This window comes from Acomys russatus, chromosome 24, assembly GCF_903995435.1.
Source record: "Acomys russatus chromosome 24, mAcoRus1.1, whole genome shotgun sequence".
Taxonomy (NCBI): Eukaryota; Metazoa; Chordata; class Mammalia; order Rodentia; family Muridae; genus Acomys; species Acomys russatus.
In genome coordinates, this window is record NC_067160.1 from 53,870,323 (window position 1) to 54,147,816 (window position 277,494).

Sequence of the window (277,494 nt, forward strand, 5' to 3'; positions counted from 1 at the left end):
GCAGCAGTGCTCTTAGCACCCACTGTTAAGTAATGCCAGACTTTACTTGAGCCCTTCTCCCCGCCCCGCAGATGTGCATGTAAGTCAGGCGTTGTTAGGTGTCTTCCCTGTTGTTCTTCCTCTCTTTCTTTGAGACAGGGTCTCTCCGTAAACCCGGAGCTCACTAACACCAGTGAGGCTCAGCCGTTCTGCCTCTGCCTCCCGAGTGCTGGGATCATAGCTGCACATGGCTGCACTCAGCTTTTCTATGTGGGTGCAGAGGCTCTGACCTCATGTCTTCATGCTTGTGGGGCCATTTACCTGTTGAGCCATCTCGAGGTCCCTCCTCCATCGTTTCTCCCTGTTTTCTGTTTGAAACATGCACACACAGGGCACAGAGCTACTTCTGACTGCTTACCCCTCCTGCCCCACCGCCGTCTGCTGAAGCGCGCTGCTCAGGCTGTGTCTGCAGATGGAGTCTCACTGTGTGTCTCATCCAGATTAGCCTGTAGTTAGGAATCTGAGGGGGTGGGTGGGGAGGTCAGGGTGAGGTGGGGTGGGGTGGGGTGGGAGGGTGGGATGGGATGGGGGAGACCTACTGAGTGAGGGGCCCTCCTCACCTCCAGCAGCAGGGCTCACGGCACCTCTGTGATGACCTGGGCCTCTGGGTGAGCAGGCATTGGCTGGCTGTCTTCATAGTGATGTCCTCAGTTCTTCTTTGCCGTTCATCACAGTCACTAAGGCCGGGCCACACTCAGAGGGTGAAGAATTGCCACCAAACCTTGGGGGTCTAACCTAGTTCTTTCATGACTGAAGCAGTTTGAGGTACCTGAAAGCAGGCGTGCTGGGGCCCAAGGACCCCTGGGAACAGATTAAGGAACCGAATGAGTCTTGCAGGAACCACTGGGGAAGGCTGAGAGGAAAGGAGACTTGCCTGTGGCTGTGGGAGATGTGGCCATGTGGTCACCTAAGGCAGAAAAGTAGATCTACCCAGAGAGCCCCATGTTGTCCTGAGACTCTGCAGAGGCTGAGGAATCTCCAGCTATCCAAGGAGCAGTGGGCGGAGTCTAAGGAGTCTCCAGCTGGCCATGGAGCAGTAGGCGGAGTCTAAGGAGTCTCCAGCTGGCCCTGGAGCAGTGGGCGGAGTCTAAGGAGTCTCCAGCTGGCCATGGAGCAGTAGGCGGAGTCTAAGGAGTCTCCAGCTGGCCCTGGAGCAGTGGGCGGAGTCTAAGGAGTCTACAGCTGGCCCTGGAGCAGTGGGCGGAGTCTAAGGAGTCTACAGCTGTCCATGGAGCAGAGGGCGGAGTCCAAAGAGTCTATCTGTCCAGGAGCAGTGGGCAGAGTCTGAGGAGTCTCTCTATCTGTCCATGGTGCACCAGTGGGAGGAGTCTGAGGAGTCTGTAGCTGTCTACAGGGCAGCAGTGGGAGGAGATGTGCTAGAAAGACAGATCTGTGCTTAAAGCCAAGTTAAAAGGGCTGTTAGTACAAAGAAGACATAATTTGCTCTGTTGGAAAACAAACCACTTCTTTCATTCTCAGGCTCACCAGACGTGTGTGTGTGTGTGTGTGTGTGTGTGTGTGTGTGTGTGTGTGTGTGTATGTATGTGTGTCTGACAGATTAAAAACAGGCCCTTCCACTAACTCCACGTTTTATTTGTCTAGGACACAAAGCCTATCTAATAAGTATTCCTGGCCTTGAGACTGTCCCCTTTTCTAATATTGGGGCTAGTCATGTGACAGACAGAGTGCTTGTGTCTTTCCAGCACTGAATTCTGAGACTGCCAGGTAGGGGAAAGAGGTGTTGGCACCCCCTGCTTCTCTGTGGGTCTCAGGCATTCTAAGTGCACTTCATACCAAAAATGGACTTTAACAATCTATTCCTTACACTGTTGATGACGTCAGGACATGACAGGACTGTTGGCAATAGCTGACTGGGTGCTAGGAGAGGCTGTGGGGCTAAGCTAAGTGGTCTAGGCCAATGCCCTACCTAGTTCTGTCTGAGGTGGCCCTGAGGTGGGGACACTGTTAGAGAGCAGAGGTTGGTGTCACCCACCCACAGGGGGCTGAGGACAATGTCACAACCACACAGGGGGCTGAGGACAGTGTCACCCACCCACCCACAGGGGGCTGAGGACAGTGTCACCCACATACCCAAAGGAGGTTGAGGACAGTGTCACCCACACCCACAGGGGCTGAGGACAGTGTCACCCACCCACCCACAGGGGGCTGAGGACAGTGTCACCCACATACCCACAGGAGGTTGAGGACAGTGTCACCCACACCCACAGGGGGTTGAGGACAGTGTCACCCACACCCACAGGGGGCTGAGGACAGTGTCACCTACACCAACAGGGGGCTGAGGACAGTGTCACCCACACACACACAGGGGGCTGAGGACAGTGTCACCCACATCCACAGGGGGTTGAGGACAGTGTCACCCACACCCACAGGAGGTTGAGGACACTGTCACCCATACCCACAAGAGGTTGAGGACACTGTCACCCACACCCACAGGGGGCTGAGGACAGTGTCACCTACACCAACAGGGGGCTGAGGACAGTGTCACCCACACACACACAGGGGGCTGAGGACAGTGTCACCCACATCCACAGGGGGTTGAGGACAGTGTCACCCACACCCACAGGAGGTTGAGGACACTGTCACCCATACCCACAAGGGGTTGAGAACACTGTCACCCACACCCACAGGGGGCTGAGGACAGTGTCACCTACACCAACAGGGGGCTGAGGACAGTGTCACCCACACACACACAGGGGGTTGAGGACAGTGTCACCCACACCCACAGGGGGCTGAGGAAAGTGTCACCCACACACACAGGGGGCTGAGAACAGTGTCATCCACACATAGGGGGCTGAGAACAGTGTCGCCCACACATAGGGGGCTGAGGGTGGTGTCACGCACAACCCACTCAGAGTTCTCAGGCTATGGCCAACAGCTGGCACCGTCTCCTCCGTCAGCTCTTTTCTCTTGCACAGCCTTGCCTGGACAGTGGTTCCAGACGTTCCTAGAGCTGAGAGTGCAGCCACCTCCTGTCAGTGCCAGTGCTTTAGGTTGGGCATTTTCTTGAACTTTGCTCATTTGCAAACTGATGGAAAGAAACAGGAAAAGGAGCAGATCAACCGTGGCCTTTCGGAGTCCTTAGCTGGACCAACTACCCTTCGGAAATGAAAGGCTGGTACAGAGTCAAATATCAAAAGGCCATGGTGAAACAGAGCTGCCTCCGATCAAGGCAAGAGAAGGCGACACTTGGCCACCTGCAAGGCAGGTAGCACCTAAGGGCGGTGGCAGTCATGAGGATGATGGAGGCTTCTGGAACATGCGTGCTAATGAGAGTCAGTGGCTGAGGCTAGACCGCAGCATCTGAAGAGGGTAAGCTCTGCCCTCTGTGTGACTGCCACCAGCCTCAGGAAAGGACGATGTGGCTTCCCCACCTGCACAGACTGGATGTGCATGCCTTTTCTTCCACGATGGCCCGACACCTCAAAAATCATGAGAGGATCTGGCCTTGAACTTCCTCCCTCCATATTCCACGGTTATAGGCATGTGCCACTATTCCTCCTTCATCTTTTTAAGATGTTTTGTTAATTTGTCAGTGTAATACTACAGTAATGCAGGAAAGGGCATCAGAGGAGTGCTGCTGGGGTTTGTCTGCCGCGTGGTCCCTAGGCCTTCAGAACTAGTTTGTGGGGAGGAATGAAGAAGAGTTTGGAGCTGTGGCTTGAGCAGCCACTGAAGGCTGTAAGCTGAGCTCAAAGAGGAGAAAGATGCCAGTGGGGGCTTGAAAGACCCAAATGCTGACGGACGGCATGTGAACAGTGAAGGCCAAGTTCATGAGGTCTCAGAGGGAAAGAAGTCGGCTAGGAATTCGTTTAGACCATTCAGTTACATTCCAGCAAAACACTTGTGTGCGTTTTGTGCATGCCCGGAGACTCTGTGGCAGGCAGTTTAAAGATGACAGGACATTAATTTAGTGGAAGATATCCAAGGCAGTCCAACATGTAGGCAGTAATATGCTTTTGTTTTGTTTAAAAAAAATTTTTTTTTTGAGACAGGGTTTCTCTGTGTAGCCTTGGCTGTCCTGGACTCACTTTGTAGACCAGGCTGGCCTTGAACTCACAGTGATCCGCCTGCCTCTGCCTCCTGAGTGCTGGGATTAAAGGCGTGCGCCACCATGCCCGGCTCATAATATGGTTCTTGTTTGCTGCATTTAGCCAGGTTTCTAGGGAGAATGAGAATAAAAAACAGAGTGGAAAGGTTTGGAAAACTTGGAGCTTGCCTGGGAAGTAAAGGGGTTAAAGGGCATATGGCTACTGATGCTTTCAGTGATTAAAAGAAGCCAAGTGCTTCATAGTGGGGCAGTGGGAAAGACTCCTTCAGGACACCCCAGGGACTGGCTGGGCCGTGTCCATCACTGCCATAAGCGTGTAAAGGTTTTTAGTGAGATGGAAGACTTTGTTTTGAGCAGAGAGTTTTGGGGTCCCTTCCCCACACAGGGCCCCCTAGGAAGCTGCTTTCTCAGAAGTCACTTTACCATGTGCAGCTACACAAAGCACTCATGAGCAGCTGTAGCTGTGGTCCAAGGGGCCTGGGCTCCTCAGGAATGACATCTCAGACACGGACACACATATATACACACACGCCTACCCATGTGCAGCTAATCACATGCGCACAATACCCACGTGCATACACCTGTGCAGATAACACCTGTGAGATAAAGGAACAATGAGGGCAGATGAGTGCGTCCCTGGAGAAAACTACACCAGCAGAGCTGGCCGGTGGTGGCGCATGCCTTTAATCCCAGCACTTGGGAGGCAGAGGCAGGCGGATCGCTGTGAGTTCGAGTCCAGCCTGGTCTACTATGCGAGTCCAGGACAGTCAAGGCTACACAGAGAAACCCTGTCTCGAAAAAAACCAAATAAATAAATAAAAAACTGTACCAGCAGACATGTAGGTGTGTGCATGGGTGTGAGCACACACACCCATACACACAGTGTGCCATCCCAGGAGACTCTGAGTAGCCTGCTTGCATTGTACTGATTAGAATTTCAATGACCATGCAGAGGCTAAAGTATTGCAAGACTCCAGCTGTCTTGGGACACGCTGTGCCCTCTTGCTAGCTGTGTGTTGCCCTCCCCCGTACCCCACCTAAGAGTGAGTGACCACTGGATAAGTCCTTCGAAATATACAAACAGGTCTAGTTTCTAGGCAACCAGGGGGTGAGGGTGCTGCCAGGGAGCACCTGAGGCCTGGAGCAGAGGTCCCCCACCCCTGCTTTGTTGAAGTTTTCCTCCAACCTAATATCCCCACCACGGTATTTGGAAAGTGCCTTAATCTGTGGTTTTCTTTACTCTGTTATAATAATAAAAAGTGGCTTCAGACTGTTGCCACATTGGAACAATGGAATTTGAGGGAACCCAAATCTGTTCCTGCGACATCACTACTCAAATTTGGCTCAGAATAAAAACCACTCCTTGTCCCCTTAAGGTGGGAGCTGTGGTTTTGTTGCCATGCCAGCCTCCTGGCAATACTGCAGCTGTTATATATATGGGGTCTCTCTGTATATTTCTTTGCAGCTTCCCATGACTTATAAATTACTTCAAAAAATTAAATAATTTTTTAAAATGCCATGGGAGACTCACCACACAAATCACAGTCACTAAATGGCAGAGATCCCAAGGGAAAGTGAAGCAAACAGAGAGACTCAAGGAGACAGTGTCCCTGACGTCCACCCTATGGGATGGGAAAACACAGGGCTGTCCTCCAGCTACACATACTGTGGGACTATGAGGGGACCCTCAGTGTATGAGGCTGGGCCTGGGGTTTGGGGTGTCAGTGTTGAAAATAAGATAGTAAGAAACTCAAGAGAGTAATGTGTGTGTGTGTGTGTGTGTGTGTGTGTGTGTGTGTGTGTGTGTGTGTGTGTGTGCATGCGTGTGTGTGAAGCAGTTTTTAACACACATGTCTTCAGAAAGTGGTACCAGCACAGTGAAAAGACAAACAATAGCTACATAGTGATTTGGGACAAGATAGTTTTAAAGTTATCTGATTTTATGAGATTCCTGTCTGCTTCTCATAAAGGTGTCGGGCCCTGTCTACCCTCTCAGAGGCCCCTTCTCACTGGCTTAGGATGGAGCCTTAGCTGATGAATAAGTGACTCGGGGCTGAGGGCTGCCTGCTTATCTGGGGCTCTGACGAAGTCATACTGAAAATGTGAGTGTCTCACAGGCTCTCCAAGCGTTTCTCCCTTTCTGCAGCTGGGAAGGCCTCCTGGCTCAGTTTGCACCTTGCACGTCAAGGAACTGTGTCCCCAAGTAACTGCCTGGTGCTGCCTGTCCACTGCTGCAGGGCTTCTTAGGGAGAAGGGGACGTCATCATGAGACTCCGTATTCTGACCTTTGCTGAGAGGAGCAGTGGTTTCATAGGACACAGTGTGACTTCCCTGTGTGTGACGTCACTTCCCTTCAACAGGCGTGCAGAGGTGCATACCCTGGAGCTTTAGCATTCCCCAGCTAGCAGAACCGAAGGCCTGCCCATCCTTGCTTTGTTTATTAGAATTACCTAATTCCTTCCAAGGGAACATACGGGGGTTCCTTTTGTAATTAAGGGAGAGCTTCTGATTGGGATGGGCGTGCCAAAGCCCTGAGTCAGCCTGGGTGCTTGGTGCAGGCTGCGGGTGCTGCTGGATTCTCTTGATGTCTTCCTGGGCTGGCCCAACAGCATTTGCTCTCCTACACCCTCTCCTGTCCCTCTCAGCTGTGTCTCCATCCATCCCAGAAGAAGAAGGCCACTCATGGATGAAGTCTGTGGCTGTTGGGATTCTCTTGTCCCTGAACGGCAATGCCTTGTCTCCTGGCTGGAGTTCCTCCTTGGCCACTGGTCACCTCAAGATTGTTGCCAAGGGAGACCTTGGTGTGTCTATGAACTTGAAAGTTTAGCCCACTAAGTAATAAGAAGGCATAGAAACTGGGATGTAAATTTTAAAAATCTACTCCTTTCTTTAGCTGTGCATACGTAGCATATGAATACAAGTATGTTCGCACCTGCTCATGCACCTGATCCTGCAGCTGCTCGTGCACCTGCTCATGCACCTGCTCGTGCACCTGCTCATGCACCTGATCTTGCACCTGCTCATGCACCTGCTCGTGCACCTGCTCGTGCACCTGCTCATGCACCTGCTCATGCATCTTCTCATGCACCTGCTCGTGCACCTGCTCATGCATCTGCTCGTGCACCTGCTCGTGCACCTGCGGACTCAGAGGCTGACAGGGGGCGTCTTCCTCTCACTCTCTATTCTCCTCTTCTGCCTGCTCTCTCCATGTCTAGATTTGTATGTATAACATAAAAAAAAAAAAAAAAGGATTTATTTATTTATTTAGTATACAGTGCTCTGCCTGCATATATACCTACAGGCCAGAAGAGGGCATCAGATCACACTATAGATGGTTATGAGCTACCATGTGGTTGCTGGAAATTGAACTCAGGACCTCTGGAAGAGCAGCCAGTGCTCTTAACCTCTGTGCCATCTCTCCAGGCCATGTATAACATTTTATGTGCTTTGTGCTATGCTTATATGTGTGGGCACCCTAATACCACAGCATTTCTCTGGAAGTCCAGGGACAGTTTTGTGGAATGACTCTCTCCATTGGTCCTGTGGATTGAATTCATCAGTAGAGTTGGTGGTAGGAGTCTTCCCCCACCCCCACCCCTGAGCAGGGTCTCTCTGTGTAGCCTTGGTTGTCCTGGACTCGCTTTGTAGACTAGGCTGGCCTCGAACTCATAGCAATCTGCCTGCCTCTGCCTCCTGAGTGCTGGGATTAAGGCGTGTGCCACCATCCAGAGTATAGGCATGTCTCTGCCATGTTGGTTTGGGCTTTAGAGGCGTGTGTGTGGCTGTGTTGGCTTTCACGTGGGGTCAGGGGATTGAACTCAGGTCCTCAGGCTTGCACAGCAAGCACTTTATCCACTGAGCCATACCCACAGCAGGATCTGGTTTTACTAAGACCAAATCTCAAGCTGGAGTCCAGACTGGCCTTGAACTTCTGGTGCTATTCCTGCCTCCTTCCTCGGTGCTGGGATTAAAGGTGTGGGCCAGCATGCTTGGCTACAATTTAAGGTTCACTTGACGTTTTCTTAACTTTAGTTTAGGGGCTGGGGAGGGTAGGATTGCAGACCCTGGGACAGCCCACTGTGCTAGGTATTGAGGCTAATTAGCCATGAGTAGAGGACAGCCAGTGTACACTCATCAGACCATGGGTGAGTGAGTGGAAGATCCCCGCCGGCTGCTGTAGCAGTGCTGGCCAAGGTGGGACACGATTGGGTCTAGTCTTTCCTCCCCAGGTTGGGCCCAGGTGAGCTCCGATCATCTTCAGTGCAGTCAGTGGAGACATGAGGTCAGGGCACAGTGGAGAAAGGCCACTTTTCCTTTTCTGTCTTTACCAGACCTGGGTGACACCTCCTGTCAGGTTTGCAGGGGGTCCAGCTCTTGTGAGAATTCTTTCAGCTGAAGATGTCCTTCCTCCGCCCAACGAGGTGACCTTAAAAAGGCTCTCAATTTAGCATCAGGCCCACTCTCTGACACTCCAAATGTAACAGCGGCTTTGCACATTAACACTGAAAGATCACCATTTTGTGGTGTCCATGGTGTTAAGTGTAAAAACATCACTCGATACCAAAAGGCCAATTCCCAATTTAGTTCAGGAGAAAAAAAAATCTGGACAACCTTTCGCAGGCCCGCTTGCTCCATTCTGTCAGTTGCTAATGGATGCCGGAACAACTGGGTAGCATGGGGCGAAGGCCTACCTAGAGGCGGTAACTACCGGCAGGTGGGCTGGACCCTGAGGGGAGGCGGCTCAGACATTATCTGGCCCTTCGTGTCCCTCACATGTCAGTGTGGGACCCTCTGCTAGGTTCCTCCTCTGTAAAGTGGGGACTCCACACACCTGCCTGGGATAATGGAGCTTGAAAGCGTACATGAAAACACTCTGTACAGAAGAGATATGGGACTAGAAGGTAACAATACAGTCCTAGAAAATAAATGCCTTGCAGGTCTAGCCGGAGGTCACCCACGTGTGAAGGTTCTCATGTGGCCCAGGCTGGCCTCGAACTTCTGATCCCCCTGCCTTTACCTCCTGAGTGCTGGGATTATAGGAGTGTGCCACCACACCACCTGGGTCTATGAGGTGCTGGCGCTTCATGTATGTTGGCAAGCACCTGACCAACTGAGCGGTATCTACAGTCTCAAATCCCATGACACTGAATGTAGCGCTCAGGGCAGCATCGTACGCTGGGAACTAACTTCTACCCAACTCAAGGTTGTATGTCAACTTCAGGTTAGTGTCTCTTCTGTTTCGACAGCTGACACCCATCCTTTCACACTGATCTCGATGCACCAAGCATGCCGAGATTTCCCCCACTGTGAACTGCGCCAAACGCATCACCTCTCAGACTCGCCTTCTCAGGACTGAAGGGTGAGAGTCCAGAGATGGGAGCAGCCCACAGGCCCAATTTTGCGGACTCCGCTCCTTCTTCCTTAATTAAGGAATGCCAAAACCCAGAACATCAGGTTTGAGATGGTTCAGAGGGCAACGACCATCGGAGTTTGTTTCCTTAGAACCAGGCAGCAGGAGAGAACCGATTGCTACAAGCTGTCTTCTGGCCTCATTTGTGGAGCGGCACATGTGCCCCCTACAGACATATGTACATGCACACACACAATAAAAAAAGTGTGAGAAGAGGGGGAGAAAAGAGAATCAGAAGAGCAGGCATGGCCTGGGGTCCTGCTGTCCAGCCTGTCATGGCCTCACGGAAGCCACTTACCCATTGTCATACAACCAGCAGAAAGCTGCAGCCCAGGTCCTGGGCCATCTGTTCATGACCTTGTGTGGCCAGCTGACCCTGCTCCACGGTCACCCCCAGCCTGTGGTATTCTTTAAGGAATGCCTCTCTTTAGTGGCCATGGGCGACCCTGCGGAGATGGATTCCTGTCATTTGTCCTAAGGAACGTGTGCCTGAAGATCACAGAGGACACAAGAACACTACTTGGTTCTGAGTGGGAACCCACGTCCTGCCCAAGGTTGGATACAGGCTCTGTGTGCGAGGCCACTGTTGGAAGCAGGTTGGAGAGGTCCAGATCGGATGGGATGGGGGCCAGAGGCAAATGGTTCAAAACCCAAATAGCTTTCTCGCAACGTGCTTCGCTCTCATTGAAATCTTGTCAGTCCTTGGGGATGTTTCCACATTTGCACATCTCTGAAGGTGCTGTCTGCCAGCTGGCAGTCACGAGGCACCCGTCACTGCACATGCCCCAACTTGGTCTTAGCCAGCTCGCTGCCATCATAGCCTGGCACCTCGGCACGGCACCAGGGACACTTGTCATTAAGTGTCTTTGGAGACGTCTGCAGTCTTGAGGCAGACTTGCTAACCCAGGGTGGCGCGGTTCTTTTAAAGCAATAAACAAGGGTCTGAGGAGACCAAGAGGGTCGGGTAAGTCCATGAAGCTGTGCTATGGCCTGTGGTGGGTGGGGCAGTGTCTCTGGTAGGGATCTAGAATAGGTGGAACAGTCAGACTGAAGGCAGAAGAAATGGCATCTTTGATCTTTGGTGACCTATGACCCCTTTAGCACACCCTGATTGGCAAGCATGCCTCCCACACCTCCCAAATGTGCAGTGTTTCCCAGAGTAGAGGCCCCCCGAGGCCCATGTCACTGTCACTGGGGCGGCTGGAGAGCAGAGCACTGCTCATCCTGGGAACATGGAGGTAGCAGGGGTGGCCTAAAGGTCTACCAGCTCCCACTTAGCACTGCTGCTGGGTTAAGGGCCCCGTGTTGCATGGCACTGTGGTCATATCCCTCACTCAATGATGGCTCAGAGGCAAGAGTGCTGCCATCTCTTCCAGACAACACAGTTCAGTTCCCAGGAGCCACATGGCAGCTCACAACTGTAATTCCAGTCCCAAGGTACACATGGTGCACAGACATACACTTAACGCAAACCACTCACATATATATAAGCAAACAAAAACATTGAAAAAAAAGAAAGCCTCCCGCCTTGTTCTTTCCAATCTGATGGAAGCAGAAAGGGCTGAGTGGTCTAGGACCAGTCAGGAACCAGCCATCCTGCTGCAATGAAAGTCTGAGGTTTTCTGTTCGGTGTGGTGGTGCATGCCTGTAATGCCAGCACTTGGGCAAAGCTGCTTAAGTTTAAAGCCAGCCTGGGCTACCTAGCAAGATGACTCTGCTTCAAATCATGAAACCCAAAGACATCAAGCATAGCACGAGGGAGAGAGGGAGGAGGAGGAAAGGAGAGAGGGAAGGGGAGGAAGGGGGAGAGTGGGAGGGGGAGGAAGGGGCAGAGGGAGGGGGAGGTAGGGGAAAGGGAGGGGGAGGAAGGGAGAGAGGGAGGGGGAAGAGGGAGGGGGAGGGAAGACAGGGAGTGGATTTCTTTTAGGCAGTGCAGTGCAGGGCAGGGCAGGGCAAGGCAGGGCAGGGCAAGGCAGGGCAGGGCGAGCCCTTCACGAGGAGCACCTTTCACCAAGGTAGGGCTTGGGGTGGCTTTGTTAGGATGGCTGGAGAGGGTCCAACCAGCCTGCCCTGGTGAGCACCAACAGGGAAGGGCCTCTCTAGATACCTGTGGTGCTGACTCGGGAGGACCATCCACAGTGCTTCCCTCAGAAGGAGTCCTCCATCTGCCTCCATCTGACATAGCATTGCCAGCTCTGCTCCCTCCCCAGCTTGCACACCCCCCTGGAAGAAACAGACAGCGAAGGCAGGAAGCCTTGGAGAGAATGCTTTTTTTCCCCTCCCTTTTTGAGATTGGCTCAGGCTGGCCTCTCTCAGTGCAGCTGAAGACGACCTTAAACTCCTGATCCCTGTCTTCTCCCAGCCAGGAGTCCAGGCATACGCCACCATGTGGTACTGGAGCTTCAGGGCGTATGCTGCTAGCGTGCCTAGCCCAAGGACGACACAAATTGAAACAGGCAGACATCTTGGAAGAAGCAGGACACAGAGCCTTGTCCAGGGTACAAAAGGTTTATTGTTTACAAAACCCAACCACATAACCAACACAAGAATAAAGGGCTCATTCCAGCCACAGCTCATGGGAACAGACCTGGGGCCAGCACCCAGGAGGGGCAGGCCACCCTCCCATGACAACACTGACACACTGCTGACGGCTGACTGGCCCAGGGAGGCTGGCGACAGACACCTGTGTGGAGAGTGGATCAGGCTGGTGTTGCAGGCTGGCCCCAGGCAGGGCTGGGGTCACTGGCGGCAGGTGTCATGGAAAGCTTCCAGGGTTCGGAAGTCCCTCCATGTTGGGGGAAGGCCATCTTGCAGAAACTTCCCGCAGCGCTGGCACGGGGCCTGGAACAGCTTGATGTAGCTTCTCAACCAGGTCTGAAAAGAGATAAGACAGGAAGGAGAGAGAGGGACCAGGGAGCCTCCTCAACTGTCCTTCTGAGAAGCCTAGTGACCCAAGGACAGAGCTTAAGCAGGCTTGGACCCTGGAAGACCCCGGGGCTCTATAGAAAAGCTGTCTGACCCCCACGCCTGTCTCCCTGTGACTCAGTCCTGATGCCCCCTGTTCTTCCTGATGGAAATCCCTGCTTCCCAGAGCTGGAGTGTTCCCCAAGGCTAGCTGGCACCATCGCTGAGTTCCCTGTTACCTGGACGCTGCCTCAGCCCTCTTTCCTCTGCTCCGAGCAGCAAGTGCAGGCACAGTTGAGGAAGTGCTGTGAGATTCTGTACCAGGGCAATGTGCTCTGAGCTAATCTCATTCCAGAGGCTGTCCCTCTCTGTCATGGTGGGGCCTAACACAGCTGGAGCAGCCCCAGTGTCACCAGGTAACATAATAAGTGACAGTCACCCACCCTTGAGGTTGAGAGCCGAGGGCTCCCAGATGTCATGCATAAGGATGAGGCTCAGGTAACTCAATTCTCCATCTCAAGGAGACTCACGGGCACAAAGGCCCAGCAAGCAGAGCCCACAGCCACAGGCAGGCAGCCCGAGAGCCAGGCAAGTTACACGGCTCACTCCTGAAGGTGTCAGCCAGAGGACGCTTCTCTGAAGAGGCCATTGATACAAGCAGTTCACGCGGGGCCGGCCTGGCCCGTCCACAGCTGGTGTGAGGGTTTGGAAATAGAACAGGAGGGTGGTGGGTGATGGCCTGTTCATTTCAAGAGCAAAGGGAACCCTGGCATCAGGATGTGGCAGGTGGAGAGCTGTGTATCACTGAAGATTGTCACTTGCTCACCCCTCATGGGGAAGGACTCTCTGGACTTTGTGGCTGAGCACCCAGTGTCACCCCCACACCATGCAGTTGGTTCTCTTGTGAGGAGTGCCTGCCGACTCTAAGAAGCTGAGCTATGGAGCTCATGTGACAGTGAGCTACAAAAAACACCCCTCGCTGTCACTACTGCTCAGAGCAACAGGGAGGAAACGTGGCAGCTATGGCAGTATGGAGACAGAAGGAGTTCCCTGGGCAGGGAAGGGCAAAGGCTAGTGACTTCCAGGAACACTGCCCTCCGAGGTGAGCAGGGTCATGGAGGCTGTGGCTGGTTTTGTGGATGCCCTGATGTCTACATATCTGTGCTCTTGGTGGCTGAAGACTCAGCTCGCCGTGCTGCCCTGAGCCTGCTCTCTCCTGAGCTCCGGCTCTGAGAACTGCAGGAAGACATGGCTAGGGAACCGCAGAGTTATCCATCCCAGTCACTGCTCCCTGCTCACATCCAGCCACAGGGCTTGGTGAATAGGAGCAGGACAAAATCACCACTCATCAGTGCTGGAAGCTTCTGGAACACCACTTGTGTGGTCACTGCTTGTTCAACCCTGATGGAAGTCCCAGGGACGACCAGAGCCTGGCTCCTCAGATCGCTCCCTAGCTGGAAGGCTGGAGCCCTGAAGGCACTTACCATGAATGACCTGACCACAACGTCTGGCATCTGGGGGAGCTGGTAGTGGAGCAGGGCAGTGGTGGCGTGGTCTGTCACCTGAGAGGGAGGACAGTTACCATTAGCCAGAAGTGCTGGCTTCACAAGCAACAGCACTGCTTGGGTCGTCCCCTTTCACCCCGCCTCCCCACATCTAAAATAAAGCTCAAATAGGAAAATTAGTGGGGTTGGGGCAGAGGGGAGGCATTATAGGCAAGAGGACACAGGCCTGGAGACAAGTAGAGTGTGGAACATTCTGGCAACTAAAAATCTGGATGGGAAGAAGCATGGGAGAAGATGAGCTCAGGTCGGTGGGGAGGGCGGCAGGGTGTGACACTTGGTCTGACAGTGACGGACAGTAAAGGTGCAATGGTCTCATCCGTTTCCATGCGCCCCACCCAGGCTCTGCCCTGCTGGCTCTCCTGCAGGTCTGTCCCCATGCCCCGACCTCCTCCCTACCAGGCTTCCTGGCCTTCTCAGCTCTCCTGTGGATGCTCCCAGGTCTCCCAACTTCGCAGAAGGCCTGAGGTGCACAGGAGGCACCAGAGGCAGGCACTGTCTCCAGGCCTCATTCTAGTTACTCACCTTGGGCCTCAATATCTCATATTCAAACAAAGGGGTCAGAGAGCTCGCTGCACACCAGCAGTTGACTAACGCGAGGGTTATGATCAAATTAATGGCTTGACTGTCATTTTTAGAAACTCTTTTCAAAATTTAAATAAATTTTCTTATTTACTTTGTGGTGTGTGTGTGTGTGTGTGTGTGTGTGTGTGTGGGTGTGTGTGTGTGTGGTGTGTGTGTGTGTGTGTGTGGGTGTGTGTGTGTGTGTGTGTGTGGTGGTGTGTGTGTGTGTGGTGTGTGGTGTGTGTGTGGTGTGTATGTGTGTGGTGTGGTGTGTGTGTGGGTGTGTGTGGTTGTGTGTGTGTGTGTGTGTGTGGTTGTGTGGTGTGTGTGGTGTGTGTGTGTGTGTGTGTGTGTGGTGTGTGTGTGTGTGGTGTGTGTGTGGTGTGTGTGGTGTGTGTGTGTGTGTGTGTGTGTGTGTGTGTGGGTGGGGTGTGGGTGGTGTGTGTGTGTGTGTGTGTGTGTGGTGTGTGTGTGTGGTGGTGTGTGTGTGTGTGGGTGTGGGTGTGTGTGTGTGTGTGTGTGTGTTGTGTGTGTGGTGTGTGTGTGTGTGTGGTGTGTTGTGTGTGTGTTGTGTGTGTGGTGTGTTGTGTGTGTGTGTGTGTGTGTGTGTGGTGGTGTGTGTGTGTGGTGTGTGTGTGTGTGTGTGGTGTGGTGGGTGTGTGTGTGGTGTGGTGTGTGGTGTGTGTGTGTGTTGTGTGGTGTGTGTTGTGGGGTGTGGTGTGTGTGTGTGGGGGTGGTGTGTGTGTGGTGGTGTGTGTGGTGTGTGTGGGTGTTGTGTGTGTGTGTGTGTGGTGTGTTGTGTGTGTGTGTGTGGTTCTCCCGCCTGTGCCCAGAGTGGGGGTCAGAGGACAGCCTCTAGGAGCCAGTTCTCTTCTCCCTCCATGTACGGAGAAGAGAACTCCAGGTAGTTCTCTTCTCCCTCCTCCTGGAGACCACACTCAGACGGTCAGGCTTGGCAGCAGGCGCCTTTACCTGCTGAGCCATCTCGCTGGCAGTGGACATTCTTGTCATTACAGATATAGTTAAGAAACAAAAGAGAACATGCCAGATAAAATCATTAACTTTGAGAACAAGAATCAACACAGGCCCAACGCGCACAGACTTGTCCGTCCGCAGCCTCAGTGGGACACTGTGACACACTATTGGGCTGCAGGCCCCAAGCAGCAGTGAAGCAAACTATCTGGGGGGCAGTTGGGAGGCCAGGTTTAGATGGGGGGGGGCAGTGAAACCGGCCTCAAGTTTGCAGCACAGCATGAGGCTGTTCTGTAGCCACAAAAGCTGGCCCATGCCCTGGCTTCCAGAGTTTAGGCCCAGATGGAGGAGGTAAAGGAGGTTGTGGCTTTACGTGGCAGGGGAGAGGGACAGGTTGACCCTGTCCCTCCTCACTCCTGCTCCATGTGCTCCCTGCCCTTGCTCTCTCCCTGCAGCCTTCCTATCCCCAGGCCTAGAACCACAAGGCACACAGCAGGTGCCAACACAGATCTTAACTAAAGAGAGGAATGTGGAAATGCCCACTCCAGGGACAGGGCACTGCTCTCCCACAGAGACATCCATGGTGCCTGTATTGCACATACCCAAGGAATTCTTTCCCCGGGTGACTTTCAAGATAAATGCTACTCCCCCACCCCACCCCAGTGCCAGGCCTGCTTTTATTTTAAGCATTCTGACAGACAGCTTTTCTAAAATGAGCAGGGCTTTTTTTCTCCAAGCAGTAGTAATAACTGTGACATGACGTGGTGACTGCTGTGGAGACAAACGGGCTGCCTTTTTACTTAAAATGCCCACCGAAGTGCTGTTGTCCTCCAGTTTCTCGCGTGACTACTTTCTGGAGATGGGCGCTGTCCCTAGCACTGACTCTAGGGGGTCCTTGGGAGAGATCAGACCTGTCTGTTCAGCTGCTGGAGCTGGCCTGATCTGAGGCCTGCCTCAGACTAGTGACCCAAAGGTGACGTCCAAGACAGGATCGCTTGCTTGATACAGTTTTTGTGTTTCTTTCTTCTCAGTTAACACAAATGGCACCATATGAAATTCTGGAAGCCCCAGAAGCAGGGGCATCTTCACAGGTAACTATGTAAGAGGACATGTACCCCACCCCTAATCTCCACAAGTTTGTGAGCCTGACCCCACCCCCCAGCTCCCCATATAGGTGTCAGCCATCAATGGGAGCAGAGAAAGGTGTCTCTGGATGCTCCTATAGCGGGCCTGAGTGACCCATGGTTTCACATTTCCTACTTGGCTCCTGTAGCAGTTGGAATTTGGGACCTCCATTCAAATCTGACAGAACGGTCTCCACAAATGGCCCATGCCTCAAACCCAGCCCTTCCTCCCCATGCCTGGTCTGGCTTCCTGAGCTTCACTTGTGCTCCTGTTTCCGGGCATGAAGGACTTGGTCCAGGCCTGAAAGCTCATCTTGCAAGTGAGATGTGGGAGGGGCCTGTACAGGCTGGCCAAGAGGAAGGGCCGAGTTAATGGGAAATGATCTTCTCCAGATTTGGGGGAGCTAGGCACTCTCTGACTCACAGGCAGGGCACCCAATTAGTCTGTCCATTTCTGGCCTGCCAGCTGGCCAGATCTAGCCTTCTTTTCAGAGGGTCCAGTTTAAAGGACTCTCTTTAACTGTCAAGCGGTGGCAGGGTTGGCTCTGGCGCTTATGTGATTACTCAGGCTTTCATTAGCCCACCACCAATTTCAGCAACACTTTAAGAGCAGACACAAACCCAGCTGACTTCTGTTTCTCCCCACCTCTTGCCCAGCTCCGCTCTCAGTTTTCTGAATTCCATGGCTGAACCCCCAGCAAGGGGCAAAAGTGGCAGTGAGACACTGGCAAGCTCCACCCACGCTCCACCCTGGTCTCTACAGTATTCCACTTTCAATGACTGTGTGCTGTTGTTTTACACTCTCAACAACAAGCTGTGTTTTGTTCAGCATTGAAGATGTGGAAAAAATATGCCAGTGCAACAAAAGATGGCTATTAACTAATTTTGTGAGGAGCCAGGTTTGGGCCCATTGTACTGGAAGCTAATGGTGTTTCCCGGGAGATAAAAGCAGCCCCTCAGAGCAGGAGGCCAGGGAAGAGCACTAATGCTCCTGAGAGAGTGAGGCCCAGGAAGACCATGCCTGCAGGCTGAAACAAAGCTTGTAAAAAGATCAAAGTGGCTGGGACCTAGGGAAAAGAGGAAGGGAAGTGACACAACCTAACAGACAGGGACTAGGCAGGGACCACGGATGGATGGAGGGAGGGGTACTGGAGGGGTAGAGAGTGACTCATGCCAGACTCAAGATCCAGATGCCTCACTGCAGGGAACTAGAGCCCTGGTTGGCTCCGCTGGGTCCCCATCTGGAGAGCCAAGGCAGCAGGCTGGGTTGATGGAAGTCCCCTCTGCCTCAGCTCAAGGCTGTGAAAGTCTTTGAGCACCCAGATGGAGGAGAACCAAGCAGAGGGAGGGAAGAGGAACTCCTCACAAGACCCTGAAGCAGCTGCCAGTCAACACTCTGGAGAGGGGGTGCCAGTCAAAGCAGTCTCCCCAAGTTCTTCTGCCATACTGTGGTACCAAGGGCCCCGAGCGTCCCTTCCAGGCTGGCACTGTTTTAGCTACAGAGAAAGGAAGCGGTGCTGTGGTAGGGGCAGTGCGTGTGAGGATCCCTCGGCGCTGTGGGCTCCCTTCTCTGTATGTGGGTCCTGCCCTTCCTGGGAGGAGGATCTTGGCCATGGACCCCAAGGGTCAGGAAAGGGACAGCATCTGACCTCACTCAACCCTCACAACAGTGACAGTGGAGGGATCGGTTCAAGTACCATTTGCAAGTCAAGGAACCAAGTTACTGGGAACTCTAGGGACTTGGTCAGGTTAAGTGGCTACTGTGCAGCAGGGGAGGGCTTGTCCAGGCCACATCACCCTGAACTGAGAGTCAGACTCTGACCTACACCCAGCAGGCTCCCACTTCAGGACTTCTGAGGGGTGCCCAATCCCAGACCCTCTCCTCTCCTGGGGGGCACTGGGACAGGCACCCAAACCCTTCATTCCTTGCTAGAGCCTCAGCCTGTTTAGCTGCGAAGCTGGAGAATCCCCTCCCCCACTGCCCTGGACAGAGGGACAACTGAACTCACCCCTGCCCATGTCACACAGAGGAGCAGGGCTGCAGGCACATAGTGCCCCAGAGAAATACAAAGAATAGAAGGTTGGGGGTCTTGGGAGTGGTGCAGAGGCCAACTGTTCCACTGGGACACACCCCTCCCCCCCACACCAGCTGTCATGGTGACCAATCAAAGAAAAACAAACAAACAATTGCCACAGTGGTGACCCAGGAAAGATTTGGAAGAGAGGGGAGGGGGGAAGCTCTGCCGCCATGCACATCCAGTATGTTCCCCTGCAAGGGAAGGGTCTGGAAGGCAAGCAGATGATGAGGGCAATGAGAAGCCAGGCTTAGCAGCCGCCACCTGGCTTGCAGCAGGTGCTCTCGGCCGGCCGGAGGGTGGCTATGTGCGTTCCTCCTGACTTGTCTCTTCCACACAGCCCTAGCTTGGGGTGCTTGCTTTCCTCTTCTAGAACAAGAGCCCTTGAATGTCTGTGACCTTGGGATTGTCCTCTGGGGCTCAGGGATCTCTCAGGTGGGAGGCATCACTTGCCAGAACAGCCCCAGCTTTTAGAAGGCATGTTGAGGGGTGCTGCTCAAGAGCTCAGGATGTTAGGGGGCCAGGCCATCAGGGCCGGTGTCAGCTTCCAGCAACCCTTCATCCAATGCCCTTTCTACAGCCAGGGTTGCCGGACAGTTTCATTTATCCACAGAGCCAAATGTCCAAGGCCTGTCCCTGCCAAGCCAGGGAGCTGGGGCTGCTATTAAAGTATTGCCCCGCAAGGTTCATTAACAGGAAAGGCTAAGTAGCCAGGTAACCACAAACTGTTTGTGAGAAGTCGGTGGGACTAGACTGTTTTGCCTCCAGGCAGCATCAACTTCCACATGCATGCTGGAAAGGTGGACAGCAATGTGACTTGGGGGAGGGCCGATGGCCCGATCCTGCAGGTCCTCAAGTGTAGTCCCTGTCACCCACCAGGGCACTCACTCCCTGCCCTGAAGAGAACCTCTACCTACCTCAGACCCTTCCCAGGGGGTGACTGTAAAGCTCCTTTTAAAAAGAGGGTCTTATTATGTAGCCCCAGCTGGCCTTGAACTTACTGTGTACACTATGCTGTCTTCAGACTTACAGGGATCTGCTCCCCTCGGCCTCGAGTGCCGGGACTAACGGTGTGCACCACTATGCCAGCTATCGCTGATTTAAAAAACAAAAGACAGAGATGCGAGATGCCAAGAGAGGTGCTATGAGTCTGCCTCACTCCTGTGCCCACCTTGATGCGATGCCACCTTTACAAGGTGCATCTGCTAATTCCTTTCCCCAGCTCTAGGACTCACCAAGGCCTGGAAGTACCCCGAGCTGGCAGCGAGCTGAGTGAGTACCAGCAATGTGCTCATGCCATCCCTCGGGTCAACTGTAGGGAGGGCGAGGCTGCTTTAACATTGTACAGGGCCACAGCCCGGGAAGCTGGGCTCCCCCAAGGAGTCTAACAACAGCAATCCCAGCCTGGTGAGGAGGAGGCCCCCACAATGCTCAGGAGCAAATTATCTGTGGGCTCTGGAGCCAGACAGGGGAGCTTGGCGCATTAAGGGCTTAAAGAGATGGCAGCCCCTGCTGGCAACCCTGCACCAGCTTTAGGATGCCTACTGAAGGCAGCCTTAGAAGTCTTCATTCTCTGAAGAGGAGTCACCATTGTCTCAAAATTGGAATTCTCTTAAGTCCTGAAAGTGGTGTTGGGGGCCATGGGAGTACTGCAGACAGAAGCTTCTAAAACAGGGATGAAGGCAACGGTGGGGCGGAGGCAGGGGATTTACCACTTATGCAGCCCCAGCCTCTAATCGGAGACAGGATTTGTGTGCAGAGGCTCAGCAGGCCTGGGGGCCGAAGAGGAAGTGCGGAGGCCCACAGGGACTGGGGATTACTCAGGCGAGATCGATATTCTGCTTTCTGTGATGAGGGAGCCATCTGCATGAGCTCTGCAGAGCTTATCACTGTCACGGGGCCAGGTCATGCTGGTCTGGGACAAGATCAGCAGAGAGAGGTGGAGACAGACCCAGCTGCCCCGTCAGCCCTCAAATCCCTTGCACACCGTTGGGATCAAGCCCTGCGTTTGAGATGTATGGGCCTGCAGATGCACAGTGCTTAACAGTTTCTGGCAGGCACAGGGTGGGGATTCCAAAAACCAGCATCTGGGTGAGGAGGACTACAGTCACCCTAAAGGGTTTCAGACATGACAGCACTGATGCCTAGCAGAAGCTCTTAATTCCCGGGCCCAGGCACAGACTGGCTGCTGCTGGCTTCCATGGTCATTGTGTGCTTATGCACCCTGGCACAGAACGCAGGGTCCTGATCCCTGCTTTGCCTCTTTTCAGCCCACAGCTGACACTGCAGTGACCTGTGAGCCTACCCAACCCATCAGAATGTCTGCCCCTGTCCGGAATGCTCTCTATCCTGACAGGTACCTGGTGCTGAGAGACAAGTTCCCTTGTGTCTTTCCACAGCCCTCTAGGTATTTGGGCTTGGCACTGTCCAGGCCTGTGACCAGATGGCCCTGTCTCTAGGCTGCACTCTCTGGGAATGAGGCCACCTGAGCTAAATTTTTGTCCCTGGGCCAGGTTTGCCCATTGGAGAGCAGTGTGTCTCCACACTGGGCCCTGCTAACATAGTAGCACCAGACTATAAGAGAGAAGTGGGAAGGCCTCAGGAAGCGAGTGGGATGGGAGGAGAGGCCAGGAGCCTGGGACAGCAGGAGCAGCGCATGCCTCTTGGAGCCAGGGAACTCTCCAGGGTCCTGACCACTGTGCACTCTCACATAGCAGGGCTGAGGAGGGCCACATGGTGGGTCCTTGACATTTTTTTTTTTCCTTCAGGATTAAGGAATTGAAGCTCTTCATTAGATGACAACAATTTAACACTTTCCAGGTGGCAAAACACCAGACTGTCGTCGGCTGCCAGCAGTGTCTCGGCCTAGAGGCACCTGAGTTGTTCTGCTTTCCCTTGGTGCCATGTGACTTTCTCAGTTGATCCAGTCAGACCTACTTCTCCATCAGCAAGATGGCAGTATAGTGTGAAGTCAGGGCCAGTGCATCCACTGCAGGCCACACGAGGGTGGCATCACTGGAGGGAGGCATGCCCTCTTGGGACAGTAGGCACTGCCCCAGGTCCTGGCCTATCAAGTTGCTCAATAGATGAAGAGGGAGGAGCAATTTTTGTGTATTTCACATGAAAACTGCCCACTCTTTGCCTGGGAAAGAGATAACAGTGCAGAGAAACAGGGAGATGGAGAAGGCTTTGGTGGGAGTGGTTGGGCTTGTCATGGTAGCTGGATCTGCAGTTTAGTTTACAAAATTATCTCCGTTAAAATGAGGGCACGTGCACAGATAGTTGTAGATTCCAGGTTCTGTGGTCCTTAGCCCCCGTGACAGCTGTAGCAGCAGCACATGCCACACACTTGCCAGGAAACTTGAGGGCCAAGCACCTCACTACTCCTGATCTTCACAATACATATCCACGAGGGAGGTGTGATCTATTTCACCTTTTTGTAGAGGAAGGAGCTGGACTTAAGAGGGCAGATGCTGGGCCTAAGGTCCATAGCAGAGCAAGTGCACAGCCCATTCTCTAAACTACAAGGTCCACTGTGAAGAGGAGTCAGGGGTCCTGTGCAAGGGAAACTGGCCAATAGGGAGCAGAGGAGATGGAGGAAGAGGCCACTGGAAACTTTGGAGGCAGAGTAATAGGGACCACATGTACATGGGGATTACTTTACATGTCCTACCTATGACATCAGTTTATCACATCATGCTCTCTCCAGTACAGATGAGCAAGCTGGGGAGGCGTGGCCAGGATCTGACTGCCTGCAGATGGCTCAGTGGACCAGTCACTACAGGGAGCATGATGGGGAGCAGCCAGGCTTGGAGAAGGGGGACTAGGAGTGGGAGGAGCCAGTCTTCCCAGAAGCAGCTGTCAGATCTGATGGCCTGTCCTGTGTCAGGAAGAAGGCAACTATTGAGACCATGAATGGCTGCCCTGTGACCCCTCTAATGGCAGAGAGCCACAAGCCACTTCTGGGGGACTCAGTGTGCCACAGAGGCCAGTGGGCTGGCTAGGCCTTCCTGGGTCTGGCTGCATGTTAGTATGTGAGCTGTGACCACACTGCTCTCAGCGGGGAGCCTGAAGGAAAAGGGTTTGGGGGTCCACAAGAGGCAAACAAATGAGGAAGCCTGTGTGTGTGCACCAGTCCTTCTGGGTCTCTCTGGCAGCCAGTTCAGCTCAAACACCTCTTCTTCTTTCCCTTGGCTCCCAGGCCTGGGTGGATGCTCCTGCTTAGCTGCCCAATCAGTCTAGACCAGCTGGGGGCTGAGGGCACAGCACCCTCTACGATGACCCTGGACCACCTGCCTCTCTCTCCCCCAACTCAACAGCCTACTCCCAAGCAAACACATCCCTTCCCCCACGTGCCACCAGCAGTAACCAACCTACCTCCATGAAGCTGCTCATCTGTCCTGGTCCTTGTGAAAGCTGTCCCCTCAGGTCTGTCCAGTTGGGACACACTTATGAGGCAGCAATAGGGTGCACAGACACAGAAGGAAAATGCTACGCTTCACTCCTCATTGTGTTGGCCAAGAGTCCCTCTAAGTGTGGGAGGCTCCCGGGTACAAGGGCTGGGTAGGGAGTGGCCTGGGAGTCTCACCTCACCTCTCCTGGCTTTCAGGAGGGGCGCCCTGATCATGGGTCTTGGTTAACTTTTTTTTTCTCTGACAGAAATGTGGAGGAGGTTGGCAGGGGGAACCCAGAGACTACTTAGGGAGCCTTGTGGGTGATGTGAGGTGCTATAGCAGGAGCCAGTGCTCAGGGCACAGCCACCTCAGCCTAATGGAGGAAGGAGGGCTCTTGTCTTCAGACAGTTTCCTGTGTTGGGACGGTTGGTTACTTTCTGAGGATTTGGAGCTAGCATGGGCTACTCACTCCACGAGGGGCACTATGGGAAGGTGCGGAGTCATGCATGGCATTCGGTGAGCATAGCCTCCTTGCAGAGCTGAGGCCCCTGGGCTGACTCGGCCCACCCTCCTGTAAAGTGCCTGACAGACACTCACTGTCATCTCTGCATAGACGTTCCTAGGAAAAGCCCTGTCTTTCATATCAAAGAATAGCTGGCTGAGTGAACAAAAAGGCGAAGAAGGCAGTGGCACCCCACCGGGCACCCCACCTGTCCACTGTGGTGTAGGACTTAGTGGGCTATGCACCGTTCTGCTGCCCATAGAACAATGGCCATGGCTGAGAGTCCACTTCTGAGCCTGCATGGCTGTGTTTTGTTCCCTACCCCCAGGCTCCTCAGAGGCTATCTTTTTCTACCCCACAGCTCTCCCTGTCTGGGGCCTCACCTGTGCTCCCACCTTTCTTTAGTCCCTGCAAGGACTTACTGCAGTGAGTGGCTGCAGACTGGCCCTCACTTCTCCCAAGCTGCTGGAGGAAAACCCACAGTTTTGAAATGAGGGGGTTAAAGATCAAAACAGTAAGTGCCCCTGCAGAGTTTAAATGCCAGGAAAATACGAACTTGCTAGAAGCCTTTGCTGGCTCTGTGGTTCTGGCCTTTCAGAGGGTCCCCTCATTTCTAAGTCTCATTCTCTGAATCCACACTGCTGGAAACTCGCTGGCTATAAAAAGCCGCTTCGCCCTAGGATGAAGTGCAAGGTGCCTCTGGGGCAGTGCAGTAAATGACAGGCACCTGTTGGCAGTCGTAGCCTCACAGCAAGCTGTCCCCCAAGCAGCCACTGCCTTGCACTTGGGTACGGAGTCTAATGAGTGAGACAGGAAAAGGCTTGCTGACAGTCCACAGACAAAAGGCAGGATGCATTTTACTCCTCAGGACTGGTTTGCTGCAGAGCCACAGCAGCTGTGGCTCTCACTGAGGGACTTGAGCATGGGCCTCTGGACAATGTGACAGTGGCCTGCCCTCCACTGCTCTGGCTCCTGAAGAAAAAAGACGTGGAGAAGCTTGCTTTGGCAGTCAGTCCCTTTCTATCCAGAGCAAAAGTGCTCAGGGACTTCTGTCTGCCTAACAGCACCCAAAACACGAGGGGTCCCTGAACCAATTCAATGGTGCCAGGAAGGGCAGTCCTTGGTGCCATCAGAGCAGTGAGCTGCTCACAGTGGCCAGTGAGTCTCAGCTCAGAAGTGGGTCTCTTAATGCAGTCTACCCTGAGGTCAAGCTCTTTGGGAAGTGGGTGGTTGCCAGGGCACAGAACCTCCCTGTTAGAGTGAGCCACCCTCCTGACCCATGGGGACTACTGCTCGGGGCTGAGCTTTTCTCAATAATCTGACATGGAATCCCATGCTGGCTAGTCTATGGGGTAGGCATACTGTATTTTTCGGACTATAAGACGCACCTGACTATAAGATGCACCCAGTTTTTAGAGCGGTAAAATAAGAAAAACAGTAAAAACAGCAATCAGACCACCCTAACTCCACCCCCCCCCCCTTTTGGGGGGAAAAGTGTGTCGTATGGTCCAAAAAAATACGGTAAGTAGGCTGACAGGTGCAGACGAGGCAGCTCCATGCCCTCAGTCAGCATTCACCACTAGCAGGATCAACAGGCTCACCCACATTTAAGTGGGGGAAAGGAAACAGAAGTGAGAAAGAGTGGACCCTAAAAAGCAAAGCTTAGAAGGGTCCCAATCAGCTGCCAGCCAGCCCTGTTCTCTGGTGCTCTGAGTCTCAATTGAGGCATCACTCTGAAGGCTGGGCCAGACAGACTGACCTTGTAGGAAGTGGCCTCAGCTCTGCCATGAGAGTGTGTGTGGGGGGGTACTGACTGTGGGAAGGGAATAAAGTGGAACAGCGTAGCCTGCCCTTGGGACAGGATACCAGATGCACCTTCTTCCTGTCACCAGCCCCTTCTGCAAGCTTGGAGCACAGGCTCCCTGGAGTTACATCACACCACACCTTCCATGGGACCTGATTAGTTGAAGCTTTCCTGAGAGGATTAAGCTGGCTTCTGCAGTACATTATTTTCTCAGACATCCCTCCATCTGACAGCACGGACAGTCTCTGGCAGGCAGTCTTACTTGCCCCTGAGAGGAGCCAGAGACCTCGCCATTACCCGCCTTTACTTCTAATGAGAACACTGACACTCTCGCAGTGGCAGTCTTTAACGCAGGGTAGGGCAGCATTGGAGGTTAATCATTTCACTACAATAGGGCAAGAGAGAGAGGATGAAGAAACCCAAAGGTCTGAGCACACGGAGGACACACTGCTCTAGTTGGGTAAACCACCATCACGTGGATCAGGCTATTCTCATGACTTCAGACATGCCATGTTCAGAGGGAGCCTGGCACGTGCCCATACATCTCTCCAACGGCCCCAGAAGTCCATTTTGGACTGCTGCACAGTGTGTCTGTGGGCTCAGACAGAGACTGCATGCCAGGCTGTTTCCAGGGAGGGGTGGGTCAAAACATGGCAGTACAATCTAAACTTGTGCTTCAGAAAATCCCCATTTCACACTCTGCTGGAGTTCCTGATACGCTTCCCACATGCATTCAAAAACAACTCCTGAGGCATGGGACGGTTTTTAAGAAAGCAGGGCACAGGTGGTGCATGCCTGTAATCCCAGCACTTGGGGAGACAGAGGCAGGCGGATCATTGTGAGTTCGAGGCCAGCATGGTCTACAAAGCGAGTCTAGGATAGTCAAGGCTACACACAGAAACCCTGGAGAGAGAGAGAGAGAGAGAGAGAGAGAGAGAGAGAGAGAGAGAGAGAGAGAGAGAGAGAGAGAGAGAGAGAAAAGAAAGAAGCAAGGTAAGGAGGCTCCACTCGCAGAAAGGGTACAGTACTGAAGACCGGGTTCTCGGTTACAAGATGCCAGGCTCCAGGGCTTGAGAAATCCCGAGGGCCATTGTGGAGCCTGGAGAAGAAATTCATTACTGTGCCACATAGGGTGGAAAGACAAACACCAGTTTTAATGATGCTGACTCCTATGGCAAAACGAGACAGCGATGATGGACGTTTTCTTTCTTCTTGTCACAGTCACCACAGAGGGGAAATTGTCAAGAACATGGAAAATACTAGCCTTTCTAGCTAAGGTGGTGCCTGTGCCAGCCATGCCAACATCCCTAGTTTGGCAGCTTAGCAAGCACGCAGAACCTGCATGGTCCCAGCACTGAAGGCTGGTGTGGCGACTACACTTCCCTGCATTCAGTTCTGGACTGAGGAGCCAGACTGCATTAGTCATGTTTCTAGGGACAGTGGAGTGAGGGAGCGCTAGCAGCCCCGAGACAATGGTGTTCTCAGTTAACCGATGTCCTTATTTTTGGAATATTTTGACCTTTATGTGAGACTTGCAAAGGCGGCCCAGACAGGAACAACTTTGGCCTGGTATAGGCCTGTTTTGTGACCAAATACCCAGCAAAGTGGAGAAGGGACTCCTCTGGGACAGTTAGGGGGGATAGTTCCACACGGGGTACAAAGTATGGCAGCAGGGGCTCTCTGGCTGCAGGGGTGTACAGCTGGGACCCCACACCTCTGCACATCTCCCCAGAATAGAACCGTAAACCTAAAGGCTTACCCCTAAGCAGTCCACTTCCACCAGTTAGGCCTGACCTCCCAAGTTTTACAACTTCTGGACAGTTCAAACATAGAACCTTATGGGTACCATTTACATTCAAACCATAATAACTGGTGATCATATTTAAGTCATCCCATTAGGGTACACACTTTGCTTGCTCACCTAATTCCACCTTAAACGCCAGCTTCTCTTAGACCATTGCTGACATCTTCCAAAGCCCTGGTACCTATGATGGTTCATTTCCATCAACTTAGCTGGCTTTAGAGTTACCATGGAAACATACCCATGTGTGTGCCTGAGGGTTTCCCAAGGTTGACCTAAAAAAGGAGGGTCCACCCTGGATGTGGGCAGTGCCATTCCATCTCCTGGGTCACACACTGGATACAAAGGAGGAAGAGACCCGGCAACCGGCAACCAGCATCGATCCTCTGCTTCCTTGGTTGTCTCCCCGCGATACTTACGCCAGCATCCCTGGCTGTCCAGGCTGCTGGCTCTTCCACTGTAGCCTCCTTGGTTTAGGGCAGTACACTTCATTCAGGTCATGGCTCCTGAAAGCTCCTGAGACTCCCTTACAGTGTGCTGCTCAGCCTCAGGCTGTGCTTACGACAGCGAGTGGGACTGCTCAGGGTGATGAGAGGCTACCCACCATGCCCTCTGCTGACTTTATCCTGGGCAGGGGCTCCCCTCAGAGAGGTGAAACGTTGGTGAACTAGACAGAGAAGGCTGGTAAACATGTGAAGGCACCAAACTCCAAGGACTTGTTCACTTTAAAATGGCTCACTTTATATTATGCAAAATCCATTTTAATTAAGGAAAAAAAAAAAAAAAAAAAAAAAAAAAAAAAAAAGGCCTATGCCTCCTGGCACACCTTGGGGACAACTTACTCATAGAAAGAACTTGGGCCACTTCCAGCTCTGAGTGGCCCCTGAGGTATTTCTTACCAAACAGACAACTATATTCAAACTGTGTCCCCAGCCCTGAGACACTTGCCTGGCCAGGGCTCTTTGTTTCAGATTCCCCACACACTCCTCTGAGCACTTGCTCTGAAGGCCGTTCCTTCTCTGGGCCCCTGGCCCAGCCTCCAACAGCCTGTCTGTCTGTGTTATCTCCCTGCTACTCTTGGGCCTAACACAGTGCTTAGCAACTGCAGAGAATCACTGCTGCCGGCCAGAGCAGAGCACAGGGGACAGGACTGCTGCCTGTCGGGGAGCTGGCCCGAGTGCTCCGGGGTGCGGCCTGAGCCTGTACACACCACGGGGGTATGCCACGCCAGAGGCTTCACCCTCGCAGAGCTGCAGAGTTGAATTCTCACATAATTTCTCACTTACATTTCTAAAAATTTATTTTTTTTTACATGTATGAGGGGTTTGCTTGCATGTATGTGTGTGCAGTGCCCTCTGCCCTCAGAGACTAGAAAAAGGGCACGTGACCACCCTGGAACTGGAGTCTCAGACAGTTGTAAGCTGCTATATGGGTGCTGGGAATCAAACTCAAGTCCTTTGGGAGAGCAACAAGCATTCTTAATCGCTGAGCCGCCTCTTCAGCCCCACTTCTCATGTTTCTTAGCAGTCCTTTATGTTTCTGCAGGAAGCAGTCACGAGAGCAGGAGGTGGGGTGGAGCAGGTCAGGTTGTGTGCTCTGCTTCTCCATGCACTTGGGCAAGCACACGGGCTGCGAAACTGCATCTCAAGACCAGACAGAGCTTGGAACCACTGGAAAGTGTCTGTGTCAGTACAGTCTACACTACAGACAGCAAGTCACCCGTGTGAGTAAACAGTCTTCTGGCCTCTAATACCATCACCACCATTATCACCTCAGAAACAAAGTGTGTCCACCACTTCAATGTGTCCTCTGCTATCCCTTTGAGGCCATTTCCCTGCTCTGCCCATAGGCAACCACTAACCTGACTGACATCCCCAGGCTGACTGCTTCCCCATGTCACAGCGAGAAGCTTTGCATGTCACCTGTTTTTCCCACTCCTGTAGCTCAGAGAACAGCAGTAGAGGGTGACCTCGGACTTGTGACCCTTCTGCTTTCCCCTTCCAGGTGCTGGGATGACAGATGTGCCACCATATCCAAGTATGTGGTGCAGGGATGAACCCAGGGCTCTGTGCAGGTCTCTATCTAGACCGAGCCATAGCCCCGACTGTTCATGTCCGCTCACTTTCTAAAAAAGCCTCCGAGTTGGGAAAGTCTATACCCGAAGCACTCATGGTTTGCCCACGCGTCCTGAGTGAGAGACAGAGAGGACAGCTTACCTTCTGGAATACTTGATAGTTGGATTTGGACCATATGTCAAGCTGTTGGGGGAGAGAGAGGAGTCAGCATCAGTTTCAGTCAACCCAAAGAATCAAACAGTGACAGAGCGGGACTGGGTGGCAAACTGCTATGACCTTCCTAAGTGCCTTCTTTCCCCGCTTCCAGGTGACTTAAGGAATAAAGTCAAGCGATACGAGGCCATCAACGGCTAGGCTCCCAGGATGAGGCCCCTGCCCACTTTAGAACCCCTATGCTTTTGCCTGGATTGTCCTTCACACAGCCTGCACGTGGCTCCTCTTGGACTTCCTTCAGGCTCAGCATCACTATCGTTGGGAAGGCCTTCCCCGGTTACCTACCACAATACGATTCCCAACATCCACTTGCTTTACGTGTTGAAAAGTTAAAGCTTCTCTAACACTAAGAGTGCCTGGGGGCTGGAGAGATGGCTCAGAGGTTAAGAGCACTGGCTGCTCTTCCAGAGGTCCTGAGTTCAATTCCCAGCAACCACATGGTGGCTCACAACCATCTAGATTGTAACCTGATGCCCTTTTCTGGCCTGCCAGTGTGCATGTAGGCAGAGCACTGTATACATAATAAATAAATAAATAAATAAATAAATAAATAAATAAATAAATATTTAAAACAAACAAACAAACAAAAAACAAACAAACAAACAAAAAAGAGTGCCTGGAGCGTGTGATGTCTTTGTCTGCTCCAGCCTTGGCCCATCAGAACATGAGCTCAGTGGTCAGAGGTACTGGGCCTGGCCCATCGCGGGCAGCAGTCGGCCATTGCTGGGGAGGGAGAGCCAGCAGACTGTAGCTGAGGACACTACTCCATGCTAGGCGGTACACCAGATCCTCCAGGCAGTCTCCACAATGACCTTGGCTTTCCAGATAAGAGGCAGTTCAGAGCCATCCCCTGCCAAGTAAAACTGGAGATGCCATCACAGAAGGCAGACGGCATCACCTGGCTGCTCAAACCCGGCAGGCACTGGCACCCCCTGGGGAGGTTTCTTTTAAATTCCTTCTCTCATAATTACATCCCTCCCATAGTTTTCCCTCCCTCCACTCCTCCCAGTTCCCCACCTCCCTCTCCCCCGGATCCACTTCTCCTCTTTCCCGTCAGAAAAGGGTAGGTGGTCCAGAGATAGCAACTGAACGTCGTGTAACAAGTTGCAATAAGGGCTGGAGAGGTGGCTCAGTGGTTAAGAGCACTTGTTACTCTTCCAGAGGTCCTGAGTTCAATTCCCAGCACCCACATGGTGGCTCACAGCCATCTATAATGAGATCTGGTGCCCTCTTCTGGCATGAAGACACAACATTATATACATAAGTAAACAAATCTTAAAAAAAAAAAAAACAAACCAAAAAACAAACTAGTTGTAATAAGACTAGGCACAAACCCTCATACCAGGCTGAGTGAGGGAGCGCAGTAGGAGGAAAGGGGTCCCAAGAGCAGCCCACACCACTGTCAGGGAGTCTTGCTTTTTAATTTACAAATTCATTGCTCTCCTTCTGGAGTGGGTTAGCCAGCTCCTTGTATTGTTTTTTTTTTTTTTTTTTTCAGCAGCATTCCTAGTGGGCTCTGGAACTGGCTGGGTTAGGAGGCCCTGAGCTAAGGAGACTAGATTGCAGGAAGGAGGAAGTCTGAGGTTCCCAAATGAGATGTGGGCAGAGCTCAGGGGAGTCAGCCCAGTGCCCCCTACACTGGGGGCTCAGCACCTCATACTAACTGAAACTGTTTCTGGTTTCCACAGCTTGCACAGTAGCCTGTGCCCTCTCACTGTTTCAAGACTTGAGAACAAATTACCCCAAGACAGAGACCGCAGGAGCTGGGCTGCCACTCATGGGTAATGACAGGCGAGGAAGCCCTCTGTGAGTCCCAGAGGTGCTGGACAGGTGACTTTAATCTAATGAGGTCAGGAGCTGAGCAAATCGAAACACCCAGTGAATGGGTCTCCTGGCCCTGCCTCTGGGGTTGACTGGTGGTCAAGGTGGAAGTCTGATCTGGGGCAGCTCAGGCCTGTGTGCTGTCACACTGACCTGCAGCACTAGGGTGCAGGAGAAGTGGCTGCATGGGGACATGCCTCTGAGCCACAGGAAGTGAGGGCTGCACTTGACCCAGGCACTTCAGAGAGTTCCTGCTGTTCTGAGAAACATCAAAACATGGCTTCTTGAAAAGCCCTTGGAAATTAGAAGTTGGGTTACATCAGACATGCGCCCCTTTCTCTCAGCTCCTTCTCACTAGTTTCCTGTTATGTGTCCAGTGCCTGACACTTTCACGTACTGAAGGGCACAGTGAGTGTGAGGGCTGCCTGCGGTGGCTGGGCTCTGGCTGGGGAGGCCAGAGGGGCCATTCCAGCTCCAGAGCTGGTAGGTAACAAGCATCTTTGATCACACACTCATTTATGTCACTGGGAAAATGTACCCACCATCCATGCTATGCACTTCCTGGCTCCCCATGGCCTCCTAACAGCATGGCCCCAATGCCAAGCTGCCCCTAAAGAGGCAACATCAAATTTCAGCTTCTGTCTCCTTTAGACCAATGGATGAGAAGAAGAACGTTTTCTTTTTCCTTGTTTTTCGAGACAGGGTTTCTCTGTGTAGTCTTGGCTGTCCTGGGTTCGCTTTGTAGAACAGGCTGGCCTCGAACTCACAGATTTGCCTGCCTCTGCCTCCCGAGTGCTGGGATTACAGGTGTGTACCACTGCACCTGGCTGAATTTGAAACATCTTCAGACATTAGAGGTTAACAGTATGCAGGGGCACAGTGACAAGAGTAACTCTGACCAAAACAGTTGGCTCTGTGGGAAAAGGCGCCTGCTGCTAAGCCTGATGACCCGAGTTCAACACCCAGGACCCACATGGCAGAAGGAGAGAAGTGGCTCCTGCAATTGCCCTCTGACCTCTGAATGTGCATGCACACGTGTAAAATAAATACATGTAAGAGAACACTGGCTGTATGTTCCCCACATTGCCTGTTCTGATGGGTGGCAGCGTGGTGTGGGAGAAGTCAGGCTCAGGTGACTTCAGGGCAGCAGTTCAGCCCAGGGTTTAACACATGCAGCCCTTAACGACTGCAGGGAGCACAGGGAGAATGGGAATGACTTTGCATCTCTTAGTTCTACCCAGACCACGATGCCAGGGACTTTGAATCCATGTTTCAGGAAGAGCAGCATCCGTGCTGGAACTTGGAAGCAACTTCTTTCCCCTCTCGTTTCCAGCCGGCAGCTCCCACTGTTGACGCCCGGTGCCTGTTCACACCACACACACCACACCGCGACAAGGATACCAGCCACAAAGACACGGAAGCTGCACACGCTCCAAGTTGCAGCTTGGATAATTACTCAAACAATTATCTTAGGAGACTTTCAATATCTACAAAATCTAAAAAACAAAACAAAACCTTAGAGAGCAAAGATCAGAGGCTTAAGAACGAGCCTGGCTCCAAAGCCTAATTGTGGGTCCTCAAAACAGGCCTCGCCTATTCATTCACCACGCCTCCTTTAGGGAAAGTTTTTTTTTTTTTTTTTTTTTTTTCTGAGACAGGGTTCCTCTGTGTAGCCTTGGCCATCCTGGACTCACTTTGTAGACCAGGCTGGCCTCGAACTCACAGCGATCCGCCTGCCTCTGCCTCCCGAGTGCTGGGATTAAAGGCGTGCGCCACCACGCCCGGCTTAGGGAAAGTTTTAAAGAATCGCTAGAGGACCATTCTACCATTGGGGACAGCAAAGCCTTGGACACTACCTGGAGCACATGGCTGAGAAGGCAACACTGGGCTCCCCCTTTGCTGGGAACCTGAGGCAGGTGGCTCAGACTTGATCTTCTGCTAGATTTATGCCAGAGTAAAGCCATTTAAATGCAAGTTCTGGAGTCAATGCCCTGTCTCTCCTTAGGGCCAGGAAGAGCTCAGAAATTCATTTTCTGGAAGCCAAGACTGAGCCCAGTGAATATTTATTAGGTTAGGCAAGCATTGTTAACATTTTTGTTTTTGTTTTTGTATTTTTTTTGCTAGTGGCAATATTAAAAAAGGAAACCTGGAAGCAGTAAACTTTCAGCTTGGTGAATGAGACAGTACTCTGACCTGGGGTGTCAGGATCAGGGTGAAAGTCCCCTCAGAAGACTGGGCAATGCTGGGAGGATTTGAAACGGCTGAGTCAGCTCTTTGTGGAGCCAGGTGGATAAAGCTGCAGCGCAGAGGCAGCTCCGGGTCCAGGCTGCAATGTGTTCTGGTGGGAGCAGGGCCTATTTTCAGGGGAGTGAAATGCAGCCCTGCAGACAAGTGGGTGCTCGTGTCTGTTCTCAGGATAAACACCAAGATGTCAAAAATCCTCTAAAAGCATGATCTGATGCCAAAGAGAAGGTCGCTCTGTCCTTGCTGATGTCTTACTTCTGCTGCGGTCAGACCCCTCCCACCCCAAGCACTGACACCCAAGAATCGCTTCCAATCCCAGATGAGGAAACTGAGGCCCAGAGAGCACCACAGCCAAGCAGTGGGGATGTTAGGAGCCTGTCTATGTCCGAAGGCCCAGTGGCCTCTCAGCTTGACTTCAGAGGGGGCGTTCCTCAGGGGCCCCCTACAATGTCACTAGCCCAACTCTCTGGGGGTGCTCCTGCAGAGTTCAGCCTCACAAATCCATGCCAGGCGGCTGCTGTGCCAATCATCGCCGCTAACATTCATTTAGCAGGATACGAAAGCGCTGGCAGCTTATCAGAAAGTTATCAATTCTTTATTTCATTTCAAAAGGCGGCGCACACACAGAATTTGAAATGATCTACAATGGACACTTCCAAATGAAGCTCCTAAGCCTCAGAGGGCCTCAGCCTTTAAAGGGATCGTTGTCTTGCAAGACCCATGGGTGACAGATGTGTCAGTCTGGGTGAAGGATACAACAGGGCCACAGCAAAGGATTTCTCTGCAGCTGTGTGAGTTTTCAGAGACATGGAAAACTTCTGTGTGGTCATCTTCTTAAATCTGCCCACCCTCCCGGAGGGAGGGCGGAAACACGCTCACCAGGAGTGCACTGCTACAGCTCTATTATTCTTCAACTTTTCACTTTCAATCAGGACATACATTTGTTACTAAAAAATTGCTGAAAGCACAACTTGGGGGCACCCTCTGCATCGGAACCCAGCTGGATCTCCCCCCCCCTTTCCCAGCTCTCACCCTTCTCCCCAGAAGTAACAAGAGGCCATTTTTCTGAAGGTCGTCTGAACAGTTTCAAAGGCTATAGCAAATCAAAATGTTCCCTGCATCTAATATCAAACGGGGCTGATGCCAACACTTATTAGAGAAACCAGACTCAAGCTTCTCCAGCCCCCTCGACCCAAACACACACACACATCCAACTTTGAAGTGGGAAGAATGCAGGATCAGAAATTACCCTGGAGACAGCTCTGGCTGTCTTTGAAGGCTCCCTTTGATACCGCCATTTCTTCTCCTCTCTTCCGCTCGGAGGCTAAAAGCTGCCTTTTTTATTGATATGGGGTAATTAATGAAGCTATAGCATTAACATAACCTAAATCCCCTAATAAGATAAATTCAATGGAGACACTTCTATTTTTTCCATCTGTTGGCTCAGTCTGACTGATATAAAATCAGGACAATGGCCAGGTGTTCCCACACCCTGCCTGCTAACATGCTGAGTCACGGCCTCACTCCCTGATTACAGTGAAGAGCGGCGGGTAAGTCTGAATGCAGCTTTATTCTTAGAGGAACAAGGCTACTGGCACTCGATATAAAAAAATAAGCATCATGGGTAAAGAGACAGGGTATCAGGGCAGCGGTTGTTACAGCAAAGAGCAAGGTGACAGTGTGTAGGGATGCATGCTGACAGGATAAACTGGCTGGAAACTGGGGTGGGGTGGGGTGTGCCTGGCCACTGCTACAGCACTGAAGACACTGTGCTGCACTAGCACATGGGGGACCACCACACAGGGGCAAGAGGTTCAGGCCATGGGGGGATTTGAGCCCATCCAGTGCACCCCAGGCTGAGCTCCAGATGACCACAGCAAAATGAGCCCCGAGCCCAGGTGCCAGTTGAGCAAATGCTGGACTGCAGCTTCTCCACAGCAGAACTGCCAGGGACTCTGTCTTGCAGAGCAGGCCTTGAACTCCAATGGGGTTTTCCAAATCTTCACCGTGTTTTGTGGAGGAATGTGACATAAGTGTGCCCATACCAGGCTCCGCACTCAGAGCTGGACACTTGCAGTGCCTTCTCTTTTGTATAGTGCTTGAAAAGCCTGGGACTAATCAAGTGGGAGGAACTGTTAGTCTCAGGAGAGCAGGCCAGCTGACAGCTTCTCTACCAACTTAGGCTGGGCCTGGCAGTCTTGCTTTGAGGTCCCTATATGCTGCATAGGCCATGTACATAGGCGCAAAAGGGATCAAGAGTCTCCTGCCTGTAAGGAGCATAGTTTAAAAAAACGCCTTTTAGACATGTAAACTAGCTTAGTCAGGATTCCCACTACACCCAAGACTGCATCTGATAACCAGAACCCAGCAATATCACTCACTCAAGATAACCAGGCACAGTCCTGGAACCCCATGGCACCTACTGTGCTCTGCTCTGCACATCTGGGAGATGTAACCTTGATCTGCCCTGAGGATCCTGAGCCTGGAATCATTGGCTTCTGTTAGAGACCAGACCTGACCTTCAGCTAAGATACGGTGCACAGGTGAGCAGCCTTCAGGAGACAGGAACAGGATGGCAGTTAGGAATTTAGAGTGTGGACCTAGGCATAATACAACAGAACTCTTGTTATCCTAACTACACGTTCCTTTTTGCTTGAGACAGTGCCCCACCATGCTCTGAGGCCAGCCATCCTCAAGCCCAGATCCCTCAAAATGGCCCCTTTCTGCTGTACAGTGGAGGACCAGCATCCTTGAGGAGGGTGTGTGTGGGCTCACTGCGTCCCTTTAGCCTGATCGTTCATGATTCGAATGCCCGCTGCTTCTTGATTCTTCACTTTCCCACTTCCGCTAAGCATTTCACCTCTCAGGTAGGCTAGCCCATTAGCCTCCCTCTTTCCCACACACAACAGTGCTTCCAGGCTGTTCCCGGCACTAAAGTCTACTTAGCACACAGTACAGGATTGGTTCATGTAAGCAACCCTGACCCTAGGTTCCGGCTTCCCATTCAGTAACATGAGTCTGACAGCAGCTTCTAGGGCAAAGCACAGCTAGAACAGGCTGAGGGTCATACCCACTAGGCCAGCTATGTTAGTAGGTGAGGGTTGGCAGGAGGGAGGTAGGGAGAGGGGAGGGAAGAGGGAGGGTGGGGAAGGGGGAAAATGAGGAGAGGGGATGCACCTCAGAGGAAATATGCAGGGCATTTTAAAGGGTGAAAGTCTGTCAGGTGGAGTAGGAGTGCAAGCACCCAGGGAAAAGCACAACAGGCAACTGTGCGGGATGGCTTGGCTGTTCCCAGTAATACTGAGATGAAGCAGAGAACCCGAGGTATGTGTGCATGGGTGTGTATGATCTGCAGGAGAGAGAGGGCAGGCCAGGCTGCGGGGGAAGGAAGGGGCCTGGATGTGAGTCGGCAAGAGCAGGAAGCAGATCAGCAAAAGCAAGAATGAGGAAGCAGAGGGCTGTAGGGGAATTTTTATTCAGAACATGGCTGTTCTGGCAAGAGATCACATCCAAAGACCTTCTAGGTCTGTGTGATCCAGCTGGAATACAAACATGTCTTTAATCCAGGAGACAGAGGCAAACAGATATGAGTTCAAGGTCAGCCTGGTATAGAGCACGTATCAGGTAAAGAAAAGCTTAGGTCCAGGCATGGTGGTACATGGTTTAATACCAAATGAAGGTAAAGTTAGTTTGTAGAAGGAAGCACCCATGTTTAAAAGTGATGTCTAATTGAGTGGCAGAAAAAGTGACGAATCAGAGAATATTTGACAGAATAGGATACATCCAACTCTCATGAGAAGAGAGAGGAAAAGGGTAGCTACTTAAGGGGGCAATGCAGAGAGGAGGTAGTTTTACCTGGGATAGGTTGCAGAGAGAGGGAGAGAGAGAGAGAGAGAGAGAGAGAGAGAGAGAGAGAGAGAGAGAGAGAGAGAGAGAGAGAGAGAGAAAGAGAGAGCAGAACACCCAGGTGAAGACCAAATGAGCCAGAGAATAAGAAAAAATAAGAAGATTACAGCAGATTGTTGGAGTTAGTTTGAGGCCAAGCAGAGCAATTCAGAGGCCGAGAGAAAAGCCAGATTGAATAAGTCAGCTGGGAGAGGTGTTTGAGCCAGAACAGCTGAATTGAACCACCCAGCCCAGAGCTCAGTAATAAGAGGAAAGGGTGAGCTTATTAAACAGTAAGTTTCAGAGGCTAAATATTCTAGGCCTAGGTTAGATTGTATGGAGGCTAAACACTTCCAGGACTAGGCCTAGGTTAGCAGACAGAGGCAGTAAGCCCCTGGTCAACAACTGAAACAGGCAAATAGTTTCTTTTACAGAGAACAGACAGAGGGCTGGGGGTGGGAGGGTGGGTGGGGAAAGGTAGATGATCTAAGAGGGGTAACAGCCCAGCCCTCAGGGATGGCAGGAAGGAAGGCTTAGGCAGCTGGGTGGTGGGATGGCTAACCAAGACAAGGGGCAGGAGGAGCCCGAGCTAGGGAGGTGAAGAGTTGAGGCCCAGGCAGGAGGGGTGATTCCTGTGTGGGCAAAGGGAGGAGAGAACCCTGGGAAGAGATGGGAAAGACGAAAAGATGGTGGCAGCTGCTGCGGCAGGCCAGCAGAGTGTGCCCCTGGAGGGACATGGTAGAGAATTCCCTGCGTTGAGTGAAGCATAAAGCACTAACTGTGACTTTCTGAGTGTCCACGGGGGCAGAGTGTGGGTGTCCCTGTGTGTCACTGAGGACAATTTGGGTTTGGTCTGCAGAACACCACAGGCCAGCAGCACACGCAGCTGGCAAAAATCTCCACTCCTGGTCTGCATTTGGAGCGTGGCTCATTTGCATTCTTACTTGGTAACTTTGCATTGTGGTGCCAGGTACAGCCTTTGTGCTCAGTCTCGTAACCCATGTGCAAGTGAGCAAGGGCTGTTTCATACCAGGTGTGACTACACCATCTTCGACCTGACGCCTGCAAAGACCCAAGACAAATGAACTTGTACATGCCCATCAGGGCCAGCCTTCCCGGGAGGTCAGGAACTCCGCTTGACCCAAGCAGAACTTAGAATCACATGAAGGCCACGCCCACTGGACCGTCACCCTCACTCTCCACCCTTACTCCAAGCATAGTGTGATTTTTCCAGAAAGTAAAAGGAAATCTCTCAACAATTGAGTTGCTATCAATTGGGAAAGCTACACAAACCAGACAGAGAACTTGGTAGGACGCAGCAGTGGTCTGGGGAATGTGGGAATGCTGGGTACTTTGCTCAAATGTTAACCTTTAGCACAGCAACTAGGACACCTGTCACAGGCAAAGCCTGTTCACCACCTGCTTTCAACAACTGTCTATTCTCATTATAATGTGGCATTGAGTGGCAGTGGCTATTACCAAACACATTTAAATGTTAACATTTAAAATGAGGAGAGGGAAAGGTCCCAAGGGAGGGAGGAGGGTGTCTCAGGCTGGAGAGTGACAGAGGAGCCTGGGTGGGTCTGTGGGGCAGGTGCTCCTCACGCTTGGGAGCAGACACAAATGAAGGCTGTCAGCTCTCATTAGTGTCCTCCGTTGCTTTCCACAGAGCCAGATGGAGGGTGCGCACTCAAGAAACTACAGGACCATGGGAGTGAACTTTCCAGGAAAGCAACCAGCCGGTGAAGCGCCTCCCTCCTCATGCCATCCCACATTGTGTCTGGCTGTGGAGAGTAAGCGTTCTGTGAGGCAAATCACCTGCAGGCAGAAGCTGCCTTCTTCCTGCTGAGGTATTCAGTGTGTAGCTGAGATGTGACTTCCCAAGGGCCGGCTGTGAGCTGGCAAGGAAAGGGTGTCATTGGGCTGTGTCAAACTGACTTGGGTCTTCCTCACGGCTTTAAGAAAAGCAAAATGCAGAACCATAGGCTATTGATGTGCTGGTTGACTTGAAAAAAAAATCTATTTCCTCAGAAGATATGTCTAATGAGGCAACTGGGGTCTAAGGTGCTCAATTAGAAATTCAAGTGAGGGCATCGGGCTTGCAGTGAGCAGCAGAGGCTTGCAACAGCAAGTGGAGAGACTGGAATGGTTTTTGTCAAGCATCCATCTTCATGCTGACTAGTCTGTGGATTGCTTCAGGGCTGGTGTGCTGGTTTTGAGTGTCACTCGCCTGGACCTCGGTGCTGGGACAGGGTAGCGGAAGAGCCCCTCCCCCAGCCTCCGGGCCACTCACCTTCCCATCCTCCGTGTACACATTCTCATTATATCCTTTCACGATTGTGCGATCGATGAACAGGCTCCTCATGACGACGATCACTTTCAGCACCTTCCCCAAGGTCACCTGTCAAAACAAGAGCACACACAGGTGAAGGCTCATGCTCACTATGCAAATCACACAGAGCTGGGCAGTGTGGTGGAGGCAGAAACAACCATCATGTATCCGGCCTGACTCCAAGTGAGGCAGCAGAGGCCGTGGAGGGAAGGCTTGGTCAGTGCTTAACCTTAATGTACTTGACAGGGCCCACTCATGGCAGCCTCTTCTGTGACCCTGTTAGCCCACCTCATCCGTCCCCCAGCATAGCTTTGCCATCGGATAGCTCACTATCTACTGGATAGGGCACCTGCTCCACCCCTTTCCAGGGCTGGGGTCCTCTGGTTTTGGTTTGATGAGCTTGGTGAGCGCACTGGTGTTGATCTGTGTTCCGGCCACAAATATACACACGGAATACGGTGCAGAGCGCAGAAACAGGCACCGGCACCCTTTGGTGGAAGCTGCCTAGTGACAGCTGGTGGAAAAGTGGAGAAACAAAGGGAACCCAAAGTGGCTATGTGTTATCCGGAGTGAAACACGCTCCTGACATGCTTTACTCTCAGAACCAAGCATACCATGGGCTAAAAACAAAACAAAACAAAACAACAAAAGCAAAAAAAAAACAAAACAAGCACCCCCCCCCCAAAAAAAAAAAAAAACCCAAAACAACAACAACAACAAAAAAAACCCACAAAAACAAAACAAAACAAAAAAAGCCAACAAAACAAAAACATCTAAAAAGTTGGGTTTAATGGTGCACATCTTTAATTCCAGCTCGTGGGAGGCAGAGCCAGGTGGATCTCTGTGAGTTTGAGGCCAGCGGGCTATATAGCAAGACCATGTCTCAATATCGCCCCCCCTGCCTCCCCCCACACAAAGAGAAACCATCTAAAAAGGCTTCCACAATGCCAGGGGAGAAAGACACTGCTATGTAGGGCCATCAGGCTCTTCTTCATAGGTGGTGCCCGAGATGCATGCCTTTTCTGTTCCTGGTGAGACCTTGGAGGCAGCCCGGGCCAGAGGCCACTGGAGGCCCGTGGTCTTAGATGTTCTGATAGGGCTAGAAATCTCAGATTTGCTCATAGGGAGCCATGCTGGTCTAAGAAAGCCTCAGCCCACAGAGCAAGCCTGGTTCTTCCAGGCCAACCTGCTGCCAGTGTCTAGAGACTGCTTTCAAGCCTCCCTTTCTTGTCCCCTAGTTCTCTGAAGCTGTCTGCCTCTCTGATCACTACCGTCCAGCCTTACACTGGGGAGCATCCTGATACCTAACTCCTTTTACAGGTGCTGGGATGATGTTTGCCTCCGTTTTGTGTGCCTTGCCTGTGCAGAACATAAGCTTGGTGAGAAGGAGCTCGGCTGTATTGGTTCACATTTAATGGATGCTGACGAACACATCGTACAGTGTGCTTTTAAGTACTGTTACACCTGGTGACACTGAATCACTACTTAAGGATGCCAATGGACCACAGAGGCAGGATCAGCAGAGACCTCTAGGAAGGGAAGGAGGCCAGGGCGGAGCCCACCATTACAGGGGAGGCAGACCTGACAGACTAGGGCCCATCCCCCACCACACAGAAGGCTGGCTCAGGAGCTTCAGTGACCAAGAACTGTCTCCCACAAACACCTGGATCCAGCTGGTTTTAATTAACTAACAAGTTGTCTGAGGAATCTGAGCTTCTGGGGAAGGGCATCAGAAGGAAGATAATGGCTCGGCCTTTGCACCCAAAGAAGAGCACCATTCGTGGTTTCTGGATAATTCCTTTACATTTTGTTTTTTGAAGAGTGTGTCAAGCTTTACTGTTCTTTAGCTCTCTTTCCTCCTGCTGCTAGCAGCAGGGCTAGGTGAGGCTCTGAGGTTGACAGGTGCCTTTGGCCTCCTGGACCAGCCCGCAGCACTTGCCTGGCCTCTTCTGCAGCCAGGACACACAGCAACACCAGGAGGGACAGCCCCCAAACATCCACATAGCCAGCGAATGCGGCCCACCGGTGAGCTTGAGCTGCGCCCAGCTCTAGCTCTGTCCACACTCTCCTTAGCACGCTGAGAGACGCTGACCTTTCAGGTGGTCCATATTTCATTAGCTAACATATGGCTCTCATGTTGCTGACATGGGTAAATGTGTCTGCAAACCAAATCCTGACATCATTACAACACAGGCCTTCCTCCATAACGCTACACACAGCCTTAGAAGCAGTGCCAGGTGCTACCTGGCCTAGCTATTGGCTACCCTGGGCCTTTTTCAAATCCTCTCCTGCTGCCACACACCTAAGGTGTTTCCAAGTTTCCTTAATATAAACATGGCAAACTGCAGCAGGTAAGCAGGTACTTCTGGCACCATGCTGCCACTGCATGTGGGGTCAACATTATTATTTTAAATTGCATTTTATTTACTTATTGTGTGGATGCATGTGTGGCTCGGTGTGTAGAGGTCAGGACAACCTGTGGCAGTCCCCTTCCAGAAGGTGAGTTCCAGCGGCCTGAGGCCAGCCGTCAGGTTTGAAGGCAGGCGCCTTTACCTGCTGAGCCCACTCATCACCCTAAGGGTGATATCTGTTTTAGGATAGGGTCACAGAATCTAATCACTGGGGCAAATACCACAGCCGGCCACGTTGCTGCCCAGGAGCACTGTGCCCACCAGAAAGCTACACACACACCTGCTGCACTCCTTCGCTCCATTCTCCTCAGTGAAGGGAGCTGTTCAACTGAACAATAAGAAGAACCACCACCACCACACCACACCACCACCACACAACCACACAACCACACCACACCACACCACACAACCACACAACCACCACACCACACCACACAACCACCACGTAACCACACCACCACCACACAACCACACAACCACCACACAACCACCACACAACCACACCACACCACACAACCACACAACCACACACAACCACACCACACCACACAACCACACAACCACCACACAACCACACAACCACCACACAACCACCACACAACCACACACACACACACAACCACACAACCACCACCACAACCACACAACCACCACACCACACCACCACACAACACCACACAACCACACCACCACCACACAACCACCACACACCACACCACCACCACACACCACACCACACCACACACCACCACACAACCACAACCACCACCACACACCAACCAACCACAACCACCCTACACCACACAACCACACAACACACCACACCACACCACCAGCCACACAACCACACACACCACCACCACACAAAACCACACCACACACACACACAACCACACCACACACCACCACACACAACCACCCACACCACACACACAACCACCACACAACCACACAACCACCACACCACACCACACAACCACACAACCACCACACAACCACACAACCACCACACCACACCACACAACCACCACGTAACCACAACCACCACCACACAACCACCACACAACCACACCACACCACACCACACCACCACACAACCACCACACAACCACACAACCACCAAACCACACACCACACCACACAACCACACAACCACCACACAACCACACAACCACCACACCACACCACACAACCACACCACCACCACACAACCACCACACAACCACACAACCACCACACAACCACACAACCACCACACCATACCACACAACCACCACACCACACCACACCACCACCACACCACACCACAACTACACCACACCACACCACCACCACACAACCACACCACCACCACACCCACACCACACCACCACACAACCACCATACCACACCACCCCACCCCACCCCACCCCACCCCACCCCACCCCACCACACCTACACCACCACCACCACCCTGACCCCTTTTGCTGCTCTAATCCAGCAACAACAATTCAGTGCACTCTAGGGGTGGGAGAATTGAGATTTGTGCTAAGGTTTTACTGACACAGGCTGGTCTCAAACTCCAAGCAATCCTCCTGTGTTTGCTTCCTGAGTGCTTAGACAGCTGGTGTGAACTGCCATGCCTGACTCCCAAGCTTTGTGCTTTTCTTTTCTCTCTCTCTCTCTCTCTTTTTTTTTTTGCTTTTGCTTTTTAAAGATTAATTTCTATTTAAAAAATATGTATATGTGTGTGGGTCTGTGTGAGTGGGTCTGTGCACATTTGTGCTGGTACTCTCAAGGGCAGTATTGGGGTGCACTGTGTGAAGGTGTGTCTCTCTATATTCAATTATTAATTCTGTACCAGCAGAGAGCTATGGCCCATCACCACTGGCCTCATATTTTGTCAAGATCTGTTCCTCATCTGCCTAAGGAAATCAGAATTGTATCTGATTTGCTTTAATAAAGAGCTGATGGCCAAAGGTGGGCAGAAGGGGGACGGTGGATGTTCTGGGCAGAGAGAGGGATTCTGGGAGAAGACCACAAAGTGGACATTTGCCAGCAGGACACAGCAAGGAACAGACAGAAGTAAAGAACTAGTCATGTGGCAGGCCATGGGCTAGGACAGTCAGGCTAAGATGAGCTAGCTGAGTCTGCCTAACTATAGGCCTAAGCTTTTAAATATTAGTAAGTCTCGTGTCTTTATTTAAACCGCCCATGGGTCGGAGAAAGTCTTGCTACAGGTCAGCAGGGAGACCTGCTGTCCAATGTGGGTGCTGGGAACAACTTCAAGTCCTTTGCAAAAGGCACTCTGAACTGTGAGCCATCTTTCCAGCCCCCCCCCACCCCTCAATCCCAACTTGGTTACTACAACAACAACAACATTTAGTAGAGTGTGATAGTGATGGCTTAAATCTCAGTGCTCAGGCTCTGTCTAAAAAATAAAATCAAACCAAAAAGCCCTACAAACACAAGCCCTAGCCACCTACCTCTACCTGGCCACCTCTACCTCCTTTCCCTCCCTGTGCTACCAAGAACCAAGTAACAAAAATGGTATCAGTTCTCTGTAAATATTTTAGTGTCCATCTTTAAAAGACAAATAAAACAGTCAAACTGTGGCAAGCCTCATGTCTAGAAGACAGCAGCTGTCCAACACTAGCAAACATCTGGTGTATTAGCTATCAGATTTCCAACAGTCTCCTAAATGCTACTTTGAAAAGAATAAGAACTTGCTCATGCCATGATCCAAGTGTGGGCTGTGTGTGAGTGACGGCTGATGCCTGCCGTCAGCCTATGCTGGGGGCCTTCTCTCTCCTGCTTTGCTGGTTGAAGTGGAAGAAGGTATCGCCCACAGAGGCTCTGGTCTGTACTCTGAGATGTCCTCCATAGAGCACTGACAGGTCTTACCCAGCACTTTCCACAGATGGCCAGATAAGCCTGGGGTCTGGGTTTGGCACAAGCCCTCGGAGGCTACACTCTCGCATGAGGGACAGCTGCTACTGAGCACACTGTGTTAGTTTATATACTATTTTTCTGTTTCCACAAGGTTCTGTGAAGTCTGTCAGAGAGGGCTCTGGAGTTCATCTAAGCTGGAGAGGCACGGAGTTAGCGCCATTTGCACTTCAGCTTGCTCCTGGTGACGCTCTATCTGAACTGAGTCAGGTCTTGACTCTGCTGTTGGGAAGCCTCCTTGTACCTGAGTGAAGTACCTCTGTTGAGAGAGACAAGGCTGCCTCTGTTGCAGGATTGGGAGGAGCCCAGCAGACGATGCCCACGGGGACAGCACTGTGAAGGGCAGGTGGATGCAGGGCCCAGTAGCGGTTATGGCTCTTCAGCCTGCACCGTGTTTGGAGTTTGTTGAGGTACAGTGGTCTTAGGCCAGTTAGCAGCAACGATGGAACCAGAACTGCCGCCCAGGTCAGTGAGCCACCACTTGGGGCTGTGGGGACGCTGTGGACCGTGGGTACCCTCCAGGACAAATGAGTGCTAGGAGACAGCACCTGGCAGCCTGCAGGACCAGGAAGATCTGAACCTGCCCTAAGGCAGATCAGCAGGATCTCACTGACCACAGATTGAGGGCCTGTACTTCCACGGGATTCTGTCACACAGGCAGTACAGGAAGTATGACACAGGACAAGTCAGTCTCTCATGGCTGCTCAGAAATTGAATAAAATGTGGAGGGGCTGGCTGAAGAATTTTTTTTTTTTTTTTTTTTTTTTTTTTTTTTTTTTTAAGGATGCACTTTGCCATGCTCATCTTAGGGTGCAATGTTCCACAAAGCATCCTTTCGCGTCTGCCTTGGTGGAGTGGGCAACACTAGCCATCAGTATGGAGCGGGGGTGCACATTCTACAACATGCTTTCTAGTCCTAGCTTCACTCTGGGGAGCCAGATGCTTCTGTATGTGGAGTGTGCAAATTTCCAGCCGATCTGGATGCACCAGGATACAGACCTGGGCTTCTGATGGACTAATACAATACACCGCAGATGGGCCACGAACATCTTTCTGCATCCAGCCAAGGCTGCCATAGTCAGAAGCAAGATGCTCACTGACAGGGGCTATGGGTTGATTTCTTGGCAATGGCTATGGGGTGCCACAGATAAAAGCTAATGCCATCTGGTAATGAAGCATGCTTGCTGTTGCCAAGGTAACATTTTCTATACTGAACAACACGGCTCCTGAGAGCTCACTTACCACTTTGTGGCAGTTGGTATGGTGAGTGGAAGTGACACACTGTAAAAGCAGTCAAGGAAGGATGATGCTTCCTAAGTGAGGCCCAGAGGGCACTTGGAAAGGTGCTGGGCAGCCTCCCTGCAGACCTCCTCATCTCAAGGACAGTGTCGGAAGCGCTGGCACTGCCAGCCTTTGGTTGGGTCAACCATACTCTGGATGGTGCTCTCTCTCAGTGGTTACCTGTCAAGCCACATTCTCCTGAGAGGATTCCAGCTCACCATGGTCAGGAATGTCTCAGACAGGCGAGAAAGTGTGAGGGAAGGCAAGAAGGGAGGACATACTTGGTTCACCTCTGTCACTAACAGACCTGGTTATCCTACTGGCGAGAAGCTCTTGGCAGTGGAGAGCGCTATACACTCATTCTTGCAGTCTGCGCAATATCTATGTGTAGGATTTGGGGGAGGTATGCTGGCCACATGCTGAAGAGCCCAGGCCAGCTGGCCCCTGACCTAGCACAGTGCACATGTGTGCTGGAGGGAAAGGGGACAGTTCAGGATTTGCTATTCCAGCAGCTGGCTATATTTCCGAGCCCTGCTTTGGGGAGAGAGTGTCTTATTTCTAAAAAGCCAACTGTTTCTATAAAGCCACCCATGGATGCTATTTTCCCATGCAAATAAGGCTGAAGCCTTAAGGGGCCTGCTGCAACCTAAGAAATGCCTTGGGATGCAGAGGCGGAAAGGCAGGAAGGCACTCACTCACACATGCGTGTATACACACACATCTTCACTACAGTCCTAAGGAACGTTCTCTGCACTAACCCTGAAGGACTAGAATGAAGTGACAGGTCCTCACAGGTTTATTTATCCTGTGAGATATGCCCCCACTGGCTCCAGACACTGGTTCAGGGACTCAAGTGCCTGCAGAGGCTCTAGTCCCCACCTTTATCACCCTGTTTATTTATTATAAGATTTATTTGTATTTGTGTCTGTGTGTCTGTATGCCACCTATGTGTGGGTGCCTGTGAAGGTTGGGAGAAGGCATCTTATCCCTTGGAGCTGGAGTTACAGGAGGTTGTGAGCTGCCTGATATGGGTGCTGGACCAGACTTGGGTCAAGTTCTGTTAACTACGGAGTCGTCTTTCAGAACCCCAGCTCTCTCATGGTTAAAGGGACAGACTGAGTCCTAGGGAGATGGGAAGAATGGCACGCACCTGAACAGAACTGGAGGCCACCCAGGTGCTACCCGCACGGGGCACTGATGGAGGAGCACGCTGTATCGAGGGGCCATGTGCTACAATCAGAAAGGCTCAGGGTGGGGGTAGCTGAGCCCAGGGATGCTCCAAGGACACTCCTCCAAGGAAGGTTCTTAGGTGTGGACCAGAGAGAAGCACCCAGAGCCACCAAGGCTTTGTATTGTTTCATGGGGCCTTCTCTGTAAATAACACTCACCTCTTTCCCAAGGATAAGGCATGCTTGCACGGCTGCAGTGCGCTCCTCTAATAACCTGTGAGGCAGCCTGGCAGCTGTCTGATTTCCATTTTTAACAGAAGGAAGCTGGGGATTGGAGTCCAAGGTCGCTGTTTTTCTGTGCAAGGCCAGGAGTTACCTCTTGCTGTTTCTCCATAGCTCGCCTAGCCCATGAATCCAAATGCCAGCAACAGTGACCACAGAGCCAGGAGTCACCTGACCCTCCATCCACCCAGCAATCTTCTCTGGCATTGTACTAAGTAGCTGTAAAACCCTACTCCCTGGGACTCCGGCTCCCCTCACCAGCGGCTTTGTGCATACTCCCAACCCTGTGGTAAGACGCTTATAATGTACCTGCTTAGTCTAATTTTAGTGCATTTTTAAAGAGCCAGCCTTCTGGGTTCTCCACAGCTGCTGGCTATGTGCAGCCCCACTAGAGTCATGCTGGGCAGAATTGTCCTCTGAAAGGCAGCCTCAGAAGCTGTGAGGGGCCTGAGGATGCAGAGATGCACGGTGCTGGCAGCTGCCTCTTTCTAGGAAACGGTGGGGCTGGCTGAAGACACGAGCTTCTGAGCCAGGCTGACTCTGAGAGGGCCAAAGCATGGAAAGGTGGGGTCAAAACCACGGGCTGTGTGTGGTACCTTATGAAATAGGGGAAGGGGGAGGGGAATATCTGTGAGGGCAGGCCAGCAAACCTGTTTCCAAGGGAACATGGGGCTGTGACTAGGAAAGGGCCAGGGCCCACTGAAGACTAGGACAGAAAACCTGAGCCTTCCCACATTTCAGGGTAAGCACAAGAGAAGGCCTCAGAGTGTGCAGAGCCACTGGTGAGGGAAGCCGGAGTCCTAGTGAGTAGGGTCTACACTACTCTGTGCAGCGCCAGAGGGCTGATGGGAGGATGACTCTGTGGTCACTGCTGCTGGCATTTGGATTCAAGGGCTCTACCATGCCCATCATGGTAAAGCCCCATGTCATCCATAAAGGGCAAACTGAGAAAGAAAACCTCAAACTGGGAAGAGACTCCCACCTGGAAACGAGGTTTGGTTTCTCCTCTTGACAAGGGCCACAAAACCCAGGCAGGTGAGACGAGTCTGCCTGACACTGTACACAGCGGTGTCCCCTAGACTCTAGTGCAGAGCCTGGCTCTGCCCTTCTGGCAGTGTCTGGCCAAGTTACTCTCCTTAGAAAATAGCCCCCTTCGTTAGCTGGCTGCCAGGAAGAGGGAACAAGGGTGGCTGTGTGAGTGCTAGGTCACTCCTGCCAGCCCTTTGCTGCAGGGTAAAGCCACCAGTGAACCCTGGCCTCCTCTCCAAGGCGGGGCCTCTGTGAGGACACGTGGTTGGGGCCCCCCCGTAGCTCACTGCATGGTGGCAATTGCTATATTACTGTTGCCTTTATATAATAATTACCAAGCACCCGCCTAATAAGGTTTATTTCTCATTAGGTGGCTTAGTCCATTGATGGGTAAATTGGAGTCATTTGCTAAGGAGCCATCAATGTTAGCAATTTGGGTACTTTAAAATTTACTTAACTCTTGCCTCTCTAGAAAATCCAAAGCTGCCCTGATTGCAGGGGGATTTTATCACCAGAGACCTAGCTTCTTGGCAAATTTGACAGAAAGGTTCATGGGCAGAGTTACAAAACCATTTTCTGTTTTGTATTACAGACATAAAATTCCCCACAATCCTACTTGTCTCCCCCTCAACAACAAAAATACAACAAAAGAGAGGATGGCCATGCTTCCCAGCCCTGGGCTCACTCTCCTTCAGAAGACGATGGGCCATGCTTTCCAGCCGAGGGCTCACTCTCCTTCAGGCTTCCTTTGTGGTATTAGGGATGATCAAAGTCAGAGCCAGCCTACTTTAAGTTTTAGATACACAGATGCAGAAAGCCCTTCCAGAAGGAGTGCAGGATGGACACGGGCTGGCTGATGGAGAAGCAGCCCGATGATTCCGAAAACAAGGAGCACTTCGGACAGCCTTGACAGCAATCCTCCAGGGCACACGCTGTGCATCTGAACCCAGCACAGACTATGGCTGCCAAGAAGTCCCTTCTCAAGATCCGTGTGGCAGCGGAACCAGCTGGACTGGGTGTAGTCCTGGGATCAAGGGACCATACAGTGGCCTGGAAGAGAAGGATCTGCCCCCTGCACATCCTGGGTAGGCCTGCTAATTTGCCTCTGCAGCAGCTGGACGGGAAAACATGGAGTTGAAGGGCAAAGGGCAATACCATGAGAAGGACTGAAAGGCAGGAGAGAAGGGATGGGAAAGGGAGGCAGGAGAGAAGGGACAGGAAAGGGAGGCAGGAGAGCCAGGCAGGCAGGTGACACGGCCCACAAGCACCTTGGAATGCAAATGTCTTGCCCTCTGCGTTCCTTCCTCCAGCTACGTGTTGATATGTGTCATGTGCAGGCCAGGCTTTAGCACCTGGGATGTAAATGAAGCAGACAGTTGGCGGAGCTGGTGGTCTGGTGGCAGGAAACAGACAGGGAAAAGATAAAAAGCCACTGCAGTTCTGAGGGAAACCAACAGAACAGTGGCCACTTAAAGGGCTTGTTCAGGAAAGGGTGACCCGAGTGAGCCGGTGACACACTAGCGGCTTGCTTGGTAATGTGAACGACGGGTGTCTGCTCCTGGGCTTGGGCATTTTTGGCGGGGAGAGGAGATGGTGGGGCCAGCAGACAAGAAGGCTAGGGAAATGGGGTTGCCTCAGGTCTCCCTGAAGCTTCCTCAGAGCAAGGCAGCCCAGGCCACAGGCGGGGCAGAGCAAGAGAGGAGCTGGTACAAAGACTGCAGGCCGGGGAGGCCTGGGTCAGGCAGAGTCTCCGAGGCTCTCATGGGGAGGTTACTTTTGTTCTTTTTCTTTTTCTGAGACAGGGTTTCTCTGTGTAGCCCTGGCTGGCGCAGAACTTGTTTTGTAGACCAGGCTGGACTTGAGGTCCACCTGCCTCTCTGCCTCCCTGAGTGCTAGGATTAAGTGTGGGCCACCATGCCCTGCAGGAGTTTATTTCTGAGTGGCAAGGGACAGCTTGCAGGGCTAGGTAAAGGAGTGACACGTCTGCTGTGTCCTGTTAGACAACATCTGCTTCATGGAAGATCGTGAAAACAAAGGAGAAGCCGTGACCAGGGAAGATGGCAGCTTCAAACAGCATCAGGGTAGGGATGGGATGATGCTATGGACCGACATGATTTGGGGCTTGAGCAATGGCTCAGTGGGTGGAGCAGCTGCTATGCAAATGTGAGGATTGGAGTCTGCATCTCCCACACCTTCCCTTCGTAAACACCAACCTGAAATCCCAGCATAAGAGAGGGGGCACTTGGAGCAAGCTGTCTTGTGGGACTAGCTGATCTGGTGACCTCGGGAGTGAAATGAGAGACCCTGTCTTCAGACATAAGGCTAAAAGTGACACCAACATTTAGCCTTCACATGTGTGTGAACAAGCACATTTGCATGTAGACACACACAAAACAGCAACAGCAACAGATAGCTGACACTCTTCGCTGTTAGCCTGAGTATGAGGGTTAAAAAGAGGAGTGAGAGATCTTCCAAGTGTCCAGTTTGAGCCTTGGACAACTGAACAGTCTGGGCAGATGACAAAGAAGGAGAGGAAAAAAAAAAAAAAAAAAAAAAAAAAAAAAGAAAAAGAAAAAAAGAAACAACAAAAAACAGGGAAAGGATCACTTTCCCGCACAACCTTTGAGATGTCAAAGAGAAGCCATGCTGAGGGGCAGCTCTTAGCCTGGACCCATGACAAAGTGCTGGAGGCCCACACTGTTCAAAGGCCCCTAACAGGCCCTCTATCCTGGGTGGTCCTGGTGGAGCTGAAGGCTCACTCACCCTAAACCACAGGGACGCTCTTTCCCGACTTAAAGCAGGAGTAGCCTGCCATGATGGTGGGGCCAGGTGATGGCGGTCTCCATGTGGACCTGCCAGCGGCGTTAGGATGGTACTACAGTGTCCTCCGGGGTAAAGCTGGTTGTGTTAAATCTCCATTTTTTTGTGTGTGTCAAAACCATGTTAGGCAGTACTTGGCTTTTTAATATTTTGTCTGTAGGATGTATGCCAACTTGACCTTGATGTAGAAAATTTTAATTCAAATCAATACATGGACAAGGTCACTTTAAAATCCAATTAATATGAATGGAAAAATATGCCTCACAGTTGTGTGAGCCGAAAATGGAACAGTTGTAAGTTAACAACTACAAAAGGGACAAGAGACATGTCCACAGCCCCACCTGGGCCCTTTGGGTTGGATAATGCAGCTATCAGTGCCCTTAAATATATGTATTATATGCAGTGATTTTTTTTTTTTTTTTGGTTTTTCGAGACAGGGTTTCTCTGTGTAGCCTTGGTAGTCCTGGACTCACTTTGTAGACCAGGCTGGCCTCGAACTCACAGCGATCCGCCTGCCTCTGCCTCCCAAGTGCTGGGATTAAAGACGTGCACCACTACCACCCGGCATATGCAGTAATTTAAATAAAAACATTTACTTATGTTTAGGGTAGCCTGAAATTAAGCTGTTTTTGCTTGAAGGTAAACATAAAATGTACTGCAGACTGTGAGCTCCTGTAACCTGATTTAAAGTACATTAAGCCCAGGGCTTCAGCTCGCCCAGGGCTTCAGCTCGCCCAGGGCTTCAGCTCGCCCAGGATGCCCTGGAGAAATCCAAATTCTACTTTAGCGCTAACACTAGCACTTTGCATTTGTATAGGATGCAGTTCCAGAACTGTGTGCAGTATGCTGGACGCAGGGGGAAACTGAGGCACTGCACTTTAGTTTTTGTTTATTTCTATAAACACCAGGCCATCAGGGCTCTAAGGGTCTCTGTGAGCCACCTGGATTTTAAACCTGGTTCTTGGGTTTTGTTTGTTTGCCAGTGCTGGGCATCACACCAGGTCTTCACACACACACTAGCACTCTGCCACTGAGCACATCCCAAGTCCTGAAGCCTGGGGCGTGGAAGGAAAGTACTTCCTTATTTTTGGTGTTGAGGTTTAAAGCCAGGCCCTAAAGCACAGCCCACCGCTGAGTTCTACCCCTGGCCCAGGAGGAAATGCATACTGAGAGTTAGAGAAGTGATGGAGTGGGGACCATCACTGGGCTCTGTTGCTCCCATCTGTTCTCTCCTTTCCATTTGGAACCTCAGCTTTTCTACACTTACGTCAGGTGGGGGCAGAATGCTAGTGACTAAGCATCCACCTAAGGAAGACAGAGCTGCATTGAACTCCAAGAACAACTGAAGTTATGTAAGACTGTGAGATGTGATATTAAAGGTGCCAAGGAAACAGCATACGTTTATTTCTCACTTGACTGCACGTTTAGATTTACTGAAAGGCTGCTAAAGGGCCCAGGGCTGTGTAATGTGAGGAAAGCCCTACCCCTTGCACGGCTTTTCCAGCCCCCAGGAACCTCTGTGGCTTGCAAGGTGGATGTCCCACAGCGCTGGCCTGCTGGCGAAGGCAGGGCGCGTGTGGTGTGGGGGCGATGGGTGGCATGGCATGGCTGGCTGAGGTTGCAGACGACTGTGCGAGATGTCTGTCTCTGTCTACAGATTACATTGCTGCAACAAATTAAAAGCAGCCTGCCCTCTGCAGCAAAGGACAAGCTGCTGCCTTGCATAACGCCTGCTCTGCCCGCCCCTCCCTGGCCAGCATCACCCTGCATTCTCCTTTGTGTGAGGATCATACCCACCAGCAGACTTCCATTGCCCCCGCATCTGCTGCTGGTGTTAATGCTCTTCACACCCTCATTGCTCTTTAATGATGCCTGTTTGTAAATAGCAAGACGGATGCAATTAAAGCACGGGAGGCTAAATAAACACGCACTCTAATTAGGATCTTTACAAGAGATTTTTTTTTTCATGTATAGACTGGAATTTACCTTTCATTAATCTAACTTAATTGCGATAGCACACCAATAAAGAGTCAGCCCAAATTAAGTGCTCTACATGATTTCCCCATCTTAACGCTGAGCCAGGGATCCTTCCTTTGGGTAACAAGCCACAGTCTGTGGAAGAGGGTCTAACTGGGGAACGGGCACGGTGCACTGAAGGAGGGTGGCAGTGAGAAGATGCCTACCACTACCAGAACTCGCTGCTTCAGATGCCTGAGCTGAATGAAGTCTAGGCCACAGGCTCCAAGGCAGGCTTGCCCTCTGGGTACCGACCAGCTTTGCTCACTTCTGTGGTGGCCAGTCTCACTCCTCCTAACACTCGTCAGAGCTGGAGCCACTGACCACTAACTCCTAGGACTATCTGCTTTGCGGCAGGGCTGCAGACAGCCAGGCATGAGAAGAAGCCTGCTACTCTTCTGTTTAACCCTTGACTCCAGCAGGAGTGAAAGGCCATGCACACTAGGTGGCTAACTGGAATCCCATGTTGCATCGTTAGACAGAATCATCTGGCAAAGACCTCAGAGCACACAGCAATTTATTCATGCAGCAAATGCCAACTGTACCTTCCTAGATACAGGCATGGTGGCAGGGTCAGGAAAGTATTACAGGGAAAATGCCACCCACTCTAGACGAGTGTCATTCTTTCGATATTTTTCTACTCCTTCCCTACTCTTGGCTGGTCACTCACTATCTCCCCATCTCCCCAACCTTGTCACATAAAGGAGGCATGAAGAGGCTCAGTCCTGGCTTCTCCCCCAAACTGGCAGTTAAAGAAAACAAACAAACAAACAAACAAAAAAAAAAAAAAAAAAAAAAAAAAAAACCAGTCCAGAAGAAGGGGGGTAGGGTACAGTTCTGAGCCAAGTACCTTCTGATCCAGGAGGCATTAGATGCTTGCGTTACTAATGTTAAAGCAAGTATTTAGTTAGTAATATACAGAAGCAGTGTTAAAGCAGTGTCCAGGCAGAGCCCCTGCGCTAAGACTGGCCCAAGCGAAGTGCTTGCTCTGTAGTTAGAAGGGGCACACCAGGCCTTCTCCCTATGAAGAGGCAGTGTGTGCAGGCCACTTCAGAAAAGGCTCTGAAAACAGCTGCAGCTAAGCGAATGGCTTGGCTTAGCTGTCTCACTGGCAAGTGCCTCAGCGTACAATACTCACACACTGGCTTCCTGAGGGAGTAATGCGCTGAGAGACCCATTTTGGGAATCACCAAGCAGTAGCATCAGGGAAGAAGTAATTTGCCTGTTGAGTGAGTCACCAGTTGCCTGGGTCCCACCAGACCTCACTCACGCCCACCTAATGCCTTGCCGGTAGAACAGTGTACCCTGTATCTTACTTCAGGGTTGGGGACCCATAACCTTGGCTCCTGGGTAGCTAACTAATGGAGGCTCCAAGGACAGAAGACAGTGTCCTAAGAGACCGTGGATAAAAACCTATCAACTCTCAGATGTCTACTCACTCCCGGTTCAAGAACTTTCAGAGACTCGCTCTTAGATTCATTTTTATGCGTGCACTCTCAGCCCTGAGAATCCAGCCTTCTCACAGCACCAGCAGTAGCTCTTGCCTAATCGCTCTGGTAGATCGTATATAAAAACAAAACGGGCTAAAAAAAAAAAGCCCTCCATGTTAGCAAGCAGATGTCGAGCCCATTTGCAATTAATACGACCCACTTCCATACAATCAGACTGCTTAAAATTCCTGGAACTAGATGTAAAAGCTAAGATGCAAATGTTCTGATTTTAATGAGAATGAATGGAAACTACAAAACCGCCTTTCCCTTTGAGGGTAGGTACGATCTACATGTAAGTCCCAACTGAACACTAAATTTATCAACAAAACAATCATTTGATAAAGCCTGGGTGTAGGGAGAGAACAGAACTGGGAACATCTCAAATATTTTCAGAAAGCATTTTCCTCCAAAATTAAATTTTATCAAAACCATCATTCTTTTAAAAAGCTTTAAAAAGCGCAACTCGCTTCACCACATCCCCCAGCCCTGTACATGTTCTAGGAGCTTTTGTGTGTCTCTGAATCTAGGTAACGTTTTAGGGATAATGGCAGAGGGTGACAGAGGAGACCGGGGCTCTGAAGGTCCAAAGAGCTGGCTGCAAGTTTGGGCCATACTGGACACAGCCTTTGATCCATCCTGGAGCCTCTTCACTTGACGTTTTCTCATCTGTAAAATGACTCTGCATCTGTTGAGCGGCTGGCGTTACAGGGCCGGACGGTGTTCAGGCTAGTTGATGGTAGGAGCCGTCCGAGGATACTCCAGGGTGGGGCACACACGGCCTTCATGGGAAGGAAGGGGTGTTGAGCTTTCCCTCCATGATCCTTCAGCTTACCTCTTCTTGGAGGATCTGCTATGTGGTCTCTCTGAGACTCTGCACTCTAGGGCAGTGGGCTGCTTAGGGATCCAGATCCTTTACCCCAGTAGTTCTGGGTTGAAGTTGATGCTTTTAACTAGCACTATGGATGAGAGCTGTGGTCAGTGTGTGGGGGGGTACCTGCCTAGACTGTGTGAGGTCAGGGCTCTGTCCTTACACTGCATAAACTAAAGAAAACACTGAAAACAAACCAAGCAGCACCCAGGCAATCTGAAGATCCTCTCTGTAGAGCTGGGCTGTGGCCAGCCCTGAGTTCCATCTCTGGCGCTACTAAAATCCAAGTAGGACTCTCTGCACTATGGGCATGGTGCCCAGCATCAGCTGCTGCTGAACTGCACCTGTCTCCGCTGTCCACCTGGAGGCTCCCACCGGCAGCTCCTTCACAAGCAGGCAGTGTTCTGAACTTGCAAGTATGACAAGAACAAGACAGAACCGAGTGGATTCATCCTCTTCTGGGTGGGAGAGGTGATGAGCACGATCAGTGTACACCACCCATATGCCTGAAAATGTCAAAATGAAATACATTCCCGCCTACAATTAGTATCTGCTAATACAACTGAAAATAAAAATGCAGTCTCTTCTCGGGGTGGGCTTCCAGCTGGGGTGTTATGGAAGGACGTGCTTGATCAAGGGTGAAGCAGAAAGGCAGGGACCAAAACGCTGGCCCTCCTTGGTCTTTTGTGACCATCATGTGCCCCGTGGAAACCAACCATTCGGAATAATGACAATGAAGAACAAAACCAACATGGTAACACTTCCAAGGCACCATGAGAGGCTTGGACCTTGGTCGCAGGAGCATCAGAAAGATTGAGAGCCACACAGACAGCAGGGCACACATGTTGTCATTCAGCCTGCACTAGGCAGGAGCTCCGCTGTAAGTCAGACCAGGCCAGGCTTGTGTTTTGGGAGGTGCTGGTGTGGGATCCCTCTATAGGAGACCATACTCTTTCACTTCAGGTACACTTGGAGGGGCACCATGCAGTGCCAGGCACTGTGTGCTGGGTGGAGCCATTGCTACCCTTGCAGAGGTTGTATTCAAACGCGCAGATATGGACACTATGCTGAGGGACTGGCAACACAGGGAGGGGCAAACCAGGTGGGTTTGCAAGGACTATCCCTCCTCCCCGGACAGTAGGAGGGCAGGTGTCTGTGGGTGGAGAAGCAACAGTTCAAAAGCAGCACACCAGCGGCAGGGTAGAAGATTAACATGGCAGAGGCAAGAGTTCAGTAGGAATGAGACTGCAAAAGCCAGGTAAGAAATGGTGGCCCTGGCACCGGGGCCATGGTTAGAAGGTGAGCACTTCCATGCAGCGTCTGGCAAGGTGTATGGTTTACGAAGGAAGTGCCTCTGAACTGTTTAGGGTCAGCGTGACGGGGTAAATATGCGAGTATGGAGCGGCAAGCTCTTCAGTAGGTAACTAGCAGACTCCTGCCAGCCCATGCTTACTGCTTATGTTCCGGGTGCACCAGCCCGAGAGGCAGGACTGCCCTCAGCGCCATCTCAGGAAGCACTAAGGGGAACACAGCCAGCAAGGAGACACCAGGTGTGTACCCAGAAGGGCCAAGCAAGCACCTGAAGCCAGGTGGCCTGATTCTCCAGTCCCTACCACCCAGGGTCATTATGATCGTGCTGTGGGTTGATGACTGCTGTCCCGACTACAGACGGCACAACTACTTCTAAGTGAAGTCCCACATGATATAGCTAAGGAGGCCTCAGGCCATCCTGGTGCAAACTCGTGCTCAGCGTTTAATCCAGCTCTCAACAGCTGGACTACACAAGGCACTTGGATTGAGACCGAGTAAATGGTATCTCACTCTGTGGATCCAATGGGAAGATTAACGGGAAGAAAAGCCACATGTGTAGACTGGGATTAAGGAATAAAGCAAACTGCCAAGATGCACAGCTTCGGAATAGGCAGAAGATTTTATACGGCCCTGGAAAGTCTCAACCGTTTACGTGCTTGCTCTATGCAGTGTGAATTTGGGCTAATGAGATTCACCCGCTGTGTATAAATCTGAACCAAGACAACCTGATCATCTAAAGATAAGAGCTGCCTGGACTCTCGTGCTCACAGCTCTCCGGCAAAGCTCCACCTTTGGAAGAGTGAGGCATTCTTGCAGTGCATTATAGACTGCAGTGGGTGCTGAGCAACAGGGCTCCATTGGACCAAATACAAACTCCGAGGGGCCAGACTACCTACTGCTCAATACTGTTGTCTTCTAACAAGACCCCCAACAATACTTCAGGTTGTTTCTTTGTGGTGTGGAAGGATGTCCCATGAGAACCTTTCTTTGTAAAGGCCCTGGGTTCGGTAGCAAGGGCCATGGAAGTCTAACTACAGATATGGAACACAACAGGTGCCCACAGGCAGATCTCAGCCCTTTCCCTTTAGGACTGTCATGAAGGCCGTGCACAGTGGTACCTCAGGCTACAGGTACAGCTAAATGATGTTTTAAAGCAACAACTCTTTAAGATCAGCAGGTGCCTCTTTTGTACACAGCACGGTCTATCATGCAGGTCTGTAGGAAGGGCTAGAGGAGCGGAGAGGAAGGAGGGGCTACCCAAGCGGAAGGTAGCAGCTCCATTGTAAAGAAAGCATGGTGGCTCTGCCAGGGGTGACGACGGGGATAGGAGGCCACAGGCAGAGGGAACAGCAGGCACAGAGCACAGAGGCAGGCAGCTACGGAGTTCCCAAGAAGCCTATGGCAAAGGAGGAATGCTGGTTGCTGCAATAAATGTGGGAAGCCCTTGGCATTCAGCAGCCGGAGGAGTGAGGGATGCTGAAATGAAGCCACTGGCCTGCTTCACGCCAGGAAGAATTGTATCATTCAAGACGGTAATGAGCAACAGCAGAGAACTCTGTGCATGGCCAGGCGGGAGGGAAAAGGGAAAAGCTTGACCGCAGTCTGAGGCCAAGCTATCACAGCCACACCTGCATCTCTAAGGAGGCTTTCTCTTGCATCCCACTGGTTCTAGGAGGGCAGAGGATACTGGCCTTAGTCGAAGATGGAGAGCAGTGTCTAGAGAAAGAGACCAGGAGACTAAGGACAAGGCAGAGGCAAGAGACCTGGGGACAGAATCAAACACAGACAAGACAAGCAGACTGCCGAGGAGATGTCCGAGGCGGCAGAGACAGCTCCTGGGGAGCAGCGCACACGAGGCACCTGGCTGGTGACAGTTGCTGGAAAGGAGGGGCTGGGCTATCCTTCAGCGCCTGATCAATAAACATTTGTCACAGGACAAGGGGACACACTGGAACAGAATAAGGCCAAATTGGGGGCAGAGTGTTAAGATAAGTTATCTGGCTTGAAAACTGGCCCAACATTTACTACAGAATAAATCAAACTAGACAGCCTGAGACAAACACACACACACAGTTAAGGCCGGGAGGGCATTTTTCTGAATGGTCAATGTACAGCTTCACCTTGCTTCAAAAAGACCAGCGCCAGCTGTTTCTGTCACACATCAATTTCACATGCTAGCCACAAACATTTAGAAAGTAATGGCCACCACTATTTCCTTGGTATTGAAATTGCCTTCTCCAACGTTTAAATTCACTGCTCCAGATGCTAGGCTAGGGAGGCAGGCCTGTGGGGAGGTGGGAGCAGCTGTGGGGCGGAAAGGGCGTCATTGGGAATAACCCAGGCTGCTGCACAGGCCAGTCTCTGGGGCAAAGGAGACAGTGCAGGCTGCCCCCTAGGCCACCATCAGCTCAGAGGCAGTACTTTGAGGGAGTTTAGGATGCACTCAGTCCCCGCTAATCTGCCAGTGGATACAGGTCCGCAGCACTTCTGCGAAGGGCTCTCTATCACTAAAGAAGAAGCTAGAGATGCAATGGATACTTAGGGAACAGTTTTGGGGGAAACCAAGAAAAGGCAAAAAGTACTCAAAGAGATTAGAAAACGAAACAGAACAAGAACCACCTATATCTCCGTCTGAATTTGACCATCTGAATTTCTTTATGCTGCTCGCACCAGCAATGAGACAGAGCCAACGTCCTCCACTCACCAGCTCTCACTGCATCTTCCATATGACTACCATGTGTGAGCCAGCACCTCACACCACCTGACCCGAAAGCCAAAGGAAGTCACCTAAAGGAAGTGCGAATGCTCAAAGAAATGAACAGAGAGCGGGGGGTGGGGGTGGGGGGAGGAACTGTTTGAGGAGGCACCAGAATCTCTGGAGAGGTCCTGGCTCCAGAACGTTCCCAAGGAATGAACTACCCTTTCTAAAGAAAATCCTGCGTTCTCCTGAAAGCCTCACAGGACACAGATGAAGTCAAGTGAGGGCACTGAGGTCAGAACAGGGCTTTCAGAGCAGAAGGGGGGCAGGCAATGCCATGGAACACCTGCACAGAGCATCATTATCCATGCAGAAAGAACCCAAAGCCATTGGCCCCAAAACAGTTAAATATGGTATGGTATGGGGCAGCATGGGACCAATTTTAGCTGAGAGACTTCAGAACTACAGACCTCCTGAGGCCCCGGTCTCTTTGTAGGTCCCATTTTTCATTTGCTCAGTCCTCAGTTCCTCTCCCGCTAAAAGCAGTGGAGCAGGCAGGGAGCCTGTACCCACAGCAATGACACAGGTCTTAAGCTTCCTTTCCTCACAGCTACTGTGAGGTTGCATTGATGCCTCTCAGTACTTATAAATTTCACCAGGCAGCTTCACAGATGAGGACTGTACTCTGTCCTTGCATGCTTCTTCTTCTTCTTCTTCTTCTTCTTCTTTCTTTCTTTCTTTCTTTCTTTCTTTCTTTCTTTCTTTCTTTCTCGAGACAGGTTTCTCTGTGTAGCCTTAACTCTCCTGGACTCGCTTTGTAGACCAGGCTGGCCTCGAACCCAAATGTTCCTGGATAATATGTGAAATTGACGTGTGGTGGGAACAGCTAGCCTTGGCCTTTCTGAGGCAAGGTGAATGCATGACGTCATTGTTTTGGAACTTTGCAGTCCCAGGTGTGGCTGGTGAGAGCCTCTTCACCAGACCCCCTCATCGTTCTCTGGGTATTTCCCTACTTTCTGGAAATAGTGGGACAGCCCAGGTTCATCTAATACTGTCCTCAGCTGCTTACTCAAAGGATTCCTGCTAGTGAGACTGGTGTTTAGAGACCCAGGTGTGGCTGAGAAGGGTGCCCACTGTCCTGAGCAGACAGGGCCAAGGCATTCCTGCGTGCATGCATGGACACGCCAGCATTCCTGCGTGCATGCATGGACACACCAGCATCCTCCATACACGAAGCTTCAGACACCCCAATCTCTACCTCTGTGAAGCCAACCACCACCGACACCGTACTATTTATTTAGTTCACAGCTATTATAGCACTCGACCGAAAGGTTGGGTCAAAAGCCCCACATTCAAAGGCTCTAGGGTTACTTTCCCGCCCTTCAGGGAGTGAACACATAATTGGGCTGAAATATTCTTAGTTTTCTTGAATTCCAATTGCATTCTTTTTGGTTAAACACAAGCAAAAAAGATAAACACTGTAGTCTAGATGTGATTCCAGAAGACACGCATCTGTCTCACTCATGTGCAGCCCTCACGCTTGACACCTCTCTCAACCGCCTCCTAAGCAGACTGACTCCTGTGTTTCAGGTCTAACCCTCCACGTGTATTTCCCCTTAAAACAGACAGGTAATGGATGTCCCCCTCTCCTTACAAAGAGGGGCCGTATGAAAAAAAGCATTTGCTTTTCTTTTTAAATAATGGTACACTCTGGAAGTCACTTCACGCAGGTCAAGGGTCTTTCTCTCATCTTCCAAAGATGAAAACAGAAGTACTGGGGCTCTATTGTGTGGCTGTTTCATGATCTACTCAGCCGTCCTCTGAGTATGCAGGTTATCCTAAGAGTCTATAGCCACAAATACGCTGTAATGAACAGCTGCACTCCCCTGCTTCCGTATTGTTGGAAGGAGTCTTCAGGGTCACCTCTTAGTATGAGCCCTGCTGCTCAAAGGCAAACGCAAACATGGTTTCGCAGACACAGCAGACACGGTGAAGGTCCTTCCTCTAAGTGGCCCACATCACCATCAGCCTCGACAAGAGGCCCGTCCCTTGCCTCGGCAACGAAATGTAGGAGTGGCGTTTTCAGTTCTACTCTCTGGTAGACAGAGACAGCCCTCAGTGTCGCGTTAATCTGCATCTCTCTGAGGATGAGGCTGGACACCTTTTCATCTACTTAAATATACTGTGTGTGTGTTTAATGCTTTCCTCATTTTAGATGCCATTTTTAAACTTAGCAAAATGATTTAAGAGACACAGCTCTGCTCCCAGGATGCTTACTACGTACACATATCCCTCAGCTTGCCAGTGGCTTGCTTTGCTAGGATTCTGTTGCTGTTGCTGAGGAAGGTGCTCTCCTTTCTGTGGCTGTGGCCCTGCTGACTAGAGATCTCACTTGTACAGTTTGCTTGATTTCCACACTAGCTCTCGTTTTTTTTTTTTTTTTTTTTTTGTGTGTGTGTGTGTGTGTGTGTTTCAAGACAAGGTCTCTCTGTGTAGCCTTGGCCATCCTAGACTCATTTTATAGACCAGGCTGGCCTTGAACTCACAGCGATCCGCCTGCCTCTGCCTCCCAAGTGCTGGGATTAGCTCTGGTCGATTTTAATCTTCTAGTCTGGTCGTTTACCCACAAACCAGGGCCAGATATTTTGAGTCCTTGAGACTTCTCGCTGTGCTTTAAGAACCACAGGCTTGGGCTGGAGAGATGGCTCAGTGGTTAAGAGTGCCGTCTGCTCTTCCAAAGGTCCTGAGTTCAATTCCCAGCAACCACATGGTGGTTCACAACCATCTGTAATGTGATCTGATGCCTGCAGGTGTACATGCAGGCAGAGCACTGTATACATAATAATAAATAAATAAATATTAAAAAAAAAAAAAAAAAAGAACCACAGGCTTTACTCTCCAGGGATCTTCTCCTTTCAGTTGTTCCTATGCTCTTACGCATACATACTTCTTTCTCCCCGTGGGCTTTGGCGGCATCTCTGAAAGTCTGCTAGCATGTGTATTACTCACAGCTATTGACGTGACTGATATGTGTGTTCTCGATTTGATTCCATGGTTAAATATATCACGTGCTTAGTGTTTCTGGGTATTCTGCCCAAGTTCCCCCTCTTTCCTCACTTTCATTCCTGTGTGTGGATGCTTTGTGACAATGCACTGTAGACAGTGTGCCGATCAGACTGACCTCACATCTGCGGTCCCTTGCTTCGTCCTGAAAGCTAGGGTTGCATGGACGTGTCATGGCTACTTTCTTTTCTTTGCTGCTGGTGATGCTAGGCAAATGCCCCTCCACTAAGCTGCACCCTAGCCTGCTGCTTTCTTGTTAGGCCTGCAGCTCTCATGCTTGCCTCATCTTCTCAGACATCACTGTAGCCTCTGGCTTCCTAACATCTAACTGTAGCCTTGAGTCCCACCGACTGCACACACAAAAGTCAGTACACTTAGCTCACCTGCATTTTTAATGGACCTCTCATTGTGCTACTGAACTCAATGTTCATGGCTCCCCACTTTCTCATGGCTGGGGAAACTCAACTTCCAACGGATGCTGCAGGAAGGCTCACGGGTACAAAATCCTGGCATGCTCAAGTGCGCTCTCTCTCCGGCCTCAATACTTGAAAGGACACACACGTGTCCTTTGAAATTTGTCTTCTTGGAAAATGGCTGTCTTGCTTGTATTTTTTTTGAATTTTACATGTATGAATGTTTATTTGCACATGTGTATGTGCACCACATGCATACAGGTGCCTGAGGGAGGTCAGAAGAGCGCTGGAACTGGAGTTCTGGGCAGGTGCAAGCTGCCCAAGTTAGGTCCAGAGAACTGAACTCAAGTCCTTACAAGAGCAGCAAGCATTCTTAACTGCTGACATTCCTTGTGCACATATGTCTGTGTGAGTACATGCGCTGTGTATGCGTGCGTGCGTGTGTGTGTGTGTGTGTGTGTGTGTGTGTGTGTGTGTGTGTGTGCGCACGTGCGTGTACAGGTGCTGCAGAGCCGAGAGGTATCTGATCCCCTGTAAGAACAGTACATGTTCTTAATATTGCTGAGCTACCCCTCCAGCCCTGTTTGCTGTTTTGAGCTTTGCAGTGTCAGTCTGATGAATTTGAGCTTTTAAGCTGAGCTCTTGCTGGAAGCCCTGAGATGTTTTGTCTTTGAGATATCTAGATTAGACTCAGTAGCTCTTATTAACTGCTGAGTCCCAGGGGCCCTGGTCAGTGCTTAGACTCAGGGCGAGGCTTTACTCAGTTTCACACACTGGTCCATCCCACTGTGCTCTCCCCAGAACTCTGACATGCACATGTGTGATGGCTCATACAGTTTCTTAGCTCATGCTCCTTTCCAATAATTTTACATGAATATCGTTTTATTTGCACCTCAAGTTCAAACCTAAAATTTCTGTGATAATGATCTTATTTTCCTGAGTATAACCAGTGTTCAGTTCTTTTAAATTTATAACTAAAGTGTTAAAAAAAATTCCCCCATCTTATTGAATGCTAGTTGAGGATACGAAAGCCAGTCTGGAGTGTGGTATTCTAGTCGTTTGCTCTGTGGTATCTGTTTTCTTAGAGGCTGGGGAAGGTTTAACCCATCAGTATTTTAGTAAGAAAAATTTAAACATCAAAAAAGTTGAAAGAAGTGCAGAGCAGACATCCCTGTCCCTATGAGCAAGGCATTGTTGGGCTTTTATCATGCACACCCACCCATCTGTCAGGACCTGCTGCTCTAACGTGTGCCTTTGATACAGCTGAAAGCGGCATACCCAGCACACACCCTCCCTAGGCTCTTGGGAAGCCCAGCTAAGTAGAATTCAAAAGGTCTTTCAAAACCATTCGGACAAAATTTGTCCATAACTGAAATATGCACGAGTCTCTGAAATTGGACAAGTACAGAACTTACATCATTCTCCATTGTGAAGTGTTCTGCATCCATTCCGCCAATGTGCACCTCTTCCCTCCTGTCAGTAAACACTGGTGCAGCACACTGCTTCAGCGGGAGGGCCAGTTTTCACTCTGATAACACAAACAATGGCTCCCTGAAATTGTATGCCCCCACTTTTCCTACCAAGAAGCATCGGAGTGCAGGTCCTCTGGCTCCACTTGGGTATGGTTTTGTGACTTCACATGTTCATGGTGTCCATAATGTATGGCGGATATGTGAGGAGACTTGAATGCGCACAGTCACTTCTAATATTTCTTGTAGACAGCATTTTTGAAGAGTAAAGGAAGAGATTGTTTCAAAACAAAATGATTATGATTTTGCTAGCCCGTTCTAATAATCTTTCCATTTTTTGGTGGTTGATGGGGCATGTTAAAGCAAACTTCATATATCATAACATTTCTGATGTACATATTTCAGCATCCACTTGTAATGAGACTCTGCCCACAACTAGCAAAGCACCTGACAGAACTCTGTGTGGCTGAGTCAGAACTCAGGCAAGGGTTGATCTTTGTCCAGTGGGCTTCAGCCACGCCCCCTCCCGCATTCTACTTTCCTTACTCATGTCCTGGCTACAGGATTAACTGGTTGAAGAAACAGATAATCATTTGGTAGAATGTCCCAAATTCTTGTGTTTTTATTTCACATCAAGGGTTTTAGTCACTGATGAATTTCCAATCATGAGTTCCATTATAACAAACATTTTAGAGTGTCTTTTTTTTTGGGGGGGGGTGTTTCTCTGTTGTAGCCCTGGATGTCCTGGACTCGCTTTGTACATCAGGCTGGCCTCAAACTTGCAGATCTGCCTGCCTTTGCTTCTTAAAAAAAAAAAAAAAAAAGGTTTTCCCATATCCTTGGGCTGCAGCCTTGTGAGTAGTGCACATACCACAGCACTCAGCTGTTGTGATGTCTGTAATACTTGAACACATTTCTTCTCAAAGTAGTGGTTCTCGTCATTTTGGTCTCAGGACCTCTTTCCAGTGAAAATGGCTGAGGATCTGTAGAGCTGTTGCATCTACGGGATGGAGCCAAGAGAACTTAATGCACCAGGAATGAGAATGGAGGTGCGTCTCAAGCAGAGGACTCCTCAGGCTGGAGAGCTCAGCATACAGCGACCCCCAGCGTCAAGGAACTTGAAGAACTCCACTGTGGACATGTGACTCAGTGAACTGGGAGAGGAGAGGGAGGCCTTCCACCTGCCTCAAAGCAGTTTGTTCTCTTGGGGCCTGGGGAGGATGGTTTCTGCAACTTCTTGCCCTCAGATCACAATTTGGGAACTGCTGCCTTAGAAGAATGAAGAGTTTTTGAAACCAACATCTTTTGTTTTTGTTTTTGGTATCCTTTTAAAAAATTTATTTTATTAGTTTATTCAGATTACATCTAAATTGTTATCCCATCACTTGTATCCTCAGGTTCCTCCCTCCCTCCCACTTTCACCCTATTCCCCTCCCCTAGGTCTAAGACCGAGGGGAGCCGCCTCCTGGTGGGGAGGGGGGAACCAGCCTATCAAGTCTCATCTTGGTAGCCTGCTTATTCTTTCTCTGAGTGCCACCAGGCCTCCCCACCAAGGGAAATGGTCAAATATGGGACACCAGAGTTCATGTCAGAGGCAGTCCCCACTCTCTGCATCTTTGAAATGGTCTTTTTGTGTCAAAAGTGGAGAAGAAGGATTAGGATGTGGCATACTGTGCAGAGCGCTTGCTGTGCAACCAGTGCCTACAGCTCGGTGCAGCGATGTGCGCCTGTAGTCCCAGCACTGGATTCTGAAGGCTTCCTGGCTAGGAATGCTAACTGAAATGGTGAGCTCCAGATTCACTGAGAGAACCTGTGTCAAAAAAGAAGGTAGAAGCTGGGCGTGGTACTGTGCTCCTTTAATCCCAGCACTTGGGAGGCAGAGGCAGGTAGATCTCTGTGAGTTTGAGGCCAGTCTGTGCTCCATAGTGGTTTCTATGCCAGCCAGGGTTGCATAGTGAGACCGTATCTCAGTAATAGAGGAAGACACTCAATGTTACCTCGTCTCCACAATTGCACACACATGCATTTCCCACACATTCGGAATACACAGACTCATAAGAGTGGAGAAATAGGAAGCCCACGTTTTCTTATAAGGTTTGTAAAATGAGATCCTAGTGATAGAAGCACTGACAAAGAATTCCCGTATCACCTAAGCAGTAACAAAAGGGCTTGACTCCGGTTTTTATCATTCTAGTAAGCACTGCCGAGCACTGCCGGTGCAGCACAGACTCACAGTGTGAGGTGGCCTCAGGAATGCCTGATGGACAGGTAAAATAAACTAGTGCAACTGTCTGGCAACCACCTGGGCAACATGGGAAGGTGAACACCTGTGTGCCTGAGCCAGCCTTCCCAAGCACCGCCTTGCGAGCACCTGTGTGCCTGAGCCAGCCTTCCCAAGCACCGCCTTGCGAGCACCTCTGTGCCTGAGCCAGCCTTCCCAAGCATCGCCTTGTGGCTGCTCTAGCTTACTACACGAGAGCAGGTGCAACAGTCTCTGGTCTCCACCCACACAGAAGCCTACATAACAGTGTCTTAATGCCACTAGGCGTTGCCACACACCTCCTGGGAGGCAGTAATCAGGGCAAGAAACACTGACATAATACACATACAAGTAACATTAAACAGTCGGAGCAAAGTTGTCTTTATATATTTAGGAACTTGCCCGTGCATGCATGCGCGTGAGTGTGCACGCACGTGTGCGCACGCATGCATACACCACAACGCCACAACAATTAAAGAAGCCATGAATTTGAAAATGAGCAAAGGGTAGATGATATATTGGAGAGTTTGGAGGGAGGAAGGGAAAGCAGAAATAATGTAATCATATTATAATCTCAAAAAATATTAAAAACAAAACAAGTATATAACCAAACAAATAAATAGTGCCCTAAACCAAGCAAGTTCATGGTGAGAAGTAGGGCAAAGCCAAGAGAGAATGACACTAGGTGAGAGGAAAACAAGGTAACTGTTAGCCCATCAGGACCAAAAACAAGGTAACTGTTAGCCCATCAGGACCAAAAACAAGGGCCAAGGATGCTTTGAGCAGAACGGCTTATAATATAAAAATCCAGAAACAAATCAAATGGCCACTGTTAGATAACATATAATATCTTCCAAATACACTAAGTTAAAAATGGAGAAATAAAAAATTATAGTTAGCCATATAAAGCCCCTTTCTAGGGGTGATGAGCAAAGGGAGGGGGCAGTTTCCTGTGTGGAATGGGAGAGAGAGCACACAGCACTGCACACTGTGGGTAATGTACTTGCACTTAGCTGAGACAGGTTCTATGTTACTAAAGATTTAAAAACACTAAAAAATTATGTATGTGTGTGTGTGTCTGTGTATCTGAGTGTAGATGCCAGAGGAGACCAGAAGATGGCGTTGTAAACCCTAGAGCTGGAGCTAACAGCTTGTGAGCGCCCCAATGTGGGTGCTAAGGCATGGAACTCTCATCCTTTAAAGAACAGCAGGCACTAAGCATGGAGCAATCTCTCCAGCCCTTTGATATTATTCAATAGACATTAAAAATCATGCCTAGATCAGCGACAGCACATGCCATCAACTAAAGATTAGGATAAAACCAAATTACAAAACCTTCACAACCTCCTGAGCCCCACCCCAGCCTGGGAGCCAAGCCTGACCCCTGCACCCCCGCTATCCCCTGCTTCACTACCCTTCCTGAGGGTTTTGGGTCCCAGCACACTGGCCTCTACCCACAGCACCTCTCCTCTTTCCCACATTCCCAGCACGCTTCTGCCTCTTAACCTTGTCACTAACATAGTTCAGGCCCAGTGGCTGGTCTCTGCCTTTCTTGTCAGGTGCTTTAGAGAGAATCCACTGAAGGGCAGGATGGGCTTTTCCAGCAGAGCTCATGTGTCAGTTTGACACCAGGGCAGGGCCATGCCAAATGGCTGGGCTTCCAGGGAACGTTCCTGGTTGTCTGATTTGCTCCTGTGTTTCTGTATCACAGGCAATCCTAGAAAGGCTTCTCTTAGACCCACTTGTAGCAGCAGGACTGTGCATCTGGGCAGATTGTCATCTCCCCAGGAGTTGACACGCTCCTCAAAATGTCCCCCACAGCTCCAGCTACCCTTGGGGCAGGCACATGGGATATGGTGATGCAAGGTTCTGCCTAGAGCTACCAACTCAGAATGTCTGTGCTGCCTGCAAGGAATGTGCCTTTGTGGGAACTACCCCGGGAGCAGAGGGCCACGCAGGTACTAGAACTCCTGAATGCAGGGAAATCATCAAAGTGGCAGCAGGGGAGCAGTTTAGGTCTTAGTGTTAGCGGGTCTCCCCAGGCCTTGAATAACTAGGGCAGGGTGAGATGGAGCAATGTGCCCAAAGGCTTAAGGAAAGATGTATGGTCCAGGCAGCAGGAGGGCTAATGTGGAGTTCTCGAGAGATGCGTATTCTAACGAGGTTTTAAAAACCAAATTAACATCTAAATAAAGATCACAAACTACCGGGGCATGCTTCAAACATCACAGTGAGAGCTCCATGTTCTCATGTTCTTGTACCTAGTTGATCAGTCAAAAACTGGAGATGATAATGTTTTAAGTGATGAGCGAAGCCAGCAGCTTGTTCCAGTCTGACTCAGTTAAGCTCTTACAATATTTTGACTGTTGGAGGAAAATTAATAATGGGATGTTAGGCGGTAGATTAGCTGAAACTAAATATCAACACAGCTCGATTTATTTTTGGACCGCTGAGCTCATCGCTTCGGAGAACAGAAGCAGCCTTCATTATACCACCAGCTCTACCTCCCAGGGCGGGCGGCAGGGCAGCTCCCAGTGAGCAGAGCTGTGCGCTGCACACAGGAGGCGGAGAGCTTAGATGGCACAGTGGCTACAGTTTGCAGTATACCGGCCACAGGTGATGCCCTAAGCTTAGCTCACAAAGACACCAGAAGAGACTTCACGAGCCACCAGCTGGCTGGTTTCAGGCCCTCACAAGGAGCCGGGTTGGAAGTAGAGAGAAAAAGCTCCACTCTAGCCAGTGGACCAAGGCACATGAGTGAGATCAGGCAAGCTTTTCTGTCCTTTTGTATTCAGCGTATAGCACTTACTTGCCTCTAGCCTCGTCCTTGCTTGCATGCACATGCTACCATGGTGATGAAGAAGTTCCCAGTGTGTTCTCCCAGGTCAAATGTCCTGGGTGGATGGTGATGGCTCCTGTTTCTAAGGAGGCTTGAAGCCCTGGTGATTCTAGAGTTACAGAGCAGCTTTGGCTTCGGATGAGCCAAACAGACCCCCAACTGCTTGAGGCAGAAGCCTCACAAAGTGTCAACTTGCCCTGTTCCCCCATGCCTTCTACTCAGCGGAGAGGCTGCCAACCAAAGCTGTGGGATCCCAAGTCTCAGACTGCTTGGCAGTGATTGCTTAGAGAGCGAGAACACCAAGATGGGTTCACCTTTGGTCAATGGACTGCCTGGGTCAGCGACCTTGATGCTTCCTACGCAGACACAGATGCCAGCCAAGAACCTTCTCACACAGTGAAACTGGAAGCTCCTAACTGGAGCCTTAGGCTGGGGCTTAAGACTGCGTGTGTGTGTGCGCGTGCGTGGGTGTGTGTGTCAAATAATGCAAAGCTGGAAAGAATCCCAGTGTATCAGAAATGCCATGTAAGTAGCCATGGGATGGACTGTACTGGACAACATTGTACATGGCAGAAACAACACACACAGCATGGTGACAACTCTGTGACACAGAGCACACTGGTTTATAAGGGAAAAGAAGGACCACTCTCAGGAAAGTGACCTCAGGTGGCAAAGCAGGGTATGGGGAAGAGCACGTGCTGGCCCTGCCCTGCTTCTCAATTAAGTGGTGAGCTTTATAGTTACAGATACGTCACCCAGATTGTATGTACGTCATTGTATCTATCAAATTACATTTCTTTAAAGAGAAAAGTCACCAGCACAGTGCCTGGTAGTCTGTTTATGCCACCAGTGAGAGTTGCCCATCCTCAGAGAGAGGCCAGCAGCCTAGGAGCTTGGTGACAAGATGGGGATCCCAGTCAGATGGACACAGCTGGCCCACTGGGACGACAGGAGATGAATGCTGTGCAAGCCACGGGCCCTGTTCTCACTGCTGCTCATTTATCAAGTGCAGGGTTGCTTTCTCAGCCCCTTAGGGAATTGCTTTCTCTCTACTCCTCACATTTGTATAGGGCATCTAAGTCCCAATTTTCACCCCCAACAAGGGTGGGGAGCAACTTCAGGTCAGGCCACCAGGAAGCTCCTTCCAGGCTGACAAGGGTGGGAGGCCGGATAACAGATCCAGGGTACCAGAAGGACACTGTTCCAGTCCATGTTTGGGGCTTCATGGAGCCCTGGTGCTTGTTCCGCTGGGTGGCTCAGCTGCATCTCTGCTTTGTGAGCATCCTGCATCATAGAACAGCCTGCTCTGGGATGAAATGTTGCTTCACTTCCAAAGCTCAGGTGCAGTGCAGGCTCTGGCAAGGGAGGAAGACTGCTGGCCTGTCCTATTCCAAGTCCCCAGCTGCCCCTTCCTACCAGTCCTGAGTGCTGTCCAGCATCCTAGAGTCACCTCCACAAAGCCTTTCTCCTCGTGACCCATGCCTCCTGTGGAGGCGCACTGCACACCTTCAAGCTTCCTGCTGAAGTCAGGGAGTGGGTGACTAGCAAAGGTGGTGAGGAGGTGGCAGTGGTTGGTCCTGACCTCATAGCCCCCAAGGTGACAGTCACCTCCCTCCATCCAGAAGATGCTGTGCTGCACCATCCTCTCAGAGCACTGCAGCCTAAGTTAATGCCATTGCTTAAAAGGAGAAGCCGAACAAAGCAGACGTGGCCAGGGTATAGTCACCCACCTCTATGACAAACAAGAACCACTGATTGCAGCTCTGTATCACTGATGACAGGTCAGCCGGAGGCACGCAGACCCAAACAGTGCTTGTTGGTTAAGCATGGTATGTGTAATGTGGGGTCTTTCCCTTGCATGGAGCCCCAAACTCTTTCATCAGCCTATTGGAACAGAAGTTCCATAAGTTGCCCACTTTGTCAGATGATAGAAACTCAAGTGTCAGGCCGCCCTCTAATCCCGCTCTATGCCAAGATCTTATCCTCTTCATGAAATGGAAGCTCAATGACCTGGAAATAATGTGAACAAACCTATTTCTCTGAGGAGGCTTTGTTTTTATCTTTATCAACTCTTTGGTCCCTGTCAAGTCTGCCAACAGGGTCTGCGCACTGCTGTGAGGTCTGAGGGAGGCAGGAAATACCTATCATATAAAGAAAACTACTTTCTTTTCCTTGCAAAAGAACACTGTACTATAACATTTTCTTTCTATTTTAGCCCAAAGATTTTTATAGACAAGGAGAAAAACTGCTCAAATGGACTTCAGATATGTGTGTGTGTGTGTGTGTGTGTGTGTATGTGTGTGTGTGTGTGTGTGTGTGTATGAATGAATATATATGAAACATTGCAACCTTAGGAAGTTCACATCCTTTCTATTCATGGTCAAAATAAACATGCACAAACAATGAAGAGGCTGGGTGAAGAATAGTCCACCAGGGTGCCTGGTGATCCATAAGGTTATAGGCAGAGAATGCCACAGCAGCGAGAGTTCATGGGCCCAAGGCAGCAAGGCTACAAGCTGAGCCCACCAGAGGCCATCCCTTGTACAACACACTGCCATAAAACATGTGTCCCAGGCGGGGCTCCTCAGGTGCCGATCACCACACAGACGTCAGAAACCTTCTCACGGACACCACATGTACCCAGGCCACAGGACTGGCCAATTTATGAAAGCAAAAACACCAGTGGACCAAAAGGCCAGAACACTCAGCGCAGACAACAGAATAGGAAGTCACTGGTGACAAAGGTTCAGATGCTTTTGCCTAAAATGTGAGGGTGGTAAATGATGTCACGGCCCATGGAGTCCTCTTTAGCAGGGTACCATAGCTAAGAATCACCCAGCACAATCTCTTGGGGGAAATATAAAATGTACCCCAATGGTGGTAGGGAGGCTGTCACAGGACCTGACTTGAGGTCAAAGAGCTTAAGGTGCCTTCTCTCTTGGTAATTTTCACTCAGGGCTGTGATTTGCTCAAAAGCAAGGTTTCAGAATGCAGTTTATCCTAAAGCAGTGGTTCTCAACCTGTGGGTCGTGACCCCTCTGGGGGTGGACCTACCCTTTCACAGGAGCCGCCTAAGACCATCAGGAAACACAGAGTTTTACATTTTGATTCATAACAGTAGCAAAACTATAGCTGCAAAGCAGCAACTTATCAAGTAGCAATTTTTTGGTTGGGGGGGGGGACAACAATATGAGGAACCATCGGGTAGGTGAGTGTGTGCATGTGGGGGCCAGAGGTAGAAGTCAGGTGTCACTCTCCACCTCACTTTTTGGACAAGGTCTGTTGTTGGACCTGGAGCTCACCAATTGAGTCTGGCCACCATGCCAGCGTGCTGCAGGACCCCGCTGCCTCTGTCCTCCAAGCACGAGGTTTACAGTTCATGTCACCATATACTCTCGGCTTTGTACAGGGGCCCAGGATTCAGACTCAGGTGCTTTACTGATACAGTCATCTCCTCAGCCTCCACAGGCAGCTGAGCTTCAAGACAGGCTTTTCCTCCACAGGTCTCCACACACAGGCAGGCAGACTTACCAGAAGCATTGCTGAAGTCCCATTGGGTCTGGATAGGTGAATGGACATTTCTGGAAACATCCTGTCAATGCGGCTGATCACATCATCAACGTATCTGGGTGTGGAAGAAATACATAAGTGTGAACTGTTGGAGGCTGGAAATCCATAGGGATGAAGACTTCATTTCATACTTAATACCCAACTTTTAATCAGTGTGATACCTTTTGAAGAAGGTATGATTACAAAGCCCCTCCTGAAAACATCTTTTTTTCTCCCATGACCACATTGTTTCTGTTGTTTGGTTTTGAGACAGGGTTTCTCTGTGTAGCCTTGGCTGTCCTGGAACTCACTTTGTAGACCAGGCTGGCCTTGAACTCACAAAGATCCACCTACCTATGCCTTCCCAAGTGCTGGAATTACAGGCGTGCATCACCGTGCCCAGGTTATATTTATATTTTAAATAAAGGGCCCTGAATTCACTTTAACTTTCAACTGGACTCCACTTAAGCACAGGCCGGTGCTTCAACCATGTCTTCTTTAGTCAGACCTAACAGTTGTGCTTTCAGTTTCCTTAGCTTTCTGTTGGCTTTTATTTGCTCAGCTTTCTAGGTTCCTATTACCACTTTATTCCTAAAACCTTTCTTAGTATAGTCAAATATATGAGGTGAGCTAGCAGCCCCATTTCCATCCCTCCACTGGCATGGTGAACTGCATCTCCCAGGGCTTAGTACTCACTGAGACCACTGGCACTAAGCATTTGGTGTGGTGCCGGGTACTTATTAAGCACTCACAGATGACAAGAGTGCTGGCGGGCGGTCCCAAGAGCCCTCCTGCCCTGCAGTGGAGGCTCACTGGGAACATGCTGGCCCACAACATACACAGAGTTAGCTCTGCTCCCTACATAGGAACCCAGCTCACTATCTAGTCATGGCATCATAAAAGGTACATTCGATTCAGTAGCCAAGACCCAAAACTACCTCTTAAGGGCAGCAAATTAAATTACATGCCCATTACATCAGGGACATGTTAAGGCAAATTTCCTGGGGGGAAAGCGGAGACCAGCTCCTTGATCACGTGATATAAAATCTCAGTCAGACACCTGGGGCTCACGAGAGGCAGCACGCAGAGGAGCGCCATCTGTTAAAATGAACAGGAGCAGCTCTCAGGACCATCCTGTGGGCTCTCATGCTGAAGGAGGGCAGGAGGGGCTGCAGAAGGCCTGGTAACTATCAACGAGGGCAGTGGGCACGTGGGTGCGAGAAGAGGTTGGTGCTGCCTGGGGCACTCCTGGGGAAGGTGGCGGTGGGGCTCCTGATGGTCCTCAAGTAGCCCAGATTCCATGGCGTCACAACAGCAGCCACCTTCCCCTCTCAGGAGGACCACCAAGGGGACCTGAACTTGCTCCAGTCATTTCTTGAAGGTAAGGCCTCACTCTATTAAGCTGCGAGAGCTTTGGAAACCTGGGTGACTAAGGGGGGTCTTTTGCGATCCCATTGACTCAGCCTCATAGTACCTGCTGACTTCTAAGCATAAATGCTACTGCAGAGGTGAATGGAAGAGAAGAAGGCACTGCCTAGCGTCTACCAGCGGCAGATGCATGATAGAACCATGTCCACTTGGGTGCTGGCAATGCCCATCTTCAGATACTTTTAAAAATCTCTATGGGTGGTTTCAACCCATTTCTTCAGACTCAGCGGAAGCAAACAGCCTCTGTCCTGTGTGAAGGGAGGTCACTGCTAAGTCTATGCTAATGTGAGGGGGCAGCAGCGTCTTTCTGCACAGCCCTCAATCAATAGTCATCATAGCTCTGGAAGAGAGTGCAATGAATATGCACGAGTTCAGCCTAAAGACCATCACAACCTGCTCTACCTGGGACCCTTCACCTTGAAACCTGCAACACAATCTGAAAATCAGACCCCTTTGCAGACAGGAAGCCCAACAGCGGGGCTATGTGCCGATCCTGGGCCAACCTTACTCCTGCTTTCCTAGAGTTCCAAACCAACCACCCGGTCCACATTTCATTTACAGCATCCAGAGTGAGCAAACAGCAAGCGCCCCTGGTCATTTCTGGACTCTTATCAATAAATAGAGACTTTTATTTGGAAGGGAAGGTGGCGGCAGGAGATAGTTCCTAGGAAAGGTATCTAGGGCTGGCACAGGAGAGTTAAGAGGCCCAGGGTGGGTTTTCTGTGGTTTCCTCCCAGCCCACCCGCCTTCCTGTGATCTTAGATAAGGCTCAGCAAATGAAAATTCCATTGAGCAAAAATGAATTCTAAGGAGACTGTTTTTCTTTGCCAGCCTAACATAAAGAAGATGCATATTCCTTTGTTACAGGTGACATTATGCATTTGCCAAAAAGAGACCAAAGAAAGTCAGCTGCACCTTTAGCTAAGGAAAACAGTGTCTAGATTTTAGATGCAGAAATCAAAACACTTCATTGCTAAATAGACCCAGCCTTAGCGATCCAAATGAGCCACTAGGAACTTGACAGAAACCAGGGAGGCTTGCCATGCCAGATTAAAAGTCTGGAGACAAAAATGGCTTTCTTTCTGCCGAGAGTGGGGGCTGGTGGCTGGGGGTGGTCTTTCGCAATGCTTCTAGAATGTTGCCTGCTTTCCAAGGCAGCGGGTGCCGCTCACGTCTGCACGTAGCTCACAAGTGCACCGGCACCCCGCTTGTAGAACAGGGCTAAGGACAGGTAGGAACGGCTTGCTCTCCTCCCACACTGCCACCATATGTCACACTCTGCTTCGTGGCAGAATCAAATTACTTTAATTTTTACCTTTGGAGTGCAGGCAAACAAGCAGCACACCGCAGCGGTGACGAGTTTACACTTGAGCAGACGCGGCCCGCACAGAAAGACATTAATTTGGAGCCAAATTGAGCAGTGAGTCACAATTTGCACATATCTGTCAACCTGTTAACAGGGTAATAACTTGGAAGGATTGCTGTTCCTATTTACATTATAGGAGCCTTTCAAAACTGGAGAAGCTGCTGGGTTCTCCTTGACTCCAACACGCAGCTAGGCGGCCTAAGAACCAGCCTGGGAACACAGGCTTCCAGAAGCCACAGGCTCAGATCAAGGTGAGTCTTCATTTCAGTGTTTTCAGGCAGAAAGTTAACTTTTAAGCAACTAGTGTGTCCTGTTTCCCTGCCCCATCCCTAATGAAGACCAGGCACTCAGTGGTTTAGGACATTAGCCTGTGCAGAGTAAAGCAGCAACCCCTTCCAACCCCTCCCCAGGCCTCAGGTGGCTTCCTGGGGCGGGACTGCAGACTCACTGCTCAGTGTCTCCCTACCTCCACTCCTAGACCCAACAACACTCACACCTGGGCCTTGACTTCTTGTTTCTTTAAACGGCCTTCAAAAGAGAACTGAAGAACACTGGGGATCCAGAAGTCCCCTCACTCAGTGACCCATTGACAGTAGCTCCAAAAGGTGGACTGCAGGTAAGTCCACCTTGCAAGACAGTTTTTTGGTTTGTTGGTTGGTTGGTTTTTCGAGACAGGGTTTCTCTGTGTAGCCTTGGCCGTCCTGGACTCACTTTGTAGACCAGGCTGGCCTCGAACTCATAGTGACCCACCTGCCTCTGCCTCCCAAGCGCAAGACAGTTCTTGTCCTGTAGGCTGGCCAGTATCTCCATGCAACCACGCCACATCAGCTTGGCAGAACACTACTCAGATATTTCTCGCAAACGACAAAGGCTTTTTGTAAATATTGCTGGGTCTTTCAAATTCCTTCACTGGTGACTTTTACTCTTCCTTAGGTCACAGAACCTAGGAGAAGGTGCTGAAAACTAAAGCTGATGCCTATATAACACTCTGCAGTTGACGTTCTTATGGTCTATTTGTGTGCCCTGATCTAAGTAGCCCTGTCTAGACCCTTTCAGAATTAAGGGCTCTGGTTTTCTTTGTTACCTTCTGAATGGTATTTTATTTTTCATGGAGTAGGCATTCTGCCTGCCTGCGTGTATCTTTGTGTCAGTCACTCGCTCACACAGCCTTGAAGGAAGCACAGTTACAGCAGTGTGTGCACCTCATCTAACAGTTGTGTGGGTCTTAGAATCAGACTTCTACAATGGAGCTGTTAGGGGAGCTTATTTACTTCCTGACAAACTAACAATTGCACATATTTACCCTGCAAGTGTGTTCTGGAACACACACACATTATAAAATGGCTAATACCAAGCTAATGAACGCATGCTTTACCTTCTGTCAGCAGTTTTCAAAAATGTGATAACCTATCATTATAACATTTTTTCAACTTATTCCTGAGACACGTGTCCTTTAGACAACATTTCTCCAAGTTGCTCCCCCTTCGGTTACCCCTCAGTAACCACCATTTTGCTGTCTTCCTCTATGAATTCAACTCTTTCAGGTTTGACACATGAGTGACACCTTGTACTATTTAATCTGTCTGTGCCTGGCTTATTTCATTTAATACAATGACGTCCATGTTTCTCCAGACTGACAGGATTTCCTTCTTGTTAAAGTACCAACCGTGCCCACGCCATGTTTTCTTTATGTGTTAGTATGTTGATGGGCACTTCTGATGATCCCAGATGTTGACTACTGTAGCTAAGGCTGCAGGGAACATGGGGGTGCAGACACTGCTTCGTACTGTCTGTGAACAGACACCCAGAAGTGGAGCTGCTAAGTCACATGGTGCTTCTAACCTTCGCAGGAAATTCCATGCTAGCTCCCCACGCTCACTTACGTTCCCCCCAGCAGTGTGCAAGCATCCGTCTCCCCATGCCCTCTCAGCACTGATCTCTTGTAACAGCTCCTCTCTCCCTAACCAGGTCTTGTACCTACTTACAGGATCTTAGAGGTGATCTGACTATGGGTAGACAGCTTTGCAGGCAAAGCTGTGCCCACCATGCCTTCTACGGACCTTTGCTTCTGTTTTTGGAACCACTCTTGAGGCAGGGCTCAACAGGGACTCAAGGCTCAAGTCCTGAGAGGCCAAGGAGATCCTTCCATACAGCTGTTGCTCCCTTCAAACCTCAGCTACCACCTCCGGTATCCCCAGATGGGCCGGCCACAAAGCCCTGGCCATCTTCCTGAGGCTAACTTTCTCAGGAAAGCCTTCCCTGGCCTCGTCCTTGTCCCCGTCCATCAGCCAGTGCACCCCACCTCACACAGCACTGCAGAGTCAGTCACCTCTGCACACGTGTAAGTATACAATCAGTGAGTGCTATTTCTTTAAAGCCCCACTTCCTCAGGATTCTTTAGGGTCATGTGACTGCTCTCTTCCTTGCCTCAGTGCCTGGTGCTCCTTGAGTGGGCAGACAGTGCATTAGAGACTGTCACACGAACCCAGGCGAGGCCATTATGCAATGAGATGCACAAGTCTCCGCTGCAGATGAAGAGGCAAGGTGTGGCAGAGGGCACTACATTAGCCACAGAAAGTCATGCACAATGGAAGCCAGAGCTCATTGCAAAATATACCTCAAAGAAAGGCAGAGAGCCTTTCAAGTCTTGATGCTTAATGTCTGTTCATAGAACTCCTGCACCTGTTCTTGAGGGAGCTTAATGCCTCTTAGAAGCAAAAGCCTTCTAAAGAAGCACACTGTACCAACGCACTGGTTTTAAAATGCCACTTTTAATGAACTAATTAATTCTGCAAAACAGTACTACAAAGATGTGCACTATCAAATCGAGACACCACCACCAAAACGATAACAACAGGGAATGGGGAAGACGTTTCTAAAGATAACACTTCTGCAAAATATTCATTTTCTCCTCTATGTGGTAAGATACATTACAAATGGTTTATTATTAAAGACTCAAAATATTAAACTGGACAGATGGCTTGGCTCTCTAAGCCTGACCCCTCCTCAAAATGGGGAGAAAAAAACCCAACCCACAAACACAACAAACCTGGCCCCAAGCCAATGCGCTCATGTTAGCGCGATGCTTAGCTGCTGCAGCCGGATTTAAATAGCATTTACCCCACACCGTGTGTAAGATCCATGCTGTTCATTTTCTCCGCCCATACACACCCTCAGAGTTAGGGATGCGAGTATTAACAAATGACTTTTCCAGAGAGGATAAGGCAGGACTGACCATGAACAGGGCCATTTGCAAGGTCTGGGAGCGAGTGAAGACTTCCCCCAACACCTGTCCATACCTAGGAGCCTGTGTGGCCTCTGACAGTGGGTGAACAGATGGGGGCTTGTTTAATGACTCCACAGGGGTGAGGCTGGCTGAACAACCATTGGTGCTGAAGGAGGAGACTAGAGACGCAGGTCAAACCTGCTCACATCCACATTTGTAAAATGTTGGGCATGGAGGCTATTCAAGATACCTGGTTGTTCTCTCAACTGTGTGCTGGAAAGCAGGAATGGGTGTACTGAGGACAAAAACAGGAGTGCTTGCTCAGGAGTCGCTATCTCTCAGCACGCTCTTCCCATCCCAACATGACAGCTACTAGCTGACCCCTTCTGAAGATGCTCACAAGCTTAACTGTCTCTTTGTGAAACTCCACACCTACATAGGAGGGTCGGCAAGTCTGAGAAGAGTGGCTTCCTGGGAATGAGAGTGATCAGGGGAGGGTGACCTTGTTGTCCACTTTGTAGCTCATGAGTGTGTTTCCTTTACACATTCAGGTGAATACCAGGCAAGCCAAGTACTCACTCCTCATCTCCAAAAGCTGACCAGCACAGAGACCCAGTGCACACTGAGGCCTGGCTGCTGTCTGTCCAAAAGCTGACCAGCACAGAGACCCAGCGCACACTGAGGCCTGGCTGCTGTCTGCCCAAAAGCTGACAAGCACAGAGACCCAACGCACACTGAGGCCTGGCTGCTGTCTGACCAAAAGCTGACCAGCACAGAGACCCAGCACACACTGAGGCCTGGCTGCTGTCTGTCCAAAAGCTGACCAGCACAGAGACCCAGCGCACACTGAGGCCTGGCTGCTGTCTGTCCAAAAGCTGACCAGCACAGAGACCCAGCGCACACTGAGGCCTGGCTACTGTCTATCTGGTGGCCTCTCAGGTTCCTAAACATCTCATGAACTACACCGGACAAATGCCCAGGAAAGGAGACTTTTACACACTGTATTGGTTAGTTTTATGTCAACTTGACACAAGCTAGAGTCATCTGGGAAGTAAGCAGGGCAAGACTCCTGCTTTTCACGGGAGAAAAAGAGTAGGTCCAGGGGTTCACCCAAGGGGAGCTTGTGGTTAAGGGGTGAGGTGAACCCAGAGCCCATGAGCAGAGATTTCTTATACACTATAGTGTGTCCCTTAGGTCTGTGAGGACCCTGTGGTAAAGTTAGAGCAACCACTTGACAATTCTGCCCTTCCTGTTCCTTCAGTAAATGTCCATTCAGTGCTAAGTGAATGCAGTGACTTGATAGTGGCCATGGTGGGAAACCGGGTAAATAGTGAGTTTATTACTTCCTTTGTGAACCCTTCGAATGTGTAAGAGAAGAAAGGGAAAGCCCACATAACAAAATCATCCAGGCTCAACTCCCCCAAACACGAACTAACAGCAGCTACCAAGTCACTTGTCACTCATTGTCTTAGGTTGTGGTTAAAGGGTGGTGACTGGACGTGAGTCAGGAGAAGGCCACTCCTGGCAGACCACGGACACCTTCCCGGTTCTAGCAGTATCCTTCACACCCGTCACCGCTGAAGGCTGGTCACACGTGCACAGTAGCCTGCTCGGCTCTGGCTCTTTGTGAGCTGGTGGCCAGTTGTGGTGGGTCAGTTTGTTGCCTGCATACACAATGAGATTTTATTCCCATGTGGTATTTTACTGCCCTGAGAGGGTGGTGCTCGCAGTGACTGCCATCCCTGCACACACACTTGGTTCTGTTGGAGCAGAACCTTAAGCAAATGTGTACTGGTTGTCCCAATGGGTCAGCATGCTCCAGCAAACTGCAGGACACTCCAGGGGCAACTGCTTTTGTGTGACAGCTGTCTTGTTATATTTCTAATCATCAAACAACTCCTTGAGGAGGGTCCAAGACTTCCATCTCCAGCCTCTGGGACGTGTCTACACAAAACATGCTCAATAAACACTTGGTTTTATCTAAACTGGAGAGATTTAACCAGACTGGATCAAAGCGAAGGAGATCACAAGAGTGAATCGAGCCTTCTCGTGTTCGTTTCTTCTACAAGTCAAAGCTCTAGGCCCGAAAGTGTCACCCAACAGCAAGTGCTTCTCAGTGAGCCTGGCCCATCCTGACAGCCGTGGCATGGGCAAAGGCTAGGAGGAGGCGAAAGTGGGACGAAGGTGGACAGGCAGAGCCCAGCGAATCCCCAACTGCTGCTCCTAAGCTACCTAAGCCACAAGTCTTTGCTGAATGGGACCTTCTCTGAGGCCCCCATGTGAAAACTACTCACCCTTCGCAGCTCTTATCACAACCTGTCACACATCTGGGAAGCTGCCTACTTGATGCTGCCTGGGCCACTAGAAGAACAGAAGGCCACAGATGGCCAAGTCCACCCTGCCCGTTGCTGCAGTAGTCTCTCATCAGACTCTCACAAACAACAGCCTCAGGGGTCAGCGGACCCAGGTGCTCAGCCTTCCTCTGCCCTCATCTCAGTCCTCTCTAGCCTTGGTTCTGTTTCTCCCAGATAAGACCATCACCTACTTCACCCAGTCGTGAGGACTGGGAAGAATGTACCACCTAAGCCTTCCGCTTGGAATCCCAGCTAATGTCAGCAAGCTTTAGTAAGTCCCCTGCAGCCTGAGGACCCCTGAAAACAGCTGGAGAGCAGGGCAGTCTTCCTAACACCTCACTCCACTCCTGTGAGAAGGGAGAACTAAGCACAGTGCTTAGGACAGAGGGCAGGCGGCTTGCTTAGGCATTTTAGATGCTGAAATGTGAGTTAGCACAAGGTGGGTTAGAGTAAGCACACCAGGCTGCAGGCCAGATCAGGGCTGGCCATCTTCATTGGCCCCTCTGTACTGCACTGTGGTAAGGAATCGGGCCCACACCAACACCACAGCAACTAGACTTTTGGCTTCAAGGTCACAGACCTGCAGGTCTGAGTGCTAAATCCCGCCATCTAGTAGAGGCGTGGCAGCACCGCAAGGACACAGGGACTGGGGTGCTTTGTGCCACAGACTCCATGGCAGAGAGGTGGCAGGAGCTGTTTCCTGTTCATTTCCTTGACAATCCCCACCCACTCATCCTCTTCAGCTTACATGCAAAGCATTGGGTAGAGTTCTCTTCTGGGGGCTGGGCCCTGACAGTGTGGACTGCACCCACAGGCTCCGCTGCTTTCTACCTTCTGTCTGTGTTTGGCCAAAAGGAGGCACCCTGATGACGCCTGTCCCGGTCCCTCCTCTTCCACTCCCCCCCCCCCCCCCCCCCGCGCGCCTTTTAGCCTTTTGGGTCAACTTGATCCAAGCTAAAGTCATCTGGGAACAGAGAATCCCAACTAAAAAATGTTTCAATCAGACTGGCCTGTAGGCACAACTGTAGGGCATTTCTCTATTAATGGCTGCTCTGGGGGAGGCCAGCACACTGGCCAAGCCAAGGGGAGCAAGCCAGTAAGCAGAGTTCCTCCATGGCCTCTGCCTCAGTTCCTGCCCTGAGTACCTGGCCAGACTTTCCCCAGTGATGGAGTGGGACCTCAGAGCTGTAGGCTGAAATATACCATTTTCTCTTCAATTTGCTTTTGGTCATGGTAAACTCTACAAAGACAGGAGGCCTGGACAGGACATGTGGATGTGGGAAAGGTGGTCAGCAGGAGTCCTACCCACCTGTGAAATCACTAGCAACCAGGGGCCAAAGCTGCCAGAAGCCTTCTTCACATAGTGCTCTGTCTGTCCATTCTATCTGTCCCCTGGCTTCTAGCACCCAGGCCCTCCTCTCCCACAGAGGAAGGACAGCAAAGCCTCTGCCCACTGAATACCGACAGCTACCTCCTGCCACAAACAAGTTCATCACCAGTCACTCCAGTCAGACTCCTTCCAGAACGTTCTTCCTAAGTCAAACGCACAACAGCAAAACAACATGGAAATCCCACATGCTAGAGTATGAAATCCACTGACCCAGACACTGAAGGTAACTGAAGGGAATAGCAACGTGTGTGCTCTTGCCTAATACTAAAATGAAACTTTAGAGATTCTGTTCCTTAGTTAAACAACATTCCATTAGCAGGGTTTCTCTGGACTATTTAGCTGAGGATGTGGCTTTGCTTAGAAACCCCCATCATTCAAACAGAAGCAGCAGGTGAGAAACAGGCACCAGGTCTGGTTCTTTACCTTTATTCTCCCCCTAATGCCACCCCTTCAGTATTCAAGTGAGTCTGTGGGGGCCGCCCTTACCCAAGCCCTCAGAGCCCCAACATGCCACCCCTTCAGTATTCAAGTGAGTCTGTGGGGGCTGCCCTTACCCAAGCCCTCAGAGCCCCAACATGCCACCCCTTCAGTATTCAAGTGAGTCTGTGGGGGCCACCCTTACCCAAGCCCTCAGAGCCCCAACAGGCTCACATATCTGAATAGTCTTCAGGAGGCAGCACTACTTGAGAGAGATTAGGAGGTGTGGCCTTGTTGAAGATGTGTCACTGGGGGTGAGTTTTGGGGTTTCAGAAATGTAAGCCCGGGTCCAATGGCTCTATTTCTTCTTGCTGTCTGCAGACCTGGATGTAGGACTCTCGGCTCCTTCCCCAGCACCATGTCTGCCTGCGTACTGCACGCTCCCCACCATGATGAGATTGGCCTAAGCCTCTGAGACAGTAAGTAAGCCACAGTGAAATGCTTTCCTTTGTAAGAGTTGTTGTGGTCATGGTGTCTCTTCATAGCAATAGGCTAAGATAATCCACTACAGGAGGAAGGTGGCCTCACCAAACTCATGGCTCCCTAAGCTTGGAAATCTGTGGCAGTCTTTTAAATTCTCACATGCTTTCTTCTACTGCATATCAGAAGAGAGTTAAGGTCAATCACTTGGCCATCCATAAACCACGTCCCATGCCCCCTAAGTCCTACTTGTCCCCACATTTCCATGGCATCCACTCCAAACAGAAAGGGAAGGCCATCATTTATAAGCTAGTAGTTTTAACGACTGACTCAAAACGAAGGAAAGAGTGACATAACCTAGAACCCAACTTATTTTTCAAAGATTAGTTTTTTGGTTTTGTTTTGTTTTTGTTTTTTGAGACAGGGTTTCTCTGTGTAGCCTTGGCCATCCTGGACTCACTTTGTAGACCAGGCTGGCCTCGAACTCACAGCGATCCACCTGCCTCTGCCTCCTGAGTGCTGGGATTAAAGGCATGCGCCACCACGCCCGGCTCAAAGATTAGTTTTTATTATTTTAAAATATGTGTAGGTAGGTGTGAGTCTTTGTATGTGACTACAGGCAGCTTCAGAGGCCAGAGACACTGGATTCCCCTGGAGCTGAAAGCTGAACTCTGCTGTTCAGATGACTCCAGTCCCAAACCCACCTTCTAAAACTGTGGGGTTGCAACCTGCTGGCAACTCTATAAAGGGTTTCTAAATGAACAACAACCAAAAGTCAAGATCAAATGTGCTTGCCCACAGCACGTCACGGGACTTCACTGTGGTCTTGGTTCTGAACATTCAACATGGCACTTCACGCTGCATGTGCCCTTGTACCACACACAAGCACCAAACTGCCCGAAACACTGTGGGTCAAAGTCAAGACTTTGTATGTTATGAGCTGCATGGTTCATACAAAGCTTTCTGCTATGATAGAAATACAACAGTTTTCTAGTCTGCAGCCACACCACCCTGAATGCACCCAATCTCGTCTGATCTCAGAAGCTAAGCAGGTTTGGGCCTGATTAGTAAATTGCATGGGAGAAACATAGCAGTTTTCTTACAAAAATGAAGATAGTGTTTTCCTGCTATCACTCCTCAGCGTGTATCAAAACAGCACAAACCTTCGGACTGCTGTGTGCTAGAGCAAACATTGCTACTCAAGTTGCTGGCTTGATTTCTTAAAAAAGAAAAACAAGCATGAAATGAATTTAGGTGCAGGATCATGATGGAATTCCTAACACATTCTGAAATGGTCCTAAAGAGTCTTCTGCCATTTGTACTATGTATTTACAAGAAGAGGTGCTCTCAGCCTCTCAGCCTCGATGACTGTAAAACCCAAATCACTGCCCAGCTCTGCACAATGCTGAAGATGCTGTCCACCTGCCCTGGCCCAGCCTCAGTTAAGAGAGCATTCTTTATGTAAAAGAAACAAACATACCCACTGGACTGCCATGTCATTTTTCTTTCATCTCTAGTAAATAATAAAATTATATGTACACCAAAGAATTGTTTTAAAAATAAACATGACCTTTTATCAACAAATGTTTGATGTGCATGCCTATTTTATGTATCTTCTGCTGAGGGTCATGTAAAAATTTCTCAGGTGAAAAAGAGTCACAAAGCTGAAAAGTGGGGACAGCTTGAGAAGCTGTGATCTAGGAGACAAGAGAACCCTGAGTCCTAGGAAGAGACCACAGTCCTCGCAGTAACAGCATGGATGCAGACAACCTACAGGACACACAACCTCTCCAAGAACACAAGGTGGACCAGACAAAGCAAGTCTCAAATTCATGCAGAATCCATCCTCACACCAAAACTGATACTACACACGATTGACAAAAACAAAAAACAAACAAACAAAAAACAAACAAACAAAAAACCAGGAATTCCTTCCCAATTTATTTGAAAATTAAACAGTAGACTTCTAGAAGTCCTAGAAGCCAAAGAGAAAATTAAAAAGGAAATTACAAAATAATCTTGGACTAAATGATAATAAAATACATAAAAATGTATGGAATGCAGGTAAAGCCATGGTTAGGGGAAAATTTATAGCTTTCTGATATATAAGCACTGACTAACTAAAATTCTACTCAAAAGTCAGAAAATGGAAAGCAAGTTAATTCCAGAGAAGCAGAAGAAAATTACAATGTATATAAATCAGCATACTAGCAACCAGGTGAGAAAGAACACAGCCAGACCCACAGATGCCACTAGCGAGAGTCATTCAGGAAGGAGACAGAATCTACCAGGAACAGGAGCAAACTGGGGATACTGCTCAGAATCCAGGATCACCAAGCATAGAGTTAAGAGGATATTACGCAACACTTCCATGAAAGGCAGCCTTCGACAGATGGAAGTGACAGACATGAGAAGAAGAGCAATGCCCTCTGTCTGGGGCGGGAAGTCCACTAAAGGCCCGCAGAGCCTGTGGATGAGAGGGCAAGAAGGCAGGCGGGACTGAGGGCAAGAGTTGGAAGCTTCTGGAAGGAACCAGTTTGCAAGCCCGCCACAGACACAGGTGGTTTCTCATTTGTCCACAGAGTGTTCCTGCAACTTCCAATGGCAATGGCTTAAAGGCAACTTTGCTATTTAAAAAGAAACAAAACAACCCCCCCCCCAATCTTCTTATGGGGTGGAGGTGAGGGGTGAGGGCCAGGTTGTAGTCAGTACCGCCCTCCTGAGCCATACATGGTTTGTGAAGACATGTAGACTCCCACACGGGCATTACCCACAGCAGTTTCTGTAGGACAATCTCATAGGCCAAATTCAGTTGAATACAGGCAACAGTTCTGACACAGGTAGTCCTCACATTATCACTGAAACATGATACTCTCCTCAGAACAGCTCAGCAAAAGTGCAAGGTGGCACATGAGGCATGAAGTTGGGTGTGCAGTTGCTGGGCCTGTGCCTCAGCTCTATCGCTCAGGTAACCACTGGGCCCCAACCTTCACGGGAGGAGAACAGAAGCACAGCAGCATCTTTGTCCAGAGGGTGGTTCTGAAGACTGCGTGACCAAACTAGAATGCTGAGCATACACGTTACACCCCTTGACACACCCATGGAATAACCATCTGATCACCTGGACCCTAACTAAGCAGCAAGGTCCTTTAGTGGCCCTCCCCCCATATTCTCTTCCAGGTCACCTTAGCCTGAACACACAGGGCAGTGCATTCGCGGAGAAAAGCCAAGACGAGGGGCAACATCCTGGCTCTCCACCCACCTCAGGCAAGTCACTTGCTCCTCCTGGTGACAGTCTCCTATTGTTTGGACCAGATGATCTCTATGGCTCATTCTAGCTTTAGCCAATTCAACATGTATTCCCTAAGAGGTTACTATATACAATTACACAGCTTTCAAGAGCTGCCCTTCTCTCAATGGTAATTGCTGTAGAGAATTCAGTTAACTGGAACTCTCCACTCCCTGACCTTTGGGAGTAAATGGAATCTATCAGCCTTGACGGGCTTTCCTAAAACCTGTCAGTATTTCTAACAGTAGCACATCCCAAGGAAAGCTCTAGTAAAAAAAAAAAACACATTGCATTCTGTGATCTTGGCCCATCACTTGAAACTTCTGAAGGACCTGAGTCTACAGGGAGCCAGCAACTGCACCTGTGGGCTAAGGACGAGTGTCAAACAAGAACCCCAAAAAGCAGTTTTTCAATCAAGAAATTTACAAAAGGAGTCTGTTACCCGAGCTCACAGACCAGCCCTCATGCAGCTGTGTGGACTGCCCTAAGGTGGCCAAGTAGGATGCTTAGGGTGCACAGGTAATCAGAGTGCACACCCAGCCTGTGAGGCTCTGGGAGTAGGAGGGAGAAACAACCATCCACTCAAATGGCGCGAGCTTTAGAAATGGAAGCTGGGAGAATGAGCGCCAGGTCCTGCCCTCTGAGCCCTCAGATGCTCACAGCCATAACCAGAGGCCTGCTCTGTTCCACTGAGGTTATCCATCTCCTGACAGCACCACAGACATGCAAAGGGAGACACAGGGTCTGTGTGTGTGTGTGTGTGTGTGTGTGTGTCTGTGTGCCATGGTACTCTCAAGTCCTTGGGATTGTGATAGCACGGACAATTTCACGTGAGGGAGAGTCTCCCGTGATGAAGCAGCAGTGGTGGCAATGTGACTAACAATGAAGGACGACAAATGGGGTTGAGGAGAGCTCTGCCAGTCACACTTTGGAAACAAGGTGCGCAGAGCTTCCCTTCCCAACTGGGCAAGAGAGGCAGGCAGCGCAAACATGCAAAGAAGAGGCGCTGAGTGAGGACAGCTCAATGACTTGCTGCGATCTGCAAAACAGTGACAGCAGGACACTCTGAGGTTACGCTTACGAGAAAACTCCACAGCTCTAAGTGTGGAAGGGTTGCTAGGAGCGGCGGTGGGGTTCACAGTCAGCTAATCACACGGTTACTACTGCAAGGGCTGAGGGGACCAGGACGGGAATGTGCCCCGGAGAGGTTCCATCTACATGAATGCCAGAGCAAGGAGATTAAATTCTTGTTCAATCTTGCCGCTAGCCCTTGAGCTCACAGGAATTTGCCCACTACATGCCAGTCAGATGCCTGGCAGGGGATGGCAGGCTCAGGTTGGCACAATGGAGACCTTCAGAGAAGAGGGAGCTGGGCGGTGGCTCCGGACCACACAGAGTTTCTGTCTGGCTTGCAATGCTCCGGTAGATTCCAGCCCTAATTCAAAGGGCTCTTTTTCTGTGGTCTTCAAAGCAGCTGGCAGATTATGTTCTGTCTAACAATGCAAAGCGCTTGCTTATGATTAGTGTGGCGGACTTTTCATCAGTCCCATGAAGGCGCTAAGACCTGCTGACACGATAGCTCTAGGAAACAGCTCTTTCCACATTTCCACAGTAAATAACCACTGGCCACTGGCCTCTGTGTGTCAGGGCTAACGAAGGCAGCAGGGCACATGACAAAGCGGAGTTTTCACTGACCACTGCTGTTTCACTCTGCCGTCCGTTAACAGCAGTGACAACAGGCCAGTGTGAGTCCACTAGGAGCCCACACATGCTGGAAAGATGACAGCATGTGGCCTGTGACCTCTAGTAATTCTTCTCTTTGAAGAAGGTAGCAGGACTTGAGTGAATCACATTTGGAAACACGCTCCAAGAGTTTGACAGATTTCAGATTATAATAATAGGCCCCAGAAGACTCACACGAGCCTGGAGCTGGAAGGCAGATACAGCGCTTTCAACCTCAAATCTCTCCCTCTGTGGAGAAGCTGTGATGGCTGCTCTTCACTGTCAGACTGACTGGGTTTGAAATCACTTAGGCTATGTCTGGAAGGGTATTTCCAGAGAGGGTCAAATGTTGGAGGAAGAATTACTAGGAATGTGGGACACCATCCCGGGGCTAGGGCCCTGGACTGAATTAAAAAGAGCTGACCCCTAGCATCACTCATCTGTTTCCTGCCTGCAGAAGTGATGTGACCAGCTGCCTCACACTGCCACCACAATGGACTGCCCCTTCCTCCCTGAACTTGCTTCTGTCGCATCTGATCACTGAATAAACACCTGATACAAACTGTTGATGACAACATGGGGCTAGCACGCTGACCTTTTGAGGGAACTTCTTCTTGCAGAGCGTTAGAATGTAAGCACGGAGAAGCTCACAGAGCCGTGCTCTCTCCCAAGAGGCAGGGATTGCAGGCTCTCTCATGCACCTGGAGCGGTCCCATGGTGGCCCCCCACACCAGCAGGATGCTCTTACCTGCTCTGCTTTCTCAGCAGTAAACTTTGGCCACTGGTTAAATGTCACTGAAACCATGCTAAAAGGTTTTGGAAAATGTCACTCTTAATTTCTTGCACATACTTTGGGGAAACAAGGAGAGTGTTTAAAGTGTGTGCTTGGACACACTCAGGTACATCCAGGTAAGGGGCTAGCTTTAAAATCTTTCTGACAAGCCGTAATTGTGTTCAATGTCCTGTCCTTCTATGTGGGGGAAGAGCTGGGTGGAATCCACGTCAAGACAGCTTCATCTTGCCTGGATCTCAGGTAAGCAACACTTTTCATGTTGCAGTTATGGGTGACATTTCAGCACGCTAGTAAACACAATTGATTCATCTACTTAGTTTTGTAAGAAAAAAAATCCAAATAAAACTACCAAAAGCCAAACATATATTTCTGAAACTTGAGGTACCCTGACCAGTAAAATATTGAGGCATAAAGTCCGCGCAGCCATCTCTGAGCCATGCATGGCTCCTGTTTGGTCCCACCCAACTGTTTCAGAGTTCATTTTTACAGTGTTCAGGGACAATAGCAACCGTATCATTCACAGGAACCATAGCCAGGCCATTTCTACAGAGAGTAAATGGAATTTTCCAAATAGATTAAGTTTTAGTGTAGAGAACAAAGACCCCCTGAGGTTAGTATTTCTGAAACAAAATGGCTAGAAATTAAGTTCACATAATTTCAAGGGTTATTTTTCAAGTGTGACTGGCTCAAAATGGGAGGCCCACTATCTTAAACATGAAATTGTGTAAGGCCTCCAGAAGCAGCGAGCAGAAACAGAAGATGGGACCCATCAAGATTCCTGCATCACGGGTAAAAGTATTTACTCCGGGATAGTCGTCAGGGGCAGCACTCAATTCCAGCTGCCTCCCTCAGCTACCCACCCTTGCCAGAGACTGTGGCTCCTCATTAGCTAAGGCTCAGACACTCCTGCCAACCAACCACATATGGGTGTCTTTTTAAAACAAAGACTTCTGTTTATTCCTAACAAGAAAACAATTTAATTTTTGTGTTACCGTTATGAACATCAACTCAAGCTCCATGCTTTATATAGTCGTGTCATGTGTCACTCCCCTCCCCCCCCCCCCTCCTGCCCCCGTTATACAAGCATGGACGCCTGGCTATTGTGAGTATGTGCGCTACATGTTTCCAACCACGTTACCCTGACAACCTGGAGAAAACAGGAGGCTTTGTGAGAGGGGCTTTGGCAGTCTGAAAGTCTGCTATCAGGGATGATGGTTAGGCCTGTCAGCATTCCTTTGGAGTATCACTGCGCTCATCCTGGTCGTGGGTTTAAAAATGGGGAGTGAATAGCAAGTGCACCCGTGCAGGGTGTGGACTGCTCGTCCAGCACAAGTGCTTCTGCTCTGAGGTGAGGATGGCTGAGAAGGTGTCATAAGGATGCTGTTAGGGTTAAGAACGTCAGCTCTGAGAGCTCACGCAGCTGACTACTCCAGCCTCAGGTTCTCATGTATAAATGAAGGCTGCAGACAGCGATATCCAGTTCAGGAGACAGCCAGGACTCAATGGGTTGACCATCGTGAAGTGCTGACAGCAATGCAAGCCAGAGCTGCTACTCAATAAACGCCAGCCCCTGCTAGTGCTGGTGTGAGCCCCATCAGGCCTCACTCAGGGCCGTCGTGCCTGTGTTAACTCCTCCAATACCAAGATGGCCACTGAGATTTCACCCAGGAGGGCAAATCACTGTGGCCACATGTCAGACAGGGCCACAAATACAAAAGTGTGCATCCTCAATGGCATGGCTTGAGGGGGTGGGGTACCTTCAATGCTGTGATGTCTGCACCTCACCAAACTCTCATCTTAAACCTTGAAGCAAGGACGTACCTTTTTTTTTTTTTTTTTTTTTTAACAAGATGGTGGTCTGTTTAGAAAGTGAAAAGCATGATGTTGAAGCACAGGGGATCAGACCGGTCTGCTTTGATGGAGTCCTTTTAGACGCAAGGACATACTACCCGCATTTCAAGCTTTCCCTCGGCACTATGCTAATGTATGTTCAACGGTACATCTAAAACCCCGCACCCCTTCCAGCGATTCCATGCCGGCTCTCTCTCATTTTAAACTCTTGTTTACATGCCTACATCTTTCTCCACAAAGGCTTTTAGAATGCAGTGTACAGGCTTGTGCATATCTTGCCTGCGTCTGACTTCCATTGGTCTGCGTCCTAGAGTTTGGTGGTATTTATTTCCACTCTAGTCAGAAGGTTTAGAAGGTGAAGAAGTTCAGATCCCTCAATATTTTCTTTTGAAAATAAATTATTCATGAAGCTCTTTCCCTTGTTCCCAAATGGTTAGGTTTAAACAATTGCTTAAAGTGCTGTTTTTAACTGAAGAACACATTATTCAAAAGCCTCCAGCCCAGGAAACACTTACTTGCTAACTGGTCATTTTCATCTGATCAATGGCTTCGCCACACTGAAACACACCATAGTGGACTGTGTTTCCAGCATGGGGCCAGTGGCATTAAGTGCCCAGCTCTCATAAACAAAGCAAGCTGGTTAATGGTCACTTTACTGTCCACATATCACCCTGAAAATCTATTACAATCTGGCCTAGTGGACCTCATCTGAGGTGATCTGGGGTAAAGAGCACAGAGGAAACCTTCCTGTAACAGGTTAATGGATCAATTTATTTATTTCAAATTTGTTCTTTTCAAGTTGAAAAACCACTAAAGACTTTCTAAGCAATCAGCTCAATAACCACAGGGCAGACAGCCATGCTGGGCCTGCTGCTGCCACCCTGGCCCTCTCTATCACTGACGGGATGTAAGGCACTGCTGTTGGGTTGCTGGTGGCCCAGTGCCTTTGTCCAGGTGTCTATAGACTGATCACAGCCTCGGGTCATGCTTAAAGGCATTGCTTCACTTCTCTAGAACCAAACCTGAAGGTATGACACAGCTCAAACAACCAAAAACAAAGGGCTCCATTAAAATGATAGTCCTCAATCACTCTCACTGTTGGTGAGTATTATTTCAAAATCTTTATGAGGATATATCACTAAGGGGTTTGGAGGATGGCTCAGCAGTTAAGAGCACTTGGAGCTCTTGCAGAGGACTTGAGCTCATAACCTCTTGTGACTCCTGCTCCAAGGCCCCTACGCATCCTGTTGGACCCCACAGGCACCTGCACTCACATATTCACATATACACACATATCCAAAACTACAGCAGGTCTTTTAAGGACACACCACCACAGCCCCTGGGCTCTTTCTGCATTAGCGCCTTTCTACACTTTTCTATATGAGACAGCACTGATGCATAGTTCTCATGCACAGTGGGACAGCAGGTGACCAATGGGAGTTGGGAATCCCTAATGCCCTTGATGACCATGGTCGTCCTAGAGACAACATGCCCTTCGCAATATGCTTCTGACACCTATGACTGAGAATGCCTTTCTGCAATGGCCCCAATTCTCAGGACAGCTTTGGGGTGGGCCATGAGCTTCTGGCGACACAGGCAGCACGGCTAAAGAACTTGATGTGCTCCCTGGTGTAAAGCACCAGCTTAGAAGTCCTTTACTTGGGGCCCTTTCACACCCAACATCTGCAGAAATGGCAGAGAGCTTCAGATACCTTCTCAGCTGATTTGAGACAATAGGTCTAGCAGGTAAGAACATGGGCTGCAGCCACTTCCCAAGCTCGTGGCTCTTTGATGAGAGGATCTGAATGACCCCTGGGACTAGGGCTAAGTTGTACACTGCCTTTGTGCCCAGCCTGCTTATCTGTAAAAGATACAACAGCAGCCTCCACGTGGGCGTGGAGGATGAATGACGTAGCAGATGCAAGGAGCTGGGAGCAGATGCAGTGCCTGGGAGACAGGGAGACCGCTTGAGCAGTGGCTTGCTGCAGCCATGGCCACCTCCACTCTGTACTAGCTGCCTGGCATTGGTTAGCTTTTTTCCATCTCAGCTTTCACCTATAATATGAGAATAGGGACCACATAGCGTGGTCAAGTGCCACCATGAGTGAAGCGCTCTAACGCACGACACGTGCTGGATGAGGTTGCTGTTGCAGTCAGCTCAGCACTTCCTCGCAGGCCTTCACTCCGTGTAAGAAGCACTGTGTCTGAATAAACAATCCGCTATAAGCGTATTCAAAACACAAACCCCAGGCCATTCCAATCTGTGGGTGTTAATTCAAAATTTCCAGGAATGCCTGCTCTATTTTCAGAACTGTATTGCTCCAAGAAATCTCTCTCTCAAACGCATCCCCCATGACACCACCGCTGTGAATCAACAATGAGAAATATTCAGTGGCTACTTGCAAATGGGTAATTGTAAAATCAAACTGAAGTGTTCAGCTTTTGGTTGCTTCAGCTTGCAGAGCTTCATTTACAGCAGAGCAACAGCTCGGAAAACACTTGTCCTCTCTGTCCTGAGCTTGAGGCTTAGGACTTGTCTTCAGCTAACAGCAACTCAGGCTGGTAAGAATCTAGTGCTCAGAGGCAAGAACCCGAGCTCCCTGCCACTAAGCGGTAGGCCAAGCTCAAGAGGGCAGGGAAGAGGAGCAGCCTGGCTTTGTTTTTGGCTCCACATCAACCTCCCTTCCCACTTCCTCACAGGCCTCACTGATGTGAATGAACCTAGAGACCATACTATCTCAGGTACCGCTCAGTACTGTCTCTAATCATAGTACGTAACAGGTACACACACACACACACCCACACACCCACACACACACACACACACACACACACACACACACACACACACACGCAGCCACGCATGGGCAACGTGTGCTAGATTTTATCACTGAATGGTATCTTCCCTCTTTGCTGGCTTCTGCAAGACGTTATGTCTGGAGATATTCACTTCAGCATATATTTTATTAATAATTTAGTATCTTAAATAGAGATTTTCCTTGCATTTTATAATTTAAGTACTTTTGGGAGAAAGATTTTTCTTTTGTTTTCTGGGCACTATAATCATAGTAAAAAGATTCAGAGCTTGTGGGGCGAGTCTCACAGTTTCTGGAGTGGCAAGGTGCTCAGCCCAAGGGCTAACCCAGAAGGAGCACGGCGGTCCTAACACGTGACCTGAAGTTCTGGTCAAGGAGCAATGAGGACACACAGGGAGCTGAGAGGGGAGTGCACACAGGAGGAAGCTACCTTTAATCTGATCAATTTAATATATCTTGGTTCTGAAAATGTCCTAAGGTTCTCCTGGGAACCAAACTAAGCAGTAAAGCAGTGAGAGACGGCGAAGGCTCCAGACAAGTCCTCGCTAACACAGGACCCAGGACACACAGGGCCAACAGACCCAAAAGCCACCAGAAAATGCTTCCAAAACAGGAGGTGGCCTCTGGGCCCAGACTTTCTACAAATGCTCCCCTTGGTGAGGCAGCCCTCCTCTGCAGACATGCTGGGAGCAAGACAGAGGGTCAGCCATCCAGACCAAGGCAGGGCAGCAAACAGCTGCTAATGGTCAGTGCCTGGGAACTTCAGGAGTTTGGGGGCGCTGTCCCAGGGGCCGTGCTGGAGGTGGAACTCCCACACAAGGACAAGGCTGAATCCTGAGACAAAAAAATCAAACAGGATCATAGTTTGCTCCAGTAACCACCGGCCAATAAAAACAAGAACTTTAAACTGGGACTTAAAATTGGGATAAAAGAAATTAAGGAACAACTAACCAATTAAAAAAACCAACCAACTGCTGGGCCTGGTGGTGCATGCTTGTAATCTCAGCACTCGGGAGGCAGAGGTAGGCAGATGGCTGTGAGTTTCGGGCCAGCCTGGCCTACAAAGTGAGTCCAGGACAGCCAAGGCTACACAAAGAAACCCTGTGTTGAAAAATCAACAAAACAAAAACAACAACAAACCAATAACAACAACAATCAACCAAACCAAACCAAAACCAAGAGCACAGAGCAGAACTCCTCAGAAATGGACAGGAGCACGGGCAATGAGAGCTGAGACTCAGAGACAGTGAGAGAAATTAGGACAAGAGAGGGGAAACAGAAAGGAAAATAGAGTCAAGAGATCACAGAAGCAGAGCTGGAAAAACAAGGACAGAGGAGCCAATCAAAGACCGCATACACTGAAACACCATGTGGAGTCTGTCTGGACCACAGATACCAAGCAAGGGGCCTTTGCAGGAGAGTCAGATACAGCAGGGTCTGAGGAGGCAGCTGGGGAGTTGTCCTATCTTCTGTCAAGCAAGCTAATGGGAATATGATTACAAAAGCAAGCTTTCCTGTTTTGTAGAGACATGTACTCAGATGTGAAATGACAAGACACTGGGGATCTGCTTTAAAACGTGATGGCATCACTAACAAAAAAAGCAAATACCAGAATGAAACAAAGGGCTGGGAAAAAACATGGCCAAACAGTGCTAATCTGGGACCTGGGACACTGTCCCTGTGGGTTCCATTTACCAGTCGGCTTCTATGTCTGTCTAAACTCAGATGATAAAGAGAGTGAGCTAGGGGAGCATTTGCCACGTGGAAACGGGAGGACACAGCAGGCATGCAGAAAGCCACACAGCATTTGGCCCAAGGAAGGACAGGCAGAGCGCTCCAGGGGCAGGCTGGTGGCTGCGGCAGGCTGGGGGAGGGTGGGCCAGACTCTGGAGGTCCAAGCAGGCCAGTGCAAGGGCTTGGGTGGCTGGCGTGTGATGAGAAGCACCTGGTTGGATGGCTAGTCCCTAGGGACATGACTATGACTTGGTGCTTTGGCTGATGTGTATGAGGCAGAAGAGCATGCAGGGCTGCACGTGGACAGAGGGCGATTAGGATGGGCAGCTCACTGGAGACAGGGAGACACCTGGGCTTCCCAAAGGTGAGGCTGCACTGAGGGCTGGTGTGCAAAGGAGACACATTTACTTGGCCATGTCACGATTTAACCTGTCCTTTCCCCCCAGAATTAAGAGGGGGGAAACTTGGCAGCTCAATGCACTTTTGGCACTCCAAAAGGGCAGTTCAACAGCCTCACCAGGTATAGGCCATGGTCAGAGTCAGGTTTCTGCCAGAAGAAAGTTTATTCAACACCTCTGTCACTTAAAACAGACAGACATCGATACTAGTTTTCTGTCTGCCCCCAAACACTCTAATTCTAGCGAAGGCATCTCCTAGTCCAGTGGTTCCCAGCCTGTGGGTTGCGACCCTTTGGGGCTGCATGACCCTTTCGTTGGGATCACATATGAGATATCCTGCATATCAGATATTTATATTATGGTTCATAACAGTAGAAAAATTATAGTTATGAAGTAGCAACAAAATAGTTTTATGGTTGGGGTCACCACGCCAAGAGGAACGGTATTAAATGGTCGCAGTGTTAGGAAGGTTGAGAGCCACTGCGATAGTGGCTCACACACATGCAGGCTTCAGGTAGGGCATGTTTGAACCAATGAGTATTATAGATACTTTAGGAAAGATGGGCACTAAAATCACCTCCCTCCTAATATGGAAGGTGAGGTCACTATTGTATTCCGTCCGCTATGGGAGTAACTCAGCTTACTTTTGACAGTCAGCTTTCTATGAATAGAGCATGCAGGAGCATGCACATGTATGAGCATGCACATGTATGGTGCATGTACATATTCATGTGTGTGTGTGTGTGTATGTGTGTGTGTGTAGGTCAGAGGTCCAAGAGTGTCTTCATTGATTGCTCTCTATGTTATCTTTTTAAAAAGTATTATTTATTTTTATTTTATGTACATTGTTGTTTTGCCTGCATGTATGTCTGTGTGAGGGTGTCAGATCTTGGAGTTACAGGCAGTTGTGAGCTGCCATATGGGTGCTGGGAATTGAATCCCAGTCCTCTAGAAGAGCAGTCAGTGATCTTAACCACTGGGCCATCTCTTCAGCCCCATCTACTGTATCTTTTGAGGCAATGTGTCTCACTGAACCTGGAACTCTTCATTTCAATAAGGATGGCTGGACAGCTTCTGTAACCCCAGCTTCAGGGTCTTGGACCGGCTTCCATGCCTGTCCTTTATGGGTGCTGTGGCTCTACCTAAGCCCCTCTTTCTACTGATCCTGCCCACGGCTCATCACCGTATCAGAGAGCGGGAAGAACGCACCATTGGTATTGCTGTCCTTGCAAACCTGGTAAAGACAAGGTAGAAAGGAGACGGCGATACAGGGAAACGGTGTGATAAAATGCCCTGTGCTAAACATACAAGTTTCATAAAATTTGGGGAAATGTCAGCTCCCTGGCTTTCAGCCTCCTTGTTTTAAACTAAAAAGTGGCGGGGTGCAGCAGTGGCACACCTCTATGATGAGGGGCTGGGTAAGCAAAGGCAATCAGGACACGGCCTGGCGTTCAAGTGCTCACTCACCACAGGGAGGGACTCATTCAACTCTTAATTAAAAAGTAATGGGGGGGGGCGGGGAGTGAAGGATCCTCAAGTCAGGTGAACTGGAATGAACTGGCTTTGGTCTCACTCCATCCATCCCTCACACACCAGCTCTAACTGCCACGAGGCTGGACTGTGTCAGTCTCTCCACAGCCTCACCATCTGACAGTAAGGGATGCTCTGAAGGTCAGAGGCCAGGACGTGAGGATTTTAAGTCATCTTACTCCTGAGTTGTGGGATGGGCTAACTCCCGACTCCTGAGCACCAATCCCATAACCAGATGTGAAGAACCAATATTAGTCTGCAACCCCACCTTCCCCCACACAGGCCCTGCCAGAGAACCAAAGGCAAGCCTGCTGGCAAAGACAGGTGTCTTCAAAATCTCTTTGCTTCCTTGAGAAGCAAAACTGTTGACCAATTTGTTTCCTTATTTGCTTTTTAAAACCAGAATCTGTAAATATCAACTGTGTGTAATGATTATGGAAATAGCTACCAAAAGACACCCGACCCAGTAACAAGCAAACACGGCAGTGAACCTCCCTGGCTCCATCTTTAACCTACAGTGCTATTGTTTAATCAGAAAGGCCCCAGAACACATCATTATGCCTTAAGAAGACTGCAATTAGGAAGAGAAGCCTTCCTCCTTTCTGCTCTCCCAAGCCTGATCACAACAGCAGTGCAAGATTCAGCTCACAGGAGCCGTTTAAACAGGAGACGCACTAATTGGGCTGCTAGTCACAGCTGTACCTCTTTGATGTCAGTCTCAAGGATGAACTTGACCAGATTTCTTTTCTTTTCTTTTCTTTTTCTTTATAGTCCTGTTATTTAGCCAGGCCCCAAGGTTAACCCTTCCCTGTTGGTCATCCTAGGACTCAAGATTAACCCTTCAATTGTTGGTCATCCAGGCTTCAAGGTTAACCCTTTGGCTGCTGGAGTCTTGTTCAAGAGTTGGTTTTTCTGGAACATTTCTCATGGTATAAATTCCCTGATCACCTTGGGGCCATCCAGGACAGCCAGACAGGCTAAGTGGGAAGAGGCAGCTCTAGCTCCAAGTGCAGCAAGGTCACCCTGGCTTAGTGCCAATGACACCATCGTTTGGGAGCCACAGAATTTAGGTGCCAGCTGCCACGTGCCACAATGATGTGGCATCAGGCCATCTTTCTGGGCCCACTTTCCTTCTCTAGACAAGAAAGCCAGTCTGGATGCTTGGCCAAGCAGGGCCTAAACTCCTAGAAAACTAAGGTAAAAGTGGTCAGACTGATCACCCAGCCACGGTCCCCACCAGCTCTGGGGGCATGTGGGTCACCTGACGAGCTGCTGGTCCCAGAAGTCAGATGCTGGTGTGAGAGCTGTATACCAGCCCATCTTTTTGTGGGGTTTTAGAAGGCAGTGAACACATCAGCTCCCCATAGAGAGCAATGCTTCTACCCTGAGTGATAACTACTTTATAACAAATTAGGGGGAAAGCACACCAGTCATTAATGGAAAGGCCTAGAGAACCAACTCTGCGTTGAAAACTGAGACCCAAAAGGCAAGCAGCAAGGACCCCTTCTGCTGTCCTGTCTGGGTGATGCCATGGGGTACCCATGCAGCTGACAAGAGAAAGCTCCTCTTCACAGGAGCAGGGCCATTACATAACGACCCACCTCTCTATGTGCAGACCCAGCTACTGCCACCAGCGAAAGGTCAAACAGCCAGAGATCTTGTGGTCCCTCACAGGGCACAAGGCCACTGGAGGGGACCCTAAGAAAGCAGACAAGCATGTCACTGTGACTGGTGACATGTCTAGATCTAGCCAATGGCACCACGGGAACAGAGCTGGCAAAATCCAGGTGACAGGAAACAAGCTGGTTCTTAGACAACAACATTTCACAGAAAGAGAAGGGCGCAGGGCTGGAGGAGGCAGGGGAAAACTACACAGAGATCCAGAGGTCTATGAGCCAGTCACAGCTGTGGATTCTATTTGGATGCGATTCAAACTATTAAAAAACCACTGATGACACCTAGAAGACAGCTGGAGATGTGGAACTGACAGGGCAGCTGTTGTGGGCTTGCAGAGCTTGGTTTTCAGCAGAATGTCCGCGGTACGGTTGTACTTCATTGAGAGTCTTTGCACCTTACAGATCCGTGTACTTGTGGGCCTCGTGGTGAAACACTTAGGGCTTAGGAACCACGGTGTTTTAGATTTGCTTCAAAATCACAGAAGAGGCTGGGTGTGGCTGGGGGCGCAAGCCCATTATGCTATCTGTCTACTTTAGTGTACATTCAAAGTTTGCTGTTAAGGAGGTTTAACAAAGGTAAAGTGATTGCCTTCTCCTGGGTAATAAGGAGGTGACTTTACCTAGACACAAGACTCTTGTCTGTGCCATTCTGCACAGGTCTGAGCAGGAGGAGACACATAGCACTCTTCAGAAAAACACAGATGAGGAGCCACTGTCCAGAGGTGCACGTTCTGAATGTGAAGAGCCTTTAGGACACGAATTCTCTTGGCATCTCTGTATGGCTACATCTGTCCTTCTTCCTTACTACAGAAGAGGCCACACAAAGCCCTTACAACATGACAATGAGTCACCAGCCAAGCCTCACACATGGGGCTGTGGTGTACAGCTCCCCGGTGACTCTTCAGTGCATAAGTGTGTACCACAGAGATAGTTTGAATCACATCCTTGCTTGCATACTTTCCCTGAGCCATGCCTGGGGTTCAGGTGGTCTGTGGGCATTATCTGGCCCTGCTGACACACAGGGCTAGAAGCACAGGACATCCAGTCTAGGTCAAATACGGGATCTGACACCCTCCTCTGCCTCAATTTACAAAACACCACCAGGCCAACCAATGCATTACAGCACATAGATGCTGGGGTGCCTGAGAAATCTGTGATTTTATTTTAAACAGACCCAAGAATTTAAGTCGTACTAAGCATTTTCCTTTCTATATTAGAAAGACATGAAAACCACTATCATTTTATTTTTTTAACTAAGCTGCATCACTCACTTGCCCTTCTTTGAAAGAATCTGAATGTTTCTAGTGAAGACAAACAATATAGGGGATCCTGTTCACACTGCATCTGCTGACACCACTGTGCACAGCCTGTGTACTCAGAGCCCACAGTAGGTACTCAACAAAGAACTTGCTGGGTGAAGAGCTGAAGGGGGCTCTTCAGTGAAGACTTCTCTGCCTTGAAGTGGAGAGCCAATGCAATACTGCTATGGAGGTATTTGCTCGGTGACAAAGGCACTTGCTGGAACATTCCTTTCCTAGCATGAAAGATGGATGGATGAGACTATGGGTACGGATACAAGCAGGATTGAATCCACCTTCAGGAATCTACAGGCTCTCTCTGGTTCTTAAAAACCTTAGCTTATGTGATTTGCATAAACTGTCATTTTGTTTTTATTTTAAACATAATATAACTATACAGATTCCTAAGAAGTACAGCCTCAAATCTTTACTGTTTCTTTAAATGACTTTTGGTCTGTGAGTTTTCCAAAGTACACACACATCACTAACAAGAACACAGCTCACACTGTGCAAGCAGCTTTTAAGGAGGGAGGTGGGTGGATGGGGGGGGGGGGGAGAAAATGAGGGCTGGTCGGCTAGAACAGCAGCTCCAAGCACTGTGCTGCTCTGGAAATGACCCAGCCACCTAGTTCATTAGCTGTCAAATGCTGGGGCAGGCAAAACTGCTCCTCTCGCTCAGAGCACACCTGATTTTGACCCCAAATGGTGGACTCCTGCAATCAGCAGTAGGCCTCATGATTAAGAGACTCCAGTGCTGAGGGAAGCTGAAAGGAACCTGGCAGGCACCCGCTCAGAGCCGTTTCATGTGCCTGCCCTTCGTCTTTTGTGAAACAAATGGGACCTCAGGGCAAAAAGGTAAGGGGCACAGAGAATCATCTCACTCTTCAGGAGGTGGGAGGAACCCCAGGCGCAGACCACTATCCAATTAGTTCTTAAAAGTAAGCACACGGCAGTCAATCATCTGTGAGCTGTGCTTTCTCTCTCTCTCTCTCTCTCTCTCTCTCTCTCTCTCTCTCTCTCTCTCTCTCTCTCTCTCTCTCTCTCTCTCTCTCTCACACACACACACACACACACACACACACACACACACACAAAAGTCTTCAAATTTGTTTTAGCTGCTTAGTGGAAAGGGGCTGGAACACATTTGCCTGCTTGGTCCCATTTTTAAAAAGGCATGTTAACCTCTTCCCTGCTGCCCAGCTTGGAAGTCAGTACCTTCTGACAGCGCTGGCACAGGCAGCCCGGTGCTCTCTAAGTCCTTGTTAGTGGAAGAAATGGCTCAATGGAGCAGACTAGAAAAAGAAACCCTAGGGGAAGAGATTCAATCACCCACATTTTCTGACAGAATTTGCACATTTTGAAAGCAAAGATTAGACACTTAAAACAAAAAAAAGAGAGAGAGAAATCAGCATAGCTTTCTTTATCCCAACTCAATCTGGATGAGAGTATGGTGTCTCCAGGCAGCAGGGCTCCTAATTGCAAAAAAGAATGGCACTGAAATTGTTACCCAAAATATGAAAGCGACACAGAGCTGCTGGCTGGGACTCACACTTGTGGCTACATGAGACTTAACTCACACCTTGTATAAACACTTGCTCATTCACAGCACTGTTGTAAGTTTTAAGAGAAACTATTGTTTTCTTGGCTAAATTACAATAACTCTCATCCTATGACGCTTGTTCTGAGTGATGGCTAAAGATACTCTCCCTCAAAACAGGCACCAGCCCTTTGGATGGCTGGAATCTGGGCCCCAGTGCCAAAGTGAAATTAAAACACAAATTTCCGATAATGAAGAAGTCAAACACACATGAGGCACAGATGATCCGCGTCCCCTCTCTGGGTTTATTTTAAAAAGCAGCCATTTGTGAGCACCAATTCTCACTGGTGCGACTGTGTTCCCAGGAGAGAATGGCTTGTTAGAGAGAGAGGCAGGGAAGGGCTCAGGATTTACAGTGTGTGTGTGTGTGTGTGTGTGTGTGTGTGCGCACGCGCACGCGCACACGCCCTCACTGCTTCCTGCCTCCACAGCAGTAGGATGATTTACCACACTAACACAACAACGACAAACCAGGACGTAAGGAAGGCAACGTGAGGAAGAGCGGCAACTTGCGGCCAACTCTGCAAGCCTCAAGTCACCAGGCTGCTGCTGAAGACAGCAGAGAAAGGGAAAGAAGGGCACACTGCCAGGTAGGGGACTGGCACACTTTCTAAGGAAAACCAGGCCTCAGATTGCCAACCCAATTTAACAACTGACCCCATTTCTTTACCACTTGATTTTGAAGTGTTAGAAAAAGAGAGATTCTAATCAGGAGGAAATCACCTGGGGGAAAGGCCCACTCCCAAATTCAGAACACCCACACAAACAGCCAGCACCATGGCTTGCATACTTCGTGCGCTCTTCCATGTGCTGCTGTCTATTGACTGATGGATCCCAGTAGGAGGTATGCCCTGGTGTCACCTCCTTCCCCTGGCTCTGACATGGTCTTGTGATACCCTGAGGAATAAAGTCTGATGGCACTGACTTTCCTGAGCAGTGGGAAGGCTCCGTGGCCTTTGCTTCTGCTCTCCTCAAAGCCTCAGAGCCCCAGAACGCACCCAAGAAGAGGCCAGGCGCTTCTGCTCCTGGGAGCAGTGAGGCCACACTGAGCAGGAAGGGAGCTGTGGCCATAGGGAAAAAAGAGCTAAGGTAACCAAGTGAGAGGCAAGTCCAGAGGACTAGCTGACCGGCTGGGCCAGAGCAGACCAAGAAGCTCAGTAACTAAGACAGCTTGGTAAGTGAGTCATCCCTTGCAGTGACATCACAACCATGAGGAAGCATACAGTGCTACACTGTGTGCTATGCATTTACATGGCCAGGAAGAGAGGGGTGTGGACTTGAACCCAGAACGCATGACCAGAGCTGGTCCTTTAAGTCAAGGACCAGCACACAGTCTCTTAAAGGTCTAGAGAGCAAACACTTTGAGCTTTGCTGATCACATGACCTCTGTGGCAACAGCTGGCCTCTACGTAGTCTCTTTGGATTTACAACTGAATGGATATAGCTATGCGCAAAACGGTATTTAGGAAGCAGGGCCAGTGGCCTTGGCTTGCCAATCACTGTACCAAGCCAAGGTTTTTCTACTTTCAATGTGTTCATGTGTAGGTCACAGGACCTGGGGGTCAGTCACTGCCTCTTACCCTGAGGCGGAGCTCTTGCTTTCCACTTTGTAAACTAGGCTGGCTGGCCTGCATGCTCTGGGAACGTCTCTGTCTCCCATCTTGCCACAGGAGCACAGGTGTTACAGATGTAGAGATAACTGCCATGCCTGGTGTTATGTGGGGCTCTGGGGACTTGAACCAAGGTTCTCACACTTGGATGACAAGGGCTTCACTTGCTGAGTCACCTCCCCAGCTCTTTTCCCCACTCTAATGTGTGCCTGATGACTGTTACCATTCAGTCTCATGGGAGCAGTGCAGTGGTCAGGGGCCTGAGCTCTACTAAGTTCCCAGGAGACCTGGCTGCAGGGTTACAGCCAGCAGGAGGCCTGTCACTCTGAACTCTGCACTCCTATGACGCAGGTTCCACTCACCACTGTGACAGAAGCAGAAAAGGATGAAACAAGTTAGCCAGGCCAAGCCAGACCTTCCCAGGAAGCAAGGGCCTTGCTGGTTTCCCTTCATGCCAGTGACTCCCTGGCTGTACTTTGATGCAACGCACTCAGTCCCCTCATCACATCTCTAGACATTTCAACATGGATAACAGTGGCCAACTTCAGGCAGGCTTTCCCAGCATGCTCTGCCTGCCTACAGCGGATCCTCTTGGAACAGGCATGGTGACTCTTGAGGAGAGTCCCCTCTTCTTCCAGCAGTAGTTTCTATTTCAAAGACTGCCCCGGAGACTTGACAGAAGTGGCTCTGACTCGGGTGTGAGACAAATATGAAATACTTGATTACTGCATTAAACCTGCCCCTTCCTCCATCATTAACAATGAGTATTTTTAGCATCTAAAAGATGTGAACCCCAGACAGATATGTAAATATTTAGTACCATCCTTTCGAAACAGTTAAGCTTTCATTTTCAATCATGCAGAGGTATGCGAATGTCTTCATTAACAGTCTAATTATATCATATATTTTCATCCCGCACAATATTTTGCTTCTATATTTGAAATAATTTAATTCATCTCTGCTAACAAATGTTTTAAATGGACTTTTTAATAATTGAGATTAGCACATATTGTTCACCTCAGAAACAATGTATAAAACAAGAACTCGTTTGCGCCATGCCATGGCAGAGCTGCCTGAAAATCAGTCATGGCTCAAGGTCATTTACAGCCCAAATTCCTCTTGCTCAGCTGATCCGGACAGTCAGTGTCAGAGCAGGGCCAACAGTAGGCTTATAGTCTCAAGAGCACGGCTGAGCTTGGGATGCAAGGCCCCAGCCTACCATAGCAATGCCCCTGTCCTTGGCATGTCTGTCTGAACCCCTTCCCCGAGAGGCCACATGGCTAGCACCCCATCTGCGCCTCCGTCACCACCTCAAGGTATTCTCCCTGGCCTAGCGCTCTGGGCCCTCTCTGCCAGCTCCACTCTCCTCCCAGCATGCTTCATGCTACCCACTGATTATGTGCTTTCTTGGATTGCTGCTGCATTCAAGAGTTCCCACAACAGCTGGTACAGAGCAGGTACCTGCGAGGATTTCTTTCTTTCTTTCTTTGATTATTTTTTTTAATTTAATTTATTCAGATTACATCTAAATTGTTGTCCCCTCACTTGTATCTTCCTACTCCCCCCTCCCTCCCTCTTTTAGCCTATTTCCCTCCTCTAGACCTGTGACAGAAGGGGACCTCCTCCCCCACCATTCGATCATGGCCTATCAGGTCTCGTCCTGGTAGCCTGCTTCCCCTTCCTCTGAGTGCTACCAGGCCTCCCCACCAAGGGGAAGTACTCAAATAGGGGGCACCATTGTTCATGTCAGAGTCAGTCCTCGCTCTCCCCACCACCATGGAGAGGGAGCTGTCTGTTCATTGACTAGATCTGAATAGGGCTGCAGGTGTTTCTTAAGCCAGCAGTGGTGTGGCAGGCATGTTCCAGGCTCTGGGGCTACAGCAGTGAGAATCTTTCAAACAGAACTTGGTCAACTGACAGGACATAAGATAATGAACGGGTCAGAGCAAGGAGGAGAACGAGTCTGCAGAGGGCCTGGAGAAGCCCTTCTGACCCGTAGGCATGACATCTCTGTGGGGAGGGGGGTGGTGGGGAGGGGCAAGTCACTAATGATGGGAACAAGGAGACATCACATAAATCATGCACATGCTTGTTGGAGTCTCTGCCACCCTGGTCTGCCATGGGCTCCTAAAGGAAGTCTTGGTCTCTCGCTTGGCACTTCCTGTGCATCCAGTAGCTGGTAATCTGGCCCAATAGTGGATCTCACTCTCTTGCTGAAGTTTTCCTTGTTGACCACTGACACTGTGTCTGAACTCAGTGGGGTCTCTCTTGGGTCTTCCGCGTCAGGAGCACAGGATCTGCCCCTACACCCATCTCCTGCTTGTGGTACATGGCAAAGTCTTATTGGGGATGTCTGCTGCTTTTTCCTTTGCTGGGAACAAATCCTAGTGTTCTTAATTGTTATCAGACTATGGCCAGTCTTACATCTGCACTTAGTATTCCCTTTGTTTTTTGTTGTCTTGTGGGGAGTCACACTGTATTATCTTTTTAACATTTTGAGTTTTTTTCTAATTTACATAATATGCTAAAACCTGATTTCTCACTCTGTCTCTGTGTCTCTGTCTTTCTCTCTCTCTGTGTATGTGTGTACACATGTGTGTATCTATGTAGAGATGAAGGATTGACATTAGGCTTCTACCTTGATACCTTTGTATCTTACCTTTTGAGACAAAGTGTTTCAGTGAACTTGGAGCTCACTAATTCAGCCAGGCTGCTGACCAGCCCCTGGGAACTTCCTGTCTTCATCTCCCCGGACACAGTGAGTGAGTGTGAACCACTGCACCTGACATTTTATATGGGTGCTGATGCTTGCATACTGAGCCACTTGCAGACCCTAAAGCCTTGATTTCTTGTTAGACACAATCGCTTACTAGTGAGCAAGAGAGAGCTCACTAGCCCTGAGTCCCGGTTGGATAGGCAGTGAGGATGTTCACACCCTCTAATAATGTCACACTGGCCAGGATTTGGCCTTGGTTGTGCATTTTGACAGACAATGGTCTTTCTGTTCCCCACCAGAACCATCAGCTAGAGCGCTGTTATATTCCTCGGGCCTCCTGTGGAAATCCCCCTACTGCAGGCAGCCACTAAAGACTGCTCAACTGTGGAGCAGCTTGGATAAGCCCTCTGCTCACTGCACTTTGTGACTTGGTAGGTAGTCTTTTCAAGGAAAACTCATGACCCTTTCCTAGAGGCCATGTATCTTTTTGCAAAGGCACATGATAAAATTGAGCAGAGGCTATAGACGCTCGGGTTGAACTCTGTCCTAAACACTGTACTGCTGCTGGTCTCAAGAGTGTCGTGGCAGGACTCAGTACCAATTCTATAATCCCCTGGACCACCTGCCCCGCCCTACCCTCTTATGCCTGACTTATGTGGGTGCAACCCGGGTTTGGTCTTTTTCTTTAGAAACTGGCTGTGAGAAGGGAGAGTCTAAGGCTAGAGTACAGCCTCCAGGGTGTCTGTGTGTTCAAAAGCTCCTCAGGGCAACATTATTACATGGTGGTGGTGAGGACTGGATGCTGGAGCAAAAGCTAACATTTCAATGAGGGTTTACGGAAATAGGGTAATAAGCTAAAGGACATGGTGAGTGTGTGCAGAGAGTGGGGGTACACCACAGTCAGAAGGTTCCTCGTGTCCCCAAAGCAGGTGGGGCATCTGCTCAACTAGGAAGCCTAGACAGGCAGGACCCAGCTCCCTGTAAGGTGGTGTCAGGTACAGGAACTTCACCCTACGCCGGTCCCGTCTTAGGGAAATCACGGCCTCCTGCCACTGGGGAGCCAGCCTTCGTGGTATTTCAGAGGCATTCTTATTGCCTTGCAGATGACTCAATTTTCTTCTCCCTCTTGCTTTTCCATTTATACTGTCCCAACTGTCAGGAGGACAATATTTTGACACAATAACAAACAATTAAAATTCTATGAGCCGTCATGACGAATTGTGAGTGAAATCGGGCCTCTGCTAGACTGGGTGCAAGGAGACCTCATTAATCTGGATTCCACTGAGGCAGTGGAAAAGCAGTCAGGTAGGAATTGGGGTGCCAGGGGTTACACCTGGCTACCAGGTACCACATAAATGACAGCTCTCCAGCCAGGCTCAGGGTTCCCAGTTACACAAGAATACACTGGAGGGGCTTGAAGTGAAAAGCTGAGATGGACAGAGCTATCCAGGAAGACCTGAGTGGGGCTTGCAAGTTTAAACATGAGCTAGGAAGAACAGGGGGGTAGAGCAGGAGGACTGGCATGAGTTTGAGTCCAGCCTGGGCTACAAAGTGAGCTCTAGGCTATCCTGGGCCGAGAGTGAGACTCTGCCTCAAAAAACAACAACAACAAGAAAAATGAGCTAGGAAAAGTATTTCTATAAACACAATAATCAAAAGGTAAAATAAAATCACTTAATGGCTCATGCTATCCCGGCACTCGGGAGGCAGAGGCAGGTGGATCTCTGAGTTTGAGGCCAGCCTGGTCTACAGACTGAGTTCCAGGACAGCCAGGGCTACACAGAGAGGCCCTGTTTCGAAAAACTTGCAAAAAAAGAATGTTAAATACTGTCGGCCACAGTGGCATACACCCATAGTCCTGATGCACAAGGAGGCTAAGGCAAAAGTTCACGGCTATATAGTGAGTTTACGGTCAGTGTGGCCTACACAGGGAGAGCCATCTCCTAAAGGAGGGTAGGGGAAAAAAGTCAAATTACGAGCCTTTTTTTTTTTTAATAGGGAAGCAGTCTTTGTCAGCTAAGAATAATTAATACATCAATGTCACCTATACACTAAAGAAGCCATTTACTGCACACTCTCTGAATGAATGCACTCAGAGGTGTTTTATGAACATACTCATTACCTCATTTAAAGTTCACAATGATCGCTATTGTGCAGGCGAAGGCGCCAGGGACTAGAGCTGTGCAAGTGAGGCCGAACAAGACTGAAGATGCAGATTTACAGAGGGGATGAGCTCACATATGGAGACTGACTTTTTGTTCTTGGAATGCTTCGAGGCAAAGAAAGGGGTCTGGGTTACCACTGTGCCCACAACCTCCTTCTCGGGTGACAGCAGGCCCTCACCTGTGACCAGAGCCGTGACCGCAGGTCCTGTTGCCAGTCAAGTAGATATTATTGGTAAGATATACATAACACAGACTTTGCCACTTTAACCATCTTTTTAAAATGCTTTAAAACACCTACATAGAACCATTACCACTTTTTAAAATGTCCGGTTCCATGGCACGAAGTCCACTCACTTTTTTGTGAGACTTGCTATGGTTTCAGTTCTCTGCTATGGAAATGCCCAAACATTCCCACAAGGAGGGACAAGTCACAAAAGAGCCCTGCCAGGCAGCTTTAGCAATTACACACACATCTTGACAACCTGCTTCCTTTCTCCTTCCCACTGCATAAATGCTCTTTAACTGAACTGCAAAGAACAATGAAAATCCGATACATTGTTACCAAGCCCCCCATTCCCTAGGTCAGCAAGATGCACTTGGTCCTCATAGCAGCCAATAACAGCGACATGAGCAGAGCCTTGCACACACCTCTGTCGCTGCCTGACTTCAGCTTGCCACCAAGAAATCCTGATTCAGCCCCCAGTCCCCAGCCCCCATAGCTGCCTCCACACCCTGGTCTCCTTACAGAACAAGCCCCGCCTCTGATCTTCCTCAGCTGTGTCTCCCAGTTGTCCCCCCACCCCCACCCCGCAACTCTCTCCCCACACCCCTATTACAGGAAATCTGCTTCCTCCAAAGTCCAGCTCCACTCTTGTCTGAAAGGAGTTAGGGTCTTAACAAAGTTTTCTCTGCCCATGTGGAGCCCATAGACTAGACAGTGCATCTCCAGCTCCCCAGTCATGCTGGGAAGTGAGCCCTGATGGGACCCGCCTGCAGCTGCTGAGTGGAAACCTCTCCATGGAGGTTTTCTTTGATCTTGCCTGAGAGTTTTGGCCTGGACTCCTGAGAGCGGGAGGTCGCCTTGCTAAGTGTCCCTGAGCCTTGTCACTTCACAGCACACAGCAGGTTCACCTCACAAGTTTGTTGAACATCCTCTAAGTTTTCCCAAGGGGAGACAGAGGTCAAAGCTGCTGCCTTGTCCTTCCAGATCTATGCCCATATCCCGTAGTGCACTTGGCCATCGATCTCCCTATCGCCTACAAGAGGGTAGTATCTTCACCCTTGACCCCACGCATGGCGGCCAGCTAGCCTAGGAAATGCACATGCTATCTAGGTTTAGGGTTTCCACTAATGCAGCAGAGCTGGCCACCACCCCTCTCCCAGGACTTCCGCTCACAATACTCTCACGACAGGCAGTCTATTCAAATCACCAGGAATTGATATTCTCTTACCTGCATCTGAAAACAATCTCGTCCTTCAATTGGATTATAAGTTCTCCATAGTCAAGGGCACATAACTCTATACACTAATCAGACATGGGTGGGAAATCCATAAACACTTGTGGTCAATTCATTAATCAGTGTAATTGGCATTACAGCCTCGGGGTACACTGGGAAACCTACGTGTGAGCTACAGCGGAGCAAAAAAGTCCTTCCTTGCTTTTCAGTCATAACCCAGAACACAGCAAGAGCAGCCTGTTTTCCCTTCCAAGACAACTTTTGACAGTTTCTCCTAACTGCTCCTTGTACCCAAATATCTTGGAAGCAGCCATACAAAACAACAGATGCTTGCTATGTTAAAGTACAGCTGTGCTTCAAAAATGCAGGTGCCACCAGAGACCTAGGTCTGCACCTGTTGAGGGAGACTTACCCTCAGCCACCACCATTCAGAAGTGATATTTTACAGCAGGGCTGTTCCTTGCCTATCCTCAGACCCAGCAGGGACCCCTTAGAGTCTGGGCAGATGCATGCTGCTGTGGAGATTCAAAGTGGACTAATTTCTAACTGGCCGTTAGGAACAAGAAGCACACCTTTAAGCAGGCCTCCTACCACACTGCCTGAGTTAAACTTCAGGGTGCCAGGTGAGTCTTCGCTTGACTCTGTAAATGATCTGTCCTTGCAACAGCTGCCTCAAGGCACTACACATAGCATATGAATCAATACTTTTCAAAAATGAAGACACAACAACAGGTACTTTAAGTAAAATATATACAGTAGGATTTAATTTTCCTTTGAAGGCCCAGGAAGGTATGCATAGATTTCTCCATGCCCTGGTGATTCATTAATTATCAGCAACCAAGACATTTACCATAACTGTCTGTCAGGAGAGCTCTTGAAAGTTCATCTAGTGACCACTGGAAGGCGTTACTTTTAGTTGCATCCTTTGGGAGGAAAACTGTGTACTTTGCGTACACTGAATAAACACAGTGCAGGGAGAAGACACAGCTTGACCCAAGTGTGCTTACTGTCCACACAGGTAGCTGTCTTTCTACAGGCTGTGGATGTGAAAAGGATGTGGCAGGCAGATAAATGGGAACCCCAGGTGCAGACTCACAGTCTATCCAGAGGCTGTGCAGTTTGGGCTGCATTTTTATCCACAATGTGTATGCAAAAAAAGAAAAAAAGTTCTAACAAACATTTCAATCCACACTGTACCTCTTTTGGTGCCTGCTTTGAAAGGGGACTGCACTATTCATACAAAGGAAAGCCACTAGAGCCGGACTCCACTGTGGACCCTTCCTCACAGCGCCCTGCTGGAACCCCGAGACACTCAGTACCCACAAGACTCATTTGGGACACACTGCTGCCACCAGATATAATAGTTGCCATGACATATGAATAGCTAACACTTAGTGACTGCCACCTGGAACAGGATGTGAGCTGTGTTTCCATTATTGTCGCCCTGTTTGACAAAGGAAAAGATTAAGGTGAGTAATCGCAAAAAAGCTGGGAAGCGTGCACGCGGATAAACGGGAGCCCCAGGTGCAGACTCACAGCCAATCCAAAAGCTGCGCAGTTTGGGCCCATCTTTCTTCCATCACATAGCCTAAGTCCTAAAAACAAGGGCTGGCTTGCTGGCGCTCTCTCTCTCTCTCTCTCTCTCTCTCTCTCCCTCCCTCCCTCTCCCTTTCTCTCTTCCCAGGGTCTGACTTAAACCTACCAATAAACAGCACTTTCCTGAGTTGCTTTCTGTGGAAAGTTTCTTTCTGTTAGAAGCCCTGCCTGCCACGTTGAAAGATGGAGTTAAACAAGGCACAAACCCTTGTCCTGGGCATGGAGGGGACTGAACCCTGGTGCTCCCGCACTGGAGCAGGCAGCCAAGCATCTCATTCAAGCTCAGAGCCAGCTGCAAAGCCAACTGGAATTAACATGGATTCCTAGAGACCTGAAGCTTTGTTAAGGAAGACACATGGGTCCTTACACACCTGACAGTCTGCTCAACAACCATACGGAAATCCTTTGAGGGGAAGGCCCAGTGGAAACCTCTGCTCTGACCAGCTGCTGCTCCACTCGCAGTCCACACTGTATCAGAGACAACACTGCACCCCAGAGCGATGCTAGGGATCAGTGTCAGCTTGACGAATCTCAAGGATGCAAAGTGCTGCTCTTGACCTCATCTCTTTTGCTTACTACCTCTGCAGAAACCAGAAGGCTCCTGGAGGAGGCCTGGGGATCACTATAAGCCCACCGGGCAGAGGGCCTCACTGTACACTATGACAGATGAGGAGCACCTTTGTGAGTCACCCCTGAAGGTCGGCAAAACCATTTCAGAGTGAATGCATTTTCTTCCCTTATCCCAGTCAAAAATAGAATCAAGCCAAGTTCATATTCTACAGCACGTACATAGCTTAGAGTTTCTTCTTTGGGGAAATTCTCCTGCCCTCTGCCACAGTATAAAGGCACCATGGTTGTGCCAGCCCCCTCCCAAGGCTCACACCTATGACTGAGTAGAGCAATCGACATGACCAACTGGAAGAGAAAGAAAAGGCTGAAGTCCGCTCTATAGATGGGTAAGTGAGCACTAGCCAAAACAAATGTCAGCTGACTTACAGACCCACAGAGTTGCCTTCGAAAATCAACAACAAGGGGGAAATTGCCCTTCGGCGGAGCAGCAAGACAGAGTGTCAAAGGTTAGCTATGGACAACAATACATGCTCTCATGGGCTGAGGTGGTTGCACGCTTACATCAGTGAGTCGGGACAAGGACAGAAGTAGACACATGGGGAATGGAAATGGTGGATGAGCCCATGTGTCATCACTACCCCCCAAGGAAAAGGCACTTGGCAACCAGAAGACAAGTGCCAGCCTACTGTCTACCTAGTGCATCTACCCAAGGTGGCCATGGTGACAGAAATGGGCTAAACAGCATGAACAGACCCTTCTTGAAGTGATTTGATTCCTGGTGCCAATAAACAACATCTGCCAGCAAGAGACACTGACACTGAGTGGAGAGGATAGGTTGTTCCTCAAGGAGGCCAACAGCTGCTTGGTGAAGCTGATGATCTGACATCGTCTATCCTAGAGGGCGAGCAGTGTACTCTCACAGGAATGATGTCTGTGATGGCACGACATCACTATGTAAAGATGAGGTACCATGCCCCAAGACACAGGCTGGGCATCAAATCAGAGAGCTCTGGAGGATGCTGTGCCTCTGGGGGAGGAATGCACAGGTCTCAGAGTGAAGGGAACCAAAAGAAATGTCCTGTATACTCAGAAGAGACTTGGAGCATCCCTTTCCTGGGACTCCAACCTCTGTGATGAGGACTCTTGGCCCCTGCCAGGGGCGAAGGAGATGCAGTACGAGTTTCACTGTGTTATGGCACGGCTGCCCCGTGGGCACTCTGCAATCCCAGTCTGAGAATCAACGGGAGCACAGGGTGTCATCGTCCTGCTCAACGCTGGCTCTGAGAAGCAGGCAGCGGAATGACGAGGAATGCAGGTGGCATCTAGGCCACCCACGTGGTGTTCCTTGCAGACTCACTAATTGTGACTCTAGGCGTCCTGTTTTAGAGGGGCCTGGTGACGGGGGCTCGGGTGTGGCAGGAATGAAGCTCTGGGCCTCCCTGAGCCAGCACTGCAGCTAAGGGTGAGCAGAGCCCGGAATGATCAGCTGACACCGAGCAGCTGAGTGTCAGGGGTAGCAACAGCATTCACTATTGGTGGTGGGAGGTTGTGCAAGCCTGCCACTTCTGGGGATGGGGCCAGACCAGGATAGGTGAGATTCAGTCAGAGTCCTCTCCTAGGAAGCCCCTGTGGCCAGCTGTGGGGGCAGTCAGTCAGCTCCTTCAGAGCCTGCCCCAGCTACATGCGGGAGCCTCACTGCAGTGCAGCCTTCCTGGAGCCCCTGCGGCAGCCCAGAGTGAGGCAGGATACAGAGGAGCACTTTTTGCTGAGCATCAGGCAGTGACCGCTTCAAACATTTCCCAGGAGGCCAAGGCCCTTTGGATGCAGGCAAACTATTCTCCCACTGCCTAGACCTGTTCCTTCCCTTCCTCTCCCAGGCACTGACCCCTAACAAACACACCACACCCCAGCATCCATGCTTTGTACAGCTAATCAGTGTGGCTGTTGGGATTCTCACACAGAGGTCTGCATCTGGGGACTGTGGACAAAGTGTGAGACCCAGAGTCAACACATATAGCTAAGGAGAGTGACAGCACTCCTCAGAATGACTCAGGTGCCCTATGCAGCCATATTCATTCTTCCCTCTACGGCTGACTGGCTTTGGCCAGTGAGCTGCCATCTCATTCCTTGGACTCCGTAGCTATAAATCTAGACTCATTTGTAGTACAGAAGTGTCTGTCCACCCAGGCTGATAAAGTACTGCCTCTGCCAAATGGCAGTGTGCACTGGGCAAAGCTCCAGGGCCGCCAGGCATACCTAAACATAAAGCTCTGCAATGGAGGGACCACACCCTTCCACCTGCTAAGACTTGGAAGCCATGGGCTTGAGGCTGGCTTCCCAGACAGGTCTCCAGCACACGGGGACATGACCTCTAGGAACAGCTAAGCCAAGCTGAGGAGAGATTCAGAGGCCACGCAGAAGCCTGGGGAAAGACAGGGAAAATGTGCTCTAGAGTCTGAATGTGTCTGCCTTTCCTAATCCATCTTACCTGAGAGAATGGGGTATTCCGAATTCTCTGCAGCTGCGGGAGTTTCCTAACCCAGGATGAGGCAGAAGACTTGCCCCCTGACTCCTCCAGTCTGGGTTCCATGGTGCCCAAATATGCTTCCTCAACAATACAGAAGTTCCTTTGGGGTGACGACAGTTCTGCATAGTGTCTACATGTCTGCTGAGCAAACTGCATTGAATTAATTGGTCATAGGGGACCTCTAAATTCTAAGTGCTCCTTTGTTAAAAATAAAAATCTGCCCAAAGCCAGTTTGTGTGTGTGTGTGTGTGTGTGTGTGTGTGTGTGTGTGTGTGTGTGTGTGTGTGTGTGTGTAAGAGAGAGAGAGAGAGAGAACTCATTCCAGCCACATATGATGTAAAAAGTCAGGTCTATGTACAGCCTGTAGGGGATAAGGCCCATTTTAAACAACAAGAGATTTGGAGGAAGGAGAAAATGTAATTGACAGCTATAGCTTACTTAATGTATTATATAATTTCATTGGTTTTTTTTTCCCCAACACGCCCAAGTCTAAACCCCCTTTCCCACTCCAAATCAACTTCTATTTTGTTATGTGCCGACTGGAGAGAGGAACTTTCTAGAGCCACCATGCTTGGAAATCATGCTCACAGTATTGTTAAAAGTGAAATTGGTGTCACTGTATGCCTGTGTGGGTTGCAGGGCTACTTTCTTTAGAGTACTGTTGAGCCCATGGTTCCCTCTCCTGACAAGTCCTCAGCTCTACCCAGCACACCGGTAGCTGGAGAGCAGCCATGAGGAGAGTCCTGCAGATGAGAGGTACAGCCCTTCAGAGGTGTGCCAGAGCACCAGAGCACACTGGAAAAGAGGCCTGAGACATGCATGTCACAGAAGGAGTCTCTGCAGACTGGGTACAAAAGGAAACCTGGGGAAAAAACAGGGGAAGACCCTGTCCTATGACAAGGGTACCCTCCATAGTTCAAGATTAAGCTGTTTTCAGTTTGATCTGAGACCCAAGTCTTGTTACAGAAGGTTAAGGGTGAGGTCACTGGGCGAAAGATGAGCCAGGGAAGGGATGAGGCGAGCAGGAGAAGTTTCTGCTTAGCTGGCCTTCGTCTGGATCACAGGGATGCTTAGCTGGCCTTCGTCTGGATCACAGGGATGCTTAGCTGGCCTTCGTCTGGATCACAGGGATGCTTTCTCACCTCTACTGCTTGTTTAGCATCCAGCATCCAGCATGGTGGGCAGCAGGTTTTATTCCTTGAATCATAAATGTGAACAAACTGGAGCTTAGTGAATGTCAATTTAAGCCAGGCACAGTGGCCCTCGTAAGCCAGCACTCAGGAGGCAGAGGCAGGAGGCTCATCACAAACGCAAGGCTAGCTTGATCTATCTAGTGAGTTCTAGACTAGCCAGCACTACACAGCAAGATGGGTCTCAATAAATAGACAAAACTAGAGCAAACCAAAAGAATGGCAAGAATAATGTGAATTTAGACATCAGTGATTCAACAATTATTAAGTAGTCCCACAAAAATAAAAAGTTAAAAAAAAAAATCAAAGCAAATGTGCTAGAAGCCTGTCACCACCGACAGCCACTGCAGACTATCACATCCATACAGGAAGGGAGATGGCAAGACCTCAAAGCCAAGGCACAGAGAACACACAGACAAAGCCCCTTGTTGAGACCCTGCACAGTTCGGTTTCTGAAATTCCCAAGGCAGCTGAGGGGATGATGCGCAGACAGTAGGCATTCAGCAAATAAGTAACCACAGATTTGCAAGTAAGTATGCTTCCGAGAGCCCCATGTTAAGGCCTCACAGGAAATGCTGATCTACCTTTTCACCAACCCTAGCAGAAGGCCTGACCCTTGCCTGCACTTCATCAAGGAAGTTACCTGGGCTCAGTGTTCAGGTGGCATCACTAGTCACTAGGGAGATGCCTACAAGGAGACCGCTCTGCACACCTGCTCACACAGCTGCTGCTGTCACCAGAGCACAGGTGAGGGTGTGGAGCACCTGGACTCTCAAATCCTGCTGCTGGGGACATGAAGCCATACAACGTCTTTGGAAGATAGTTCATCAGTTTCTTAAAAAGTTAAACATACATCTCTGCGACTGAGATACTGTCACATCAAACTTACGTGTATGTATTTATATATGCCACATACAAGATTCTTAAAAGTACAGGAAAAAAAAAACCAGAAGCCCATGTCGATACAAAGATTGGTACATGAAGGGTCAGAATGGCTTTATTCATGGCAGCCAAGCAACCCAAATGTCATCAAGACAAAGAGACAAACTGTGGAATATTCAATGGAATACTATGGGAAAAAAAAAAAGAAAAGAAAAGAAAAAAGAAAGAAAGAAAAAAGACCCATACATGCAACAATAAGGCTGAATCTCCATGGTTATGTCGAATACTAAAGACACAGTTTTAGAAAGAAGGTGTATGTTATTTGACTTCATCTACATAAAGTTCTAGAAAATACAAACTAATCTACAAGAGGAATGATAAAGGGCATGGGACAGTATCTGAGATGGGAAATGATGTTCATTTTCTTGGTTATTGCAAAGTGATACTTATACATGCTTATATAGTAATTCACAATTTAAATACATGACTTATCATGAAATATAGCTATTAAATAACGACTGTAAAGAACACATGTCAGATCTAAACTACATTGTCACATGTATACAAACACACTTAAAAAAATCTAAATTGCCGGGTGTGGTGGCGCACGCCTTTAATCCCAGCACTCGGGAGGCAGAGGCAGGCAGATTGCTGTGAGTTCGAGGCCAGCCTGGTCTACAAAGCGAGTCCATGATGGCCAAGGCTACACAGAGAAACCCTGTCTCGAAAAACCAAAAAAAAAAAAAAAAAAAAAAAAAAAATCTAAATTGTGTGCTTGTGATTTCATAAGCGTCTTAATTCTCAAGTACCCACAGGGTAGCACAGCACGTCTAGCTACACAGCCTAACTACATGAATAGCATAGAAGATGGCACAGAAGAATGTAAGTGGAGCCGCCAGCCTCTCTGTAGTCACAGGTTAACGTGAATGTGGATGAAGAGGTGGTCAGTACTGACCCTGGACACTTCTTGGAAGTGGACTACATGGTGACGTGAGGCTCCGTGTTCTCCTCAGTTGAACCCCAGCAGGCCCCATCACTTCCTCAGTGCGCTCTGCAAGCTCTCCTCACAGTGCTCCTCTCACTGAACGCAGGCTCTGACAGCCCTGGAGAACTCCTCACATCCCAGTGGAGGCAGCACTCTGAATCTCAGGTACCAGCAGGAATCCTCCAGGGAGCTATTCCCACTGGACCCCGGGTCTCCCTCGTGAGGGTCGCACGGTTCCAGTGGGCAGCTGTGGTTATCTCTGGCAGGCTCAGCCTCTTTCTTTGGGAGCCAGCTCTGTACTGGCCCAGCTGTCTGAGTGCCCAGCAGTAGCAACTGGTCCCTGCCCACTCCTCTCACTTCTCCATTAACAACACATTTCCACTACCTTCACCACGCCTCCTGATTGAAGGAAAATATCCAATTCTTTCCACACTAGACCCATTTGGAGAGATTTATGTCGCAGCAAGCTAGCCGTCAATATGACAGGGGCAGCAAACAGTGCCTCTGGGGTTTACTGCTGGGAGTCCATCTACTGGCAGTGAGTGCTGGGCTAACTGGCACCTTAAGACCGGCGTCCATTGTGCCCTAAGTGACTCCAGCTGAGGCACAGCCACTGCCCTCTCAGGCCTGGATCGCAGAGCTGACACTGAGCCTGTGAGTTTCAGGACTCTTTGGCAGAAGTGAACAGAAAACCTGGCTCACTGCTTCTCTGTCGTCTATATGCTCTGCAGAGACTTCTGTGACTGCAGCCTATAGCTTACCTAATGGCCAGTGTGGTGGAGAGAGAGACACACCAGGAGATCACGGGAATTACTCTCATCCCAGGCAGGACAGAAGCATTTCAAAGAGCCTCGCTCATACCCAGCTCTAGTTGGGAACCCTACGGTGTGAAAAGCTAACACTCCTAGGCTCCAGCTCTTTGCTACACAACAGAATTAAACAAACACCCTTTGCTTTCAATTACTTTATCATGTCTGCTGTTTGAAAGACTGTGCTAAGCAAGATTCAACATATAATAAAGCTACGGCTTTGTTTACTGTGATTCAAAATCGATGCAATGCTTTAGAATAAATGGTTTTAGAAATAAAAAAAAAAAAAGAAAAGAAAGAAAGAAAGAAAGTAAAGGGACCCAGGCCTATCTGATGAGCCTGAGGAACCACCCGTTCTTTTTCTTCCTTTGCCCTGTAATGGCCAATGATGTAATGGCCACAGCAGACAGCTGTCTTCCTGGATAAAACCACCTTGTAAAGGAGAAATGCAATTAGAGGGCACAATGGAAGAGCATTTTGAACTGATCCTGCAGGCTGCCCCGCTCCACTCGCGTTTAATGGCTAGGTTCTTTATTACTGTTTTCTAGTCTATGCGACTGCTCTGTGATTCAGTATCTACGGAAGCTTCTCAGTTCTCTCTGTGTCATATACAGTCTGAGACAAAAACAGGACAAGGCACCTTCGAGCAGGGCCACAACCAGAGCTAGTCCCTGAGGGCTACAGGTGGCCATGCTGTCCAGAGCTGGGCACTAAGGCTACAGGTATCTGTGAGGTCAGGGATGTAGGATGTGACAGAGCTGTCACTGTAACTCCGATGGTCTCCCTTGCCATCCCTCACTTGGTTTGGGCACTCCCCTAAGAACATAACGTTTTATCACAAAGCCTTCAGATACAGTCTCCCCATCATCCGTGGCTCTGCTGTCTGCTGTTTCATGTAGCAGCAGTCAACCACAGGCTGAAACATCTTCAGATAAGCCATGTGGCATCCTAGAACCTGAATTCCAAGAACCCTTATTCGACTCAGGCCAGCACCCTGGACTTGCCAAAGAGAAACTAGAAAGGGCTCCCAGTAAGTGAAAATACAGTTTTGAGCTTGATTTAAAAAAATAAAAATATGACTAAGATCTGTGGCAACAAGAGCCTGTGCCTTGAACCTAGGAAGGAAGCACAGGGTGGGGAGGGTGTGGGTTAGACTGCATCATACACGGGCTCATATGGAAGAGGCACTGTATTCGTGAGACTCAGGGCTCGGAGTGTCCGTTCTCTGTGAACATGTTCTGGGGATAAGGACGTGAACGTACACATGAGCGCAGGCGTACAGTGAGCCTGTCAGCCCAGCAGCACCGCGCACAGCAAGAAGGTCTCAAGACCCTACATGCTGACCACAACACTTGGCAACAGGATGCAGGTGTATTTAAAGCAAGTGCGGCCCATCCATCAAGCTGCCCCCGTGGCTTGTGAGCACCTCCTGCTGCACATGCCTGGAGAGGGGGTCTTCATCTCTCCCTCGGTTTGCAAGACTTTTCTGCGCCATGATGTTCCTGGCCTGGCAGTCACACACCTCACCTGCTCTGAGTGAAAAGGACACAAGGAAAGTGGGAGGCCAGATGGGAATGGGGCTGGGGACATCAGGCGTCCTGCCACAGGCAATACCTCTGAGTGTGGGCGACCAGAACCCCCCTGAAACAGGAACAAAGTTCTGCCATTTGTCTCAAGTATTACAGTCCCAACAAGCTACAGATTTTGGTCCGTGGCTATTAGATGAACGGAGCACAGTTCTCTCAGGGGAAGAGAAGTGGCTTTTACAACATACATGCTAATGAATCGCAACGATATAGAGCATTTAAAACAAAATGTCCCTATATTTATTCTCCACGGACAGATTTTTACATTAATATTTATGAGGGATTCCTCGTTTATTTCTCCCAGAGACTTTTCTCCTGCCCAAAGAGGGGGATAGAAGATAAGTAACATGAACCAATTATCTTTTAAACAGCTACAAAGGACTAGCTTATTCATCTGCAACCTGCCACTTGATTCATCTTCCTAATACACCATTGTCACAGACCAGGCCATGCTCGCCAGCCCCAGGGACCTGCTCTTCCACAGTGTGCTAAAGCTGGCTTTGAGGCCCTGTCCTCTGTGAAAGGCTCCAGGCCCAACCTTCCCCCTACACCCCGCTCCGTCTGTCCACATGGCACGTGGTTCTGCCATTTACACATCCAGCCCTTACAGTTATGATTCACTACGTGTCCTGGTTACTGTGAACATGTCTAAAAGGTCTTGTAAAGCCGGGCGTGGTGGCGCACACCTTTAATCCCAGCACTCGGAAGGCAGAGGCAGACAGATCTCTGTGAGTTCGAGGCCAGCCTGGTGTACAAAGTGAGTCCAGGACAGCCAAGGCTACACAGAGAAACCGTGTCTCAAAAAACCAAACCAAACCAAACAAAACAAAACAAAAACAAAAAAGGCCTTATAAGTGGTTGTGGGAAGCTAGGAGATGGATGACTCAGTAAAGTAGTTGCCACACAAGTGCAAGGACCCAAGTTCAGTCCCCAGCTCCTATAGAAAAAGCTGGACGTGGAGCTTCAAACTTATAATCACACCACTGGGGAGAAAGACACAGGAGGATGCCAAGAGCCAGCTATCCTAGGAGAATAAAGATCACCTCAGGTCCCAGGAAATGGTCCTGACTCAGAACCAAGGTGGACAGCTCCTGATGTACAATACCAGAGGTGAACTCTGTGTACACACACACACACACACACACACACACACACACACACAGAGAGAGAGAGAGAGAGCGAGAGAGAGAGAGAGAGAGAGAGAGAGAGAGAGAGAGAGAGAGAGAGAGAGAGAGAGAGAGAGAAGAAGAAGAAGGAGGAGGAGGAGGAGGAGGGAGGGAGGGAGAGAGGGAGAGAGGGAGAGAGGGAGAGAGACAGATAGACAGACAGACAGACAGAGACAGAGAGAGAGACAGAGATATTTTCATCCTTATCAGCCAGGGAAGCGGCCACACATCAGTGCTTGAGGTATTGGGGAGGACCTGGGTGGCAGGGAGAGTGCGCTAGGTGTCATGAAGACCCCTGGGCTCGAAGCCTTCCTGAATGAGGAGGGAGGGAGCACTCTCTTCTCCACAGGAACCACGTTGCACTTGACTGACTCAGAGACTCTCTCCTCCTCTACCTGCCAAGCTCATGAGTCCTCATGAGGACATAAGCGTAACAATGATGATGGGCTTGTCTCTCCGCAGAGACGCTAAAGAGACAGAGGCAGAAGGAAGTCTCTTCCACACCCTTTGCCTCAGATGCTTCCCGAGCCTATTTCAGAAGCAGCAGGAGACAGGCAGGTGCAAACAGTGGCAAAGCAGGGAGGAAACCTGTACTTGGGCTGCTGTCAGCCAGTGAGCAAGGCTGGGTGGGGGAAGGCTCTGGGCTCGCCCTAGCCCCTCGGAGGCTGGTTGGCTAGACTGGCCTCAAGAAGTTCTGGAGGCCGGATGTGAGGTACGCAGGAGATTCCTTTCTGTTGCTGGGTTGAGGTGGCCCTTCAGCCACGGTTACAGACAGCAGATGGCTATGGCGGAGTTCTGAGCAATATCTTCACTTTTACATGCGAACTGGCTAAAAGGAATAGACTGAAAGTTACTGTGTTCGCAAGAGAAGGTGGTGGGGCCTGCGGGCCTGCAGTCCCTGTGAAGGCCACCGTGGTGCTGTCTCAGCACTACTCTTCCCATGCAGGACATCTGACACATGTAAGACAGGGGCTTTTCTTACATGGGTGCTGGGGATCAGAGCACAGTTCTTCACGCTCGTATGACAGCCCTTTGCCCTCTGGGCGTCTCCGCAGCCCACATGAAGGTTTCTGAGGGAGGCTGGTACTCCTAGCCAGCCTTGGAGGAGAAGGGCAGAAGTCCTGAGTCAGAAGCTCAGACGTGACGGGGGTTAATAACTGAGCCTCAGAAGCAACAGTTATTGGAAACTGATCTCCTCCTTATTAATATGGTCCCACAATGGAGAGAAAAGATCTCTCCATGTTCTAGAATGCAAACAATGTTTTAATCTTTAATTATATTCTCAATTTCAGCTCTTCTGGAGAACTGCAGCCACCTAGGCCCAGGATTATTTCTTTATTACACAGCCCTCTCTGTGGTATTTAATGAATATTGTTACTTAATGCTCACCAATGGGGGAGAGAAGGACTTAGGAAATTTTCTGAAGACTTTCCCCAAACTCCGCCAACTTTCATCTGCATGCTGCCCTCCAAACGCTTGCTCTGCCGCAGCCCTCACTCAGGCTGAACCCTGTGCGCTGTGAAAAGCCTCCGACAGAGGGTCTGAGCCAACTACTGGCTGTGGCTTTGCTCGGGTCAAACAGAACCCAGCTCCGAGGACACAAGAGGCAGAGTGCTATTCAAGCTCCTGTCGCCATAATGAATTTAATATTAGTGAAATCACCACATAACCACATTCTGCCCTCAACAAAATAGTCTCAGAAGTGAAAACAACAACAGCAGCAGCAGCAGCAGCCATAACAACAACAAACAAACAAACAAACAAACAAAACCCCCCAAACATCCAGAGACACCACCACAAGCATGTAAGCTCATGGGCACCGCAGACATGACTTTCCAGCAGAGCTGCAAAACGCTGGACTTCATAGTTGCTAAGGGGGACGAAGACGGAAAACAAACCAAACCTCCTTTTTTAAAAGGTCTTAAAATCCGCAGAAGAGAGAGAGTGGCAAGAGGCAGCAAGCCACAGGACAGCCTCCCACACAAGCACTGCCAGTGACCCCAGAAGCCCTCGCCCATTCCTCCTTCTCACGAGGACACACAAAGCCACTGCCTTGCTCCCGTGACGCCTGGTGTCTGCACACTGAAGAAATGACAATGTGAGCCTTTGGAGGACAAAGCAACCACATGGAACTGTGAGTGGGTGAACCCGGGGAGCCAGGCGCACGCATAGTGGTGGCAGGAGCCACGCCTCATTTGATTCAACTCCCAGAGCACTCAGTGGCCTAGAGGAGGCAGCGTGCGTGTGTGTGTGTGTGTGTGCGTGCATGTGTGTATGTGTGTGCGTGTGCGTGTATGTGTGTGTGTGTGTGTGTGTTTTAGTACAGGGCTGAGTACGGTGGCATTATCCCCGTGCCCCCAGCTGATGGTGCTTCTTTCCGAGAACTGCACCACGCGTTTGCCACAGTGATGCAATTACTCAAACACACGCAGTGTGAAGATAGCTCCCTTGAAGGACTCAGACAATACTGAAACACGCCATATTGAGGAAGGGTCGCCAGGAGGCTCAAAGGATATCAAGCAACAGCATTCAGCATCAAAGTGGGATGAGGCACTGCCACACATGGCGTGAGTCAATCTCTAAAGCTACACACGGAGAAAATGGGAAACAAGCACTATGTCCTGTGCTCCGTTTGTGTGATGCAACTGGAGGAAAAACAGCAGAGACCACACAGGGGTCGCACACAAATGTGGAGACAAGACGTGAGCTCTGAGAGCTCGGCTGTAAACTGAGGTGTGAGATGTGGGAGCTGGCAGGCATCGTGGTTCAGAGATAGGGTTCCTACAGCAGATGCTTTTGAACAAGTCTGCTTTGTTTACTAATAGGAACAGGTGGAGGGAAAGGAAACCTGGAGCTATAGACGGGAAAGGAAGGCAGTGGGGACCAAGTGCAGGGAGGCCCTAAAGGAATGGCGCTCGGATTCAGCAGGCGGGACCATGGCACGCAAGAAAATGGGGTGCAAAGATGCTGTTAGCCCTAACTGCATGGGGATAGTGGTAGTATTTTCAGAAAGAACCTTTCAGAGAGCCCAGTTTGCCCTCAAACTGAAATGAGGCCAAGGCATGCTGAGTTAAAGCAGAGAGGGCTCTTTCCTCTCTGGCCACTGAAAGCCAGGTTGTCATTAGCTGCACAGGCCACAGTGTTGTGGACCCTTCAGCCTAACCACATAGATCCAAACTAGCATGCCACGTTAACAGAGAAGCATACCAACCCTGCTGCTGGGAGAGAGCACAACAGAGCCATGTCTGACAGATACTAAATACAGGTCTCTCAGAACATGACTCATAGAGCAATCAAATCAGACAACCATTCCAGACACTAACCTCAATCCAATTGGGGGAGGATGGGGGGTCAGGTCAAAGGTCAGGCAATGTTTCCCCAGCAACAGAGAGACAGCCTCTTTCAAAAGGAACAACATCCCCTTCTGTCAAAGACATCACTGAAGAGGACAGCCTCAGGGAGGGAAGGTGCTCAGCGACACACTATGAACACATTTCATTTTTACCTCCTTACAAGCTTCTTGAGGGGAGGTTTGTGAGGGGAGGGGAGTCTTTAATCCCAGCACTCACTCATCCTATGGAACACGGGAGCAACCAAGTCTGCAGGCGACTGTTCAAGCCACTGCTTAACACACGTTGTACAACTGCCCCACATTCCTGTTTATGGTCCCTGCACAGGTCAACAAGGCTAGTACAGAGGTCTAAGAGGAAGCAACCCCAGGAAGCGCCTGGCTGCTTTCTTCACTGGTTAAAGCCCACCCCAGCCTTAGAAACCTGGACGCCTGGAAACACTGGTAGGAGGGAAAGCTGGTGAAACTTCATGGGGTCTGTAAGCAGGTCTTCCCCAGCATCTGACATGGGGACTGTCTCATCCAGTCCAGGGATGTGTCTACAAACACCTACCCTCTCCTTACAGAGCACAAACAAACAAACAAACAAAAAACCCCAAAGTCCGATTCCACCCTGGAGAACCACTGAGTTTAATAGCCTTCGGAGTATGGGTGTTACCAAAGCAGCCATTCCACAGGATAGTCTCTCCCCTGTTGGGATGATAATTTCCCTAACACAGCACAGAGGGACCCCTACTTTAGTAAACTCCTACACTCAGTCTACTCAGACACCTCCTCTTACAGTGAGGGCAAGTGCAGCTAGGGAAGAATTACATGCCAGTGGCCAGGAGGTGTAGAACCAGAACCAGAACCTCAGGTGAGGGGTCAGTGACCCGACTCCTTTCTTCTAGGAGGGGGTATCAAGTGCCAGCAAGCCTGGTCTTGAGAGTCCCTTGCAAGATGATGACAGTGATGGCCACCGTGCTCGGAGCCCAGCACTCTACACCAGCACCGTGACCAGAACATGGATCTTGTCTATGGCAGGACTTGGCATACACTCTTATGATGCCCTGTAACTCGTTTGTTCCCGTCTCTAGTGTCCTGAAAGCAAAAGCACACTTCAGTCCTTTCTGAAGCTCCTGCTCCATGCATTGACTGTGACACTTGTGGGCCTGAGTAAAAGGACCTGACCGGGACTTGCTCTTATCTGGCCTTCCCTGCAGTGTCTTTCCATTGGCAACTGGGCACTTTTAAGTCATGTCTATGTGTCCCTTGGCACTTTTCTTTCAGAAGGAACAACTCGTGCCCTCCTGATGAGCGTCATTCGGACCTCGCGACTCATTTCTAATGGGCAGAACGGCGGGCAACAGATACTTGGAGGGCAAGTTGGAAGGGACAACCTCCTATCGGCTGCTTTTGGAGGCCAGTGCCATACCTGAAGCCACTCAAGAAGCCTGTGATGTGGGAAAGAAGCACAACTTCCTGTCACCAGCCAGCCCGGCTTCCCTGCTGCTGGACTCTCTCAGGATGCTTTAACAAGATGCCAACCAGGGTCCACAGTAAGAGAGCTCAGCTGGGGTCACTGCCCGAGTGCGTCCTTCCTGGAACAGCTCCTGACCTCAGCTGAGCCCTGATGACGACGATGGCGTTAGCCAATTAGTAGCACGTACTGAGAGACTGAGTCAGACCTGCCCAGGCAAGCCACTCTCAGAAGCCTGACCCAGGGGGACAGCACAGGAAATGCCTCGTAGTGCTAGCACTGTGTCCAGGGGCGAGTTATCTGACAGTAGTAGGGAACCGTGAGGGTGTTGGGCTCAGGGAAGGGACAGGTAATTAATAGAGCAACCTGGTGAATCCTGTCTCATAGGGGGCTCAGGGATTTCCTTAATGCCAAGGTAAATGATGGCGAGTGTCTGTAATAGAATGGTGTAACTGGGGCTCTGCTGTAGGACAGCACGACCATTAACTGTGAACAGGCTATTAGCACGCATGGCTGAATGCTTCAGAGAGCACGTCATGCTGCCTCCTGCCATCAGCTACCTCCATAACACACGAGCGCAGAGAGGAGGAGAACATCTCAATTCAATCCTTTCTGCAAAGTTTTGTTCACAAAAATGATCTCGTGTGTGTGTGTGTGTGTGTGTGTGTATTGAAAAAAAAATCCACCAAACCTTAAAAGGGATTTCCTTGGGATGGTGTGACGTATTTATTACCTTTAGTTTTTCTTTACACTACATTAGACATCCACTACTTGTGCGATGGTATTCCTTTTTAACTTTTAAAAAAATGTTCATAATTCCAGTAGGAATTATGTGTCCTCTTCCTAGCCAACATCGAACACAGTGGCAGGCTATGTGGAGTCTGGGCATAGTTCCTGTCTATGAAGCAGTAGTTCCAGGAAGGGATCCCAGGAGGCTGAGAGCCCTAGAGCTCAAAGGCGTGAGCGCAGTAGTCGATCCGTGCAGGAAACGGCTCGGTGGACAGGAAATCATTCTGAGGCCGTATTCTTAGGGTGCTGCTACCACCTCTCACTTTAAAGCACGTCTTTTGAGTGATCTATTATAAATGTACGGTGACAGTTGTGAATACTCCTCTCTCTTTCCCTTTGGCATCGGAACAGTGTCTGTTGATTGCCTCGGTGCTTAAAATAGCTTCTAAGTGTCCTCATAATGGCATGTCACCTGTAAACAGGTTTCAAGCCAATGCAAATTAACAAATGGTGAACAGATGGACCAAGAACTGACTTTTGTCAGGAGAGAGTTAGCAACAAACACTTTTTGGCTTCGGTCTTATGGGACCATTAGAAAGTCTTTCACTTCTTGCCAAACGTCTTGCCTCAGTAGACAATCCATGCAGGGAAAATGACAGATTACAAGGCCCATCAGACTTTGGGGAGCTGCGTGCTGAGATATGCAGAGTCACCGAGTCAACACGAGGCAACACCAGAGTAGCACTCTGCACGAAGCTTTCTGCTTCTCAAGTCAGCTTCCTTTCAAAGAACACGGCACATGTATATGCATGCAGCACGCAAACACAGCCGGGAGAGAGCTCACCTTGTCTGGCAGGTGCAGACTGTGAGAGGGCCCACAGAACGTGGAGACAGCTGTGGACAGGTGCCTGCTCCTGGAGAGTGCGCAGTGACTCTCCTCAGCCCTCCTCTTTCCTCAAGTGTGTGCCTTAAGCCATCGCCAGTGAGTCCTTGCTTGACCATTTAAGCAGGCCCCTCCTCCCACACTCAATCCTATTTATTCCTAATTGTAACTGGAAACTATGCTTGTAATTCCAGCCTCATGACCTGGAACCCTGCCTGGCACAGTAAGTATCTGCTAACCAGACAAGATCAGTGAGCCTTGAGTGAAGGTGGACATGCATGTCTTCTATGCAAACGATCCTTCGAGCAGCCAACGTAAAGACGCAGCTGGTCGCTGAGGACAGGAGTGAAGAAGACAGAAGAAAAGAGAACGAGGAGGTGGGGCATGTCTGAAGCCCACACATGGTCCCCGGGGTGTGGCCCCTCCGAGGAGTGTGCACACTGGGAGACACCCTACCAGCAAGGCCTCTCAGCACACAGCTTGCCAGCCAAGCGGGTGAAGCAACTGAGGTAACAAATGTTATAAGGAGTAGAAAAAGAAGGCATCCATGCTTCCTGTTTTTATGCTGACCTAGGGAAACAGCTCAGTGGAAAAGCACATTCTACGCATACACAGGCTTGGGTCCAATGCCCAGGGCACACACTTGTGTCCATGTGTGCGCACACATACACACAGAACAAGCACAAACAACAGCATAGGATTTACTTATATAATGTTCAGGGACTGGCAAAACTGTGGTTTTTCTCTTAGAGCGTTTGTTTTGAGACAGGATCTTACTCTATAGTCCAAGGCGACCTTAAACAGAGAGGCCCCTGCTTTAGCCTCCCACATGCCGGGACTCGCAGGCACAGGCCACCACACCAGACTAAAATGGACTATTTGAAGAAATGGGAGCAACTCGGCATAGGGTTAAAGGCAGCTTGGATGCTAGCCGGGAGTCTGAGGACTCTCCTAGGGGTTTGGAACCGGTAGCTACCAGGATGTATACAGGAAAGGAAAGGCACCATGTGGCCTGTGTGCCTACTGTCCCTGCTGGTGAAAGACCAAGGGTGCATGGGACTAGTGGAGTCAGCGGCCAGCCCAGCTCTGACTGAATCCGGCTTAAGCGTGTCCTCTGGGCCTATGCTTACCAGAATGTACACAGGTCAGCTCTACTGGTGTCCTGCCAGCTTCAGGACTAGGCTAAGGAAACATTAAGATATGAAGGACCTAAAACTCCCAGCTGGAAAGTTATACGCCAGGTACATAAAAACTAGAAACCACATCATACCGGCTCCAGAAAAACTTAGGTAGGGTCCGCTGTCTAGGCCAGTCCGGCTAGAGTCCTTTTAAACAGGAAGACACTATTTGGAAGGAAAACAAAACCCTCCTACCAACTCCAAAAGAGAACAAAACAATGTTCACTCGGGTGGAAAGCCCGGCCATAAACCCTTCACTTACTGAGGCGGCAGAACCAGAGTGGTGGGCTGGGCCTTCGGTCTCCTCTTGGCAGACACACCCATCTGGTTTGCAGAGCGCTTCAAGGACTGCTGATTCAAAAGGCCAGACGCTAGACCTGCATGGTACTGCAGCTGCAGAGACAAGAGGGAGAGAACATTCCATGAGCTGGGGACAGCGGGAGTTAAACTATCAATCCCAGGCCAGACTGTCACCTCACACATTTTATTTCAAAAACTGCTGCTAACATCCTGCTGCAAAAAATGTATTCCTAAGGTGATAATTAAATGAAAAGAAAAAGAAGCAAAGTTGTTCCTCGCAACAGTAATGCACCAATGAAAAATGGACACAGTTGAAAGGGTTAAAGTGTTAAAGGGCTGCAGAGCATCACTGCACTGATTTAGAAACAAAGCAAGATGCACTGTGAGGCACTTACGGAGGTGCTGCTCGGTGCTGTGCATTTCTGAAAACTAGCAGAACTGGGGAGGTGTGGTGGTGGAAATACACCCAGGTCTTTCAAGGGGTGGTCTGAAAGCCTGTGTCGTGTTGCGAAGATGAAGATGTTCCCCAACGGACAAAGTTAGTTCCGGGAACTCCTGCTTGTAATAAAAACTACATAACTGATCCTGGACCGTGTAAGCCAGGACCTCAACTTGGCTGACCACACAGGCTCAAGCACACGAGCTGGAACCTTTCTCTGGAGTCACTTTTCCTATTGGTGACGGTACCAGTGTCAGGATGAGAGCCAGCTCCACCAGCTCAATCTAACAACAGCCCATACAAACAGAGCGAGGCTCTAGAGGGAACGGCAGAGGTGGTGACTTCATTCCTGCTCATGTGCCACTGACCAGTGCAGCAAAGAGGAAGCTGTGTGCACGGGGTGGGCTCGGGGCCAGTACCCTCTGTTTCATTCCTGGACGAGCTGATGAGCTTCTGAGGTTACTTACCACACACCATTTTACTCCCCATGGTCTTTTGACTTCTGTGGAGGGGAGAAACAGTACAGCCTCGTTCTAACCCAGACAGCTTGGTATAGAAACCCACCTCGCTGGGCAGTGGTGGCGCACGCCTTTAATCCCAACCCTCAGGAGGCAAAGGCAGGTGGATCTCTGTGAGTTCGAGGCCAGCCTGGTCTACAAAGTGAGTCCAGGACAGCCAAGGCTACACAGAGAAACCCTGTCTCAAACAAACAAACAAACAAAAAAGAAAACCCACCTCACTAACTTATAGTTTGTGTAAAGTGGAACGCATACATGTTGAGTGCACCATTTGATGGTTTAGACTACTGGTTCTCCAACTGGGGGTCGCAATCCCTTTGGGGCGTGAAATGACCCTTTCACAGAGGTTGTCTAGACCATCAGAAAACACAGATTATTTATATTATGATTCATAACAGTACAAAATTACTGTTATGAAGTTGCGGCTAAAATAATTTTATGGTTGGGGTCATCACAACATGTGGAGCTGCATTAAAGGGTCTCAGAGTTAGGAAGGTTGAGAAGCCCTGGTTTAGACAAAGGCATAGAAAATTCCCCAGCACTGCAGAAAGCTCCCTGGTGCCCCAACTTCTGCCAACCCAACATCTGGATTAAAAAGTTTCCCAGTCTCACACACTGCCAAATGTAGCAGAGCTCTGTGACATGTGACAATAGCCTTCCTCTGCTTTTGTAGTTTAGATCCTAAGAATTACCATCAATCTCTCTATAATAAAATTAGCCTTGACAGGTATCCCAATCCTGAACAGACATAAACAAAACACTCAGATGTGCAAGTGCTAAGCTGAAAATTTGGACTGAGACCGTTGCTAACAACTGACATGCTTCTTCCCCTCCTCTCCAATGAAGCAAGGTCTTTAGAATATATATTTAGAACTAACTAAACATACAAATAGTAACTCGTTCTGAATCAATTTCTTCCCGATTGCTTTTCCAAGGCATGGATTTCCTTTGCCGAGTCAGCTGCATTACAGCTTGTGGTAATGAAATGGTGACCACCATATATAAAGGGCTGGGCCCGGACGCAAAGAGCAATAAAGCTCTGAAAAACAAATGGCCCCACCTAAGGCCACCGGGCTGCACACAGAGAAAAAACAAAGACGATTAAAATGATCTGCTCCTTGCAAGTGGCTGTAAAAGAGAAGCTAGCTACCCCATGACCCAGTGAGGGAGAAATGGCTGTGTTTGGAGCATCCACACTGCTTCCTAACAGGCAGTTGACTTACCGGGAGGACGTGCTGGGAAGCCCATGGCCACCCCACACAGGACAAAGACAGATGGCCTTCATAATAAAACAGGAGCTCTTCACAGGCTGGAGAGGGGCATGACTTGGCTCTAACAACTCATCTTAGACCAGTGAATTTTGCTCAGATTTGGTTTTCTCCTACAGATTCCTTAAATGGGAAATCAATGGGAGCAAGGGACAGCACAAGTTTGAAAGACAATGTTTCAAAATGTCAGCTGCTCAGGTTTCGATCTTCCCCACCAGAATCTGCAGTGAGAGCAATAAGCACGGGTCTTTCTGGAATGAAGGGAAGACAGCTTGGCAGGGCCCCTTCTGGCCCAAGGAACCCTCTCTGCCTTTGGCTCTCCATCTTCTTTGTCCATGCAAGCTCAGCCGATCCAGCCCTGCTGACGCTTTTCAAGGCACAGTCCTGCTAACTATGCACAGTGGCAAGGGGATTCTGTCCACCTGGCCCTGTTTGGATCGTTTGCTCGAACAAACAAAAACCAACGCAGCAGAGCTGCACGCTGACTGCTATCTGTCTTTTAGGGTCCTGTGAAACCTCCCCATCATGGTGGCTCTCAGCATGCAGGGCAGCTCCACAAGCGCATACAGGTGGAAGGACTTTCCTTCACCCAAAACAAAGCCTGCCCTTGCAAGCTGACTCATAATGATTAAGTGACATTTGTTAATCATATATAAGATCCCGGTTTCCAGGAACATGGCTCCAACTGTCAAGATCTATAAGGGGCCATTAAATATTAACTGAACCACCTTTATAATGGGCAAAAAGGTCAAAGTTAATAAAACTGACAGGCAGCTCCTGTCCAACTGGATTTATACATTATTTAAACACCAAACACTTCATTCCAGGGAACACTGTTTAGAGCTGAAAAGACTCTTGGAAAATGTCTCCCCGGCCAATGGTTCGGGAGCAAAAGGGGGTTCAGACCAAGTCCACATGCAACACTAGAAACAGGTTATGCACAAAACTCTGCTATAAATTTTCAGTTATAGGTTCTGTACTGTTTTCTTTAAAAATAGATTTCAATAAACAAATTCCCTTCCAAATGTCTTCGGCATGGAAGCAGCTTCATCTCAGAAAAGCCACTTGTCCAAGTTCTGACGTGAGGTTTCCATATAGGATCATTTCTCCACTAACAGGGAGGAACATGACAGAGGCAAGAAATGAAACAGCCTGGCCCCGAACCTTTTACATCCTACAACTGTGGGTAGGAAGGCTTAGGCTACACGTAGGGTCTTCCTTCACCATGGAGCTGCCAGCCCCATAGACAGCAGCTAGCAGCTCGGTCTGTCCTCTGAGGTGGTGGATGCTCCAGCTAGGACTTCACTGTGAGTCGATTTCAGCCTTCTACCTCCCATGAGTTACCTAGGACTGTTCTATTTGCTCTCAACCTAAAGCCCCGTCTAATCAATCATATCCACTAATCACCTCTATACCTGGGGAAATTTCAACAACTCACCATGACATGAGGAAAGACCAATCAGAATTAGTCAAACTTTGATGGCAGCTATTGTAAATAATGCTGAGACTCACTGTCCATGGGAGATGCTCTGAGTATTGCCAGGAGGGGTCCATGAGACTGAAAGCCTGCACAGCATCCTTTTGAGAAAGCGCCCCGGGCTTTGCTCCCAGGAAAGCCTGTGGCTGGACATCCTGCACCCTTCTTTAGAGGAGCCAGGAGAGTATCTTACTCCAGCACGAAGGTGGCAAAGCAGTACCACTTCCCCTAATATTCATACAGTAGGTGATCTATGAGGAAACAAACACCGTTGCCCCCAAAACTATGACCCCGTAGTCCAACCCAGAGAGCTAACAAGTTTATTTGGCTTACAGAGCATAGATGAGGGGTTACTTACAAGAGTGTACGTGACCCCAAAGCAGCTGCACCTTTGAAGACCCTCACCCTGGCAGGGATAATGACAGACCTAGAGCTGTAGAGGTGGAGTCCGTCTTTCAGTTAACTTTCCATGCTGTATCTGCTCCCTAGATCATGAGGCCATGTGCAAATAGGGCGGAATTACACACAGCGGGCTGAGATGTGCAAGAGGGAGCAGCCGGAATCCCAGGTGACAGTCCAGTGACTCCCCCCCCCCACCCGACCCTCTTTCTATGGAGCAATGTCAACAGCACTTGGCGTAGTCACAGCAGCTCTGGTGAAATCAAAGACTGTTGCCCTCAGAGGACAGCACTCTTCCACTGGGCAGTCCAGGTCTTACAGAACCTGCTTGAAAGAACCTAGAGCCTGGGGTCAAAGTTCAGTTGGCTTGAGTATGCTCTGAATTGTAAATAGTAGCGCATATTGAACGAAAACTATCTTGAAGAAAGTGATGGCGGCGGGATTCAATGCCACGTTTCTGGCTGAAATTTGAGTATTTAGGAAACTCAGTGAGCCTTTAGGTTAGTCTCAACTTGCTTGGTGTCCTCCCTGCTGCCCTGATGGCTTCTACCTGCTCCAAAGTAAGGAAAATGTTTTTGCAATGGGCCAAGAATGAGAGGGGAGTTCCTTGGTCTGCTCAAGTCCAATGCACTCACTAGGCCAGGGTCCCTGGGGTCCAAGGCCAAAGCGTCCCTGTATATGCACACGCCATATGGCTGGGAGCCCACACTAAGAGAATATGACATTCAGAAACTTCTGAAAATGGAAAGTCAGGTCAGCCAAGCTTTGATTTTATTTCCTTCTTAAGGATTCACCCAATCCTTAAACAGGGAGGCCAGCTCTTGGCCTGAAGGGGGGATTTGTTCACTTCACAAATCCCTTACCTGCACATTCCTAAGAAGAGCACCAGACATATAGGCACTGCAGGTAACCAAGCCCTGTGGACCCAGAACAGGCTGGGACTAAGCCCTCACAGTGGAGTGGCCTAGACAAGAGGCTCTGAGGGCAGGAGGAAGAGATGGAAGAGCAGGGATCCCCACAGGCCCCTGCCCCACCTGTCACTCTAGACCTTTTCCAAGCCCATAACTTATCATCTTGGGATTTGGACTAGGAAAGGCAACTCTGTGCTGTTTTTTGTCTGAGAGAACAACTCTTACCCAGGAAACTTCTCTTGAGGGGCCATGTTTGCTGTTGGTTCCTGCATACTGCCAATGCCCGGGACTACTCACTACACACAGGGGCTACTGGTGCATCTGTCAGCAGACGAGCAGAAGGGCCACTGATTGAGACGATTATGACCTGGCCTGGCCTGGCCTGTATAGTTACTGATCTGGAGAACAGACACTGTTCTTACTGAAGACTTTGGGACCGGATGAGAAAGCAAAGAAGTCCATGCCCTACTCCATACACATCACTGACCCAACGACACACCAGCAGGTAGACAGACAGACAGACAGACAGCTCTTTCCAAGGTAGCAGAGAACACACCAAAATCCAGAGGCGCACTCTAAGCCCACACTTTATATATTGCTACACACACGTCTGAGCCAGCTGCCACCTTGCACAGCTGGGATACATGCCTGCAACATGGGTGGACAGAGATAATTTGAGATTTCCATACAGTCATATTCCCCCAAATCATTAAATTCCAACTGGAACTGAAAACCACGACTACTTCATCACAGCTTTGAGTTGCGGAGACCTCTGGCCCTCATTACTGCAGTAGCTTAGCTTCCTGCTAATGAGACGGTGCGGCATCGCTGTGAAGCTAGTCAGCTCCTTCTGAGCCCAGCTCTGGGCAGAGCAGGGAAGCCTGCCTGGCACCGTCTGTGCCAAGGAAAACAACTACAGAAAAACACCATAAATCTAATTGTTCTGCTTGGGTTTCAATCTAAGTATCAGACAATGGCATTAGCGTTGGTCGCCCTTTTATCTCATAGAACTCCTTTCAAACAGCCGATTATTTTTTTTTTTTAAGCATTGAATTGAGCTTTTATAGGTAAATAATCTTTTTACTTGGTCAAAACAGCATCAATAAACCATAAGAAGGAGGCCTCCAATTTACTTGCCTGTTTGTTCTCCACTGGGCAGCGGGGACGCAGGCCCTCCAATTACTCTGAAAGCAAGCCCTGAAACAGGGCTGTGCTTCCTGCTCAACTGTGGCACTGCATGGATGTGCTAACTGCCATGTGGGTTTCTTTCCGACATATTAATGCATGGACCTGCTCTGCTGGTTCTTCCTGGAGTTCACGCCTTTATTAATAGGCTGTTCTCCACACCTGCTCCTGCGTGCACCACAGCTGTATGCACGCAACCACACTTCAAAATGCCAGTCAGCGAGGGGAGAAATCACTCATGTAGCTGAAGACTCAGGAACAACACAACCCGAACACAGCTAAAACTGAAAGCAGACTCATCATGGGGGTATCATTTGTACAGAAAGGAGGGAAGGAGGGAGGGAAGGAGGGAAGGAAGGAAGGAAGGTAGGCAGGCAAAAAAGGGATGATGAGCAGACCTCTAAAAAAAAGATAGACAAGGGGAGGTAAGATGGCTGTCGTGCTGTCTCCTAAGTGTCAGCAAGTGTCATGCCAGGCTTTCATCACAGGTGCCACACAAGGTCACAGAGAGCAGCGTGGTTAATCGGCTGATGTTTGTGTCACACTAGTCTGCTGAAGGCCCCACTTCAGTATTTGGAAGTAACGATACTAGATGAGGAATGACATTAGATGAGGTCCCCAAAGTGAGTCCCTGTGAAAGGGTGATCCCTTGGATGAGAATATACCACGAAGGTGGCCGGTGGCACATGTGGGAGACCGTCCTCACTGGGCACCCAATCTGCCAGGGCCTTCATCTTGGACTTTGCAGCCTCACTGTAAGAAACATTTGTCGTCTAGGCCATTCGTTGTATTATAGTTTATGGTAGCAGCTTGAACTATAATGACATATCACTATTTAAGATGCAGCCAGGAAGTATAAATGGACCAAAACAACATTGACAGTGCAGTAGCAAGAATATTATACAAGTTTCTGAGGCAGTGACAGAGTGAGATGGTATTCTCCTAAGAGCGGCATGCTGGGCCTGTGTGCCCGTCATCCTCTTGGAGGGGCAGCGTGCTGGGCTTGTGTGTCCATGGTCTCCTTGGAGGCAGAAGCCCACCCTGCTGTCCTCAGCAGCTATGCTTACACTTCCCTGAAAGAGCTCCCTATACACCTGACACTTCTGCACACACTGAAGCACAATGTGCACTTCACCTTTCTTAGTTATTAACCTACGAGAGCTGCAGCAGGGGACAATAAAGCACCCAGAGTCACCTCTGTGCTGATAGAATCGGAGAGTGCTAGTTTCTGACCAACAGCCTGCAAAGCAAGGCTAGAATTATGCCCACTGTTCCTTCAACACTGAAACACTATGGCTATAAAGATTTCTCTGGCTGACAAGACAGTTTGGCCAGTAAAGGTGCCTCCCACCAAGCCTGATGACCTGGGTTTTATCCCTGAAGGCCACATGGTGAAAGGAGAGAAGTGACTCCTGAAACTTGTTCTCTGACCGCTGCACACACTCACAGGCTCATATGTAAGTAAGTATATAAAAATATAATAATAATAATAATAATAATAATAATAATAACAACAATAAAGATTCCTCTGTGAAAACACAATCTAAGCCTGGCTTCCTACTACAAAAATCCATGCCTGTCAATTTAGGTCCAGTAATATAGCTGTTTCACTGATCTCAAGTCTCCAGCTAACGCTAGTGGTAGAGGGGCAGGGGATCCTTGTGAAGGCCACGCCTGGGTTAGCCTTAACGGGCACCTCATCTTGAACTGACAGATGAAACTTTATTTATTGTCCTCATAACATTCATGGCTGGGGCACGGGGAAGAGAGAAAGGAGGCTTTGCACCCGGGCAATGAGTAAAGTGGGGAGCCCTGTGCGCCTCCGCACTGGCCAGCTAACAAGTTCTACACACTAGGAGACACGAGCTCAGAAGACTACCAAGCTAATGAAAACAAGAATGTGATTAAATCTTCTTTTACAGGTAGTCAGATAAGGGGTGGCTCCCTCACAGAGAAAAATGAGTGCTACACAGCTGCTGCTGTGGTTAGATTCCACCCAGGAAACTATTAAACTCTCCTTAATTCCAGGTCAGGAAATGCCTGCTTCGGAGCTAAGTCTGATCCAATGCCCCTTCCCCATTAGCCAGTAGTCTGCTGGGGAGGCAAATGGCTGCTAGCCAGGGACTTGACCTACCTTTTCCCAGGCCCTGTTTACCAGAGGAAGGAGATGTGAAGGGGAGGGAAGGGCAGTGCACAGAAGACACGCATGGGCTCGGGTGCAGCTCGGTGGTGCAGCACGTGCTTACCATGCACGATGCCCTAGATTCAACCATAGCATATGGGGGCAGGAGGAAGAAGATGGGCAAAGGAAGGAGCCATATAACCACTGACTTGCAGGGACCTAACTCTAATGTCAGAACAAGCAGAGAGAGCAGGAGTGGAAGAGAGCTAACGGCCCCTTAGTTTGGAGGCTGCAGGACCTCCAAAGCTGGAAGCACCAACGTACTGCTTTATTGATCCCTCTGACGAGCTGCATCGTCTCTTCAAGGTAAAGGAATCGTGAGGCTAGTGCCTGAGGTCCCAAGGAGGGAGTGGTCCAGGGCAGCAGATGCACTCCTCCACACTCTGGATGGGGCAGGAAAGGCAGAGCCTGGCAGTGTGGCCTCATGGACTGGAGACAGAGCCCTAGTCAGGTGGCTAGCTGCACACTAAGGCTCCTGAGTTTCTCCACTCCTCAGAGCCCACTGTGAACAGCAATGTTCATCTAGAAGGACCAAGAGTTGTCTTCATGTCGACTGAACCCCTCCCTAAGGTGGATGTCAGAGGGGTTTCTTACTTCAGTTCTGTGGAGAGTGGTGAGGAAGAGGCCAAGAACATCTAAGGACCAAGTCTCAAGGCCAGCAATCTGCAGGGACCCGGGCTGCTCTCCAAGTCTGCAGAGGGGTCCACTCTTACCCTCCAGCACAGGATTCGGCGTCTTTCTGCACAGAGAAAGAGACCAAAGCCGTCCAAGGCCTGTAGAGGGGTCTAAACTGAGAAATGTCTCATCTCGCTAGCTGATCACTTTTTAATCAAGTATTGACACCCTAACTACAACGGGTAACAAATTGGGGGAATGGAAGAAAGAAAAAGATGCACCTGTTAGCTGCACAGAGAAAGAAGTCCAGCTTAGAATTCTCCTCACACTGTGTTAGGAGACAGCCTGGTGGGCAGACGCCGCCTGGCTCATCTCTAGTAACCTTCTCCCTAACAAGAAGAATGCTATGTGGGGGCCTCAGAAACCCTGGAGGACCAGTTGGGAAGGGCCTTCTAATAGACTGTCGAGATTGTTCTTTTTAATCTGCACTCAACCTAAATGCCTGGCATGTTAGCTCAGCCTTGATGTGTTAAAGCCACCAGGCTAGGATCACAAAACTCTCAGTGGAGCAAGACCAAGGGTCTCCTCCTTCCACACACCCCTCCCAGAGGACCACTCTCTTTCTGCGTGTGTGGGACTGTCTTAGGGCTTTCACGGGCTTCAATTTTGGTTTGGTTTGGTGGTACCAGGGATAAAGCCAGGGCCATGCACATGCTGGGCAAGTGAGTAACACCACAATACGTAGTGGACCAAGGCCATGGTTGTCCACACAGAAAGAATAAGAGAAGGCAGACAGCTGTCAGCCTAGGTGCCAGAACCTTCCCCCACAAAATCCAGGGCTGTGATATTTTTCACCCTTGGAAGCAAAAATAGTCAATGAGTAGGGATGGTTTTTGTTCAAAACAAGCAACATATCAGACTGAGTGTCCTATTGACCAATCACCATGATCCAGGCGGAGGACGATTTGTAGTCTGAGAATGCAGGGGTGTAGTCATCCGTCTGGGTACATGCCAGCAGTCCTCCACACCTGTGCCTTGTGAGCGCAGGTCCATCAGTCCACTCCCCAGAGCCTCGTCTCTCGGTAGGGTAGTGCTGCTTCTCAACACTGCTCAGCTGCTCTAGAAGCAAGCTGAGCCTCACCCTCAGGTCCTCAGAGTCGGTGAGTGGTAAACTGACCAAGTGCTGAGCAAAAGGGCCAACAGCGAGTGTACCTCAACTCTGTAACCCGTGCTTGTTCCTGACAGGCTAGGGTTCATGTGCCACTACCAACAAGAACAAAGCAATGATTGGTAGGCTTGCTTTGGACACAAGACTTAGAGGACACAGATGAGTTCTGGCCCTTGGGAAGCCAAGTACACAGAACAGCGAGGCTGGGACTGAGGCCAGCCCCTGACGCAAGGGCCACTCTCTCTCCCGTCTCCTTCCTTGTTTTCCACTTTCCCTCCATTCCCATTGTTTTATTCCTCTCTCCCCTCTATCTTCCTTTTTCTCTCTCTCCCTACTACAGACTGAGTGCAGGACTTGATGCATGCCGGGCAGGCACATACCACTGGGCCACACGCCCAGCCCAAGAGGGGCAGCTTGATGAAAGGCCCGCTTCCTGTTTCCTCCGAAGAAGTGGTGCTGCCTATTCAAACCAGCCAATCCAATCTGCTGTGAGGAAGCAAGCAAGAGAACCACACAGGAGCAGCAGGCAGGCTGGGAGAGGGGACCCATGAGGGAAGACGGAAAAACACAGTCAACTACCGTTCGCTGTGCCCACCCAGAGGCTCTGTATGGAAAGGAGCTGTCCTTGGGCCAGAGCTGAGAAGGAAGAACAGGCCAGTGGAGCTGTGTTACTAGGGTCCTTTCACCCTCAACACCCAAATAGACAGGCTGCCTTTCACCTGGGCAGCTTGGGCAGAGCCGGGGCTTGCTCAAACCAGCCAAAAACCCCACCCTGCCTTTCAGAAACATCCATTCTGTTACCAGTGTGCATTACAGCATGGGTAACCCCACCCAGGCCCCACTGTCTGTGCACAGGGGCCCATGTGGACGTTCATCAACAACATGCTGAGAACGGGCTGGTGTGACAGGTGCAGAACACAGAGCTAGACGTGGCAGGGAACCACAAGAAATGTCTTTGCTTTTAGGTCAAAGTCGGCCTCTAGTGCAAACCCCTAAGCGCAGAGCTTTCCCTAGTCTGGAACAGTGGCTAGCCAGACTCTATCACCTTGAGAAGCCTGCTGACTGAACAAGCATCAGGAGGAGAGGCCAACTGTTGGCCACGGTGAGGTGCCCTGCTGAGGCAGCTCCACATGGTGGGCCTGAAGTGAGGCAGGATGTCGGGCTAGCAGGAGCATGCTGCCTGTTACTTCAAGGCAGCAAGAAGCCAAGTATGAGAGAGGAAGAGGCAGAGGACATGCTATATCTTTCCCAGGGATGTCCACAATGATCTACCTCCTCTAACTAGAAGACAGACAGACAGACAGACAGACACCACACACACACCACCCCCCACCCCAGTAATGCCATCACACTATGAATACTATGCAGGATTGATCTACTGATGAATGCAATGGCCTGGCAACCACATCCCAGTACACGAGGCTTTGGGGGCATGTCACATCCAGAGAATAACAGGGGCTCACTGTGAGCTAGGGACTCATCTAATCTGGTTAACCCAAGGGATCTGCATGGTGACCTTGCAAAGCAGGCACTGTTGTTATCTCTTTGTTGATGATGAGGAAACTGAGGCACAGGCAATGGTAGGGTGAGGTCTGGAATCTGGACAGCCTGGCTCCAGAGCATCTCTTCTGGGGCCACTACAGCCACCCCACCATCAGGACCACTGCGCCCTCAGTAAGTGTACAGCTGGGGGAGAAAGCCAGGACAGAGATGAGATGAGCTTCACGCTGTGCTGAGAACCACCCCGGGGTATGAGTGAGGTCTTCAAGAAGGGTGTGAGTAGAGCTGGGGGCTGGACCTACTGTCCCCCGCATTACTTGGTTAGGTCAGTTCAGGTTACAAGGAGCAGTCACCCTCAGGTTGCCCAGTTAGTACAAGTTTCTCATGAGGGAAGTAGAGACAGCAGGAGAGGCACCATCCACCAGGCCTGGAAGATGAAACCACGACTTACCATAAACAGCACACTGTGCCTACTGGCACTGGAGTTCAGACCCACGGGCTGCTCTGCCTTGGGCTTCTATTTGCTGTCCCAGAACTCTCCCTGCTGCTGCTGCGGGAGTGTTCTAGCTGGTGTATACACACCTTTCACCCACTCGCTGCCTTCTGCTGTCTCACACCCAGAACAGAGGACAAGAAGCTGCCAGCGCAGAGCCAGGATTCCTTCTCACAACATGAAAATGTATGAAAAGTCCTCAAAGTCAAAAGCTTTCTCATCAATGTAGGCGCAAAACTCGTGTGGCAGCAAAACCTGCCTTGAACTGATATGTCTATTTAAATCTTAATTTATCTCACTTACTGTGAAGAGGCAGGCATTTCTACAGCACAATATCTGATTACAAGGTATTATGCAGGATCCCGCTGGAGAAATTAATGTAATATAGGGCATATCAACATGCTACCTCTCTATAACATAAAATACTAAGACTCCCAAGCTTTGTATAAGGAGCTGTGAACCTGTGGGGCACGGGTGTGCTACAACAATACCCCTGGCAGCCCACTTCACTGGCATCAGGACCACCCACAGGGCATTGGCCCCCACATACAGATTCCAGGGCCCTGGCTCAAGTCTGCATTTCTACGAAAGGCCCAGGAAGTCACATCAACACCAATGAGCCCATGTGGTTCTCAGGCACACCAAAGCCTCAGAACCACCATGGAACAATCTTAGGAAATACATATGGATTCACTGATTGGTGCAGCATCTCCCTGGAAACCATCAACATACATGCAACTGGGCTGGGGACATGGCTCAGCTTTAAAGGTACTGCTGCCAAGAAATGTGATCCTTGGAATCTGCACAGTGGAAGGAGAGACCTGACTCTCATAAGCTGTCCTCTGACCTCCATACATGTCCTGGAGTGTGTGTACACATGCATACAGCAGAATGAATAAACGCACTAAGAATTTAGTCTGTGACAGAGTTTCCCTTGGGCAAATCTCAATGAGCTCTCTTGAGCTGCAGCTCTTCCGAGTCAGCACAAGGATCCAGGGATGCAGAGATGAAGTGACAGGCTTCTAGCACGAAGAGGCATCTACCCTTCCGGTCAGCATCTGCTGTGTTTCCATGTTGCCTCTGGAGACAGGTGGTGAGTTTTGGGAATTCTGACCCCCTACTCAGTGCTCAGCTACACGTGACTAAGCAAACACAGTCATGCACTGCAGGAGTGTTCAAATAGTTAAATTTTCAATCTTTATAAAAAAGAAAATCCATCAGACGTGATTGATAAGTGTACTTTTTAAAACTAAAGGTAAAAAAAAAAAGTGAAGATTGGCAACATTTTTCCCCATATAATTTGCTTTCTTTGCCTTTTTCCACAGCACTGCACATAAATCAAAGAAATGTTAAGGAGGCCCATATATCACCAACTGGCATTTCAAAACTATTTACAAAGTCTTTAACAGACACAGGACAGAGTCCAGAAACCAGGACCAGGGAGGCTGAAATCAGGGAGAAAATTAGCTCAAACACTGACAGAGTTAATTAAGTTTACAAATAATTCTCCAACGAGCAAATTATGATATTTAATAAGTCCTGCCTCAGTGCAGCAGGGTTACAAAACACGGAGGGGGTGGGGAGACAGACAAGCCAGCAGGACTTTCCCAAACAAGAATAATGTATATTTGAGCAAGCTGCCTTTCTATGATTAAGCACAGAAATCTGGGAACAAGGCAGGGGAAATGATGTTTTAATAAGGCCCGTGCTAGGCTTGTGAGCTGCATTTTACTTTCCCTTGCAACAGGGGTGGAGGCCCAGCAAGAGTGAGGTGCAAACCAGGCCTCACAGGCCAGTGCCTGTGAGCTGGCTGAGGTGGGAGAGAGGCAGGGGCAGAGAAAGGTGGCTGCCATGGCCACATCCCACGTAGACAGCACATCATTCCCCAAAGGCAGGTGACAGATCAAATCGGTGGTTTGTGTGCTGGTTTCCAAAGACACAGACAGGTGTGCAAAGGTATTTATCTTCCTTCTTATGGGAGGCAGCAGGAGTGACTTGCATCTGTATGTGTGCACTCGAACAGGGGTGGGGGATGGGGGTGGGTGGTGTCAGATGGACACCACAAGGACAAACAGGCAGAGGAGTCACACTGCCCCTAGCCCCACACAGCAGAGTGGCTCTAAATGTTAAGAAAGTCTGCTTTCTATGTAAAGCCTGGCTTCAATGGTGCTGCCATTACCCGCCATGTGCCTCTGTCCTCAACTACTGTAGTCCAGAAGAGTGAACTGGTGGTAGCCAAGGCAGCAGAACAGACTGCTGTGAGATAAGGCTAGCCCCTGGGGAAAGGCAGAGGAGAGGGCCTTCCTCCTCTGGGTCTCCAGCTTCATCAGCTCAGCTAGGGACCCAGAGACACTACTGTGCTTCATTCCAACAGGCAACGTGAAAGGCCCTGAGGCTCTGCATGAACACACGGGCACGCTGCCATGGAAGCATGCTCCTTAACACACAAAGTCAGGATGGTGAGCCTATGCACAGCACAGAGACACTGTCTCACATGGGAGCCGGGGCCTCTTGGCCGGATGTGGTGGATAAGCATGTTCAGCTGCACTCCTTCCCCAAGTCCCTGAAATGATGGCAAATGAATGAACACAAAGAGCCAATCCAAAGAGCAACAAGAACAGAAACTGAGACAACAGAAACGTTGGTAGTCAGCTTTCTGTCTCTGTGACAAAATGCCTGGAAGAAATCAACAAACGCTTATGTGGGAGCATGGTGTCATGGGTCCATCACTGGCTGGCTCCATTGCTGATGGTCTGAGGTAAAGACACAATGGCGTAGTGGTGGGAGTGAATGACCGAGTAGGCAGTTCACCTCAGGGCAGCCATGAAGTCAAGGGCTGGAAAGAGTGAAAGGGGCTTCCTGGTATTGAAGTTTACACTCAGCCCCGCTCCCATCTGCAAACAGAGACTCAGAACTAGTCAGAGTGCTGAGAATAAGTGACAGCTGGGTGCTGAGCTCTAAATGGGTCATCTCTATCACCCACTTTGATGGCCCAGGGAACACTGAAGAAGAGGGGATAGAAAGACATGACACACTCAGTGCTGCAAGTGTGAACACACAGCAGTTGTGGCTACCTGCGTGCGTCTCTCTCTCTCTCTCTCACACACACACACACACACACACACACACACACACACACACAGCGAGCACGCACATCACTGGGAAGAAGGGGTCAGCAGGAGTGGGAAGGAGGGAAGGTGTAAGAGAGGGCAATCTGGGTGAATACAATCACACTGGATTGTATACGTGTATGAAATCTTCAAATAAATAGAGGAGGGGTAGAAAGGGCCCGAGACAAACCAAACCCTCGGAGGACACGCCAGCCAAGACCCACTCCCTTCATCCGGGTCCCATTTCCTGTTTCTATCATCTTGCCATAGCCTATTCAATCATAAATGTAGCAGATTAATCTGTCAATGAGGTCCAAACCTTCATGAGCTATTCGCTTCCTAAAGACCTGCCTCTGTACATGGCTGCACTGGGGACCAAGCCATGTACAGGGAGCCCTCAGGGGACAGTCCAGCGGGCAGGAAGCAGATGCATGGCCAACACTTGGCAGAGAGAAGCTCATTGAAACCCTGCACAGCGTGGAGAGCTGGGGGAGGGTGGGAGAGGTGAAAGCTGAGGAGCTGAATGGCACACAGACTTCCTGAACACCGAGGTGAGGAAGGCGGCTTTAGGAGAGGCCTACTCCTAATCTGGAGAGGCTAATCCACAGTGGAGCCCATTTAACATCTGAGGTGGCCTAGGCAAATTACTCAGAGATGCACAGGCAAGAAGCAAAAGGAAGGAGCTTTTAAAAACGTTCAAAGAATTACCTCTGAAAAGTGACTTGGGGAGAGTCAGACAAGAGACCTGTGCTTCTGGGGAAAGTCTTGCAGTATTATTCTCCTTTTAAACTATGTGCACAGTCATATTCCTTTGATGAAAACAAAAATGAGACTGGGGAAGAGGACCCAGAGCCACAAAGCAGGCCCTGAGCATGCACACCCCCGTCCCCCACAAAATGAGCTCTATCACCTGGGGACTATTAGTTTACTATAGTAACACTTAATTTTATTTCAAGCTTTACTGCCTCAGCTAAAGGGTTTTACAATAGCAGATGCCTTCCCTCCCACACATCAATTAATTTGCAAATTCACTCAGGTTGTAGAGATAATGAGGCGCTGAGAGCCTTCTCTGGGTGAGGGAGAGCTGGGTGCTCCATCAGCTGTGGGCGGGGTGGGTGCAGCACTGAGCGCCTGGTGCTCTAAGGAACTGGGCCCAAGCGAACAGCTCTCCTTGGCGCCACTAGCCCCAGGCCCACCCCGGCTGCAAATAAACATGAAAAATGATGGCAAAGTCCTGGAGACACATGAGATGTCTTCTGTCCCATGGAAAAATGTCAGGTTTGTAGGCTTCTTTTTATAGGTTCATTGTTGGTGTTTATTGAGAAAGCAAACTGTTAGGAGGAAAAGAAGAAAAATGTGGTCTCAGACTTCAGCTTAGGTGAAATTTGGCAAGCTGCTGATCAAGCCCACACATCTGAGGTTTTTTTTCCTTCATTCTGAAAGAGCTGAACCAAAGTAACCAATGCTGTTTCGAAACACAATAGTCACGAGTTATGCCACGTGCCCTGCCAAAGACCTGCCTTTTTTCCTTTTCACTTGGATCTTTTTTCTTACCACCTAAATGAGAAGATGGACATAAGACAGGCTTTCCTGCCTCAATGTGCCCGTGCCATCTTATGACACTGCAGGCCTCCCTTTACTACCTGAGTGGTGCCTGGGCTTAGTAGGGAGTGGGCTCCCAAGCACCAGGTCCATCTCCTGCGACTCTAGCCCTTAGGAAGGAGGGCTTTCCTCGCCCTTATCTTCCTCCTGCCTCTGCTGTCCTCTGTCCCAGGACCCTGTGTCAAGCTGCCCTCTCTCCTCCTGAGCAGTGCCAGGCTCTCCACTTCCCTGCCTGCCCTTTCCTACCTGTAGAAAGTGCCTGCCTGTAAACACTTCAGAAGGCCCCCTGCTTGGAGAATCCGCCTTCCCAACAAATTAAATAGGCGCCTACAACAGCCTGCCAGTGAACGACAACATATTTTCTTCCTCAGAACTAGTTGAGGCCAAAAGTAAAATCTCACTCAAACGTTTTTCACACCCCACCAGCCCAAGGCAGCGTCACACGCAGTGCGGTTTGGTCTCCAAAGCCCTGCCTGGTGAGGATGCCTGCCACGGGCTCTGGGCCGTGCAGACAACAATTTTCTTTACACAATTATGAAAGCGATCCGACGTTCCCCTGACATTTTCTGACCCAGCATTGTCTGTAAAGGGCACAGGTTAACAATGTTTAAGGAAAGATCACATACAATATATAAATCACGAAGGTCCCCAAGACACCATGTGGTCTGGGGCTTTGCCTTCAATGCCACCCCAGCAAGGAGAGAGATGGCTCCTCTTTTCACTTGCTCTCCACACTGGACTCGCAAAGCCATTCAAATGCCAACAAAGACAGTTCGGGGTCTACAATCACTTGACATTTTTTTTTTTCCTAAGGAAATTTAAACCCAAAAAAGTTGAGTAAATTTAGAGTCTTGTGAAGTACCACCCGCCTCCTCTTCTCCTCCCCTAAAAAGGGCAAGAAAATTCATCATCAAAGGTCGCCCCTGTGGAATGTCATCAGAGCATGGTATTTCCACGCATGCATTTGTGTACACAATTCTCCAACTGTGCCAAGCTCTTAGAGGCAGAAACAGGAGCGGGAGACTGGGCAAGGGGACAGCTGCTTTCCCTCGCTGTTTTGTGGCAATTTTTCCTCCACTTTCGTCAGTATAACCTAGGTTCCTGGCGTCCACGGTAAGTAACCCTCTACTCGGCACACAGAGAAAAGGAAGATTTTCTTTCCTTGCTCTCCCATCCTAACTCAAGAAGCCAAGGACATTCACACCTGCTGATTAAAAATGCACTATTTTTATTCCAAAAGTTAAGCCACAGCACATTTCGTCCTTTAAAATTTTTATGGCATCCACACTTTCAATTTGAGAGTTTTCATTCATGGTAGGTGAGCCTCTTATGTTCTATATTAAATGCAAGGCATGTGTGATCAGTACTATTAATAATATAACAGTGCCAATCTCAGAAGCGGCACACAGCACCAGCATGCAGCCCCACGTGAACAGACATGAAATCATGAGTGCCACGGCAACCTTTATTAAAAATATGGGAATAGAGGATGCAGCTTACTGCCCTTCCCACCCCGAACTCAAAAGAGGGAGGAATTTTTTTTCTTTCTTCTCCCAAGGTACAATGTGTCATTAGTTCTCATAAATATAAACAGAGCTGAGGCAGAAACAAGTGATTTTACCGTTATTAGATTCAAGGGGAAAACACAGAAGAGCTTAGGTATTCGTAGACACATCAAAATTGCAAAGTCATCAAAGCACATCGGACACAAGGATTTAAGGTCACCAAGGTTACCTGTGATGGCAGAAAAACTGGTCTTCACCTCGTAGGAACTGTTTTCCTCATAAGCCTCGCCCTTGTCTTTGATGCTACCCCAGTGTTCTTGCCCAAGGACAAAGCGCAACTGGGAAAATGGTATCTAAGATGTGTGCAGGAAGGCACGAGGCCCATCTCACTGCTGGTCGGGAAGAAAGCTCAAAGTGGGCATCTGATGGGGAACTGAATCTCAGAATGACAGTTTGGGTTTTCAGACACGTTACATAAAGCCACTTAACTGTACCTCATGTGTCCCCAACAATGTCACATACTAAACTTAGAAACAGTCCCCAGTTAGCACAGGCAGATTTAAGTAGAGACCCTGACTGTGCAGTGGCTATGGGCCTCTTCTCTCCTGCCAGGCACAGGTCAATCAGATGAAGACTCAAGGGAGGAGGTTGTAACACACAGGCTTCTGTTAGAACATCAAACATCAAATTGTCATAGTAGGTGCAGTGAGAATTCTGGAATTTTGGTTTCTTTAAAAACACAGAAATATTATAAGAATATGTTTTTGTTTTGACTCCAGGTGTGGGGTATGGGGCTGCTTCTCACCGTCCACAGCAGCTGAGTATGGTTCTGCCAGCTGCAGACAGTTGATTGTGTGACCCTTGGAATTCTGGGAACTTTTCAGAGGGTCTATAAATGCCAGAGGCACAATAGATGGGGTTGGTGGTTGGTGGTCATTAAGGGAGGTTGGTGGTAGTTTGTTAGTGGTCATGCTCAAAGAAGAAATTAGATTCAAGGATCTCTCTATCTATCTCCTCTCTATCGTTCTTTCTCTATCTAGCAATAGGAGGTAAAACTGGGAGAATAAAGGGTAGAAAAAGAAGAACCCACAAAGCAGCAAAGACTGGCTACAGGTAGGAAGTAGGCTCAGTTTGTGCTGAGATGTCAACTATTAAAACAACCTGTGACGGTGGCCCAGCTCATCCATAGTGTAATCCAGTGCCCAGAGCATGTGTGCATGTGCACACACAGTTACACACTCACCTCAGGGGAGAAGTATATGAACAGAAATGGTTCATGGAGACCACTGGCTTAGCACAGCAGATACCCTCAGAGGTGCAATAGTGATGCTGATGGCCTGGGATAACCAACAGCTGTCTAATTGGATGTAAGACTTGCTCAATAGGATGGAATTCATGAGTGCTACTGCAAGCCTAGCAGACTACCTATGGCCAGTGAGACCAGGGAGCACAGGAGAACCTATTCCTGCCACTTCCCTAAATCAGTATGAATTCCAACTGCATTCTAAGTACTAACACCAACAATTCATCAAAGAAGCTTGTCTTGGCAACAGATGGAGAATGTTACAGAAAGCCACGCCTGGTCAAGAAGCAGAGAACAACTGGCATGGGTGCCCAGCACAACGCACACACCTAAAGCTCAGGAAGGACTGCAGAAGAGAGAGTAGAAAGATTTTAAGAACCAGAGGACTAGGACATGTGCTGTGACTCTGTCTTCTGTAGAAGACATAGAACTTCACTGTGAAATCTTAACAATATAGTTGCCTAAACAAGACCTGCACACCGACACTACCAATGAACACGCCAACAAGGGTCGGGGAATCTCATCAGGCCCAAGCCCTACATGAAGTGCTACAGGCAATCAATGGACTGCCAGCGGAGGGAGAATCCGTCTTCCCCAGGGATAAGCTCTCTAATTTGTTATCCAATCCTAAGTGGTCAGCCCTAAAAACATACATATGAACAATACCAAATGAACTCAGTTGTATTTATATATCCATGTAGGCATAATAATTAAAAGAAAATAATAGAGATCATGCATGAAAGTAAAAAGAGGACTTGGAGGTAGAGAAGAGAGAGCGGTAAGAGGGGATTAAAGATGACCAAACTGTATAATAGACATGTGTGAAATACCATAATGAAACTCACTGCTTTGTATAATTAATGCTAATTTTTAAAAGGAAAAAGGACTACTATCTACCTAATTTGTGAATCAGTCACCCACAACTGAACTCAAGTATAATAATGCCTTCACAATGCAATCCAGGGGAAGGTGTCCTGACAATCCCATTTTACCCATACAGAAGAGGCCAAGAGAAGTTGTCACTTGCCCAAAGTCACACCCCTGATACCAATCTCACAACACTTAGATCAGTAGTTCTCAATCTGTAGGTCACAATGCCCTTCAGGGTCAAATACCAGATACCCTGCATATCAGATAGTTACCTGACAATTCAAAACAGTAGCAAAAGTAGAGTTATAAATAGCAACAAATGCTTTTATGGTTGGGGGTCGCCACCTATGTGGAGCTGCATTAGAGGGTCACAGCATTGGGAAGGTTGAGAACCACTCATTACAGATGTGAATTGCTGCCAACTGGACTTTTCACTCATCCAGTGACGAATCAACATGTACTTAATTTCATGTGAAACTCTTAGAACGTCACTTGTAAATACGTGCTTTGTGTCTAGCATCTTAACATCTGGCCCTGCTCTGAGGTCAGTGCTGAGAATAAGATTTGATGACAAGCAGTACTCCCACGCTTGGTGAGTACATTCCAGACTGGGGAAAGGACAGCCAGGAAACAAAAGGAGTAAGGAGACCATGGAGCTGGTAGCAAGGTGGCACAGAGAAAATATGGCAGGGACAGCACTGGGAGGGGCCACAAGGCAACCACTGCATATGGAGAGGTTCCTGCAGGGGTGCCAATGATCACCAAAGAAAATCAATGGAACAAGGGCAGAGGGGGAGGTGAGGAGGCGAACCTCCCCCAAACCCTGCAGTACAAACCCTCACTGGGGCATCTGCTCATTATCCCAGCCCGATGCTCTTCCTTTAGACCCTGCTGAGGTGAATGGGCCTAATGGGTCACAAGCATGGAGCTCTGCCTTTTCCAGTTCAGTTTACAAACCCATCGGGCGACAGGAACGCCCCCTTGCACATTTCCCACTCCACACAGGTCCCTCACTGAGTTATATATAGAAGGACAATTATGTGTGCTTAGGGTCATCCACTAGATAGCCCAAGAACCTAAGGAACAGACTGTGAAGAGCATGAGGTAAAGAAAGACAAGCCTCTGTGGACAGGCAACATCTGAAAGGGCAGAGGGAAATGGCCACCGTACAGAAAATGCAGTGGCCCTCAGCTCAAAATCCTTCCCCTGAATGTACCTGGGTCTGGGCAACAGCTTTCACAGCAGTATCGTCAATGTGCACGCATGCAAACATGACAAGCAGGAGCTAGCCTCAACTCCCTCCACGGAAAACTGAGCATGGTGTGCCCAAGGGTGGACCCTGAGCAGCTGCTGGAACAGAAACCAGCTGGGCTAAGGGTGTGGCTTGGCTCACTTGCCTTGCATGCCCAAGGCCTTGGACTTGATTACTAGCACAGCAAAGTGAAAGAAACCCCGACGCTCCCCCGCTCCCCCGGCCTTCCGTTCCCCCCCCCCCCCTACCCTGAACAAGTATCAGTAGGGGAAGGATAGAATTCTGGCCTTTCCAGAAAGCATGCTTGGTAACACAGCCGGGGATAAGAGCAGCTTTGTCCTCTAGCAGCACAGGGAACCGGACGACAAAGGCCGCAACAGGAGGCAGAGGGGCGCAGGTGCAAGGCCACAGAGCTCCGCACACTCTGTTGCGGACATTTCCCCCCCGAAACTGGAAACAGAACCAAAATAAAGAATGTAAGAAAAGATGGCAGGCCCTCACGAGCTCCCAGCACGCAGCAGGGCTGGTGCTGGAACTCAGCTCAGCAGGGGAGTGGCAGAGTCCCTGGGCAATGACAAGGCCAAAGCTTCAGTGACTTGAGTCAGACCAATTATTATCACTGGATCAGCCACTGAGGCAGCAAAGCCAGCTCTACTATGGGCCCCACAACAGGCTCTCTTCCTGCCACCCTCCCAGATGCCCAGCCTACCCTCCTTGAGCTGACATTCTAAGTGACAACTACAGATTCCTCAAAAGAACAAGGCTAAGCTGCATTTATGTGGGGGATTGTTTAAAGAAGAAAAACAGACATTTTGGAAACATCAGAAAAGAGAGAGCTGAAAAACAAAAATATTCTTTGGCTAACGCTTAATAAATAGGAATGTCAAAATCTCCCTAAGCGTGTGGATACACTCAAAAGACAGATCTTTTGGATGGTGTGTGGCTGCTGGTTCAGATACCAGCATGCCTGACTGTCGAAGAAAGCGCACCGTGAGAAGGTTAGCCCCTCCTTCCACCCAGGCACTCTTAGGCAGGTAGGTACCTTTCTCGGTTCCAGTTCCTCGTGTGCACAATGGAAATCACACTGTGCAAACATCTTACAGGGCTGTCTGTGCAAACCCACCTTTCACTCTAGTTCCAGGGACTCAACGCTCAGTGCCACTGTGAACCTCATGGAGCTCCAGGCTCATTAAACAGATCGCTCCAAAACCAAAAATTGATGGCCTCTGTGAGAGATGCAGCCGGGGAAAGGCATGGTGCTCTAAGTACCCACCGTAAATTCACGGCAGACAGAGGGAGTGGCACGGGAAGGAAGAAGGGCAGCATGATGCCTGTGTGCCAGGGGAAGAGGAAGAGGGCAAAGGTGAGCCAGTGAGCTTAGGGAGACAAGAGATGGTGTGGCAGGAGATACTACAGGATGAAGCACACAGCCTAAATTTACTCTACCATGGAGCAGGTGGAACTGGAGCTGCACAGCAAATAAACACGGAAATATGTGGAACCTTTATCTATGAACTTCCAGCAGTAGGATTACTACACACTGGGGCTTTCTCAAACAGCTCTGCTCTGGAGTCCCTATTGGATGAAGGCATGAAAGGGAACGGCAGTACGAGGTCTCAAGACACCTGGGTGCTAGTTTGTTCAGCCCCAATTACCGCCAACAGTGCCTCCCCAAGTAAGAAGAAGCAAAGCCTCTGCGATGGCGGTTCTAACAGTTGAAAGACTAGGTACTGGCATACAAAACAAAAAGCCACTGAAATTCTTGGAGCGGTTGGCAATTCATATTTCAAAATCTAAAGCTTGGATGGTAAAGGGAGCAGATGGCTGTGCAATATGCAAACAAATCCACAGCAACAATGGGCTTGGGCTTTGGTGGCATCCAGGAGAGTGGAGCTGCCATGCTGGCACAGGGAAATGACAACGGCATGGCAGAGTCCCCAGGAAACATCACCAAATGAAGATGGGCAAAACATGTGGGGCTTTCGGCAGTGGGACGGAAGTGGGGCGCATCTTCCGAGTGTGCTCGGGCGGACACAGCTCAAGTTCCCTTCCCAGAAACAGCACTACCATGACACCTGCCTCCTCAACACCAGCTAGATCCTGCCTGCCCCAGGAAGCCCACATCCTGGGGTGGGGGAAGGTGCTGAGTGACGCATCAACACCACTAGATGCAAAGAATCGACAGAAGTCACAGTTGGGAGGATATGACATTTCATCTAGTACAAGCTGATATTTTACTTTAAAATTCTAAAAGACCCAGAGAGAAAGTGGCTTTTTCAAGGCTATAACTCATCCATCCATCCATCCATCCATCCCACGAACGTTAATGGGCCACTTGCTACACGTGCCAGGTATTTCTCTAAACACACAGAACATAACAGTCAAAGAGACAAGGAGCACCTCCAGGAATGGAGCGCAGACCCAAAGCTCCATTTTTAAGGGAGAAAAAAGACGTGACATAGAAAGATGAAGCATGTTATGGCTTTCACGGCAGCGGGGGTAGGGGAGGTGGCAGGGAGGCAGAGGGGGGCAGGGAGGCATGGGGGGGGACTACAATGCTACACTTGGTGGTACACACTGAGAAGATGAAGGAAAAATGAGGAGCTAAACATGTGGGCTATGTGTGGAGAGAACAGTCTTCCCAGAGGCCCAGGATGGCCAGGGAGCAGAGATGGACGCCAATCAGCACTGACTGATGTCAGGGCAGAGAGCACAGAGTTCAGGGGTGATCACGGAGGGCTTTGCTCAAGCAAGATGGGAGTTGCTGCAGAGTTGGAAGTAGATGGGAGACAAGAATACTGACCTTGCTGAAGGACACTCTGCCTGCTGTCCAACAAGCACTAGAACAGGGAGAGCAGTGAGCCTGTGGCAGGGTCAGGAAAGAACGCTCAGGTCAACCTGTTTAGTATAGCCTTTGAATGCAATTAAATAGCACTATTTGGGCCCTCGGCCTTCAATTTGACTTCTAAGTGACCAAGGAATGCCATTTGCCAAAACAAGTCCTGTGAGAACATGGGGAAGAACCTTCCAGGTCTCAATGCCAAAGAGCAGAGCAAGGTCAGCACACAAATGCTCTAACTTTAGCCTGCCATTCTCCAGGTGAGCGCTGTGTCAGGGGCTGTGCTCAAGTCGGGAGCTTAGGGTAGCAAGGGAGGTGCTGGGGCTGAGCTGCTGTATGCTTTACATTTCCTCGCCTCTAAGTGGGGGATGTGGAGCTAACAGAGCATGTCCTCCACACTGTCATCATACAGAGCAGCTTCAGCCTCCATGACATAGCAAGGACTTGGTAAGTGTAAGCACTATCTACTGGCTGAAGCCATGGAGCTCAGTGTCTGCTCATGCTGCCCGTGCCCACACCATGCTACCCATGTTCACCCATCCTACCTGTGTCCACACCATCCTACCTGTGTTCACTCATCCCACCCGTGTCTACACCATCCTACCTGTGTCCACACCATCCTACCTGTGTTCACTCATCCCACCCGTGTCTACACCATCCTACCTGTGTCCACACCATCCTACCTGTGTTCACTCATCCCACCCGTGTCTACACCATCCTACCTGTGTCCACACCATCCTACCTGTGTTCACTCATCCCACCCGTGTCCACACCATCCTACCTGTGTCCACACCATCCTACCTTGAGCCCACAGCATCCTACCGCACAGAGGGCAGGAAGTCTAGGGAGGTCTCAGAATGGGTACCAACTGGACTATCTGATGGCAAAGGCTTCTGTGGACCCAATATGTACTTTCCGGCAAGGAGAGTTACTTCAAGCAAGTGCGAACAGAGAATGGACACACCATGCGCCAACAAGGAGTGGACCAAGAACAGGAGGCAGATGTGCCCTGCTCACTGACCCCTCCCTGTGCAGATGCCCTGCCACACACTGCTGGCCCTAGGAAAGGACGTTCATGACTAGGTTCCTGCCTCTCTAGCCTATCACTAAAGAGGACACACCCTTTGCCTCTATGACCCAGGGCCCTCCCTTGTAACATAGTTATCTCTGTGGCTTTTTCTCTAGCTCTAAAATTGCAAGGCTCCATTTCTTGTTTGTTTTGTTTTATAAGACCACGGGAGGATGAGGAGCATTGATTTTAAAAGGCCATTCTGATAGAGAACATACACAAGGTCCCTTCACACAACGATACGCTATAATAAATCTCAACCCACCACACTTACATCACACACTTACACACAACTTTTCTAAACGTTGTCAGGCAGTGAGCCTCGTCCAGTCTGCTCAGGCTCCCTCCTAGCGCAGGGGCCAAACGCCAGACAAGGCCCTGGCCTCTCAAGCCACTGTGAGCTTCAAGTCTCCTCCCAGTGGTGGGGAAATAAATTATGAAAAGATGAAAACACAAATGCCTGCACTGCGCTTTTGCTGTCTTTCTCTGTGAAAGAACCTTTTAAACTAAACTAGACGGAGACCTGGTGGCAGGTTCCTTCTGCACAGGGGCCTGTGGAGCCACCCAGACTAAGTGGTGCGCTGGAGAAGGAGCTTGCCCCAGAAGAGAGCGCAGGAGGAGAGCCTGTCCATACAAATGTCAGGAGAAAGTTCCAGAAATAGGGCTTTGATCCAAACATCAGGCAAAGTGTGGGACAGAAAACAAATATGAAGGGAGTACATTTGCATTTGGCCGGGAGTGGACAGTGGAGCTGACACCAGGCAACACATGTCAGCCTGTCAGGCTGGAATCTGCCTCACGGACACCACTGTCTCAATAAAAAACACTAAAGGGACAGAGTATTACAGAGCATTACAGGCAGTCCGCTTCCCCTGCCAGCACACCCCACATGCGTGGCTCCCGCTTCCCGCCCATGCACAGACTTTCCTGGAGAGGCTACACAACTATTTTCCTTGTCCCTTGAGCAGCTATTCTCAGGCCACAAGTAGGGGTATCCATGCCTGGCTCCCAAGAGCTAAGCTACATCCCCTACAAGACTAAAAGAGGTGACAAAGGTAGGCGAAGAGAGCCTCTGCCTGGCTGTCCCCTTGGTCCTCAGAATCTGGCTGCTTGCAAAGAGAATGCAGGAGCAGCCAAAGGAAGGCAGGAGAAGGTCAGGCCAAGAGCGAGGCCCTGAGCTATTCCTGCTGTGGTTTGCCTGTGAGCCCAGGGTTCACGCTTGCCTGTGAGTGTGGCGCTGCTGGAGGCTGTAGGATGGCCCTGGTAGCACTGGTGGGGATGCCTGTGGTAGCAAGCTGGGTTCCAAGAAGGTAGTTGTAATGAAAGAACAAGCCTGGTCACACCATGATCTCTCTCCTCCACACATGCCCCTGCCACTGTGGTGCCATCATCCATCAGGAGGCGCTGTCCCTGAGGGCCCTTCCCACAACCAGGCTCTGCTGTTGACAAGTAGCAGACCTCAGGCATTTCAGGCAGCCTAGCACATCCTTTCAGCCCAGCCCTGCAAGCCCAACCCCACGCACTGTGTCCACATGCATTACCCAAGCCTTACCAGAGGATTCGGGTGGAAAAGCAAGAGGTTACTTTTTAAATGTTTAAACAGTCAAATACTCAGTGTAGCTTCAAAAGCTGTTCTTTAGGACCCAAGTCCAAATGAGTGCTGTGAGGCAAACAAGGAAATGGGGGTGTCGGTGTGGCGAGTCTGAAGCAATTATAAGCAGACACAGTCGCCGGCCGGCCTGTGGTGGCAGCTGCCACTGACTTTCTTCTCCTCAAGAATGCAAATGATTAAGATGGATTAAATACCTACTTTGCTTAAATACTCTTGATAATGAGTCTCTTTCCTTCTTTTAAGGGTGTTTGATGTTGGCAGTTGATGGATCTTGAGTTAAATTGCTTTAATTCAAAACAGCACCATCTGTTGTCAGGATCTGCCGGCACTGCAGAGAACCAAGGAGGTGACAAGTACGTGATCTGGAGCTGAGGGGAGATGGGCAGGTGGCAGGGTGAAAAGAGCATGGGGAGGGGACGTCCCAGCCTGGCCGCTGAGTGGTGCACACAGTCACAAGATCTGGGACTCAGTTTCTCCTTCCAAAATGAGCATGCTGACTGCAGATTGACAGAAATAGTGACAATGGCAGTTATTATTGGCAGTTCTGAATACATATCGTGTACCAGGCTCTGAGATTAGGACTCTAGAGAAACATCTCACTGTCTCTTTGTGCCTTGTTGAAATGCATGATGGGAAGAAGAGCAGGGCTCAAGGAAATGCAGTCACTTGCTCTAGATCACCTCAAATAGGATCTGTATGACTCCAGGGTGCACCCAGATGACCAAGCTCTAGCCAGCCCAAGGCTCTCTGGGACTGAAGATCCCTGTGTCTCTGCCCCTCCGAAATCCAGTGCAGCAGCTGCAACCTACCTTCCTTGAGTCTTCACTGGAGTAGCTGCCAAGCTGAGCTCTGGGCATTTCAGGGCTGGTACCCTAGGCCTGGGTGGGCTCCTTGGCACTAGGTATTACTAGGACAGGACCTTTTTTTACTGGGTTCTATTTAGAATCCATCTGAACCCCAAAGCTCACCTGAGTTGTAAAACTTTCCAAAATTTGTGGCAGAAGATCCACAACACTGCAACTTGTGAGAGGCCAGCTGTCTTGGGAGACAAGATGACTCACGGGGACCCACGGCGCGGTTCTGCCCTTTTCATAAGTCAGGGAGGCCCCCACACAGATCTTCCACAGACCCCAGAATTTTAGCCTTCAGGGGCAACATAAGCTTTCTGGTGACAGCCACAGAGTCAAAGGAAACCTTAGCAAAGAAAACAATGCTTCCAAAGAAGTGGCTTTCCTCTTCAGGAATGGTCACGGTCTGAATTAGGTCTGAGGGTCATGGGAAACACCTACCACCCACAAGAGAAGAAGCACCTTGAAATATGGCTGCCAATGCCGCAGTTCTCCTTATTGCCAGACTCAGGTGCCTCAGCCTTCAGCAAAAGGAATGCTGGGACTGAAGAGACGACTTAGGAGTTAAGAGTACTGGCTTCTTTTACAGAGGAATGCTCACTGCCCAGCACCTATGCATGTGGCAGTTCACAGCCTTCTGCAACTCCAGTTCCCGGAGATGTGAGACCCTCTTGTGGCCTCCATGGGCACCACGCAGGCATGTGGTGTGGAGATATGCATCCAGGCCGGCACTCATATACAATACCAAAACAAAAGTCAATCTTAAAAAGAATGCAGATGTCCGCCCTCTAGAACTAACAAGTTCAAACTCCAGACTGTGTCTGATAGAGGGAGTTAAAACAAGAAGGTTCCAGGGACAATCAGAGGCAGAAAGGGATCTTCCTCAGAAAGAAGTAGATGTGGTCACTTTGTTGACTCATATTTCTCACATACAATATACAGTTCTCTATACAAATCTCTCATTTAAAAAAAAATCATTATTGGGAAACTGGCAGAACCTGGGGAGTCAGGTATCAACTAAACGGTCCAGATCCATGCAACAATTCACTATCCAAAAGAAACCTGAACCTAGAACCATCCAGCCCACTGGCCGAACCCATCTGGTATCCCCAGAGCCTCTAATGTGGTAACCCCTCAAACTCCCAAATTCTCCAGGAATTCCTTTGGTGACATCAGAGATAAGGTCCAGGAGGCAGCGGAAGCCAGCCGCTCAGGGTTCAGGGTGCTAGAAAGAGCTCATCAGCTGCTTAGTCATTCTCATCCGGGCCCCATATCATGTTGAGATTGGAACTAATCAAAGAACGAGCTACATTTCTAACCCTAGCAGCTGTAAATGGGGCCAGCCTAAGCTCACCCTGGGAGACTCCCAAGGGAAGGGTGCCTGTTTAATGTCACCAAGATAGCCCCTAGAGAATCCCCCCAAGAAAGGTAATCCCAGGAATGGCGATCGAATTTATTTCTAGGCTCCAGAGACCACCTGGCTTGCTTGCACAAATGGCTTAAACAAGTGTGCAACTTCTGAATTTTTACACTGAAGGTCTTACTCCTTTGCATCCTTGTGCATGTTATAATGCAGGTGTTGATCTCTAATGGAGAAGAGGGCAGGGCCCACTGGAGTCTAGACCCTGGGCTTCCCCATGTGTAGTGAGCCATCCCATTCTCACTCCCTTGTTGGGGGCGGGGGACCAGGCACTGCAGGCTCTGCTGCAGTAGAAACGCCAGCCTGAGTTATGGGAGATAAACACTTTAAGGAACTCAATGCTCACGTACACATAGACCTAGGCCATCTAGAAAAGTCTGGCTCCCCCTCTGGAAGCCCAGTTAGACTCCTTAGCTGAGGTTGTTCTTTAGAATTGAAGAGGGCTGGACCTTCTCTTTAGGGGACAAGGAGGTCTCCGTATGACACTGGGAGAAACTTGTTGCTTCTGTACCAACCAGTCAGGGTTAACTAGAGAAAGTTCAGCCATGGTCAGAAATAACCTTCAGGAGGCATCAAGAATCTAAGACCAATCTTGGTCTCCTGGTCCCCTGGATAACTACTCTAATGCCATGGCTGGGCCATTAACCCCTTTGTTCCCCGCTCCCACTATAGGACCCTGTGTGTTCAACTGCCTGCTTAGCTACATAAAACAGAGAACAAATTCTGTTAAAGTACTAGTGCTAAGGAGACGATATAACTCTCTGCCCCCAAATGAGTCCATGATCTGACTCATGCCCACAGAACAAGGGGGAATTATCACAGGGCCCCAGACCTACAGAGCTGACAGCACGATGGAAGAAGTAGCACTCAGGCCTTGGCACCCAGCACATAGGCAGCAGCACCGTCCACAGCGAGAACAAAGACATAAGCCATCAAAGTCCATGTTCTGGGAATGTCCCTACATGTACTGCTTTTTGGTTTCTGTAGTTCTGCATCTGGCTAACTATTCTTGTAACTGAAGTGTGTCAACCCAGGATGCAGTATTTGTGTTTAAATGCTCACCATGAGAAAGGCTCAGGCTGTACTCAGGCCCCCAGCACCCAGTGTAGTCATCTTCTGGCTAGTCTGAACCCACATCTGAGCGGTCTTCTTTGGTGAATACCTCACAACAAAGAAGGAAGGAAGGAAGAAGCCTAGTATTGACCTCTGGCCTCCACACATAGCCACACCTACAAAATAATAATAATAACAATATGCAATAGATTTTGTTTTATTACATTTATTCAGCACACGTGTGTGTGCTTTCGTGCATTGTGTAGACTTTTGTGCCATGGAGCATATGTGTGAAGATCAGTGGATTTTTTTTGGGGGGGGGGGGCGTTGAGATAGGGTTTCTCTGTGGAGCCCTGGATGTCTTAGACTCACTTTGTAGACCAGGCTGGCCTCAAACTCATGAAGATCCGCCTACCTCTGCCTCCCGAGTGCTGGGATTACAGGCGTGCACCACCATGCCCGGCTGAGCAATAGACATTTTGAGGGAGTTGGTTCATTCTCTCTCCCATGGGGGGGCCAGGGATCGAATGCAGGTCATCAGGCTCGGGAGGGAGCAAGCGCCTTTACATTCAGACACATCTCATTGACTCAAAAATACAATTTTAAAAGGAATTCCACTGGACCTTAGCACAATTTATGATTCCAGGAAAGATACCAGCCTGAAGAAGCCAACATTCTACAATCCAGTGTGGGGTGGAGGCATGAACGTCTACAGGAATGATAATACACCACACATCGGAAGACAGGACAGACCCTGCGCCTGAGATGTGCAAAAGCAAAAGAAGCCACGAATGCCATCTTCCTCCCAGCTCACTTTGAATAAGATCCCACTGGCATGTGACACTTTGGAACATGAGTGGAGCTCACCTACAATGGATCCCAGAGGCCCAATCTTTTGACTGAGACAACATTGTCATCTACAAAGTTCATGCTTAAGAACCAGACAATTGAATTTGTTGTTTTAATCTTACACACACACACACACACACACACACACACACACACACACACACGGTGTTTTAAGTAAGTCTACACTTTTGTACTGGGCTTCACTTAGCATCCTTGGCCTCCCATGCCTCTGGGCCACAGGTCAGGTCCACCTGGGCAATGTCAAATGGCAGAATTATCCCTTCCTCAGAGTTGCTATGCTCTCCAAGATGTCTGTGATGAACTTGGTACTTTGATAATCAACGGGTTATTTTTACAGTGGTTTATGAAATAACTAAAAGAAGAAAAATAAGAAAACAAAGGAAAGCAGGAAGAGAGGTAGGAGAGAAGCACACAGGGTTAAATCTGAAGGAAACGCCACTCTTTGGTTGGAAGCAGCAGGGTCTGATGTAGGGCACAGGCCTCTTAGGTTTGGTTTCTCTTGGTCAAAGATGACAAGGCTGTCTGCATCACAGACTGGCCTTAAACACGTAATGTAGGCAAGGGTTGCAGTGAATGAATTTCTTTTTCTTTCTTCCACCTTACAAGTGCTAGGGCCACAGGAATCGGCTCCCGGCCCAGTCACAAGTGCTCCTTCTAAAGCATTCTTCACTCGTCTCTCTCACACCCACTACTTTCCAGTGGTCCAGAAGCAAACAAAAGCTACCAAGGACAGGACAAGGGAAGGGGTAGACTGTTCAACAGCTTGTCTTGAGTGGCCACAGGAACTTCCGGAAGGGAAGGGTACTGTGAGTGTGGCCTGGCCCTCCTCAGCCAGGATGGCAGGCTTTCTGCCCACTGCAGGACTCTGGGTCCACAGTTAACTTTGTTCTTATAAGCGTAGCAGTTGCACCCTGCCCTCAAACCTGAAGGGCAACCCTGAGCTTGCTAACAGAGTCAGAAACAGCGCATGCTCCCCAGCAAAGTTCATGGCTGGGAAGTTTCCTTGTGGAACCCATATCCTTCTCACTGGTAGGTCAGTTTCATTTCATGAGAAGCTTGCCATTAAGAGACAAAATTAAAATTCACTTAAGTCCATAAGAATATGGAAAAAACAAGAAGCATTCTAACCTGAAGTGCTCCCTCACACTGTACACCTGAAATACTTCTTCGTATTTGAGAGTTCAGAGTGTGCGATCAAACCACAGGGAAAGTGGCAAGAAAGCAACTGTAAACGTCTCCTGTCTACTTCTAAGATTAAGAGAAAGAAAACAGAGAACGGACCGATAAATCCCACTAATAAAAACTTAAACCTCATGGATGTTTGTGGGAAAAAGAAAATATCCCAAATCTAAAGCAGTCAACAAATTACAAAGATACACAGGAAATAAGAGCCTAATATTAAGTTTTCAGGAAAACAATGACAAATATTTATGCTACGTGTGCCAAGAGATATGCTTGAGGCACCCTGCAGCAAATCTATAACAGAAAATATACCAGGCAGCCCATCTATCAATAGCAGAAAAACAGACCTATGTGAACCATGACTGCCTATCAGATGTGCGTCATGCATGTAGGCTGATGAATACATGATGTATTAGAAAATCAAAGAAGGGTTTATGGCCAGCAGGAGCCTGTGCATGCGTATGTGCATGCACACACGCGCGCGTGCACGCGTACACACACACAAACACACACACACACACACACACACACACACACACACACACACACACACACAGACTCCTTTTGAGCCTTTTCTTCTCTCTACTCTCCCATGGCCCAGTCCCAAAGCAATGGCAGCAGCAAAGGGAGCCCCAAGAAGCCCCTCAATGTGGAGCCCGTACATTTTGAAAGGAAAGAGCTGTGTGTGGAGGAACAGCCTGCCCCGAGCTCTGCCTCTGTGCTCTCTGGGCCTTTCCCAATGAAGGAAACAAGTCAGAAAGCCTCAAGGATGGGAAACCAAAGAAAAGAAGGCCCTGGTGCAGTGACAGCACTGAGACTGCCACTCGTGTCTCTGAAGTCCCTGACACAGAGTAAGTAACACTCAGGGCCGGGGGGTGTGAAGTAACGAATGGAGCCGATCAAATGTGACAGACCCACAATTGCTAACACAAGTTTTAGGAAGAGGACCACTTGTTAAGGAAGTTAACTCACCAACATCTGCGCATCTCATAAAGCTACAATACTCAGGACCTGCAGGACCTGCATGAGGCCTACATGAGGTCAGTGAAGGAGCTCTATGGAAGGAGGCAGCAGACCTGGAAATGTGCTCTTACAGCCATGCCCAGCTGACCCTGACAGCAGTCACAACACTAAGGAAGCAATGCAGGACAGCTGGGCAGTCTCACTGCCGTGGTCTCACCCCACACAAAAAATACAACTCCAAATAAGTCACAGATCTAAATGCTAAATGGATACTAGGAAACTTTCAGAAGAGAAGGTAAGACCTTTGTGGGCCAGGAATACAGAGGTTCCCTGGCTAGGACACAGAAAGGAAAGGCACAGAATCCATCCAAATGTCTACAGCATCCCACTCAACAGACTCAAACCAAATACCCTTTAACCTGTGTATGTCCAGTCAGTGCAGAGGTATGGAAAATAAAAGGGAACCATCAGCAACCTGGACGAACTCAAAAAAGCAGCTGGCTGGACTGTCAGGTGAGGCATGGCTGCACTCACAAGCTGGATGGTTAGGAGAGGCATGGCTGCACTCACAGGCTGGATGGTCAGGAGAGGCATGGCTGCACTCGGGCTGGATGGTCAGGTGAGGCATGGCTGCACTCAGGCTGGATGGTCAGGTGAGGCATGGCTGCACTCACAGGCTGGATGGTCAGGAGAGGCATGGCTGCACTCAGGCTGGACTGTCAGGTGAGGCATGGCTGCACTCACAGGCTGGATGGTCAGGAGAGGCATGGCTGCACTCACAGGCTGGATGGTCAGGAGAGGCATGGCTGCACTCAGGCTGGACTGTCAGGTGAGGCATGGCTGCACTCGGGCTGGATGGTCAGGAGAGGCATGGCTGCATTCGGGCTGGATGGTCAGGAGAGGTATGGCTGCACTCAGGCTGGATGGTCAGGAGAGGCATGGCTGCACTCGGGCTGGATGGTCAGGAGAGGTATGGCTGCATTCACAAGCTGGATGGTCAGGAGAGGTATGGCCGCACTCAGGCTGGATGGTCAGGAGAGGTATGGCTGCACTCAGGCTGGATGGTCAGGTGAGGCATGGCTGCACTCATGGGACACCCTTAAACACACTGTAGTCTGAGGAACACCACAGCTTTGGGAATTACAAATGATAGATTTTTTGGAGACAGAACTCTCTGGATATTGGTGGAGTTCAGTGCATGAATCTACATGAGTCCGTATAGACGTATAAATGTAGACATATAGACAGAAAAGCCACTTTTTAAATGGAGTTTCCTTAAATCCTTCCCTGGGTGATCCTGTGGTGTTAGTGTCAGTGATGAGGAGGTGAGGTGAGGTGAGCATGGGTGTGCTGGTCAGGTGGCAGACCTGAGTGCTCTAAATGCCTTTGTCATGACAAACACCACAATGCTTGTGGGACAGAAGGGACAGAGCCCAGTTACCATGTACCGCCTTCTCACACACCCTTCCAACTGCTGATCTCCAAGCAGCTTTCAGAACATTCTGTGGTTGTTCTTCGTTTCACTTCTAACTGTGTCTTGTGGGGCTCTGTACATGTGAACACGGTGCCTGTGAGAGCAGCAACTGCTATACCCCCTGGAGCTGGCGTGATAGGCAGCAGTTGTGAGCCACCTGACACAGGTGCTGGAAATGGACCCTAGCACACACCTTTAGCCAGAGTGGCCTCTCCAACCCCTGTTTTGTTGTTGGTTGGTTGGAGAAAGAGTCTCACTAGACTTTGAGAGTGGCAAGAGTACCCAAAAGAGGGAGGTGTGTGCAAGGCCACAGATGACAGTCAACATAGCTCACACGGGCTGGGCAAGAAAGCTTGAAAATCTTAAACACCTGAGTACATGTTTGCAAACAGATAACATGCACGCACGCACGCACACACGCACGTACGCACACACGCACGTACGCACACACCTCTTGATCTAGCTGACAGCTTTGAAATGAGTTAGGTAGCAATCTGGGCTCTTATAAAAAGCTTGTTTAAATCCTGGGAGAGAGAAAAGAACACTTGGACCAGTACTCGCTCTGGGCTGGGTCCTTAGGCAGTCCTAAACAAGGTGCTGATCCCATCCGTCTTATAGCAGTGGCCAGTGAAATTTCCAACAACAGGGCAATAAAATGGGAAATCATGGCACGTGTCCTGAATGGAGTACTAAACTATTTTTTAAATGTCTAATTTTCTAATGCTAGGCAACACTGTCATATATACCATGCAAAAATTTTAAGGTCCAGTAGAAAATGAGGCAAGGGCATTTTCATGGTGTACGAAGAACACACAAAACAAACTCAGCAGAAATATATTTCCCTAGAAAACGGGCTGTAGAAAAACAGACAACATGAACCTTAGTTAAGTGGCAAGATTAGAGATGACCTTTTTTTCTTCTTTATACTTTTCCAGTTGGGATAATGAGCACAGACCTCTTTGAAAACTATAATTACCCACAACACACACACACACAAATATTAATTTTTTTCCTAAAGTCTTGCAAACATTCTCAACATTCAATCTCAGGACATGAAATAATATTACAGATTTTTCCAGCCCAACTTTTCCCCCTCAAAAACAGGGGATGCCTCTTGGGTGGGTGGGGCTTGTTTTGTGGAGGAACCATGGTAGCCCTTGTTTCTGGCCCTCCAGTCAACCACCATGACAAAAAAGGGGGAAAAAAAAAAAAAAAGCAAGTATTCCTGCAGCTGATGGGCAATAAATAATGTGAAATTATTCAGAACTATTCAAATCAAACCATTCCTCCTTATTAGGGAGAAGTTAATAGGACACATTTGCAATAGTGTCATTCTAACGCAGCCCGGTCACTGTGGACAGTTACGGAACGCCAGGCTGTCACACAGAACGGAGCTAATAACCAAACTGTTCTTTTGACTCCTCGGAACTTAAAGGTCCCCACCCTCCCGAACTGTCAAGGAGGCCTCTCACTCTCCATCTGTTCTACAGCACTGTGCTTAACACGAAGGGCCAGCAGCGCAGCCCTGTGCCCCTGTCAATTGCTTCATCAACTGTTTGGAGGAGCTGGCCCACACGGCGGCTGCTGTCTGTCCTTCCTCCGGCATCTGTGTCGCAGGCGTGGGGAGCAGGACTTTGACAGCCTGTTGGGATGTCAGCCCGTTTACTTTACAATTTCCACGGCCATTGTCCACCCTTCCTTCAGCATCCCAGTCACAGGCAGCGGGCAGAGCTTTGACAGCCTGCTGGGGTATCAGCCCATTTACATTAGGATTTCAAGAAGTGAACCCTACCGCTCCTAAACCACAGCCAACTGGCTGTGACTAATTTTCAGGATAAAAATGCACACAGGGTTTTTGCCCTTTAAGCACAGGCTACCTGCTTGGTGAATTGGAGATGTGCTGTTAAAGGCAAATATCAGCAGAGGAAGAACCCAGGCACTCTGGAATCTTCTCCAGTCTGCCTGCAGGGTGATTAAGTACGACCTTTAAGAGTAATGGATCAATGCTAGTGCAGCAGCCTTGCACGTGACGCAGGTGTGTACTGTGTAGACAGAGGAGCCTACTATGGCAGCTGTGTAGACAGAGGGCCCAACCACCTCATCATGCAGGAAAAGTTCCTGAGATTTATCTCCATTGATTTTACTTGCAAGAAAAACACATCAGCAAACTGCAGCCTCAGCAGGACACTAAAGGTCGGACTTGGCTTCTTGAGGGATGAACTTGATATCAATAGTTATTAGGACACATTCATACAAGATACACCAGAGAGACGGAGAGAAGATGCTGGTAATCCCACTTAATCCTGGCGCGGACTTAAATCAGGCTCTGCAGACTGTGGGAAAATCAAGGAGAAGCCTTGCCACTCAGGAGATGAGATTCTGTGCGCATGTGCTTGTACGTGGGGCTAACAGGGAAGCAACAGCAGCATGGTAACCCCAAGCCCTGGAGTGGGAGGAGGTGGGGGATGAGGGGGAAGCCTGGCATAGCCGAGGCTCACCTGCTCCCATGGGTCTAAGGGACGAGTAGGAGTCTAGGCTTAATATGTAGCCGAGTCCTGGATGGGCCCTCACAAGACAGCATCACTGGGGGCCAGGAATGCTTAGACCTAGACAGGGCCTTACGACCAGAACAGAGGGCTGAAAAGACAATGCCTCAAAGCAAGCCCTCTGCAGCTGCATCTTTGACCCACCAGAGATGAATAAGATGCCCTCCCTGGTGCCTCACTTCACCCTGAGCACTCACTCAGTTCTCAGAAAATCCAGAAGACTGACAGAAAACCGTGCCAAAGAGAGCTGTAAGGGACGGAAGGAAAACAAAAAGGTGAGCTCGCTTCTGAAGGGGGGAGGGGCTGTCTCCATTCTAATAAAGTTACTGTTTCTTAATGCAAACGTTAGAGGAGTGAGGGAAAGGGTGGTTTTGAATCTAAGAGGCACGATATAGGCAATAAGAACATTTGAAAATACAAACTGTGGTCCCTGGACAGAGATGAGAAGTCTGAACTGGACAGGCTTCTCCGTGTGGGGTGTCAGGCAGATGGGACAATCAGAGTGCTCTCCTCAGAGGGGCAGGAAGAAGGCTCCGGCTACCGATAGCAAGGAGCCACCTGGGTTTGGCTGAAAGTACCCACTGAACAAAGCCACTCTGTGGGATACAGAGTCAGGACCTAACACATTGACAGGGACAAGGACAGTGGGAGCAGGTATAAAATGGACACAACACATCTCTAACAGAAAACCACCAACAGCAATAAGCCCAGTAAAAAGGCTTAAGAAGACTCCAAAGCCAGACTTCTTGCTCTTTGCTGTCCAGACAGCTACTAACTGGTCCCTCTGCTCCTTACCAGGCCTGTGCCCACCCCTATCTAAAGAGCCCTACCCAGTCTCTCTACTTCTAGTTTGTAGGCTTATATCCTTGGAATGAGCATCACTGCTTACTGTTGGTTCTGCACCATTGTCTCCTCCAGCTGAGGGGAGGTTCAGGACACCAAGCCTTTGGCTTCCATTCCTTCCACACCAACATCTGAGCATTGAATTGGTACTTGGGCATAAATAAAGGATGACTATAATGCCTGGGTGGTGGCCTGAAGCTGTATTTCACCAGCCATTCCTTAGGCAAGAAACCCCAGGCTCAGCACACACCACAAACACTCTCTCTCTCTCTCTCTCTCTCTCTCTCTCTCTCTCTCTCTCTCTCTCTCTCTCTCTCTCTCACACACACACACACACACACACACACACACACACACACACACCGTACACATACAACAGATGCTGTCATCAATCTTTGCAGCAGAAGTGTCAAAGCATGGTGGCTTTTCTAATCAATTATGAGGCCCTTCGCAAGTAACATGTTCCCGATAACACAAGCCTGTCAATGACTTACTAATAAATTAGATCAGATTCAAGGTTACCCTAATCACACCCCCCGCCACTCATCTGCATCTTGGTAAGCTTTGCAGAGTGGGAAAGAAAGCAGAGAAGCACGGTGGCTGGCAAGTAGCTTTCTGGAAGGATGACTCAGAAGCGAGCATACTTTGTTCTAGAGTAGAACTACACTGGCGAGAAGAGTCAGGACTCCTCCACTGGAGGGTCTGTTTTCTTTTGCATCTCGCCACTGCAGCCTTGCAAAGGCCTGTGCCACCCTCTGCTCCCATCCAAGCTGTGACAGCTGCGCACAGAACTCACTGAAGGGAGCTGACTTGGGTCGGATTCCCAGCTCTGGGGGCCGGAGAGGGGATATGTATAGTTAAGTGAAAAGGGAGGTTAGTACTGCCTACATGGTCCAGGGGTCCTTCCAGTCTTCAGCAGTCTAATTCAGCAACTACAACCTACGGATGGCTATGTAAGTGAAATGGAAATTTTAGCTCCTTGGCAGCAATGGCCACATTTCAAGAGCTCCCAGGCCCCACATGAGCCACGTTGGATGGTCTCAGAAAACTAACTTACACTATTTGGCAGCAATGCAGTGTGTGTGTTTTGAAGCCTAGACTCTAAGATAAATCTGAATAAACCTTTGTAGAAGTCATATTTCAAAGGTCAAGAGACACACACACACACACACACACACACACAGAGGAAATGGCACAGGTAGAGCAGCTGCTCCGGCATTCCAGGTGGGTCCAGCCTACTCTTCCTGAGCTGGTGTGCTCAGCACCTATCAGCTGAACCAAAGAAGGCAGTAGGGTGTAAAGGCACTGCTTTCTTAAAATAAGCTTCACAGAGCTAAATGTAGTATTCTAGAAGAGGCAGCTGGGCATCATGTGGGAAGTATTTCCCTCCCAAGGCCGGGAGAGAGACCTAATAAAGGCTTACCTTATCAAACCTTCCTCGACCCTCCCTATATTTCAGTCTGGGAGATACTACATTTTACATGAGGAAACACAGGGACTGAGATGTTAAACAACAAACCTGAATCACACAGCTAATAAACAGCCGAAGCAGGCTACGGACCCAATGGCCTAGATCCAGAGGCAGGCTTGTAGTTCCAAGGCTGTCCCCTGCCCCTCGCTGCTCTACCTCACACACTCTCCTCCTCCAAGGAGAAGGAGAAATGACCAAGTCTCGTTAGCTGACAAAGCGTGTGAAATGCAGCAGGGTCTGCCAGACAGCTCCTGGGTGATGCCCAGACACGCTGCTTTTCACTTTAGTATATATGTATAATCTATTAGCAAATACATATACATATGTTTATATAATTAATACCTGGCAATATTTCCTTTTGAAAACAAATATACTCAGAAAGCTAATTTTAAAAGATATCAAGTAATCAAAAAGAAAGATATGGGAATAGAGCAAAAAAATCAAGAAGGGAGCTCATGTATGTCCTTTCTTGGACTGTTTAGGAATCTAGTTGGGGAATATAAGTCTTTGCTCTACATGCCCTTCCCACTGGAACATTCTCCCATCTTCTCCCCGAACCTCCACACACAGACAACCTCACAAGGCCAGCCCTTCTCTTGTCTTCTTTTCTTTTGGGTACACACAGTATTAGCTCCCCCATAAGGCTCTACAGAGCCCTTCCATTGATTCTCAGCCTTGCAGCACTGGACGTGCATTCCTCTCACTGTCCTGGATGGGCTATGACAGGCCTGGTTCCCCAGATTCCAGCAAGCAGCTCTGTGTCCAACGGCCCAAACGACCATGCCGGGGATCCCCCAAACATTCTTAGGGAACACTTCAGCCAAGGAATGGGAAGAAGCACAAAACAGGTATGCAGATAGAGCTAGAGATAGATAGATATAGATACAGATAGAGATAGATATAGATACACACACACATATATATACACACACATATATGTATATATACACACACATGCATGTGTGTGTACACATACATATATGTATACATGTGTGTATATTGTATTGCAAAAGCTATATAATATATATATATATATTTGTGTGTGTATGTGTGTGTGTGTGCAAATTGTGCCCCTCATGTAGGCATGTAGAGGCCAGAGACTGGCATGAGGGTGTCTCCTCAGTTCCTTTTCCACCTTGTTTTTAGGCAGCATCATCACTCACTCAGCCCAAGACTCATCTGCTAGGGATATAAACACATGCATTGTATACAGATGCTGGCAATCTGAACCCAGGTCCTCATGTTCGCAAGGCAAGCACATGCCCCACTGCAGCATCTCCCCAGACCTGCCCCACATAGTCCTAAAAACAAAAGACCGGAGCAGGAATCATCCACCAAGCTACGAGAACTGAGAATGCTTTTCACTTTCATGCTCGTTGGGTTTTACCGCCAGTCTACAGACCTAAATGGCGATAGTTTTCCTAAGTCCTCCACAATATGCCCAGCCTCCTGTGAGCACTTTATAAACAAAATACAGTAATTAACCTTGGGACCATTGGAAACCACATGTACAAACAGACTAAATTAATATTTACAAGATCAAACAGGATAGCAGAGACGATTAGATCAAGGATTTAGATGTGGGTCAACTCATACTGCCAACCACAAATGAAATCTGCTATTAAGATGCTTCAGACTCACTAAAGCACTGATAAGCTGCTTCCAAGACAGAGAGAGCATTAGGAAGGGGAACGCCATTTGGACTGCTATCAGCACAGAAGACGCCCACTACCATCCCCTTGCTGGAGCCAACACAGTGGCCTAAGGCCATTAAATCTGCAGATAATGCAAACCCTCTTGTTAGTCAAACCCCAGGGCGGCCCACTCTCATACTGAACGATGGTGATGAAAATAGCAGTGTTGACTGAGCCCTCACTATGTTCCAAGTGCCCTCCAACAATCTCAGGAAGCCGAGAAGTGGTTAGCCCCATTTTTCAGATAAGGAAGCAGAAAGAGGGAAGTCATGTGGACCACAACATCCAGGAAGGGACCGGCAAAGGCAGAGACCGAGCCTAACATCAGAGTCCGTGTGTGGATCAAGAAACATGTCTGTGCTGTGCTCCAAATCTGTACTCTCCTCTCAGATATGACTGACAGCGTTCCCCACATTCCCACCACAATAATGAGGGCCTATTGTTTACTTCATGCTTTTGATAAGGTGACCTCATTAGAGAGGACAAGTGTGGCAGTTTTCACACCTCGTTACTAGGTCTCTAACAGACACTGCTCAGGTTAAGACGCAAAGATAAATCTTTCTGCATCTGCATGGATCCCCGGCTGGTACTGTCCTAACAGGAAAATGGAAAACTGGAGCTCTAAACCAAAAGGTTGGCACTTGGCTAATAATTAGGTTACAGTCAATCTCCTGTTCCAACAAGGAATGATAGCGCTGGGTCAGATGACCACCAATCCTCTTAATAAAACTAGAATCCTTCACTGGGCCCATAGTGCTCAACTAAGTCGAGTTGGCCTCATAAGCACACAGCCACCTCAGTCCACCATTCTAGACAGAGAAGCCAACAGAGACACAGTGAAGACAAGGGACCAGGAGGCACAGGAGGGCCAGGAGGCACAGGAAGGCCAGGACCCGCAGAGAAGGTGCCACTAAAAGGCAACTAGATGGCCTGCCCTTCAGTTCCATAAACCCAAATAATGTAACCTTTACTAAAAGAACCTAGACATAAGTAAGAGTGATTTCAGCCTGCACGTCTGATGTAGTCTTAAGCCAACACAGTCACACAGGACCAGAGGGCTGGGGCCGGGCTGGGGCAGGGGAGAGCAGGTACACACAGTCCAGGCCTCCTTCAAAGTGCTATCTGCCTTCCCTGCCCCTCTGCATCCTCATCTGGCAAACCAACAGGGACTGCCATGCCCCGGGGACTTGATGCCTAAGTCCCTAAGGAACACAGGTAAGACACAAGAGTGGGAAACTCGCCCATCTGTGAGCATTTACTTCCCTGGAAACTTGGGCACCGGCGTCACCGCAAGCAAAGGTGTGAAAGTGCTGGTGAGCCTGCAGGAGGGACCATAGTTGGCACAGAGACCACACCCACGCTTGTATGCTATTCAGTCATTCTCTTACACCTGTAGTGGGCTTCCTCCTGCCTGAAATAACCAGGAGTAACTTAGATAGGTCCTCAGTCAGCCTTATTTATGCTTGGGTAAATATAAGCCAATGAGAAGGCTGGACTGCGTTTCCTAGAAACCAAATCAGCAAGTGGCCGGCAAATTAATGCAGGACCAGGGCTTTTTCAGCAGGTGGTCCCAAGTCCACAGACTTTCCAAGTTTCTTTCCTCAGAGACTCAGATTGTCACCTCCCCCTTTTCTCAACTCCTCCTTGATACCAATGGAGACTGGGCTCAAGGTGAGTGTGATAAGCACAGTAGAATGTGCCCTTTGAGAAAAAAGCAGTAATGACAAACTTTTCCTTGCTCTCTCTCTCTCTTTCTCTGTGTGTGTGTGTGTGTGTGTGTGTGTGTGTGTGTCTATCTGTGTGTGGCTGTGTGTATGTCTGTGTCTGCATGTGTGTGTGTGTGTGTGTGTGTGTGTGTGTGCGCGCGCGCGCGCGTGCGCGCCCGCCCGCGCATCGTTTGCACAGAGGGTCGGAAAAGGAAGTAAGGAGTCAGATCTCCCGAGGCTGGAGTTAGCCTAACTCCTCTTGGTATGAGTGCTGGGAACTGAACTTGGGTCTTCTGGCTAAAAACAAGTGCTCTTGAATGCCGAGCCATCTCTCAAGTCCCAACAATATTTTTTAATATCAGGAATTCAAAGTCTTGTACAATAATGTTAAAAGGAAAAACCTTCTATTAAACCAAGTGAAAACACGCTGAAAGTGTTCATTTCAAAGTCAGACATGAAAACATGGCAACAAGCAGTATGTGGGGCACTGGGCTCCCTCTTCCTACCTCACAAAAGCAAGGCTTGTTGCTCCTTTTATCTGTACTCTGGGGGTTCACATGAAGGTCATTGAAGAAAAACAGCAAAAACATCCATATCTTCACAGCTTCAGTGAAACTGCCTGAAAAGCTAAGCCTGCATAGTGAGCCCCCACCAATAAGTCATAAAGTCACTCTTCCTAAAGCCTGACATCGCAAGGTCTCCTGCCATCATGGAGGCTGAGGATTATCTGACAGTGCATCGCAACAACACAGAAAAGAACACCTTATGTACAATCAGCAGTAACGGTCAATCAAACAAGGCCAATTTTGTGAGTGCACCCCACACACAAGCTGCTCACACCCCCTCCCCATGCTCACAAAGAACCAGGAACCTGCTCCAGCCCCATTCGGAGTATCCCGCTTGACTCAAAGACTGAAGCAACAGTAGCCAGCTACAAAACCTTACTGCTGAGAGAAAATGGAACTGAACTCCCAGGCAAAGATTAAAGAGCCCCTTTTCTGCCAAGGAGACGCGACAAACGGGATCAGAATCCAATCCAATGGTTTGCCTTTCTCAAAAGCTTTTAACTCAAACTAGAGTACTCACTGCGGAGAGTCTGGTAAGTCAGGGAGGACGGCAAGCTAGGAAACACTCTCACAAGGAAGTCAGTAAAGAGCCGAGGACCAGCATGGGGCTCGGGAAGGGAAACAGCTTCCAGTTTAAACAGTAATTTGTGCATAATTATCCTTGCAGGTTGATACAAGATAGATTAAATAAATTAATCAAAGTACAAATTGTGCTGGCAAGCTCCAGTGCCCAGCATCTCCTAAGGCCAATCTGCCAACAGCTTCGAGGCCATTGGTGTCTCAGTCACCAAATCAGAGCTGACAACTGATGGGCCCAGGAGATGCAATACCTCCTGAATCCAAGAGGCACTCTGAGGGGCAGGCCCAGGGAGGGCTCTGCTGGGCTGTGACAATGGAAGCCTTAAATGTGAGATCCATTACAGCCTACACACCCACAGCCATTTGCACATGATAGATGGGAATACATCCTTGGGACAGCAGCCACTGACATCCATCGCCCAACCTAGCTGGGGCACCCTGCCTGCTGTATGGTGTTCCTGGGACACATGCCTTCCCACGCTCTGCCTCCTCACTCCTACTGGGATACAACAGGTCAACGTTGTAAGCATGGACATTCAAGAACACACCTCGTCATCACACTAAGAGCTAGCATGCTCATCTCTACCAGCGTTAGCTTCTGGAATCGTCACAAGACCCTGACACAGTCTGACTCATGATGCCCCTACTTAAAGACCTAGAAACAGCAGGCCACATAGCCTGCCCAGGTCATGTGTTGAACTTGATGGTCCTGCCAGGCTGCCTGAGGAACTGGACAGGAAGTCCTTTTTCAAGGTAGAAAAGCATTAACAGAAGCAGTTAAAATGTTGATTTCCACTTTTTTGGAGAAGAGCTGATTAGTGTTAAGTATATTATGGTAGGAGGAGGGGTCAGGTCCCTGCCATGAGGTCAGACTGCAGCAGGCAGCAGGATCTTGAGGACCATTTCCAGCTCAGGAAGGTCTTTCTCTGATACCAGCCAGGAGCACACATGGGGAAAGTCGCTGCACAGTGCCTGGGGCGCTGGCCCATGCCCAAGGCAGTGGCCGCGCTTCTGTGGACCCTTCAGGAGGCCACACTTTCTGCTCCTACAGAGCCTTCATTCACTCTACCATTCGTGTACTGCTCAAGACCCCATTTCCAGCATTTTGAAGCATTCCTTCTTTTTTTCCAGAGAAAAGTGTCCTGAAATGTCACCTTTCCTGACGGCTGTTGATACTGTTGCTCTTCATCAACCACCTTTCTGACAGACAAGCCGTTCCTGTAGTGTTAAGGGGCATTTAAAGAAAAACAAATACTGGGTGCAAAGCAGCCTGAGTGAAGTCTGAGGGACACAGGAAGAGCCTCAAGTCTGGAAATCAGCTCTCTAGTAGAGACAGGAAGCCAGGGCCAAAAAGACTATGTCATCTCACACAGCAGGGTCTCAGCCAGCCCAGTTAGAACCAGAAGGGCTGCACTGAAGGAGCAGGAAGCATGTCTACACTTACAGAGTTAGTGTGTAAGAGTTTCTTTTATACTTATGCTGATAGCAGTTTGCAAATTAAGTTGATTTGTCACACTCAGTGTGTATGTCCCTATGAAAGGCAAAAGGCAACTTTGGCTGCCATCCCTCAGGTACCACTTACTTTGTTTTTTTTAAGATGGGATCTCTCACTAACATGGGACTCACCAAGTAAATCAGGCTGGCTGGCCAGCAATGCACCACCACTCTTGGATATTTTTCCCCCTGAGACAGGGTATAGCCCTGGCTGTCCTGGTCTTGCTTTGGATACCATGTTGGCCTTGAACTCAGAGACCCCCCTGCCTCTGCTTCCCTAACTGCTGGGATTAAAGGTGTGCACCACCACGTCTGGCTATGCTTGGCTTTTTTTTTTTTTTTTTTTTTTTTTTTTGAAAAAGGGGTCTGGGGGAATCAGGTTGAGGCCCTCATGCCTATGAATCAACCCTTGATTGGCTGACCTGGTCTGTCGTGGCTCTAAGTTTCACTGTTGTGATTTGCACAGTCTGCAGTTAGAGCCTAACATGCTAAACATTGTGCAGTGTGCTCTCAGCCCCTGGCGTGTCAGCTACTCTCCATTGACCCTAACTTAATCATAAGCTCTGGGACCAAAATAGTCCTGAGGTGGAGACTGTCCTGAGCCCCAGTTGTAATACCAGGAGACAGGAAGTTGTACAAGGTTACAAACCAGTGAAGAAGTAGTCTGTAAACCCAGGCAGCCCGGCCCCAGGGCCAATGCTTTAGTCTCCCAGGTTTGAAAAGATGATGAGCAGGCCCATGTTTCCCAGCTGCGCAGTGCCAGGAGGTGTTTCTCTAACTTTCACCTTATCCTTATCCTGTCCTTTTCCTGTCTGCCTCAAAAGAATCAAGACAATTTGCCTTCTATTTGTATCCCTAAACTACTTAAGATAAAATTAAAAGTAAAACTCAATACACATTCTCCTTTAGCAAGCCTCCCCCTGAGTAGAGTGCATAAACTGAAGACAGGCCTCCTGCACCTGTGTCAGAGAACCCAACCCACCAGCAAATAGGAACCCACCTATGCTCCCCATCTCTGAATCTCAAATTTTGTGGGTATGATAATGCTACTTTCCCTAGCTGGAGTTGTCCTTGTTGGTTTGTTTTCTTCTAAAGAACCTTGGTGGACACTGGAAATACAAGTACAAACAGGATGGCATGGTCCCCGGACCTGGTCCAGGACCTGGAGTTCAACCATGTCCAGTCATAACAATAGCATCATGGAAAGAGCGGTGACAGAAGCTCACAACGGGTTCTCTCACCCCAGCTGTAGGGTCAGAACTCTACCAGTGTATGACTCTAAACACACAAACAGAAGAGGAACCATGAGTCAAGCAAAACAGAGGTGGAGGCCAGTAAAGCAGAGCATGGGACATCGAGGTGCTTCTGGGTACCTCAGAGTGACGAGATGTCAAGCTGGGCACTGCTGAGCCAGCCCAGGACTGCCAAAAACAGGAAGTCCTTAGCCAATCTTAGCCGAGCTATGTGCCCAAACCTGTGTTCTGAAAGGCCACTCTGGTGCTGTGTGGGGCAGACAGGAAAGTCAGCGAGGCTGTACACACTGCTGGTAAGTAGTAATGGTCCTCTCGGGGCAGCAAATGTTTCCTGTGCCATCCGAGGCTCTCAGGAAAGCACCCTGCAGGCCACGGCAAACTGCAGGTGCTGTCAATGTTCCTCTAGGACCAAATCCAAGGGGAGATTAACCAAAGATGCTTCTGTTTCCCAGAGACACACCCCAGGCTTTTTGTTCCTGGAAAGCAAGACACGCCTACTATGGTTAAGTGACTGGGAAAGGTGCTTCTTAGTTTGGAGAGGTCGGATCAGGAAAGGCAACTTCTCCCACAAGACATCCAGCTAGGAAATTACTACATTCTGGCTTCATCAGCAGAGGTGCCTGAGTACAATGTTACGGCCAAGGATCCCTGGGAACCGCCAGCAGGATAATGTAGTTATGCTGTCTGAGGATGTGAAAACACATTACAGCCTCAATGTCTGAGTGCACTCGAACAAGTAGAATCAACACAGCTGCTCTGTTTAAGGACAGAGAGTGGCGGCCTCCACAGCCCGCTGTGGTGGTTTGCATGTTCCCCATAAGTCTCAGACATTTTAATAGCACCTGGTACCCAGCTGCTATTATTTGAGGAGGACTAGGAGATGTGGCCCTTGCTAGAAGTATGTCATGGGGGCAGGCTTTAGAGTTTCAAAAGATATTGCAAATTAGCCCTCTCTGTTTCCTGTCTGCAATTCTAGATGTGAGATCTCAGCTGCTGCTCCAGGTGCCTGCTGCCATGGACTTCCCACCTCCACGCTGGACCATAATCCTCTGGAAGCCCCAAACAAACCTTTTCCTCTATAATTTGCCTTGGTCCTGGCGTTTTATCACAGCAATAGAAAAGTAATGAAGACTCTGACGTGAGCCTGAGGGTCATCTAAGGAATATGGCACAGGAAGGGAGCTCAGGGCAGTGAAAGAAAACTAGACCTACTAAGCGCCTACAACGTGTCTGTCCAGTGTTAAGTGCATTCCCTCCTGGAAAAGAAATGTCTTCAGACCTACTCTGTATATGAAGACAGTGAAACTCTCCTAGCGGTTTAAACAGAAAAACCCACTCCCTGCTTGTCACACCAAATCCTTCCATGGTGGCCTCACTGCTTCCCGGCCTCTGGAGAGTCTGGGAGTCTAGTTCCTTTGGATGCACAGGTGCTCCCAGCTCATCACTGAAGATATGGATGGCAGACTGGCTTGCACGGACACATTCAGGTCAGGGAAACATGAAATCGTAAATGGGAAGGCAGGGCGGAGGAGATGGCTCAGTCAGTGAGGGGCTTGCCTTGCAAGCATGGGACTGTTTCACCCTAGAATTCACATTGTAAAAGCCAGGAGTGGTGGCATACTGGTAATCCCAGTGCTTGGGAGGATTCCTGGGGCTTACTGGTCAGCCAGTGGGAGAACCTGACTAAAAAAAAGACAGTGGGGGCTGGAGACATGGCTCAGTGGTTAAGAGCACTGGTTGCTCTTCCAGAGGTCTTAAGTTCAATTCTCAGCAACCACATGGCAGCTGACAACACTACCTCCAGTCCCAGGGGATTCAGTGCCTCCTCCTAACTTCCACAAGCACCAGGCACCCAAGTAATACAGACACATGTGTAGGCAAAACTCCCATACATATAAAGTAGTAAAAAAGTAGAGACTGCCTGAGAACAACACCCAAGGTTGTTCTCTGGCCTCCTCAGAGAGACACACGTATACACATACAAGAACACAAACACAATGTACGCGCGCGCACACACACACACACAGACACACATACACACACAAATAGTGAGGCAATCAAACCTCCATGACTGGATGACTGGATGGAGAGCCAGGTGGGCAGTCAGGCAAATAGAGACCTCAGGTGGGATGCTGAAGTGGGACAGAAAGGCAATGTATGCATGAGCAAAATTACCCTTCAGGACTCCCAGCATCTGAAGGAGAACCAAACAGACACAGATGAAAACTCAGTCATCCCCACAACGATAGCTCAGCTTTCCATAGTCTCAGTTATCCACAATCAGTAGTAGTCTAGAAATGCTAAATAGAAAATTCTAGAAATAAGTGCTAAGATTTAAGTTGGTAAAATGGTTGTGGTGGTGTGAGTGAGAACGGCCCCTATAGGCTCACGTGTTTAAATACTTGGTCCCCAGTTGGTGGAACTATTTGGGGAGGATTAGGAGGTGTGGCCTTGCAGGAGGAGGTGTCACTGGGTGTGGGCACTGAGGTTTCCAAAGACTCCCATGATTCCCAGTGTGTTCTCTCTGCTTCCGTCCTGCAGATCACGATGTAAGCTGTCAGGTGTTTCTGCCTCCACGCCTTTGTTCTGCCATCAGTGACTTTAACCTTCTAAAACCATAAGTCGAATTAAATGTGTCCTTTCATACATTGCCTAGGTCATGGTGCTTTGTTCCAGCAATAGAAACATAACTAAGACAGAACTGCGGTAAAACCTTAGCCACTCCACTAAGGATGGGAATCATCCCTTTGACCCAGCGTCCTCGCTGTCTATGCTACCTGCCGGGGAATAGCTCAGCAGCTCTCTTGGCTGCAGGGTGACTGTTGTACTATTACTTGGTAACAGAGCAAAGCATAGGGTCAGTGGTGCTGACAATTCAGACCTGCCAAAGGAAAGCTGTAAAGGCTTCACGTAACAGGGCAAAAGCTCTTGGGTTAACAAGGAGAGAGAGAAAAAGCATAAGCTGAAGTTTCTCAGATCTATTACAAAGAACGAATCTCCCACCCATGACTTTACAAAGGAGCCAGAACTCCACACCAGCATGGCTATGTCACCTCCAAGTACAAGAAAGGCAGCCACAGGCAATGCAAGCACTTCCTCAGGGTGGCACGGGAATTCCACTGTAGGACTCAGTTCCACTAGGCTCTTGGAAGGCCTCCCATGCAGACATGGGCTGCTGTGCAGGGAAGGAGAAGTGTGCAGCACTGTCTGCTACGGTGTCACCAGCCTGCGTCGTGGAAACGTGGAAAGTTATGACAAAAGCAGACCGACTGGGCCAGGCTTAAGGCTGACAGTGCACAAAAGCTGGTACGTGTGATGGTTTCCCTCACTGTCAGTTTGACCAGACTCACCTAGTATCTGTCAGGGCCTTTCCAGAGACCCATTCAGAATGTGGGTGGCAGCATTCCATAGGCTGGGGTCCTGACCGAATGAAACAGAGACAGGCTGAGCAGGATGTTCACCTCTCCCTGCTTCCAGGCTGCAGCTACATGTGAGCAACTCTCTCATCAGTGTGCTGCCCTCTCCACTGTGGTGGATTATACCCAAACTGGGAGCCTGCTAAACTTGTCCTGCAGTTGTCTTTGTCAGGTGTTTGGTGGCAGAGATGAAAAGCCACCGTAACAGTGTCCTAAAGTTGATCCTGTGACTGTCTCTCCCTCTGGACACAGATGTAAAACATACATCGAGACCCGGGCATGGTGGTGCACGCCTTTAATCCCAGCACTCGGGAGACTGAGGCAGGAGGATTGATATGCATTAGAGGCCAGCTAGGTCTACAAAGCAAGGTCAGGACAGCCAAGGATACACAGAGAAACCATCTCAAAAAACAAAAAAAGAAGAGGAGGAGGAGGAGGAAGAGGAGGAGGAAAAAGAAGACATACATTCAGTACTTTCTTGAAACCAATGAGAAGCCCTTAACACAAGCATAGCTTTGGGCTGGAACAGGGTAAGGGCAACCTAGTCATATGCCAAGGACCAATTAAGCCAGTACAAGGGACGATCACTAGAGATCTGTGTCTATATTATGCATGGGCAGAAGTAAAATGCAGTGAGCTGTAAGAACAAGGTAATATGTAAGAGATCCAGACAGCAAGACAAAACCACCTTTGTGCTCAAACCCTGTTCGGCTTTCCTCTGTGAGTTATGTCCCTCTGTGACAATAGGGAACAGTATGCCGATCCATTTAAGGCTCCTGGCTAAAGAAAGGGTGTGAGGAGAGACTGGCAGTGGGGCCAAACTCATGGTTAAAACCAGGGCACTGCACTCTGAGAGGCTAGAGAGCTGAGCCCCGGTGGGGAACTTAGTGCCTTCACTCACTGTGTCTAGAATAGCACCCGCACAGCAGGTGCCTGCACGGTAGTACTCAGCATGTCTGCAATGGGCAGGTAGGGTATGTCCTAGCAAAGAGTGTTCTGCCCTCAATTAGGAAGTGAACAGGACTCAGGGCCTTGCCGTGCAGCCACTTTCCCACAGACCCTCAGAGCACAGGCTAGCCTGCACACTCTCGCCATACCTACACTAACAGTATGCAGGCACTGGAGAGGACTGAGCTCAGAACACTCCAGGTGGTTGGGGGTGGCAGCCACCGACAGATGACCAGTTCCTGAGAAGCCTACTGACTGAAAACAGCAAACAGCATGATGTCACTCTCTAACCTAGAACACACAGGCAGCTCATCAACTCCAAATGCTGGGATTCTTGTTGAAAAGGAAGACAAAAGGGCTTGGCACAGCCAGTCGCTGGTGCCCTGGTGGGGGCTGGTCTGGTTGCTGCCCAAATGAGTGGACTCACATACCCCAAAATGTTTGTAACCTTGCCCAAAAACTTATTCCTGTTTGACCAATAAAAAGTCAACACACCTAGGCAGGGCAAATGGGATAGGGCATGGCTAAGGTTCGCAGGCCTGTGTGGCAGGGAAGTTCTTGAGAAGGGAAGCAATCAGAGACCAGAAGAGGATCTTGAGAAGGGGAAAAGAGAGGAAAAGGAGAAGGAAGGAGGCTGCCATGAGTTAGGTGGAGGAGAAGCACATGGCCAACGTGGATGGAGGATTTAGCCCAAATGAAAAACTTTAGCAAGTATTTTGGATTATAGATGGGAGGAAGCTCGGTAGAAATTATTAGAAGCAGACAGCATGGGATTGGGGCAGGGAGATATAAGAGGTAGTTTAGGAGATTAATAGCTGCCCTGCCCCAAGTGAACCAAGGCTATTTTAAAATACAACAGGTGTCTGTGTTCTTATTGATTGATAGTGGGTTAGAAAATACCGCTGTAGTAATTAGCCAAATAATAAGCATTTATTAGGCCATGCTTCTAAAATAACTGCAACAGTGCCCCCTCTCAGTCAGGAGGTTAGCTGAAGCACTGGACAGTCCCCTTCTCTTTCATGAGAGTGCCAGCACAAAGATCAGTTACTTGCTAAGACCCTCAACCTGCAGTATCTGCAGTCACTGCAAGAGAGGGCTATGGCTGGGGCCTGTGGCTGGCTGTCAAAGGATCACACTGTCACTGCTGATGCCCTCCACTTCACCGTGTATCTGGACCACTGCTCCCACCTCATCAACAGGGAAAAGGCCTCAGCAGTGGTGTCTTATCTCTGCTTGGCCTTTATAAGACAAGTGGTGTGTGTGTGTGTGTGTGTGTGTGTGTGTGTGTGTGTGTGCGCGCGCGTGCGCGCGTGAGCGCACGCGCGCGCGCGCACGCACATGAGCCACAGGCATCCTGGGCAGCATAGCACAGTCATGGCTCCAGCTTCCTTGGAGGGCAACAAACAATGCTGGACATCTGAGAAAGCACCTCCAGTTCACAGGGCTGGAACGACTGGCTACACAACCAAGTTTAAGGATGGGAGGTGGGGGGGGTGACAACATAAGTGATGGTTTGCCACACCCTGCTAGTCAGGCCAAGAGATCAGGAAGTTCCACAAGAAGAAGCCTAACCTAGCACTGGCCAGCAGAAACTGACCCCAGCAGCAAGCCTTCCCAAGCCCTGGGAACTGCAGTGAGCTGCACCTCCTAAACAAATGAGTGTCTGCAGCAAGGGCACGCCCACATTTGGGAGAAAGGCCCATGTAAGTGCCAGAGCCAAAGGACCATGCAGTGAGCAGGAGGCAAAACAGATGTGCTTCACCTCCCCATCTGACAGAATCCTGGCGCCAGCCTGGAGGAGCCTACAGGAGCCCACAGAGCAGGGGATGGCCATGGGAGAGGTGCAGAGAGGTTTGCTCCCAGTTCCGCACCTCCTCCAATCCTCTAACGAGCACAAGGAAGTCTGTAATAGGTCAAGGTGAGGGAAAGACTTAGTTTAAAAGGAGGTGGGGGGAGGCTTAAGTTGAACTTGGTTGAAACACACAGAGATGGAGCCAACAGCAGTAGCTGCTTTGAAATGACACCATGAGCCCTGCCCTGAGGTGAAGACACGGGAAATCTGCACAAAGGACCTGGTCCGGTGTCCATTGTGAGTGCAGTGCCCTAAGGTCCTTGGGCTTCAGGAACTGCGCAAAACAGGACCAGGCTTTGTCTTGTGGGGCAAACAGGTGGTTAAGCCAGCAGAGTGGATAGAAGCAACAATGGCGAACGGAGGGGGCCATCTAACTGGATTCACAGCAGGCTGTCAGAGAAGAGGCACAGCTGGATGAGCCATAAGTGACTGAGACTTTTCCACAGAAAGAAATGAGCCGGTGAGATGGAAGAACACGTGCAAGCGCCCTTGGGAGACTGCAATTCATTTTATGAGATCAAATTGGCAAAAGAGGAGCAGATGAGCGGGAAGCCAGAGCTGGACACTGAAGAAAGCATACGCTAAAGGACACCATGTCTGGTCTTGCTTTAAAACACTCCAATCCTGCTGGGGGGATGGTGCATGCTCTCAGAAGTCAAAGGCCCTGGCAGGGAGCAGGGATGAAAGAAGGCTGTCAAGTGTTCTGAACGATCAGTTAGATATACAGAATATTCTAGTTTGCTTTTCTAGTTTGCTGTGCTAAACACCAACTAAAATCAGCTTGGGAAGGGAAGGATTTCTTTCCCATCCTCTAGGGAAACCAGAGCAGGAACTCAGGGCAGGAGCCACAGAGAAAGGCTGCTTGCCGGCTTGCTCCCTCTGGCCTGCTCAACTACTTTTCTTTTTTGTTTGGTTTTTTTCAAGACAGGGTTTCTCTATGTAGCCCTGGTTGTCCTGGAACTCGCTTTGTAGACCAGGCTGGCCTCCAACTCAGAGATCCATCTGCCTCTGCCTCCCGAGTGCTGGGATTAAAGGCGTGCGCCACCTGACTAGGAGTGGTACCACCCACAGTGGGCTACGCATTCCTACATCAATTATTAATGGAAGAAAAAAAAAGCTCCACAGACCAATGTGATAAAGGCAACTAACTTTCTTTCTTCCTTTCTTTCTTTCTATTTTCTTTTGTGGTTTTTTGAGACAGGGTTTCTCTGTGTAGCCTTGGCTGTCCTGGATTCTTGTAGACCAGGATGACCTTGAACTCACAGAGATCCACCTGCCTCTGCCCCCTGCGCATTGGTATTACAGGCATGTGCCACAGTGCCCAGCAGTTGGCAGTTTTCAATTAAAGTTCCCTCTTCCCTTCCAGGTTTGTCAAGTTGTCAACTGAAGCTGGCAATGACAGGAGTTATGTAATTCTTATTTCTGTGTGTATTTGAAGTGTCCTGTAATCAAACCTTTTGCTTTATTTCTGCAGGCGGGAGAGAGGATAGGAAGGACGGAGCAGAGTATCAGGGAAGCAGTGTGTGCCAGGCCACACCAACAGGCCCACCCAGAAACCACAAAGGAAGTCCACTCACCCTGTGCCACACACCCCAAGTCACCACCACAGCCATTTCACAGAAACTGAGGCTGGGTAAGACTCAGCTTCATGCACACTGTTGCTAGAATACTCTGCACCCCAGTGACGGGGCTGGACCCATGCCCACGAGGGATGGGGATCACTGGAAGAGTGACAGATAGCATGCCTTGAGGTCACTGGAAGGAGACAGCCCTGACAAGGCTGGCCATAACTCTGAGTAGCAGCAGCCTGAGGAGAGAGTGGACAGCAAGAGATGAAGAGGCCAAAAGAGCTGGTGGCCCTTGGAAAGCTTGGCCAGCACTCAGAGGTGACACCACGGCCTGGGCACAAGGCTAGATCCTAGATCCCGCCATGAGCAGCAGCACTGGCAGGGGGCAAGCCCTTCCATCTGGACTGCTTGTCTGTGAGACTTCTGCGTGCCAAAGGACAAGTGTCTTTCTTGTGGGCACTGAGACAGACAGGCGGGATCTCAGGGGAGAGCTCGGCTGGGGACAGGTAGGTGTGGTGGGTGGGTGATGAGTGCACTGCAGAGCTAATGAGATGGCCCAGAGAGAGGCCAGCGACCAGGAGCGGCACTAATTCCATGGCCCTTCTCCAGCCTGCCCACCAGGAAGACACAAGATAACACGAGACAGCCCTCACTCCCAACAGAATGCAATGCAGGCTTCCTTCCCACCCACTGCACCCTGGCTGAGGACAAATGGCAGACGGGTCTGGAAGATAATGTGCCCTTTTTGAGGCTCTGGTATAATCCTCAAAAGGTTCTGGACTACACATAAGCCACACACACCTAACCAGTCCAGAAAAGGCTGGCAGAACCGGGGGTGCAACTCAGGGCAGAGTGCTTGTGCAGCATGCCTAAGGCCCCAGGTTCCATCCCCAGGACTACAAAAAAAAAGAGGTGGGGTCGGGTACGTTAGAAGGAAGCCCCAGGCCTGTTACAAGGCTGCAGCTGACTGGGATAGGCCAGTTGAGTCGCAGAAACCAGGAGTCACAAAAGTGACTCCAGCGACAATAAGGTGACCATTTTCACAAACTACAACTGATCAGAACATTAAGACGCTGGACTGGGCTGAAGCCTGGGGCGAGCAACCATTTACATTGTGGGCATCACCTGACTCTCATTAGCTTTTATACGGGCACTGCTGAGAGCTGCGAGCCAAGGCACCAAAGAAGCTTCAGGAGGTAATTTTCCACTGAGCCCTCAGGGCTGCCTTGCTTTGCCACAGTCAGGTGCATGGAGCATGGATGGCAGCTCCAAGTGCTTCAGAAGCTTCCGAACAAGAGGAGAGCAGGAGAGACCCTCTCCGGACCCCAGAAGGCTCTTCCTCCCAACCCACAGGCAGGCATCAATAACGCCACTGGACCTTTCCAGGCCAGAGCAGGAAGGACCTTCTGAGTACATCCAGCCCAACCCTTCGGTCAGCCAAGGGAAGACCAACCATCAGCATCAGATCGAGGAAAGGCCATTAGACTGCTCATGGCAGCCACCGCGAATGAATTACCCTTACCCTGGTGACAGCTCTGAACCAGCAGCTGCCTAGTAGGGCACACGACTCACCTGGTCATAAACGCCAGTGATAAACTGGGCATAGCCCAAATGCTTCCTTCCAAATCAGCCCTTGCATTCAAACCTGTTCCTAAAACAATAGGCAGACCCGTGGCAGCAGAGGACCATGGGAGCAGTTGCAATTCTAAACTCTGTGACAGACGTCTTACTGAACCTCCAGGTGAGATGAATCCTCTATGGTTTGGACACTCAGTCTGCTGAGCTGGGTGGGCCCTCCTCTGTCACAGACCTCACTCCACCCTGCGGCTTCTTCCGAGGATGCTCTCCTTGCTGGTATGCTTCACAAGTCCCAATCCTTTGCCAAACTCCCAAGCCTTCACTCCACACCCCAGGTTTTACCAGGAAAGAACTGACCCTCACACTAACTTGCGCTCATGTGTGAAGGGTTGCTATCCTTGCTAAGGCTCTTGGGAGAACTTCTGCAGACAATACCAGTGTCAACGGTGGGTGGGAGGCCTGGTGACAGAGGGGAAGCACTGACAGGGAGGTCAGAGCATCCTGGGAGTCTCTCCTCATCCTGTTTGTGAATGTGGTACCACCAGCCCTACTTTACCGCTCAGGCCTCCCAGTCACCTCTCTGAAACATGCCCAACTTAGCGAACTAAAGAGAGAAACAGGAAGGTTAGTCTCATGCCCTCAGGTAACGGGATGGGATTTGATTTGAGCATGCCGAAGTGCTCGGGACCTGGAGCCGTGCTGCTGCACACCACAGATGCACGTGCACACTGCCATGTGCTGACCATGTGTCAGCTAGCTACAGACAGGTCGTATTTTTATTTTGCCAGCCAAAGATGAAAGGCAGCGTCTTTCACATGCTGAAACAGACAATCTACTAGCGAGCTACGTCAGCAGCAACAGCCAAGGAAGACATTAGACATCACCTCTACTTCACCAACACTAGCTCTGCCTCATTTCACTCAGGACACCCCCAACTCGGGAAGAAGCTCCTCCCTTAGCCAAGGCACTGGCTGCATCTAGAACCTGAATCCAGGCCTGCAGAGGTCCAAATCTCAGGAGAGTGGAACACCAGCAGGCTGCTTTGCTGTCACGCCGCTCAGGAAACGGGGAGGTGCCAGGTCTGGGGCTAACAAGAGCAGTCGGTAGCAGCCACTCTGCCAACAGGTTGGCTGTGTGGGAGTAGGTGCTATGAGCACCAGGTGTGGGAGAAAGCACCTGTTAGAAGGATACCTGGCACCTGTCCCACAGCAGTAGCAGGTCCCACAGCAACAAATACTTATGTTCTGTCTTTCCCATCGTCACCTGTATGAGCTTGTGCCCTTAAACGCGTGTCTAATATGCACAGAAAATGGTCAGAGCCAGACCCGGTGGCAAGACTGACACTAGAACAAAAATTACTGCTAGGCAGTGGCGGGAAGATGGCTCAGTCAATAAAGCGCTTGCCATGCAAGCACAGGATCTGTTGTACCATCCCTGTCGTAGTTAACCTAGGTATCAATTGGCACAGCTTAGAGTCATCTGAACGGAGAGTCTCGCTGAGGAATCCGCAGACCTGGTTTATGGGGAGGTCTGCAGGGGGTTGTCTTGATTGTTAACTAATGTAGGAGTCTTGGGTTTTGCACCCACAGATCAACAGGGAAACCAGGAATGTAAATCACTCAAGGGTGTCTCCTCAAAGGAAGAAATTTATCTGTTTCCTACCCAGAAAGCTGGGAGTGGATGTTGCTAATGACCTACTGAGCTTTGCTGTCTGTAGAGCCAGACCAGACCCAAAGCAAAGACCACACCAGATCCAAGGTCCTTGAGCCATCTTCATGGTCACATGGACTTTGAGCTGAGTTTAGATGTAATTATGCCTCCTTGTGCCCAGCCACTGTATTATACCAGGAAGCTTTTTTCATATTGTACTGTGTAAAAGCGCTTACAATAAACTGCCTGGTGTCACTCTCTAGAAGTTTGAACCAGCACCAACTAATCAGGCTGAACCAAGTTTTCCTTCTTGCACCTTGTGGTTTGTTGGCCTTTGATGCTTGTAGGAACTGCCACATAGGAAGGTCCAGTCTACTGTGCATGGTACCAGCCCTAGGGAGGTGATCATATAAGGAACCTGGCTGAGTACAAGCCAGGCTGACAGCCAGCCAGCAAGCAGCATCCTCCATGGTTCCTGCTGTACTTCGCTGGCTGTGAAGTGAGTTCCTTGGTCAGAGGTACTGCTGTATGGAACAGTAAGCAGGCCTGGCTTCAAGTTCCTGCCTCTACTTTCCTCAGGGATGGTGGTGACTAGAGTGGTAAGCAGAATACAGCCTTTCCTGCCCTTTGCTGCTTCTGGTTTGTGTTCTATCAGAGCAACAGATCCAAGCTCCAGGCTCAGTGAGAGACCCCAACTCAAAACACAAGGAGGAGAGCAACTGAAGAAGACCCCTAGTGTCAGCCTCTGGCCCCCACAAGTGTACACACACACACACACACACAAGAAACTATTGAGAATTCACCAAGTGGGCCCCTGGAGGCTGGTGGTGTTGAACCGTTCTTCCCAGGCAACCTCTGCAATGCTGTCAAAGCTGCAGCTGCCACAGAAAACCTGCGTCAGTTTCCACAGCTCAAACCAGCCTGATTCAGTTCCACGGGGCTTTCACCAAACTGGCCCCTCCAAAGCACTGGCCACTAAGAAGGGCATCCTGGGTGACAATGCTCAAAGATGAAACTGCTAAGCACAGCCTCAAAGATCTTCCCGTCGCCTACCAACTGACCTCTGCCTGACCTTCCCAAATTACCCTCCCGGAAGGCAGTCTGGGCCCTCACAGGCCCTAGATTGTTCTACCAGTGCAACTGGACTTCTCAGAAGTGGCTGAAAATGGGGATGGTGACTTTCATATCAACACAAAAGGCTTCTGTTTACCCTTTCATTCCTTCAGAGGTGGTTTCGATGTGTTTCCCGTAGGCTGTGCTAAGCAAGCACTCAACCGCAGAGCTGCACCCTTCACTGGGTGCATTTGTATTGCCTCTTTGCTCTGCCTGTCCACCAGCCTCCTTGCAAGGTTCTGGGACAGGCTGCAAAGAACAAAATGGACATGGTGCCTCCCCTTAAAATAAGACAGTGTTCCTACAGGAAAGGCTCACTGTTGCACTACAAAACAACCCGAGACCTGCCTGTTCCAGAACGCAAAACCAGAAAGCACTTTCAAAGCTGGATGTCAAGCTGGCATGGTGACCCAACGCTCAGGAGATGGAGCCAGGGTAATGGAGGCAGCAGGATCACACATTCAAGGCCAGCCTGAAGTGGAGGCCAGCCTGGGCCCCATGAGACCCTGTCTCAAACACGCGCACACACACACAAGATGGATGATGAGCATCACAGTAGCTCAAAGCCATGGAGTAACTTGTGTTGGGGGAGGCAGGAGAACATGTTTCTCTTATTATTCTTAGATAAGGTCTCATCACATATCCCCGGTTAGTCTGGAGTTCATTTTATAGACCAGACCTGCCTAGAACTCATAGAGACCAGCTTATCTCTCTCTCTCCCTCTCAAATACTGGGATTAAAGGCATGCACCACCACACAACCTAAAATTTTTCTTTTAAAAATAAAATGTTAAGCCAGGTATTGTAGCACACACCTTTAATCCCAGCACTTTGGAGGCAGAGGCCAGCCTGGTCTACAAAGTTCCAGGACAGCTAGGGCCATTACACCAAGAAACCCTGTCTTGAAAAACACAAATCAAGTTAAAGATGTTAGAAAAGTAAGAAGAGGAGAGAAGGAGGGAGGGAGGGAAGGAGGGAGAGAGGGAAGAAGGGAGGGAAGGAGGGAGGGAGGGAGGGAAGAAGGGAGGGAGGGAGGGAGGGAGGGAGGGAAGGAGGGAGGGAGGGAGGGAGGGAGGGAGGGAGGGAGGGAGGGAGGGAGGGAAGGAGGGAGGGAGGGAGGGAGGGAAGGAGGAAGAGCCAGCACCTTGCTCTGCTGCTCGTGCCCAACTCAGAGTTGCAGTCTGTGTTACAGCATCACCAAGGAAAGGCAAAATCATGGTTGGCTCTTCCAGGCAGATGCCGTAATTCTCTAGCTCTTGTCTTTGAGTCTGCAAATCCACCCAAATCCTAATGGAAAATAGTCATCTTATACTGCACACCTGCAGACTCTTTTTCCTTGTCATGATCGCCTGAGCAATACAGTACAACAGCCATCCACAGAGCAAGCGCACTGTGCTGGGTATTACGTCACCCAGCAATGAGTGACACACAGGGCAGAAGGTGGATGTGGTGGAACATGCTTACATCCCAGCCTCTCAGGAGGCTGAGGGAGAAGGATTAGCTGGGGGTACCTAGGCAACAGCAAGATTCCATCTACAAAAGCCCAGGAAAAAAAGGGGGAGGAGGGGAGAAGGTGGTGCATTTTGTTATATGCAAGTAAACCATCATTTTATGTGAGGGACTTGGGCAGCTGCAGACCTCCTAACTTCAGGCACAGGAGATCCTGGGATCAAACCCCCACTGGAACCACAGAGGGCTTTACACAAACCAGCCCTCTGCCACAAACAAGTGAAAACCATCGATTCCTGAAATTAAAAGCCTGGTGACAGGAGGCTAATTCTCAGAAAGGGACCTTTGGGGTAAGTTCAGTCTCCCTCATGTCTGAGCACAGCAAGTGACATTAAGTCTACACTGACTACTTTGCAGCAGGGACAGCGTTGGTGCCAATTATTTTCTGCCCAAATCAAGAGAGCCTGTCACCCTTCTGCAGAACAATTATCTATAGGTGCATCAGTGTTCGAAGTGCAGCTCTTTTCCCGAATCAGCATGAGGAAGTGCTGCCCACAGCGATCTGACACCATCTCATTAGCTTAAGCTTTGAATGCGTGGCTCTAACAATTATGCCAACTGCCATGTAATTAATACTCCAACTGACTTTACAAAAATTAGGAAACCTCCCCCAAAGAAAATAGGTAGTCATTAGACACGCACAAGACCTTTCGATGGCCAACAGCACAGAGCCCAGCACATAATGGGTGGTGTCAAAGTCTTTCCCCGTGTCCTTCCAGTCTCAGCATGGGCGCAGAAAGCTGACAGCGGCAAGATAGCCAACTCCCCATCACACATAACTGCGTACGCTGTTTAAATTCCTTGGATAAAATGATGAATGGTGACTGTTCTAGCAATTAAAATCTCTTTTCATTTACAGAAGCAAGAAAAACACATAATTAATGGTTGGCCTCTTGCACGTCAACAGCTGGAAATGAGAAGACTGGCTTTTTCCTTGAGGCTACTTCTTCAGTTTATTGAAGAAATGTGCATAAGTATCCTCACCCTGGCTTTTGTCTTCTCTTTCTGAGTTTATGGCTCTCATGATCCTATCTTTCCCTGAGTAAAGTGTAGAAGAAATAAGGAACAGCCACATGAGATGTCAAGTCCTGCTACAGAAGTAAGGTCTCCTGCACTGTGCTCTGAAGTGCCTGGCAGTAGCTGCCTAGCTACAGAACATCTGTATGATTCTGAGCCAATCCATAAACAGCCTTACCAGGGAAGAGTGCAACAGCTGATTAGTAATGTCTACCCTAGAAAGAGCAAACAGCTGATTAGTAATGTCTACCCTGGAAAGAGCAAATGTTTGAAGACCCACATACCGCGGATTTGTCTTACCTGCCTTTTGGTAAACCATGGAAATGCATGCAAACTGAATGGGTTAAAAAAAAAAAAAGTATGAACAAACTGTCACATGATGTGATTAAAGGGGAGAAATGTTTTCTAAAGTTGAAAACTTAAGCAAAACTGGGCCATCAAGTTTCAGAAAACAAAACAAAACAAATGAAATGAACGCTCAAACTGTGGTCCAGCTAGGATCTCTAAAAAGGTCAGTTCACTGGGTTCAATTTGCTTGGCTCTAATACAGGCTGAATTCTTCTGCTAGTGACACTGGGGACTGGTGACAGAACACTGTGGCTTTGGAAGCACATCATCTCATGTCAGGGGCAAGCCTAAAACCTCCGCAGCTCCCCAACACACAGATATAATTTTTCTATGACAAACTTCCATGAGTATTTCAGCCTGTAGCATCTCTGAGGTAAGAGTTCCACACACATACTTATCTTCCTTAATACAATTTCTTTCCATCCTTGGGACAAAGGCAAGAGCCAGGATTGTTTGTTCCAAGGCAACCAACCGATTTCCTTACATTAGGAGAATGGCTTTGTTCAACTGTGAATTCCCATCACTTCAATGTAAGGCCAGTCACTTCCCTTAACAGTCTCTGTCACCAGCCTACTACTCAGGCTTCTTTACCCACGTGACACAGCAACAGGACTTCCTCATCCAAACACAGGATGCTCTGGGAGTCTAGTCCAAACCGAGTCCAGCCATGCATCTGCTGACCAGCTCCCACCCACTCGCCAGGCACACCCTCAGGAAAACCAGGAAACTTCCACAGGGCAGTCTAGAAAGCTGGGGGCCATTGCCTCAGCAACTACAGCAGGCACCTGCCACTGTTTTCCGCCTGGCGCCTTCTGCTCTAGTTGGGCACGTATAAGCCGGAGTTGCTACCTCCCACCATGCTTCGTTGGTTAGAGGTTTTGTCCTCAGCATGATGATGATCTGTTAAGAGGTGGAACCTAATAAGAGATCCTTTGGTCAACTGGGGGCATGTCCTCAGAAGTGACTGGGGGACATGGGCCTCTCTGTCTGACAATGAGATCTGTCCCTCGCGCATGCTCACCCACTGCTACGATACTGCCTACCATGAAGTTCTCACAGTATCAAGCCAGTGCAGCACCTGGACCTGGCATCTCCAAAACCAAGTCCTAAATAAACCTCTCTTCTTTATAAAGCTGGTCTCCCTCGGGCACTTCATTACAGTAGCAAAACAGACTAATACAGTCTTCTTCTAGGAAATGGCTTTCTCCAACACCAAGGAGAATCACTCCAGTGAGGCACCCTGAGACTTCCACGTATGGATCCCGTTAGCCTTCTCCCAGGTCACCTGCCACACCGGGGCTGACAGTCATGGGAGCACTCTCGGCAAAAGAGTCTACAGCTGTGAGACTCTGCCTCCTTCCACCAGGACAGTCTCAGAGCGACAAGAGCGAACAAGCCCGAGAAGCGCCTGGCTGACAGACACAGCATGCACACACTGACCCTCATGAGCTCAGCTGTGAACCAGGGCTCTCCCTGACCACTGTATTAGCCATCTTTAGCTCCAGGGTGGGTTTTTACACCTGGCACCACAGAGTTTTGGGGAAAAGGTCCTGAAGGCCAAATCAATTTATTCAGATCCAAGCCCTTTTGGTCCCCAGGGACGACCATCTTTCTGAACACTAAAATAAGCCCACCACACATATGCAAAGGAAAAAAAAAAATCACACACCAGAAAAACTATCAAGTCTCATCTGTCACCAAGCCCAAAGAAGGAGAGGACGAGAGGGAGAGGGTGAACAGTCTGGAGGAGCATGGCAGCACACAATGAAAAGCAAGCCTCAGGAGCCACTGAGAAAGGCTTCTAGAGCTATTCCTAAAGTACATGCCAGTTCCCCCCCCCCCCAGCAGGAAAACACACAACACACAACACACAGACGAAAGGAACTGACAGGTAAACAAACTGCTTCCAGGTCTGTATGCCCAATGGTTCCTGTTGTTTTACACTATTGCTCAGCTCTCCTTTTCCAGCTTTCCTGAGGACCACGCCTTGGACTCGCCCACTCTACGATGCCACGAAAGTCACACTCTGTAGCATGTGGGCTTAGGAGAAATTGGAGCATAATCTAATCCATAGAACTTTCCAGTTATTCTTCCACCATGACAGAGAAAGTACAGCACAAGGCCATAAACAGTATGTGTGGCCAAGCCTTTCCATCCCTATCTTTAAACCTGCAGGAGTCAGGACCTCCTGGGAAGCTAAGGGAAGCTAAAACAGATGCAGCTTTCTCAGGCAAAACTGCACACACCACACCACCCTGCATGCAATCTCCAGGGTAAGTATACCTGATCTAGTATTTCATACCACTTACAGCCAACCCTAAAATTCCAGCTCTACGGCCCATGCGGACGGAAAAGAAAGCTTGCTCTCATTCTCTGCGTTTCCGGGAAAAACACTGGACTTTGCTCCATCAGCTCCATCTGTGACACCCCTTACCTTGTTGGACCATTTGTACGCCTGCAGAAGTTGGCTGTAGAGTGGAGTTTTGTCCTGCACGGGATCCAGGCTCAACAGTCCGCTGTTGTGAAGAGGGTGGTTCTCGGACGGCTTGCCTACCAGGTTGCTCAGACGTTCCAGCTCACTAAAAGCAAAGAGAGAAGCTGTATAAACCAGAGTCCACGTCAGTCCATCAGGGCCAAGCACATTGCTCAAGGCTTCTGATGCTATCCGATGTCTCTTAAGAGGTTCAAACAGCGGGCGGTAGTGGTGCACGCCTTTAATCCCAGCACTCGGGCGGCAGAGGCAGGTGGATCCCCGTGAGTTTGAGGCCAGCCTGGTCTACAATGCGAGTCCAGGACAGCCAAGGCTACACAGAGAAACCCTGTCTCAAGAAACCAAAGACTTGGGGCAAAGAAGAGAATGCCTGAGTTCTAATCTCAAACACTCCTGTCAAAACCAGGCATGGTGGCCCACACCTTTAACCCCTGCTCTGGGGAGGCAGATGCAGGTGGACCACTGTGAATTTGAGGTCTAATAGGAAATTTCATGCCAACCAGGGCTACACAGGGAGATGAACAAAACAAATATGGCTGTCTCCTACCACGCCAGAGGGAAAACTAACCTAAGGGCACAAAGAAGTGGTAAGTTTCCTAAAATTTAGGATTGAATAACTCCGATTCGTCCACAGCGGGAGGAGATGTTCTGGGATCTTGCAGTGTGCTGTAACACTGCCTCTCATCCAGGATTTTCAGACCCACGCGCAGATCACTCCACTTGGCAGAGCAGCAAGTACCTGAATAAATCCTGATTATTTATCATTTCACATTGGGATAGGTTTGTGCACAATGCTTCACAGATGGCAACGCTTTAGCAAAACAAAGAGATAAAATAAACAAATGGGATGGGGAGACACCATGGAGGGGGCTGTGTCAAACAAACACACTTCAGTCTAGCAGGAAAACCAGGGAGAAGCTTGGGGAAGCAAGCCAACAGTGAAACCACACACTCCAGGAGCAGAATCTGAGGAGCCAGACCCCAGCTGCCAACAAGACTCTATGAACCACTCCCATGATGCATTCAGCCTAGCATCCTCAGCCACCTTCTTCTTGGCATTTAATAAGTTAACGTAGTATCAGCATTGCTGAGGTTTCTACAGTAAAAAAGCGCTATCACAGCCTACTAGAAAGCCAGAGAAGAGGAGCCAGGCGTGGTGGCATACACGCTTAATGCCAGCACTCGGGAAGCAGAGGCAAGCGGATCGCTGTGAGTTTGAGGCCAGCCTGGTCTACAAAGAGAATTCTCGGACTGCGATCAATACACAGAAAAACTATGTCTTGGGGGGGGGGGGAGAAGCTGGTAGGGGGTGGGATGGGATCAGTGGAAGTTGGGGGGCTGCATGTCCCCCCCAAGCTGACACTGCAACTAAAAATGTATACATGTGTAATTTAAGGAGGGCAGTGGAATCTGGAAAAGGAAAGGTACACAGTATTTCACTACCACTTTCTCCCCCACCCTACTAGACTAAACTGATGGGGGGGGCGGGATACCCTAACCTGTTCAGTGACTAGCTCACCAAATGCTACTCCTGTTAAGGTCAATTTCAGAAATAAAAGGCCAAGGTCCTTAAAGTCTAACCTTCTAAGACAGGAAGAGAATACAAATTCAGGCAAACAAGAAGCCCTACTAAGCTGGGTGTGGTGGTGCACGCCTTTAATCCCAGCACTGGTGAGGCATAGACAGGGGCATCTCTGAGTTTGAGGTCGTCCTGGTCTACAAACGGAGTTCCAGGACAGACGAGGATGTTAGGCAGAGAAACCCTGTCTCAAAACACAAACAAACAAAGTGCCTTCTATGTACCAGGCATCTGACAAACGTCCTCTCAGCTACTTCTTAACACAGTAATGAAGTAAAAGAAAGGTTCTTGTAAGAACAAAAGGGAAATACGTAATCCCCGGGACCACATATTAAGAATTATTAGGGGTCAAACTGCATGTATATGCCTTTCTCATTGTAGTGAACTGAGTTGAGTCCTCTGAAACTGTGAACCTACATAAATCCTTTCTCTTAAAAAGAAAAAGAAAAAAAGAAAAAGAAACAACAACAACGTTGGAAGATCAGCATGAGGAATTAGCCTAGCTAACAAATGTGAGATTAGGTCTCTGTTGAGAAAAAGCTGAACAAATGGAGTGAGGGTGAAGTGCAGGGTTGAACAGGTGGGTTCCAAAGGGAAACGGGAAGGCAAAAGGCAGTGTTTGAGAGTGAGGTGAGGCGGATCTGATGAATTCCGGGCTGTGAGGACGGGAATTGGACCTCATCAGTTCGAGGGGGACGCAACTGGGCCTGGGACAGAGTTAATGGGTCGTCTGGCCAGATGTGACGGCGCCCAAGGTAAGGAAGCTGCTAAGATGGGCGAAACGGAAGTTCTTAGAACAGCTAGTTTCCTCATCAGCATACGAACACTACGACGGGACCGAGGATCACAGAAGTCAGCTAGGACGAACCGGCCAACAGAACGAACACTCGGTAACGGGACGGGGACCGGGTGTCCCTAGGGGACTGACAGGAGGGGACGAGCGAAAGTGACAGCGGACTGAGGACAGAGGAGAGCAGCCCGTGACTGGAAAGACTGGCGCGGGATCCCGGCGGGATAGGTGTCAGGAGGGTCCTCGACCCCGACGCTTTCAGCCAGTACCTACTTGAGGTCCCGGTTGACAGAATGCAGGTTGTCCTGGAAGTGCGCGATGAAGGCCTTCTCGCGGCCCTCCAGCGTCTCCTTGTTGCGCATGCCATCCTTAAGGCAGTCGAACACCCTGCTCACGCTGGAGCGCAGCGCCTGGATGGCACTGATGGCCTGAGAAAAGGCCTCCAGGTTCACCCCGACGTTCAGCACGTCCGCCATGTTGCAGCCGCCACAGCCGGCTTTCGGGAGCCCGCACAGTCGGAGCGGCGAGCGGCGAGCGGCGCTTTCTGATGGCGTCATCGTAGGTGGCATTGGGATTTGTAGTTTGCGGCGTGGCCGGCTCTCGAGGGAGCTCCAGAATACACCTTGCAAAACAGCGCCAGTCTGACTAAATACTAAAGAGGGCTGGACAGGAGGCGTGGTATCCATCTGGGGAAGTCCGGTTGCCCTCGCCTTTTGCTTGACCGTGAATGACAACGAAATATAAAAGTTCGCTGCGTATCTCAAAAATATGGACAGTCACACAGGAAAGAATTTCTCAGAACAACAAAAGTCCCCAGAGTACACGAATAAAATGAGTCCATAGTCATAAGTGAAGGGGAAGAACTCGCTTACCTAAAGTAAACCGTCAACACATAAACGAAGACGAAGTGATATTGGGAAACTTCCGCTTGGCAGCCTGAAGAACTGATTCAGGTATGAATCAATTGATTTTTTTTTTAAACCCAGCAAGGTATTCTACATAGTCTCAAAGTGGTTTTTCCCTAAGAAACTTAATAAGAAGGAGAAAACAGAGTTGAGCTACATGAGACCCTGTGTCCGAAAAAGTAAAGTAGTAACAACAACAACAATAGTAATAATAATAATAGAAATAGAAATAATGGCATACCCCCAAAAGAACTGAAAGCAGGGTCTAGATGAGATGTTTGTATTTCTATAGTCAAGCAACCTCACTCACAATAGTCAAGTGTAGAAGAAGACAGGTGCCTACCAATGTTTAAGCAAAATGTGATTGTGTATGCTAGAAATGTATATAAACTATGAGACCAAACCAGGAACAATACACCTTGAAGGTTAAGAGTTCTGGTTGCAGTGAAAACATTTAAGAATATGTTCTTGTTTGTCCTGTGCAGGTTAAGATTTCTGTTTGTAATTAAAGAATAAATTCCTGCTGGGCGTGGTGGCGCAGTCCTTTAATTCCAGCACTTAGGAGGCAGAGGCAGGCAAATCGCTGTGATCTCGAGACCAGCCTGGTCTACAAAGGGAGTCCAGGACAGCCATGGGCCATGGATATAAAGAGAAACCCTGTCTTGAAAAACCAAAAAAAAAAAAAAACTAGTTAAAGAATAATTTCCTGTTTGTTTTAAGTTAGGTACTTGAAAGGTAAGGTTTCTATTTGTAGTTAACAATAAGTTCCTAGGGCTGCAGAGATGGCTCAGAGGTTAAGAGCACTGACTGCTCTTCCAGAGGTCCTGAGTTCAATTCCCAGCAACCATGTGGATCTCCATGAGTTCAAGGACAGCCTGGTCTACAAAGCAAGTCAGGACAGCCAAGGCTACACAGAGAAACCCTGTCTCAAAACAAACAAAAAAGAAAGAAAGAAAGAAAGAACAGAAAAGAGCTGGGTGGTGATAATGCAGTCCTTTAATCCCAGCACTGGGTGTGAGTTCAAGGCCAGCCTGTTTTTTAGATCGAACGTAAACTGCGAAGTTATGTTTTTCAACCTACACTAAACTTACATCCCCATTCACAGGATGAACACCCCTACACTTGTTCCTTCCCTTTCACTGTCTCTTTCTAACAATGTGTAACAGCCTCTAGGAACATCTAATCTCTCCTGTAAAAAGGATCTCAAGGGACTGCGCTCTCAAATCCCTCCTTAGGGTGAGACAGCTGGCTGGCCAGTCTCAGATGCTCTCCCCCAAAAACCAGCTTGCTTTAACTGGACAATCGTGGATGTGGCCTTTTCTTCTCAAGAGTCTTGGGCTCGTTACCTTTCTGCTGAAGGAAGGAGGAAAGTTCTGACACATGCCAAGCAGATGATAGCTGAGAAATATCTACAGCTGCATTAATCACTTTACAGGTAAGACACCTGTCATGCCAGTGCTTGAGAGGAAGTGGAGAGGCAAGGACTTCAAAGTCCGTGTAGGCCACAGCATGAGTACTGTAAAAAAAAAAAAAAAAAGAGAGAGATGTTTGGGGGCCGAAAAGATGGCTTCATGGTTAAGTGCACTGGCTGCTCTTGCAGAGGGGCATGGGTTTGGTACCCACATGCAGCTCACAGTCAGCTTTGACTCCAGTCTCAAGGGATGTGTTGCCCTCCTCTGGCCTGCAAGGTCACAGCACTCATGTGGTGCATAAACATACATGTAAGCAAAATACCTATACAGTATGGAAGCAGTCAAAGCCGCACAGAAAGAAAGTGAAACTGCAGCTTTCCGGGGCTGGTTTCCAGTGAAGCCCACACATCTTTAAAAAAAAAAAAAAAAAAAAAGGATACCTAGCAGAGACGTAGAAAGAAGAGAAAGTTCGGGGTGTAAGCATAATATTATCTAAATCTGGCACTGCAGTCTAAGGCACCTTGCTTGTTTTTCTGCCCTGCTACTATGGACAGGTTCTGTCCTGAGAGGAGCCAAGCGCGCACCACGTGGAGTAGAGAAGATTAAGAGGAAGTTCACGATGCGGCCTTCGTTCTATCTTTGCGTTAGTAGGGAAGAAGAGCCCTTCCGGGGTTCCTCGCGGCAACTAAAAGAACTGGTTATAGCTGGGGGTGGAGCTCAGTGGAAGATGCCCGTCTGACATAGGGGAGGCTCTGGATTCAGTCTGCAGTCCCAGAATGCAACAGCTACTGGGAAGCCGGAGGGATGAGCGTCTGGCCTACTGTCTCCGGGACATAAAAGAAAGTGGACTTGGAAACGTCTCGGTGGGTGGAGGACGGGGACGCTTATTCATCAGTGTAAATGGTTCCACAGCACTGTAAATAGACCGAATGCCACAGAAGCACACCTGTAAGATAAAAATAAAGAAGTCAGGGGCTGGAGAGATGGCTCAGTAGCTAAGGGCACTTGTTGGTCTTGCAAAGGACCTGGGCTTGGTTCCTAGCACCCACTCAGTGGCTCACAACCTTCTGTGACTCCAGTTCCAGGACATCTGATCTCCTTGAGCATCCAACACACTGTGATGCACACACATATATGCCAGCAAAACACACATATAAAAAATGTTTAACAAGCCGGGCAGTGGTGGCTCACGCCTTTAATCCCAGCACTTAGGAGGCAAGAGGCTGGTGGATCACTGTGAGTTCGAGACCAGCCTGGTCTACAAAGTGAGTCCAGGACAGCTAAGGCTACACAGAGAAACCCAGTCTCAAAAAACCAAAAAAAAAAAAAAAAAAAAAGTTTAACATAAGCCAGGTGTGTCAGTGCTCGCCTCTAGTCCCAACACTCGGGAGGCAGAAGCAGGGTGGATCTCTGTGAGTTCGAGGTCAGCCTGGTCTACAAAGAGAGTTCCAGGACAGCCAGGGCAGCTACACAGAGAAACCCTGTCTCAAAAGAGCAAAACAAACAAACAAACAAACAAACAAAACCCCACTAGTTATCCTCTGACCTACACACACTTACATAACACACAGTGATAATAGTGTGTCAATAATAATAATTAATAATAATAATAATATAGTTTAAATGGGGGAAAATAGGCTAGACTTCTCAGACAACAGCTTGCCGGAGGGGTCACGATCAGCATAGCCAAGCAGAGAACACACTGAGTACATCGTGGTACCATGGACTGAGGAGAGACAATGAGACGTGTGTTATGTTCCTGCTCTCCCCAGCCCAGAACACAGAACTGAAACTGAAAGCCAACCTCAAACTGAAAGACAAGCAACAGGAAAACTGACCTGCTGGAGTTTTCAAAAGAATACTAGCTGGGCGTGGTGGTGCACACCTTTAATCCCAGCACTCAGGAGGCTGAGGCAGGCAGATTGCTGTGAGTTTGAGGCCTGGTCTACAAAGCGAGTCCAGGACAGCCAAGGCTACACAGAGAAACCTTGTCTCAAAAAACCAACAACAACAAAAAAAAATAAATAAATAAGAAAGATAACAGTATACATACATAAGATAAAAAACAACTTTTTTGTTTTGGTTTGGTTTTTTGGGTTTTTTTTTGGTTTTCGAGACAAGGTTTCTCTGTGTTAGCTTTGGCTATCCTGGACTTGCTTTTGCTTTTAGACCAGGCTCTCCTCCAACTCATGGCAAGCTGCCTGCCTCTGCCTCCTAAGTGCTGGGATTAAAGGCATGTGCCACCACTGCCTGGCTGAAACAACTTCTTAAAAGATAAATTCTGCACAAAACTCTGGTTCCCTGAGACAAGCAACACTGAACTGCCATTGAAATGAATTCCCAGTGCCACATGAAGGAAGAGCATTCTGCTGACCTGGCTTCCTACAGTAGTTTCCTGGCATCAACCTCACCTCCACAGTGCTGCTAATTACAGCTTTCCTTAAGGTTGGAGAGTGGGTTGTGAGGGCGTCAGCTGGAGAGATGGCTCAGTGGGTAAGAGTGCTTGCCGTGCAGCCATGAGGACCTGAGTTCGAATCCCCAGTGCCCACGTGGGAAACCAGGTGCAGACACACAAGCCTCTACCCCCCCCCCAGGGCTGTTAGGCCACGGGGTTGGAGAGCAGCGAATGACTGAGACTTGACGGCTGCCAGCCGACTCACAGGTGCACACCTGGACGCATGCTCATTTACAACACTACACATATGCTTAGGCCACATACACTGAGGAGGCAGAGGCAGGAGGATTGTTGTGAGTTCGAGGCCAGCTTGATCTACAGAGAGAATTCCAGGACAGCCAGGGCTGTCACACAGAGAAACCCTGTCTCAAAAAAACCAAAGAAATAATAATAATAATCAGCAGCAGCAGCAGCAGCAGCCAAGCATGGTGGCACACGCCTTTAATCCCAGCACTTGGGAGGCAGAGGCAGGTGGATCGTTGTGAGTTCGAGGCCAGGATGGTCTACAAAGCGAGTACAAGACAGCCAAGGCTAGACAGAGAAACCCTATCTTGAAAAACAAAAACAAAATAATAATAATAATAATAATAATAATTATTATTATTATTATTATTATTATTTCAATCCATAGATTTTACCTCAGTTATCTCTTCTTTCTAACCTCTAATTACTTTGTGAGTTGCTTGTTGTTTGTTTGAGACACGATCTCACTATGACCCTGGCTGGCCTTGAATTCACAGAGATCTTTCTGCCTCTGCCTCCCAAGTGCTGGGGTTGAGTTGTTATCTTAAAACTAAGTTTGAAAAATAGCCATGAGCTTTAATAACTATCTATGCAGGTAAACATTTTTAGATCTGGGAAACTGAGCCAGATGGATCATCTTATGAGGCCAGCCTGGATTAGAATGTGAAACCTTGTATCAAAAAAGAAATAACACTTGGTATATAATAAACACACTGAAAACCATATCTATTAGGAAAAAGTGCCTGCAACTCGTCACAGGAAGATTCTTTATAAAGAATCATGCAAGAGTTAGCAGTGGGTCTGTTTGGTCTCCAGGTTTCTAATGGCATGACTCTATGGCTACAACATTGTCAATTAACTGTGTCCCATGATTCTCTATTTGGAGTAGATTTTTCATCAACTTTGGTATGTGGATTTTACAGTGTTTGTTCCTATTTTACAAAAGAAAAAAGAAACGAAAGTATCTGAGTTCCTTGGCTTGTGTGGGTTTGGCAAGACTAAATTCTAGTTTTGTGTACTTATCTTTCTAGTGGTCCCTGGAAGATTGGAAGACATGGCGAGGCATAGTGGCTCCATCCCATAATCCTCTGGCAGGGTGGGAGGCTCTGGCAAAAGAATTCAGTGCTGACCTGGACTATACACAGAGTTCCAGGGCTATGGAGCAAGACCAACACTGATCAAAACACGAAGAGATAGGAGGCAGAGATAGGTTTAATCTCTGTGAGTTCAAGTCCAACCTGGTCTATATAGCAAATTCCAGGACAGACAGGACTACATAGAGAGACCCAGTCTCAAAACAGACAAACAAATAAACAAACAACAAAAATGGGAAGAGAAGAGGAAGGGAAGAGGAGGAGGAGAAGGCATCCCAAACTGTGCTCCTTATCCCTAGGAGAGGGAAAAGGTACCAGGATTTTTTTTCCTGCTCTCATCCGTATCACCCATCTGTGCCATCTGCAGGAGGGTTCATGGCTGCTAGAAAGCCTAAGCATGGTCTGCTGCTTAAGGATCTTCTGCAACCACCATTGCCAACGTCTTGGATGCAGAGAGGCTGAGGTCTGCACGTGGAAGCTATGAACAAAGGCAGGGCTGTATGCACGGCTGCTGTTTTGGCTCCTCTTTCCAAATGGTTCCATGTTTCTTGTGCTCCGAGTCAGCTCTTCCTCTTGTTCGGCCCCTCCCCCCAGTTCCCCCAACACCTTCCTTTATCTCCTTCTGTGATTCGGTAGTTTCCACCCTGATTGGAGCAATAAAGTACAAATAGACTTTGCTCCTGCTGTCATTAGTTTTCTGAATTTCTCCATGGTTCCCCCTCTTCTGGGAAAGTGAGAAATTGATCAGTGAAAATACACATTTCCCCTGAACCTAGTAAGGAGTCTTTTATCACGTCAACAGAAAACTTTTCATTTCAGAAAGAAATGGACAGGGGTTCTCTGAGGCATTGTAAATTCTCGAGGACGTTGGCGTGTACGTGCCCGCATCTGTGTGTGTTGGCGGGATATAAATAATTTTAAAGGAGTTCATTTGGAGCAATATCATATTTTAATTATTATGATCTTCTGTTTGGGTAAAAGGCAGCACCCCACTGCTAACGTCTTCCAAAATGAGCAAGCCATTAGCTGGATGCTACAAGCTTGGGAGTATGAAGAACAAGCAATCAGAATTATAGTTGTCAGTATTTAATTAAAATACGCTTGCGGCTCCCTTCATATTCTGAGAGCATGCAGCTGAAGCATTTAGAAAAGACATCCTCATCAATTAATAATTATTAAGGACACCCTAGAAGCAACGCTATGCATGGGACATTTGGGCAGAATGTCACCAGAAAGGCTTCACCAGACCTGCCCTGGACTAACCACAATGGCACGGAGCCACCTGTCGTAATCATAAAACATAGTGCTTTAAGGCACGTGGGTTGGGCTGAGGACTAAGCGGAGGCAGATCACAGAGTCCTGGGGACACAGTACACATTTGTGTTAGGCGTTCAGTATACATGCACACAGACTGTATGCAGCGCTTTGCAGTAGCCTGGAGGTGGGGGCAGTGGCCTGGGCTGAGCCAACAGACAGAATGGGCATATCTGAGGTGGTTTATACATTCCTTTGTGTTTGCCTGCTTAAAAGGCTTAGTACCAGGCCTATTACAGTCCATCTAAAGTGAAGGTGTGCTGCCATGCTTGGCATTACAAAGTTTTATTCTATTTTTAAGTGTGTGTGTGTGTGTGTGTGTGTGTGTGTGTGTGTGTGTGTGTGTGTGTGTGAATGCAGGTAACTGGGAAGGCCAGAAGAGGACATTGGATCCCCAAGATGTCTGCTAAGCCCTCTTTTCTCCTTGACTTAATAGATCCCACCTGCTACCATATTCCGTGTGTGCATGTGTGTGCTTGTGTCTCTCTGTGTGGACATATGTAATGCCAAGCATGGCAGCACACATCTTTAGCCCCAGCACTCAGGAGGCAGAGGCAAGTGGATCTCTGTGAGTTCAAGGTCAGCCTGGTTTACTTAGGGAGTTACAGGCCAGCCTGGGCCACCTAATGTGAAACTGTTTCAAATAAATAAAAACATCTTTTTATTTTTAAGAAGAGGGAAAATAAACGCTGATTCTCTGCTGTGCTGCAAAATGTGTTCACTAACAACCACCTAGGAAAGAGGCTCGATCAGAGGGGTCAAGGACACCACAAGAACACGACCCACAGAGTCAACTAATCAGGGCTCCCAGGGGCTTCCAGGTGCTCCCAGGGGATCCCAGGGGATCCCAGAGACTGAAGCAACAATCAGGGAGCCTATTTGGGCCTGAGCAAGGACTTCTGAATACATGTTATGGTTGTGTAGCTTGGAACTCTTGTGGACCTCCCAACAGTGGGAGTGGGAGTCTCTGAGTCTTTTGCCTGTGCTTGGGACCCTTTTCCTCCTCCCAGCCTTGATATCTGGGGATTTGTGGCTAGTTTCACTGTAACGTGATATCCCTGGGAGGCCTGCTCTTTGTTGTTGTTGTTGTTGTTTTGTGTTGTTTTATTTTGTTTGTTTGTTTGTTTGTTTGTTTTTAAAAGGAAACAGAAGAGTGCATGGGGGAAGAGGGGAGGTGGGGTGAGAAGCTGGGAGGAGTGACGGGGGGGGGGAACTGTGGTTGGGATGTAGTGAATGAAAGAAATTTTAGGGGGGGAGAAAGAGAAAGAGAAACAAACAAACAAAGATGCTCAGTGAGGGTTCAAATGGAATATGCCTCCCTGTGTAGCAAGAAGCACATGAGGTGTGTATTAGGTTCTCTAGAGGAATAAAACTGATAGAATATATATTCTATATATAAATACATTTATATATGTGTTGTCTATAACATATACTATGCGTATCAGAAAATGGATAATTTATATATGGGAATTTATTAGAATCATTTACAGGCTGTGGTCCAGTTAGTCCAACAATGGCTGCTCACCAATGGAAAGTCCAAAAATCCAGTAGTTGTTCAGTCCTTGAGGCTGGACATCTCAGCGAGTCTTCAGTATACGCCAGAATCCTGAAGCAGTAGGAGCCAATGCCAGTAGGGGAATGGACTTGCCAAGGAGAGTCAGAGCAAACAGGCAACGAAAGCCAGCTTCTATCTTCTGTAACTTTATATAGGCTGTCAGTAGAAGGTGTGGCCCAGATTAAAGGTGTATCTCCCACATCAAAGAGCTGGATTAGAAGTAGGTTTAATGGTTAATTAAGGAAAAAAATTCCCTGCTGGGCAGTGATGGTGCACGCCTTTAATCCCAGCACTTGGGAGGCAGAGGCAGGTGATTCAAGGCCAGCCTGGTCTACGAAGCAAGTTCCAGGACAGCCAAGGCTATACAGAGAAACCCTGACTCCGGAAAACAAAAACAAACAAACAAACAAATCCCTCACAGGTGTGCACAGCCATTTGGGTTTTGGTTAATTCCAGTTGGAGTCAAGTGACAACCAGGAACAGCCACCACAACTGCAAGTGCAAGGTAAAACACATGCATATGGAAATTCTGGAGTAGCTACAGAGGACAGCCATAGCACTCCAGCCATCGGAGGCTGAGCCCCATCTGATAAGAATAAGGACTTAGCAGGTGATGTGGGGAGCAGCAGGAAGGGAGGACTTGCAGACCCAAAGCAGGTCTTGGCAGCGAGAAGCTGCATGATGTGCAGAGCTTGTATCAAAATGCCATAAAGGCCTTAGCCTGCATTTGTGTTTGTCGGTTTTTCATGGCTATGACAAAACACCCCAGGGAACCAACTTAAAAAGACAAAAGGTTTGTTTGGACTCATGGTTTTAGATGTTTCTATCATTGCTGACCTAGCTCTGTTGCTTTAGGACATGGCGAAGCCACACTGAAGATGATGTTTTAGCTACTTTTCGATTGATGTGTTAAGACACCATGACCAAGGCAACTTAGAAAGCATTAATTTGGAGACTAACTATTCAGTAAGGCTAGAGTCCATGACCACCATGGCAAGGGACACAGCAGCAGCAGGCGGGCAGGCGTGCTACTGGAGCACTAGCTGAGAGCTTCCATCTGATCCACAGGCAAGAAGCAAAGAGCAAGAGGGCTGACTGGGAATGGTGTGGGCTTTTGAAGCCTCAAAGCCTACTCTCAGTGACACATCTTCTCCAACAAGGCCACACCTTTTAATCCTCCCCAGATAGATCCACCAAGTGGGGGCCAAGTGGGTGGCCATGCTCACCCAAAGCATCTTAAGTGGAGAAAGTATGATAGACCAAAGGAGGCAAAAGAGACAGTGAGAGGCTGAGTCTGTTATCCCCTCTTGAGCACATCCTCAATGACCTAACTTCCTCCCACTAGGCTCCACCTATTAAAGGGCCCACCACCTCCCACTGGCACCACAGGCAGGGACCCCAGCCTTTACCACATGGAGACTTTCCCCATGTAGACTAAAGCAGATCATTACAAACCAAGGTAATGAGTGTCATACGGGGTCCGATGTCATGTAGGGGCGCGGGGTAAGCACAGTAGGTGATTAGATTTGCATTTCAGAAAGTCTCCTTGCTATAGAGCAAATAGGTGAAGAGATCCAAGTTTAGAAGCAGAGAGATCAGCAAATCTTGGAGACCCACACACAGAGTGGCCAACAGAGGACCATGGGTGAGTGGAGCGTTCCCATCACAGGAAGCCAAGAGGCGTTTTAAATATCATAGTAAATTATTGATCAACCATTTGGACATTCACTTAATCAATCTCTGGGCATGTTGTAAGGGGCCTCCGCTCTCCCACATCCAGCTGTAATTAAGCACAATGCATCTCAGGAACAGACCCTTTTACTAACACATTAAATCAGGTCAAAGCAGAGTAGGATGCCTATTTGAGGGTGGAACTGCTCTCTACTTCTACTACTAAGTTCTGTGGTGATACTCTGTACTCTAGAGAGGCCATGGAATGCCCACAGCAGACACGTCTAACCCTGGAGCCCTCAGGAGAATCTGGGGTCAGAGGGCAGATGCCTGGGTCCCAGGCTCCAGGGGAGACCAAGGTACATGGAGTGATGACAGGCCTGGATCTTTTCTTTTTAAAGATTTGTGCATTTTTATTTTATGTACATGAGTGTTTTGCATGCACATATGTCTGTGCAATACATGTGTAGAGTGCCCATAAAGGCCAGAGAAGGGCCTCGGATCCCTGGGAACTGGAGTTACAGACAGTTGTGAGCCACCATGTGGGTGCTGGGAACCAACCCTGGTCCTCTGCAAGAGCAACCAGCTCTCTTAACCACTGAGCCATGTCTCCAGTTTCAGCCCTGGGATCTCATTTCAGAAGGCCAAATCCCTTATTAGCAGCCAGATCGCCCACACACACACTCCTGATAAGACAAGAAAAGACTGGTGAGAAGCCGAGCTAGGAAGCGAGCTGTTCCCTTTGAAGCTGGGGCATACACACCCACCTCTGCTGCTTTGGTTTTTTTTTTTTTCTAATTAGAAAATAAATCATTACTCTGAAATCCTGGCAACTATATAAAATGCTTACATAAGGAGATAAAGTTGCACACAATTATACCACTGAACATTTTGGAAATTCATACATACACAGTCCGTCATGAAATGGAGACCACAGTATTTTCAAACTTCTGTTTCCCATAGTATAACTTAATACCTTTGCCTGCCATAAACACTCTTCTAAGACATAATTTTAATGGCCCCCCCCAAAGAGTCAAATCAATGGCTTTGCTGCATAGCTTGAATGGTTGTTGGCAGCCAAGGTTTCCCCTAAACTGTACAACTGTGGACATCTGAGTGTTGCATAGACACTGTCCATGGAGTTGGTATGTCACCATTTGACCAGGCAAATGTTTTTTCCTAAATAGGGAACAACAGGTACAGCAGACCACAGGAGCCTGGTGCCACCAGTGTGTGCATGTGTGAGTGTGTGTGCACATGTGTGTGTAGTGTGTGGTGTGAGTGTGTGCATCTGTATAAGTGTGTGAACATGTGTGGTCTGTGAGTGGTGGTGTGTAAGTGTGTGGAGGTGTGTGAGTGTGTATAAGTGTGTGGACGTGTGGGGGGTATGTGTGAGTGTGTGTGTGTGTGTGTAGTGTGAGTCTGTGTATGTGTGTGTAGTGTGAGTATGTGTGTGAGTGTGCACAGAGGACATCTCTGATAATTGTACAACAGGAACCACTCCTCTTACTTTCTTTTTAATGTCTTCATTACATGTGTTAATTATGTCTTCATTACATGTGTTAATTTATGACGAGAGAGATGTGTGCCACATGTTCAGGACGTCAGAGGACAACTTTCAGGAGTCTGTTCTCTCCTTCCACCTTGTGGATCCTGGGAACCAAACTCAGATAACCAGGCTTGGTGACAAGTACCCTCACCTTGTTGGTCCTCTCCTTATTTGATGAGACAGTGTCTTTCACTGGCCTGGATGGAGCACGCCAAGTAGGATAAACTGGCTGGCTAGCAAGCTCCAGGAATCCTCCTGCCTCCACTTCCCCAGACCTGGGATTACAATAGCGTAATTCCTGTTTTTCTTTCTTTCTTTTTTTTTTTTAATATAATATCTTTATTAGTTCTTATTTTTGACTTTATACAGCCAAGAGTCACCTGAGAAGAGGAAGCCTCAACTGAAGGAATGCCCAGATCAGAATGCTCTGTGACTGCACATGTGGGGGCTGGGGGGGGGTGTTGTCCTGATTGCTGAGTGCTGTAGGAGGGCCCAGCCCACTGCGGCCCTAGGCAAGTGGTTCTGATTTGTACAGGAAAGTAAATTAAGCATAAGCCAGGGGAACAAGCCAGTAGGCAGTGTCCCTCCTTGGTTTCAGCTCCCGTTCCTGCTCAGGATCTGCCAGGGCATCCCTCAGGGATGGACTAGAAGCCGAAAGATGAAGCAAAGCTCTCTTTCCCAAGTTGCTTTCGGTCCTGATGCTTATCACAGCAACAAAAAGCAAATTAGGACATACAGGTTCTAGGGCTCAAACTCACGCTTGCCGGACAAGCACCTTAACAACCCGGACCTCTTCCCAGTTCCACCAACCCATTGCCCAGCAGCAGCACATGAGAACACAGACTTCCTGCTCAGATCCCGGCTCTGTCAATTGCACAGGGATTCCCAATGCAGAAATGTGTGTGGCTGCCCCCAACAGAAAGGCTACAGGCAGATAAGGGGAGGCCAGCTCACTGTTCTTCCTAAGCGGCTGAGGGTGTGTGCTAGCCACTTTGCGATTGCTGTGGTGAGGTACCATAACCAAAGCAACTCATAGAAGAGTTCATCTGGACTTATAGTTCATGAGGGGTAGAGCCTGTGACGCAGGGGGAGGCAGCAGGCTGCAGGCACTGTGCTGCAACCAAGCAATTGAGTGATTGGCTCGGCTCTCAAACCACAAGCAGGAAGCAGAAGTGAATGGCTCCGAGGATTCGGACCCTCAACCCCACCCCCAGTAACATACTTCCTGCAGTGAGGACACACCTCCTCAAGCCTCCCCAAATGTCAGACCAAGCATTTAAATGCCAGAGCCAGAAGGACACATGCTCATTCAAACCACCACAGGGGGCATCCATCTCTAGGGACTGATGCAATCAGTGGCCAGTCCATCCTACCACCCTGAGCCCTCATCCTTGTTCTCATTTAAACGTCACCTTCTGTCACTTCCACGGTCACAGGATCACTGAGCCTGGCCACACATTAGAAAGAAAGAGGATAAAGGAGGGGCAGAGCCACCTCTGTCTACCAAGTTTTCTTTCTTCTCCAGCTTCTGAAAGTATGGCCAATAACTATAACAGAGGCACAGACATAACCTGGGCACATCCTGATTGTCCTGTTCAGCAAGTAATGCCCCTCACACCCACCAGGATGGCTGTGTCTGTAATCCCAGCATTCGAGGAGGCAGAGGCAGGCAGATCACTGTGAGTTCGAGGCCAGCCTGGTCTACAAAGGAGTCCAAGACAGTCAAGGCTACACAGAGAAATCCTGTCTCAGAAAAACAAAAACAAACAACATAACAACAATGATGATAACAATCAAATAAAGTCATCTGGCTGGGAAGATGGCTCAATTGGTAAAGGGCTTGCCATGCAAGCACCAAAGGCCTGAGTTTGATCCCCAAAACCAACATTTAAAAAGCTATTTGGAGCTAGAAAGGATGGCCCGCCTTTAATTCCAATACTCAGAAGGCAGAAGCAAAAAGATCTCTATAAGGCTAGCCAGGACTACATAACAAGTAGTAAGCCAGCCAAGAACATTGACTGTGAGGCCCTCACACACACACACACACACACACACACACACACACACACAAGCTGGCTTGTGATGGTGCATGCCTTTAATAATTCCAGCACTCAGGAGACAGAGGCAGGTGGATCTCTGAGTTCAAGGCCAGCTTGTTCTAATGAGTGATTTCTAGGACACCAGAGCTACACAGAGAAACCCTGTCTCACCCGATCCCCACCCCAACTCCAAAAAAGCTATGCAGGCTGATGAGATGGCTCACTGGGTAAAAGCGCTTGCTGCCTAGCCCGGTAGGAGAAAATTAACTCCTACAAGTTGTCCTCTGATCTCCGCATGCATTCAATGGCAGTTGTGCACCCACATACATACATACATAAACACACACACACACACACACACACACACACACACACACACACACGCACACACATGTGCGCATGTGCGCGGATATCCAGCCTGAGGAGAAACTGGACTTGATGATCACGAGGAGAAAGGAAGGAAGGGCATCCTAGAACACGTGAGGAGGACCCTGTGAACAAGGAAACAAGACAGTCACCAAAGGCAGATTCCGCGCACATGAGGGACCCGCGGTAGCGATATCCATAGAGACACAAAATAGAACGGAGGCTGCCAGGACTGGTTCTCAGTGAGGCCCACTGGGAACACACGGCTGTGGGACAGGAGCAGGCTGGACATTTAAACGAAACTAACAAAATACTGGCCGATTCTGGCTTCACAAAAGTTCTCAAGGAACCTAGAAGTCAGTTCTTAGTGATAGAAAGTACAGTGGGGGATTCCGGGGCCCAGAGAAGGGAGGAATGGTGTGCGAGCAGAGTTTCAAGTCTGCTACATTAAAGGGCTCTGGAAGTGGGTGGTGGCGATGGGTACACAATAGCGTGTGCGTGTGGAATCTCAGGCTGGGGATGATTAGTGAGAGAGGGTTTTCAGGCAGGCTTAAGGCCCTGGCTTTAGGCCTTAGCATCACCCCTCCTCACAGAAACCAGGAAACAATTTTTTCTTCCTCGCTGGCAGGCCACCGATGCTGCTTTGGACACCTCAGTGCACTAGAGAAGCACCCGGTTTTACTAGCCTGGGCTAACAGAAGGTCTAAAGAATGCCCACTGACACCACCAAGTAGTCTCAAAGTAGAAAGGGATCCTGGGCTGTGAGGCGGTCGAAATGTAGAGATGGCTTCTTTCCTTTCATAGGGTGAAAGAGTTAGAAGGTTGCCTGGCAGCCAGCACTGTGATCCAGCACATTCAGGGAAACTCATTTGTCCCGCCAAAGGGCTCACCTTCCCTGCCTTTAGCAGGGCCGGAAGTAGAAAGAAATGTGTTTTCTTAGGTATTACTTTTTCTTACTAATACATGATTTGCTTCCGTAGCATGCCCTCTATTAAGCCTGCAGGAGTCCCCCTGGGTGTTTCTGAGTTGTGCTGTGCGCATGCGTGTGTGACAGCTCAGACAGCTTCTTGTAGCATTGCTTAGCACACTGTTCTGCTGTTTCAGACACGCAGCAATGTGCATCCGTACTTTGATCCTTTTCATATCTGAAAGAAGTAAATGCATCACACATTTGTTGTCCCATACAACAATCAAGGGGCATTTAGGCTGTTTCCAATCTGGGGATGACTATCACGAAAAAGATGCTGTGATGATTTGCGTACAGTGCTTGGGTGAATTTTTTTTTTCATTCTTTTGGATATTTATCTAAAAGCAGGACTGCTGAGTCATATGGTAGCTCTTGAGATGGCTGAGAAATTGCCAAAGTGGTTTCCACAGTGACTGACACTCCCACCAGTAAGGATAAGGATGCTTTCTTCCTGCTTGCAACACGTACTGTATGCGCCTTGATTCTAGGCATCTTAGGGACTGGAAACCGAAGTCCCTCTGCAGGCTTTGGTTTGTGTCTCTGAAGACAGGATCCTCAGTATCCCCGGAAGCTTACTGACTGTTTGGAGACCTATCTCTTTAAATCCTGTGTTACCCTGACTCAGGGCAGTAAGACAATGATTGTGTGTTGGGGGGGGTTGGGTGAGAATACCCCTCATAGGGTGTGACATTTGCACACTTGGCCCTCAATCATGGTGCTGTTTGGAGAGGCTCAGGAGACGTGGCCTTGCTGGAGGAAGTGTGTCACTGGGGAGTGGTGGGATTGAGGTTTCAAACCCTTGTGCCACTTTCAGTTTATTCTCTGCTTCCTGCTTGAGGTTTGAGGCGGGAGTCCTCAGCTGCTGCTCCAGCCACTCGGCCTGCAGCCCTATGCTTCCACTCCACATCACGGACTCCAAGCTTCTGGAACCAGATGCCCAAATAAGCCCTTTGGATGGGAACCTGACCTTTCTAGTGTAATGGCGTGCTGGCTAGAGCTCCAGGAAGGTTGGCAATGATGCAGAGCTCACAGGATCTGGTGATCTCTAGGGCGCTAACACGTCAGGTGCCATCCAGCGTTCATAGAGAAGATGACCAGGCGGTGCCAGCCGGTGCCCACTTGAGTCTGCAATCCTAGCACTCAGGAGGCTAATGCAGGAGGGTATCAAGTTCAAGGCCAGCTTGGGTGAAACCTTGCCACAAGGGGAAAAAAAACACATCCATTTGGAACTCGTAGAGGATAAGTTGCCTTGGTCGTGGTGTTTCGTCACAGCAATAGCAAAGTAGCTAATATATGCTTCAGCCGCTGATGCAAGACCAACTAGACAAATAGCCTAATTAAGAAGTATGGGAGATAAAGGCTGGAGAGATGGCTCGGCGTTTTAAGAGTGCCTCGCTGCTCTTGCAGAAGACCAGGGTTCAAGTCCCAGAAGCACGCCAGGTGGCTCACAGTAGCCTATAGTTCCAGCTCTAAAGGGTTCAACATCTTCTGGTCTCCAAGAACACACATACGCCCACATCTGAATAGACAAAAATGAAAGAATATTTTTTTAAACGGACAAAAAGCTGTATGGGTTGTGTGGCTCAATCAGTAAAATGCTTTCCTTGAAGGAACGAAGACTGAGTTTCATCCCCAAGACTCATATTTTTAAAAAAAAAAAAATGGTGGTGCAGGTAGAAGATACAGTCAACTGGCATGAGAGGCTCAGAAACAGCTCATGAGAGAAACCACAATACGACAAATCCAATCTCCTCCAATCTGTCTGCAGCACATTCTTAGGCTGTGTAAAGGGGCCCTTGAACATGCATACAATGTGCATGAAGTCGTCAGATACCCAATGGCAGGCATGAAATGGGCATCATGCAATAAAGTCATCTCTCTACAAAGCCCCTAGTCTCCTGAGGAAAGACAGGTCATCTGAGAGAATGGGTGCTTCTGTGACATGCCGTGTAGTGAGGTGGGTTAAGGGGAGAGGAAGGCAGAATAATGCACAGAATGACCAGGAGGGTGTGTTTTGAAATTTTTAAATGTGTATTTAAATTTGTGTTTATTTGCTGCTGCTACTTGTGCGTGCACAGCCATATGCCATGGCATACGATGTGGCAGTGGGAAGACAGTGGTGCTGTCAGTTCTCTCCTTCCATCTTTACGTGGATGCTGGTGACGGAAGCCAGGTCATCAGGCAGAAAGAGGTTTGCCCTCTGAGCCATCACATAAACCTCCTGATTTTGTTATCCTTTGTTTTCAAGACAGAGTTTCTCTGCAAAGCCTTGGCTGTCCTGGACTTGCTTTGTAGACTAAGCAGGACTTGGACTCACGCTGATCCCTCTGCCTCCCAAGTGCTGGGATTACAGGCGTGCACCACCATGCCCGTGTTCAGATGATCTCTTAATGACTGTTTTCATAGGTGGTTCTGGTAAGATCTCTGCGGTGTCCCTGAGGTAAAGCTATGAGGGCATTGATGAGAAGGGCATTCCAATTAGAGAGGACAGCGAGAATAAAGCCTTAAAGAACAGTGCAGAAAGCCGGTGTTGGGCCGGGCAGTGGTGGTGCACGCCTGTAATCCTAGCACTTGGGAGGCAGAGGCAGGTGGATCTCTGTGAGTTTGAGGCCAGCCTGGTCTAGAGAGCGAGTCTAGGACAGCCAAGACTACACAAGAAATCGTGTCTCAAAAAAAAAAAAAAAAAAAAAAAAGTTAAAAAAAAAAAAAAGAAAGAAAGAAAGAAAGAAAGCAGCTGTTGTGAACCCTGAAGTGAAGGCAGGAGGAAGACAAGAGCTTCAGTCCCATTACAGAGCCAGACCTCACGGAAGCTACCAGATCAACACCTCCTAGAGTGGAATAACCTTGGAACTCCACCTCCTCAACATATTTATGCAATCCGGTATTGCTGTCAGACCCAGGGCAAGCTGTCTGTGGCCTTGTTTATCCCCTTGAGTGGAAGAGGAACAGATGACTGGAGTGGGTGGGCTGAAGCTTGTCATGTGGGGTAGTGTGTAAGGCCTTCAGGGCATTCCCTCCGAGAGCCTCTCCACTAACTAGACTCCGCTTTCCAGCCAAGCCTGGTCTTCTTCTTCTTCTTCTTCTTCTTCTTCTTCTTCTTCTTCTTCTTCTTCTTCTTTCTTCTTCCTCTGCTTTTCTTCTTCTTCTTCTTCTTCTTCTTCTTCTTCCTCCTCCTTCCTCCTCTTCTTCTTCTTCTTTTTCTTCTTCTCCTCCTCCTCCTCTTCTTCTTCTTCTTTTTCTTCTTCTTCTTCTTCTTCTTTTTTTTAACTTTTTTTTTTTAATTTATGTGTGTTGGTGTGAGGGTGTCAGATCTTGGAGTTACAGACAGTTGTGAGCTGCCATGTGGGTGCTGGGAATTGAACCTGGGTCCTCTGGAAGAGCAGATAGTGCTCTTAACCACTGAGCCATCTCTCCAGCCGCCCCCCCCCAAGCCTGGTCTTCTGAGAGGGCACCCAGAGAGGAAGCATAGAAGGGTTGGGAACGAAGCCGAGTCAACAGACTACTGGACGAGCAGTCCAGCTTTATGGGGGTTCAGACAGGTCTCCTGTTGCCATAGTTGGGTTTTTAATACCATGGTTCCTACAGTGTGCCTGCCTAAGCCCTCAGAGTTCCGTCCTCAGTGGGGCTGAGGACATGCAGTTTGGAAGAGAGATGATGGGCTGGAAGAAGGTCAGGCTGTTGACCTTCGGCCCTGCTCCCTCCCCCCATGTCAATCAGGGAGGTGGTACCTCTGGCTCTCCCCCCATGTCAATCAGGGAGGTATGACCTTTGCCCCCCCCATGTCAATGAGGGAGGTAACAAGCCCATTGCAGAGAGGCTATTGGTAGGAAGGCCCCAGCCTGATATTGGAAAGGGCTTCCTACAGTCAGAAGGGGATCGGGCTCCCCAGGAGTGATGCTATGCAGGAAGGGATCACAGGAACATTTATCAGGGATCCTCTGGTGGACAACCCAGGACACCCGTGGGCAGGGCTAAGTTCCCCAATTGTGTCTGCGCTGTCTTCCTTCTAGGTCAGAATCAGACCACTCCACTGAGAAGCTGCAGAACAAGTTGAAGGTCACTTACAGTACACCCAGAGTCTTTCCTCGAGTCTCTAGCTGCGGAGGGGTTTTAATTAAGCTTTCCCCTCTGGGTACAACCAGCTTGTTTTTGGTGAGTGCAATATGCCGTCCCAGAATATGTCAAACTTCATTTGCAAAATATCAGACTGCTGTTCCCCCCACTCCAGAGCCAATCTGCAGAGTAATGCGTTCAATAACTTTGCTCTTTTTTGCTCCCAAAGATAGGTCTCTTTCTGGAGTCAATAGCGCAATAAATACGGAATCTGGTGCAAAAAGCCAATGGAAAGAAAAGATATTGTTATTTAAAGGCCAAATAACGGCTTAAAATTAGAGTCGCGAATGCTTTGAAAAACACCAGACTTCCCAGATGGCTTGGAGATAATTCACTTTGCACCGGGTCCACTCGCACGCTAAAAAAAAAATCCTTTTGACTCCGTTTCTCCCCAGATTGAAAGTTGGTGCCTGCGTTAAACATATGTGCTTCTCTCTTTAAATTTAGCTCTGAGTCATGTTGTATTACATTAGGAATCCAGCAGGCAGGCACTTGGAAAATGTACATCCATGCGTTTATTTTTAAAATGATACAAAAATAAAAATATATATGTTTAAATATATTAGGCAGTATTTTTGCCCAATTTCAAAATGGTTGCTCTTCAGAACAGATTAGATAAAACAATAATAAGGCGATGGCACTCAATTCTGGACCACAGCCCATTCCTGAGAATCCCGGAGTGACTTGGCAGCTCCCATGGCTCCTAGCCCTCTGCAGAGCTAAGTGCGGGTTTCGTCACTGAAGCCTCCGCCTACACTGGGGACCAGGCAGCTCCCTTAACAGCTGCAGGGTGGCCTAATTAAGACGCTCCTGCCTCCGGAGTGGCAGGTCTCTGGGCAGAAGTCAGCAAAGGGTGGGAACAGTCAGGTGGGCAGAAGCCAGAGGAAGACAGTCTGGAGGGACAATTATGGCTTAGTGGCTGTCGTAATGTTTTATGCTTCTGTATCCGAATACCCAAGGATGGGGACTTTATGAAGGACAGAGATTCATTGGTCAGAGTTCTGGAGTGGGGAGAGTGCAAGATCAAAGGCCCAGCATTATGATGAAGGCCCTCTTCCTATGACACCCTTGGTGGAAGCCAGAAGTGCCAGTGTATGTGTGTGTATGTTCTTTTATGAATACAGGTGTGTGAGTGTGTGTGTGCAACTGTGCATCTATGAGTGTGAGGGGAAAAACAGAGAGAGAGAGAGAGAGAGAGAGAGAGAGAGAGAGAGAGAGAGAGAGAGAGAGAGAAATAAGGGCGAGCCCTGGTAGTATGGAGCTGAGTTTGCTTCTTATATGTGTGTATGTGTTCCTGTGTGTTTATGGGTGTATTAAACCTGTGTATAGAGGCTGTGTATAGACGTCAGAGTTCAAGACCAGGTGTCTTCTTCGGTCACCCTCCACCTTTTTAAAAAAGACAGGATCTCTCTATGTGGTGTAGCCCTGGCTGTCCTAGAACTTACTACGTAGATCAGGCTGGCCTCGAACTCAGAGATCCACCTGCCTCTGCCTGTCCCTCACTCCACCTTTCCTAGTGCTGGAATTACAGGGACCTACCGCCATGCCTGTGGGATTTGAATTCAGTTCTTCACGCTTCTCCAGCAAGCACTTTACTGACCGAACCATCTTCCCAGAACCAAACTTTTATACTAATCCGTTCCTTTGACAACATTACTAATCACAGGCCCACATCTCCCAACGCTGATGTACTGAAGACTGAGGTTGCCTACGCAGACTTTGAAGAACATGCTCTGGCCGTAGAGGGGATGAGCATGCGGGCTTTAGGTCAGGCAAGTCAGACAACGAGGCTGTCTGGGAACTTAGAAACCGACAAGGTCGTGCTTGTGTCTCACTTCTGGGAAATGGCTGATGACTCCCATGACCGAATGTGACTACTACCCATATGCCAGACACCCACAACACCATGGCATAGTGGGTAGAGACACGAAGAAATGATACAGGTCCAGTAACTTGATAAGAATGACCACGCTGAGGGGACTGTTTGTAAAGCAGAGCCACCAGCATCCAAAGGCTCGGGACAGCCACTGCCGAGACACCAGCCACTTAGTGGGTGCTTGTTGGTTCCTGCCTGTGTTTTCAGTGGCTGCTGTCACAAATGGCTGCAAACTTAGTAACTTTAAATAACACACATTTATTATCTTCAACTTCTGGGAGTCCTGAGTCTGAAAAATGAGTCTCACTGGGCTGGAATTCAGCAAGATGTTGGCAGGGCTGTGTTCCTTTTGGAGGCTTGAGGAGAGAATCTATCCCCCCTGCCTCTTCCAGTTTCTATTTTGTGTGTGTATGTATGCATGTGTGGGTGTGGGTGTGGGTGTGTATGTGGGTACGGGTGTGTGCTTGTGTGTGTGTGTGTGTGTGTGTGCATGTGGGAATGTGGGCTTAGGTTGACATCAGCTGTCTTCATCAACTGCTCTCCACCTTCTTTTCTTTTCTTTTCTTTTTTTTTTTAAGATTTATTTATTTTATTTATTGCATATGAGTGCTTTATCTGCAGAAGAGGGCATCAGATCACATTATAGATGGTTGTGAGCCACAATGTGGTTGCTGGGAATTGAACTCAGGACCTCTGGAAGAGCAGGTGGCACTCTTAACCACTGAGCCATCTCTCCAGCCCCTCTCCACCTTATTTTCTCACTGAGCTTGGATCTTGCCCAATTTTGCTAGACTGGTTGATCACCAAGTCCTGGGGATGCTCCTGTCTCCACCTCCTCCATGCCGGGCTTACAGCATGCATCGCTGTGCCTCGCTTTTTATATAGGTGCTGGCCTTCCAAATTCAGGTCCTTACACTTCCAAGTACTTGAGCAACTAAGCCGTCTCCCAGCCTCCTTTTCCAGCCTCTAAAGGCCACCTCCACTCCATGGCTCCCTCCCTCCAAGTCAGGTCTCTCAGCATCGTTGTCCTGATCTTCCAAACGTTAACACCCCTGTTCTGTGCTTAAAAGGGTCTTCATGATTCCTTTGGGGAAGAAACAATCCATGATAGTCTCTCATCTCGAGACCCTTCACACAATCTTTCCACCTAATCTATACCCAGACACGCAACCCACTCAGCAGAACTAAGGGGCTCTGTTTACACAGCTCAGGAGTTCAGTAGCCAAAACTAGGAGCTCCCATCAAAGGGCAGACAAAAAGAGTGAAAGAAAGTACCCAAGGAGATATACATGGCCATCCAGCAGTAGGGCATGTACCTCAGGGTTTAGAGAGCCTTCAGTGTGCCCAGGGCTGGAGCGCATCAAAGGCTTCCAAAGAAAGGTTGGGAAAGATGACACAAAAAACACAAGGACCTGAGTTCGAGTCCATGTACCCATGTTTAAAAAAAAAAAAAGTCTGTAATCTCAGAACTGCAGAAGTGGAGACAAGAGGACCTCTGGGTTTCACTGGACAGCCAACCTTGTCAAATGTAATCAATACACTCAGGGATCAGTGAGAAAAAGGTGCAGAAAGATGTGTCCCCGTAATACCAGCACTCAGTAGGCAGAAGCAGGCAGGCAGATCCCTGTGAGTTCCAGGCCAGCCTGGTCTACACTAGGATTTCCAGGCCATCCAGGGCTACACTGTGAGACCCCTCATCAAAAGCAAAATAAAAACAATAAGCAAAAATAAGGTGGAAACTAAGGCAGATCCCCAAGGTTGACCTCTGCTCTCCTACACACACACACGTGAGCGCGCGCACACACACACACGCACACACACAAGCACACACTTGGTATACACACACTAAGGCTTTTCAAGAAAAAATGTCACATATAAATGATCCTGGACCAGGTCTGGCATTTCCAGCCTCATTACTGGCCACTAGACAACATGGTGAAAATCTTCATAGTTCCCAGGGAAAACAGCATCTCTAGACATTGTTGGCAGTGCTTCCCAGGCACCATTTCTGAAACCCTTGGAGGAGGCACTACATCCAAATGAGAGCGGGAATAAGAAGGGGAAAGCTGAGACTCCAGGAAATAAACTGTAGCATTACGGAAGCGAGCACTGGCTGCCCCTCAGGTGTGTGTGTGTGGCAGGCCAGCCACAGCAGCCAGGCCTGCCTGGGCCAAGGGCAGAGCACACAGAGAAAAAAACAGAACAGTAGACTGGCAGTGGTGGCGTACGCCTTTAATTCAAGCACTTGGGAGGCAGAGGCAGGTGGATCACTGTGAGTTTGAGGTTAGCCTGGTCTACAAAGTGAGTCCAGGACAGCCAAGGCTACACAGAGAGACTCTGTCTCGAAAAACCAAAAAAAACAAAAACAAAAAACAGGACAGTAGGCTTCCTGGCTGTGTCATACCCCAGTAAGAACTTAAGCTATGGTGTAACACACATCAAAAACTGAAGAACTCTGACACAAGTAAATTCCACCCAAAAATGCAGTTTCAGGCTTCCATGAGTAGCGGGGGTCACTTGTAGCTCAGTTGGTAAAATGCTGCACGAGGCCCCAAATTCGACTTCCAGAACCCATATAAAAAGCCAAGCACGGCAGCCCGCTCTCGTAATCCCAGAGCTGGGGAGTAGGCAGGTGGATTCCTAGAGCTCATAGGCCAGCAAGGTGGAGGGACCAGAGACATGGCTCTGTGCTTAAGACGAGTTGCTGCTCTTCCATAGGACCCAGGTTTGATTCCCAGCACCCACATTAGACAGCTGGTAACATCCTGGGGGCTCTAATATTTTAGCCTCTACAAACACCTGCACACGTGATGCACGTGCACACACGCGCACGCGTACACACACACACACACACACAGATAGAAGATAGATATACAGTAGATAGATAGATAGGAATCTTGTTTTAAAAGTGGGTTGGGTGGCTCCCGAAGGACAGAACCCAAGGTTATCCTTTGACCTCCATGTGCACATACACACATGTGCACCTGCGTATGTACCTACACATACACATGAGCTCATGCACTAATGGCACATACATAAATTATAAAGATAGCAAACGCTGACTAGTGACCTAGCTACCATCTGTGATATTTGGGAGGGTTAGGAAGGGCCAAGTTAGTGTTGAGAGAGAGAAAGAGAGAGAGAGAGAGAGAGAGAGAGAGAGAGTCCCTGCAGAAGGCCATGAATTAGGACGGCACATAAAGCTGACAAATGGAGGAGATAAACTCAGAGAATTGCACGTGGCAGCCTCTGAAAGAAGGGATCGGGTGGTGAGGAGGGTGTGGCACACCCGCTCTCTAGGTCTGATTTACTCTTTTGAGGACCGTGAAAGTCTGAGTTCTGTTAGATATGTTTAAATTATCAGTGCAGAGTGGGGGAAGGGCGCTAGTGTCCTCCTGAGGGAGGAGGCGGGTGATGAGCGGGCCCGGTGAGACAACCCCTCCGTCCGCGGGCAGGTTCTCTCTGACTTCGGCCTCATTATGTCACAAGAAGGATGTGATCTCTATGAAGGACATCGAAACTGTGAGAGGTCCTTTGAGGCCATGCAGCCCTCCACCTGCCCCCAGTGGCTGCAGCTATAAGAGCAAGCAGGGTGACAGACAGGGCCTGGGATAGCAGCAGGCACCTGTCACTGCTCAGAGTCCTCCCAGCAGGCCTGGTGGCCCTGGTGGAGGGGTCATCACAGGAAACAGAGCTCTGGGGCAGACCTGAGTGGGAAAGGGGCAGAGACATCGCTCTGCAGGTGGAGTAGAGTCCGTGATGCCCCACCGGAAATACGGATACAGGTCGGCTTGCTGCATGAGCCTGAGATGCTCTGTCTTCTGAGGCCTTTAGACCGCCACTCCAGTCGCTGACTCTGAAAAGACCTCAAGAGAAGAGGGAAGCCCCAGGAATTATGACTTGGAGAACACAGGGAACATCAACAGCGAGACACAAACTCCGGAGACGTTAACTCCCACCGCTACATCTGTGCCCCGTAGACATTTCACCCCACAGGGCTTCAAGATCCCTAGAATTGGGAAGGATTTCAATAAGGTCCCCAGGAAACTCAGGATTCATGGTCCAGACCCTCAGAGCTCATCACTTCTACAAAGAGAGGTGGTGAAGAGTTAAAACAGCAGTCACGGGCCAGGCGTGGTGGCATACGCCTTCAATCCCAGCACTCAGGAGGCAGAGGCAGGCAGATCGCTGTGAGTTCGAGGCCAACCTGGTCTACAAAGTGAGTCCAGGACAGCCAAGGCTACACAGAGAAACCCTGTCTCGAAAAAACAAACAAACAAACGACAACAACAAACAGCAGTCACTTGTGGGTTCTAGGACATAGGTCAGTAGGTAAATGTGCTTCCCTTGTAAAGAAGCTGCCTGGGGTTCCACTGTGGCATGCACTGGGTGTGAATACACACGTCTATAACCCCAGCACTCAGAAGGCAGGTGCAGATAGACCAAGGTCATCCTTGATTACACAGAAAGTAAGAGACCAGTCTGGGCTGCACGAGAGAGTGTGCTAACTTCTAAACAAAGTGTCAGGAGGTGGCCTCATATGGTTCCCCCCCCCCAATTCCTCTTTCAAAGGGTGGTGGTCGTCAAGTCATGGCGGCTCTTCACTAGTAAAAGGCTCCCTTGAGATGAGTCAGAACACTAGGAGCTGGAGGGCAAGAGAGGACCTCGGTCCTGCGCTGTCTTCGTCCCCTGCCACTTGTTTACAGGAGCATGTCTATCCGTGTGTGTGTGTGTGTGTGTGTGTGTGTGTGTGTGTGTGTGTGTGTGCGTGCCACAGCACATACGAGTCAGAGAACAGCCTTCAAGGGTTGCCTCTCTACACCATGCGAGTCCCAGGGATTGGACTGAAGTTGTCAGGACTTGGCGGTAAGTTCCTTACCCACTGAGCCCCCTTACCAGCCCAAGGAGGACACTGCTTAAAGGAAAGCCTTGGAGGGACAGACTTGAGGCCAGGAAGGAGCAAGTTATTCCCCACATTCTCAGCACAATGAACCTAACCAATCCTGACGAAGGCATGACAGATGCGTGTGTGTGCATGTGCCTGCGTGGACTCAAGCTCATGAGCGCATGAAAGCGCATGTGTGTATCCACATGGGAAAGTGCAGATTAAACCAACAGAACAGGCATGTCCATGAGAAAACACCACTGTTCATGGGAAATGACCCAGACGTTACACCTTTTCACAACTGCACCTGCTTTCTAGAAAGATCACATGCTCCTGGGTTCCACGGAACAAAATTTTGAAAACACCAGCCAAGCATCAGAGCCCCTGAGGGCTTGGACATCCCCTGGACCAGTTTCCAGTGTGTTTAGTGAGTCTATGAATCTTTGCTATGTCCATCCCCCATCCTCTCACCTAACCTGCAGCCTGAAATGCTAACAGGGCAAACCCATTCTTTGGTCCTGCACCAACTGGTGCCACCAGTGACTTCCTGTGTTTGCTCAATGCATCTTTGGGTTTGTTGTTGTTTAAGATTTATCTTTATTTTTTAATTTTATATTCTGGGTGGTATTTGAACATGAAATCATTGCCTTCAGAGGCCAAGGGCATGGGCCTCCTGGAGCTTGAGTTGCAGGCAGTTCTGAGCACTTGCTTGGATGTGGGTGCTGGAAACCAAGCTTGGGTATTTGCAAGAGCCGTACACACTCTTAGCTGCTGAGCCATCTCTCCAACCCCCACATCTTTTTTTTTTTTTCAGCTGATTTTCGTACATGAGAAAGAATCTTGGAAAATGGGGTTTTAGGTGACCCAATTCTTCTGATTCTTTTGTGAGTCCTTGGGTTTTTCTTCACTTTCAAAAAAAAAAAAAACTTGCACATTTTTATGCTGCACCATCCTGACTGAGAACCACAGTGTTCCTCAGCCTCATTCTTCAGCCAGTTGTCCAGTCTAAATGATATCTGAGCTGAGCAGAGGCTGAACACAAGCGCCTCAGCGGAAGTCCCTTCAGCGTCTGAGAGGTGGAGCGCGAGCCCTGCTCAAATCAGGGTTCCTCACACTGTCTAGGTGTTTCGGGAGCGTCAGGTGGGGAAGGCAGTCTCAGGAACATCCTCCTCCGCCCATGTTGCTGAGCCCACTGGCTCTGCAAACCCTGCCCGGGTGAGTCACTAACCCATCTCCCTTCCTTGATTCATCCATCTGTCCAACATCTATTCAATTAAGCAGCGGCTCTGAGTCAGGAACTGAGCTAGATGCTCGGATACAGTGGTGATGGAGACAGATGTCGCCTCTGTCCTAGTGGAGCTGACAGTCTTAACTTCGTAAATGACTACTTCCTGCCAGGCTGCCATGTGTGGTCACACAGGCTCACGCCACACAGGCTGCTGGCCAATGGGGCAAGTGGGTGCCGAAGCCCACCCGTTGCTCCATTTGTCAAGTGTCTCGGTGCATATGTCTTGCTATATAACAAAATATCTGAGGCTGAGTCATTTATAAACAACAACAACAAAACAAAAAAACAAACCCGGGTTTTTTGTGTTTGGTTTTTCGGGGGCCTGGGGTCTGAGGAGTTCAGTGAGATACCTGCATTTTGTGTTGTCTGAAAGGGCTGCTTCCAAGATGACACCATCATCCAGAAGGGAAGGAAACTGTGCCCTCCCAGGTGTAAGGTGGAAAGCTGAGTGTGCAGCCTCTCTCACTAAGGCCTCGATCACACTCACTCATGGAAGAGACGTCTCCTGGCCCAATCAACTCTTAAAGGGCCCACCTCTTAATATCACCGCACTGGCAACACCAGAGCATTGGAAGAGGGGGGGCAGCTATGGTCAAATCATGGTACCAAGTCAGAAAACATGGTGGCAAGGGTCCTTGTGGTACCTTAACAAAGCCGGATCCACAGGGGCTCACGTTGGATCCACGTTGCTGTCTAGTCCCGATGCACCTGAGACTGAGACTGTGCCCCGCCCCCCAGCTACAGCTCAGTAACGGGCTCTGCTCAATGGATGACTAAACTCTTACACCAATAATAGTAACTGTCACAGGCAGTGGGCCCCACTTTCCCTAAGGCCTTAAAATTAGAATCTGTGGGAGGTGGGGATAGAAAAGAGTTAAGAAAAGCTCCCAGAGACTCTGATGCCTCCCCCAAGGGGGCAACCCTCCTTCCCATTTAGAAACCCATACTCCAGAGGGAACTCCAAAAGGCTTCTTGCCTCTCTTCCGAGGGCACACGATGCTCTCTTGTGCCTCACATCGGTCCTTAGAGGTGTAAAGTGAGGCAACGGCAGCCAGGGAGCTTGGGCCAGAACTCTTCCTGGGACATCTTCTTTGGAGGCCACACCCACACCGGCCGAACTGATTCCCTTGACTGAACATTCATGTACTTTGATGAGCTGGCAGTCCCTGGATCAGGATTCGGGCGCTGCCAACCTTGCAGCTTGTTGCCTGTCTCAGTGCCACCATGCCCTGCCCAGCATGGAACTCCTGGCACTAAACTTCTCTGCCTCACCTGCTCCACCCTCTCGGGCAAACGGAGCTGCCCAGGTGGGCCTCGCCTTTAGCGCGGTCTCTCTGTGGACATCCCTGTGTTGACTGTCACAAGGAACCAAGCATTTCCCTCCATCGTTGAGAAGAGTGAGGCTCCTTTTTATTTTGACGATTTCCTCATGCTTGCGATGAGCACAGCTGTCAGGAGGAAAGCCTCAAAGCATTTGGGGCAAATAGAGAAAATGTAGAAACACAGCAACGTGTTACATCAGATTAATGAGCCCTGTGGCCATCAAAGTGCAGTGAGTGCCTGAGCCTGGGCTACCCGGCTCTGTGCCTGAGGCCTGGCATGGGCCACAAAGAGGGAGCATGCCAGATGCATCCCAGCATGGGATGGAGGGAAGCTCACACCCATAAGGGCTTTTTGAGGAAGGGAGGGGTGGGCAGCCACAGCTGGGCACGTGACTTGCTACCCAGCCTGCTGAGCTGAGCCCACGTGGTGGAAGATGACTCCTATCAGTTGACCTCTGATCTCTGTGTGCATGCTCTGGAACAAACACACCCATCTCATTCACCCTTCTACATTAATAAATGGCTGACTGACTGAATGAATGAAGTAAAAATTGCATTTAATAAGAACTAGGAATTGGATAGATAGCAGAAATAGTATCAACAGTAAACACGGCATCTCCCCAATTCTATAACCCACCACACACTGGGTTTCTTTTTTTGTCTTAAAGGGATATTTTCCCTTGATTATAAGAACTATATTTGTCTACTAAAAATAGAAAGTAAAACACACAAGTATGTGAAAAGAATAAAAAATGTACCCAGTTCTACTCTTGCGTGGATAAGCTATTCATACTTAGCTCATTCATGTAACTCAGGGATGATGTGCCAGCACGGGCTGAGGGGCTCAGATTCCTGTGCACTTTCACCCTGAAGATGTGCCTGGCACTCTGCGTGCAGGATGAGCTCATTAAAGCTGCCTCTTAAGAAGAAGCCTGGCCAGGCGTTGTGGCACATGCCTTTAGTCCCAGTACTTGGGAGGCAGAGGCAGGCAGATTGCTGTGGGTTCAAGGCCAGCCTGGGCTACAAAGTGAGTCCAGGACAGGCAAGGCTACACAGAGAACCTTGTCTTGGAAAAGAAGAAGAAGAAGAAGAAGAAGAAGAAGAAGAAGAAGAAGAAGAAGAAGAAGAAGAAGAAGAAGAAAAAGGAAGAAGCCTAATTGTAGCTTCCACATTCGTAACATCACTGTCCTGACCTTTAAGGCTCAGAGTGGAATTTGTTTTCTGCGCTGGAGGTACTTCAACGTGTGTGACATGACATGCAGCTGGTCAGAAAGCCCCAAGTGTTCTAACAACAAAACGTATTCCTAATCTGATCACCTCTCACCACCTGCTGTGACACCTCTCTGGTCTATGTCGTGATGTTCTCCCATCCAGAACGATACCATCTTTCTCTCTGGCCTCCTCACTTCCTGCTTTTGTCTCTGATACATTCTTCTTCCTGCAGAAGCCCCAGAGGTCTTTTTTGGAAAGATTTATTGTTTTGTTATTTTTAATTGCATGAGTGTGAGGGGGTGTGCACGTATGAATGCAGATGCCCAAGGGCAGGAGAGTCAACTAGGTTTTTTGTTTTGTTTTTGGTTAAGACAGAGTCTTTCTACAGAGAACCCTGGCTGTCACGGAACTCACTATGTAGACCAGGTTGATCTCAAACTCACAAAGACCCACCTGCTTCTGCTTCCTGAGTAAGGGCATTAAAGGTATACACCATGACATTCAGTCTGAGTCAGCTAGGTTGTGTGTGTGTGTGTGTGTGTGTGTGTGTGTGTGTGTGTGTGTGCGCTTGTGTTTTAAAGAGTTATTTATTTATGTATGTGAGCACTCTATTTGCATGCATGCTGCATGACAGAAGACATCAGACAGCATCAAATCACATTATAGATGGTTGTGAGCCACCATGTGGTTGCTGGGAATTGAACTCAGGATCTCTGAACAAGCAGCCAGTGCTCTTAACCTCTAAGTCATGTCTCCAGAGCCCAGAGTCAGATTGTTTTAAACAACACTTTTTTCCCCCTGTTTCTGGGTGTCTGTTTTCCACACCATGTTCAACCCAAGGGGCTGAAAAGCTCTTGAAGCACACAGACTGTACACTTTTAAATGCTTCATTTTTGTCTACAGTGATCATATAAATAGGACCATGCAATACAAATGGCGCCAGAAGGATGAAAGTGGATGTCAATAAGCTTCATGTATTTGTCTTCCTCCTGTGAGTGCAGGTAGCATTACCTTAGCAGTTACTCCCTGCTCCTTAGCTGGCCACGGACCTTCAGAACCATGGACAGCGACCAGTGCGCCCGCGGAGAGAAATGGCGGTCTCAGTACCTGCTTTCTGCAAAAAAGTGAAAAGAAACACCCTCATGCCAGGCAAGGTAGCACACGCCTTTAATCCCAGCACTCAGGAGGAAGAGGCAGGTGGATACTGTGAGTTCGAGGCCAGCCTGGTCTACAAAGCAAGTCCAGAACAACCAAGGTTACACAGAGAAACCTTGTCTCGAAAAAACAAAAACAAACAACAACAAACCCACTCCACTGTGGAGGCTGGGGAGATAGTTTCCCAGAAGTGTGAAGACCTGAGTCTGGTCCCCAGAATCTATGTAAAGGCCACATTCTGTAGTCTGCATGTGTCATCTCAGCACTCCCAGGAGACAATGCACACACACACACACACACACACACACACACACACACACACACACACCTTAAAGAGCCACTGTGTAACTACAGTAGAGATACCACATATGGGCCAGCAAGATGGTTCCGTGGATAAAATGTCCTTGCCGCACAAGCCTGACCCTCAAACGTTGACCTCTGAGATGCATATAAGGGTGGAAGGAAAGAACCAACTCCACAAAATTGCTCTCTGTGCCAACACTCATCAAACATACCTACACACATTAATATAAAATCAAAAATAAAGAAGAAGCTTGAGAAGAGGGATGCAGATGATTAAGATCCCACAGGAGTCTAGACTTTATCTCCAGAGGTGTGGAAAGCCACTGGAATGTTATGAGGGGAACTGTGGCTCCGTAATTAATTTTTTCAGTGTCTTCTACTGTACTGATGCCAATACACTGCAGGATATTTTTTTAAAGATTTATTTATTATTATGTATACAGTGCTCTGTCTGTCTGTACACCTGCATTCCAGAAGAGGGTATCAGATCACATTATAGATGGCTGTAAGCCACCGTGTGGTTTCTGGGAATTGAACTCAGGACCTTCGGAAGAGTAGTCAGTGCTCTTAACTTCTGAGCCATCTCTCCAGCCCTGCAGGATATTTTTTATCTTGAGGTTTTTTTGTTTTGTTTTGTTTGTTGTTATTATTGTTGTTGTTTGTTTTTCGAGACAGGGTTTCTCTGTGATAGCCCTGGTTGTCCTGGACTCACTTTGTAGACCAGGCTGGCCTCAAACTCGGCAATCCACCAGCCTCTGCCTCCGAGTGCTGGGATTAAAGGCGTCTGCCACCATGCCCACCTTGAGTTTTTATTTTAATTAAATGTTAATGTTTGTGTATGGGCATTTGCACAAGAGTGTGGGTACTCATGGAGGCCAGAAGAGGGTGTTGGGTCCCTTGGAGCTAAAGTTAAAGAAGGCTGTGAGCTTCTTGCGTGAATGCTGAGAACTAACCTCAAGCACGCTTAGCTGCTGAGCCATCTCTCCAGACTCCAGGATATTTTTCTTTTACTTCCCAGCAAGTAATATCTCCCATGATACAAAACCAAAAGCAACCAATGAAAAGACTATTTTCCCCTGAAATGATCAACCAGTGTTATTCATTTCATAGCCATATGTCCAGGGTTATATCTGCCTAAGAATCAAATATATGCATATATGTATGTCTGAATATAAAACTTACATATAGATATTTTCCAAACTTTATTGCTAAAAATAACAAATGCATATTTCATCCAGCACCTAGTTTTTAAAACTGATATCAATATATCCAGGGGGGGGTTCTTCCACAATGATTGTGCCCTTCGAACCCTTGGTCTTGTGCATGCTAGGCGAGTGAGTTACACTCCCAACCCCCCTAAATGGTTATACACTTTGGATTGGTACTGGGGACATCTCATTTGTCCCAAAACTGTCCTGCTATTATTTCATTATTGTTTTCTTTTGTATGTTTTTCCATGTATGTGTGTATGTGTGTTTGTGTATATGCAGGTGTGTATATAAGTGTGCGGTTGCATTGTGGATGTGTGCGCGTGTGCATGTGAAATCCAGAGGACAACATCAAGTGTCAGGAGACGTCTAGTTCTTTTTCTTTGAGAAAAAGTCTCTCAATAGGGCCTGGGGCTCACCAGGTAGGCTAGGCTGCTGACCAGGAATCCCTGGGGATCCCTGTCTCTGCTTCTCCATCCATCACTAGGGTTACTTTTTAAAATCTGTGTGTACGACCCTGAGTGTGTGTCTATGTGTGTCATGTTTATGAACATGAGTCCATGCCAAATGAGTTCAGAATAAAGCATTGGTTCCCTTGGACACGGAGTTACAGGAGCTTCTGAACCACTTGTGGCTGCAGGAAAGCAAATCTGGTCCTCTGCAAGAACAGTAAGTACTCGCTACTGCTGAGCCGTCTCTCCAGCATCCACGCTTGACGTGGCTTCTGGGAATCGAACTCAGGTCCTCATGCTTGCAAGCAAGCACTTTGTGGACTGAACATTGCCTCAGGTCTCATTATCTTCTCTTATAAGGTGTGGCCTTGCATTTGGCCTCAGTCTCCGGGGTGGCCTCTTCTAAACTGTGTCTCGTAGTCACCGTTTTACATCTTTCTCTCTTCACCTGTATCAATAGTCTCCAGACAGAGCCAGTAAGACGATGGATGGATGGATGGATGGATGGATGGATGGATGGATGGATGAGACACAGACAGATGACAGCAGACAGATAGGAGGGAACTGAGGGGCAGCTGGCAGGCATGATTGTAAAGGCTGGGGAGACTCTCATTAGCCATTGCAAGCTGGTGAGCCCAGGACCCCAGGAGTATGGTCAGTCCAGAAGGAAGGACTGGGTGCAATGTGCATCCTGAGGTTGATGACGTGAGAATCCGACACTCAAAGCTTTGCATTCTGACTCTCAGGACCAAAAAATATGGGGGGTGGGAGCCCAGCTACACTGATGAGAGAGCAAAGGGTCCTTTTGTTCTATGGAGACCTCCAATTGATTGGCTGACGCCCAGCAACAGTGAGGGTGACTGGCCCCACTCAGCTTAGTAACCCATGCCAGGGTTCCTTGAGGCGCCATCACGCTCAAAACTCACTGGGTTTCCAGGCGGTTCTTACTTCGATCCTGTTGATAACTGATACCGACCATCATCAGACCTCATCCTCAGGTAATTCAGAACCAAAGCTCACTGGCTGTCTTACTGCAGACCTTCCCTCCCCCCCCCCCCCCCCCCCCCCATTCCCCTGCCCCCCTACCCCTCCCCACCGCCGCCTGAAGTGAACTCGGGAAGTCTCGAATTCCTCAGTGGAGTAAAGGGAAGGCCCTTCCCCCCCCCCCACGCCCCATGCTGGCTCCAGCCAGCCTTTCTCCCTTGTGTGGAGCCCTGTGGAACCTGACCAGCTCCTGCTTCCGACTCTGTCTCTGTGCTTTGTGGTGGCCAGGACTCTTCTTTTAATGGTTCCTCTCTAGACAAGTTAGAGTACAGTCAGTTAGGTGGTCAGACCAGAGGCTAGACCCTGATCTCCTTCATTAGATCTGAGTGTTCCCCGGGTCAGCAAGGCATGCACAAGCTGTTTCTCTGAGTGAACAGTTGTCTGTGTTCATGGCATCTGTATTCATTTTTTTTCTTTTTCAATTTTCATGTGTGTGTGTGTGTGTGTGTGTGTGTGTGTGTGTGTGTGTGTGTGTTATAAATGCATGGGTATGCATATTTGAGTGTATGGGGGCACATGTGGGTAGGGGGTTACGTGTGCACATGTGTGTGTGCATACAGAAGCCCAAGGTTGATGATGGAAATCATTTTCTTTTTTTAAATTATTTTTTAATATTTTTATTTAATTTTAATTTATGTGTGTTCGAGTGAGGGTGTCAGATCTTGGAGTTACAGACAGGTGTGAGCTGCCATGTCTTGCTAGGAATTGAACCCGGGTCCTTTACAAAGAGCAGGCAGTGCTCTTAACCACTGAGCCATCTCTCCAGCCCCCCCCCCCCCGGAAATCATTTTCAATCACTCTCCCACCTTGTTCATTGAGGCAGGGTTCTCAGTCAAATCCAGAGCTCATCGATGTATCTAGGCTCACCAGCTGGCTTGCTGAGGATTCTCCTGCATTTAAATCATTGCTGGGATCAGAACTTCAGTCCTCACACTTTGCAAGGCAAGCATTGTGAGCACTGAGCAGTCTCCCTAGACAGAACTGCATTATAAGAGAGCCTCTAGTCCAAGCTTGAATCATTTACCCCACTCCCTAATAGTTGATTATAGGGCAAAAGGCTTTGAACTCCAACTCCATTGCTGTGTCTCTTGCCCTGCAGCCTTCTGCCCCGCCCCCTCCAGGTTTGGTTGGGTAGGTTGTTTCTTTGGCCAGCAATCTCCTCTCTCTGGAATAAAAGCAAAGTCTGTCAAGGCAGAAGCTTTGTTTTCTTCTTCTTTGCATGTTTTATATCAACCCCCCACAGTGCCAGGCACACTAGTGCTGATTAATTATTTTTTAAATAACTTGAGGGGAAAGGACAGGAATTTATAACATATTTCTCTTTCTCTCTCCCTCCCTCTCCCTCTCTCTCTCTCTCTCTCTCTCTCTCTCTCTCTCTCTCTCTCTCTCTCTCTCTCTCTCTCTCTCTCTCTCTCTCTCTTTCTCTCCCCACCTGTCAAGCAAAAAGGAAACTCAACACATTGCTCTGGGTCTGCCAATACATAATTTTGCCTGATATTTCTATGTTTGGATTGTCTTGACACATCTTGAATTTGAGCTCTTTTGGCTTCATCTGGGAAATGATGCCTTAAAGTATTGTTCAATGGCAGCCCTGCAAGGCAGTGTGCTCATGGGATGGGGCTGAGGGTGGGTGGAGGGCATGTATGCTCTGGGCCTGCCCTCTATACCTTACCACACCCCTGCTTGCAGAAGATACCCAAGGAGTGCTGGAGGTGGCGGACATAATCCAAGCACCTAATCGAGTGGTCACAGAAGAGCTGACTATAAAGGCCGGGCATCTTCAGAGATCACAGACTCTTAATCTCCTCACCCTACTCAATGAAGAAGAAGATGTAAAGTGAGCTTGGCTTTCTCATAGTCCATATAGATCTGGGAGTGGAGCCCCCAGCATGTTGTTCTTGCCTGGCTCTGTCCATGACAACATCATCTCCTGTGTAGAATAGGGTAAGGAGTCAGCTTCTGGGACTCCCATGAGCATGCACGCAGAGCTCTTCGTGTAGTCCCGTGTTGTTCTGGGTGTAGCAGTGAATATGGCTAAGCTGTCTTGGAAGAGTAGGGCTAATTTCCCTGCAAGACTAATGTCTACCTGTGTTACATACTTCTTAGGGTCCAGCAAGCATCTGGTGATGGTGACACATGACTTTCTTATATAACTTTCCTCTAATGGCCCAAGAAAACAGGCCTGGTATCCTTGTTAAAAACAAAAACAGCCTGCGTCACTGGTTACATAAGACTTGAAATGCCCCTGCCTCAACTTACCCCCTCTTGGCACACAGAATTTGGCCAGAGAAGGAAGACACAGAAAGCTTTGATTGATGGATTCATTAGGGCTTGGAAAGGGGCATCTGGTCCTCGGAGCCAAGGGCTGTTATTTAAAGAGCACTGATGGAAGAGAGGAGTTAGGTATTCAAATCGCCCTCGGAGGACCAGCATGTCAGCCAGTCATCGTGGGGCATTTAGAGAGCTAATTCCTTGCTTCAGTATTTAAGGCCTCCCAAAAAGCAACATCCATCTTCTAGGAAGAAAAAAAAAAAGTTCTTGTGTCTTCCTGCTATCCAGAGATTATTTAGTGCTCTGATATTGACACTGCTTCTGTAGGAAGATTTAAAGACGAAAACGCAATGTGTTCGAGCCCTGGCCATTTTTCATCGTCACTTAGTGACAGAAGAGCCTGGATTCAACCACAGCAGATTTGTCTTTGTGATATTGATTGTGGGCATGCATGCACAGCTGATCCCAAATCCTTGGCTCCCTGTACCAGGAGTCTCAAAGAGGTAAGGATGAGAGGGGGCTGGGGGAACCCTACCTCTAGATCGCTACTAGACCAGAGAATCTGGGTGGCCTACTGCCAGGACCAGGCGGGCCAGAGATGGCTGCCCATTAACAACTCCACCATTTGATAGCCTGGCCTGCTGTCTAATCGTGGTGGAAAGCCCCCTGAGGTGTGAGACCCAAAAGGGCTCAGAGCCATTGCATCCTGGGCTTATTAAAAATTGCCAAGCTGGAGCCTCTGGCTTCTTTGAAGTTTGCGTCTCTTTTGGAAAAGCGTGTGGGTCAGCATCTTCCAGGCCCTGATGGAGAGGCTACTGGCTGGAGCACCACAACTTCTGCTCTCTCTTATGACCTCAGGGGTGTCTTCTAGAGGCACCTGTGCTGTGGACACCCTCCGAGCTTCTTTCTTCCCCCAAAAAATACTGGTGAGGGAAAGAGGGAATGTGAGAAGAGAAAGGGGGCTGCAGGAAGTCGAATTGGGGCATAGTGGTTGTTACTCTGCATTTCACAGATGAGACTGAACCTAAGGAAAGAGCCAGGGCTTGCCCCCAAACTACCCAGTTCTACCTGCTTAACCACTTCCCTTCATCTGTTCCCCAATGGCGAGCTTATCCTGGGTCACTTCCTTCAAAGGCAGCTCCAGACAGAAGGGTTTCCCTGCTAGCAGGGGTGGGGGGGTTCTTTCTAGACCCTGAGCTCCTGTGGGTAACATGCGACAGTTGGTGGGGCCTGGCAAGACATCTCAGTGGGTAAAGACACTTGCTGCGCAAGTCTAGAGATCGGAGTTCAATCCCCCAGAGCCTGTGTGAAGGTGGAAAGGAAGAATCTCTCCATAGAGCCGTCCTTTGACTTCCATATGTGGCCCATGGCACACGCACATGCATTCACACACGCATACAGAGAGAAAGAGAGAGACAGAGACAGAGAGACAGAGAGAGACACAGAGAGACAGAGACAGTAAGAGAAAGAAAGACAGAGAAAGAGAGACAGAGACAAAGATAGAGAGGGAGAGATGAAAAGAGAGAGGGAGACAGACAGAGAAAAACAGAGAGACAGCGAGGGAGAGACAGATAATTCTCTGCTGGGCTGGACCAGCTGGGTGCACATTAGAAGCACAGCTCTTAGCCAAGTGGCTGCAGTGGATTTCGACACAAATTTAGGGTCCCAGTTCTCCATCCTCCCGTGTCTAGCTATCATCTGCTGGTGAGCAGCGTGCTCCCTGGGGCTCTGCCCCTAACAAGAGCCATAAGAAGAGCTTTAAGAACCTTGGGTCCTGTGGAAGACAGAGCCCCAGCTCCCACAGCTGAGTTTCTGACATCTGGGCTGCAGGTGCTGAGAATTCATAAGAAGACCATCTCTCACTGTCAGACGGCTTCCCTCAATATTTAGTCTATATCCACTATTCCGAAATCCCATCAATCACTCCTCCTTATGCCCGCTAAGCCATCCCCCTCCCCTGCCCACAACTCTACCCTTTTCAACACCGGCCTACCCTTTCCACATGATGCCATTTTGACACTTCAAAGACAGCCAGGAGATAGTCTCACTCCCTGTCCTGCCTCAGCCATAGACACGTGACTGTTGGAAGAGAGGTGAGGCCTTAGAAACTGTGCGAAATTCTTTCTTCTAATCTGACAAATAGAGAAAACAAGACCTAGAGAGGACATGGTCTCAACATTTCAGACGAGTTTGGCCTTGTAAAATGAATATAAAATTAAACAGATGTTAATGCGTCTTCGAGTTCTGGTGGTAAGGTAATGCCTACAAGGCTGAGAAGCCAGCTTAGACAGTAAAATACTTTCAGACCTGAGTTTGATATCCAGAAGACACATAGGGAAAAATAAACAGGCAGGCACAAGGCTCTCACTTGTAGTAGAGACGTGCAGATCCCTAGGCTTGTTAGCCAGCCAGCCTGACCTATGTTGTGCATTTCAGGCCAGTGGCAACAATAACAAATGGACAGACAGACAGATCCCGGAGAGCAACACAGGAGGGCTTTCTTCCGCCCTCCACCCACATGTACACACACACAAAATAATGTATATTACTGACTGTGATGGTCACTTGTCCTTGCAGTGTCCTTGCTATCAATGAGTTGACCGGGGCCCAGAGACATTAATGGCCTTCTCCACAGACACACACCAAGCTACAGGCAGAGCTGGGTTTCCAGTCAATGCCTTCTAAACTTAAAGTCCATCACTTCTGTCTGGATATTTGCAACCAGAAGTCAACAGTGACAACAAATCACCAAATATCAAATTCTAAAAGTGAGAGCAAAGGGAAAGTCTCCTTATGAACCAAATTGTTCAGTCCTGGTGCCAGAGATGAAAGGCACAGAAGTATCCTGGGCATCCCAGAACAGAGATGTCAGGGACTCTTGATACTCACACCTCTGGTGGAGAGGATACACAGTAGATGCTTTTGAATGACAGAGGTAGGGAAAAATGACTTCATCAAAGGGAAGACTGAACTGGGCATTGGTGGCGCATGCCTTTAATCCCGGCACTCAGGAGGGAGAGGCAGGCAGATCTCTGAGTTCAAGACCAGCCTGGTCTACAGAGTGAATTCTAGGATATTCAGGGCCATACAGAGAGACCCTGTCTTGGGAAGAAGAAGAAGAAGAAGAAGAAGAAGAAGAAGAAGAAGAAGAAGAAGAAGAAAAGGAGAAGAAGAAAGAGAAGAAAGGAAAGAAGGAAAGGAAGGAGAAGAAGGAGAAGAAGGAAGAAGACAGGAGACGAGAAGGAAGAAGAAGGAGAAGAAGAAGAGGAGAAGGAAGAAAGAGGAGAGGTAAGCATAGGGATAATTAGTAGACGAAGAAGACGGAGAGAATTAGAAGACTTCTCAATAAACATAAGGAAGATGATAGGCGAATGAGAATGTCTTAGACATCATACGAAAAAGAATAGGAAGAAGGAGAAAAGAGAAGGAAATGAGACATAAGCAGAATAAGCATCAGAAGAATAAGAAGAAGAAGAAGAGAAGAAGGAGAAGAAGAAGAGAAAGTAGAAGGAGAAAAGAATACGACCAGCTCTCATACTGCGACGGATTACTCATCCGCCGTCCTGCTCATAAATACGAATAGTAGAAGGAGAAGGAGAGAATCAAGAATACGCATCCTCCTACTTCTCCGTTCTTCTAATACGCATCTTCTCCGCCTACATCCTCCTTGTCCATTCTCATTCTTAATGCGCCGTCAGCCTCCGTTAGCCGCAGACAAGAAGCAGTAGCCGTCTCCGCGCGCATTATCACTCCGTAGCCTGAGAAGAAGCAGAAAGCATATAGCACTCATTCTAGTCCATTTTTCTCTCCTCGCAGTGAGGCCTGTCGCCTCCTTTTCCCATTTATTAGATCTTATCCATACCTCTTCCCTCATTTCTCCGAATCATATTGGTATCACCAAGGAAAGTCGGGTAAACACTCAGGATCACCCCTTCCCTGCTTGCAGTTGGTATCCAGCCACCTCTCCCTACACCTCAGCCAGGACTGTCCCCAAGTCTTTCTCAGAGAGGTAGAGAGGTTGGGTTGAGGCCTGGGTTCCCTGTCCCCTCCAGCTCAGCCATCCAATGAATACACCCTGCTCTCTTGTAAAACTGGTGGCTTCAGGGATTGACATATCACACGTCAGTGTCCTGCTTCTTGAGAGATAAGCTGACCCAGGGTTACTGGCCAGCCAGCCAGCCATCTCACTGAATTAGACTTGAGACCCTAGGTGGCCATCACTCTGGGACTTGCCACCTGGAGACACCATTCTGGCGTCAAGTACATCCAAACAGGGTAGGATTCTTCCTCCCTTGCTCTTTCCAAACTACATTTTTATTTATTTGTTGTGTGCAGGCTTGCATTGGTGCACGCATGGAGGTCAAAAGGACAGCTTTCAGGAGTCAGTTCTCTCCTGCCACATGTAGGCTTGGCAGCGAGTGCCTCCCCCCCCCCACCAGCCTCCTCCCCCTCCCCAGCCTCCTTCCCCTCTCTCCAGCCCCCTCTTCCTCTCCCTAGTGCCCCCTCCCCCCAGCCCCCTCCCGCTCTCCCCAGCCCCCCTCTCTCTCCCCATCCTGCTCCCCCTCTCCATAGCCTCCTCCCCCTCTCCCCAGACCCCTCCCCCTCTCCCTAGCCTCCTCCCCCTCTCCCCAGTCCCCTCCCCCTCTCCCCAGCCTCCTCCTCCTCTCCCCAGGCCCCTCCCCCTCTCCCTAGCCTCCTCCCCCTCTCCCCAGTCCCCTCTCCCTCTCCCCAGCCCCCTTCTTATTTTTCTGACCCTCATTGTTCTTTGTCCCATTAACTTGAATAAGCCTTGCCCTGTTGACCTCTTGTTGTTGTTGATGGGAGAGTGTTGATGTTGCTTGTTTTGAGGTAGGGTTTCATGTATCCCAGGCTAGCTTTGAACTCCCTATGTAGCCAAGGATGACCTTGAATTGTCAGCATCCACTGGGATTACAGGCGCATGCCCAAGAAATGCAGTGCTGGGAACTAAGCCTAGGGCTTCACTTATTTAGGCAAGCTCTCTGCCCGCTGAGCTACATCCAAGTCCTGATGCTGCTCTTTTAACTAGAGCCCATGTTTTTGGACATGCAAGCATTCAAGGAGTATCTTCCCAGTAGAGCGTCTAATTGCAACATATTGTCTTGATCCTGTGGAGGAGGTGGCCCCAGAGACCCATTGAAGTATCCTCAAGAGTGTAAATGCCAAGACAGGGGACCTGTTGAGCCAGATGCCTGCAACGAAGAAGATCCTCAAAAAATCTGCTCCAGGGATGGAGAGATGGCTCAGTGGTTAAGAGCACTGGCTGCTCTTCCAGAGGACCTGGGTTCAATTCCCAGCAACCACATGGAAACTCACAACTGCCTGTAACTCCAGGGACTCTGACACCCTCACACAGACATACATAAGAATAAATAAATCATTTTTTAAAAAATCTGCTCCGGCCCTTCTTCAGAGCAACAATGGTGCTGACATCTCCAAGCAAAGCTGAGTGAAGTGTCCTACCCTAAGGGGTGCAGCCCAACACCTGCTTTCCTGCTTTCTGGAGCCCATTTCTAAAACCCACTGTTTCCCTCACTGGATCCAGAAAACAGAGTGCCTGTCAGTCAGCCTGACTGGCCTGCATCCCAGAGCTCGCTGGGGGGCCGTCTTGTTCTGGCCCTGCTGCCCTCCCCGGGGATAAAGATTCCGGGAACTGGGCATCCAGCCTCCAAGAGGTCAGGATGACTTTGAAAAGGTATTCCCAAGCATTTTCCCCCATTTTTTTCAGGCAAGGGGTCCAGGGCTCTAGAGACCCAGGTAGCCCAGTGTTGTGTCTCTGGGGTATCCCAGCAGGGCAGAGGTAGAGGTGGGCTCCCACCATGGGAATCTTTGCCTCCTCCACGAGTTTGGCCATTTTCCATGGAACCTCAGGCTAAGCTCACTCCTGTCCAAGCCTCTTTCAGCATTATTTCTGCATTGTTCTTTCTCTGGGGAATATCCTGTTTTAGACTTTCCTCCCAATTGAATTTGTCTTCCTCCCTGTGAGCCAAATCTTATTTTGTTATTTTTCCATCGATGTCTTTAGCTCCCTTTGAGGCGTCTGCTTCGCTCTCCTGCCTTCTTGGTGACAGCAACACCTTCCAATTAAGAATCGTATGCAAATTTCATTAGGATGCTGTTGGCTCCATCTTTCTGATCATTATTAAAGATGTTAAATGAGACACGAGCAAACATTGGCTGGTCATCGCTTCAGCAGGGCTTTGCTCCATCACCTGTCGTGTGTGTGTGTGTGTGTGTGTGTGTGTGTGTGTGTGTGTGTGTGTGTGTGTTCCACTTACCAAGGAAGCTCTTTTTCATCCTGAGGTGAATTTATTTTGAAAGGAAAGCTGCATAACACATTATGGCAAGTGTTTTAACAAGACCTATTCTTTTCACTATCCCCCGATCCTCCTGTATGTGTGGACTCAGCAGAAGAGAGAACAAGTAAGTGGACTTGCTTGCTTTCCATGGGAACTGGGGCGGGGGGAGGGGGGAGTGTCATGGTCTCCAGGACACCAGCTGAGTTTCCTTGAGTATCGATATCTCTGTATTCCTTGATTGACCAATCGAGAGCATGTGCTAAATATCTGTGAAGAGATATCAAGGTGGAAAAAACCATGGTTGTGATAATTCACTGTCTGTTGTAACAAAGCACTCAAGGCTGGAAACATTTAAAAAAAAAAAGTTATAGTAAGCTAACAGCTTTGGAGACTGTATGACCATTCTCTGGCAGCTCCGTTGATGTAGCCTCTGGTGGGAGCCATGGCAAAGGCATCATGGTGGCAATATGGATGGCAGAGATCGTTTGTGAGATGGGAAGTTGGGAGGTGACCAAACAGTTCAAGAGACAGACTCGCTCCTTGGCAGCAGCTTACTCTGGTGAGCTGGGGGTCCTAGAACTCCTTCATCTGTTCCGAGGACAATGCCTCCAATGACTCAATGACTTCCCATCTCTTTGCGGCCCCACCACCTCAGCCCTGCCCCACATGAACTCTCGGAGATGGCACACAAGCCACAGCTGAGGCCCATGTTGTCAAGAGCCTCACAGCCCAGCTTAGTGGAAGGAATATTCCTGCCCACAGGCTCGGGGCACACAGACGGGGAGAAAATTCAGGTTCTCGAGCACGTTTTAAGATTTTTGGTTGGTTGGTTTTTATTTGTGTGTGTGAGAGAATGCACACATGAGTGCAGGTGCTCTTCAAGGCCAGAAGAGGGCGTCAGGTCTTCTGGAGTAGGAGTTACATGAGGTTGTAAACCTCAGGCAGATACCGGGAACTGAACTCAGGTCTTCTGCAATAGTGCTGAATGCTCTAACTACTGAGCCATCGCTCCAGCTCCCATAAGCGTGATTTAAAACATGTTTTATATTATGGTGTCTCCAGCCACTGCTTACCTAGTGTGGACATTTGCAGCATTTGTTATTCTTTCATCTATCACTCCTCCTTTTTCCCTCCCTCCTTTTTGGTTATATCATTGTTTGTTTTAATTGTTTCGTTTTTTGAGACAGGGTTTCTCTGTGTAGCCCTGGCTGCCCTGGAACTCACTCTATAGACCAGACTGGTCTCAAACTCACAGAAATCCACCTGCCTCCGGCCTCCCTAAATGCTGGGAATACAGGCATGGACCACTGTGTCTGGCTTCTTTCAAATGTTTATTACATTTTCTTTCAACTTATCTTGTGTCTGTGTGTGCATTGTGTGTGGGCACACATGCCATGGCACACATGTAGAGGTCATAAGACAATTTGCAGAAGTCAGTTCTCTTCTTCTACTATGTAAGGCCCAGGGATCAAACTCAGCTTGTTGGACTTGGCAGTGAGCGCCTTTATCCACTGGGCCATCTTACTGGCCCCACTACTTCACAATGTACCTCTGACCAATTAAAGGCTTTCATTTTAAAAGTAATATTTATATTAATTATTTTTTAGTATATGATTTCTTTCTTTAAGATTTATTTATTTATTATTTAGTATTTGAGTGCACTATCTGCATGTACACCTGCAGGCCAGAAGAGAGCATCAGATCCCATTATAGATGGTTATGGGCCACCATGTGGTTGCTGGGAATTGAACTCTGGACCTCTGGAAGAGCAGAAAGTGCTCTTAACCTCTGAGCCATCTCTCCAGCCCCCTTTTATATTAATTCTTTGAGAATTTCATACACTATATTTTGTCTCCTCCAAGTCTCAGTTTTTCCCCACCTCCCTACCCATCAATTTGATGCCTTTCCCTCCTTCTCTCTCTCTCTCTCTCTCTCTCTCTCTCTCTCTCTCTCTCTCTCTCTCTCTATCTCTATCTCTCTCTCGGTTTTTCTTCGAGACAGGGTTTCTCTGTGTAACAGCGGTGTGTCACACCGCTAAAGAAAACTGACTCTCCTTCTCTGAGTGGCTATCAAATACCAGAGTAACTCTTCACCTAGGGGTAGAACGTGATTCCCACCTCCCCTCCTCCACGCTGGGCTCTGGGCTTGAGCTAGCACAGGTCTCGTTGTCACAACTGCCATGAGATGCTATGTACTCTTGTGCCACTGTATCTGGAAAACACAGTTTCCTTGGGTCACCTACCACCCCTGGCTCTTACCATCCCTGCTTCTAAGAAGATCCCTGAGCTTTGAGGGGAGGGGTGTGATGCAGCACCCCATTTAGGGTGAAATGCTTCAAAGTCTCTATTCTCTTTTTATTGACCAGTTGTTTCTCTGCTAATTGGGCTTTCCTTGAAAAAAAAATTACCGCGTCTAATATACTTTTAAAATTCCTTACGATAATGTCCATCCGCTGGCCCTCGTTTAACTTTTTTGCCTAACTGTGCCTTCCCCCAGGCAAAATAAAAAGAAGTCTTTTTACAGTTGGTTACTTCAGGTCCCAGATAGGGACATTATATTTGGAAGTCTGTACCTACAATACAGTCTTTTAAAATGTCATCTATGTGTTGAGAGCTCTTAAGTCACCTTTCCTGAGAATTATAAATGAAGACTGTTCCAGGAAATATTTGTTATATAAAATGTGAATATAAGGCGATCTGCATCTGAAATGTGAAGTCTTAGGGTTGGAGGGGCAGCTTGGAGCTTTTGAGTATAAACCGGATCCATCCAGATCTTCATCCCAACACACAGGCCTCAGCGAGAAGAGCCTGACATATTTGACAGATGTGTCTCCCCTTCAATTTGCAGAGAAACCCATTTTGAGATTCCTGTAAACAACATGCGGTCCTTGCACAGATAAACAGCATTGCCCTGCTTAGTAAGCGCTTAGCATGCGCTCACACACAGGTGCAAAATAGCTGTTGCCTGACTTGTATGCTACCCCTGGGAGGCTGGAAAGAGAGGAGAGAGGGCTAGGAAGAGCAAGAAGGGGAAGAGGAGAAGAAAACAAAAGGAAAAGACCAGAAAGAAGAGGGGTCAGGGTCTCAAGGAGAGCCCCACCGCGGGGACCCCGAGGGAAACAGAGGTAGCTTATGTCTGTGGAGTTGCAACATGTCCTAAGCAGTTTGTTTTTTGAGATGCAATTTCATTGTGTTGCCAAGGATGACCTTGAATTCCTGGGCCAAAGTTATTCTCCTGTCTCTTGAGCAGCTGAGAAATGCGTGTGTCTCTGTCTCTGTCTCTGTCTCTCTGTCTCATTCTCTCTGTCTCTGTCTCTCTGTCTCACTCTCTCTGTCTCTTTCTCTGTCTTTGTCTCTGTCTCTCTCTATCTCCCTGTCTCTGTGTCTCTCTCTCTCTCTGTCTCTGTCTCTCTCTCTGTCTCTCTGTCTCTCCGTCTCTCTGTCTCTGTCTCTCTCTCTCTATGCATGCGTGCATGCGTGCCTGTGGAGGACAACATTAGGTGTCCTCCTGCCAATGTTGGACAGGGTCTCTCCATGGCCTCTATGAGCTCACCAGTTAGTCTAGACTGACTGGCTAGTGAGCCCTGGGGACTCACTCTCCACCTCCACCCCAGTGGTGTGGTCACAAGCACACAGCACAGGTGGTAGGGGTAGACCCCAGGCCGCACCTTGCAGGGTAAGCACTGTGCCAACTGAAGCATAGCTGAGGCCTTTTTTAGCATCTAAATCTATGGGATCCCCGCAGTAGAAAGGGAGACAGGGCCAATAAAGAGCCACTCAGCTGAGAGGAAATAGCTCAGTCGTTATCAGACTGAATGGGTGACACTGTTGAGGGCCAGGGTCTTAGCTTTCTGAGCCGGAGTTCTCTGGCCCTGGGAGGATGGTTTGGTACACACATGAAGCCCAATGACACGGGTTTTCCAGCACATATCTGGCCCGGAAGTTGGGTCCACCCATGGTCAAGGCTGAGCTCTGTTTGCAAGCCACAGACAGACTGTTCACTCTGCCTCTCTGACAGCAGATCTTTGCACTGGGGGTTGCCAGGGGCGGGGGTGAGGGGGAAGGAATCTATCCAATCAATTGGGTCTTGTAATAGGTTGATTGGGGGATAATAAACCCTTCGACTAAGCAGAAAAAATGGAACAGGCTGATCCGTTAGAGCTTTCCTTGCTGCTGGCTTCCAAGCTTTGGTGGAGTGAATTTGAGACCAGTTCTGTCCCTTCCTGGGATATGTGTGATGTGCCGTCATCATTTTGCATTTCCAGCCTCGGCTTTAGCCTTTATATTTTCCCAAAATACCAAGTAGGTTAGACAAGCCCTCCAGGGCCCTTGGACTAGCAGGGCTGGATTTGCTGATAGGGCATCTGTTTACCCACAGGGATCCAGGTGAGGGGAGTTGCTTCCTAGCCCTCTCTGCCTACCCTTGCTTCAGGGCTTCTCTTGCAAAACCCAAAGAGAGGCAGGACAAGACAGGGGGATCCTCCAGCCCCTCAGCACCGGCTTGAGGTTCCTGGAAGGGAAAGTGGCCAATCAAAGAAAGAATTGGTCCTGTCACTAGGGAGGGAGGCGAGGGCCTACCAGCATCATGTCAGGGTCAGCAAGCTTAATTCCTCTGCTTGTTGTTGTGTTTGGAGACAAGGTCCCCTGTCATCCAGGCTGGCCTGGAACTTGTTATGGGGTCAAGGATGATCCCGACCTTCGGATCTTTCCACCTCCATCTCCCTGTGCTGTCACATTGTGCTGTAGTATGTGTCAACCACAGGGCTTCGGGCATGTTTGACAAGCACCCACTGAGCCACATCCTCAGCCCTTAATTCTGTGCTCTCACCGAGGCTTTTTAACCTCACAGCGGTCTTGGACATCCATTCATTTCCAGTTCCTAGTGTAGTAAGGTCACAAGACAGCTATCTGCACCCAGCAGGGGTTCACTGTCCCCTCGCCTGTCCATCCCCCGCGCCCACTCCCTCCATGGCCCACCCTGAACCCCTCTCTGCCCCCAGCATTCTCTACCATGCGGTTCCCAGAGACACAAGGAGGCTTACCCAACTCCATTAGAAACCCATTACTTAGAGCAGTCATCCTTACTTCCTCCCAGGCCCCTCACCTCCCACCACGAACAGCCCCCCTCAGGAAGCAGAGTGTTAGGTTTCCTGAGGGGAATGAGGTCCCTCTGCAACCATCAAGTGACTGCACACAGCTGAGGCCCATGCGGGAAGGAGGCATCTTGGGCGCTTTGCTGTTCAGATGTTCCTGGTCACCTGTTTGGGCAGGGCTGTCCGTCCTGGCAGGGCAGAAGGGAAGAGAGGCGGAGGAAGCCAGAACCTCCGTCAGAGCGCTTCACTATCGGATCGATCGCCAGCAATCAATGCCTTCTTTTCAATCAGCAAGGCTCACATTTCACCGTCTCTCCAAGAGCCCCTGAAATAAACCCTACCAGCAGTTAGGAGTCCCTCCCCCATTACTGCTGGAATCGGCTCAAAGCTAACTTAAGTTTGTTTCCAAATAGGGGCGTCCTTGCTGCTGCCGCTGCTGCTGCTGCTGCTACTGCTGCTGCTCCTATGGACCCCTGATATTGAAATGTGGAAGCTATGTCTTCTTTTCTGAGTTTTTTGTTTTGTTTTGTTTTGTTTTTTGTTTTTTGAAATAGAGTCTCACTATGCATCTCTGGCTGTGCTGGAACTCCCCATGTGACCAAGCTGGCCTCGAACTCACAAAGCTCCGCTTGCTTCTGACTTTTGAGTGTTGGGAATAAAGGGGTGCCCCACTACGCTCAGCACTTGTATGTATTATATATGCAGTTATTTACATATTGGTATGTGTGAATGTGTGTACGAAGGGCTCAGAGGTTAACACCAGGGCGCCTTTCCTCAATTCTTCCCCACCTTTCTCTCCCCCATTGGTTTAATTACATTTTATTTATTTATTTCATATGTGTACACATGACAGCCTGTAGGAGTTGGTTCTCCCCTCCATAGGGTCCCGGGGATGGAACCTAGAGCCTCAGGCTTGGTCACAAGGACCTTTTCTTACCAGCTGAGCCATCTTACCAGTCCCTTCGCTTTATTATTTATTTTACCGATTTATTGAGACAGGGTTTCTCAACTGAACCTGAAGTTCTCCATTTTAGCTAAACTGGCTGACCAGTGAAGCCCAGGCTGGCCTCTCCCAGCAGGGGTTACAGGTGCCTGCCTCTCTGACCCTGAATTCTGAGGTTCCAAAGCTAAGTCAGCATGTTTGGCCAGCAGGCACTTGACCCACTAAGCCGCCTTCCCAACCCAGAGCCATGTCTTCACCATGAATAAGAGCAGTGACGGTGACCCATCCACTGCTCCCAAGGAGCCCCAGAGTGACCCCCACTCTTCCTCTGGCCAAAGCCCCCTGAGAGCTGATCCCAGTTTCTCCAATTACACTGCTGGTTTATTAATAATTTAGCCCAGATCGAGGTTGTCTCTGCTGGCGAATGGCTTTGGGGCTTCGGGTTATTGAAGCACTAATGCTGTCCATTTATCAGTCCTTGCTGATGGAGTGTCAGAAGTTTCTGGAAGTTGCAAGAGACACTGAGCCCTCCTAAGAGGGGTATTTCATTGATGGGAATCTGCAGGAGGAAATCCAGGTGTGCTGGGCCCTGGCCCTGGCTGCGGGCCCTGGCCCTCAAGGGAGGACTTCAAAAAACCCCCTGGGACTGAGGACAGGGCGGGACAGCACAGCAAACTTAGTGGTTTAGATTTTAAATGTGGCACGCAGCCCCCCTGTGAAGTCTCTCCATGCATTCTGTGTCTGTCTGCTAATGCATGGGCTATGCAGGGATGCACGTGGACTCCCCATGAAGTTCCACACTCACACCGCTCAACCACAAGCCAAGAACAGCTCCCTTCCTCCTTTCCAACCTTCGAGCTGCTCAAGGGAAATTGTGTTGGGAGCTTCTGCTGCCTCCTTCACACCTGATCATCTTCCTGGAGCCCCACACCCCAGGTTCCAGTGAGAACTGAGCACTGGCAGTATTGGAAGGGGGGGCTGTTGTTACACTTATTTTTACATTTTATATTTGTGGCCAGATGTACGCATCTTTCATTCACCGTGGTGATGCATGCTTTCCTTTGAAAGAAAGTACGTTCAGGTTAAACATCTCATGACTTGCACTAAAAATATCAAGTCGGGGTCTGTGGTGAATGGATATAGTGCTAGACGCAGAGGTGACCATGGAATTCTGAGAGCTCAAGAAATCTGAGTGTGCTCTGTGGTGCTCAGAGTAGTTGGGCTGGAAGGGTCTTGTGTGTTTCTGCTTTAGAGCAGCCTGAGTAAGTAAGAACAGCCGAAGTGTCCGGCATTGCTAGCCACCAGGGAAGGGCACATCAAAATCCCCTGAGACAACCCCAGTCCCTGGGTGAGGGGGTGGTGGGGGAGGGTGAGATAAGAGGATCAGAGTTCAAATATCATCCTCAGATACACAGCAGAGTTTAAGGCCAACCTGGGCTACCTGAGACCCCATCTCAGAAAAATGAAACAGAACAACCCGAAAGTTCCAAAGCAAAAGCTATGAGATCCCATCGCGATGGCCGAGCCTGGTTGTCAACTTGACTGGAGTCGACTAAAAGGCTAGCTGCTGAGTATTCCTGCTTCTTCATCAGAGTTGGTGAGGCAAGAAGCCCACCTGAACTGACGGGGGCGGGGGCACATCTGGGTGACAACCCAGATAGACGGGGAAAGAAGGAGGCTTTGCTCTTGCCTGCTGGCCCTCTCTCAGTCGTCCACCCTGCTGCCGCTGCCACTACCCATTCCTTGGCTGGCATCAGGGCCCGGCTTCAGACTTCCAGTGTGGACTGACCATAGCAGCTCATGGGAGAATTCTTACCAAATTGGAATCCCGAAGCCTCCAGCTCTATTTACTGAGTGGCTACTGGGTCCTCGGCCTTCCTCGTGTGAGACAACTGTTGTTGGACTCCCAGTACCGTTTCATATAAACCAATCTAGGAAATACCCTTCTGATGTGTATTTGTTCACTCCCCACTGTTCCTCCACAGAACGCTAATATGCCAGTTCACACCCACTAGGGCCCTAGGATTCAACAATGTTGACAATACCAAGCACTGGGGAGGAGGTGGACAAATGACATGGTGGCCGAGCTTTGCTCTCAGCCTGACTCATCAGGGAAGAGGGACCCTCTATTGAGGAACTGCCTCCATCAGATTGGCCTGTAGGGGTGTAAGTAGGGTATTTTCTTGATCGTTAACTGATAGAGAAGCCCACTGAGCGGCATACCATGCCTAAGCAAATGAGCCGGGGCTGTATGAGAAGGGCGGCTGAAAGCGAACCTGAAGTCAGCCTGTAACCAGCGTTCCTCCTTGGATTCGGCTCCAAGCTCCTTCCTTGAGCTCTGACTTCCCTCAGTGATGGGCTGTAACCTGTAAGATGAAATAAGTCCATAATTGCTCACATTGTTTCTGGCCATGGTGTTTATCACATTAATGGAAAGCAAACTAGGGCAAACAGGGACCTGCGTGTTCTGCTGACGAGGATGCAAAATGGCGTGGCCGCTTTGCAAAACAGTCCAGCGGTTCCCCACAAAGAGAAAGCATGGTTATCATTTGTGACTGCAATGCCACGCCCATGAGAAACGAAGGCAAAAAAAAAAAAAAAAAAATTTGCACAAGGTGTGTTCACAGCCTAAGCATCCATCAACAGCTGAGGGAACGAACAGAACACAGTGTCTATCTTCACGAGGAGATATTAAAAGGGGATAAAGGAGAAAACCATGGTACCACACAGATACACTTGAACCTCTGTGCCAAGTGAACCCAGCCTGAGTCCCCAGGTGCCTGAGTCCGACTCCATGAAATGTCAAGAGCAAGCAAAGCTATAGAGACAGAAAGTAGATTGATGGTTGGGGGTTGGGGAGTAGGGGGTTGGCACTGGGCTATGACGGAATGGGATGCCTGGGGTTGATTGGGAAAGGTGGCTGGCTAAGGGGAGTGGGGTTTCATTTTAGGATAATGAAATTGTTCTAAATTGATTGTGCTGAGGGCTGAGCAACCCTGGGAATATGATAAAAGCCATTGACTAGTGCTATTGAAGTGGATGGATGGGAGGGTGTGTGAATTATGGCTCAGTAAGACTGAGGAAAGAGCTCTGACTAACTTAGTGATTATTTGTATGGTTTAGAAAGGTTTGGGAGATGTTATCATTTTGGAGCTTATTAAATCTGGGGGCTGTTATTTGCTGGTTGGGCTCTGTTCTGGGTGTGGGTCAGCTCCTGTGTCTAATTGGGTTATAGCCAGGCCTTTTCCAGCTGTTGATTCATGACTCAGGAGAGCCACCTCAGTACTCCAAAGCCATGTGGACTCATTGGGTCTGAATATAACAGAAGCATGTCCAGTCAGGGAGAATGGGATGGAAGGAGAACAGCTCACATAGGCAGAGCAGCAGGGGGCAGGGAGGGCATGGCTCATGTACCAGGAACAGCAGGTGGCTGAGTCTGGGGTAATGGGGTGACCTCAAGAACTAGGGGCACCCATCTCATGCTGTGACCTCAGGAGAGACTCACTGGCCAGCTACCAATCAAGGGCTTGAATTTTAAATTCTCCCAGAATGGTCATTCTTACCACATCTTCTTGGTGTCCATATAAGAAAATGGGAGCTGTGTGGGGTAGCACATGCCTGTACTTCCAGCACTCGGGGAGGCAGAGGCAGGTTGATCTCTGTGAGTTCGAGGCCAGCTTGGTCTACAAAGTGAGTCCATAACAGCCAGAGCTACACAGAGAGACCCTGTCTCAAAAAACAAAACAAACAGACAGACAGACAAAAAACGGGGGTTCCTTGGGCTCACAGTTTGAGAGGTACTTCCTTCCATCCTAGGAAGGAATGGATGGCATCAGGACAGTGAGATGACTGGCCACATCACATCAGCAGCCGGGAAACAGGGAGAAGTGGATGCTGGTGTTCAACTCACTTTGGTCCTTTTATTCAACCCAGGACCGCAGGCTGCAGGATGGTGCTGCTCATGGGTCAGGTGGGTTTCCTTCCTGCCTCAGCTAACCTGGCCTATACAACCCCTCACAGGCGTGCCTGTAGGCTATCTCCTAGGCTACCCAAGGGCCTGCCTCACAGATGTCACCCATCTTCCCACAGACCATGTCACACAGTGCTGACCCATGGGCCAGTGTAGTCACTCTGGAAGGAAAGTGCTGGGGTGGGGGCGGGGGAGGAGATTGGAAAACTACTATGGAAACTAACTTGACTGTCAACATAATGAGATTTGGGATCACCCTGGCAACAAACCTCTGAGAATGTGAGTGGGGGCTTCCCGGATTGGGGTAACTGAAGTAGGAAGGCCCAACATGAATGTGGGTAGCACTAGTCAACGGGCTGGGGTCCCAGGCTGAATGGAGAGACACAAGCAAGCTAAGTGTCAGCACTCATCTCTTCTTCTCCGCTTCCTCGCTGCAGCTATGACGTGACCAGCTGCCTCTTTGTTTTCCTGCCAAGATAGAGTGTAACCCTCCTTAAATCGTGAGGCAAAATAAGCCTCTTTCGGGTACATTCTCACAGAGATGAGATAAGGAAATTCGCACAGCCAGATGAGTCTGGCTGTCTCATTAGGGCCTTCCAGTCAAAATAATAAATGGCTGGTGCTCACTGGTCCGTTACAGTGTGCCTGGCTCTGTGACTCGGGCAGTGGAGGACTAATTTCAGCAACGCTTCACAGTGACCCATGAAGTAACTATCGGCCCCATTTTACAGATGAGGAAACTGTGACTCAGAGAAGCTAAAGAGCCCCAATAACCACTAACGGATATTTGGTGAGTCCCTTGTGGCTGGTTATTCCAGTTTCCCTTCGGTTGCTGGGATAAAACGCTCTGGCCAAAAGCAGCAAGGAGAAAGTTTTTTTTAATCTCATAATCCCAGGTTGCAGCCCATCGCTGTGGGGCAGGCAAGGCAGGGACTTGAAGGGGCTAGCAGCATCGCAGGCAAAGTCAGCAGCAGAGCAAGAAATGAATGCACGCACAGCCTTCCGCTCACCTTGCCCGCCTTATGCAGTCTAGGATCCAAACCCAGAGACAGCATCACTCACAGCAGCCTGGGTCATCCCACAGGATTTGTGGGAAAGAAAATGCCCATGGCCTGACCTGTGCACTCCCTCACTGAGATCCTCTTCCTGGGTGATCCTACATTGTGTCAAGCTGACAATTAAAACTAAACATTACAGCAGTTTAAACAAAACACAGACGCTTTCTTTACTTTTCTCCTCGACATCACAAAATACCTGATAGAAGCAACTTAAGGCGAGGAGAGGTCTCTTGGACTCTGGGTTTCAGAAATCGCCTGTTGCAGCATGGGCGGTAAGGTAACTGGGGCTCCACCAGCGGAAGCAGGAGCTTGCGTGGAAGCGTGGGACGTCTCAGCGGATCTGGGAAAATGGAGCCAGCTATCAGCCTCCAAGGTCTACCCACAATGGCCCACCTCCACCAGGGAGGCCTCCTGGCTGGAAGGTTTTGCAGCACCCCCACCCCCACCCCAAAGCTATGCCCCAGCTGAGGCCAAGTATTCAAACACACACGCCTGTTGGGGGGGGCAGGGTACATCACATTCAAACTGACATACTGGACATATTAATTGTAGGTGTTATTTCCTATAGGTGGGTGACAAGGAAAACAATGACAGGCACTGTGTGCTGGGGCCAGGCTCCAAATGCTCTGTGTGCATCCTCTTGGGGAGTCCTGATGAAAGAGCTGTAGGTGGATTTGGTGTTGTTTTCTGTGTGATATGAGGGGGGAATCTAGTTTTAATGCCATCCTCAACAATTATTATTCCTCTTAGGGCTGGGGATGTGGCTCAGTTGGTAGAGAGTTTGCCTCCCATGCATGAAGCCCTAGGTTCGATCCCCAGTATTGCATAGAGCCAGGTGTGGTTATGCATGTGTGTAATCCCAGCAGTCTCAAAACACAGGCAGGAAGATCAAAAGTTCAGAATCAGCCTTGACTACATACTGAGTTCGTAGCCAGCCTGGGCTACTTGAGACCCTGAAAAAACACATGCATCTCTGTTCTGTGTCTGGGTCCCTCCTGTCTGGCCTGTTTGTCTAATAGAACACCAGTGCTACATGGTTACCGCAGCTTTGTATCGTATTTAATGTAAACGAAGGCCTTGCTTCCAGCCTGGAACAAGGAAAGGGAGCCGGGGATCACTAAGTTTGACTCTCAAAGGCCTCCGATCGCCTGTCAATCACAGAGGTATTTAGGGGTGCTTACCCTGGGAAATGGAAGAGGTCGCTCTGGTGCCATGACTGCAGCTGACCCTGAATGAGTCTGGGGGCCATCCTGAGTCTCCATTTCCTTGGCTGGAGAGTGGAAACGTGCAGATCACTGAGAGGAGCCAAGGCAACGGTGGAGAGCGGGCAGCGAGAAAGCCAGTACGCATGTCAGTCAGTGGCCAGTCTCCCTCTCATTCATTCACAGCTAATCACTGAATTTGCAAGGTGCCAAACACAGGTCTGGGCACCTAAATAGACAGTCAGCACCAGATGTAGTGTGTGTTCTGTCGGACGGTAAGTGTGGCAGAAGGGGTGTGTAGGAGGGAAAGGGCAGAGAGATCAGCGCGGAGGGGAGAGGGCAAATCAGCGCCTACAGAGTCATGTGGAAATCACTGTGACAGGCCAGGCCCTGGATAGCCACCCAAGCTACTGAGAAAGTGATGGGGATAAAGTGGGGGGGGGGGGGCCAGGGAAGGGGGATCCAGGCCTCTCTTCTGAGGTGTTGTTATTGGTGCTGTTGATAGTAACAGTAGCCATGGTGATAGGTACAGCGGCTGTAGTAATAGAGTAACAGCCGAGGTGTGAAAGGTGCAGCAGTAGCAGAAGGGGTGCTTCTGGTGATTGTGGAGGTGCTAGCGGTTGAGGCGATAATGGCTGCAGTAACACGGATAATAGTGGCTATCGGTACATGGTTGCAGTGACAGCTGTGGTAAGAGCAGTTCTCTTAATGACAGTTAGGGTAATGGTAACGACTCTTGTATTACAGTGATGGTGGCTATGGTGATAGTGGCTAGGGTAATAATGGTTGTGACAGTTATGACATTAGCCAGCACAGTAACAGTGGCTATTGTAACAGTGACTGTAGCAACAGTGGCTGTCCTAATGCCAGTAGCAACAGCGGCTACAGCAACAGTGACGTCAGCAATAGTCGTATGGAGTTTGGAGCTATGGGCCAGAGACACTAGCTAGCCTCCTTCCACCTTCAAAATCTAAGACTTCAGAATTTGTTCAGAATCAACCTCTGGTCCAACGCTTCCTCAGGCTGGCCCAGCCGAAGTCATGCCTTTACCGGGGTCTTTCTGAAACCACCGATAGCATTGGCAAAGGCTGGACTATCCTGTCCTGACTCACAGTAGGGTGAGCTCCCGCCCATGTAGAGACCAAACCCACTGCACCTGGCTGGGGCTCCAGCCCCCTTTCAGTAACTTCTAAGCACAGTGGGGTGGGGAGGGGAGCGGGTAGCAGAGCCATATGGCTAAGCAGCTGACGCTCCCTTTTTTTCTGTTTGCTCATGTGTCTGCGGCTCCCTAGGCCCTTCTAGAATCTCGTGTCCTGCACTTAGCCGATATCCTCTCCTTTGACAATGGACTCCACGCCCCTTGGATCAGGATTTCGCTGACTAGTGTGCATCCTGCATTATAAAGTATGTATAGGGCTCGGCGCTGGCAGCGTCCTTGCCCCAGTCTCCTGTTCCTCCTGGAAGATGAGTAACCAGACAGGGCAGTGACCAGCCAGGCCTGCGGGTGCTGCCTCCTACAGCTCCTCCTTCCTCCTTTCAGTAGAGTTCCGCGACTGGGTGTCCTGCTCTGAGTTTGCACCCTGGGGATTCCAAACAAGAGTAGAGTGGGGGTGGGGGGCGCGGGACGATGGCTGGTGGCTCCATCTGGGCCCAGGTGGGGAGGTTCAGGTGGAATAGGAGGATACATCTCAACTTGGGGGTCAAACCAAGAAAGTTGCAAGTATGTAGGGGTGGGGGGCGACAGACTGAAGGTTGAACGAGGGGAAGGATCATGGCTAGGATCTCCAGATGTCACAAGGAGAGCGACAGTGTGGCTGCTGTGCTGGCAGAAGCCAAAGGAAGTAGGCTTCTTTCTCTTTCCTCCTTTTTTTCTTTTGTTTTGTTTTAAGATAGGGTTTCTCTGTGTAGCCTTGACTGTCCTGGACTAACTTTCTAGACCAGGCTGGCCTCAAACTCACAGCGATCCGCCTCCCTCTGCCTCTCAAGTGCTGGAATTAAAGGCATGTGCCATCACTGCCTGGCCCCCTTTTTTCTTTTTAAGACAGCATTTCATTATGTAGCTCTGACTGTCCCGGAACTCGCTATGTAGACCAGGCTGGCCTCGAACTCACAGAGATCTACCTGCCTCTGTCTCCTAAACTCTGAGATTAAAGACAAGTGCTACTACATCCAGCCCGGAAGTTGTTTTCATGTGCAGCGGTCAAGTGCCATGCAAAGCCTTGCCACAAAGGTCAGGCTCTGCTTCTTCATCAGCTCTCTGTGTTTGGTCTTGGCCAGAAAAGACTGCCTATGAAAACTATGCAATCTTCGTGAGATACCTAAAAGTCACTCTGAGGAGTCCAGCCAGTTATCGACACCAGTCGCCTCAGGGTGCCGACTTAAGCACAGGGTGAGGAACAGAAGACGCCATGAACCACAGCTGTGGGTAGCTTAGAGTGGAGATGTGGCGGGAAACCAGAGGTCTGCCGGCAGATGTTTCGTTCTGAGTTGCCCATGGAGATGGGAGTGTGAGGTAAAGGGTTGGAGCTTTCCGGGGGGTGGAGGGTAAACTCAAAGGAGGACGATAGGGTCAGCAGTACTGAAGCCAGCTTCTACCAGCTCAGGAGAATTAAATACTATATTTTTTAAAGGCTATCCGGAGATGGCCTTGGGCTGTAGCTCAGTTGGTAGTGTTTACCTGGTAAACATGAGGTCCGGGGTTCCATCACCAGCATCACGTAAACTTGGCACAGTGATTGGTACCTGCCTGTCCTGCTAGCATGCGAGAGGCAGAAGCTGGAGCGTTAGGAGAGCAAGGCCACCCCGCCCCCCGGCTGCATGAGACCCCATCCTCACAAAAAACTGTAGAGAGAGAAGTAATTATTTGGATGGCAAATTCCAGACAACCTCTTAACTGGAGTTGGGATGAGTGCCCATGTAGAGCTGGTGAGGCATTCTCTTTCTCTCTCTCTCTCTCTCTCTCTCTCTCTCTCTCTCTCTCTCTCTCTCTCCATGTGTTTAAGGGGTTTCTGGAAGTCACTGGCATCTGAGATAGTAGCCTGACCAAGGCAGATCTGTCATCATCTACTGTGGCCTGACCCAGAGATCCAGTGGGGTGGGGCAGGTGGGGAGAGAGGCAGTGGAGAGGTGACTGTGTGAGCTGTCTCTCTTTTGTAAGGGGACACCAGCTGCTACCAGTGCACATCAGAACCCCGGATTCTGCCTGGACTCTGGACTTGAACCTGTGGCTCCTGGGTTCTCTGGCCTTCCACCTTGGACTGTGAGTTACACCATCTGCTTTCCCAGCTCTGAGGAAGACCACGTGGTCTCAAGCTCAACAGACTCTATCATTGTATGAGCCAGTTCCTCTACTACATCCCCTCTTATCGTGTGTGTGTGTGTGTGTGTGTGTGTGTGTGTGTGTGTGTGTGTGTGTTTGTGTGTGTCCCTGAGGCTCATATGTTTGAACACCTTAGTCCCCAGCTGGTGGCACCATGTTAAAAGACTGTGAACATTTTAGGAGGTGGAGCTTTGATGTGAGTGGGGCGGGGCTTGAGTTTTAATAGCCAAATACATTTCTGTCTGAGCCTATAAAGCCATGAGACCAACCACATTAGGGCTCCTTCTGGCCATGGTGGACCTCATCCTTCAAATCCTTGCTTTTAAGTTGCATCTTGTTTGATCACTGCAAAGCGAAGAGTAACTCACACATGTACACGCACTTCTGTCTCTCCAGAGAACCCTAATACAGCGATTAAACGTTAGGTCTTATTAAAAATTAAACTACGTGAGCCTATAATTAAACAAATTATACTAAAATCAAAGGTGATTACTACTCAAACACACACACACACCGCCCTAATTATTTTTACTGCACTCTGACTCTCTGTTGAGCTCTTGAGTTATTCGCACCCCTGGAGTCAGCATGGCAGGAATGAGGACACCAAAGCGCTTCCTTCCCACGTGCAGTGACATCATGCTGTCAGGTGGAGTCAGCCATGACAGGAATGTTTACACCAGGAAATGCCCAATGGTGTGAATCAGAGGTTGGGTTTTTTTTCTTCCCAGAGAGCAGTTGTAAAACTTTCTTCTCTCTCTCTCTCTCTCTCTCTCTCTCTCTCTCTCTCTCTCTCTCTCTCTCCTAACTTGCATGATTACAGGAATGCCCCTCCACGTCCAGCTATTGGCTGATCGGAGTCACAGCACGCAGCCCAGGCCGGTCTCATGTTCAGTGACGGCTGCGCTCAACGAGCCTGCAGCATCCTTGTATGTGCCACTTGTCCTGGTTTTGTCCACAGATGAACAGCTTGCTCCCCTGACATCTACGAAGCACACGCCCAGCCTCCACCTCGAGTCAAACGTTATAATAGCTCATCTTGTCAGCTAGATAGAATCTAGATCTCTCTAGGAGGCAGGCCCCTGCATGTCTGTGAGAGAGTGCCTATATGGAGCCACCCACCATAAAGGAAAGTGGCATCATCCCATGGGCTTCCTGACGGTGGACGCAATGTGACTACTTGTCCTGCCTTCTTCCTTCCATGACTTTGCCATCATGGTAGTCTGCACTTCAAACCCCAAGGCGGAACAAGCCCTTTGCCTCGAGTTGTTCTTGGAAGGTATCTTGTCACGGCTAACCAGGAAGACGTCCTCAGTCCCACTGATCTTTGTGCTCTCATGCGTCCTAAGCACTGGACAAGCTCAAAAACAGCCAGAAGAGCTGTAGGGACCACCTTCTCCGGGGGGGGGGGGCGTGAAGACCTGGAGGCCACATTATGCCTCACTCCCCCCCCCTTACTTGGCCCTGACTGGGCTCCAGACTGTAAGCTCTGTGGTGTCGTAAGGACCCCACACACACCCTCACTTCTACTAACTCAAAAGCCTATCTAGGCTGAGCAGTGCCCAGATTAAAGCATCGAGAGAGTTGAGCTGTGGTCCGAATGACCCACAAGCCCAGGGTCCTCGAGGAGAAGTCAGAAAGTGGCCTCCTGCCTGGTCCTCCCCTCTGTCCAGCCCCTGTGCTGCTCACCTCCAAGAATGGCCCCCATGCAGCATTCAGGGTCTTCTGGAGCTTTGGGTCAGAGGGATGGGATTTAGCCCTTCCTGCATCTTTTTAAAAGATTTATTTATTTATTATAACACATACAGTGTTCTTCCTACATCTACACCTGCAGGCCAGAAGAGAGGATCAGATCACATTATAGATGGTTGTGAGCCACCGTGTGGTTGCTGGGAATTGAACTCAGGACCTCTGGAAGAGCAGACAATCCTCTTAACCTCTGAGCCATCATCTCTCCAGCCCCACTGTCCCCCCCCCCACCTCCACTGCCCCCTGCCTTGCCTACATCTTCATTTATTTTTCTCAAAAGCCAATGACAGATGTGGCGGTTTAACGCTGTCTCGAGGGATCAGTCTCATTGTCTTCACTACAGTTCACCCCATTCCTTCAGACTATAGGCATGTGGTCCAGCCTGTGCCTCTGTTTCACTATGTAGCCCAGGCTGGCCTGGGTTTGTGTGTTTGTTTTGAGACAGGGATCTTATAGTTTGAGCTGGCTTCAGACTCTCTACGGGGCTGAGGATGACCTTGGTCTTTAAAATAAGCTAGAGATCTCCCCGTCTCTATCTCCCAAGTGCTGGGATCCCAGGTGTGCACCACCACCCCTAGTTTCTGCGGTGCTGGAGGTTGAACCCATGTCTTCCTGCCTCTGAGGCACATCCTCTACCAACTGAGTTACATGGCCAGCCCCTTGGGCCTGTAATTGCCATCCTCCTGCCTCAGCCTCCTGGATGCTAGGATCCCAGTGTCTCACCATGCCAGGCTGATTCAGGTTTTAACAAGCTAATTGTAGATGTTTTACTGTCTGATACCTTTCACAGTGGCAAAGAAAAGAGAGAGGGCGGGGGCGGGGGGTGGGCATCATGTTCCTAAGCCTCCAGACAGAAAACCATCCATGACAGAGGCAGAGCCAGAGCCTGTAGCCACGTGACCTCAGGCCAAACCTCTCCCCCCACCAGCCTTGGTACCCCAACTATGAAGCTGAGGGAGTAGAGTCCTGACGGAGACTGCTGTAGAACCTTCCAGTGCAGGACTGAAGATGCTCACGTGGGCTCTCAGGATCTGTCAGGGGTCCCTGAGTCCCTAGGAATGCTTGACCCAGCGCTGAGGCCTGTCATCCTTTCCCCCTGCTTCCCCACCCATCACTGCTCCCTTCCCTGTCAAAAAGGCTCTGGTTTCCAGAGCAGGGTCCAACCAAGCAGCCGGGCCACTACTTGGCCCTGTTGATGGAAGCGGGCTTTGTACAGAGGCTTTTAAAGCTCCCGGCTTCGTCTGAGTATTGATCATCCCCGGGGCCTTAATGGGCTGTTGCTAAGACTGTCAGCCTCTGGCTTCCATTGTTCTGGGCCATCTCTGCTTGGACCGCTTCTCTCAACTCAGAGCAGGCCAAGAGTCATCGCCACTTTCCTCTCTGAGGGAGCGGGGGAACCGAGAAACAAAGCCACCGCTCTTTTGTGTATGGGGGGGCTGAGCCACTGCCTTGCACAGCGAGTGGCAGAAAGCAAGCAGCAGAGAGGCTCTTAAGGAGCTGTTCAGTGAGCCACCCTGTCCTGAGTCTGGCTGAGTCTCAGCCCTTGCTAGAAGGCACCACCATCACTCCTCTAGTCTGCTCGTGTCCTTGTGTGGCTGACTTGCTGCAGCCCCAAAGCCTTCCCCTTTTTGTTACCAAAGAGATCCCACAAAACCTCCCCTCGGGGATGAGCCCCCTCCTTCTCCCTGGGTTTCCTCAGGCCTGGTTTTCTGATCTGCCTGTTGCTATGGGCTCTAGCCTACATCAATGTGCTAGCACAGGGTTGGCTGCCTGCCCTGGGTCCTCTGCCTTCCTTTACAATCAAGTCAATAAAAGTGTCACTTCGCCCTCCTGTTTTTAGTATCTGTTTCGGATCAGTGTGAGGTCTGAAGGCCGTCGATTATACCCCAATGAGTTACACAAGAACAGCATTAAACAGACTCATCTGAGACGGGGCCAGGAGGTGGCTGGCAAATGGCTCGATGTTTTTCAAATGCCTACATGGTCTGATGTCTACTTTGGTTGGAGTCCCTTGGTGCCATTCCATGCCGTTGGAGGCAGTGTGTCTACACCCCACCACCCTATGTCCTGACAGGTGACTTCACTCTCCCAAACAGTCCTTGGTTAAGTGGTATGTGGCATCTTCTGAGACCTTCATCCCAAAAAGGTGACTTTAAGAGGGACTCACAGGCCCCAACGGGTAGCTGGGAGACGAACACGATTGTGCTGGGTTATGTGACATCTTTGGTGGCTGCGCCACATCCAGTTAGATGACAGCTGGCCTGAGTCCATACATTCTAACAACCCTTTCCTCAGACCATCAATAAAGCAGTCAGTCCAGTCACTTCCAATGTCGTACCGGCCCCAGGGCTGCCTTCCAAGGCAGCCCGGAAAGGAACACGACCATCCAAGGGATGGACTGAGCGTCTACAAGAAGGACATGGTGACAAGCCATAAACAACACAAGCCCCTGCGTCCCACAGCTACCCTTGGCCGGTTTCTCCTGCCTCACTGGCTCACTCACCGCGGCTGAGGCTGTAACGGGCCTGAAGGGAGATGTCCAGACTTCAGAAGCAGAAGAGAAGTGCCATAGACACATGGCTAACAGGACAGGGCCAGATGAGAGAAAGGAGTTTTAATTTGTGTTTTACATTTTTAATTTGGAACAGGGGCAGTATGCGCATGCCCCGGTACACATGGGGTCAGAGGTCAGCTTCCAGGAGTCAGTTCTCTCCTTCCACCAGGTAAGTGTCTGAGACATTGAACTTGAGTGGTTTCGTTTGGCAGCAAGTACCTTTACACGCTAAGTCACGTCATCAGCCTGGAAAAAGAGGTTATTTTTGTTGTTGTTGTTGTTGTGGCGTTTTGGTTTTGGAGAGGAGGTCAGATTTGTTTGTTTGTTTAGTTTTTTTGAGACAGGATTTCTCTATGTAGCCCTGGCTGTCCTAGACTTGCTTTGTAGACCAGTCTGGCCTCTAACTCACAGCAATCTTCCTGCCTCTGCCTCCCGAGTGCTAGGATTACAGGTACGTGCCACCATGCTTGGCTGGGGTTTTGTTTGTTTGTTTGTTTGTTTGGTTGGTTCATTGGTTTTGGTTTTTTGAGACAAGGTTTCTCTGTGTAGCCTTGGGTGATCTGGAGCTCACATTGTAGACCAGCATGGCCTCGAACTCACAGAGATACTCCTGCCTCTGCCTCCCAGAGAGCTGGGATTACAGGCATGTGCCACCTCACCTGGCTTTTGTTTTGTTTTTTTTTTTTAAACAAAAAGTTTTCCTATTTTATAATTTAGGGAGCAGTAGAACATCAGGGTGACAAGTAGGGACTTTGTGGCCAATGGCACTGAACTCCTGGTCCTGGGTCTGTGACGGTGTGATGATTTTAACACTTCCAGGCCAAGTTCTCCTTGGCCTGTGTGAATTGAACATAAAGTCACTGGGAGGGGCACAGGGACAAAGCCACCAGGACCTCCATCCCACAGAATTTGCCTCATTGCCACTGTGCAGAGCACTCCAGCACCCTGGAGATCAGAGAGCATAGCTGGTATCAGGGTCATGAGTGGGAAGACTGGGGCAGGCGACAAAAGCTGGGGATGTGTGCAAGGGACAGCCAAAGGACACAGGTCATGTGCATCTGAGGCTTCTTGACTGTTCTCTCTCTTTTTTTTCCCCCTCTCCACCTTTTTGTTTGTTTAAGGTTTTAGGTAAAAAAAAAAATAACATACAACTAGCCATCTGAAAATGGGTGTGACATTGGCACATTCCTAATGTACCAATTGGGAATTGAGCTCCAAATTTTCCTCACCATTCCAAGATTGGATGCCCACAGCCCTTGCAATTCAGTCCCCCCTCCCTCCCTTCCCCCACCCCTCACCCTATTTTGTCACCCTCTGTCTATAGAACTGCCTGTCCTGGGTGTTGCCTAGAAAAAAGATATCACAATATATGTCCTGGTCTGGCTTCTTGCACTTAGCACCAAGACCTCACGTACCTCTGTGTAGCCACCACGTCAATGCTCTTGTATGAGTTACTTTTATGTCACTGTAACCAAAATGTCAGGGAACCCCTCCAAGGGAGAATTCTTTACCCTGGCTCATGGTGCCAGACTGAGCCAGAGCTACGTGAACCCATGTGTGAGGGAAGAAGATCGTGGCTGATAGCCTCTTCCTTTTCTTCTTACTTTATCCAGACCCACGGCCCATGAGATGGTGCCACACCCACACACTCAGGGCTAAGTCTTAGTCTCTCAGCTGACCCTCTCTGCAATCCGTCACCAGCACTCCCAGAGCTATGCCTCCTCAATCTCCTAGGATATCCTACAGTCAGTCAAGAGCTGGCAAAATTAAGCATCATCACCATAAACCCTATTCCTTTCTGTAGCCGAGTTCCGTTGTGTAGACCTATCACATTTTCTTCATCCATTCTCTGACACGCACTTGGATTTTGTCGACGTTGTGGACCGCTGGGGGTGACGCTGCTACGAAGAGCAATGTGCCACCTGAATGCTCGTGGTGGGCACTGCAGTCAGGTGTCCTGCTTTCGTTGACCCTGCCCCCACCCTTCGTGTCTCTGCGCACACTCCACCCATCCCTAACCTGACTCCCCTTTATTAACTTAGGCGGACACTTCTGCACACTTCAGGGTTCAGCCTCATGCCAGGTCTACCAGGAAGTCTTGCTGGTGCCCCACTTCTAAGGGGTTATGGCCATGTCTGGTCATCTCTAAGGAGGCCTTCTCTGCTGTCCCCGCTTGTATGTCAGTCAGTCTTCCTTGATGAGAGAGACTGGGGTGCTCTGAGCATCCCACGCCTTGGAGCTTGATTCAGTACTAGCTCATAGTAGGAGAGAGAGAAAGAGAGAGAGAGAGAGAGAGAGAGGAGAGAAGAGAAGGAATAGATGCCAACTTTGGATATCTTCTTCAGTCACACTCAACCTTGGTTTTTGAGGCAAACTCAGAGCCTGGATCTTGTAGATAAGCTACACCCGCTTGGTCAGTGAGCCTCAGGGTCCTTCTGCCTCCTTCTGCCCCCCCCCCCCTCTCCCATGCTGGAATTACAAGTGTAATTACAAGTATAAATTACAAGTGTAAAAAAAGATTTATTTGTTTATGCATACGGGTGGCTCGTTTGCATGTGTGTCTGTGTACTGTATGCATGAAGTGCTCACAGTGGCCAGGATCCCCGGGAACTGGAGTTACAGACAGTTGTTAGCTATGACGTGGGTGCTGGGACTGGGTTCTCTGAAGAGCAGCCAGGACTCTCTACACGACAATAAACCCAAAGGTGTTTTGTCTTGTTTTGTTTTGAACATGTGTTCTGAGGATCAAACTCAGCCCCTCAGGCTTTCAGGGCAAATGCTTGACCAACCGAGCCATCTCCCCAACCCCCATAGTAGGCACTTTAAAATGTTTCTTGAGTGACTGTGCTGATCTTGCGCTTTCTGGCCTGGGAGCAGTGAACACGTGTCAGGCTATTGCGCCGTTCCTCGGGAGGATGGGGACAGCCACCTCTACTTACTATTCCCAGAAGCAAAACACCCTTGGGAGACTTGTTGATAAGAAATGCCATGTGAAATAGGACCAGAGCTGCCATTAAAAATGATTAATGAGAGTGGCGCCCTTGTCCAGTCTAGAGCCACACTGTCAATATTAATGACCCTTAAGAACATTCCGTGAGCAGACACTTGCTGTTTAGCTCTATACTTAGCTATGCCATTGTTTTATCCTGTTCTTTTGAGCTCTCTTCCCCAAAACCTTACCTTCAGGGGCGGCAGGCCACAGTCTCTGCAGCTTTGCTTGATCAAGAGCTGTCATCTGGACATCCTGGACCCTGGCCACATGCGTCAGGCAGCTCAGAAAGCGCCATCCCCTCCCATGCCAGCCGTAGGACAGGCGGACTGCTCTCTTTTGACTGCTTCATTTTGTAGCTCAGTGCCACGGCAGTTCCTGGAGGAGAGGGCTCAGCTTTCCTAATAAGATGGCAGCTGAGAGATAACACAGACGCCACAAAGGAGCCGCTTCCATTGGGGGACTGAAAGGACACTATTCACAGGGGTGGCAGAGCGCAGAGCCTGCAGGGCCAGGTGCCTGGCGGCAGCGCCAACTGAGAACACTGGCTACAATCTGGGAAAGTGCCAATTAAGCCGCTAGCCCTGAGCTGGGGGCTGCTCAGAGCTGGGACACTTACCTAGCGGTGCATGAGTCCCTCCCTCAACGCCATCAGAGGGAAAGGGGCCCACACTTAGGCAAGCACACCAGATGCCAGAATGCTGCTTTATTCTGTTTTGGGGACCAGACGTTACCCTCTCTGCACTCTCCCTGTTTCTTGTCCTGGTGGCATCGGAAGGTTGGGAGCAGACACTCTCAGGTCCTTGGAAGGACAATGGCCAGCCCGGTCCGGTCAGTCTGAAACTTCCATGGGGACAGAAAGCAAGCCTAGCTTTCTTACTGTTACTGAGCATGAGTCCTCACACACGGTAGGTGCTCCATAAATGCTGGCTCGGTATTAATTACTGGTCCCTAAATATAAGTGCCCTCATCTATCTCTGCAAATGCCTAAGACGGCTACATTTGCTAGGAGAGTGGTTTTTCTTGAGTTTATATTCACAAAAGAGGCACCGATATTAGGCATTTGCCAAGGATTTTGTTGTTGGATCCAAGATGTGTGATTTTGCATTTTTTTAAATGTAACTTTAAAAGCAACAGGCATTTTATGGGGCACTAGGCAGGGGCCCAGGCCTCAGGAAAGCCTGATGGGCAGTCTGCCCCATAGCACCATAAAAACAACTGACTCAGATTAGACCCAAACAAAAGACTGTTGTCCCCGCCCCCACATACTCAGAAGCACCAGTCCCCGGCCCCCACATAGCTGCGCCAGGCCCGCCCCCCACATTCTCAGCTGCGCCAGTCCCTGCCCACCCACCCCACCCCCGACTCTTACCCCCCTATACTCAGAAGCACCAGTCCCTGCCCCCCACATACTCAACTGCACCAGTCCCCGCCCCACACATACTCAACTGCACCGTCCCTGCCCCTCACAGACTCAGCTGCACCAGTACGCGTGCGAGGGCACACTACTACAAAGAAATCTCTCACTCTGTGGAATCAGTTCACCTCGCGCCTAGGACCTTTGAGAGAAAACAGAGACAGGCCAAGTAACTTCCTGGTGTCATGTGCTCACTATGGGACACGTTGTGTTGTTGAAACCTTTTGATTTGAAGGCCAGAAGTTTACTCAAGTGGACTTCACGGTCTCTCCTTCAGAGTTGATGTCATGTGATCAGCTCCTGAACCTCCCGTGGAGCTAGGATAGAGATCAGGGCTCCCTGCCTTGCTAGCTGATCAGACCTGCCTTCCCCCACTGCCTGCCTCTGCCTTCAGTCCCCTTTAATTAAACAACAACTCTCTAAGGATAGCAATTGAATTATCCAATCATGTCCTCCTAACATGATTACTGTTCTTAACACAGGTGTCTTGGTGGCTCAGAGATGCAGGTGTTAATGGGGCTCGGTGCCTGCTCCCTGCCCCCCCCCCCCACCGGCATACTCAGGGCCCTGCGGCAGATCAGTCATTCTCCCTAAATGATGAACAGCCCAGAAGCTCAGCTGTTGATGGGGCAGGGACCCCACCCCTCCTAGAATCTCCATCCCACAGCTAGTGCCCGGAGTTCTAGGTAGGCAGCCTCTACGGCACTTGGCTGCGCTCTGTGCCTGTCTGTTTTCTATAATCATCCTGCAGCCGGCTAGCAAGTATCTCAGTGTGCCAGCACACTGCCAGGAGTGGAGGCAGACGATGAATTCCCAGTGTCCCCTGGTCACGGCAGAGGGGCACAGCCTTCACACCACCCAGACACAGGGCCAGCCCTGAGCCCCTTGCACAGGAGGACTGAAATATCTGGGTGAAAATAAAATAGCTATTAGGATAAAATTCGCAGTCCATGCGCACAGTCACAACTCCTTGTTGTATGAGTTCTCCGTGTAGTGGTAGTGGTGCCCACTTCTCTGAAATGAAATCTAATTGTTTTTACTTCTTAATTTGAAAAGTATCTAAACCTATTCGGGAAGAGTAAAATTAGCTCCTCTGTACCTGTCCCCTAGATTCACCTCTGTACCTGTCCCCTAGATTCACCAATTGCTGCCAAATTGCCCCTTGCTCATTTTCTGTAGGTAGGCTTTCTGCATGATGGCTGGCGTTGGCCTTGGAGAGCAAGCCACGGGCCGCCTGCTTGAGAACAGGATGCTCTCTTTCGACAGTCTTGGGATGATGGTTCGCTGTGAGACTTTTCATGGAGAGATGTGAACAGACATCTATTCGCCACAGAGAGAGCACTGAAGGTGGAGCAAAGCTTCTACCCACGTCTGTGAGTTGATAGGGTTTCCTTCAGGAGCATGGGTGACTTAAAGAGAGCTGAATCCGGAAAAAAAAAAAAAAAAAAAACAAGCCCAGCACAGCCCCTGTGTGCGCTCATGAAAGCTGCATCCTGGAGCTCCCTATAGGATTCACAAGCAGCTCCCTCCAGGTATTCTCCCCCAGTCGTTAATTGCCTTTACACTGTGGGAGGTGCCTGTGAACCTTGTAATTTTCAGGAATTTCCTGGGCCTTTGAAGTGTTCTCTAGTTCCTAAATCTTGAGAGTTTCTGTCTCCTATCCTGAAGGGAATGTTTCAATTCATAGGAAATAGCTACACAAGTCCTTCCACCATTGCTCTGTGTCTGCTGCCTTCCCACCTTCCCAAGCAGAGTCATCCACTGAGAACCAAGTGTTCAAACACATGAGCCTGTGAGGGACATTTCTCACTCAGACCACCACAGTCTATTTCAAGCCACCATGGTCACATTCAGAAAATCTAATAATTTAATGCTGAGGGAATAGCACCATCCTAGATGTAGGGTATGTGGTCATTGTCTAACTTTCTCAATATTGATCTTTTAAAACAAAATTTACATCATTTATTCTGTGTGGTGGGGTGGGTGGGGATGTGGAGGTCTGAGGACAACTTCTGGGAATCACTTCCCACCTCTCCACGTCCCACCTCTCCACTTCCCACCTCTCCACATCCCACCTCTCCACTTTCCACCGCTCCACTTCCCACCTCTCCACTTCCCACCGCTCCACTTCCCACATCTCCACATCCCACCTCTCCACTTCCCACCGCTCCACTTCCCACCTCTCCACTTCCCACCTCTCCACTTCCCACCTCTCCACTTCCCACCTCTCCACTTCCCACCTCTCCACATCCCACCTCTCCACTTCCCACCTCTCCACTTCCCACCTCTCCACTTCCAACCATGTGAATCTGGACAGAAATCAAACTGCAGGTGTCAGGCTTGACAGTGAGCGCCTTTGTCCACCAAGCCGTCTTCCTGGCCCTCGATACTAATCTTTTCAACAATTTTGTTTCTTTCTTGACCTTTGGGGACTCAGTCTATGGACTATATTTTGTCCAGTTGAACCTCTTTAAGCCTCTTTGGTCCAGACTAGCTCACAGCACAGTGAGACGTGGCCTGGGAAATGTCTCCTGAGATTTTGTCACTATAGGAGCATCCGAGGGCATCCTCACACACAGCTGGCTCCTGCCACTCATAACTCCAAGCCTAGGCCTGAAGCTGTGGGCGTAAGCCTCAAGCTGTTTTGTAGTGACTGTATTTCATAAATAGAAAAAGCACTCTCTAAAATAATGACAAAAAGACTCATAAAGTGTTATAAGTTGTACAAGGCAGGTTCACAGAAAGGAAGCTCAGATGAATTAATAAAGAAGAAGAGGAAAAGAAAGCCAGGTGTGGGGGTGTACACTTTTAATCCCAGAACTCAGGAGGTAAACAGGTTCAATGTCTGCCTGGTCTACACAGTGAATTCAAGGCCAGCCAGAGCCACATAGTGGGAGTCTGTTTCAAAAAGAGAAAAAGAAGAAAGATGACAAAGATGAAGACTAGAAGGAGGAGGAAGTTATTAACAGACGTTATGTAGTTTTTCATAGGACAATATAATAAACCAAGTGGTGGTGCATACGCTTGTAAAACCTGGAACTCAAGAGTCTGAGGCAGGAGAATTGCCATGAGTTAAAATCCAGCCTGGGCTACATAATGAGTTGTATGCTAGCATAGGATACATGAGACCCTGTATAAAAAAAATTAAAAAAAAAAAAAAAAAGGAATTTGACAGAAGCAGTGGGGTAATGTGTCACCTGAAAGCCTTCATCTGGACCTCCATGGGAAAGCTGGAGTCTTGGAGAAAGGAGAACTGGCATGCCTTAGGAAGAACCGTCGCCACTTAGTAGCAGCGAGGATTTGAACCCAGTCCTGTCTCATTATCCCTGTCGTCAGCCACAAGACCCTGTTCACTTTCCAGGATAGGGACCCCACAGTCCTGCTACACTCTGATGCACCAGAGGGGAGAAAGCCGGATGGGGTGGCCAAACAGGCTCTTGGACCCTCTTTAATCCATCCCGGGGCGCAACTGTGCCCAGGAGGCAGTGTTGTCTTGGAGAGCAGCCAGCACCCCTCTGCCACTCACGGCGAAAGCGCTAATTCCTAGGGCCCCACTTTAATCAGGGGTCCAGCTGGTGGGAGCTGTTATTTCAGAGAAGTGTGAGTGTTGTTGCCATGGAACACAGCCGCCTTGTGTCCAGGGAGCAGGAATCACCGGGAAGGGAAGCCGCGGTGATGCTTTCTCCTTTATCCGAGTTCTGCTTCCCTCTGAGAGTGGGTTCATTTCGGTCTGCATGGAGAATTGGCACGCCTGTCACTAGTTAGCGGCAAGACAATCTCACACCCTCCCTCTTTCCCCTTCCATATGTGTACACACTGCCCCTCCTGGGCAGGGAGGGAAGGAAATAGAGATTTTTTTTTTCCCCACTGTGGGTGAAAATAGCATCCCAGTAAAGAGTAGAAGGAGACGGCCCAGTGTGCCAGTCCTCAGTCCCTTATTCTCAACAGGACAAGGTCCTCAAAGTGTTCCCTAAGCAAATTTGGCTTAGAAATTTGCTTGAAGGAAAGTGGGGTTTGGACCCCCAAGAGGGTACAGTACAGTGAACATCCCTGAAGTCACTTGCGTGGCGGGCCACATATGCAGGATCCTGAGTCTGCAGACTGCGGTCCACTTCCAACTATCTGGATGGCCTGAGGCCAGGGGCCTAATTGCCCTGGGCCACCTGGTCGTCATTGGTAAGCAGGGATAGCAATACTACAGGTTGAGGCAGTGGAGTTAAGGAGACGGCCTTAGGGTTCAATGCCCAACACATACCTGCTGCTCTGTTATGGGAGCTGGTGACATCTTTACTTTAATTTTAAAATAATAATAATTTGAGGTCTGAAAAAAAAAATAATTTCAGGTCTGGGCCTGTGGCTTACTTGGTAGAGCACTTGCCTAGCTAGCACAAAACCCAAAGTTCAGACCTCGGCACTGCATAAACCAGGCACGTTGGCGCTGTTCTGAGGATGGCACTGTTTGTGAGTCTGAGACCAAGTGACCCACACATTGCCTTTCCATGTCCCGTGAGAACAGGCACCTCTGTTTCAGAGCTGGGGTTGTGGGTACCGTGTGTGCTTGGAGATAGTTGACAGTCCAGACAATTTGGTCAGGCCAATAGGGAGACCTAGGTGGGAAAGTTATCATAAATACTCCAATTAGCCTCCATGCTGCTCCTAGTAAGCCATTAATTGCTAAGCTTTACCAGATTCGAAGGAGGCCTCCAAAGCCACAGCACCACCAGCATTTACTGGAACACCTACTATGTGCTGGGTGCAGGTCTATAACCAGCCAGCCTGATAAGCCAGACTACAGCCCACAAGAAACTGGCTGTACAGCAACCTATGGGAAAGAGGCAGCTGCAACCAAACACTACAGTGCGACAGGGTCTTCTATGGGGACGGATGGAACCAAGGTGCCTAGATCCCGTCCCCAGAGGTCGCATCTGACTAGCTGCCTACCAAACCACCTGAGGGTCATGGGGGGGTGGGGGGGGACAGGTTTGGCCAGCCTTGTTCGCAGTCATTCTCCAGGGTAAGACTCATAGCACGGCCCGAGCAGGTGTTTATTGAACACCAAGAGGGGCTATACAGCACGCAGTGCCCTTGGCCTTCACATCCTGTTTTGTGCTGTTCTGCCTCCTTAGGATGAAGAAATTCAGAGAGATGAAGTTATTCACTTCAGGCCACCCAGTGAATCAATGACAGGGCCAGTAATCTCTCAATTGTCATCCCTCCTCCCCCGCCCTGTCTTCCAAGACCCCCGCCTCTTCCCATCAACACCTGCGACTTTCCATAGACGCTGGCAGGAAAGGGCAGGTGGAGATGGGTGGGGGCGGGTCAGGAGTAGAGAATATCTGACATGCTCTCTGTATGTCTTAACTGAAACTCAAGAGCACCCCGCGCCCCAATTCAGTAGGGTATCAATAGCCCTGAACAGTCTGGGAGGGGGGCTCTGCCAGGGCTACACAGTGGGGCTCGAACAGAATCCCTGGGGGCTGCCTGGCAGCCTTGTCTGTGTCACTACACAGGGCTTCCCCTCTGAAGCTCTGTGAACTGATGTGAGTTTGTGACTCAAGCCCTAACACAGAGTCTCACATACAGCCCTCTACGTGCTGAAATGTTGGAATACTGTGTAGTTATTTTTTGGTACAGGGACAACCCCCGGGTGGGGGGAGACAGGGAGGGACTGGAACCTTGTGTGTGGGTCCTTTTGGCAAAATGTTCTGTGGCGCCTGACAGAGGAGTTCCTCTCGCCTTTGTGGTCCTGAGCCCCCACAGACACGTTACAATCTCACGGTGCATCCCGGGCCATCGAGCCTCCAAAGAAGAGTTCCCTGTAGTGGTATTTCTGTTTGCCTTTTCTGGCAAACAATTTTTTTAAAACTCAAAGCCACAACCAGACCCTCAGGCCTGCCTACCTGGCGCCTCATTGTCCCTGGTGGCCTCAGGCTCCCTGTTCTCACCACTCAGACCTCTTCTGTGCCGAGCTCCCTGTGTGTTAATGTCAGACTTCTTATCAGCCTGCCCCTCTCCTCGGGGATCTGTCACTCTGTTGATGTTGATGGAACCTTATGCTGAACCAGCTCAGATGCTCTGGTTAACCCCAGGTGGTGTCAGAAAATAAGCTGGGAGAACCCCAGGCCTCCCTGCCCTATCCTCTCCCTTGATCATTAAAGATCAAGGCCCCAGAGGGAGCCCAGGACCCAGCCAGGAGCCTAAGGACTCCAAGGTATATATATGTTGGAGCAAGAAACTCTGAAGCTTGTGTGGTGTTTGTGGGAACTGAGGGGGCTTAGGGTAGCAACTGTGAGGTCACTGGCCTTGGGGTAAATCTCAGTCCAGGGCTTGGGGGGGTTGGTGAATGTTGGCCTCAGTTTCCTAATCTATAAAATGGAAGCAAATATAAGCACCTGTTTCAGGGGCTAGTCCTCAGTCTGTTACTTGGAATGGGGACAGAAGGAAAGAGCGTGTCGCTTCTGGTATCACGGCGACTAAGCTGGCCTGGGACACGGAGTCAATGTGGGTAGGCAGCTGTGCTCAGGGCTCCTCACTCTGTTTTCCATGAAGCTGTTTCACTGCCTTTGGCTCCCAGTGCTGTCTCAGTCTGTTGCCTGAAGATTTAAATGCAGAGGTGGCCTTTCTCATCTGTGGTGAGAGAGAACCCATTGAGCCTACTGTGCAGGCTGGGGATGCCCTGAGAGAGTCAGCCCGCTGGTGGCCTGCAGCCTGAGGGTGCTGGAGGAGAGCCCTCAGAATACAGCCGTGAGCTCATGGTTCGGTCCTCCTGGCAAGTGGGGGCTGCTGTAGTTGCCATGGCACAGACAGGAAACTGAGGCACAGCAGGCAGCCTGAGACCTCAGGGATTGTGGGGGTGGGGGACAGATAAGTGTGGGGACTTCAAGCCAGGTTCTGCCTCCAGGGTCCCATCTATCAGTGCCAGGCTTACTGTAAACATGGCCAAAGATTTTCACGGCCTTAATGGCACAAGAATGAGGTGAGGGGGTGCAAGCCCAGAGCCTCCAATTGAGGTGAGGGGGTGCAAGCCCAGAGCCTCCTGTTCCCAGCTTGGTAAAACTTCAGGAGTCCCCCCATGATGAGAAGGGGGGTATCAGGAACCATGTCCTTCCAACTCTCAGACGGCTTAAAAAGCAAAGTGTCTGCACTTTGCCAGCTTCTACACCGGGATTTCCTTAATGAAGGGGACAGCAGAGTTGTGTGGGACCCAAAAGGAAATGGGGTCAATGAGGAGCCGCAGCCACCTGGACCCCAAGGATGGGAGGAACCCCGTGAAAACAGAGATAGAGTGAGCTAAGTCTGGACCAGCAAAAGGTCATGAGTAATGGCCACCAAAGCTGGCAGAGTGAGTAAGACCAGTGGCTTCAGGAACTGTGTCCGTCTATTGGGCCAAGGGCCATTAAGTGAGAAACCGGATACGAAAAGCAAAAGCTTCCAGAGTGGTGGCACTTGTCACCCTCAGGTAGTCCAGCCTGACGTCTTCCTCCAAGCAGAAAGATAAGCCCAGGGCAAGAGGAGGCAGGGGGAGGGGGAACACTGTCTCGGTGGCTCACTGCCAGGACTGCTGATGCCCTGTTGAGAGCAATGTCATCATCTGCCCTTTGGGCAAGAGTCAGAGGACAAAGGCTAAGGACACAGGGCTCCTGCAACCCAGCGCATTGATAGAGTAAGGATCCAGGGGTGGCCTCACAGTGGACAATTTAATGAGGAAAGTGTTGCTAGGGACAGGAGAGAGAGAGAGAGAGAGAGAGAGAGAGAGAGAGAGAGAGAGAGAGAAGGATCTGAGGGTGCCTTTACAGCTGTTTTGTTCAGGAGCTGCTCAGCTTGCCCACCTCAAGCAGATCCCCGACAGAGGACATCACACACTTGCGCATGCGCGCTTTGTGCTTGAGGCCTACTTGGGGCCCTTCAAACAATGCCAAGGATTGGGGGAGAACAGGCTGGGAGCTGGTGTGGAGGTGCTGTGGGCTCTCCCCAGCAGGGAGGAGAGGACCAAGGTACAGAGCTGGTATTTCTATAACTGGGTCAATTATTTTGTGATCAGCACATGTCTGAGAGGATGGGCACATCTGCTGTGCCACCCTGGCCCAGATAACCTGCTCCACGAGGGGAAAAAACAACCTCGCTTTCCTCCAGGTGTGGAGCCGGGGTGGGTGCGAGGCAGCATGTTCCCACCGAGATTGCGTCCCGCCTCCCTTGGTTTTCCTCCCGCCTTGCAGGTGTACTCTGTCTCCCCACAGCATCACTTGCAAACAGCCCTACAGCCTAACTGAGCAACCCCAGGAGGGTCCTGCTCAGCTTCCAAGAGGCAGGGAGAATGAATGGCAGACATAGAGGCCAGGTCAACTTCTGCTCCCACAGCCTGAGGGTCAGAAGAAACCATCCTCAAATGAAAGAGGGATGGGTGGGTGGTGGGAATTCAGTTGCCGATCCAAGAATGAAGACATAGCGGGGCTGGGGAAGACAGGAGGTTTATGGGCTGAGATGCTTGACTGTAACTCCATCGTGTGTGTGTGTGTGTGTGTGTGTGTGTGTGTGTGTGTGTGTGCGCGCGCGTGTGCGTGCGTGTGCGTACTGTACCACCTCTCTAGGTTGACCATTGTCTGGCACACGGTAGATGCTTAGTCGCCCTCTGTAAGATGTGTGGATAGCATGGATGGTGTCAGTAAGCTCACTGCTTCTATCATCCCTGGGGCCCAACAAGATGCCACACGCAGTAAGTGCTCATCTAGAATCCCTGAGTTATCTGTGGAAGAGAAGCCCTCTCAGGAGGAACCTGATGAGGCCAGGCAATCACCACTCGCTGGTAGAGGGGCATTGTGCATCCTGTCCCAAGACCCCAGTGAACTCCCCCCAACTCCAGGCTCCTGGAAGTGAGTATCACTGTTTCCACCAGTGAGGCTTCACAAGCAGATTTGCTGCTGCTAAGGAGCCCTGGCTCTCTGCTAGTTCCTGGGATGGAGTGGGGCAGGGCATGCCTGAGTTTCATCTTTCTGGACAGAATCCAGCAACTTGTCCACAGAGGCCTTGGACTCTTCCTCTTAGCCTGGGCTTTACCAGTCTCCTCTCCCTGCTATGCTGCAGGGAGTTTAGGAAGGTGGCAGTCTTACCCCCTCCCCACCACAAGAATCCAGTGCCTACTGCAGGCAGCCAGGCATGCTCTCTCAGTGGAGGGTGGAGATGGGCATCTGCCAGGGTGCACACGGTAGATCCGCTCCGTGCCAGTCACATTCCAGAAGCCAAAGGTTTCAAGTATTTGCTCATTAAATTCTTACCCCAAGCTTAAGTCCTTAGATGCCTAAGACTGGGCAAGATGTGTCCTTGGCTCAAGGTCACAGAACCAGAAAGTGGCAAACAGGACCTTGAGCTCACGGTGCCTGACTCTCAGTTCTCAAAATCCCAAATGCTACCGTTGTCAGTGTTCATTTCAGGTCTCAAAGGAATCCCTCAAGTGAACTGATCATCCCATTTTATGATGTTATTTTCGTGTGTGTGTGTGTGTGTGTGTGTGTGTGTGTGTGTGTGTGTGTACAGACACCTGCAGATGACAGAAGAGGGTGTTGAATTTCCCTGGAGCTGGAGTTATAGGTGATTGTGAACTGCCTAAATTAGGTGATGGGAACCAAACTCGGGTCTTCTGTAAGAGTAATAATCTCTTGTAACTGCTGAGCCATCTCTGTGACCTGCATCATCCCATTTTAAAGCTGAGGAAATTGTGGCTGAGAAAGAGAAGTCTAGTTCTAGCTCTGCCACAAGCTTAAGGTTCCTACACAGCAGATTCTAGGGGCCGAATTAGTTTTATTGCTTTCAATTTCAGAGTAGCACTGTCCGGAGAGGCTATTATTAATGCCACTTTAATTTAGGCAAATCGAGGCAGGAAGGAAGCAGTTTGCCAAGGTTACTCAGCTCATTAGCAGAGAGCCTAGCTCTAGAGCCCTGACCCAGAGCCACTCTGTGGCATTGCCCTCTGTAGAAGAAGGCTAGTCTGGCTCAGCATCCAGAGGCTCAGATGGAGTAGTGTGCCAAAGGACCGGTCTACAGGAAGACTGCAGAACACAGTCAACACCAGGCAAGGCAGGGCGCCATTGCTTACAGAGATAATCAGGGAGCTAGGGCTGGCAAGCCCAGTTTGCCTGAAGACTATTAGCCCCCTGCCTCTGTAAAGAGAAGTTTATTCAACAAAATGCAGACCAGCTAAGAACACGTCCTTCTCTATGTGAGTCTTGTAGTAAGCTGTGCACATCTTGGGAGATGTGTGGATGAAAGGCGCCATATAAAATGCAATCAATTATGAATCACCATTACTGAATTAATCACATGTATGATTAATATGGTAATAATAATTAATGGGAGTATGATCTAGAGATTAGAGCTGAGAACGGGCAGGGAGGAGCTGAATGCATCTTGCCGTTTGCTGCTGCTGCTGCCTGGAGCCATCACCTTGGGGGCTGCCCTGGGAGTGAGTCCTGTTCTTCCTTCTCTTTCACTAAACTAAACTGGGCTGTAGAAATAGGAGGCCCTGGGATGTCTCAAAACCCCTAAATGGTCCCGGAAGGGTCTCAGGCAGCTGTCATCAATTCACAGCTATAGCTCAATTGGTCAAGGTCAAAGGGACAAAGGGTTTCTCGTAGAATCCAAATTTTGATCTGGCACCGAAAATGCACTGACTGTGGGCGTGGCCAGAAGCTGAAAGGGGCAGCTCTGAGCTCGCGTTTGACTGCGAGTTCATTCTGTCTGTCCCTCCTTCTGTCTGTCTGTGTTGGGATTTGTCTTCTTGACAAGATTCCCGGAGGGCGGGACCTCATCTCTCACCTCTCACTGCAGAGCGAGGAGCTTATTTTTACACGTGACTTTATAATTTCCTGTTACTCCTTGATCCTTTGTTTATTTCCTGGTTGCAAAGGATTTGGAAGGCATTGGGAAAAATACATATATAACAAAGCTGGTCTCATCTCCTGCCTCCCTTGTTTATGGCTTGATGTATGTCTCTAGAATCTCTATATAGACTCTCCCTATGTATGTGTGACATAAGCAGATGCACACACATATATGCTGAGACACAAATCCTTTTCTTAAAAATAAAGGCTGGTGCCATATCACTGTATTGCTCTATGATTACTGTTTGATAATGTATTTTCACATACACAATTCAAGTACACAATAGTACGGCGAGGCCCACCAATGAAGACGATTAGGCCGCTGGAGAGAGGGGAGCCATCGATGATTCCGGTGGGGGTGTTCATTAACACTTTTCTGCCTGGTGTGCTCAGCTGCTTTTCTCTGCCAGTGAAAGGTCATTTGTCAGGAAGCGCCTTAATGCAGTTTAGAAATGAACAGGGCCAGGCCACCTGGTCCTTACATGCCTGGAATCTGGTTCACTCCTGGGCATTTTATTATTCTTTGAAAGGAATGCCTTTTCCTGGAGGCTGCTGTGCAATGTGGCCAGTTCAGGATGGAAACACAGGGGCTGCATTCCCAGATAAATCCTTTTTTCCACATAGATGGGGAAACTAAGAGCAAGGGAGAATTCTCCCCAAAGGCACGTGGCTAGTTAGGTAGAGGAGCCAAGAAAATTCATTATCTCACTTTGAGTTCCACTGTGATTTTGGTGGCAGCAATATTTGCATGTAGGAGTCACAAGGGCCATCCTGAAACTCAGCAGTAAGACCAGCCCAGGGTCCCTTCATGGTGTTCAGAGGAAGTGGGAATTTGAAGCATCCTCCTCCCGGCTTCAGCTGATCCTGACAGCATCCAGCCATCATATAACATAGCAGCAGGTACTGCTGGGATTGATGGGCCGCCTAGGGGTGACAGAAGTCCAAAGGCCTACAGGGTCATCGCTCACCTTGGACAGAAGCCCCACCTAGTGCCCTTCATTGCTGCCTGAGGCACAAATGCTTACAGTCCAAGAGGCTGAGATCCGCCTCCTTTCTCTAAGGAGTTTCCTGTAGTTTACAGGCATTGAGGCCAGGCTGGGAGCAGGTGTGCCTTGGGGGCTGCATCTACTTCCCAGATGGCTTGCTGGGGTGGTCCTTTTTTGAAACCTAATGACATGTTCAAGTAGGCACTCAGAGAAGGAAGGTCTTGCCATTCGCACTTGACAGCCGGGGAAACTGAGGCTCTGAAGAACTTCTGTCACATCACAAGTTAACCAGCCAGCCAGCCAGCCTGTGGCTGGACACCAGGTAAGAGGGGGAGATCCACCTCTCAAGGCAAAATCTCCCTTAGTCCTGTGACCTTGACCAAGTTACCTAAGGTCTCTAAGCTCCCAGTTGAGGTCTTGCTAACAGGGGTTAAGTCACACAGCTTGGGAAGAGCCAGGGACCAATGCACCTCAGCCTCTTTGCATGGGGCCTGCCTTGAAAGGTGTTCCATAGTGTCTGTAATGACTATCACCCGTGAGAAGCAAATTCTGCATCTTCTGCCTGCTTTGTCACAAGATTCTAAATGTTAACCAACAGAGCAACCCTCTTTTAAGATTTAGGAGGATGTTGGGAGGAGGGAGGGGTTAAAGTGGATGTGAGTAGTGGCAGTGGGGTGGGGCACTGAGGTACAAACAACCTTGCTCCTATTTCTGACCCTCTATGACCTTGGACCAGTCTCAGTCTCTCTTCTCTCCTCTCTCTCTCTCTCTCTCTCTCTCTCTCTCCTCCAGGCCCTTTGTTCTTGATGCATCCAAATGACACCTCTATGAATACCGCAGCAAGAACCTACCCAAAGGAGGCCAGGAGCACCCAAAAAGACCCACACGCGCCCCCTGGGAAGAGCAGGAAGCACTCCTACAGCCCCGGAGGCAGCCTGGCATGAATACTCCAGAGGGCTGAAGAGAGCACAGGAGCTGCCCTAA

The 277,494-nt window shown here is 49.4% G+C and overlaps 1 protein-coding gene across 1 annotated transcript; it reads right to left on the reverse strand.

The window, feature by feature from the left end:
- Positions 1-12,145: 12,145 nt before the first annotated feature.
- Med27 (mediator complex subunit 27) lies at positions 12,146-197,863 on the reverse strand. The gene is made up of 8 exons (XM_051166136.1): positions 197,618-197,863; positions 194,919-195,063; positions 130,171-130,301; positions 73,669-73,762; positions 39,752-39,859; positions 29,437-29,478; positions 13,907-13,984; positions 12,146-12,392 (listed from the first exon to the last, which is right to left on the reverse strand). Exons 1-8 carry the CDS (start codon positions 197,818-197,820, stop codon positions 12,258-12,260), a joined length of 936 nt encoding a protein of 311 aa, XP_051022093.1. The 5' UTR covers positions 197,821-197,863; the 3' UTR covers positions 12,146-12,257.
- Between the last annotated feature and the right edge of the window lie 79,631 nt (positions 197,864-277,494).

Excerpts from the sequence above, each read along its gene's own strand:
- Med27 (XM_051166136.1), bottom strand. The coding sequence starts at position 197,820 with ATGGCGGACGTGCTGAACGTCGGGGTGAACCTGGAGGCCTTTTCTCAG. Across the intron at positions 73,763-130,170 it reads ACTCTGGTTCTGCCGCCTCA|ATACGTTGATGATGTGATCA; the intron begins GTAAGTGAAGGG and ends TTCCACACCCAG. Across the intron at positions 29,479-39,751 it reads TGTACACGGAGGATGGGAAG|CTTGACATATGGTCCAAATC; the intron begins GTGAGTGGCCCG and ends CTCCCCCAACAG.